The sequence below is a fragment of the Macaca nemestrina genome, chromosome 19, assembly GCF_043159975.1.
Source record: "Macaca nemestrina isolate mMacNem1 chromosome 19, mMacNem.hap1, whole genome shotgun sequence".
Classification (NCBI taxonomy): Eukaryota; Metazoa; Chordata; class Mammalia; order Primates; family Cercopithecidae; genus Macaca; species Macaca nemestrina.
The window spans coordinates 70,028,133-70,316,490 of NC_092143.1; the positions used below are offsets into that span (position 1 = coordinate 70,028,133).

The 288,358-nt window shown below is 40.5% G+C and overlaps 2 protein-coding genes, 2 long non-coding RNA genes, 2 other non-coding genes and 3 pseudogenes across 16 annotated transcripts; 5 read left to right on the plus strand and 4 right to left on the minus strand.

Annotated features, from left to right (window-relative positions):
* Positions 1 to 31,178: 31,178 nt before the first annotated feature.
* LOC139360161 (U6 spliceosomal RNA) lies at positions 31,179 to 31,300 on the minus strand (annotated as a pseudogene).
* A 939-nt stretch (positions 31,301 to 32,239) lies between these two features.
* LOC105465553 (MIB E3 ubiquitin protein ligase 1) lies at positions 32,240 to 177,448 on the minus strand. 2 transcript variants are annotated; one of them, XM_071085563.1, is made up of 21 exons: positions 177,195 to 177,447; positions 151,948 to 152,119; positions 148,835 to 148,964; positions 143,492 to 143,596; positions 139,187 to 139,253; positions 137,666 to 137,870; positions 122,547 to 122,730; positions 117,678 to 117,822; positions 115,600 to 115,733; positions 111,565 to 111,672; positions 98,496 to 98,693; positions 94,317 to 94,468; positions 73,299 to 73,431; positions 69,177 to 69,263; positions 68,152 to 68,313; positions 65,287 to 65,468; positions 62,992 to 63,184; positions 58,524 to 58,602; positions 54,855 to 54,968; positions 53,466 to 53,566; positions 32,240 to 47,655 (listed from the first exon to the last, which is right to left on the minus strand). In XM_071085563.1, the coding sequence occupies exons 1-21, from the start codon at positions 177,421 to 177,423 to the stop codon at positions 47,515 to 47,517; spliced, it is 3,021 nt and encodes a 1,006-aa protein (XP_070941664.1). In that variant the 5' UTR covers positions 177,424 to 177,447; the 3' UTR covers positions 32,240 to 47,514. The 2 variants fall into 2 exon arrangements, with proteins under 2 accessions (XP_070941664.1, XP_024643472.1); XM_024787704.2 differs by lacking the exon at positions 143,492 to 143,596 and having other exon boundaries at positions 177,195 to 177,448.
* LOC112423655 (large ribosomal subunit protein eL34-like) lies at positions 56,744 to 57,127 on the plus strand (annotated as a pseudogene).
* LOC105464830 (uncharacterized) lies at positions 82,357 to 90,545 on the plus strand. Of its 5 annotated transcripts, none has more exons than XR_011617040.1 (3): positions 82,477 to 83,414; positions 84,585 to 89,397; positions 90,384 to 90,545. It is a non-coding gene; the product is annotated as an uncharacterized lncRNA (long non-coding RNA). The 5 variants fall into 5 exon arrangements; XR_011617042.1 differs by lacking the exon at positions 90,384 to 90,545 and having other exon boundaries at positions 82,478 to 82,869; positions 83,240 to 83,414; positions 84,585 to 88,515; XR_011617041.1 differs by lacking the exon at positions 90,384 to 90,545 and having other exon boundaries at positions 82,480 to 82,837; positions 83,240 to 83,414; positions 84,585 to 88,515.
* Positions 96,147 to 96,351, minus strand: LOC112423829 (small nucleolar RNA SNORA73 family). Its single transcript, XR_003014386.1, has one exon. It is a non-coding gene; the product is annotated as a small nucleolar RNA SNORA73 family (small nucleolar RNA).
* A 23,891-nt stretch (positions 177,449 to 201,339) lies between the features above and the next one.
* LOC105464827 (heterogeneous nuclear ribonucleoprotein A1-like) lies at positions 201,340 to 202,620 on the plus strand (annotated as a pseudogene).
* Positions 202,621 to 228,405: 25,785 nt separating this feature from the next.
* Positions 228,406 to 234,657, minus strand: LOC105464818 (uncharacterized). Of its 2 annotated transcripts, none has more exons than XR_977022.2 (4): positions 234,532 to 234,657; positions 231,506 to 231,733; positions 230,553 to 230,699; positions 228,406 to 228,842 (listed from the first exon to the last, which is right to left on the minus strand). It is a non-coding gene; the product is annotated as an uncharacterized lncRNA (long non-coding RNA). The 2 variants fall into 2 exon arrangements; XR_977023.3 differs by lacking the exon at positions 234,532 to 234,657 and adding an exon at positions 232,866 to 233,630.
* LOC112423836 (small nucleolar RNA SNORA81) lies at positions 229,189 to 229,358 on the plus strand. Its single transcript, XR_003014392.2, has one exon. It is a non-coding gene; the product is annotated as a small nucleolar RNA SNORA81 (small nucleolar RNA).
* Positions 233,603 to 282,519, plus strand: LOC105464824 (abhydrolase domain containing 3, phospholipase). Of its 5 annotated transcripts, none has more exons than XR_977032.2 (10): positions 233,610 to 233,864; positions 234,598 to 234,761; positions 235,867 to 236,049; positions 247,286 to 247,331; positions 264,734 to 264,846; positions 269,452 to 269,625; positions 271,991 to 272,039; positions 272,118 to 272,283; positions 274,939 to 275,048; positions 278,930 to 279,047. XR_977032.2 is itself a non-coding variant. In XM_071085565.1 (10 exons), the coding sequence occupies exons 1-9, from the start codon at positions 233,703 to 233,705 to the stop codon at positions 279,936 to 279,938; spliced, it is 1,089 nt and encodes a 362-aa protein (XP_070941666.1). In that variant the 5' UTR covers positions 233,610 to 233,702; the 3' UTR covers positions 279,939 to 279,972; positions 281,490 to 282,519. The 5 variants fall into 5 exon arrangements, 4 of the variants coding, with proteins under 4 accessions (XP_011711212.1, XP_070941666.1, XP_070941665.1 ...); XM_071085565.1 differs by lacking the exons at positions 274,939 to 275,048; positions 278,930 to 279,047 and adding exons at positions 279,907 to 279,972; positions 281,490 to 282,519; XM_011712910.2 differs by lacking the exon at positions 274,939 to 275,048 and having other exon boundaries at positions 233,603 to 233,864; positions 278,930 to 279,785.
* Positions 282,520 to 288,358: the final 5,839 nt, after the last annotated feature.

Genomic DNA, 288,358 nt, shown 5'->3' on the forward strand with positions numbered 1-288,358 from the left:
TTCCCTCTTATCCCCATTTCTTACTTCTATTATCTATATGGCTGAGATAATATCACCCAATATTCGATGATAAAATCAGAGATAGGTCTAGCAAAAACCATTGGTGAAAATATGACCTGAAACCAAGAATTATGATAAACTTCACTCTCTGCCTCTGAGGTCCATGGGGGAATAAATCATATTTCACCAAATCTGAGACACTCTTGTTATGAGGTCATTATTTTATGTCACTAAAGAAGAAAAGCTGCCAATTAATGATACAATGCTTCCTTGTCATGTCAAATTTTATTTCATACTTTTCCAACTGCTTTTACTGCAAGAATTTTTTTTCAAGCTATTAATAGGGCTTTAAAGAATTTTTAAAAAAACATTATTCATGTCATATGTATAAAGAAGGAAAATATAAGTAAAACAAACTGGTTTAAATATTCCTAAAACTTTTTTATATTCAGAATGCAACCCTTCTAGATTATGTTTTAATTCCGACCTGTCAATGCCCTTATTTCTGCACACAGTTCCCATCAAGAGTGTTAGAGATGGAACTTTTCTTATAAGTAGGACCAAGTGAAATTGCTCATTCGACTGTTTTTGACCAAAGGATGGCAAAATTATGTGATTCAACCTAAAAAATGATTGCTCTCTTATCTCTAGAATTTTCTTCCAAGCTGGTTGATGCCTATTCTGCAAGTTTTGACACTAGTGCTCTCTTGTTCTCCCCAGAAGATATCAATGGAAAGTTGTTTTAAAGACAATGACCAATGACCAAGATATTACTGCTCTTTTTCTTAAATATCTTTTTGACTGGAAACATCAAGAGGCTGCAGGTGTCCAGTCATGCCACCAAAAATAATATCCAAGGTCATTCATGCACAGGAACGGAAAGCCACCAGTTGGCCAGGAGCCATTGAAAGAAGTCCTGTGAATTATAAGAGTTGTTCTAATTTAAGAAGTGGTAAGCGGAGAGCCATCCTAGAATTAATGAATACAGTATGATATTCACAATAAATAAATCATATTAATAAGTGATGGCAAGTGTTTTCAAACGCATTCGGTAGAAGGTGACATGAGTGCTACAGATGCCGTCAGTGCTGTGCCCACAGTCCCCTGTACTCCTCCTGCATCCCACAGGTAGCTGATGCTGCTCACAGGGCAAGTCAAAAATTCCAGAGAACTGCTACCCCTGGGAGTAGCTGTCAGTCAATGATGAGGGCAAGTTAGAAGGAGTTAGAGATCAAATGCCTCAGGTTCTTCGCTCTTCAAGGAAGGGACTCTGAGGCTGGTCTCTTCATCAATTCTGAGAACTCCCTAGGGGGCTTGAGGCCCAGCCACCCACAAAAGGAGCTGCTCAAGATCACATCTTCCACCGGCTTTCATCTCTCCTCTGTGTCCCTTCTCTACTCTCTCATGATGCTTCTATTTTTTAATTTAATTTAATTCTTTTAATTTGTAGAAATGAGGTCTCACTCTGTTGCCCAGGCTGGTCCCGAACTCCTAGGCTCAAGCAATTCTCCTACCTTGGCCTCCCAAAGTGCTGGGATCAACCCTGATGCTTCTTGAAGTCTCCCCTCAAATGACTTGCACTGAAATCCTTGTTTCAGTGTCTTCTTCTGGGGAGATGCAACCTAAGAGAAGGAGCAGTTTCATCAAGGACCTTGCAGCATTTGGTCATCATCTGACACAAAAAGTCATGAGCATCCCTCCCCTCAACATCAGGATTTTCCTGGGGTCTGAACCTGAATGTTGCCCCCTCCTAACTTCTCCCTGCAGTCCCAGTTCTCCCAGTCTTCCCTTTGACTTCTCAGCTTCTCTCAACCTCTCCCCATCCCACCACCTCTACCTTCCCATCATTCCTCATTATTCAGTCTACTTAACTCCTCTTCCCTCTGCTGCCCCCAAGAACTGCATTGTGGGATGGAATGAGCAGAAATTCCCCATACTGAGCCTGACCCCCAGTGGTGGAGATAAGGCATGTCCACAAGTTTCAAGAAAAAAAATAAATTAAACTTAAATAATATTAAACGAGCAAGTAATTTTATCCCCCAGACACATTTAATCATCAACATACATCAGAGAAGGCCAGGTGCAATGGCTGAAGCCTGTAATCCCAGTACTTTGGGAGGCCAGGCAGGTGGATCACCTAAGCCTAGGAGTTGGACACCAGCCTGGGCAACATAGGGAGACCCTGCCTCTACAAAAACAACAAAAGCATACATCAGAAGTAAAAAAGAAGCAACTCCAAAACTTAGAAGATGCTTGTGATGAACTCATGCTTGCAGATGATGACTGTTTAATGATACCTTATCCAATTGGTCATGTTTTCATTAGCCATTCTCAAGAAGAAACACAAAAAATGTTAGAAGAAGCAAAGAAACATGCAAGAGGAAACTGACAGAGTGGAATCAATTCAGCGGGTGTCAGCAGATTTGAAAGTTCAGCTGTATGCAAAATTTGGAAGAAACATAACCTTGAAGCTGATGAAAGTTAAACATTTTAAGGGCCGGGCACAGTGGCTCATACCTGTAACCCCAGCACTTTGGGAGGCTGAGACAGGTGAATCACCTGAGATCAGGAGTTCAAGATCAGCCTGGCCAACATGGGGAAAGCCCATCTCTACTAAAAATACAAAAATTAGCCAGTGTGGTGGCACACACCTGTAATTCCAGCTACTCAGGAGGCTGAGCCAGGAGAATCGCTTGAACCTGGAAGGCAGAGGTTGCAGTGAGCTGAGATCATGCCATGCCACTGCACACCAACCTGGGTGACAGAGTGAGACTCTGTCTCAAAAAAAAAAATTATAATACTTTAAAATATTTGTTTAGTAAACTTGAATATTGTTTTTTAAAAATGTTCAGAATGCAGGTAAAGTCTACATGTAGCCTGCTAGCAAATCCCTATCTTTAACTGGTCAAGTAGCATTATTAGGTTTGGAGATAGAAGATGTCAACAAGCAATGGTGCCTTTTGAACTGGAGGTGAGGGAAAAAAAACCTGAAAAGTTAAAACATTTTTTACGCTCCATTCTGCAATTCTTCTTTAGTAACATTAAACAGAAAATATATTCAATGAGCCATTGAGAGACGCTGGGTCTCATTATAAAGCAGCAATTAGGCTCACAGAACACAAAGCCATTCAGAGCAGGGCCCATTTCTTGCACTACGCTCCCTGCAGCTCTAGTTAGATGTACAAACTTACGGGTTTAGTAAAGAAAATATGGGCTATTTTGCTTTTTTTTTTCTATTTAATACAAGAGGAAGAGGGACTATGAAAGGGGGACTATGGCAAACACACTTAGTTAGAAACCTTTTATTAAATAAAACACTAAAGCAAATATCTTTTTGTTATAATGATCCAGTAATATAAAAAGACACAAAATTAAAAGCACACAATGGCTTATTGCTGCACCTAGGCCAACGGTGGTGCTGTTCATTGAATTCTTAAATAAGCAATTATGATAACCTATGGTATTAAAGACAGTGTTGTATTGCCGGGGAAGGTGGAGGTCGAATGCACTGTGCCCGAGAGGACTGTCCTGACTGCTTTGTGGGTTTGATCACACAGATGGGCTTGACCACAGCGCCATCTTTATCAAAAGAACAACATGTAGTTATTCCAAAATTTGTGTTTAAAAAATTTTAAAACAACCCCCACCCCTGCATTTCTATCCCCACCAGGGAATAGAGTTTTAATGAACACACAAGCAACTAGGTGACATCTTTATCAGGCCTCATAAACCTTGATTGAATACACAGTGATAAGCCCTGTTTAAACTGTCCTCCTCCTGATAACACACCTGGAGGCAGCACCAGCCTTAGTAACCGGCTGGAAACAAGGCCTCTCCAAAACCCAGAGTGCAGGCCCATTAGGCACAGAAGCTGCAAGCAATGCAGAGCTCTGGGCCCTGGTTTATTTGGGGTGATGGTGGATAGGTTGGTGCAGGATTTTCCCTGCTGGACACTTTTTTCAGAACCAGCTTGGGCCTCTAAAGGGCAAGGAAATGGCTGGAGGTAAAAAGGTGCTTTAAACCCTACTGACCTTTAGCATTTACATCTGCAAACACAGAGAACCCGGGAGGAGCTGTTGTAAAGGATTTGGGAACGGCCAGCTCTGGTTTTCTTTTTACCGGCATCATAAATGAGTGAAAGGTACAGACATCTAAAAGGAAAAGGGAGACATGGGATTTTCCCCATCAGCTTGAAGTCTGGATCCTCCTAGTCCTTTGCTTTCTTGGCCCTAGCACACCCTGGGCACTATCCACTTCCAATCACAACTTGCTTCTTCCAAATCCCATCCCCTCCAGCCTTCCCAACGCAGAGCCCACAGCGACCCCCACAGGCTGCAGCAGCCAGGGTCACTGGTGTGGCAGGCTGTGATTCTAGGAAACTAGCAGCCTTCCGTGGAGGCTGGCTAAAGCCTCACTTCATCTGCTGCAGCAGAAATGGCTCTGAGACGTCGATGGCAAAAATCGCAATTACTTTTGCACCAACCTAATAATTGGTTTGCCTGTTGGAACCATTTAACTATGTATATATATTTCAAAACATCATGCTGTACACCTTGAAAATATACAATTTTTGAAAATTAAATTAGGCTGTGCATGGTATCACAAGTCTGTCGTCCGTCCCAGATACTCTGGAGACTGAGGTGGGAGGATTGCTTGAACCCAGGTGTTTGAGGCTGCAGTGAGCTATGATCATACCACTGCACTGCAGCCTCGGTGGCAGAGGGAGATCCTGTCTCTAAAAAATAATTTTTTTGGAAAGTAAAAAATGAAATTAAGTCAAACGAGTCCATTAAAAAGCATTTTTCATATTCTCTGCAATTTTTAAAATAAAATTTAATTACCACCACAAGTTATCTTATATCGGTCAGGCCGAAGTACAAAGTATTCATTTCTGACATCAATAAAATAAAGGTTCTTCACAATAGCCTCTAACACCTGGAGGACAATAAAATCTCCCCTCTTCTGCCACCTTGGATGTGCCAATGAGGGCAAAGAGAGACACCTAAGATGTCTTCCTGAAGGTCAGCAACCTCGTGCTGTGGCAGAACGGTAGTGGAAGGAAGTTTTGCAACTGGGGAATTCCACTGATCTGTGGAAAACACCTGGCCTCTCTTCAGATGAGTTTGCAAAAGAGCTCAAGCTCTTTCGGCCCAGGAAGTAAATGGAAGCAAGGTCATGGTCATCTCTAGGGAAATTAGGCTTTAGGATAATAACCTGACTTTTGAGCTATACCTGGCACATGCTCCATGCCAGCAATTGCCCTTGAACCTTTACATGGAATATTATTTGTAAAGTGGTTTCCCATCATTTTACCATAAGTCAACATCCCTACAACATCACTATGGTCAATATTATTTGCAATTTTCTTATAAAGAAGGGGTTTTATGCACAGAGAGAGTGAGAGCAAGCAAAGTGACAAAACTAGTAAGTACTGAGGCAAGGATTCTGGTTTTCTGGGTGGTAACCTTAAGCACATCAGTACACTGTATTTTCAGACCTAAAACCAGCAGGAGATGTGACGATGATCACCAGTGTGCTTCTGAGGGTGATGAGGCAGCATAACTGAAATCTCAGCTGCCCGGGGCAATCTCGTGCAGTCACCAAACCTACCAGAGTTCCTGGGAAGCTCCCAGAAAACAAAGGATGCCTGGGATCCATTTCACAGACCAGAGGCAAGAGACCATGTCTTCACACAGCACTGAACCATCCTAATACTCATGCATTAAAAAGGGAAGGAAGTTGACCTCAGGGAAGCACCAGTTAGTCTACTACTACTTCCCTGTGTTCCCCTTTGCACTTGGTGACCCTGCCTCTTTCCACACCATTTCTAGACTCAGAGCGACCATATAACTTATCATCCAAACACAGACTATGAAAACAGAACTCTTCTAATTCCAACAGGCATCAACGGGGACTGGCCCAGGCAAACGGGCCACCTGGTCACCCAATCCACACCCTAAGGAACCCCGTAACATTCATTCCTATCCCTTAGAAGCCATGTTCCATGCAATGCAACCGAGATCATTTTTCCAGATTTGCTGCTTCTCTATAGACATATATCTATGAAATATGTCCAGGTCTAGACTACTATCATTTTTATTTCTTCTTTCCTTCAACAAATATTAATGAAGTGCCTACTGTGTGATATCTTCAGATCCCCTCAAAGAGCGTGCAGTAAGTTTAGTGATCCTTGAGAGGGATTGGACATCTGGCTTCACCTTGGGTGCAGCACTTGGCTTCCCTGAGGTTCAACTCTCCTAATCCATCAAATGGGGACATAAAGTAATGACAGCACAGGATTGTTGTGGGATTAAAAGAGTTTGTGCTGTGTGTTACTGCAATCAACAACAGCCACCCGTTTCTTTTTCATTTTCTTTGAAATGGAGTTTCATTCTCGTCGCTCAGGCTGGAGTGCAGTGGCGCAATCTTGGCTCACTGCAACCTCCGCCTCCCAGGTTCAAGTGATTCTCCTGTCTCAGCCTCCCAAGTAGCTGGGATTACAGGCATGCGCCACCACGCCTAGCTAATTTTTGTATTTTTAGTACAGATGGGGTTTCCCCATGTCGGTCAGGCTGGTCTCAAACTCCTGACCTCAGGTGATCCGCCTCCCTTGGCCTCCCAGAGTGCTGGGATTACAGGCGAGTCACCACACCCGGTTCCCCATTTCTGTCTTAACCATTTCATGGAGAGTGATTTTTTTCCCTATAGATGTAGGTGACTTCACAGAACACTCACCTTGTCCTTTCAGATTGATAGTGGCCTCCAGACACAGGGCTTTGGGGAAGACACAGAGAAGCATAAACAATGTACATCCTTGCCTTTGGGTATTTTACAATGAATGGAGGAGCGAAGACATTCACAATTGGAAGTGAAAAGAACCACATGAGTACTTTTAAAAATCAGTGCTGGCCGGGCACCATGGCTCATGCCTATAATCCCAGCACTTTGGGAGCCAAGGTGGGCAGATCACTTGAGGTCAGGAGTTCGAGACCAGCCTGGCCAACATGGTGAAACCCTGTCTCTACTAAAAATACAAAAATTAGCCGGGCGTGGTGGCACATGCCTGTAATCCCAGCTATTCAGGAGGCTGAGGCAGGAGAATCGCTTGAACCCAGAACGTGAGGTTGCAGTGAGATGAGATCGTGCCACTGCACTCCAGCCTGGGCAACAGAGTGAGACTCTGTTTCCAAAAAAAAAAAAAATCAGTGCTTAGTAAACCTGACTACACATGAGAATTGTATGGAGATTTTATTTTTTAAATCAGGGACCCTACTACTTACCAACTCAGTGAGACTTTCTAGGGGGAAAGTAAAAAACCAACATTAATAAAAGTGTTTCCTGTGCCAATGAATGGTACAGGAGTAAGTTGTGAGTCCTTTGCAATACTTGGTCATAGAGTAACAGCTGAGCTTTCTGGAGTGTTTACCATGTGCCAGGTATTGTAACAAGAGCTCCATGAGTTGGTTGGGAGCAAGATGGCTTCATGGAGCTAGGGCTGTGAAGGATAGAGGGACTGGGGTAGATAGAAAGAAGCTGGGCCTTCTATGATGCAAAGAAGGAAATGTCAGCGCATTTTTGGACAGGGGACAAATGGAAGAATGAACTAATTGACTTTTAAAAGTAAAGTAAATTGGTTTTATTTTACGTGTAGTTCACACGTCATCTGTAGCCTGGATGTGTTACTGAAAGAGCACATTCATCCAAAAAAGGGGAGATTTTTATCTTAAAGTACAAAATGTATGGCTTCCTAGACATAAACAAGCAAGCCAACCTATATCCCTACTTCATAGGGCTTTGTGTAACTGACTGTATTCATAACACAAACGGCAGTGAAACTCCATGGAAAATAAAACAAGAGTAGATCTGAGCAAATTCCTTCCACTTCACCCTTCCTATCTCCTGACCTCTGCTGTATTCCTTACAAAACCAGCAGTGAGTTCTCAGGGCCAGCCTGGAAGCAGCACTTTGGAATCTTAAATTTGACTTTTGGATAAACAAGAATAAAAGAACAACAATCAGAAAGAGATAGAGAGACAGAAACAAAGATTATTAGATTTTAAATTTAAAAAACAATAACAAAAGCATCATCTCATGCAATGTGAGCTCTCTCTCTAAGAGAAGTTACATGAACTGGGGTGTTAGTTAGAAATAGAACAACTGTGAGAAGGCCAAGATTATACAGACAGGAAATAAATCCATCACATTGCACCACAGGATTTTCTTTCTTTTTTTTTTAAGACAATTCTTTTTTCTTTTTTCTGACAAGGCCTTGCTCTGTTGCCTAGGCTGGAGTGCAATGGCATGACCAGGGCACACTGCAGCCTCTACATCCCAGACTCAAGCGATCCTCCTGCCTCAACCTCCCTAATAGCTGAGAATACAGGTGCATATCACAAATGGCTAATTTTTAAAATTTTTGTAGAGACAGTCTCCCTGTGTTGCCAGGGTTGGTCTCAAACTCTCAGGCTCAAGCAATCCTCCCACCTCAGCCTCTCAAAGTGCTGAAAGTATAGGTGTGAGCCACCATGCCCAGCCAAGACAAAAATATACATACATATAGGAAGACCAGGGGTCAAAGGGTTTACGTGGTTTCTGAAGGCCACTGGTAAATTTGGCACACAGTTCCTATTCTAAATCCCATTTCTTTCCACTAAAGTATTTTTTTCTGCCTCTTTGGTGGGCATTCCATGTTCTCATTCACCCTGGGGCGGGCAAGATAGAGAAAGAAACCATATTTCAGAATTCTCTGTTTTATTCCCATGAGTTTGCTTGCATTGACATCTCTGACACCATCTTAACCATTTAAAGCGTCTGCAGACACTATCTCTGCATGCCCACATTCATCCCCTCCCTTGCTAACCCAGAGGATTGCATTGGCTCTGCTTGCTAAGCCCTAACCCTCAAGCTGCCGGGGTGGACTGTCCACAGAGGCCATCCTCACTCCCCCTATGCAATGACAAATTGTCCCCCAAGTGTGATGGACCAATTTCAGGAGCCAAAGAACCAAAACCCAAAGAACTTAGTAATCCTGCAACAACAACAACAACAAAAAGCGAACTCCAAGTATTATCCAGGGTCAGGTCGGGGCATGGAGACACTCCAGGCTCACGTGTGTGTTGGAATGCCTGCTGAGCCCTTCGGCCATCCTCGCTGAGTTTTCAGTCTGTAATGTCTTACAGATTTCGGGGCTGGCCTCTGACAGCTCTGACATATCTGAACTAAGGCTAACCTCAGCTAGTTCCTTTAAAGCCTGATAAGTTATACTGTACCTGTCAAAGCCTCTCTATTGAGATTTTTCTCCTCTTCTCCAATGGGGCAGCAATAACGACAACAACAAAAAGAATAAAGACAGAAGGGGAAAATGTATCTTCATTTGGCTGGCATAATCTCTTCTGCATATTATAATTACTGTCATGTTATTCCAGATCCTAATTCGTATTGAAAAGAAAACATAGGCTGCTTAGTTGAGAGAAAAATATATCAACTCAGTTTCCTCTCACTTTATGAGAGTCATTGTCCTTTCTCAGAATTTATGAAGTCTGAGCTGGGTAAGAGAGAGAAGCAACGTCCACATTGTCAAGAAATGAGACATATCAATGTGCCCCTCCAAAAATTCAACAGGTTCTAAGATCCTCCTTGGTAGAAGTCACTTTCCTGAATATTGTCACCCTCTGTCACCCACGTCACTCCATTCCAAGCATCATCCTAATGGTTGCACACGTAGCTAGGCCCTGAGTCAGTCTGTGGTGGAGGAACCCTAAGGAGCTCACAGGGAAACTTTCTCAAAAGAAACTGGAAGAAAGGAAGGACCCACTTCCCTAGTCATCCGTCTCCAGTCCTGACTAGTGAAGAGGTATCACTTTAAAATTCCCAAACATTTAGGAAACAAATGACTTCGGGAGATCCAATCGGACACTACTGCAATCATTAAATCAGATCGGGAAGGAAAGCATTAGGAAAAAGGTAAAGGCATAAGCAATAATTTCTACTCTTTGCTAACTAATTGCAGTTATGTAAGACCTCGAAAAGATCTTTTTCATCTTTTTGTCGTAACTATTTATCCATTAAAAAAAAGAAAAGCCTACATATACCTACCTTTCAAGACTAATGAAACAGAAAGTAAATTAAAAGCACTATCAGAAAATAAGAATTCCGTAAATGTCAAATCACAAATGATACCGCAAATGATTTCTCAGCAAATGAAATTATCCCAGCTAGACAAGTATAATTGCAAAAGAAACTTCTAAAGTGTGCTTTCAGATTGGGTCAGCGCATGTATATTGACGTGCCAGGGACTTGGGTATACAGGAAACATCCAGCCCTCTAAAATTTCCATTCAAGATACTTCGCTTTCATAACGAATTGTTTAAATCTCTCTTACATGAATACTTTCTTATTGAAAATGTAAACAGGCCAGGCATGGTGGCTCACATCTATAATCCCAACTTTGGGAGGCCGAGGTGGGAGAATCACCTGAGACGAGGAGTTCAAGACCAGCCTGGGCAGCATACTGAGACCCTATCTCTATAAAAACTAAAAACTTTAAAAAAAAAACATTCGCCAGGTGTGGCAGTGCACACCTGTAGTCCCAGCTACTTAGGAGGCTAAGGCAACAGGATCACTCAAGCCCAGGTGTTCAAGCCGGTAGTGAGCTATGATTGTGCCACTACACTCCAGCCTGGGTGACAGAGTGAGATCCTATCTCTTAAAAAAATCATAATTTTTAAAAAAATTTTTGAAAGCACCCTCTTTTGCCCCCTCCCACCCCTACCCCTAACCAGCCTTACCTTTCTTCCCAGATGTAACCCCTGTCAGCTATTTGGTGTTTGTCCCGCCAGGCCATGTTCTGGGCATTTACTTACACATATGTATATAGTATTTGCCTTTTAAATACGCAATTCCTTACTTAAGGATTACGGTATCTAAGCTGAGGCACTTTGTTTGTTTGTTTTTGAGATGAAGTCTCACTTTGTAGCCCAGGCTGGAGAGCAGTGGTGCTATCTCAGTTTACTGCAACCTCCACCTCCTGGGTTCAAGAAATTCTCCCTGCCTCAGCCTCCTGAGTAGCTGGGATTGCAGGTACCCGCCCCTACGTCTGGCTAAATTTTGTATTTTTTAGTAGATACAGGGTTTCACCATGTTGGCCAGGCTGGTCTTGAACTCCTGACCTCAGGTGATCTGCCCACCTTAGCCTCCTAAATTGCTGGGATTACTGGTGTGAGCCACTGCACCCAGCCTGAGACACTTAAATATTAACTTGAACCTCTGGATACGAATTTCATCTCTGCAGTTGGCTTACACCCTTTGCCCGGTAGAAGCTGACTTTGGAGTAATTATAAAAGAAACTAGTTCTATAGTTAACTCTCAATTATCATTTTCCTGGTCACAGAACTCCTCTGTCCCTCTGCTTTTTCAGCTTTACTTGGGTACCCCTCTTTTGACCATTTCACTTCTCATTCATGAGTCCCTCACCCAGAAAATCAACTTTCAGTAAGACAGAAAAGTGTTGGTATGTATTAGCCCTTTTCATCAATGTGTTCAAAAGCAAAGAAGGTGGAAGCGATGTGTTTTTTGTTCGATCATGCAAAATATAAGATTTGGGTCTGTCTGCAAATTCCACCTACTCACTCCCCAGGGCACCCTTCCTCCACTGCCCACAAACACAGATAATCAAGGTTTGGCTTTGGTTGAGATTTATAGGGGAACGCAACTGGATTTCCCTCTCCGTCCTGATCTGCTAATGTCCAGTTGGCTGATGTTCAGGGCAAGGTGCCAGGCCTTGATTTTGGAGAAGGATCATCCAGAGAGATAGAGGCAGATGTGATTTGGCGGCTGTGTGAGATCTGGCACAGGATTTTACGTGCTCTGGTGTTATGTTTCTTAAACTCAGTACACGCACTTAGAAGGCTGTTCATCATCATCACAGAGTATCCAGGCTGCACCTACTTGGCACCAGAAGCATTCTGAATATCTTTTAAAAATAATATTTTTGTGAGAAACCCAGGATATGCCTGACGGAGTGGCACTGTGTGGTAGCACCATGTTACGCTGACGCTAGCATTTCATGGGAAATTCAGATCTTTTCCTGCTTCTGACAATCAGAATCCTGGAAAGACATAAGAGACATTTTATCATTGCTTTCATTTATTCAGCAAAAACAATAGCAGGCACACATTTTGAAATGAAACAATATTTCTTGAACTAATAAAAATGAAGAAGAAAAAAAGTAATTCGAGACCTTTCTCTCCACTCTTCCTCTTTGCTCTTCTTGTGTATAATTCACAATGAGAAAGAAGAAAATGCTGTACCTCTCTCCTGAACAAAGCCATCTTATCTGCTGCTTACAAATCTTTTAAAAACTGGTTTCCACACCAGGCTGGGATTTCTGACTCGTGATAATAGATTCTGGCAGCAGGATTTTGGAAGAGGTGCCATTATACTGCACGGTGAAACTCCATCACTTCATTTAACCAAGAATGCTATGATTTTGCTGTCATCAGAACAGACACTCATGTATCACTCAAGAGAATAATAGGATATTTTTAAAAAGGATCCAAGTAAAACACCTGGATGAGCCCTGCAGAAAAAGAACAGCTAAAATAGAGGTAGCATGGCCCCTCATCCCTTACAGTCATCAAGTAGCTTACGAAGTTCAGCTTACACAGATGAAGAGATGAAGAGCATGGTTCATCTGATTTTGGACAAGGAGTTTGGTTAATTAAAGAAATACTGTCCCATCTGGAGACTGCCTTCCTGAGGGCTGAATTTCCTCCCATACCAAAGGCAGGACGCAAGCCCCGTGATCTCAAAGGCCCCTTCAGATCAAGAATCCACAGGCCGCCAGTGGGGTTTTCCCTAGTTGGCCTTTTTCCCAGTAATAAAGTTATTAGAAGATTAGGACGAGAGAGAGATGAGTGAACAAGAGGCCAGTGTATTTGCAAGGGGACCATTTGCATTACACAACATCTTGTCCTCACGCCCAGCTCAGCCTCGTTCATAGAAGTAGGTTTGGGGAAACAGACGCAATGCTGACACCGCAGTGCCATTTAAAAAATAATGATAAGTCACTCTTTCTTTCTCTTTCTTTCTTGACAAGATCTCGCTCTGTTGCCCAGGCTGGAGTGCAGTGACATGATCATAGCTCACTGCAGCTTCGATCTCCCAGGCTCAAGTGATCCTCCCACCTCCACTTCCCAAAGCTCTGGGACTGCAGATGTGAGACACTGCACCTGGCCAAGGTTTGTAACATTTTAACCAGCTAATTCTACTTTCAGTCTTTCTCATTGGCACCTTAGTTACTATAAAAATAATTTCCTTTACTAAAAATAATACGTCCCAGCTGGCACGGTGGCTCACGCCTATAATCCCAGCATTTTGGGAAGCCAAGGTGGGAGGATTGCTTGAGCCCAGGAGTTTTGGGACCAGTCTGGGAAACATAGTGAGACTCTACCTCTACAGAAAATAAAAAAATTAGCTAGGCATGGTGGTGCATGCCTGTGGTTCCAGCTACATGGGAGGCTGAGGCAGGAGGATCACTTGAGCCCAGGAGGTCAAGGCTGCAGTGAGCTATGATCATGCCACTGCATTCTAGCCTGTGTGACAGAGCAAGACCCTGTCTCAAAAATAAGAATAGAAATAGACAAATATCAATAGATAAAATAACAAATAATAATAGGTCTTTCTCTCATTGGTGTTACGAGGATTCAATGAGATAATAATGTATGGTAAACCCTTAATACAACAATAATTAGCTGTAGTAAATAATAATTGTTAGCTATTGTTGCATTGTTGCATGACCCACTTTACATGGCCCCTTTATGATAGGCATTTCGTAAATTTCATATTATTTCACCTAGTCCAATGTTTAACACATATTTAATGAATGCCGACCACCATGTGCCAGACACCCTTCTGAGCACTGAAAATGCAAGAGTGTACAAAAGAGACAGAACCCCTAGCCTCACAGGATGTGTGTTCCAGTTGGGGGAGACTAATAATAAACAAGAAAATATGGCTGGGCGTGGTGGCTCATGTGTGTAATCCCAACAGTTTGGGAGGGTGAGGTGGGAGGATTGCTTGAGCCCAGGAGTTCAAGACCAGCATAGACAACATAGTGAGACCCCATCTCTTAAAATTAGCCAGGTGTGCTGGCACATGCCTGTAGTCCCAGTCACTCGGGAGGCTGAGGTGGGAGGATCATTTGAGCCCAGGGTTTGGAGGTTGCAGGGATCTGTGACCTGTGATCTATGATCATTTGGGTGACAGCGAGAAGACCCTGCCTCAAAAAAGAAAGTTTAAGAGCTCTGAAACTTAGGGTAGAAACAAATGCTTGTGTTTGCTTCAAGTGTTTGTTGAGATGAAATAAATCTACTGGCTTTGGGAGCCAGAGAAGAGAACCTGCACAAACGGGGAACAAACTCATCAGCCATACCCTCACTGTCCTCCTGAATCCTTACAAAATAAATCCCGCAGCCACCCAATGTGGCAGGTTCTGTGGCACCCCGTTTCCAGCAGAGGAAAGCAAGGCTGGGAGGGTGACATGACTTAGCCAAGGTCTCACACAGCTTGTGAGGGGAGAGCCAGTATTGACTGAACCCAGGTCGAGGGAGACTCAAGCCTTATCTTTCCTCTTCTCTGCACTGCCCCCCAGGACAGCAGCAAGACAAGTGAAGGTAAAACCAGCCAGGAGGCTGCATGCCTGCTTGCATTATGGGATAGTCAGTTTGATCCATTCTCAAACCTTGCTACCTCACAAAGTAAGGAATTTGGGGTGGGGTTGAAGGGGGTCAGTAAATTAGATTTAGACTTCTACTTTGGTTAAAAATCCAAATTTCTAATCAGTTTACTGAAGAAGAAAAGTTGCTTCCACCACAGGCTGCAGAGTGTCCAAGAACCCATTAGCAAGATTTGGGGGAACCGCATTAGAATTTCTGCAGGAGATAACCCTACCTTCTCCACCCAGTTAGGGAGTCCCCAGCCTATTTAGGAGGAAGCTGCCAAGAGATTTGGTCCTCAGAGAGGAGACAAAGCTATATCAATCAAGTCAGTATTTATTCAGTGCTGACAAGCCCAGAACTGGGATCGGCCAGCAAGATATTCTGGTCCCTGTCACCAATTTGTTTATAATCTGACTAAACAGAGATCTGCTTACGCAAAATGCTTTGTAAGCAATTCAGTAAGATTTAACTGCAGGCTCGCCCAGGATGGGTGCTTAACAAATATGTGTTTCAGAATTTCTTTCTTTCTTTCGTTCATTCTTTCTTTTTTTTTTTTTTTGAACTTGTAAGAGCTCAGATGCAGGAGAGATCCATGGGCCTCAGAGCTGCTGGGAAGGTTTCATGGCCGGGGGTCAGAATGGGGATGTGCGCTGGATGGGGAAGATTTAGAAAGGGAAGAGCATGAGCAAAGCTTTCATCATCCCTGAGCCTGGTGTATCAGTCCGTTCTCACACTGCTATAAAGAACTACCCGAGACTGGGTAATTTATGAAGAAAAGAGGTTTAATTGACTCACAGTTATCAGGAGAACATGCTCCCGATGGTTACGTGGGTTCTTTTCTACTTCCTAGGTGTCTCGGCTGGTTTGAGAAATAAAGGCAAAGAGTAGGAGAGAGAAATTTAAAGCTAGGTGTCCGGGGGAGACATCACAGGTCGGCAGGTTCCGTGATGTTCTCCGAGCTGTAAAACCAGCAAGTTTTCATTAGCAATTTTCAAAAGGCGAGGGAGTGCACGAATAGGGTGTGGGTCACAGAGATCACATACTTCACAAGGTAATAAAATATCACAAGGCAAGTGGAGGCAGGGCGAGATCACAGGACCACAGGATGGGGCGAAATTAAAATTGCTTATGAAATTTCGGGCACACATTGTCATTGATAACATCTTATCAGGAGACAGAGTTTGAGAGCAGACAACCAGTCTACCAAAATTTATCAGGCAGGAATTTCCTCATCCTAATAAGCCTGGGAGTGCTACTGGGGACCGGGGCTTATTTCACCCCTTCGGCTTCGACCATAAAAGATGGCACACTTCCAAGGCGGCTGTTTAGAGGCCTACCCTCAGGGTGCATTCTCTTTCTCAGGGATGTTCCTTGCTGAGAAAAAGAATTCAGCAATATTTCTCCTATTTGCTTTTGAAAGAGGAGAAATATGGCTCTGTCCTGTCTGGCTCACCGGTGGCCAGTTCAGTTACCTCCCTCCCTGAACATCACTGTTATCTTGTTCTTTTTTCAAGATGTCCAGATTTCATATTGTTCAAACACACATGCTCTACAATTTGTGCAGTTGACACAATCATCACAGGGTCCTGAGGCAACATTCATCCTCCTCAGCTTAGGAAGAAGATAATGGGATTAAGAGATTAAAGTAAAGACAGGCATAGGAAATCACAAGGGTATTGACTGGGGAAGTGATAAGTGTCCATGAAATCTTCACAATTTATGTTCAGAGATTGCAGTAAAGACAGGCATAAGAAATTATAAAAGTATTAATTTGGGGAACTAATAAATGTCCATGAAATCTTCACAATTTATGTTCTTCTGCCATGGCTTCAGCCAGTCCCTCTGTTCGGGGTCCCTGACTTCCCGCAACAACAGTTCCATAGGCTGCACAGGAAGCATGGCTGCAAGGCCTCAGGAAACCTACAATCATGGTGGAAGATGAACAGGAAGCAAGCACGTCTTATGATGGCAGAGCATGGGAGAGAGCGCATGAAAAAGGAAGCACTACACACTTTTAAGCAACCAGATCTCGTGAGAACTCACTCACTACCCCAAGAACAGCAAGGGAGAAACCCAATCCCATGATCCAATCACCTTCCACCAGGTCCCTCCCCCAACACTGGGAATTACAATTCGACATGAGATTTGGGTGGGGACACAGCCAAACCATATCACCTGGAGAAAGTGGAGAGTTGTGACCCAAGAAGGCTGTCTCTTCTCAGGTCCCAGTTGAGCACTTGCTCTTGTGCCATGAATATCCCCTAACCTTTTTTACTGACACAGTGACTCATGGCAAAAGCAATGCACTTTGTCCCAAGCAGAGACTGCAACAGTAGGGAATATCAGGAAACTTTGGGATCTGCCCGCCTACAGGTGGTGAGGTCCTGTTAGTTGGTGGACAACGCGTCCTTGTTTGCCACGGGTGTGGGATCATTGCTCTGCTGTCTGCTGGCACTCCCCTGCAGCTGCCTCAGGCTGGTGGGTGAGTTAGGTCTCTAAGGATGTTCCATACAGGGACCGGCCCTAAAGCTAATGCAGCTTAGGCTGCAGGGCCCTCATTTGCACAGGCCCTCCAAGGCTTGGGAAGGGTTCAGCAGTGTTTTCACATTCGCGTAATTACATTGTTTTTTCTTTTTCTTTTCTTTTTTGAGACAGGGTCTTACTCTGTCACCCATACTGGAGTGCAGTGGCACAATCTCAACTCACTGCAGCCTCAACCTCCTGGACTTGAGCAATCCTCCTGCCTCATTCTCCCAAGTAGCTGGAACTGGAGGCACACACCACAATGCCTGGCTAATTATTATTATTTTTTATATAGGGATGGGGTCTCACTATATTACCCAGGCTGGTCTCAAACTCCTAGGCTCGAGGGATCCTCCTGATTTGACTGTATTCCCAAAGTGCTGGGAATACAGGTGTGAGCCACCACACCTGGCCAAAAATAATATATTTAACTGCCATCAGTTAAATGACTATTTTCTGTTTGTACTCTCACTTTCCTTTTTCCACTCTTTCCCTGTGCCAGGTGGGATGGACCAGCCATGGGCATTTCTGAGGGTACACTGAGGCAGATGAGAGTGCATTGAGGGTACATTTATTTGGGGTTTTTTGGATACATTTATGTGGTTTGCAGTTAATTCTGTGGATTCTTCACTTATTACTAAGCCATCTTAGGAGCACCCTCATCTCTCTCCCTGCCTAGTGTTATGACGGGAAGAACCAGGGCTATCCATGTACACCGTGTCCTATGGCATCTGGCATGAGAAGCACATAGGTTGTGGAGGAAAAAGAAGGTCTGAAATGAATCAAGACAGAAGGTGGTCTGTGAAAAATTCTTCCAACTGTCAGACATGGAAAAGGCTAAGCCAAAGGTTCCATTAACAACTACTCATCAATGGTGGGGCATGTTGACTCATACCTGTAATCCCAGCACTTTGGGAGGCCAAGGCAGGTGGATTGCTTGAGCCCAGGAGTTTAAGACCACACTGGGCAGTATAGTGAGACCTCGTCTCTATTTAAAAAATAAATTAAAAGAAAAAACTCATCAAAATGGAATTTCTCTCCTGTCAAGAATGTCCCTGATAATACGGCACATACAATTATGAACAAACTTTGCTTTTCTTCTTTTTGAAGGGGATCATACAAAATACAATTTTCAGAAATTCTCTATAGGTATGGGATAAAACTGCAGAAGCACTACAAACAGCAAGTGATAGTCACGTGTGAAATCCCATGTGTTCTGCATCCCAACCGCCAATAATAATTACCAAGCAACCACGCGAATAGGAACAGCTGAATTATGTTTCTATTTTCTCTATTACAAGTGATTGTAGAAAATTGCAGACACATTGAAAGACCATCAAGGAGTATAAAGCTAAGGACATGGGGGGAAGAAGCATTAGATATGTAAGGGGGCTCAGTAATAAAAATGTGCACTTTTTCTGGATTTGGAGACATTTGGAGTCTTTTTTTCTAATTGTGGATCTGTTGTGATTTATTTTCTCATTCTAAATAAAAATTTATTTTCACATATACATTTGTATTTGTCATTTTCTATTATTTTCCTAAAGAGGACACCCAAATTATATACACTCCGGGCCTCACAAAATCTTGATCCACCCCCTAAATGTCCATATTAGCTCATAGAACTGATAATCATCCTTGCCAGGACCATGGAAAGCACTGATTTTTGTTTCTCCGGTAGAGAGGCAGTATGTTACGATGCTTAGGTGCCAGGAACTCTGGGGCCAGAATGCCAGAGTTCAAATGCCATGTAAAGCATGACCCACAGTTTCTATCATTTATAAGACACTTAGAGAGTGTCAATTCATAACACTTCGTAAATATTCACTATATTATTATTAGACTTAGACATATCCTCTCTTGTTCTAAACCTTTATTCAGTTACAATAATTGCAAGATACAGAATTTTGAGAAATCATTTGTGATATTTTATGTACAGCAATTTTTAACTGAAACACCACTCTAAACTAAAAGAAAAGAATGAATTAGGGCTAGGCACGGTGGTTCGCACCTGTAATCCCAGCACTTTGGGAGGTGGTGGCAGGAGAATCGCTTGAACCCAGAGGTTTGAGGCTGCAGTGAGCCATAATCACGCTACTGCATCCCAGCCTGGGCAAAAAAGCAAGACCTCAACCCTAAGGAAAAAAACAGAATGAATTGGAGCTCTCTGTACCTTTGTTTCCCACCACATGGTAGCATGAGGATGGGGTGTGAGCGCTGGATGAATTCAGCTTGAGTAAAACCAGGTGATGGAGAGGAGAACGTGCAAAGGTCAGAAGTCCATTCACCAATGCAATGATCCTCATTGCCCCAACGCTAAGCCAGGGAGGAGCAGGGCTTCATTCTACTCACTAAGGAGATTTTACTGACCCCTTGTGGGAAAAGAGGTTGGTGCATCCAATAAAGATCCCAGTTTGGGAAACATGTTTTCCTGTAGTCCTTCACCCGAAAAATTCAAGGAACAGAAAGGTGAGGTAGGTTACTAACTGCCCGAGTTCTTCCCATTCAACTCGAAACTCTTATTTACAGTTACTTCTCAGATCAACTTCTTTCCTGACACTCTTTAGAGTTATCAGAGGCAGGAGAAGTTTGATGTCAGGAATATGGGCTTTGGGTGTTCAAAAACAAAAAGAAGGAAGGAAAGCAGGGAGGAGGGAAGCAGGCAGGGAGGGAGGAAAGATAAGAAAAATAATTTGGGGATCTTAGCACAGCTACTGGCAAATCAAAGACTGTAAGCAATTTGTTTAACTCGCTGGGCCTCCCTATCCTCACAGGTGAAATGAAACTCATAATGCTAATGATTGAATCAGGTGGTGAATATGAAGTGCCCGTGCGCAGTACACAGTGGATGCTAAATAAGTGTCTATGTTGTTATCGTTAAACATGATGCTGCCATATTTACTCAGTATCATGATACTCATTCGACAGTTACTTCACACTACTATATAGCACATCTTTTGAAAGAAAAAAAAACAACAGAAGTTTCCTTTTAAAGAAGAATTTCCTCAGCAGAGCCCAGGCTTGACATAGTCTCTGACAGTATACACAGATGGAAACCACTTCTTGTCCAGGCAGCCTGGCTTACCTCGTGCAGGCCATTCCGGGGTGGGGAGGTTGGGAGGGGTCACGGAGAGCAGCACCCCTTCTGTAGAGCGGGCGGGGCAGCCTGGCTCGGCCGTGTGTCTTCACTTCTCTTCCCATAGGAGATGCCTAGGGTCCTACGCAAGTAAATTATCTTTGCTGCGATTGGAAGGAGACGATTCCCATTTCCCCAGCCTCCAGATGTTCTGGCCTAAGAAGCCCTCAGCCCTCCAGGGGAGTGGGCTCCTGAGCAGGGCGGTTCCATGGTTAGATGGAGAGGAGGGGCGCGGGAAGACCGCACAAGGCCTGCTTCGCTCCCTCCACGGCAGGTACCAGGGGCCTGGGCAATGCCTCCTCACTCTTCCCCTTCGTCCCCAGGGGAGGGGAGATGGGGCTGAAGGATAACAGACACAACTAAACCGGAGAGACTGGGTTAGAGGAAAACGAACTGCCTGGCTTGGAACCACTTGGCCAGACCCCTGGAGTGAATCCCACACCTTTCCAGGCTGCTTGACCTCCCTGTTCATTAAGCCAGTGCAGCCCAGAATCATGACCTCCTCAGGCCGCCTTCCCCAGGTCCCCCTGCTCTGGAATGGCAGCGTCTCCGACTTTTCCTTTTTCTGTCTCCCGCTACAGAGCAATAGAAAAAATAAGTTCTTCTATGTATAGTAAGATATTAAAAGTCATTATTGACCATGGGCAATGGCTCACGCCTGTAACCCCAACACTTTGGGAGGCCAAAGCAGGAGATGGCTGGAGGCCAAGAGTTTGAGATCAGCCTGGCCAACATGGCGAAACCCCATTTCTACCAAATATATATATGTATATATATTTTATATATATAATATATATGTATGTATGTATACAAAAATGAGCCAGGCTTGGTGGCACATGCCTGTGGTCCCAGCTACTTGGGAGGCTGAGGTAGGAGGATTTCTTGAGCCAGAGAGGTTGAGGCTGCTGTGAGCTGAGATCCCGCCACTGCACTCCAGAGAATGCAACGGAGCAAAACCTGGGCATCGGAGTGAGACCCCGTCTCAAAAAAAAAGTCATTGTTATTAAAATGTGAAAAGTTAGATGATGTCATCATGTATGCTATATTTATGTTTTTAACAAGAAAGGAGTGCGGTGGCTCATGCCTGCAATTCCAGCACTTTGGGAGGCCGAGGCAGGCGGATCATGAGGTCAGGAGATCGAGACCATCCTGGCTAACACAGTGAAACCCCATCTCTAGTAAAAATACAAAAAATTAGCTGTGCGCGGTGGCAGGCGCCTGTTGTGCCAGCTACACCGGAGGCTGAGGCAGGAGAATGGCGTGAACCCGGGAGGCGGGGCTTGCAGTGAGCCTGGATGGCGCCACTGCACTCCAGCCTGGGCGACAGAGTGAGACTCCATCTTTAAAAAAAAAAAAAAAAAAAAAAAAAAGGAGATACCAGTATATACATGTGTGTATTTCATAATATTAAAATAAAAACAATGTATTTTTCTACTAAAAATACATTAAACACTGTCTCTACTAAAAAAGTTAATAAACTATACTGTTGTTTATAGGAGAATGAGGAGCTGAGTGGAAGCAACAGGGATAGAAGAGAGATTTCTTCCTTGGAGATGAGCAGTCTGGGTAATAATCATTATCATCATTTAAAAAAAAATAAGAAGATAGACTTCTTTGAATATACTGTTTTGGAGAACTGACTTTGGAACAGTGTACATATTTTTCATAATTTAAAATTAAATTAATAAATCAATTAATAAAACAATTCTTAATATCCAAAAGTAAAATTAAACTTCTGCACCCAGTTGACAGCATAACTGCATAGCTACTATATACCAAGGGACTGTAAAACACGATAATTTCATGATCTGTCTCTAGTTAGATACACCCTAATGACAGAGCCAAACAAAAAATTTCAACTTTTCAGAAATCATATTGTTACTAACACTAATATTGTTATTGTACAATAAATCAAATAATTTTTTAAAACATTTTTAAAAAAGGAAATGTAGGTATAAGATCAGTAAGGTTGCTGGGTGCAGTGGCTCACACCTGTAATCCCAGCACTTTGGGAGGCAGGTGGATCACCTAAGGTCAGGAATTCGAGACCAGCCTGGCCAACATGGTGAAACCCTGTCTCTACTAAAAATACAAAAAATTAGCCGGGAGTGGTGGCTGGCACCTGTAATCCAAGCTACTCAGGAGGCTGCAGCAGGAGAATCGCTTGAACCTGGAAGGCAGAGGTTGCAGTGAGCTGAGATCGCGCCACTGCACTCCAGCCTGGGCAATAAGAGCAAAACTCCGTCTCAAAAAAAAAAAAAAAAAAAAAAACAAACAGTAAGGTTGTAAGCAGTCCTGAATTTGAATTGCAAAGTTCAGTTTGAACTCACATATTTTTTTCTTTAAAACGTTCTTAACCAGCTGAGTTTGGGGTTTATACCAATAATCCCAGTATTTTGGGAGGCCAAAGAAGGAGGATTGCTTGAGGACAGGGGTTTGAGACCAGCCTTGGCAACATAGCAAGATCCCGACTCTACAAAAAATAAAAAATTAATCAGGCATGGTGGCACTCACCTGTAGTCCTAGCCACTTGGAAGGCTAAGGCAGAAGGATCCCTTGAGCCAGGCAGTTCAAGTCTACAGTCAGCTATGGTTGCATCACTGCACTCCAGCTTGGGCAACAGCGTAAGACTCTGTCTCTTTTTTTAAAAAAAATCAAACAAACAGAAAACATTCTTAGCTCTTTCCACTGAAAAGAAAAAGTCTAAGAAATAATGACCAGCCAGTAGCACTGACACCCCTGACACCCACATTGTGGTCTCTAAATGTCATTTCCTCAAACAAAAATCAGGACTTCTTGGAGCAATGTTTTATTTCAGGTCAGGCATTTCAAAAACAAGAAAACCATCGAAGAAGAACAGATTTGTGTCAATAGGACCACTGAATAAGTGTCCGCTAGCCAAAGATGGGCAATGTGAGCATCAGTGAAGACAAGAACTGAAATACATTACAGCATCTAAAACATGTTTAAATCCTTGGATTTGTACTGTTATTTTTAAAAAACATATTTGGTCATCTTTGGAAGATGTTAAGGACCAACTCATTAATCAATAAAATAAGAAATGGCTGGGCACGGTGTAATCCCAGCATTTTTGGAGGCTGAGGTGGGTGGATCACTTGAGGTCAGGAGTTCAAGACTAGCCTGGCCAACATGGTGAAACACTGTCTCTAGCAAAAATACAAAAATTAGCCAGACGTGGTAGCGCACACTTGTAATCCCAGCTACTCAGGAGGCTGAGGCAGGAGAATCACTTGAACCTGGGAGGCGGAGGTTGCATTGAGCCAGCACTGCAGCCACTGCACTCCAACCTGGGTGACAGAGCGAAACCCTGTCTCAAAAAAATAAATAAATACATAAGAAATAACCAGTCGCTGCCTTCCTTTAGCAGGAGTAAGGAGGGAATATACCACGCAGAAGCAAAGCTCTGTGTCCGCTGTGAAGGCTTTGAAGGAGACAGACCATGACCAGACACAGACCCTGTTTCTGATGCTGAGAAGAGAGGAGCTAAATAAATCCTGGTTAACAAGTGCATCAGGTGAAGATGGGACTTGGAGCCCCCAAGCCATACTTTCAATTTTCTAGATAGGAGCCTTGACAGGGACAAACTCAGCAAGATACTTGTGAAGGTCATCAATATTCTTTTTCTTTTTTTAAGTTGAAATACCATTCACATATTATAAAATTCACCACTCCAAAATGTGCAGTTCAGTGGGGTTTGATAAACTCACAGAGTTGTCCAGTCATTGTCACTATTTAATTCCAGAACATTTTCCTCACTTCGAAAAGCAACCCTGTACCCACCAGCAGTCACTCCTGTTAACCTCTCCCCCAAGCCACTGGCAATTACTAAAACCTATTTTCTGTCCCTATGGAATAGGTGTGTCTATTCTGGAATTATTAATTTTTTTTTAGACAATCTCACTGTTTTGCCCAGGCTGGAGTGTAGTGGTGCAATCTCAGCTCACTGCAACCTCCACCTCCCAGGTTCAAGCGATTCTAGTGCCTCAGCCTCCCAAGTAGCTGCAATTACAGGCATGTGCCACCACGCCGGGCTAATTTTTGTATTTTTAGTGGAGACGGGGTTTTACCGTGTTGGCCAGGCCAGTCTCAAAATCCCGACCTCATCCTTGGCCTCCCAAGTGCTGGGATTACAGCTGTGAGCCACTGTGCCTGGCCTCACATTTTTATATAAATGAAATCATACAATATGTGGCCTTTTGTGTCTGGCAATTTCTCAAAAGGTTAAACAAATTGTAAATATGACCCAACAATTCCACTTCTAGTTATAGACTAAGATAATTGGAAACTGTAGCATAATTAGAAATATACTTGGTCTTTATTCCCCATTCCTGGCACAGAGCTCCTAAAACCCTTGAAATTTCCTATGTGATCAGACTGCTTTTTGTTTTTCATAATGAGACCTTTTTGATTGTACCTGAATTTATGTTACTGAGGTGGTTTATGGTGGGCCCCTAGATAGCCTCAGGATGGGGCTTGTCATCAGGAAGATCAAGTGATTGGAGGGTTGGACCTTTCAGCCCTAATCACTAACCTTTGAGAAGTGCGGCAGGGCTGGAGATTAAGCTCTATAAAAACTCTAGAACTAAGAGATTCAACAAGCTTCCAGGTTGAAGGATGCATCTAGGTGCTGGGACGGTGGCACACCTCTATTCCACATGGACAGAAACTGCACTCAGGACCCTTCCTGGCCTTGCCTTATGTACCTCTTCATCCGGCTATTTCTCTGTATCCTTTATAATAAACCAGTAAAATGTAAGTAAAGTGTTTCCCTGAGTTCTATAAGCCATTCTAACAAAATATTAGAATGATTTTGAATATTAGAATGACCCAAGGAGAAGATTTGGAACGGCCAGTTATAGCCCATTGGTCAGCAATATGGGAGGCCAAGACATAGTTAGCATCTGAAGTGGAGGAAGTCTTGTGGCATGTAGCTCTTTTTTTTTTTTTGAGTCAGAGTCTCTCTCTGTCGCCCAGACCGGAGTAAAGTGGCGTGATCTCGGCTCACTGCAACTTCCGTCTTCCGGGTTCAAGCAATCCTCCTGCCTCAGCCTCCCAACGAGCTGGGATTACAGGCGCCTGCCACCATGCCCTACTAATTTTTGTATTTTTAAAAGAGATGGGATTTCACCATGTTGGCCAGGCTGGTCTCAAACTCCTGACCTCATGATCAGCCCACCTCAATAAAATCTGACACTAACTCTAGGAAGATGATGCCAGGATTGAATTGAATTGTAGGACATCCATTCAATGTCAGAGAATTGGTTGTTGTGAGAAAACCTGCACATCTGGTGTCAGAGTTGTTGCCTGTGATGGTATAGAGAAACAGTGTTTTCCAGAGAAACATATAGTGACACAAAAACTTTTTCACAAATATAGCTAACATGCTAGCAGTATTAATCATAATAGCCAAAAAGTGGAAACAACAATCCAATTTCAACTGACTAATGAATTGATAAACAAAATGTAGTATATCCATACAATGGAGATCTGTTTTCATTCAATTGTTAATTTATTAATTTCTCCTTAATTTTTAAAGGATAGTTTTGCCATATATAGAATTCTTGGCTGGCAGGTTTTTTCTTTCAGTACTTTGACTGTGTCATTGTACTGCCTTACTCCATGGTTTCTGATGAAAAATTAGCTGTTAATCTTAGGAAGACTCCCTTGCAGACGATGAGTAGCTTCTGTGTTCCAGGTTTCAAGATTCTCTTTCTTCAGCTTTCGACAGTTTATGATGTGCCTAATTGTGCATCTCTACTGCTTGAATGAATTTATCCTACTTGGGTTTATTCTACTTGAATTTCATCTAGTTTATTGCATGTGTAGATTAATTTTTTTATTAATTTTAGGAAGTATGGGGCATTATTTCTTCAAAATGTTTTTCTTTTTTTCTTTTTTCTTCTTCTAGGACATTTTGCTGTAATTCATTCATTTAAATTGCTGCACAGTATTCCCTTGCATGAGTTTACCATCGTTTAATGGCATTTAATTGCTGAGGGACATTTGAGTTGTTGAAAACTTTTGGGTGTAACAACACTGCTCTAACATTATTGTACATGCATCCTGCTACACTTGTATACACATTTCTGTTAGATACTTATCTAAGAATGAAATTTCTGGATTTCAGGGTATTCATATCTTCAACTTTAACATATAATGCCAAACTCTTTCCCAAAATATTTGTATTCAGAGGAAGATTTACAAAATTACCATGATGTTAATGAATATTAAGCTTGCATAGGCTTCTGTGAATAGTTAGAGGTGCTGGCAGAATGTACTAGTGAGGGATGGGTAGCCAAGTAGCAATTAGAAAGCATTTCTGGCCAATTGCCTAAAGAGATTTCAGAAGAAAGAACCTGAATCTCTAAGGCTTCTGTAATTATTTTGTGTTTACTCTTCTCTTTTAGATATTCATTTTTATATTACATTTTATTCGTCATTTACATTTTCTAAAGATGGCTCTCAAAATTGTATGTTTCAGATTCCTCAAAACTTGGACTACTCCTGTTTATACCACAGTGACTTCTAAATACATTTTTCCAATCCAGACATCTCCCTTAACATCAGGATCTTAAATACAACTTCTACTTAGATCATTTGCATATTAAGAAGAATCTCAAACCAAATGTAGCCAAAATATAATTCATTATTTTTTCCTCTTAATCTTTTTTCAGTCACTCTCCAAACATATTCCTCTCCTACCACTCACCATTTTGGTTAAGCGACACCATTGTTTACCCAGTTACTCTAGTCATTGTTGATTCCTCCTTATACCCTCTACATCTAATTCAATGACAAGTCATATCTGCTCCACTTATTATACAAAACATATCCTGAATGCATTTACTTCTTTCCAACTCCACTGCTACCACCATCATCCAAGCTGCTGTAATTTATTTCTTCTGAGATGCAGTCTTGCTCTTGTCACCCAGGCTGGAGTGCAATGGCGCGATCTCAGCTCACTGCAACCTCTGCCTCCAGGGTTCAAGCAATTCTTCTGCTTCAGCCTCCCAACTAGCTGGAATTACAGGCGTCCACCACCATGCCCGGCTAATTTTTGTATTTTTAGTAGAGACAAGGTTTCACCATGTTAGCCAGGCTGGTCTCAAACTCCTGATCTCAAATGATCCACCCACCTCGGCTTCCCAAAGTGCTGGGATTACAGGCATGAGCCACCGCGCCTGGCCAAGCTACTGTAATTTCTTACTTGGATTGATACAATAGTCTTCTATTTGATCTTCCAGTTTTCATTTTTCTCAAGTACAATTCATTCTCAACAGAGCAACCAACATGATTTGTTTTTAGTTTAGTTTTTTTGTTTTTGTTTTTGTTTTTTTTTAAGAGACGAGGGCTCACTGTGTCACTCAGGCTAGGGTACAGTGATGCAATTATTGCTCACTGCATCCTCCAACTCCTGAGTTCAATGTATCCTCCTGCCTCAGCCTCCCAAGTAGCTAGAACCGCAGACATATGCCACCATGCCCAGATAATGTTTTTAAATTTTTTTATAGCAGCAAGGACTTGCCATGTTTCCCAGGTTTGTCTTGAACTCCTGGCCTCAAGCAATCCATATGCCTCAGCTTCTCAAAGTCCTGGGAGTACAGGCATGAGCCGTCACCACTGGCCCCAACATGATCTTTTAAAATATTAGATTATGTCAGTCCCTTGCTTAAAAGCTTCCAGCAGTTTTCTTTTGCATTTAAAATAAAATTGTAATCCCTTCTCCTTCCCAGAAGGAAAATGATCTCAGATGGAAACATGAAAATGCAAACATCATGACAAACACCAGAAAGGTAAATATGTGACTAAATATAAATAAGTATTAACTGAACAAAACAATGAAGGTAATATCATATGGTATTTAAATTATAGGTACAACTAAAATGTGTAACAATAACAACGTAAAAAGTTAGAGGAGGGTAAACTGAAATTTTACATTTCTAAGTTTATAGCTATTTTAGAAAAGTGAAGTCATAATTCATATTACACTTTAAAAGTTCAAAAATACATATAATATGTAGGGTAACCATTAAAAATATAACTATAAAATAACTCATAACAAGTTAATCAAAGGGGGAAATGGAACTTAAAATATTGAATTAGCTCAAAAGAAGAAAAAGAAATATACAGAAGAACTAAATAGAAAACAGTAAGATTATAGATATAAATCCAACTATAACTATAATTATATTAAATATAAATGGATTAGGTGTTCCAACTAAAAGACTAATTTGTAGACTGGATTTTATAAAAGAACTACAGTTTGTGCTTTGCACAATTACTCTAGGTACACATTTCAGTTAGCACAGTTTAGTTAAATACACCAGTATCACAACATCACGGCTTAGATTTCTGTTACCATGGCATATTAACTGTAAGTGATTGCATGAAGTACAAACTTTGCAGCTATCTCTCCAGTCTACAAATCAGTACATAAATAACAGGCATATTATGATTATTGACAATCCACATACTTCTTTCCAAGGCTACTAGTGACTGGTCAAAGCAGATCTGTTACTCAGTTCACCTGCAGACAGCAAAGAATGTTGTTGTGTTGCCTCCTCGTCTCGCAGTGGTAAACCCAAGTGACGCTTTACAAAAATGAATAATTGAAACAGGTAATTTAGCCTCGAAGATAAAAGTTCGCTAAAGCAATGAAAAGTGATAATGCTGGAAGTGAAAATCAAATAGAATAGAAATGGGGTTATAGAAGACATACGTGAGCATGGAGTTCCTATTTACCTTCTCCCCCACATGCATGACCATGGGAACACTGACAATGCCACCATAAGAGAAACTATAGACAGCCAGTGAAGGTGGCCTGACCAACATAAATGAGGAATAGTGTGACAAAAAGGATGAAAGTGACCTGAAGAAAGCAATGAAGGCAAAAAATTTCACATTAAAGGGACTCTGGGAGATATGTTATGACATTGAAAGCACAAAGATGACATGTTGGAAGCTGATCAGACAGAAAGGAGTATGACAATTTGCCAAAGAACAGAAAAAAACGCTTGCTCTGTATGGTATATTATACAAAAAGCCAAACATGGTTCAAACTACACTTGGCTTTGTTTTTTTTAGAACAGCTTTAGGTTTACCAAAATATTGAGCAGATAGTACCAAGAGTTCCCGTTTATCCACTTCCCCACGTAGAGTTTTTTAAATTATTAACATCTTGCATGGGTGTGGTACATTTGTTACAATGGATGAACCCATATGAACACATTATTATTAAACAACATTCATAGTTTATATTAGGCTTCACTCTTTATGTTGTACAGTTCTATGGGTTTTAACAAATGCATAATATCATGTATGATATGTATGATACTATTACAGTATCATACGGAATTGTTCCACTGCCCTAAGATTTCTCTGTGCTCAGCCTCTTCATCCCTTCCTACTTCTACCTGAACTTCTGGCAATCACTGGTCTCTTTACTGCCTCCATACTTTTACCTCTTCCCGTATGTCATATCATCGGAATCAGAACCATATGCAGCCTGTTAGCCTAGTGCCCTTCACTTAAGGATATGTATTTAACGATCTTTCCTGACTTTTTTTTTTTTTTTTTTTTCAGTCTCGCTCTGTCACCAGGCTGCAGTACAGTGGTACGATCTCGGCTCACTGCAACCTCTGCGTCCCAGGTTCAAGCTGTTCTCCTGCCTCAGCCTCCCGAGTAGCTGAGATTACAAGCATGCGCCCCATACCCGGCTAATTTTTGTATTTTTAGTAGAGATTGGGTTTCACCATGTTGGCCAGGCTGGTCTTGATCTCCTGCCCTCGTGACCCACCTGCCTCAGCCTCCCAAAGTGCTGGGATTACAGGCGTGAGCCACCACACCCGGCCATTCCATATCTTTTTATGGCCTGATAACTCTTTTTTCAATTTGACATTTATTTTTAAATATTTATACATATTAGATATATGCATTTTCAGGGTGTATATGCTAACAGGATACATTTGTATAAGTACATAGGAATATTCAACACCTTAAATATTTATCTTTTCTTTATGCTAGGAATGTTTGAGTTATTTTCTTCTAGCTATTTTGTTGTTGTTGTTGTTATTGTTTTCTTTTTTTAAGATGGAATCTTGCTCTGTTGCCCAGGCTGGAATGCAGTGGCACAGTCTTGGCTCACTACAATCTCCACCTCCTGGATTCAAGTGATTCTCCTGCCTCAGCCTCCCAAGTAGCTGGGACCACAGGTGTCCACCACCACGCCTGGCAAATTTTTTTTACTTTTAGTAGAGATGGGATTTCGCCATGTTTGCCAGGCTGATCTGGAACTCCTGCCCTCAGGTGATCTGCCTGCCTTGGCCTCCCAAAGTGCTGGGATTATAGGCATGACCCACCGCGACCAGCTTTCTTGTAGTTATTTTGAAATATACAACCAATTAACCCTACTATCAGTATAGCCACCCTACTGGTCTGTTGAATACCTGGTCTTTTTTTTTTTTTTGGAGGCAGAGTTTCACTCTTGTCACCCAGGCTGGAGTGCAGGGGCACGATCTCGGCTCACTGCAACCTCTGCCTCCCGGGTTCAAGCGATTCTCCTTCCTCAGCCTCCTGAGTAACCAGGATTACAGGTGCACACCACAATGCCTGACTAATTTTGTTCCTTTAGTAGAGATGGGGTTTCACTATGTTGGCCAGGCTGGTCTCGAACTCCTGACCTCAGGTTACCCACCTGCGTTGGTCTCCCAAAGTGCTGGGATTACAGGCATGAGTAGTAGACTGGCCTTACCAGAAGTGTTAATAGAAGATCTTCATAGAAAAAAAAATTTTTTCATTTTTGTTTACTCATTTTATTTTAATGTAGCGCAGGGGCCTTTGCACAGGGGCCATGCTAATCTCTGTATCATTCCAATTTTAGTATATGTGCTGCTGAAGCGAGCACCTACAGCTTCTTTAACCATTCACCTATTGAAGAACGTCATGGTTGCTTCTAGTTTTTGGCAATTATGCTTTGAGTTTTGGGGGCTACAAACATTCATGTGCAGGTTTTTGTGTGGATGTAAGTTTTTCAACTTATTTGGGTAAACATCCAGGAATATGATTGCTAGATTGTATGGTAATATTGTGATTAGTTTTATAAGAAACTGCCAAATTTTCTTCCACACGGGCTGTTCTGCACTCCCACCAGCAATGAATAAGAGTTTCTGTTACTCCACTTTCTTGCCAGCATTTGGTGGTGTTCATTTTATGGATTTTAGAGCCATTCTAATAGGTTGGTGGTACTATCTCATGGTTTTAAATTGCAATTCCATAATGACATTGGTTCTGAGCATCTTTTCATATGCTTCTTTGTCATATATATAGATACACATATATCTTCATTAGGGAGGTTGTCTTTTCAAACCTTTTTGCCTTTCTTTTTTTTTTTTTTTTTTTTGAAACAGAGTCTCGCTCTGTCACCCAGGCTGGAGTGCAGTGGTGTGATCTCAGCTCACTGCAACCTCCACCTCCCGGGCTCAAGTGATACTTCTGCCTCAGCCTCCTGAGTAGCTGGGATTACAGGTGCCCGCCACTGCACACAGCTAAATTTTGTATTTTTAGTAGAGATGGGGTTTCACCATGTTGGCCAGGCTGGTTTCGAACTCCTGACCTCAAGTGATCCACTTGTCTGAGCCTCCCAAAGTGCTGGGATTAAAGGTGTGAGCCACTGCGCCTGGCTGCCTATTTTTTAAATTGGGTTTTTCGTTTTGTTTTTATTCAGATTTAAGACTTCTTTGTAATTTTGGAAAAAAGTCTTTATTAAGTGAATTTTGCTAATATTTTCTTCCAATCTGTGGCTATTTTTATTTCCTTTTTTCTTTTTAACCTTTTTAAAAAAAAAAAAAAAAAAAAAAAGACTGGGCCTTGCTCTGTGGCCCAGGCTGGTCTTAAACTCCTGGTCTCAAGTGATCCTCAGCCTCTCAGAGTGCTAGGACTGGCATGAGCCACTGTGCCCAGACTCTTTTCATGGTCTTAACAATGCCTCTCACAGAGCAGAACTTTTAAATTTTGATGAAGTACAACTTATCAGGCTTTTCTTTCATAGATGATGCTTTTGGTGTTGTATCTGAAAAATCATAACCAAACCCAAAGTTACTTAGATTTTTTCCTGTGTTATCTTCTAGAAGATTTGTATCTTGGCATTTTACAGTTAGGTCTATGACCCATTTTGAGTTAATTTTTGTGAATGGTGTAAGGCCTGTCTCTAAATTTTTTTTTATTTTTTTAAATTTTTTTTGCAAATGGATGTCCAGTTGTTTCAGCACTGTTCTTGAAAAGACTATCCTTTCTCCATTTAATTGTCTTTGCTCCTTGTTAAAGACCTGTTGACTATACTTCTCTGTAGAGTTCATAGAAATGAAGTTAAAAAGAAAAACAACAAGTCCGGGCATGGTGGCTCACGCCTGTAATCCCAGCACTTTGGGAGGCCTAGGCGGGTAGATCACCTGAAGTCAGGAGTTCGAGTCCAGCCTGACCAATATGGCAAAACCCCATCTCTACTAAAAATGCAAAAATTAGCCAGGTGTGGTGGTGTGCGCCTGTAGTCCCAGCTACTCGGGAGGCCGAGACAGGAGAATTGCACCCAAGAGGCACAGGTTGCAGTGAGCCAAGATCATGCCACTGCACTCCTTCAGGATCTCTTGTAGGGCAGGCCTAGTGCTTCCTTCAGGATCTCTTGTAGGGCAGGCCTGGTGGTGACGAAGTCTCTAAGCATTTGCTTGCCTGTAAAGGATTTTATTTCTCCTTCACTTATGAAACTTAGTTTGGCTGGATATGAAATTCTGGGTTGAAAATTCTTTTCTTTAAGAATGTTGAATATTGGCCCCCACTCTCTTCTGGCTTGTAGAGTTTCTGCTGAGAGATCTGCTGTTAGTCTGATGGGCTTCCCTTTGTGGGTAACCTGAACTTTCTCTCTAGCTGCCCTTAACATTTTTTCCTTCATTTCAACTTTGGTGAATCCGACAATTATGTGTCTTGGAGTTGCTCTTCTCGAGGAGTATCTTTGTGGCGTTCTCTGTATTTCCTGAATTTGAGGGTTGGCCTGCCTTGCTAGGTTGGGGAAGTTCTCCTGGATAATATTCTGCAGAGTTTTTTCCAACTTGGTTCCATTCTCCCCGTCACTTTCAGGCACACCAATCAGACGTAGATTTAGTCTTTTCACTTAATCCCATATTTCTTGGAGGCTTTGTTCATTTCTTTTTACTCTTTTTTCTCTAAACTTCTCTTGTCGCTTCATTTCATTGATTTGATTTTCAATCAGTGATACTCTTTCTTCCAGTTGATTGAGTTGATTACTGAAGCTTGTGCATTTGTCACATAGTTCTCGTGTCATGGTTTTCATCTGTGTCAGTTCATTTATGAACTTCTCTGCATTGGTTATTCTAGTTATCCATTCTTCCATTCTTTTTTCAAGGTTTCAGTTTCTTTGCACTGGGTACGTAGTTCCTCCTTTAGCTCTGAGAAGTTTGATCTACTGAAGCCTTCTTCTCTCAACTCATCAAAGTCATTCTCTGTCCAGCTTTCTTCCATTGCTGGCGATGAGCTGCGTTCCTTTGGAGGGGGAGATGTGCTCTGATTTTTTGAATTTCCAGGTTTTCTGCACTGCTTTTTCCCCATCTTTGTGGTTTTTATCTGCCTTTGGTCTTTGATGATGGTGACATACTGATGGGGTTTTGGTGTGGGTGTCCTTTCTGTTTGTTAGTTTTCCTTGTAACAGTCAGGACCCTCAGCTGCAGGTCTGTTGGAGTTTGCTTGAGGTCCACTCCAGACCCTGTTTGCCTGGGTATCAGCCGCGGAGGCTGCAGAAGATAGAATATTGCTGAACAGCAAGTGTTGTTGTCTGATTCTTGCTCTGGAAGCTTCGTCTCAGAGGTGTACCCAGCCATGCGAGGTGTGAGGTGTCAGTCTGCACCTAATGGGGGATGTCTCCCAGTTAGGCTACACGGGGTCAGGGATTCACTTGAGCAGGCAGTGTGTCTGTTCTCAGATCTCCACCTCCTTGCTGGGAGAACCACTGCTCTCTTCAAAGCTGTCAGACAGGGACATTTACATCTGCAGAGGTTTCTGCTGCTTTTTGTTTAGCTATGCCCTGTCCCCAGAGGTGAAGTCTACAGAGACAAGGCAGGCCTCCTTGAGCTGTGGTGGGCTGCACCCAGTTCAAGCTTCCCAGTGGCTTTGTTTACCTACTTAAGCCTCAGTAATGGCGGGCGCACCTCCCCCAGCCTCGCTGCCGCCTTGCAGTTAGATCTCAGACTGCTATGCTAGCAATGAGGGAGGCTCTGTGGGCGTGGGACCCTCTGAGCCAGGCGTGGGATACAATCTGGTGTGCCACTTGCCAAGACCCTTGGCAAAGCACAAAATTAGTGTGGGAGTCACCCGATCTTCCAGGTGTGTGTGTCTCAGTCTTCCTTGGCTAGGAAAAGGAATTCCCTTCCCCCTTGCACTTCCCAGGTGAGGCGATGCCTCGCCCTGCTTCAGCCCTCGCTGGTTGGGCTGCATCCACTGACCAGCACTGACTGTCCGACACACCCGTGAGATGAACCTGGTACCTCAGTTGAAAATGCAGAAATCACCTGTCTTCTGTGTCACTCACGCTGGGAGTTGGAGGCTGGAGCTGTTCCTATTTGGCCATATTGGGTGCCCCTCCTTTTTTTTTTTTTTTTTTTTGAGACAGTCTCCCTCTGTCACCCAGGCTGGAGTGCAGTGGCATGATCTCAGCTCCCTACAACCTCCTCTGAGCTCAAGCAATCCTCCCACCTCAGCTGCCTGAGTAGCTGGGACACAGGTGCATGCCACAAAGTCTGGCTAATTTTTGTATTTTTAGTAGAGATGGGGTTTTACCATATTGCTCAGGCTGTTCTCAAACTCCTGGCCTCAAGTGATCTGCCCACCTCGGCCTCCCAAAATGCTAGGATTACAGCCCTCAGCCACTACACCCTGCCACCACACCCAGCCACCAGCATCTTTTATTGCCTATATTTTTTATACAAGCCATTTTAACTGGGGTGAGATGATATCTCATTGTGGTTTTGATTTGCATTTCTTTGATAATTAGTGATATTGAGCATTTTTTCATATACCTGTTGGCCATTTGTATGTCTTATTTTGAGAAATGTCTGTTTAGATCTTTTGCCCATGTTTAAATGAAATTGTTTTTGGTTTTTTGCTATTGAGTTGTTTGAGCTCTTTGTATATTCTAGTTATTAATCCCTTTTCAGATGGATAGTTTGTAAATGTTTTATTTTGTTGTCTATTCACTTTGTGGACTCTTTCCTTTGCTCTGCAGAAGCTTTTTAGCTTGAAGTAATCCTAATAGTCTATCTTTGCTTTGGTTGCCTGTGCTTTTGAGGTGTTACACAAGAAATCTTTGCTCAGGCCAATGTCCTGGAGTATTTCCCCAATGCTTTCTTCTAGTAGTTTCATAGTTTCAGGTCTGGGATTCAAGTGTTTAATTCATTTTTGTTTGATTTTTGTGTATGATAAGGTGTAGGGGTCTATTCTCATTCTTCTGCATATAGTTATCCAGTTTTCCCTGCAGCATTCACTGAAAAGACTCTCCTTTCTACATTGTAATTTCTTGGCACCTTGATTGAATACGAGTTGGCTGTAAATGCATGGATTCATATCTGGGTTCTCTATTTCTGTTCCATTGGTCTATGTGTCTGTTTTTATGCCAGTATCATGCTATTTAGGTTAGTATAGCTTTGTAATAAATTTTGAAGCCAGGTTGTGTGATGTCTCCAGCTTTGCTCTTTCTGTTCAGGATTGCTTTGGCTATTTGGTCTTTCATAGTTCCATATACATTTTAGAATTGTTTTTCTATTTCTGTGAAGAATGTTATTCATGTTTTGATAGAAATGGCATTGGATCTGTAAATTGCTTTGGGTACTATTGTCACTTTAAAAATATTAATTCTTCCAACCCATGAGCACGGAATGTTTTCCCATTTGTGTGTGTATGTGTGTCCTCTTCTATTTCTGTCATCAGTTTTATAGTTTTCCTTGTATAGATCTTTCACTACTTTTGTTATATTGATTCTTAGGTATTTTATATTTTTTGTAGCTGTTGTAAATAGGATTACTTTTTTGATTTTCCAGGTTGTTTGCTTTTGGCATATAGAAATGCTACTGATTTTTGTATGTAGATTTTGTATTCTGCAACTTTACTGAATTCATGTATCGGTTCTAACATACTTTGGTGAAGATATTAGGTTTTTCTAGGTATAAGATCATGTCGTCTGTGAACAAGGCTAATTTGATGTCTTCCTTTCCAATTTGGATGCCCTTTATTTATTTCTCTTGCCTAATTGCTTAGCCTTCAATTTTTCTCCATTCAGTACAATGGTTAGCCATGGGTTTGTCATAGATGGCCTTTATTATTTTGAGGTATGTTCCTTCAACACCCATCATAAAGGGATGTTAAATTTTATCAAATGCTTTTTCAGCATCTATTAAAATAATCACATGGTTTTTATCTTTGATTCTGTTAATGTGATGTATCATGTTTATTGACTTGTGTATTGTATGGCAGATGCACCTGACAGCAGTAACTTAAGCATATACCCTGAGAATGACCCTATGGTCTAAGAAGAATGTGTGCTCAGAGTTCCAAGCTAAGGAATCCAGTAGTGGCTAACCCAGAGATTCACTTCTTATGAAGGACATTGAACCCCTCTGCCCGTTCCTTGGAACATAGGATGTGCAAGGAAATGAGGCCCCTTTTCTGGGTTAAATGAAGTTTTCTAGGTTGGTGTTGCTACATGAAAATGCCATATAAACTGCATGTTTTTTACAAACAGTAGCAGTGCTCCTGTCCACCCTGTCACCTCTGGACTGCCTTGTATGTACGTCCTCTATAAACCATGTCTGGTAGTAAGTTACTGGCTCTAGGTCTCTTCTGGGCCTCTCAGACACAATGCCATCTCTTTTGGAGTCACTAGGGGTCTGGCATGACACATATGTTGAACCATCTTTGCATCCCTGGGATGAATCCCACTTGATCATGGTGAATGATCTTTTTAATGTGTTGTTGTATTTGGTAATATTTTGGTGAGGATTTTTGCCTCTATAGTCATCAGGGATAATGGCCTACAGTTTTCTTTTTTTATTGTGTCCTTATCTGGTTTGGGTATCAGGGTGATATTGTTTGGCTCTGTGACCCCACCCAAATCTCACCCTGACTTGTAATAATCCCCATGTGTCAAGGGCAGAACCAGGTGGAGATAATTGAGTCATGGAGGCAGTTTCTGCCATGCTGTTCTCATGATAGTGAGTGAGTTCTCATGAGATCTGATGGTTTTATAAGGGGCTTCCCCCTTTGCTCGGCATTCATTCTCTCTCCTGCCATCCTGTGAAGAGGTGCCTTCTGCCATGATTGTAAGTTTCCCGAGGCCTCCCCAGCCATATGGAACTGTGAGTCAATTAAACCTCTTTTCTTTATAAATTACGCAGTACTTGGGTATTTCTTCATAGCAGTGTGAGAATGAACTAATACACAAGGTAATGCTAGCCTGATAGAATTTGTTTGGAAGTATTCCCTCCTTTTCAATATTTGGAAGAGTTTAATTGGTATTAATTCTTCTTTTGAGTATTTGGTAGAATCCACCAGTGAAGCAATCAGGTCCTTGGGCTTTTCTTTGATGGGAGACCTTATTGGGGTTTCAATCTCATTACTTGTTATTGGTCTGTTCAGGTTTTCTACTTCTTCATGGCTCAATCTTGGCAGGGTGTATATGTGCAGGAATTTATCCATTTCTTCTAGGTTTTCCAATTTGTTGGCATATCGTTATTCATAATATTCTCCAATGATTCTTTGTATTTATGTGGTATCAGATGTTATGTTACCTTTCTCATTTCTGATTTTATTTGGGTCTTCTTTTTTTTTAGTCTAGTTAAAAGGCTGTCAATTTTATCTTTTAAAAAAAACAACTTTTCATTTTATTCAACTTTTGTTTTTTTCCTAGTCCCAATTTCATTTATTTCTGTGCTGATCTTTATTATTTCTTTCCTTCTACAAATTTTGAGTTTGGTTTGTCTTTTCTTCGGGAAATTTAGTCCATTAACATTCCATGTTATTATTAAGAACTTAGTACTGCCATTTTGTTCTTTGTTTTCGGGTTTTTTTTTTTTTTTTTAAATAACTCCTCTCTTCCTTTCTTCCTGTCTTTCTTTGTGGTTAATTTTATCTCCAATAAAATGTTTATTTATTTGTTTATTGTTTGTTTTGAGACGGAATTTCGCTCATTGTCCAGGCTAGAGTGCAGTGGTGTAATCTCGGCTCATTGCAACCTCTGCCTTCCGGTTCCAAGCGATTCTCCTCAGTCTCCCGAGTAGCTGGGACTACAGGTGCCCGCCAACACACACAGCTAATTTTTGTATTTTTAGTAGAGACGGGGTTTCACCATGTTGGCCAGGCTGATCTCAAACTCCTGACCTCATGATCTGCCCACCTTTGCCTCCCAAAGTGCTGGGATTATAGGCATGAGCCACTGCACCTGGCCATATGTTTTAATTTATTGCTAAATAAAAATAAAAATGAATAAACAAAAATTAAAAATTAAATAGAAGTATTAACACTTCTGGTAAGGCCAGTCTACTAGCACCAAATCCCTTCAATATTTGTTTCTCTTAGAAAGCCTTTACTTTTCCATTACTTTTGAAGGATAATTTCACTAGATACAGAATTCTTATTTAGTACTTTTTTTCTTTCAACCTTTTAATTATTTCCTTTTACTCTTCTTGTTTGCATAGTTTCTGGAGAAGTTCAATATAGTACTTATCCTTGCTCCTCTATCAACAAGGCCCCTCCCCAACACCCCAACCCCACTTGGAGTTCTTTCATGATTTTTTTGTCTCTGATTTTCTGTACTTTGAATATGAGATGGTAATTTTTTGATTTTTAATATTTATCCTGGCTGATATTCTCTAAGCTTCCTGGATCTGGGGTTTGGTGTCTATCATTATCTTTGGGATATTCAGTCACTATAGATTCAAATGTTTCTTCTATTCCTTTAAAAAAATTTTTTTTAAATTTTCTGGCTGAGCGTGGTGGCTCATGCCTGTAATCACAGCACTTTGGGAGGCCTAGGCAGGCAGATCACCTGAGGTCAGGAATTTGAGACCAGCCTGGCCAACATGCTGAAAACTTTGTCTCTACTAAAAATACAAAAATTAGCTGGGCATGGTGGTGGGCGCCTGTAATCTCAGCTACTCAGGAGTCCGAGGCAGGAGAATCGCTTAACCTGGGAGGTGGAGGTTGCAGTGAGTGGAGAGTGCACTGTTACACTCCAGCCTGGGTGACAAGAGTGAAACTCCATCTCCAAAAATAAATAAATAAAATGTTTTTTAAATCTTCTGGTATTCCCATTTGTAACATTATTTCAAGAATCTTTTGATTCTTAGAGCTTCCATCTCTCTGCTTATATTACCCATGGTTTTTTGTTTGTTTTTGTTTTTTGTTTTTGAGACATTATCTTGCTCTGTTGCTCAGGCTGGAAGGCAGCCGCACAATCAAAGCTCACTGCAGCCTCGAACTCCTGGGTTCAAGTGATCGTCCTGCCTCAGCCTCCTGAGTAGTTTGGACTAGAAGCACCTGCCACAATCCCTGGCCTTTTTTTTTTTTTTTTTTTTTTGTAGAGACAGGGTCTTGCTGTGTTGTTCAAGCTGGTCTTGAACTCCTGGCTTCAAGCAACTCCCTACTTGGGCCTCCCAAAGTGCTGGAATTACCTGAATTGTCCACTTTTTTTCATCAGAGCTCACAGCCTATTAATTGTTGCTGTTTTAAATTCCTACTTTGATAATTCCAGAATCTCTGGCATGCTTGCTGCTTCTAGTTTCCCTATTAAATTAGGGTAACCTCACCTACAAAAGTATTTCCCTAACTGCCTGTCAGTGTCACACTCTTAATATTAATGTTTTGTGTCAAAGAAAGAACACAGAAGGGAAAGAAGACAATACTTTCAAATATATGAAAAATAATGAATATATTATCTTGGAAATCTGCCTTTCAGAAAGCTGCTCTAACTGTAAATGCAGAGCCCCAGCATGAAGTGTTACCTGCAGCCTGAATGCATCACATCTGATGAGTTACGGGCAAAGGCAGCACTGCCTGATGGCCTCCTTCACATGTCATCCCCTCACTGATGATCTGTTACAGGTCTGGTCTTCCATTTCCAAATAAGGTCTATCATTTTCTTGTCCTTAATAAGATAAAAATGAATTTATCAACTAGTTTTATTATAAGGGAAAAACTATTTGCCAAATGATTATTCTTCAACAAATAATTTATCTGAGAAATCATTCTTGGTGTTCTACTTTAATCTGTATACTCATTATATCTTATAAACGCCTATGCACCCATTAAAGGTTTTGAGGTTTTTGTTGTTGTTTTTAAGAGACAGGGTCCCACTCTGTCACTCAGGCTGAAGTGCAGTGGTGTAATCTCAGCTCGCTGCAGCCTTGACTTCCCGGGCTCAAGCAATCCTCCCACTTCAGCCCCCCAAGTAGCTGGGACTATAGGTGTGCGCCACCATGCCTGGCTAACTTTTGTATTTTTTGTAGAGACAGGGTTTTGCCATGTTGCCCCGGCTGGTCTTGGAACTCCTGAGCTCAGGCAATCCACCCACCTCAGCTTCCCAAAGTGCTGGGATTACAGGCATGAGCCACCACATCTGGCCTGAATGTTTTCATTGTCAATACATTTGGGAAATGTTATGCTAAAAGACTATCAAATAATTTTAACCTTTGTGAAGAATGAAAAACTATCAATGATAAAAAATATAAAGCAAGTTTTCTAAAACATCTTTATTTTTAAAACCTATACAGTTTCAATTTAGTAAAAAATATTGCCATGAAATTTCTAATTATACAGCAACAGAAACAAAAAAATACAGTTAATTAGAGGTTACTCAAAATAAATTCACAATTTTAATGTTGGAATATATATGCTTTTATCAAATAAACAAAAGATTTTTTCAGATGTTTTTCCTCTTAAACATCAGATACACATAATCTTTTGAACTGGAGCTAGATGACCTCTCAATAACTTCAGAAATAAGTGCTTATATTAACATGGAAAATAAAATAACCCCAAAGCATACAATTAATGATTTACTCATAAAACTAAAAACCAAATAGATCATTGCTTCAAAATGTCTACCTCTTGAAAATGAAATCTACATCTGACTTGTGAAGAGGAATAATCTTTTTATAGAAAAAGATGAATCTTCCAGACTGGTTAATTTACTTCCTATCAAATTTATCCTATTCAGATTATTTTCATATGTCTTAATCCTGAAGAATGTGAGGTGTTAAAATATGAAAAGCTTCTTTGGCCCTTTAGATAGAGGTACCTTAATTGTAAACAATTGCAAGGAGAGCCTTCTAGATGTGGACACTTACGCTGAGTTGAAGATGTACACCCTTGTTTCTTAAAGGCATGGTAATTTCCTTTTTAACAATAACAAGTTTTTTAATGTATTAAGATTTTTTAAATACTTTAAAAATCAAAATTCATGTATACTACTATAAAAGAATAATTCTCAAAAGATCAAAGCATTATATGATATTATACCATAGGTTTTATTAATGACAAATGTTTGCATTACTTTTAAAAGCTTAGCTCTTACTAAGCATTCTTTAACAAAAGCTAATAAGCAGAATCATTTGCCATACAGAAACTATATTCACAAACAAGGCTTTAATCCAACATTGAAAGCTAAAGAATTGGAAAAAATACAAAACACTGCTATGAGTCAATTGAACTGCTATCATTGAATATACTGCATTTACAATGACACAAACATACTGAACATAAAAACAATTTTAGGGATTTAGTCTATAAGACTAGCATTAAGAATGACATGCAATTTGTGATTTCCTTTAAAAATAATTTTTTAAAACAGAATCCATTTGAACAAAGGGTCTTTTTTTTTTCTCTCATTTGAGGGGAAGACAATCTATGTTTCCCAAACAGATCCTCCTTTCATTCTAAAATAGCAAACTGTGACCTCGACTCCTCTTCCCAGACACTACTTATAGATGACTTTGCATAATAACTTAATTAGAATTACTTTTCTGGTAACAGTGTCATGGCCATAAATAATCAGTTTTTAAAAAACAAACATCAATTGCAAATCTAGAAAACATCCTTTAAAGAATTACCCAAACCCAGCACACATGCAGAATCATTAACAACAAGCTAAGCAATATGACTTTAAAACGTGTATATAATGATACACATGCACTAAAGACCATCTTTTATAAAGTTTTAATAGTGTTGCCAAGTTAATAATTCTTTCAAGGCACTGAAGAATTACACAGATGGAGCTTCCAAAATATAACTGACAACTGCTTGAACTGTTAAAAAGCCCTGAGTCAGAACTTTCAATAACTTCCTGAAATTATAGATTACAGACAAAACGGCATGTTTATTTTATTTTAAAAATTACAGGACCATTTTGCTTTTTGGAGGAAATAAGCTGGGTTTATGAAACAAATCATGCAGACTATACAGGAAAAGTAAAATATTCAGCATATTACCTTTCTTAGACATTTTGTACTTGTCAATTATAACTTGCAGTTACGGATTTAGGCACCAAATTAATGTGACAAGTCAATTCTCCTGTACCTACTGCTTAAATTCTCAATGAAACAAAAACGTCAATTTTAACCTCAGGTTCCCATTTCCTCTTTCCTCACAAATAAGAATAAATGCTGGAAAAAGTAATACTCAGACAGAAAAGGAGGTAGAAAATGCCAATGTAGCAACTTACAATTTTAATTCATCGGCTCTACTGTCTAGTTCATGTTTTTATACCAGAGTTTCACATACTACTAACCAGTAAATTGAGGCTCAATCTAAAGGATATTCCCCCTCACTGTAGTAAAGCAATGTACACGAGACAGCATTAAAGTTTCCTCAAATTTAATGTTTTAAAGAAGTACAACTATCATTATTAATACTGCTATAGTTATATATATGTTAAAGTTCCTAGGCTATATATGACTATCAAGTAATATCAGTAAGCATTCCTATCATAATCAAGCAAATGAAGTAACGTTGCCTTTTTGAGGGAAAACATATTTTGAAACTTTTACAAGCAGACATAAAGACAGTGGACATTTCCAACAAGGCACACATAATTTATGAAAATCTATTATGTTCCCAATTTAGTACAAACTCAAAGTTAATCTAATTCTGATATTTAAAATGTGCCTCTCCCCTCTGGCTCAAAATGAAATAACAAACCCTTCCAATTAACAGATATTTAAAACCTACTCAATTTAATTGCTAACAATTCAGAGGAGAGGTACATTGGCCCTCCCAAAAATTTTAAGAACTTAATGTTTACCATGATCTTAGATATTGCAAACACAAACTAAAGAATTTAGATGTTTCTTGATTTATATGGAGTCAAAATTCTATTCCACTGAGGAGAAGACAAAAAGGGGAGTTGTTTAATGGGTATGGAGTTTCAGTTTTGCAAGGTGAAAAAGTTCTGGAGATGTTTCACAACAATGTAAATATACTTAACATGGCTGAACTGTATACTTTACAAACAGTTAATATGGTAAATTTTATGTTATGAGTTTTTCATCACAAAAAATACAAAAAAACTTCAAAAATTCTATTTTTTACACAAATTATTACTATAAAACATGGTAGACATTCTGATAGGATAAGTGCTTTTCCTTTTGGATTAAAAAAAAAGCAAGCTGTATTAAAGCCTATAGATGACATCTATATGATCCTCTTTTTTTCTCTACACTCAAATGCTGACTTTCCTATCTGTTGTAACCCCACTGTACTGCTCCTACTCTACCCCATCTTTAATTCTCTTAGTTCATGAATTTAACTAATTCCTAGTCCAAAAACGGTCCAGAATTCAGAATAGACAAACAGCAATTGGGCAACACATAGACAGTATGTTTCTGCTATGTAAAAATGACTCAGCAAGCTTTCATATTTGAACCAGACACATCTTAAGCAGCATGCATTTCAATATGCTAAAATGCTCTTACGGGCTAAAGCCATAAAAATATAAATTTAAGAAATGTATTTCCAACATGAATTATCAATTAATTTTATGCTTCCATAGCTAGCTGGTCAATTAGCAATGTTTAAAGTTACAAATATCTTATGCATAATTTGGCCAGCTAAACATTTGTCTAATATATTCCTACACTAATACAAAATTATCTTTTCTTGAAAACCTTCTTGCTCCCAACAAAATTAAATATGTATATAGTATAAGCAGTAAGAATGTTAGATTATGTGAACAAATACCATTAGAATAGCACCATCCGGTATATTGTATGTGTATGTTTTGAGTAACAACGCTAACAATCTTAGAAGAATAAAGGAGGAAATGGCAGGGTGAGGGGTACAGAGAGGAAATCCAGACACTACTCATTGACAACTCTTCTGAAACATCAAGAAATGTTATCAGGAACTTTGGATCTCTTCCTTTTAACTACAGATTCCTTAAAATACACAACTGCTGCACAATAAATTCTGAGTGTGCTAAGATGCCATTTTTCCACTGTTATGTATCTAATCCCTGAAGCCCAATAAATACTTTTTTGCATGAATGCGTGTCAGTTTTTTTCTTTTTTTTTTTAAATGATTCTAAGAAAAGTAAAAGCTCTTTTGAGGCACAAGATAAAGAGGTTTAGCTAATGAGGAGGGTAACAAACCTAATTGGAAAAGTACTGCTAAGGGACATATAGTAAGAGGTAGCAGATTCAGAGAGTTGGAGGAAAGTCACTGAAATGATGAAGTTCTTAATCTTATTATCTCTCACAAACCCAAAATAAATGTAAAATAATTTTTAGGTGATTGAAAACATGAATAAAGAAGTATTTTCTATTCACGCAACAAATTTCAAGGTGATACGAATACAGAAAATCCACAAGTACTAGCACTAAAATTATAACGACATTATTTCTATAATAAAAATATATGTCATATTCTTATAAAGAAATAATTAAACTAGTCTGGAAGATGCTATTACCTTTGAGAGATCTGTTTTAGCATTGCAGCCAGAAAACAGAAAGGATTTGTTTAAGGAAAGTAGAGCTAGGGACCACACAATTCTGATTGGCCAACTCTGCAGGAGTCAGCCAGGTGCTCCCTCCTCACCAGGTGATCTAGTGGAAAGAGATGGGTAGCCCATGGCATGGAAGGAAAGGAAAAACCTAACATGCTGTTTTCATGTCTGCAAGGAGATTGTCTGTCTGTCTCTTTATGTGAACATCATCAGTCAGATGTTCTACCTTTTTATAACTTCAAAATAGTTTTTTTAAAAACAGGCTCAGTGGCCCCTTGTTAGATAACTGAGTCTATTTAAATTTTCAAATTTGAAATCTATAAAAATTGTACTGTTCTAAATGATAGCAGTTACTCAGCTAAACATATACATGGAATTGTTGAGACTACAAAACCAGCAAGCAAAGCTTCCCATTGCTTTCACCAGGACTTGCAAAGGCAGCAATGATTAAACAGCCAGAAACAGTGTTATGAGGGCTAGAGACTTCATACTTTCAAATTTAGTTGGTGTTCTACAAAAACTGAAGTAGGAAAAGCTAGCCAGATTTAAAGGAGGGGAAAAAAAACTACAAAAGAGGGTAACTATTTTTAGGAAAAAGCTTATCAACAGCATATAGTAGACACTATGTAAACAGCTAATATAGTCTAGCAGCAATGAACGCCCAAACACTTATTTATGTGTACATTTACTCAGGAGACAATAAGACTACAAAGGAGATCATTCAAAGGAGAAAAAACCAAATGATTAAATGCGCTAAAGTTTGTTGTTGTTGTTGTTGTTGTTGTTGTTTTTAAAGTCTACCGGTAAGCAGACATTTCTATAAATGTCCTGGTCACTCTTTCTAAAGTACTTATAATTAGGTTATTGACCATGTCTTGGATATTGTTGGCAGTTTAAATAATATCCTCATCTGTAGGCATACATAGAAAGACTGTTTTCTTTACAGTAAAACTTACTATAAAGAAAGAGAAAATGGAAATAAGGCCTATAATGAAGACAGAATCAGTAACACTGTCAGAATTAACTGATACAAAGAAGAAAAGACTGCTGCCTTTGGAAAAGGCATTATTTTTTGCAGATCACTGGGGTACTATTCAGTACATCAGCAAAGCTAAATAGAACCTCAGAGGTCCAAATAGGGCAATGTCATTTCACTGCTCAGATCAAGCTCAAGCCCAGATGAGTAATCACAGAAAACCTGAAGTACGCTTTTCATGGATTTTTTAAAAAACACTGGCTGAACAAAACAGTGTATGAATTAATATAGGAAAGGCAACTGCTAGTGGCCAGTTAATAGATACTCCTGTTTTTTTTTTTCTTTTCAGTTGCCCACTATTATTGCTTATTTTTCCTTTTCTTGTCTATCAGTCATCTTGAAACTGGTAATCTGATTCAAGTTAATGTTCCTTTTGAATCTAGAAAATAAGATAAATGCAAAGTCATTATTCCCTCATTCTATGCTTCCATTTACTCTAAGAATTCAGAAAGAAACATGTGGATAACTTCCTGTTATCTTAAAAAGAGAATCATCCCTTCGGTATTCCCTTAACTATCTGGAACTTGTACTGTCATTTTATAATTTACCATGTGACATAATGGTTTGACCTGCCCCTTTTATTTGATGCATGACTTTTCAGAGAACCTGTATCAACTCACTGTGTAAAACCATGATGAAATGAAGGATAACTGATCACAAAAAATTATGTCTTTTGAGATCTAACAGATTTATAAATTATAAGAGAAAAATGCAATTTTTAAAAAAAGGATATCCTTAAAGGACTTTCCTCTTAGAAGCCAAAGGTAAATTACCTATGAGTTACATGAATTTGATTTTTCAAATTTAAAACAAAAACAAAAAACACAATTTCCAACACCGTTTTGTAGGGTTTTTTGTTCTGGTACCTTTACAGCCTAATTATACTCTAATTAAACTTATAATCCAGTTTAATTACCGCCTAATTAAACTATGATATTAGAAATTAACTCATCAGAACTTCCAACTAGATCAAATGCCTACTAAGATCTCATGACTAGATACATTAGCTAACAAAATACACCATGTGTCTTAGTTAATACAAAAGAATCCTTCGTTCAATAGCCTTGCGACAGATAGGACATTCACTCATGCGGTCTCCACAGAGCTGACAGGTTCCGTGACCACAGAGGAAAATCATATTCTTCAGACGATCCAGACACACGGGGCACATTGTCTGTAATGTGAGATAACCAAGTAATAAATTAGACACTTTATATTCGGAAAGTGACAGACTATTATATATCATTACTTTTCTTTAGTCGTTTTAGTCAAATAGTATTTTGGTAGTTTTTAAAAATATTTTAACATGTTTAAATAGTTAAAATGTCATCCCTACAAAAATAGAAACACTGGTTGTACTATCAGGATAGTATAAAAGGTACTACATAAGACTAAAAACTATTAATACATAAAACATGGCCAGGCATGGTGGCTCATGCCTGTAATCCCAGCTACTCAAGAGGCTGAGGCATGAGAATCGCTTGAACCCAGGCAGCAGAGATTGCAGTGAGTCAAGATCGCGCCACTGTGATAGAGGCAGGAGGCAGAGAAATTCTAGGCAGACGGGGCGGGTCCCCAGTGAAACCCAACCTCTGAACTGAAAAGCCTGAAACCCACAGGCCAAAGTGAGAACTTCTATTCCTGTTTGCCCACTGTCTCCCAATTGGTTCTTTCTTTCTTTCTTTCTTTTTTTGAGACGGAGTCTCACTCTGTTGCCAGGCTGGAGTGCAGTGGCACAATCTCAGCTCACTGAAACCTCTGCCTCCCGGGTTCAAGTGATTCTACTGCCTCAGCCTCCCAAGTAGCTGGGACTACAGGTGCACACCACCACACTCAGTTAATTTTTTTGTACTTTTAGTACAGATGGGGTTTCACCATGTTGGTCAGGATGGTCTTGATCTGACCTCGCGATCTGCCTGTCTCAGCCTCCCAAAGTGGTGGGATTACAGACATAAGCCACCACGCCCGGCCCAATTAGTTCTTTCTAAATAATGTCTTTTTACCAATCAATTGTTGCCTTTTCCAAAACTACCCACAGCCCACCCTGCCCACTCCTCCCATGTTGTGTCTTTAAAGACTCCAGACTCAGGTGGTAGAGGGGAGAGAGGCAACTTGACTTCAAAGGGATGACTGGACTTTGGAGGAGAGATGGCTTAACTTCAGGGAAGAGACAGCCGGACTTCAGGGGAAGATTACCTGCCTGTCCCACCTCCACTCCAGTTCCCCTCTCTGCTGAAAGCCATTTGCATCACTTAATAAAACTCTCTGCCTTCACCATCCTTCAAGTGTCCAGGTAACCTCATTCTTCTTGAACACTGGACAAGAGCTCGGGACACACCAAGTGTGGGTACCCAAAATAAGGCTGTTAACACTGGCCCTTTGCCCTCACTGGCGGAGGGCAGCTACCCCACATGAGGAGGCAAGGGGCCAACTGAGCTGATAACAAACCGCTGTCCATGGAAGGCAGAACTAAGAGAGCACTCTAACACACACCCTAAGGGACTTTGGAATCGCAGGCACCCCTACCTGGGTGCCACCGCATGGATCCTGCAATTGCTCATTCATGTGCTCCCTCCCGCAAGCACCTGAGCACAGTGGCTAAGTAAACAGGGCACCTCTGTCACAAGTCTGACAAAGGGGTTGAGAAAAATCCTGCATCAACTGCTCTCCAGCCTGGGCGACAGAGCAAGACTCTGTCTCAAAACAAACAAACAAACAAAAAACTAAATAAACCAAAACATAATAGGAAATGGATGAAAACAGCTCCATTCAGTCTAACTGAAATTCCCTGAATCTAGGTACTCAGCTGCTCTTGTATAAAAAGAAGGCTGTGTCACACAATACATAGTGCAGGGTGGGGAGCAGTGCTGAGAAGTAGCTGAGAACACTTGTCAGGCACTATGCTTAGATAGGATACAATCTCAGTCCTGGTATCACTCCCACTTGGAAAATGAGGAAACTAGGCTCAGCAGGATTGAAAAATCTTCCTCAAAGCAAGCCCTAGTGTGAACCAACTCAGGGCCCCAGAGTTCTTGCTCTTAGACACTGTGCTGCACTGTATTACTATCAATGTAGATTCCCCTGAATTAAAACAAATTAACCTTACATATTAATAAATGTAAATTTCATGAACTTGCAAGAATGTAGAAGTATGTCAGCTATATATGAAATTCACAAAACACATTTTACATTTATAAAATCATATTTGCCTTAATGTATCATAATACTTTCTGATTTATAGCTTTCCCAAATAACATGGAAATAACTAAAAAGAAATGTCTTCATTAAAAAACTAGGCCTAAAGCCTATATGACATGTTGTTACCAACTGTTACCAACTTTGAGAATACCAGAGATCACTGTAAAAGGAATTGTAGCCTAAATTGTTAGACCCACTCCTCCAAAGCAAACTGTCTTAAAGTTTTGAGAAGCAAAGCTGTAGAAAATCCCATCTTTTTGGATTTTAAAAAGCCGGCCAGGCACGGCAGCTCACGCCTGTAATCCCAATACTTTGGGAGGCCGAGGTAAGAGGATCGCTTGAGCCCAGGAATTCAAGACCAACCTGGGCAACATAGACATCATCTCTACAAAAAATAATAAATTAGCCAGGCATGGCAGCACATGCCTGTAGTCCCAGCAACTTGGGAGGCTGAGGTAGGAGAATTGCTTGAGCCCAGGAGTTTCAGTATGCAGCGAGCCATGATTGTGCCATTGCACTCAAGCCTGGGTGACAGAGTCAGATCCTGTCTCAAAAAAAAAAAAAAATAGATTGATAATGTCATTAATAATTTTATGTCTATTAAATTTTCAAGAGGTATTTGTAATATTGGATAACTCTTATTTCCAAAAGTAGACACATCTGTGCAGCCTGTGTTAAGTTTACTATGAGATTAGTATATCCTTAATACCAAGTTAAATTAAATTTTATCTGTTAAAGAAACACTGTGGTAATAGACTGGAGATTTAAATGAAGAGAGTTATTTGAATGTTTTCTGGTTGTTTTTTTGTTTGTTTTTAGCAACCTTGAAGGGAGTCCCTATAAGAAATCCCATCATTCCTCAATAAAACTGCTTAAATACTTCAGTGATAAAATATGGTGATGAGGATTATTTAAGGGAGAATAAACTTGGGTAGAATGCTAACCTTTGGATGTAATAGAGCTGAATTATTCTTTTAGGATCCATATAGGGTTCAATAAATGTCACTATTCATGTTAACAATTTTAACTCACAATTAGAATATAAAATGCTTTTTATAGAAGACATGTTCAAAAATCAGCTTATTCTGTAGATGTCTTATGGGAAAGGAATCAAGATGCTAGGAGCTTCAAATGTTTAAAAATGTTTTTATTTTATATTTGATGTATTAGATACATTAAATGTTTTGTTTTATATTAGAACTAGCCAAATATGTTCCAAATTACATTAAGAACCTTTAAATTCATATTGATCTTTACTTATTCATTCTCTAACAAGTATCACTAGATGCTGGATTTCAAAAGAAAAACTGGTCCAATCAGAGTTTTCATCTCTTCAGATGGGGGTTTAAATGCCTAATACATTCAGACATTCAATTATTTCCCCCCCAACCCCCACAAAGAGATGGTTTCTCACTCTGCCATCTGGACTGGAGTGCAGTGGCACAGTCATAGCTCATTTCAGCCTCAAACTCCTGGGCCCCAGTCATCCTCCTGCCTCAGTTTCCTGAGGAGCTGGGACTCCAGGCATGTGTCATCACAGCCCGCTGATTTATTTTAAAAATTTTGTCGATACAGGGTCTTGTTATGTTGCTCAGGCTGATCTCAAACTCCTGGGCTCGAGCAATTCTCCCACCTCAGCATGCTGAGCAGCTGGGATTACAGGCACACATCACTGCAACTGACCAATTCTTAATTACTTATCACAAGGGTCATTAGTTATCCTGGGCTGCTAACTACTGACCATGTTATTTTCTTATAAATTCAGATAGAAAACACAGGAGTGATGATTCTAACAATTGAATGGCAATACTGACGTGATTGGCTAAATAAAGAACTGCTCAAGCCTGTAAATCAGATTTAGTAACTTGGTCAAATGGTAAGGTATGGCCAAAAAGAAAAAAGACTTGCTGTCTTACTTAACATACAAACCTACAAGTTTTTGCTAATTTTTTTATCTTATTGTTGCTTTTATTAAATATTAGGTAGATATAAAAGAGTACATTTGTTGATACATATAAGATATAAAGAACAGCCAGGCACGGTGACTCACGCCTGTAATCTCAGCACTTTGGGAGGGGAAGGTGGGTAGATCACTTGAGGCCAGGAGTTCAAGACCAGCCTGGACAACATGGCAAAACCCTATCTCTAATAAAAACACAAAAATTCGCTGAGGGTGGCGGTGTGCACCTGTAGTCCCAGCTACTTGGGAAGCTGAGGCATGAGAATCACTTGAATCTGAGAGGCAGAGGTTTCAGTGAGCCAAGATTGCACCACTGCACTCCAACCTGGGTGACAGAGTGAGACTCTAAGAAAAAAAAGAAAAAAAGATACAAAGAATAACATAACAAACACCCAGTTTAAACTATGGAATGTTACTCTTATTTTTGAAGCCCCTCTATAAATCCTCCCCAGTCCTTTCCATGTATCCCTCACTGATGACTACTATGGTGAATTTTGCATTATCTTTCCCCTGCTTTTCTTTATGGTATATGTGTGTACAGACACATTTTTCCTTTCTTTTTTTTTTTTTTTTTTTTTTTTGAGACAGTCTCACTCTGTCACCCAGGCTGGAATGCAGTGGCACGATCTTGGCTCACTGCAACCTCCACCTCCCAGGTTCAAGCGACTCTCCTGACTCAGCCACCAGAGTAGGCTGCGACTAGAGGCACACACCACCGCGCCCAGCTAAATTTTGTATTTTTAGTAGAGACTGGGTTTTGCCATGTTGGCCAGGCTGGTCTTGAACTCCTGAACTCAGGTGATCTGCCTGCCTCAGCCTCCCAAAGTACTGGGATTACAGGCGTGCGCCATCATGTCGGCCCCTTTCTATTAAAGTATCACACGTATATAGAAATGTTCATGACTTATAAGTGTACAGTTTAATACAAGTTCACAAACTGATCAAGCTCATGTATCTGGTACTCAGATCAAGAAACAGAGCATTCAGACCTAGAGACTTCCCTTCTTCCCTTGTGCCCCTTCCAGCCGTCTCTTGCCAAGAAAACCACTATCCTTGATTTTTTTTTTTTTTTTTTTTTTGAGACGGGATCTCATTCTGTCACCCAGGCTGGAGTGCAGTGGTGCGATCACAGCTCACCACAGCCTCGATTATCCAGGTTCAAGTGATCCTTCCACCTCAGCCTCCAAGTAGTTGGGAGGTCACCACACCCAGCTAATTTTTTTTATTATTATTTGTAGAGTTGAGGTCTCACTGTGTTGCCTAGGCTGCTCTTGAACTCCTGGGCTCAAGAAATCCTCCTACTTTGGCCTCCCAAAGTGCTGAGATTGCAGGCATGAACCACTGTGCCTGGACTACCTTCGACTTTTAATACCATCTGTATGGGTTTTTTCCAAGTTTATATTCCTAAACAATAATCTGTTCCATTTTATTAGATAATGACAAACTGTCTTCCAAAGTGTTTCTACTAATACATATTCCCACCAGCAGTGTATGAGTTATGGCTGCTACATATTCTGCCTAACACTTGATACTGACAGTCTTTAACATTTTCCTCAATCTAACAGTTATGAAAAAGAACTTCCTTGTGGTTTTAGTTTTCATTTCCTGATCACTAATGTGATTGGACAATTTTTTCATGTTCATTGGCCATTTGTGTGTTACCTGTTTTGGAAAGTGCCGATTAAACCCTCTAATCATTGCAAATATGCAAATAATACAAGTGATACACTAATATAAACCATACTTATTACAGAAACACTAGTAGTTTTACGGGAAAATATTCGGTGCCATTCATAGCGTCACTGTTTACATGAAATCATTATTACCTGCTCTTTAATGTCTTGTAACTGTTGCTGCAACTTTTGCACATCTGCATTGACATTGGTATTATCCTTGTCCTTTTGTAACACTGGAATATTCCCACTTGCTGTAATGTAGATTTTAAAAGATTTTCAGTTATTATTGCTTTAACAGAATGACATTGTATTTATAAAATTATTAGTTTTGTTTATTAAAAACATAAAACTATTATTACAATCCTCTTTAAAAATTTTTCTCACTCTTGGACAACAGATACAGTAGTGACATTCTGTTACACTCTTCCATTTATGAACTCCAAAAAGAAATAGTTCGCACATTAATTTATAATTATATTTAATTCAGCCAGAGCACAATCCATACACAGACTTCTGGGTTTTCCAAGGCTCTACATGCTTCCTTTGGCAAGCTCACCAATACATTCTATGCTTGTTTCCTCTGTTCCTGTACCATATGAACCAAGAAAGTAACCAGCAGAGTTTTGGCCAGCTTTGGCAGCAATAATTAAAATCTCTTAGATGATTTTTATGAGGACATACAAAAATCTAGTCTCCTTTCTTTATGACTAAACTTCCTTGTTATTACTGATTTGAGATGAGGAACTCAAGAAAGGCCATCATTCATAGTACGCAAACATGAAGGGAAATCTTTGATTTCACTTTTCCTATTCTCTAGATCCTTGGTCTTTTATTCTAGTTAATCTGTCCCTGAGATTTTTATTCTGTTCTATTTGTGATAAAGACAAAAATCTCACGCAGAAGTTGCTACACACTAATGCTCTTCCTCATCTGCTCATAAAACATGTTCAGAGAATATAAAATCAAAGAAACATTCAGCTAATATCTAGTGCAAAGAGAAAAAATACTTTGAAATAGCTGTACTACTGAAAATGTTGAGGGGAAATCATTTATTCTTCATTTTTCCACCCTTTCACTGTTAACATTTTTGTTTGCCTCTAATTACTCTGCCCCAAATAATTACCATTCCATAAAAAACCTAAACGAAGTAAACAAACCTGTTGAATAATGGAAGCAGGTTAATACTTTCAGTAAACTGAAAAATAAATTGTAATATGGTGCCCCGCCCCTGGACAAAACACACTAAACTTCATCTTAAAATAGAGCACAAATTTTCTTTATGCAAGAACACAACAATATTCTTAATAGCATACATGTTTCTCAAAAGATTGATGTTACAGTTCTATAATCACAGAAAAATAGAATTTCAGGTTTCTTGTAATATAACAAGAGCACCAGAAAACAATACCTGCTCCACTGTGGATCCAAGTCAGACATCTTAGGTTTTATAAGGCAGTAGTATATTACGAAAGAGAAGAGGTATTCATGCAAGTCCCCAAAAAAAGCAAAATATGAAAATGCTTAAGACAATTGACTTACAGATATCATCAGTGGCATCTTCTGAACTTTTCCCTCCACAGCACATAATGAAAGGCACTCTTCGTTCAACTACTGCTCGACACTGCACACACTTTTTCATCAGGTTAGCACAGTCTGGAAAATGGTAACACAGACACTTCTTACAAAAGAGAACATTAATGAGAGTGTTGCCTTTCTCTGCTAATCTTTATGACTTAAACTTCACACTGAAATATATGTTATACAAGTTACATCAATATGCAATTCTACCTCCTTAAAATGTTATCAACCTAAGAATGAGTATTCTCCATCGGTAGCCTCCAGAATAGAGAGCCCTCCATTATGAAAACAATGACATTTTCTAATACAGCTGAATAAACTGTGAAATTTGTTTTTTAAAGAAATAAGTGAAACAATAAATATTTCAAGATCTTAAGACTTGAGAATAAAGGAGAGAGATAATAGTGACAAATGTCAACTAATACTAGAATTATAAGCTTGTTTACATGATAATTTTCTTTATATTTGTTTATTTTTATTTTACTTTAAGCTCTGGGATACATATGCAGAACGTGCAGGTTTGTTATACAGGTACACGTGTGCCATGGTGGTTTGCTGCACCTATCAATCCATCACCTAGGTTTTAGGCCCTGAAGGCATTAGCTATTTGTCCTAATGCTCTCTCCCACCCTGCCCACCACCCTGCCAACATAATAATTTTCTAAAAATATTTTCTATTATAAATGGCTTTTCTCTAAAAGTGCTAAAATATACTGAACAATTCTTTCCTTCTCTTACCAAATTGATGCAATGTAACAAGGAAATTGCTTACTGATTGCTTTTTTAATATAGCAGTTCAGGAAAAAAAATTTAATTTTCATAAAAGATTATCTTTCTAATATTTGATTTGCAAAGGCTATAAACAATATTTCAGAAGAATGCATTCCCATTCCAATAAGAAATATCTAGACACAACTGTATGTTGTGAATTGTTAATACTACCTTACATCTAAACTTGTTAATTAATTATAAAATAACACACAGCAATTCAACATATTCTTTCTCGTTAACATTATGAAAATGTATTCCATATCTTAGCTACATATCAAGTGTCTTGTCATTTCAAAAATGGGAAAAATAATGGAAACCATGGCAGAATATCCAGGTTACGGCAAACCACTAGATTTGAACAAAGCACAAAACCACTGATGTGGACAGAGTAGGGCCTACATTCCTAACAGTTTACTACGCACACTGATGGATGGAGAACAGTTAGTTACCAAGGCTGACCTCATGCCAAAACCTAAACATAAATGGGTCTGACGCTTGGTTATACATGATGCACTAGGTAGGAGCTAACGCTAAGTGGAAATCTGGTTTGGGATTTGTCTTCAATTTGAAGGCAGATTTTTTTCTTAAACATAAGGACTAATTGACTAAATATATAATATATAAACACAATTATCTAAAATTAACTGTTTAGTTATTGTATTGTTTCTATCTTTGCTTCTATCTTCTCTGTTTGTATTGTTTCTATCTATATTGTTTCTAATCTTTCTTCAGCACCTCCAAAAGGGATGTAATCTCTCCTTCCTTTGGCATGCCAAGGCACTTTCACCGCCTAACCTGACTGTGATGGCAGTACTGCACTAACTACGTTACCGTATACTCCTTGGGAAAGGAATATATTCCACCTCAGTTTCATCTCCCTTAGCAAATAAATGTTTAAGAGCATGTCTATAAAATAGAGAAAACCATCTACTTCTTGGGATTGTTCTGAAAATAAATGAGGAAATACTCAAAAAGAGATTAAAAATGCCTGGTACAGAGTTAAGAGCTCAATAAAAGTTGGTTGTTGCTCTTGTCATTAAATACATTTTAAAGCAAAGACTGTTTTTCCTCTTCCAGGGATGCGATCTAGAGGCACTCAGCATGATCTAGTTTTGACACACCATCATAGGCTTTCCTACAACACAGCATTTAACAAAACTAGGCTGTCCCAAACCCTGGTATTGTTAACTTTATATCAAGAAGGTAGGGAAAGCACCAATGTCTGCATGTGGCGTGTGCTCAGGCAGACTTCAAGGGATTCATGCTGTGAGACCTAAAGTTCTTGTAAGGTTGTCTAAAATTTTAAAAACTGTCAGCACGGCCGATAGTGTTTCCATGACTGCTAAATGTACCCATGACAGGATCAAGAATGCTTTCCTTTCAAAGAGCAGAATGTCATTGTGAAAATGTTGAAGGCACAAGCCCAGAGTCAGAAGGCTAAATTTAAAGCTGAAGCTTTTTAAATAAAAAAAAATTTTTAATTTAATTTTAAAAAAATTTAAAAAGGAACAAAGGCCATGGCAAAAATTCTGGAAGCTCCTGGGGGGAAATATTATATTAAGGCTCTAGAATCTGTGTTATCAACTAATAATTATAATCATCTTCCAAGTCTCATATAGGTATCACTTTGGTGAATGATAGATATCAGCAAACTATACCTGAGGGCCAAATCTGACCTGTCATCTGCTTTTATAAAACCAGTTTCATTGAACACAGTCAGGCCCATTTATTTACATATTTTCCATGGTTGTTTTTGCACCACAGTGCAGAGTAGAGCAGTGGGAAAGAGTTGAGTGGTTACTACAGAAACCATGTGGCCTACAAAGCCAAAAATATTTACTATTTCACCCTTTACAAAAAATGTCTGCCAACCTCTGGCCTATGAAAACTTAAGTAACCTGAGTCCTTTTTACTTAAGACAGAGAATTCTTTATGTGCCCTTTTGATAGTATTGGGTAATAGCCATTATACCACTCTTTTGTAAACAAAAACAGTCACTTTAGGCAAAATGTCACAAAAGAAAACCTTCACCCTTTCTTCAGTTGACCAGCTGCCTATTGCAATTTTTTATTTTATTTTATTTTTATTTTTTGAGACAGTCTCAGTCTGTTGCCCAGGCTGAGGACACGAGAATCGCTTGAATTGGGAAGGCAGAGGTTGCAGTGAGCTGAGATTGTGCCACTGTACTCCAGCCTGGGTGACAGAGCGAGACTCTGCCAAAAATAAAAAATAAAATAAAATAAAATCCTTTACTGACAAAATGAAGAAAAGCAAAGGGAAGAGAATATTTAACAGTGTATGAACTTGAAAAGAACAAGGGCAAAGGCCTTCAAGACAATATATTTAAAAGAAACTTTAAAACATCTTTTAAATTTTAATACTATCCTCACAAAGAAAAGATTTCTAAAAGCTCTCTTGGCATAAAAGTTTACAGAAGGCCAGAAATTACAGCCCCAGAAACGGTTGCTGTTGATTCTTCTGCAGTGAGGAAAGTACACAGGAGAGGCAATATTAAGGTGAAGACAAATGAAGACATGCTAATTTTATATGTGAACAAAGGCTAGACTAAATGTTTTAATATTTATTTTTCAAAATAAATGTCTATTATGTGTGGAAAGAGACCCTTTTGTGCTAATACAACTGAAATAAAACACAGCATATTCAGTCTTCCCTAATGCTCAGACGCATGGAGGGAAACAGCTGACATTCTAGTATGGAGAAAGAAATAGAAGGTACTCGGGGCCCATCAACTTTTTTATGAGTTATCCAAAAGCAAAAGCAAAAAACCCTCAAAACCATAATTTTGTTTCACTTTCTATTTTTATAATAATATTGAGGAACTCTGTATAAGCTACTTACTCTCACAAGCACACATGTGGCCGCAGGGTTGAAAAAGAACAGCTGCTTTCTTGTCAGAGCATACCACACATTCTTCAATCTATAGAAAAAGAGGTTACAGCACAGAGTGACCATCTATAGATAAATCTAGTAACGTTAACAAGTTCGATTATATCCAAATGTATTTCCTCCATAAGAAAACACTGTAGGCACAGAGAAATTTAACACACACTTTCCCCTCATCCTCTACTTTCCTGGTTATTCATTTTCACATCTTTATATATCCTAGCTTAACAGGCACTTATTTCTATTCTACCTTCATCTCCCTATCTGTCCTAAAATATAGAATAAAAAAAACTCCACTTCCTCTGAGAAAGCCTCTGGAGGCTTCAATATTTTTTCCCCCAAAAACTACTTTTGAGGGGGAACTAAAAAAGACAATGAACAAATAAAGTAGTAAAATAAGAAATGACTAGGCCGGGTGCAGGGGTTCACGCCTGTAATCCCAGCACTTTGGGAGGCCGAGGCAGGTGGATCACAAGGTCAAGAGATTGAAACCATCCTGGCTAACACAGTGAAACCCCATCTCTACTAAAAATACAAAAAATTAGCCAGGCGTGGCAGCGTGCACCTGTAGTCCCAGCTACTCTGGAGGCTGAGGCAGGAGAATGGTGTGAACCCAGGAGGCGGAGCTTGCAGTGAGCCGAGATCATGCCACTGCCCTCCAGCCTGGGCGACAGAGCGAGACTCCATCTCAAAAAAAAAAAAAAAAAGAAGAAATGACTGAAAGAAATGACTAAAAGAAGACAGATTTCTAATATTAATAAAAATCTAGCTAGACTAGCCAAATTGCTAAAATCCAAGAGGGATTTTTCTGTTTACCCACATTTAAGATACTCTACCTTAAAAGTGCCCTTTTCCAGAACTTGGTCAGCCCAACGGCTTTGGGCTGTTCTTTCTCCCTGATCTCTAGCAAGACTTCCACAGCCTATCCATAATCTCCCTCACTTTCACCTCCTCTTCATGTCCACTTAATCTGAGCTTGGACATTTAACTATTAATTACCTTGGCTCTGGCTTCCTGTATCCCCACCCCACAGCCCTTGGCTACTCATCTGTCTTTCACCTATTCTCCCTTCTAACACACAGTCACATTTAGCCATCTCTGGCGTCACTTAATATTACTGTTCAAAAATGGCAACTACTATTCACCTACAGCATCACCCAAACAACCAAATACATGTACGCATGCTCTCTCTCTTTCTCTCTATGGACTTTCCCAACTTACACCTCAGTATGCACACAGAATTTATGTAAGTATAGAAAAAGTGGAATGCAGTAAGACATGGTTGATCAAGACACTGACATTCCTGGATTCAAAATCTACCTCCAACACCAACAAATTACCTAACATTGTTGGGCTACAACATTATTTATCTAAACAATAAAGAATAATCCTTCACAGGGTGATAAAGAGTAAATCAGATAGATATAAAGTAGTTCAATGTGTAATATATAAAATCAGTGCCTAATACATAATAATTATCTTCTCCTTTCTATATAACGTGTTGGTTTTTAAAATGGTTTCCATTGCATTTGTCTTTTTGTCTGAATTGTTTCTAAAGAGTTTAAAATAATATAGCCAACTGCTCTAAAAACCATATCTGTGGCCGGGCGCGGTGGCTCAAGCCTGTAATCCCAGCACTTTGGGAGGCCGAGACGGGCGGATCACGAGGTCAGGAGATCGAGACCATCCTGGCTAACATGGTGAAACCCCGTCTCTACTAAAAAATACAAAAAACTAGCCGGGCGAGGTGGCGGGCGCCTGTAGTCCCAGCTACTCGGGAGGCTGAGGCAGGAGAATGGTCTAAACCCGGGAGGCGGAGCTTGCAGTGAGCTGAGATCCGGCCACTGCACCCCAGCCTGGGCGACAGAGCAAGACTCTGTCTCAAAAAAAAAAAAAAAAAAAAAAAAAAAAAAAAAAAAAAAACCATATCTGTACCTATTCCCCTATTGTAAGAAAAAAATTGTGGCCATACCTTTTCCTCCTGAATTATGTCTTCAGGTTAGACTTCCAGGAGTGGAGTCACTAAACCAAAGCATACTGTGTCATGTTTGTACATACAGCCGGGTTGGCCTCCTAGACTCCAGTTTAGAGACTGCCTGTTTGCCACTTTCCTTGCTAGCATTTTTTAAAACGTATATTTGCTATTTCAACAGAAATAGTTCATGTTAATTCAATTAATTTCTTTCTTTGTATTTCTCTAACAGAAAAGGATCCCATGCTTGTTTATACCACCCTCCAAATACTGTAATTTGTTTTTCTTCAATGAAGATGTTCATTATCCTTTAACCACTTGGGGTCACTATTTCTTCATAGTCAAAGGCTCTACAACCAACCTGGCAAATCTGTTGGGTGGGTGTATCAATAGTTTTTCTACTTTTCTACAGATTTAAAACTTTTATATTTAAAAATCAAATTGCAAGCCTATTAATTCTTGAAATAACTATATTCAAAAGGTCTGAAAAAGAATGAAAGCATATTCTTTCCTCTCTCCTCTCTCCTTCTCTGTTCCATCAACTGTCCCTTGCAGACATCATTCTTAATTTTGTCTATGCACCTGAAAAGAACAGGGGCTTAAGAATCAAGAGACCTGCATTCAAGAACCAGCTGTCAGTATATTTCTTTGAGCCACAGCTTTTGTAAGAATAACTTCATAGCTAAGACTCTGCTTCTGACAACTTGAGGCTCTAAACTCCTACTCAGTTTATAACTCTCTTAAAGCACCTATAACACCCAATATGACAGAGTAGCTTATATATAAGTCATAGTTTACCAATAGACTACAAATTTTTAGCAGGTGATTATTATATACATCTTTGTCTTGACTATAAAACAGGAGTTCAATAAAGGTTTGTTGAAACAGGGTTTAATCTAACAAAAAGTTTCAAACACAATGGCAGAATACACAGATCAATCTAAAAACAAAAGAATGGCTTAAATTTTTGTTCTTCTTTTATATTCTTTCCCAAACTATTACTTTGTAAGCAGGCACCTAAAGCAAATTATAAATGCCAAGTAGAATGATCCACATTAATTTATTAAGCAGGGTTAACACCTATTTAATACAAATGAAATGCCAACACAGTGTTTGGCACACAGTAAGTGCTATTAGTTCACCCTTCTCAGCTTTATGAATTGATCAAGCAGCTACATACATACAAGCACTCCAGTATCTCCTATCAAAACTAACTTCCTTGTGCTTTTTCTTGTGCCAAAAATTCTATGAAAGATACATTAATTTGGATCATAAAAACCACCCAGGCTTAGAAGGTTGAAAATAGAAGAAGCAGTATCAAGGCAACACCTTTTAAGTCACTGCCAGCTAATTCATTATGAGAATTACTAACAGCTCCTTTCTTATTAATGATGGTTAATGAATAGCTTAAGAAAAAATAAATAGCAAGACAGAAATAAAGATTATAAAAAGAAGGGAATGGAAAAAGAAATATAAACTCCATGAGTTTTTACTTCAAAACCAACATACTCTTTGGTTTAAACTATTCACCTCGAGAGAAACATTTGTAAGAAACTCAAATTTCACTTTATATGCAACACACACACACATTTGAGTACTGAAAAACTAAAAAATAAATTATTTCAGTAAAGCAAAATTAGTAATATGGTACAGTTATAATAAAGCACTAAGTTACATGGGAAACAATAAAACTCAGAAAAGAACTATACTTCCCAAAAAGCAAAAGGAGTCGAGAGAGAAAAAGTTCAGAGCAGATATAGATTTTGGCCATCACTAATTACAGGGAGACAAGACTTTATTTGCCTTCAGATGGGACATAATGTAAAGTGTGTGGCATCAACTGTGAAGCTTTCTTGCCAAAAATGTTAAGCAGACCCTGATCAAACTATTACATCTAACTTCCAGCTTACAGGAAACACAGAAGACAGCAAGTTAAACAACAACTTGATAAAACAATCAAATCTAGAATGTGTGACAATCTACCAAATAAATGAATTAAGTATTTTACAAACATGAATACAAAACAGTTTGTGTACTTCAAAAAAAGTGCAACATACAAGTAACTACAATCCAAAGTAGAATAAATCTATCTTTAGGTTACAGGGAGCTTTGAAAGCAAAATGGCAGATAATTTTAACTTTACCATACTTTAGATATAATGAAGGGAACACATAAACAGCTAAAAAAATTTGGCAGTAAAAATGGTGTATCGATAAACTCAGATAATAATTAACTTAGCAAATCAGTACATTAATAAGCAAGATTGTAAACCAGCAATAAATTAAGAAATTCTGATCTCCTGATAAATACAGAAATTATATATTCCTGTATTTAAATCATTGTTTGGAAGAGCAAAATTACACAGATGCATGACGTCATTTAATCTTATTATTAATTCTAGTCTCAAAGAACTGCATAAAATGACAAAATACTATATTAAATATATCTTACCTTTGTCCTGGATTGAACCTGTTCTTTACAGATGAGGCATTTCTTGACTCGTGGAGAACATAAAGAACAGGTAGCAATATGTCCACATGGGCCAAAAAGAGTATCTCTCTTCATATCTGAGCACACCATACACTCTTCTAAGGTTTCAGAATCATTACTAATCATAGAAGGACTCCGAGAACCCACCTGACCACTAATAAAAGAAAGTATTTCAAATCAAGCCTATCTTATTACAAATTCACTAATTAAAATGTTTAAAAATACACCTGGAGCATCACTAGTATACATAAAAAGTCATATAAAAGAATTAAGCTTTAACATCTGTATGTGAAACACTAAATTTTTGTGTTTATATACATCTCTGCATCTTTAGGTACTTCTAACACAATTCAAACTTCAAACTGAACACTCACTCACCCAGTGGAAAAGGATGAATCTTCTAACAATGAAATAAAAAACAGCAATAAAAAAAAACTTAGCATAAACAAAATTTTGCTCAGAACCTGTTGTATCTATATAGAACCAGCAGAGGAAGGCATAGGAATAAAACAAAAATCCCCACCAGCACCCATGTTATTTATCCTAACCAAAGATGGAACAAAGTGTCATCAGAGTCCACAACAGATAGGGCACTTTGGAAAATATAACACTTCAGCTGCTGTTTTGACATTTTAAGTGTATCCTTAAGGCATATAAAATTATATTACAGAACGATAGAATGCATCTGTAAACACAGACACAAGGCACAGAAATACATATGACCACCTACAGCTACAGAAAAGGGATGTCCTGTTTCTACCACAATCTTCAGAAACTCATGAACACATACACACACGTACACAAAGAGGGTCCATCTTAGACCCCATTGTTTAAAAGTTATTACTGCAGTAATTATAGTGCCTTGTATCTTTATATTTATAGATACATTCTCTTTTTTATTTTGTTTTGTTTTGAGATGGAATTTTGCTCTTGTTGCCCAGGTTGGAGTGCAGTGGTGTGATCTTGTGTCACTGCAACTCCGCCTCCCAGTTCAAGCAATTCTCCTGTCTCAGCATCCCAAGTAGCTGGGATTACAGGCGTGCGCCCAGCTAATTTTTGTATTTTTAGTAGAGACAGGGTTTCACCATGTTAACCAGGCTGGTCTCGAACTCCTGACCTCAATCCACCTGCCTCAGCCTCCCAAAGTGCTGAGATTACAAGTGTGAGCCTCCGCACCTGGCCGATGCATGCTCTTTTTGTAATAGAATTTAATGTTCCTTAAGAATACACTTAAAGAAATGTATATACCTCACTATATTAATTTCCTCTATAACACAGTTCTATGCACAGATTCCAAAGAGATAATATTTCATCACTACACATAAATTAAAAGAGAGGCAAGGAACACTAAGGTTAAGGAACAGCTACTGAAATTTCAGTGACAAGAACCAGGTATAAAGGGCAACAACAGTTGCACAGCACTGTTCAGATTAAAAAAAGCAATGAGATGTGTACCTTTTTGTACAGCCATAAAATCTCATAAGGAAATCAGTTATGTCATAAATAATAACTAAAATCACTGACATATCTTTCAGAAAAAGAGACAAATGTGAAATGATCATCTTTAGAGAAAACTCCACCAGGAACTGTTGCATTCATGTATTAATTCTGTCAATTCTCCATTGATAGTTACTGAGTGCACCTGTCAGGCACTGAGCAGGGTGCTAAGATTTATTACAGAGTTTGTGTGAGATATATACCCTGTTCACGGAGTGTAAGTTGCCTCTCTTAGGAAGATTCTATTTAAATTTTAAATACAGAGCCAGGCACAGTGGCACATGCATAAAGTCCCAGCTACTAAGGATGAAGCAAAAGGATCGCTTGAGCCCAGGAGTTTAAGTCCAACCTGGGCAACACAGCGAGACCTATTTTTAAGAAATAATAATAATAAAATAAAAAATAAATACAATTTAAAATACATATAACATTAATAAAAGCAATTTTGCTAGAGGACTTTTTCTTATAAATCCCTCTAACACATGGGAGTACCAGAAGATCAGACTAGTTTAGTTTCTTGGAACTTATTAAGTATAGAGCATTGCACTTAATAATGTGTGGAATGTGGCATAAAATAAGAGACAAGCTGCCTGCAGAAAAATCTTCAATGAAGAAAAATTTCAGGGACGAAAGGGTCAACAAAAAGACACAGGAAAAGCAAAGATAAAGACATCTTCAAGTAGCCACGTCCTCCATTATGAAACCACATGATATTTTCTGTACAGAATATTAAGTTTTATGATAATAAATTATACAAACCTGACTTTTTCCTTATGACACTTTGCCAGTGCTTTGCAGAGATTCGGATCAGGACAGAGATCAAGTGGCGACTGGCCCTTCTTATTTCGAATGCTCAGGTCAGCGCCATTGGCTGCCAAGAAACAGGCAATAGATGCTGCACTCTTCTTCTCTGCCCCCTGGGTACCAAGTCCCATTATTAACTGCAATAAAATAAAAAGAGTCATGATTTTCCCTCTAAGAATCTGCCATCAATTCTTGCCATCACATATATAGTATGTGTGTGTGTGTTGGAAATTTGTGACTTCCAGTCCTAATGTTCCCTCCCCACCGCTCTACCCCGGTTTTCTCAAGCATACACACAAGTATGCTTTCTCCAGTTGTAGAGGTGGACCTACATTCTCCAGCTGCAGGGGTGGACCAAAAATGGCCCAAATCAGTCAGATATCTCTACCTTACCTATGTGGCTAGTACAGGGATGGACAAATAACCCAAATCAAGTCAATTAAGCCCAACGGAACTCAAAAGTGGGACTTCCGATTGAGATACTAATTAATTTGGCTCTGAAGCAGTTAGCAACCAACTTGAAACAATGACAGGAGAGAAAACTGAGAAAAGAATCAATGACTAGGAACTGAGCCAAGATATAGAGAATGAGACAAATTAGGGTCTGATCATATTATCTGAGATTCTTCTCATCATCTTATGTGAAAATAGTAGCAATAATTGTTAACATTTATTGAGTGTCTAAAATGGATCAAGTATTATTTTACACACTTTCCATGATCTTTACAACAACCTTATCAAGGTAAGTGCTCTCCTCTTCCCATTTTAAAATGAGAAAAAAAGAGGCACACAGAGCTAAGAGAATTTACCCATGGTCATAAATAAGGCAGAGGTCTCAAACACTTTGGTCTCAGAACCTTTTTACCCTCTTAAAAATGATTTAAAAATTCTTATGGAAATGTGAAGGACTTAGAATAGTCAAATTAACTTCAAAAAAACAAGAAAACTGGAGGACTTACACTACCTGACTTCAACACGTATTATGTAGACAGTAATCAAGACTGGGGGAAATAGCTAAAAACATAGACCAATAGAACAGAATACATGATCCAGAAAGAGATCCTCACATAAACAATTAACTGATTTTGGATAAAAGTACACTGGCAATTCAGTAGAAAAAGAAAGTCTTTTCGGCCAGGTGTGGTGGCTCATGCCTGTAATCCCTGGACTTGGCGAGACTGTAGCCGGTAGATCACGAGGTCAGGAGTTCGAGACCAGTCTGGTCAACATAGTGAAACCCCGTCTCTACTAAAAATACAAAAAATCAGTGGGGTGTGGTGGTGTGCACCTGTAATGCCAGCTACTTGGGAGGCTGGAGCAGGAGAATCGCGTGAACCTAGGAGGCGGAGGTTGCAGTGTCCCAAGATCACACCGTTGCACTCTAGCCCGGGCAACAGTGCGAGACTCTGTCTCAAAAAAAAAAAAAAAAAAAAGAAAAGAAAAGAAACAGTCTTTTCAACTAATGGTACTGGAACAACTGGATATCCACAAGTAAATGAACCTGGATCCATACGTCACACAATATATAAAAATTAACTCAAAAAGAATCATAGACCTAAACATAACAGCTAAAACTTTATAAACTTCTAGTACAAAACATAAAACCTTAGTGATCTTGGGTTTGGCAAAGATGTCTCAGACAGAACACACAAAAAAAACATAAATGATGAAAGAAAAACTTGATAAATTAGGCTTCTTCAAAATTAAAAAACTTGACTCTTCCAAATCACTATTAGAAGAATGAAAAGGGCTGGGCGTGGTAGCTCACGCCTGTAATCCCAGCACTTCAGGAGGCAGAGGCGGGCGGATCACGAGGTCAGGAGATCGAGACCATCCTGGCTAACAAGGCAAAACCCCATCTCTACTAAAAAGAATACAAAAAATTAGCCGGCCATGGTGGCGGGCGCCTGTTAGTCCCAGCTACTCAGGAGGCAGAGGCATGAGAATCACCTGAACCCAGAAGGCGGAGGTTGCAGTGAACCAAGATCATGCCACTGCACTCCAGCCTGAGCGACACAGCGAGACTCCGTCTCAAAAAATAAAAAATAAAAAAAGAATGAGAAGACAAATCTCCTACCAACTGGGAGAAAATATGTGCATTCACATATAAAGAATTTGTATTCCGATTACATAAAGAACTCTCAAAACTCAGTAATAAGAAAACAACAAACACAACAAAATAATGAACAAAAGATTTGAGCAGACACTTTGTAAAATACATGTGGTGATAGGCAAATGAAAAGATGCTCAATACCAATAGTCATTAGGGAAATGCAAATTAAACCACAGTAAGATACCACCACATATCTACTTATGAATGGTTGATGTCAAAAAGAACTGAACAGCCAGACGTGGTGGCTCAGGCCTGTAATCCCAGCACTTTGGGAGGCCAAGACAGGTGGATCACCTGAGGTCAGGAGTTCAAGACCAGCCTGACCAACATGGTGAAACCCCGTCTCTACTAAAGATACAAAAATTAGCTGGACATGGTGGCAGGCGCCTGTAATCCCAGCTACTTGAGAGGCTGAGGCAAGAGAATCGCTTAAACCCGGGAGGTTGCAGTGAGCAGAGATGAAGCCATTGCACTCCAGCCTGGGCAACACAGTGAGAGTCCATAACAACAACAACAACAGAACTGAACAACTTTTGGTAAAAATGTGGAGCAATAAGTTAGTACTGACTAAGTTCATAAACTAAGTTTCTAAGTACGTAGGTCTGATAAAATATTTTATCCAATACAGATTAGATTACCAGTAAATATAAGATCTTGCATAAAAAGGTTCTTCCACTGGTACTGAATGAAAGATGATCTTTACTCACTGTGTTTTTGGAAGGCTCCCAGGCAGCATCCACCTTCCCCACATCTTGCATATCTTGGAGCTGACGTAGCTGAGACAAAGTGTGATGCCTTAGAGCTTCATGCAAAGGAGTATCCCCATCCTTATCCTGAATATCCAGCTTGGCACCTGCACGGACCAAAAGCTAAAAGAGAAAGATGTCTCATATTGGTAACGTGTCCACATACATAAGAAACTTCAACATATCTAAAGTAATGGTGAGAGCACCCTGGACCTGCTGAAGAAGTTACCACTAAAGCTAATCATTTTTATGCTTTTGCCTTCTATTCTTCTCCAACCCTGTGGCTCCTTACAAAGACTGATGTGTTCTGGTTATTTAAATATATTGAATTAGAGAAAATAAAAATATATGAGAATCGATATGTTACTTAATTCATCTACTCTAAGATGATGATAATGGGGGGATATTTAGGACTTTATTTCTCTTTTTAACTTTAGATATATGACTTGAGATATGTCAAGCACTTCCACCAGGACCAAATCATAATGTTCAAAATTCTTTTATTATGTAAACAAACAAGCAACTGTTATTATTGATTCCACTTCTTTTGGTAAATTTTCTCCAAATGTATGGTCATGAGGAAAGCCATGGAGGATAGCAAGAGGAATTTCAAATAACAACAAATGTGAACAGTGTTTGCTAAACTACAACCCCTTAAATAAAAATGCATAGTTGACATTTCAATAGATTACTTTAGCAGTAAATATAAGTTTATTAAAACTTTGCTTATGGTGCTTTACCAATTTCCCTAATCCTTTCTAGGATACTTACTGAAGAGCTTTAGAAAAGTACCATCTATATATAGAAACCAATCTCAAGCATATAGTCTTACCTGTCTTGGCAAATCACATTGTATTCAGATTTACTTACATCTAACTATGCCATTTTGAGACATGTAACACTGTATCATTTCAATTTTCAGGAAGTTCTAAGAATCTGTATGGTTAAAATGTAATTGTAAGCTAAAATGTATGTCAATACTTTACCCTAACAATTTGGGTATGCTGTCGTTCAACAGCAAGGTGTAGGGCAGTTTGTTGGTTCACATTCTGGATATCCAGGTTTGCGTTACCCTGAACAAGAAGAACAAATTTTAAATGGTTAAAGTAAAGTAAACATGAAAACAGTAAAGAACATGAAAACTAACTACTCATAAGGAATAAATAACACCGAACACTGCTGGCTACTTTCTCCTTCCGCTGCTGTAAGGTTATTCTCATATGGTAACAGTTGCTGTTAAAGTAGAAAAATGGATGGGGCAACTAACTTTCCAAAGTAAAACAGTAAGTTTTAAAAATCATCTTTATTATGCTAATTCCATCTAAGAACAGTTAAAAAGGACAAAGCACAGTACAGTTCAAAGACAGATCTCTTTCAATCTCCACTATAAAGCAATGGAAATAATTAACTCCTTAGAACTGTAAATATTCCCTGAAAAGTTACATTAATGAGTCTGCACACTGGATTTAGATTTACTTTAATGACCTAATAATTTCACTTCCCCTTGCTGCATATTTGAGCTCTTCCTCAATCTGTGAAAAGAAATTTTGCTTTAGGTGAGAAGGCAATGCTTAATTCGTACATAAAAGTATGCATTAAAGTAAGCAGAAAGTCCTACCCCAGATCCTAGGGCAGCCAAAGAATCATATGAGAAAAGCTGAACCCTGATGAAGAAAAAGACTGAGGCACAAAATAAGTGCACCTCGGAGTCTGGGGACCTATGTCAAAGCTCCATCATCTATTCCCTCAGCTCCAAAATGGTGACAGTTAAAACCTATTTCACAGGGTTAATGTGAAGATTAAGAAAAATAACATATAAAAATGGCTAGCAAATGTCTAGCATAATTTTAAATTTTTAAAAAATGAGATCAACAAAAGAGCTGAAGATTCAAAAGATAAACTTTGATCATTTCGTTTAGGTCTTAGAACCACGCATGCCCTCTGGTTACAACTCTGATACTGGGGAGGGGTATATGGAGCTGAAACTTTGGTAATGTTATATTATATTCTTCAAGATGGGAATTTCTCATTTGTTTTTACTATGTTTCTTTGATGTGTGGTCAGAGGGCACCTGATCTCAGCTTCTTTTCTTCTTTTTTGAGAGTCTCACTGTGTCACCCAGGCTGTAGTGCAGTGGCACACAGCTCACTGCAGCCTCAAACTCCTGAGCTTAAGGAATACTCCCGCCTTAGCCTCCCGAGTGTCAGCTTAATTTTTTATCATGTCTATTTCTCATATAAATGTGAACAATGGGGATTTTCTTTAAGTTTCCTGAGCTTTTCCAGCATTGACATTTCACTAAATAGTATTCATTGCGTGGGTGCACCACAATTTGCACAATTTGTTTATCCAGGCACTAGCTTAATTAACATTTGGCTTCGCTTCCAGTATGGGGCTCATAATAACTGCTGCAAACATTCAGTACAAGTATTTGCTTAGAAAGGTGTCCAATGTTCTCTTGAGTACATACCTAGTAGTGGGATAGCTAAGTCACATGGTAAATTTATGTCAAACTTTGTAAGAAACCACCAATTTGTTTTTCAAAGTGCCTGCTTTAAAAAAACACCAGCACTGTATACAAATTCTAATTGTTCCACATCCTAACCAATACTTGGTTTTATTGGTCTTTTAATTTTAGTCATTCTAGTGGGCAACTGGTAGTATCTGGTTGTGGTTATTTCTATTTTGTTAATCACTAATGACACTTTCACTTGCCTATTTGCTAACTGTACATCTCCTTTAGTAAAGTGGATGTTTAAATCTTTTGACCATTTTTATATTTGTCCTTTTATTTATTTTTATTTTTTGGAGATGGTGTCTCACTCCCTCTTCACCCAGGCTGGAATGCAGTGGCATGAAGCCTCAACCTCCCAGGCTCAAGTGATACTTCCATCTCAGCCTCCCAAGTACCTGGGACACAGGCACATGCCACCACACCCAGCTAATTAAAATATATATATACACACGTGTGTGTGTGTGTGTGTAGTAGAGATGAGTTCTCACAATGTTGCCCAGGCTGGTCTCGAACTCTTACACTCAAGCAATTCTCCTGCCTCAGCCTCCTAAAGTGCTGGGATTACAGGCATGAGTCACCAGGCCTGGCTGGTTTTATGGTTTAAGTTTTTATGTTCAGGTCTATGACTCATTTAATTTTTGGATAAGTTGTGAAGTAAAGTCAAGGTTTTTTGTTTGGGTTTTTTTGTTTTTGGTATATGGATATCTACTTGGTTTAGCCCTATTTTTGGGAAACAATCCTTTCCCATATTACTTTGGCACTTCTATAAAAAAAAGGAATTGACTATATATGTATGGTTCTTTTTTTCTTAAGTAATTTGAGTTGCTGTTTATACATGTGTGGTTCTACTTCTGCATTTTTTATTCTTTTGGTTTGTATGATTGCTATATAGAAAATACTAAGTAATCCACAGAGAAGATACTAGAATAAGTTTAAGCAAGGTCACAGGATATATGGAAAACATACAAAAATTGTATTTGTATCTACTAGCAATATACAATTTGAAATTGAAATGTAAAAACAATTCTGTTGAGTGACTCATTGATTGACTGGGCCTCGCTCTGCTGCCCAGGCCAGAATGCAGTGGTGTTACCACAGTTCACTGTAACCACCAACTGCTGGGCTCAAGCAATCCTGCTTCAGCCTCCTGAGTAGCTGGCATTACAGGGGCGTGCTACCACATCCAGCTAAAATACAATTTATAATAGCATCCACAAAAGCTTACTGAAGAACAAATCTAATATATGCAAGAGCAATCAAACTCCCAAAAGACTTTTTAATAGAAACTAATAAGCTGATTCTAAAATTTATATGGACAAGGCATGGTGGCACTTTGGGAGGCTAAGGCAAGATGATCACTTGAGACCAGGAGTTTGAGACCAGCTTCGGCAACATAGAACTTGTCTCTACAGAAAAAATAAATAAATAAAAGCCAGGCATGGTGGCGCATGCCTACAGTCCCAGATACTTGGGAGGCAGGAGGATTGCTTGAGCCTGGGAGGTTAAGGCTGCAGTGAGCCGTGATTGTGCCACTGTACTCCAGCTTGGGTGACAGAGTGAGATCCAGTCTCAAAAGCAAACAAAAAATTACATGCAAATGCAAAAGATCTAGAACATTAGAGGAATCCTGAGAAAGAAGAAGAAAGAGGATTTAATCTATCTGATTTCAAGACTTACTACAAGGCAACAATAACCAAGACATCAAGATAGTGTTACAAGTTCACTTAGATTTTTGAATAAAAAGGAATTATCATAATTAACAGAGAGTAGTAATTTTAATAGTAAAGATTTAAAGTAGTGGGGGGGTAGCTTAACTTTTGATATATTTCTTTAAATTTCTGTATTTTTTGGAATGTATACTTTATAATTTGGTATTTAATTACATATATTATTTGCTAAATTTTTCTGTTTCATCTTCTTAACTAGACTATAAATTCCTTGAAGTCAGGAACCACAGATAATTCTTTGGTAATTTCAGTGCATCTATATGGCATATGCTTTACTGAAGCATATGAAAAATTTGCTGAAATTACTAAAATATCCTAAAACCACAAAATAGGCTCCCTGCAAAATCCAATCTCATAAAAATATAGTGTCATCCTATTCTGAGATGAATGAAATGACTAAGGTGAGTCTGTAATGCTATCAAGTCATAAATTCCAGGGGTCAGCAGTAGTTATGAAATAAATCCCCTAATCTTAGCTACAAACTGCAGTCTGCTGACAACTGGCCACACTGTTTAATTATCAACACAGATGGTCTTGGTGCTGTGGTTGATGATACTTCCATAACAGTGGCAGCCATTCTGGGAAATCTCTGTTAGTTGATGCCCATTTTGTAGCACCCATCCAGGAAGACTGTGCACAGGAAATCCTGGGAATTAAGGGACTCACTCTCACACACACATTACCATCCTGCATTTAAGAAGTATTGGGCAGAAGACAGAATATGCATTATATCTGAATTTTCATCATCATGAGGTTTTACTGGAACCTACTAACAGGCAATTTATAAAGCAATAAATAAATGAATGGCAATGGTCCCAAATTGTTTTAAAAAAGAGAGAGAGAGAATTATTTAACTCTTTTCTTACCTGATGTACCAACAGTTCCGCCACTTCTACATGATTATTAAGGGCAGCCAGATGTAAGGCAGTATAACCATCATCTTTCTTCTCATCCACAATCCATGGTCTTGGTAATTTAGATAGTAAAACACGCATTGCACTGAAAGTTAAATTCACATTATTTCTATATTTGCATAATTTGATATATTTTCTTTAGAAAATACACTCAAAAGAAACTTTTGCAATCAAATGAAGATACTCCTCTTTAAAGAAAATCATGCTCTTAGAGACAAATAGAAATTCCACTTTTCTGAATCTCAAATGTGCAGCTTTAATTTAATTTTTTTTTTTTTTTAAGAGATGAGGTCTTGCTATGTTGCCCAGGCTGGCCTTGACAGAGACTACAGGTGCATGCCGCCATGCCCAGCTAGCTTTTTGGTATTTTGAGAGGTAGACACACTATTACTATCTGGGAAATAGAATCAAAACAGAACGGAAGTGCTACAAAGAGGAAACACAAGAGGGAAAAACCAAAGAGAAAAGAAATATACCCTAATGAGGGCACCACTTTGGCTTTGTGGAACCTCTCAGGTTCAGTATCAATAGTATTTATTAATGAAACAGTTAATGAAGAACAGCCAGATAACAATTTTTAGAAGTAGGAAAAACTTTGATAATTAAAACACTATATATGCTGAACTATCCTAGCTGACAGATTATTGTGTAGCTGGTTATCATGAATTGCAGTTAAAATTTGACATCATTTAGAAGTGGTAAACCAAGTTTGGAGCAAAACACACAAAATGACCATTATAATTTAATATTTAAAATTTAAAAATCAGTAAAAAAATATTTCCAAAGCAAAAAATAGGAAGTTATACAAAAGAGAATTAAAGATGTAAACTCCAGGCACCGAAGAGCAGAACTAAGTTCAAGAAGTCTGAGAATGAACAAAAAAAAAAAAAAGAAGTCTGAGAATGGGTTGTGGAGGATTGAAGAACCTCTAAAATTACACTTAATCACTTGGAAACTTTTATTACACTTTTTTTTTTTTTTTGAGATGGAGTCACGCTCTGTCGCCCAGGCTGAAGTGCAGTGGCACCATCTCGGCTCACTGCAAGCTCCGCCTCCGGGTTCATGCCATTCTCCTGCCTCAGCCTCCCGAGTAGCTGGGACTACAGGCGCCCACAACCACACCCAGCTAATTTTTTGTATTTTTAGTAGAGACGGGGTTTCACCTTGTTAGCCAGGATGGTCTCGATCTCCTGACCTCATGATTCACCCGCCTTGGCCTCCCAAAGTGCTGGTATTGCAGGCGTGAGCCACTGCGCCCGGCCTTTTATTAGACTTTTTAAACAGGTTTATGAACCCAAAGTATACTGAGAATCACAGCTTATAGAGCCCCTTCCATGGCTGTAACTGAGTTATAATCACTGTTTGGGGATAACAGACTTCTTTGGAAAGCTATGGGCTCTCCTCCAGAGAAATGCATGTCAAAATCTTTACCTATTAATACAATTTTGGGTGAGTCTACAAACCACTAAATCCCATTCATGGGCTTCATGTAAGACTAAGGTTTTCTGCTTTTGTTTTCAGTCACTAGTAAGGATTTTACTCCTCCTCATTCCATAAATTAAAATAAAATACTAGATATTATACAGACTTTGAGATTCTCAATGAGAAAAAGTATTGGTAACACATTATACTACTGATGTTTGGATAGTCATGATGTGAATGCCATACATTATCTCTTACCCTACACATTTGAGCACATAAGAAACAGAACTTACAGGGGTAAACAGTTCTGGAAAATTTTAAAGATACAAGTATTAAATCATGTGAAAAGTGAAAAAACATTTTATTAAAATCAAAATGTAAAAATAATAATGTAAATACTTGTCATTGACTTAAACAAAAATTGTGATATAATCATGTTGAGAGGAATGGTAGTAACAGAGGGTATTACTTTTAAATCTTCATTTTCCATAACATGAAATCACTAGATGCCTATAATTGATAAATTAAGAAATTACAGGATAAATTACAAGTTGTTGGTGCAGACAAAAAACGGGTAAGGAGGGATGAAGCAGAAGATATTTATCTTTCATTATAAGTTTTGTAGTAACATTTGACTTAACTATGTACATATATTAGCTTGATTAAAAACTTTTTTTTGTTTTTTTCTGAGACAAAGTTTCTCTTTGTTGCCCAGGCTAGAGTGCAGTTAGTGGCACAATCAGAGTTCACTGCAGTTTCAACCTCCCAGGCTCAAGTGATCCTCCTGCCTCAGCCTCCCGAGTAGTTGGGAGTATGGGTACATACCACCATACCCAGCTAATTTTTGTGTATTTTTTGTAGAGATGGGATTTCACCATGTAACAGCCCAGGCTGGTCTTGAACTCCTGAGCTTAAGCCATCCACCCGCCTTAGCCTCCCAAAGTGCTAGGATTACAAGCATGACCCACCATGCCCAGTCTAAAAACGTTTTTGAAATCAAAACACTAAGATAATATTTGGGCTTATTGCCTTGAAGTATTTTTAATATGCACCTGTATTCCTTTTAACCTCTTAGATATACCACTGTTACAGAAAGTATTAAATTATAGTGTGGTTCACAGTAACTTCATGTTTTTTTTAAAGTCTTTGAGTGAATAGATATTTCTGAGAAGCTGGTTAACAGAATCATGTTTCCCACTGTCTTCCATTCTAGTTTCAGAAGTACATTCTCATATTACTAGGTTGGTGCAAAAGTAATTGCAGTTTTTGCCATTAAAAGTTAATACAATGCCAACAGCTCAAAGAAAAGAAACGGGTAGGAGAGCAATTCCTCCTCTGGGCACAAGCTGCTGGTGGAGATGAAGCCATCATGTACTTGTTGTTCTGGTCTTGCATGTCATAAGCAAACAAGCTAGGGGAAGTTGAAGTCCCTCAAAAGGGCCATGGCTCAGAAAGTTATTAAGACACTTACACAGAAACAGATATGTATTCTTGAAAGCCTGCTGGTTCTTTGCTGTCTCCTTACTTTGTGTCTTTTTGGGTTTTTCTCTCAGTAGGATATATATATATAACTGAACCATTAGAACAAGGGAAAGACAGTAATTCCAGGATATCACTTAAGTGACAAAAATTGTCCTACTCTCTTCCAGATCACCTTCTACAAAGTACTCAAATCCTAACATTAAAATGAAAAGGTAATGCATTTAATAAAATGTTTTTTCGCTTTTCACATGATTTAATACTTGTATCTTTAAAATTTTCCAAAACTGTTTACCCCTGTAAGTTCTGTTTCTTATGTGCTCAAATGTGTAGGGTAAGAGATAATGTATGGCATTCACATCATGACTATCCACACATCAGGGAGGTAGTTTTCATCTCAGAACAAATCTACTCTGTTAATTAATCCCACTTACATAAATGTTGCAAATTACAATATTAAATAATCAGAATTAAAATACCATCTTTATTCCCCTTAAAATACTGAGAAATACACCATAAAAATAAAAATTGAAAAAAATGTGGCATTATTTAATAGAAATGCCTCATTTTAAACTGATTAAATGAACTGTTAAAACACTAGCAAGGCATTTTAAATAGAAATGGTGATTTGAGATCTCCCATAGAAATAATGTTCTATTGGCAAATGAATACATCAGATAAGTTAATTGAGTAAATAAAACATACAGATAACAACTAGAGAAAAAGATTTGTAGAAAAGGAAATCCAGAAGTCCAATTAAGCTAAAAATTAAATCACCAGGATGGAATCACAATAAAAAAAGATAACAACTATGTGTCTTTATCTGGAAAATAATAACTGGTTTTAAAAGAGAGAGAGAGAGAAAACAGTTTGTGTGAAGACTGGAAAAATAAGGAGAAAAAGGATTTGTCTATGTATCTTCAAAATTATCCACAAAGAAAGTCTCCTGACAGGCAACCGTGGTATTCTTTTTTGCCCTGCAGTAAAATACTACATCATCACATGGAAAATTATCACAGGTTAATGACACTGTTAAGATCATCCAACCAATTGTCCTGCTCGCCAATTAATTTCCAATTTTAATTTAGCTTTTCAGACTAGATCTGTTTTCTCCCCTAGCAGAGAAAAAAAAAAAAATCTACTGATTAGCTATTTTTGAGAACTGTACTTAGCAATAATATTTCTTTCTGTAAATAGTAATTTGACATTCTGACTTACATATCAATCTCTTACAAGCTTAAATAATGTTAGTCAGTCATCCCAAGTCCAATTACTTCTGGACCCATAAAGTTAATGCCCAAACCTGGACCCTGTGAAGCCCTCACTAAGCATTCTCACCTATAACATCTCTAGCTCATATCTCTTAACTACAACAAATGGTCATGATTCATATCTAATACCAAAAGTGCTACAGAAATCTCTTACAAAATACCTATAAGGGTCAGGTGTGGTGGCTCATACCTATAACCTGTAACATGAAACTTTGGGAGGCCAAGGCAGGTGGCATTTTGGGAGGCCGAGGCAGGTGGATCACTTGAGACCAGGAGTTCAAGACCAGCCTGGCCAACATGGTGAAACCCGTCTCCACAAAAAATCCAAAAATTAACCAGGCATGGTGGTGTATGCCTGTAATCCCAGCTACTTGGGAGGCTGAGGCAGGAGAATCACTTGAACCCTGGGAGGTGGAAATTGGCAGTGAGCCAAGATCATACCACTGCACTCCAGCCTGGGGTACAAAGCAAGACTTTGACTCAAAAAAAAAAAAAAAAAAAAAAACTATAAGGCTGTTGTAAAAATTAAATGAGTTAATATATGTAAAAATGTTTCAGTATATGGTCTCAAATTCTTCAATATAATAGTATTATGACAACTTTTAAGATTATAGACATATACTCAAACATAGTACAAATTCCTCTTTGCCCCCTCCTCTTTCCCAATACTCCTCTCACATACATACATATACGTATGAGATGGAGTCTTGCTCTGTCGCCCAGCCTGGAGTCCAGCGGCTCGATCTTGGCTCACTGCAACCTCCGCCTCCCAGGTTCAAGCAATTCTCTGCCTCAGGCTCCCAAGTAGCTGGGCTTACAGGCGCACACCACCACGCCTGGCTAATTTTTTTTTTTTTTTTTTTTTTTTGTATTTTTAGTAGAGACGGGGTTTCACCATCTTGGCCAGGCCGGTCTTGAACTCCTGACCTCATGATCCACCCACCTCGGCCTCCCAAAGTGCTCGGATTACAGGCATGAGCCACCGCACCCAGCCTCCTCCTATATTCTTGATCTTGATAACCCTTCTTACCATTTAATCAGTCATTCTACTCAGAAACCAGGGAATCATTCTAGACTCTTTCCCCTCTTCTTATGTCCACATTCAATTTGTCCTGCCATTTCTCCTTTTTAAAACTAAACTGTTCTTCCCAGTGGCCCCCAGTCTCCCTTCCACTGTATTCTCTATACCACCCCACACAAATCTGACCATTTCACAATTTTCACATATTCTTTTTTAAAAAATCTTTTAAAAATAAGACTAGTCTTGATTTAAAAATTATAAAATATACTTCCCTGCCTTTAATATACTTTTAAAAGAACATGAGACTAAACGTAATATTTTCGTGAAATCAATTACAGCAAAATCGACTTGATTTTTACTAAGCTGTGGAGAAACACTGCAGATAGCCCCAAATCAAAACTAATGCAAGGGTCAACTAGCCAGGAGAGGGTGAATTAATTTTTGGTTTTGTTTTTAAATAATCTATTTTAGAGCAATGTTAGATTTATAGAACACTGCAAAGCTAGTACAGAGTTTCCATATACTCCTCATCCTTGTTATTAACATTTTACATAGTATGGTACCTTTGTTACAATAAGCCAATGATGAAGCACTGTTATTAACCAAAGCCCACACTTGAGATTTCCTTAGTTTTATTCAATGTTCTTTCTCTGCTCCAGAATACCACATTACATTTAGTTGTCTTTTCTCCTTAGCTCCCTTAGGTTGTGACAGTTTCCCAGACTTTCCTTGTTTTTGATGAGTCTGACAGTTTTGAAGAGTACTAATGGGATATCTGTAGAATATTCCCAAGTTGGAATTCATCTGATGCTTTTCTCATGATTACACTGTGCTATTGGTTCTTAGTAAGAAGGCCACAGAGATAAAGTGCCATTTAATCACATCACACCAAGGATACATACTATCAGCGTGCCATGTGACTCCAGAAGTTAACCTTGATCACCTGGCTGAAGTAGTGTTTTTCATGTTTTTCCAGTGTAAACATTTCCATATCTCTAAACTATGCTCTTAGGAAGGAAGTGACTACATACAGCCCACATTTAAGGAGCGGGAAGTTATACTTCACCTCCTTGAGGGTGAAGTAGCTACGTAAGTTATTTGAACCAAGACCTATAGCCCGCTCATCTTAATCAAAAATTGCCAACCCCCTCAAAAAAAAAAAATAATAATACAGGACCACAAGAAAAGAGGTCATCTTTGGGCCCAGCCTGCAAGATATGCTAAGGGAAAGTTAAGCAAAACAGCTTCTGGTCCCCTCACTCTCATGTCAACAGCAGTAGTTCAGAGCAGCCTGTCCCCTCTCTTTCCATGGGACAGGCAATCTTAGGAAGACATACTATAATCACAAGGACAGTTGCAGGCTGTTTCCTGCAGCACTTTAGTTAATTAAGAGGAGACTGTTAAGCTGCAAGAGCTGAGGTCTGTAGAGTTACTGGGATAAAGGTGTTACCAGCTTGAGAATTCAGTAATTTTGTTAAGCCAATAGACTGTCTCACCTGTGAAGTATAGTATATGAGATTTGGAGATATTTTTCCTAATGCTCAATTTGGTTGTTTTCCAAGAGGTTAAGGACATGGATGTTTTAAAGATAAGATCTTACTACCAGTTAAGCAGGCATTTGTGAATAGTGCCAAAGAAGCATTAAGTTCCGGAACAACTAATAGCAGTGCCTAGCATAATCCCTGGCACATGATAGTACTCAAACGTTTGCTGAATGATGAACAAATGAGTTCTAAGAAGTAGAGGGGACAAGCAGCTGTCTACACTGGTATGTAGTATTCAAGTGGCACTGGGTCAATTTTTACGGCCTGCCATGCTTTGCAATCTTTCTTCAGAGGCAGGCGACATTTTCCCAAACCCTACTAGCTAAACTGTGGAGGACTTATATATTAGCATTACTTAACGCAAAACAACATTAGAATAGTACTGTAGTACATATTAGGTGTTCAATAAATGCTTGCTAAATTAATGAACAACCTCTCAAATAGGTAAAGTAGATTAGTCCAGAATTCAAAAAGGAATTTATTAAGAAAACTGATCAACTGCCAGTAGTTCTTCTGGGCATGCTAAAAGCAGGTTACTATACAACTGAGCACGTTTTGATCAAAAAGGTATACTTCGTATACCTAGTATAGGGAACTCAAAGTTTTGTTGAATGGAAGAAATGAATAAACAAATAACAAAATAATCAATCATCTTTCTGAATATACTGAGGCAAAGATATTAGCAATATATATTTGGTGCATGGTTGAGTTCCCAAGAGGAATAATTTCCTAACTCATTTCATTATCACAAATCAGAGGAGCAGTGTGGCATAGTGGTGAAGAGCTCCCAGTCTGAAATCAAATTATCTGAGTTCAAATTCTGGCTCTAGCCACAACGGCTAGTGACTTCAGCAGATGACTTAACTTCTGTGCCTCAGTTCCCTCATCTGTAAAATGTGAGAAGAATCACAAATCCTATTTTATAGGGCCATTACAAAAATTAAATGAGTTAATATTTATAAAGGGCTTAGAAAGAGAATCTGGCACGTAACACATTATATAAGTGTTTGCTTAAAAAATAAGTACTTTCACTGCCACAAAATCGTTACCAAAATGGGGTACTTGAGAAAACTGAAAATTAACCTACTTTATACTCTGAGACAAGTCATCTTCTCATAATATGAGCAAAATTACTTCATTATCTAGGAAAGTTGTTTAAAATTGCCCAATATCTAAAGTAGTAGTCCTTATGTCACTGTAAATAGACATTCAAAATAATTAAACTGCTATGATATTAAATGCTAAAGACAAAAAGAATGTGAAGGACAAACTTCTGTAGGTGTGTAAGCTCAGAAAACTCATAATAGTTCTTATTGTTTCTTAAGAGGACATATTTGTATTACAAACAAAGTATAGTTGGTTTCTCTTGTGCATTCTTATGTGAGATCTTAAACTATATCTCCACAGATTTACTAGATTTCATGTTTTAATATTTTTTCTCTGATTAAAAAATTTTCAATATCAAAATCTATTGTGACTATGCTATTAAAATTCAAAACAAAAGTATTTTTACCTCTGAGTCACATACTATGTAACAGAGTTATAGACAGGTTAATGACTATCTCAATCTGTGTAAAGTATGCAATGATCATACCTAAAAGTTACTTCAGAAAATTAGAGAAACATGACAATGTAGAAGGGACAGAAAAAACACTACACATTTGAATATAAAGTAGAATTCATAATAAAATGCACTTGAATACTTGCATAATTTCTCAAAAGCATACTGGACCCTGTTTTTACCAAAGCATTATTACAAAAAATTAACTGAAATTGACAGTGAATTGTTTTAAGTAGCACTTCCAAGATATCGTTTACATACTATTTTCTTCTCCTTTAATGGTGTCTTTCCATCACCAATATACAGGTCCTACCTACCATTTCTATACATTTTCCATTCAAATACTATTCAATAAATTTTAAAAGCATGTATATGGCAACAACTAGCTCTAAAGATAACCCTACAAAATCCTTTCAGGCCGTTAGCTATGTAATATATCACCATCCATAACTTTTTATCAATCAAAAAATCAGGTTATAAAATATATTTTGGCAGCAGAGGGACTTCACTTGTTCCATAACTGTCTAAAGATTGTCTTGCTACTAGCCAGGGTAATTTTTTTCCTCTTTCCTTTTTTCTCTGCAGTGCTTCTAAGTATAGTGACAGTGCATCAGGCTTTCCTAGTCTCAGCGCAAGCTCAGTGAAAATCTGGGAAATGTAAGTGGAAACATGAGAGACCGCTTTATTTGGCAGTGCTTACCCCCCAAAAAAAAAAAGTGGGGGGCAGGACAAATGGCAAAGCAGTGTTTGGACCGCAGGATGAACAATCAATAGGCAGAAAGCAAGATTGAGGCTTCCTCAGCTTTTGGATCGACAATCGACAGCTGAGAGGCTATTTTTTGCTATGGTTGACTAAATATGGTCAGGGAAGAGAGAGGCACAAGAGAGCCTGTTTGCCTGGGAGTGCATGTTTCAAATGCTTAGCTGCCTATAAAGCTGTAGCAGTTTAGCCTGTGGTCACTGAGGAAGAATATAAGTTAGCCTTGTAGTGACCATGTGGAAGTCCTGACCTCGCTTGCAGACTTGACCTCTGGATGTGACAAGGTAGCTTCACTACAGATCTACTATTTAATCCTGGAAATTAAAAACCAAAAAAAAAAAAAAAAAAAAAAATCTAAAAGCAAGACAGATGCAGACTATTTCCTAAGAAGTCAGAAGAACCCAATGTATTCTGGAGGGCAAAGAAAAACAGGGTGAATGTTTACAGTTATTTGGGGGGAATAAGGTGTGTTTTGGGTTCTGGTTTTGTTTTTTTGTTTTTTTTTTTTGTCTTTTTTAGACTATAAAATTAACTTCTGCCAACTTTTTCCCCTCTTCTGAAGCATTTCATCTGACAAGCTAGGTTCATTTTCTTGGCCTTTGTAGCAACCTTTTTGATTGCTTAACTTTCCATACATAACTGTGCAAGAGTGTTATATGACATTCCAAATCAGATGGCCAACAATAATTCAATTTTATTGTAGAGTTTTTTTTGTTGGTGGGTTTTTTTTGTTTTTGTTTTTTTGTTTTTTTTTTGGTAAAGAGAAGAGGGGAGGAGAGGGAAAAGTAAGCTTGTTTTTTGTTTGCTCGTTTGTTTTTCAAATTTATCTTAAAAGGTGAGGTTCTGTGCTCACTGATACATCCCCTTCCTTCACCGGGCTCATGAAAAGAAATGCTGAATCAGCGAATAGAGTGAACGAACAATCAAGATGAGATGGCTGCTGCTGATGTGATTCTCTAGGTCATTACCTTTCTTCCTGCTGCAAATGCTGCATGACACTAAGCTTACAGGTAACAGAGCACCACAGGCCTGTACTTTTAAGGATGCTTATGACTTTCTGCATGCTTACCTATTATTGACTCGATATATGTTCTCATTGTTAAATTAAATTCTATCTAACCATAGCCTAATTTCACAATTCAAGTTGAGAGCTAACGCAGTGTAAAAAGGAATATTGTTCAAATACCATGGCAGTAACTTTTGATCTTAAAAATGTACAAATACATTACTGTCATTTACATTATTAAAGATTTAGTTGTTATTGTTTCAGATTAAGTGATGATTTTGCATCTCTAATAAGCCATATCCTGCTTCCAAAGTATACTTATTTTCTAAAACTATTAGCTTCTATTTCAACGTTTAGTCAACCAAAAAACTTGGCAGATCATAAAATACTTTTGAATGCTTACTATTAATTGGCCACAAAAATAAATCAGAACGTGCATGGTGTAATTCTAATGCTGCATTGCTGAAACTGCTGTAGTGCTGGGCTATCTACTGCCACATTCTGATTTGCTCTCTATAAGCTGCACTAGCTTTTTGTCACAAGCTGCAGAAATTCTACTATCCCTGCCCTTTTTTTTTCTCCTTTGCCAAATCTGAAAATTTCTTGAGGTTTTAAATTAACCTTCTAATACCATAATAACTGAAGGCTACTTACCAACTATAATTTCTTTTCATGCTAAATCATCAAGGTAAATAAAACCCAGGTGCTCATAGACTAAAACCTTTCAGTTCTTTGAAGTGATACTTTGTAAAAGTTGATGATTCTGACAGTTATCCTTTATACTAAAAAGATTAAAGAATCAAAACAACTTAAACTCACCAAAATTAGATATTTCTACATCTATTTGAATTTGTATTCAATGCATAATTGTATTTAACCCAAAGAGAAGCACCAAAGTGCAAAATTCAGGTAAGGAACTAATAAAAAAAGAATGACAAATTTTCAAATGATCATGAGTCCTTATCTGTGACCTTATAAAACACTAACAAAAATTCATAATCTTTTAATTTAAAAGTTCAATTCATCCACACTCATCCTGGTTTTTCTCCTTGTTGTTTCACCTTCCAGAGTCAATATCAGAAAGAGTTACTGGTTAATTTGTTAGGTTTTGAGTAAGATATCTAGTTTGTGTTAAAAAAAAAATTCAATTTAATTAATTACTATCTACCTGTAGGATCTAGAAGCAGACTACAAAAAAAGAAGAAATTCACCCTGAAGACTGAAGAAACACTAGGCTGATCTTAAGTTTCTGAAATACACTCTGTAACACTACACTGATTCTATGAATCTCTTGCAAAAAGAATCAAACCAGGACAAAGTTCAACAGATAACTGGTCAAATGTTTAGGAATGTCTATGTCCACCAAGAATATGGAACCGTTAATGCCATGCTTCAGGTAAACTTGTTACAAAATTTAGTCTTCGATAAATTAGTCTCTGCAAATGATTTACCATTGCTCTACATCAGTAAGCTGAATGTTTCACTAACAAATAAGAAAATAAAATATTTCATGTTTTTACAGCTAACAACTTAATACCTACTCAGAGTACATACTTCTTTATGTACCCATATGAACATACAATGCTATGGAATGTAAAGAAGTATGTATTTTTGGTAGGCAATAGACCACCAAAAGAGAATTAAACTGAGCTAAAAGAAGCTCTTGCTTCTTTCTACGTGAATGACCTTCATATGGTAAATTAACCTACTCATGAATAGATGACCTTTGGCAATACTAACACCAAAAAAAAAAAAAAGGTTATCTACTACTTATAGATAGAAACTATCCCTAAGGTTTTTATTTCATGAAGGAAAAGAAGATCCAGTGAAGTAGATTTCAATTATCATGAAACTCCTTTTAAATCATCTAAGTTTAAAACATACATCTTACATTTTTAAATTAAGTACTCTCATTATTAAAATTTGACTGCAAAAGGGAAAATAGTATTACTAGCACAAAAGAATGAGGAATATACATGACCTATTTTCTGTCTCCACAATTCAATCTTAACTTAAGTATATCTCATTAGTAGGGCTCACTGATTTGTATAGAAAAATAAGATACTAAGAGCTGGTTTCATTCACATGATAAGCTATTTCTTCTCATTTTGATAAATGTATAATCTATTAATATTAGAGGAATTTCTGACCAAAAGTTTTGTTGTTTTAAAAAGGCTTTCTTTTCTGACAGCTACAAATATAGTGGCCCTTGTCCTTCCTTCTCAAGTTTATCAGGGTCTTAATCCAATCTCTACTTCAAATGTGAAGTTAAAACTTAAAATTAATTAAAATGTAAGATTTAAGCATGAAAAATGACAAAATTCTGGCCCACAGCTGTAAGTCAGCAGGGCATATTGGTAATAGACTACCAAATATTTAAAATAAATTAATTTACTATCTGTATTATCTTTGAATTTGCTTTCTCCAAAGAGGGCATGTAAAATGAAAGCACTATAGTCAAGAACCAATTTATACAGATCGAATAACTGTTTTTGTTGGTACTATGCAATTACAATTCAACTTCTCTAAACATGATCAATCCATTGTTTAGAAATATCGAAATATTTTTATTTCATGCAGTTTGTAGATTTTTTTTTTAAATTCCAGATGCTCTTAGCAAAATTTATAAGCAGTACCTGTTTTACGCTACTAATGACAAAGTCAGAAAAAAAGAAAGAGTAGTATTCACATATTCTAACCATTTCTTACCAAAAGTATTATTTCAACTGAAATATTTACACATGTATAAAAAGCATATTTTAAATTTTTTGTATCAGAAATTAAATGGAAATGACTAAGTTTAACTATAGTTCATTTTCTCTCTGTTTAATAAGACAACTAGTTAATACAAAGATGATTTTCACTTTATCAGCAGATTACAATGAAAATGACTATTACACATGGCATCATATATGTTACTGCATGTTTATTGGAAATTATAAAAGGCACATAATTTTAAAATTCTGTATTTTCAAAGAAATTAGTTCAAAGCTTAGCCCTTTTGATCATCCACAAAACAGAATGGCAATGATTCATGTCTATTTGGTAAGTTTACCTGTACAGGTCCTAAATACCTAGAACTCAAAGTAGAGGCTCTTCTATAAAAATACTCAAAGAGTATTACTCATGTTTTATAATAAACAATTATATTAGTCATTCTATAGGTATACAAGTTGTTTAATAATCCTCAAACATCCCAGCAACTAAGAATCTCTTTGCTATAATATTAAAACTATATAAATAATCCTTAGAAAATAAAATGACAGGTTATTCATTTTTAAAAGTAAAATTATATACTGATTCTGGTGCTTCCAAGTTTAACTTATCTAAGAGTATTTTCAATCACTCTAAAATGTCACATCTATCACTTAGATCAGCTGTTCATTTTTAACTGAGTACATATTAAACTCTGGGCATCTGCTGACACTGGTATAACTCAAACATTTCAACTGTCTCCCTGACAGGGATAACAGATGCTGACATTATCAAATGCTGTACTATTTTTTTCCCATGGCCTCTCCTTGCCCCGATATGGCCAGTATATGAAACTGAACTGCCATCCAAAAGCACACTTGAGCAACTGGATCTGCTAAACAGCTTCCATATAACTAGTAAAAATAGAAGCCAGTGTCATTGCTATCTTCAGCACTGAAGTTCAGGCAGTTTAACACCTGTTTCACTTCTACTAGAATAAATGATGAAAAAGAATTATAGTTACATTAATTTCACCAGCAGTATGATACTTACCAACCAACAGACGCAGAATATACTTAGTACAAGAATCATTTGCATATTGCCAGAATTAGTGCTGACCTCCCAGTTTAGTTTAAAACAGTAACTGTAAAGAATATTTCTCTACTCCATATTTCTCTGAGAGCACTTAACTTTATAGGTAAATTATAATTTATCAAACTTTTATGCAAGAAGACACCCTGCCCAGGATATTGAAATCAACAGTAAAACCACATTATAACAAAATTTTACTCTGATTTTTCAAGTATTATTCACACGACAGATTTTAATACTTGTATTCATGGATTGTAACTAATCACCATGTATTACTAAGTCGATAATGAGAAGTAACTAGGCAATCTGTACCCAAAATGACAGAGAACTTAGTCAAGGAAACAGACCTTTAAGAGGGTTAAATTACTAACCTATGATTAGTAACACTACGTACGCAAAAACAAAGAAAAACTGGCATGTACGGTAGTTCCTTTCGACACAAGTCCAAGCAATACACTGAATACACATGTGATCTATTTATAACTCAAAGGGCAGAGGTACTTTCTTAAGGCCATTGATATTCCTACACCCATCAACAATTTGTATTAGCTCTCAACTATAATGCTAAAAGCAGCAGTGGCAGTAAAAGGGGGTGACTAACAGAACTCTTCCCCAACCTTTTAGCTTACCTACTTAAGTAATCTGGTTTACTGCCTAAAGATAAATGGAAAACATTACTCTAAAATACACCAAGGTCTATTTGTTCCTTTAAATACTATTGGTTTTGAAACAGCTTATAGTCTACATGTAAGAATTAAGCAAAGACTTTGGCTGTGGACAAGATTAGAAAAAGAAGCAAAGATGTTGAAAACAAAGATGTACATTGATCATTCCTTAATGCAGTAATGTGTTAAAAAGAAAAGACTTTTAAACCATTAAGCGCAGGAAAACAGTAGGAAAGTGACTTCAAAATGGAAAATTTGACATTCGGTGACTGAAGCATTGGTATGATAATTTCTAACACTTGTAGAAGGTCCATGACTGTAATTTTACGAACTGTTTTGGATTCCATACTAGCAGTACTACAATGCTTTGCTAGAGCTGGTAAAATGGAACCAAATCGCCTCTTCAATGGATTTGGTCCCCTTCAACCAGCTGTAGCTATGCATTGATTACCACGGGACTATGTTTTCATTTGTGAATATCAATTACTTGTCAACTAATTTCAACTTATTTACATTATTCAGACTGTGATTATAATCAAATAACTTGTTACTGTTAACTCTACCTGGAAAAGCTAGAATGGTTAAAGATGTTTATCAAAAGCTTATGAAAAATGTATGGATGACTTAAGGATTTCAAATAAAAATTTTACTTACTATCGTCTCTTGGTATTAAATTTCTTATCCTTCAGAAAAGAAAAGAACTGGCAATAAAATGTAGGTTATGCTTTATAATAACAATCAAAAAAAGAACTTCCTTCAAAGGAAGAAAGTATCTGGAAAGGTCACCTATAACCCACCTGAAAACACAATGGGATTGTACAGTGTGGTTTACATGGATGTATGCATATTTAAATTAAAGAAACATTATATAACACTCTAGAAATGTTCAGTCACTATCTTCCACAGTATTGGCCTTTAATTTTACCACTATTTACCTGAATGTTAGCAGGTAAGGTGAAAAAGATGATACTGTAGGATATCTTGAGGAAAGGCTTAAAACAGTATCTAGTTCTTCTGACCCTGAATCAAAGTTTTTTAGTCCTCAAAAAAGAAAGAAAATGCTAAGCATCACTACTTTTACTCATGAAATATTTCACCTCTTCATATTTGTTTTCACAGCTGTAAAATGAAGAACTCTGCTAGTAATAAATACTATGACTCTCCTCACTGTCTTCTTTGTCCCTTATAAAAAATACACACACAATATTCTCCTTCAGTGGGGATAAACTGAAGGAAAGAAAAAAAATGACAATTATTCAAACATCCATATAGTTTTCTTAATGATTGCAATAAGACTATAGATAATTTATTATTTAATTAACAGAGACAAACATTTCAGCAATTAATGAAGATTACTGAAGACAAGAATAGTTTAAAAACCCAGATGTTCACACATTCTCAACTCCAGACCACTCCTCCATTTCAAAATGAACATCATTCTCTAAAAGACTGTGGGCAAAAGGAGACATATCTAAATACATATCTTATCACTTCATTCAAGATCCTCTTCCTCCTATTAATTACATCTCAGTCACAGTAAGTACATTTGTGTATTACAAGGCATATGGTGTTTGACAATAGATGCATGAGCATACATTAGAGAAAACACACTCTAAGTATCCTATTACTGAATAGACTCAGCTATATTTTGTAGATAGCACTCAGCATGTTCACAGTTGTAAGGAAAGCATTAAACACCAAAATACAGTACAGCATATCAAATCTTCAAATAGTCAACAGAGTCGTGTTTACAGACCATATTTCAGAATTTAAAAAGTAAAAAAAGCATCACAACATTCTAGAGGGAAAACTATGAGTTGCTCATATATTCAGTAAGATTTTTTGTGGGAATTAGTAAGTAAATAAGAAACGCCTGTGAAATTATCTTAGTACCAACCTAAAAACAACATATATCACATCAGGTGATTCACTCATATTTTACTTTTCTTTTCACATTCAATTTCTATTCAAGAAAAATTTGTAAATACTATATAAACTTTATATTAATGTTATCTGTACTTCCAAAATACCTGATTATTTTTGCCAGCTCTGCAGAGAATACTGCTGACTAATTTATTTTCATGCCTGTGAGGGAGCTCTAAAAACTTAGCTAAAAATGCAGCATCTTTACAGAAAGTACCTAAGTAGCATGCTGATTATGCTACTCCAAAGAAATTCAGTTTTCACTTTTATCAGCAGAAATAATTTCTGCTCTTACTTTAAATCAGAAACTTTACCTGTATACTAAGAGATGATAAAAATGGCTAAACTCTAGATGAAAACATGCCTATAAATATTAACTATCAGAATAGACGAACAGCATTGTTCTTAGTTAAGATTTCTTAAAAAAACAAAACTACTATATTAAAACATGGTGTAATTTCTACTTAAAATGCTCCAAACTTTATAAAGCACAGCCAAAGTACTCAGGGTCTTATAGCGAAAATTTATATTCTCTTTCACAATTCTAAAAAACAATAAATGGCTTTATAACTCTTTTCCTCTTAATGTGTTTATTTCAGTTACTATCAAACTATGAGGAAACATCAAGATCAGCTTTGAAATCTAGACTCTATATTGATCTGCAGCTTTGAAATAGAGACTTCAAAGGACAATCTTCAAAAATACAGGGCATCTAGACACTTCATCAGGTTCTGGAAATAACAATGTGCTTTATCTGGTTTTCTTTTTTTTTTTTTTTTTTTTTTAAGAGACAGGGTCTTGCTATGTTGCTCAGGCTGTGCTACAGCACAGTGGCACGATCATACCTCACTGCAGTCTCAAACTCCTGGGCTTGAGCGATATTCTCGCCTCAGCCTCCCAAGTAGCTGAGACTAAAAGTCTGTGATGCCACACGCAGCTGATTCTCTTTTTTTTTGGATACAGAGTCTTGCTCTGGAACCCAGACTGGAGTGCAGTGGCGCAATCTCAGCTCACTGCAACCTCTGCCTCCTGGGTTCAAGTGATTCTCACATCTCAGCCTCCCGAGTAGCTGGAACTACAGGTGCACGCCACCATACCCAGCTAATTTTTGTTTTTTTAATAGAGCTAGTGTTTCACAATGTTGGCCAGGCTGGTCTCAAACTCCTAGCCTCAAGTGATCTGCCTCCCAAAGTGCTGGGATTATAGGCATGAGCCACCGCACCCAACCTAATTTTTTAATTTTTTAGAGTCAGGGTCTTGCTACATTGCCCAGGTTGATCTCAAGCTCCTGGCTTCAAGCAATCCTCCTGCCTCAGCCTCCTAAGTCGCTGGGATTACAGACGTAAATCACCACACCCAGTTGGTTTTCTATAGTATGAAGGCCAAAAAGATTGGTTGTTATTTTTAATTCCAAGTACACTAAAAATGGTTCCTTCTGTCTTCTGACATCACTGGTCAGTATAAGAGGAAAAACAACCTTAAGAAAAAGAAATTTGAGGGCCGGGCGCGGTGGCTCAAGCCTGTAATCCCAGCACTTTGGGAGGCCGAGGCGGGCGGATCACAAGGTCAGGAGATCGAGACCACAGTGAAACCCCGTCTCTACTAAAAATACAAAAAATTAGCCGGGCGCGGTGGCGGGCGCCAGTAGTCCCAGCTACTCAGGAGGCTGAGGCAGGAGAATGGCGGGAACCCGGGAGGCGGAGCTTGCAGTGAGCCGAAATCGTGCCACTGCACTCCAGCCTGGGCAACAGCGTGAGACTCCGTCTCAAAAAAAAAAAAAAAAAAAAGAAATTTGATATGAAAAAAAGAACTCAAAACATCTCAATTTGCAACTACAACTGGTAATATAAGTTGTGTCATCTTCTGATACTCTTCAGTGTCCAATTAAAATCACACTCTATCTGGCAATCTATAGTCACAACTACCTAAAAATGTCTTAAGGAAGTAGGAATAAAGAAGTCATGTAGCTTTACCTGAAGCACTACTTTGCTGAAGAATAAAAGCATTTTTTGTAAATGTCACCTGACACCAAATATCTGGTTGGAAGAGTTGCTGTTTTAAATTTTCAGGGGCACCCTCAAGATTTATGCAAGAATTGGAAAAAAAAAAAAAAAAGTAAATTTTCTCTTTCTTGTATAGGCTTAGCATTATTGAATATACTATGCCTACTCTCGATAAAAATGAAACCACTCAAAATATTTAAAAGATACTTGTTTCCTAAACACTTCAATTCTCAGTTTATCCTAAACTTCATGATTTCATATTCCCTCAATAAATCCTAAATTCCCTCAAAAAAATCTTTTTGACCATTCTAATCTGAAGTAATTGCTGTTTGAATTCCTAACACAGTTTCTCTACAGAATTCATTCCGTAACTGATCATATAACGTCTTGTGATATTCAACAGTGTCCTCACTGTCAAAGTAAGGCTAACATTTACTGAGTGCCTTGTATAGCCAGAGCCTATGTAGGATGAACAGATGAATATGAATGCCCACAATTTTAAAAGAAAGACAGAAATGCACACAGTAATAAACAGCACTAAGCTGAGTACAGTAAGTACAATAAATAAGAACACAGAACAAGGAAGTACAGAGCAAACAAAACAATTCCAATGATGACACAGGAGGTAGCTCTGGAAGAAAGATGGTTAAGATAAAGAGGTGGGATGGGGCACCCCAATCAAAGAAAATGCTCCAAAAAATAGAAGAAGAAAGCAGACAGCGTATTTTAGGAAAGGAGAATAGGTGAAGGGCAAGGCGGGCTGAGGCATTGGATTAGCAGGAGATAAAGTTAGACAGACTCAGGACACACAGAATATGGGTCTGAATGCCAAGCCAAAGTAGGTAAATTGTATTCTATGTTAATAAACAAAAACTGAAGTTGGGAAACAGGGGAAGAGAGCCATTTAGACCTATGCTTTCAGAATGGATAATTTGTAAATGTATAAAATTTAAATCAAGAATAAGACTGAAACCAAAGAAAAATATTAGAAGAATAGTATAATAGTCTAGGTAAATGTGGTGAGTACTTAATTGGGTCAGCAACAGTGGGAACAGAATGGAATGGATGGGAAGGACTGGTAGAATGAATAAAATTTTAAAACTAGTTGGAAGTTGATAATTGGTGAGAGAGCAAAGATAACTCTAAGCAATGAGGTAGCAAGAGGAATGAGGTACTGATACATTCACTGCCCATGTGTTTTGGTTTTGCTTCACAAACAGACCATAATACAGAAAAAGGTGATGTAAAGTGGTTTAACAGTTATGATTCTAAAGTCACCTAGACCTTGCTCAAGTTACAGCTGCTTCAGTAATCAGCTATGTGTTCTTGAATAATTAAATTCATCTCTATAAGCCTCATATTCTTCACATGTAAAATGAGGATATTAACACCTGCCTCAAAAAGCTGTTGAAAGGATTAAGTGAGATGATGCATGTGAAGCACTTTGCAGAGGCTGGCATGTGGTAAGTGCTATCATAATCTTCTGTTTGAAGGGCAGGGAAAATATGCTACTACTGTCTCCTTCACAATGCCAAAATCTGAAGTGTTCAAATGTTTGCAATTTGGAAAAAAAGTCAAGATGTGATCTAAAATATGATCATTCATTTCAGCCTACAATATATACCCACTGTTACAGTTACCAATAAGCAGTAGCAATAAAATCTTTTTGTTTTCTGTGGTCACCCTCTAGTGGTGATCCTAAGAAGCTTAAAATTCGCCAAAAAAAAAAAAAGGAAGCATGATATAAAAATACAATAAGGAACCAAAGAATAAATGTTCAGAATAGATAAAATTATCAAAATAAAAATCAAAGTGAACATTTTTCTTAGTCCAGATATACAGGTTTGACTCAAACATAAACAGAAGACATCTAATGCAGAATTTCCTAAAATGCTTAGAGTAAAGTTGCTCCAAAAAGTGAGTTAATGGAAATCTCTAAATTAAGCCAAGCTAAGCATTTTCCCATTCTGTGGGACACTGCAGATCCTTTATAAAGAATGTGATTCTCCAAAAGCAGTCTTTCTCAAATGTCAACCAGCAAATACTTTTTTCAGTAGAATACTATTGCTATAACAATGGATGAGGGGATAGCTACACTAGAAGTTTATATAACTAATTACATTATTAACAAGGAATTAGGTAACTTAATATTTATTTAGTCTTAAGTTTTAAAAAATAATTATCATGCAAATGGTAACATGAAATCAGAGGACACCCAGATAATCATTTTGAAGAAATATAAATCTCAAAATAAAATGCATTTTAATTAAATCTTTAGAAAGAAACCAGCATTCCTGATATTTTATATCCACATTTAATATAAACTTAAATAATCATTTCATAATACTTGTATTAGATTAACAATCAAATAATCATCATATAAAACTAAAGGCATAATTTTCACAAAACTTTAAAATGATTTAAAATACTAAATTAGCCAAAATTATTTCTTCATCAGTATCAGAAAAAGAGAATCAGCAGTAGGAAAATATTTTTGAATTTCACCTAAAATAGTAAGGGGTGACATACCTGGGATTTCCCCTTAGTGCAGCATGATGTAGAGCATTAAATCCATTATTGTTTGTGATGGTAACATCTGCTCCAGCTTCCAAAAGAACTGCTAGGATATCATCACGTTTCTTACTTATTGCATCATGAAGAGGGGTATCACCTTCAGAATCCTTTAAGTTTAAAGAAACTTCCATTAGTTCTTCAATTAATCATCCCATCTAATAGTAATACTTTTACCAAATGCTAAGCAAACAGAAACAGAGACCACCTCCAACAAATACCAATAAAAGAGCATTTTTTGTGGTAACTATAAAAATATAGGCAAAGGCCAGGCATGCTGGCTCATGTCCGTAACCCTAGCACTTTGGGAGGCTGAGGCGGGAAGATCACCTAAGGCCAGGAGTTCAACACCAACCTGGGCAACATATAGAGACTCTGTCCCTATAAAAAATTTTAAAAATTAGAGCCGGGCACAGTGGTATGCACCAATAGTCCTAGCTACTCAGGAGGCTGAGGCAGAAGAATGGCTTGACCCTAGGAGTTCAAGGCTCCAGTGAGCTGTGATCACGCCACGGTACTCCAGCCAGGGTGACAGAGCGAGACTCTATCTCCAAAAATATAAAAAACAAACATACAGGCAAGAAACACTGGCCACATTATAGTAAGGAAAATCATACTCAAATCTAGTTGGAAAACACAATAAGCATGTTGGAGGTTTTTTTGTTTTGTTTTTTGAGATCAAGTTTCGCTCTTTCACTCAGGCTGGAGTACAGTGGCGTGATCTCACCTCACTGCAACCTCCACCTTCTGGTTTCAAGTGATTCTCCTGCCTCAGCCTCCCGAGTAACTGGGATTACAGGCACCCACCACCACGCCCGGCTAATTTTTGTATTTTTAGTAGAGACGGGGTTTCACCATGTTGGTCAGGCTGGTCTCAGTACTCCTGACCTTGTGATCTGCCCACCTCAGCCTCCAACATTGCTGGGATTACAGGCATGAGCCACTTTGCCTGGCAAAGTTTTTTTTTTTTTAGAGACGGGGATCTCAGTATGTTGCCCATGCTGGTCTTGAACCCCCATGCTCAAGCGATCCTCCCACATGAATCTCACAAAGTGTTGGGATTACAGGCATGAGCCACTGTTCCCAGCACATGCTGAAGCTTTACCAAGAAAGAAAAGAAGTAGCCTCAAATATAACTAATGACAAAAGCTAACGAAGTGAAAAAGCTGCCCCCCAAATTAAGTAAGTTTAAAATGGCCTTAACTGTCATACCCTGAAATTCCACACCAAACCTACACCATAACAATGAATTGAAAGTCGGTGGTTTTTGACCTTGGCTGCTCATTAGTACCTGCAGGGATTGAGATCTTTTAAAATCTGTTGTACAGAGGGGGAAAAAAAAAAAAGAGAGAGAGAGAGAAAAAAATCTGATGTCCAGGCTGTTCACCATACAAAATCTCTAGAGGTGACAGTGAGGCATTAGTAATTTTTCGAAGCTTCATAGATGAACATATTTTGCAGTCACAGTTGAGAATCATTAATCTAAGCATTTTCAAAGGGCAGGAAAGTGGCTAGTTAGCCAAAGGTAAAACAATTGTAAATGAAAATTTAGCAATCTCAGTCTACCATTTTTTCAAGCTGACTACTTTTTACATTAATCAGTTGACTTAGCACTTAAGTTTTTATTCATTAGCAGTCATGTACATACATGAATAATTTAGATTTCATTCATTTCATAGTTTCACAGATGCTATTCTCAGTAATACATAATCTAGCCTACAGCATATACTACAGTTGCCAAATCCAGCTTGCCACTTGTTTTTTCTTTGTTTAATTCTTTTTTACTAGACATATTTCCTGCATGGTTTGTCTCCCCAGTCATTGTCCACAGGATTCTGAGAAGTTACAGGAATATGAAAGTGCAAACACCAGACCCAGCTTCATTTCCAACACTGTGGAAAGGGACTGTACATCATGGGGCAGAGCCCTATGCTTCCCTAAGCCATGAGGACAGAGCCTAGAAAAAATGATCTCCCAGGATATTACACGTTGGAGCCACCTGTTTTTGTAAATTAAGTTGTATTGGAACACGGCCACGCCCATTTATTTCTGTATTATCTATGGCTGCTTTCACTCTGCAATGAGAGTTAGATAGTTGTGGCAGACGCCAAATGAAAGCCTAAACTATTATCTGTGCCCATTACAGAAAAGGTTTGCTAATCCCAGGAATATATTCGTCCACCTACATAAAGAATTCCTGGCCGGGCACGGTGGCTCATGCCTGTAATCCCAGCACTTTGGGAGGCCAAGGCAGGCAGAGCACGAGGTCAGCAGATCCAGACCATCCTGGTTACCATGGTGAAACCCCGTCTCTACTAAAAAGTACAAAAAACTAGCCGGGCGTGGTGGTGGGCGCCTGTAGTCCCAGCTACTCAGGAGGCTGAGGCAGGAGAATGGTGTGAACCCAGGAGGCGGAACTTGTAGTGAGCCGAGATCACGCCATGGCACTCCAGCCTGGGCGACAGCGAGACTCCCTCTCAAAAAAAAAAAAAAAAATTAATTCCTGCCAGGCAAGATGGCTCACACTTGTAATCCCAGGACTTTGGGAGGTGGGAGCAGGAAGACTGCTTGAGCCCAGAAGTTTGAGACCAGCCTAGGCATTTCTACAAAAAAAATTATCCAGGCATGGCAACTCACACCTGTAGTCCCAGCTACTCAGGAGGCTGAGGTGGGCCCTGAAGGTCGAGACTGCAATGAGCCATGATCATGCCACTGAATTCCAGCCAAGAACCTGTCTAAAAAAAAAAAAAAAAAAAAAATTCCTAACCCAAGTTCAATCCAACCATCTACCTTCTACTCCTGTATCTCGTGGCACTAAAAGTCTGTAGTGTTCAACCTGAAATGGGCTTCTATCATGACTGGAACACCCTTCTCCAGGTCCCCAAGTCCTTATCACTCTTCTCAATTACTCTTTCTCTACCCGCCACCTCACACTCACACTTTCAACAGATGAACTTGTCTCCCGTTTCAGACAAAAAACGTTAGCAGGTATAAATCACCTCTCCTTACAGATTAACACTCCCCAATTCTCCCTCATCCTCCAATCCTGCCTCCCACTTACAAGGACATAGCCTAGATCCCAACAGTTCCAAAACAGTTGTACTTCAAAAACCTTAGTTTCTAATAATTATCTAGCTGAACAAAATCTATTCTTTCAGTTCTTCTCAAGCCCTCATTCCCACTACTACTTTATTTCTTCTCTGAGATCTATCCAATCCAGCAACCAATTCCTGGATGCTGTAAACTAAATTATCTAAACTATAAGCAGCTTACAATTCTAACCACTGCCCTACCTTTTAAAAAATCATTATTGAGTTTCCAATGGAAACAAATTATGCTTTACATATTCAAACAATGTTTCAGGGAACATTTGTATTTAAAAATAATATGTTATTTCAAGCCTATTTGGTTAAGATACCTAAAAATTGGCAAATTAGGGTCTGGTCCTATTTTACTTTGCTACAAAATTACTAAGTATAGAACTTTTAATTAAACAGGCACACAAAAGACAAGTTGCTTAGTAACCAAACTAAGTAGATAATGGACACAGACTACATTTTCCATATATTTGTGGTTTAATTTATCTGGTTATAGAACTGTAGCTGAGGATAATCATTTCTTAGGCAACCATTGCTTCAAAAATTAGATCCTACTGTAAATCAACTCTAAAATCCCATACATTTTCCAAAACAGAAAATGTCTGAAGATTACAATAATGACTATTCAAAGTCCCTAAGCTACAATAAAAAATACAATTCAAATAATTTAAATAGTTATGAAGTAACTATTATGAAATATAGCCTATTACACTTCTTTAAGCTGTTGAGGCTCACTGTCATGATCAATAAAGTTGAATTCATTCATAAGCTGACATTTTTACAAAGAAGTCCCCATTCTCCCTGCCCAATCTAAACCCAGTTTATTGGCATTTTCCTTAAAAAAACAAACAAACAAACAAAAAACTTTTTAAAAAAGAAATAGCTATCAATTTTGCAATATCTTATGCCTTTGGTATCATTTACTATGACCATGGCCATATGAGAACGATAACAAAGGAATGCTTACCATAGAACTTAATGTTTCCCTTTAATAGGATCCGAGCAATACCTGCAGGATGTATTTCTTTAAAGGTTTTACCTGGAGACTGGGATGACAGCCAAAGTCCAATAAAGTCTTCACAACTTGAAGATGACCTTTATTGACAGCAATATGAAGTGGTGTCTGTCGGCGCTTGTTTCGAGCATTCAGATCAGCACTACCTCGATGTAGTACTTCTATAACAGCACCTTCATCTCCAAAAGCTGCATGGTGAACTGCTCTATCACCATCTTTATCCTAATCATTAGCATTGAAATCTGAATTAGTGAATATTTTAGAAAGAAAAAAAAAAACTTGAAGCTGTAATAATACACCAAGAAGCAGATTAATTTGAGAAAAGGAAACATAAGTTGGAGCCAACAAAATAACTAGAACTTGACCAGGTGAGGTGGCTCATGCCTATAATCCCAGCACTTTGGGAGGACAAGGCAGAAGGATCACTTGAGGTCAAGTAAATTGTAAATTTGAGTAAGATTTCCAACAATACCAATCTGGGCAACATAGCAAGATTCTGTTTTGTAGAGACAGCCAGGCATGGTGGCACCCACCTGTAGTCCTAGCTACTTGGGAGGCTGACACAGAAGGATTGCTTGAGCCAAGGAGTTTCAAGTTACAGTGAGCTATGATCGCACCACTGCACTCCGACTGGGGTAACAGAGTAAGACCCTGTCTCTATAAAAAAAATTTTTTAAACCTAGAAACTGACTTGAACAGTGATTAACTCCCAAAGATAAATGATAAACTTAGATCATTTTTTATATATATATATATATATCAGACCAACAGTTATAGTATCACTCTTTCAGCACTCCTCATTTATCAGCCATGACAGTAAGCCAACATTTTTTGCCATTTAAAACTTTACAAAGACAGTTTTGTTGTTGTTGTTGTTGTTGTTTTAAAGAATCAGGGTCCTAGGCTGGGCACGGTGGCTCACACCTGTAATCCCAGCACTTTGGGAGGCCAAGGCAGGCGGATCACCTGAAGTCAGGAGTTCAAGACCAGCCTGGCCAACATGGAGAAACCCCGTCTCTACTAAAAATACAAAAATTAGCCAGACATGGTGGCACATGCCTGTAATCCCTGCTACCTGGGAGGCTGAGGCAGGAGAACTGCTTGAATCCGGGAGGTGGGGGTTGCAGTGAGCCAAGATCGAGCCACTGCACTCCAGCCTGAGCGACAGAGCAAGACTCCCTCTCAAAAAAAAAAAAAAAAAGAATCAGGGTCCTGTTCTGTCACCCAGGTTGGAATGCAGTGGCACAGTCATAGCTCACTGCAGCCTTGAACTCCTGGACTTAATAAATTCTCCAACTTCAGCCTCACGAAGTGCTGGGATCACAGGTGTGAGCTACTGTGCATGTCCTACAAAGACTTTTTAATGACATAAAAAGTAAACTAAGATGAGTTGTGTGATTAAAAAAAAAAAAGAATGCCAAACAATGTGATCTCAACTGGCTTTAATGGGGAGCAATTTACCAACACATTAAAACTGGTTAAGTGATGAGCATACACTTTTCTGTATATTCGAGAACAGAAAAAAAAAAAATTAAATACACCATTAAAAGATAAAAACAAAGCATAAACTCCCAAAATTCCATATATCAAAAATTTCAAAACTATTTCAGAAGAATCAAATCAATTTGCCTCACCTCCTATAACAGGCATATTTCTGAAGAAATGAGAAAGCAGGAAAGACCTAATTGCTTAAATTTTTTTTTAAAACTGAAAGAAAGTACTTTGGAAAGGGGGAAAACTGCCTGCACTATGCCATGAAGGTAGCATACATAGTTCATACCAAAAAGTACAAAAAGAAGTCTCACTGCCTTGCCAGAAGCAGATGGAAAAGGGTGTTAGGTATAAGGGTATTGCATTTATTCCAGTACTGCACTGCAAATTTTGACACCCACCAAGACCATCTGTCTGTCCCTGATACTGGTACTCTAAGACTTCCTCCATCCAGAGCAGTGGTTTCTGATTCCCAATACCACTGTGCCACCCTTGGTGGACTCCCTAGTTTTGCAAGGGGTTTGACAATCCATATGGCACCCAGGATTTTCTGAACTACTTTCAAAGATAACACAGATAAACACTGTTATGATTAAATGCACTTAAATAGTTCATTCAAAACAGTTACAGAACTCAAAGTAGATTTTGGTCTTTGCATATCTTCTCAAACAGGTATTAAAGGTAAAAGCACTCATGTAGGAATCCACGACAGTTTGACAATCACTTTGAAACGGTAGGGAACTACAACTCAGGGATATTTCTACCTTACTGACATTTCCAGCTGAATCAGTTTTTGTTACCTGTCAATTTTGAGAAAGGAACTGGCAAACAACCACATGCAAGATTTAAGATTCAACTCTTGTGCCTTTTCCCTGGCGGTCTTGTGGTTAGGATTTGGCACCTCTCTCAACTCTTGTGTCTCCGAGTAGCATTATATTTAAACATCCCAGAAAAACAAGTGTTTTAAAAAACAAAACAAAAATAAGATATATATGCATGTATATATAAATTAATCTCTCTAGTAACACATATAGTTCAGAATCCTAGAGTTAAGATCTTCCCAACTTCCAGTCTTTTTTTTTTTCTGTTACAGTTTTTAACCCTATTTTGTGATTTACCTTCCATTAAAAAAGGGAACATCAGGCCACTAACACTGTATGGTTGTTAGAAAATCCCTACTGAGGCCGGGCACAGTGGCTCAAGCCTGTAATCCCAGCACTTTGGGAGGCCGAGACGGGTGGATCACGAGGTCAGGAGATCGAGACCATCCTGGTTAACACGGTGAAACCCTGTCTCTACTAAAAAATACATTAAAAAAAAAAAAAAAACTAGCCGGGAACGGTGGCGGGCGCCTGTAGTCCCAGCTGCGCGGGAGGCTGAGGCAGGAGAATGGCGTAAACCTGGGAGGCAGAGCTTGCAGTGAGCTGAGATCCGGCCACTGCACTCCAGCCTAGGCGACAGAGCAAGACTCCGTCTCGAAAAAAAAAAAAAAAAAAAAAAAGAAAATCACTACTGAAACACTTAATGTAGGTTGTCAATAATTCACATAAAAATAAACACCAAAGAATTATAAAACCCTGATATGTTTGTCACAATGAAATAAATAAGAACAATTTTTAAATTATGGAAAATACACATGCATACTAGAAAATTACAATTAAATATAATTAAATTTACTTCCAGGTTTCTCTTCTAAATTAGAAAACTACAGTTATAATAAAACCTGAACTTGTAAGTTTTGTTGCTTTCTTCTGAATCCATCTTAAATACTCCAAATAAACCTAAAACACAGCTCATGTGCCTGTCCCTGTTACTAGTACCAAAAGAGAATTTTAAGGAACAAGGTTACAGCTAACCTCTATAAGATTATCTCAAAGAATTTCATAAAGAGGCCTCAAATTAAATCTAAAACTGATTGTGTTTCTTTCTATCCTCCTGCCCTATTCTCTACCCATTTTCCAAAACCTGCTCTTGTTTAATACTGCCTATCTTAGCCGATAGAACTATAGATCATATGGTCAACAAAATCAGCATCTGTAAGTCACAGTCAACTGCTTCCTCTCTGTGAGCCTCTATGTTCAATCATCAAACTCTACAGCTTTTTCTCCTCAATTTATGCTCAAATCTATTCTCTTTTCTCCAACTCTACCACAAACTAATTCAGGCCTTCATTCTTACTCACCTGGATGATTCCCACAACTCAACCTCCCTTCACTTTCTTATCCCAATCTATTCTTCACACCAAAGTCATAATTCTCTCTGTAAAACACAAATTTTATGTTTAAACCTCTTCAATGTCTCTCTACTATGTACAAAACAAATCTCTTTTGAGACCTACCTCTGTGAACCATTCCAGCCTCGCCTGCTGCCACAGTCCCCTCAGATCTCAGGCTCCAACTTGTCAACTTATGGGATCCTATGTATTTTCATATGCTACTCCCTAGACTTGGAATGCTCTTTGTCGTCACCCTCTTGGACTGGAAACTAGATATCTTATAAAACTCAGTTCAGGCATCACTTCTCCTGTGAAATTTCCCGATTCTCACAAAATTTATTATACCATTTCTCACACTATAGTGTAATTATTTGTTTGAAGTCTTTTTTAGCTGGCTGTGGGCTTCTTGGGGGCTATGACTGTGTCTTAGTCATCTTTATTTCCAGGAGCTAGCACAGTGCCTATTAACTAGTAAGAATAAAAATGGGTGTTGAATATAATCCTTAAATAACCATCATGTTTTTTTAATATTTTTATTGTAGCAAAATATACATAAAACTTACCATCTTCACCATTTTTAAATGTACAATTCAGTGATACTAAGTACATTCATATCATTGTGCAACTATCACCACCATCCATCTCTAGAACTTTTTTCATCTTGCAAAAGTGAAACTCTATACCCATTAAAAACTGAGAAAACTGAAACTCTACATCCTATTCCTCCTACCCCCTCATCTCTGGAAACCACCATACATTCTACTTTCTGTTCCCATGATTTTGACTACTATCTATACTTAGTGGAACCATATAGTATTTGTCTTTTTGTAACTGGCTCACTTCACTTAGAATAATGGCCTCAAGGATCTTATGTGTCAGAATTTCCTTTCTTTTTAAGTTTAATGATATACCATTATAAGCACATACCACATTTGGCTCATCTACTCTTCTGTCAATGGATACTTTTGGGCTGCTTTCATACTTTAGCTATTACGAATAATGCTGCTAAGAACACAGGTGAACAAATACCTCCTCAAGACTTCCTTTCCAATCTTTGGGATATATACTCAAAAGCAGAACTGTTGGATCATATTGTAATTCAATTTTTAATCTTTTGTGCAACTGTCATATTCTTTTCAGCAGTGGCTATGCCATTTTATATTCCTACGAACAGTGCAAAGAGTTCTAATTCCTCCACATCCTCACTGACAGGTTTTTTCTGGTTGTTTTGATAACAGCCATTCTAATGGCTGTAAGGCAGTATCTCACTGTGGTTTTGGTTTGCATTCCCCTAATAATTAGTGATGTTAAACATCTTTTCATGTGTTTATTGATTCATATATATTCTTTGCAGAAATGTCTATTCAACTCATTCAAGTCAAATGGAGTTTTTCAGGTTTTCTTGATGTAGAGTTTTTTTTTTGTTTTTTGTTTTTTTTTTTTTTTGAGACGGAGTCTCGCTCTGTCACCCAGGCTGGAGTGCAGTGGCCGGATCTCAGCTCACTGCAAGCTCCGCCTCCCGGGTTCACGCCATTCTCCTGCCTCAGCCTCCCGAGTAGCTGGGACTACAGGCGCCTGCCACCTCGCCCGGCTAAGTTTTTGTATTTTTAGTAGAGACGGGGTTTCACCGTGTCAGCCAGGATGGTCTCGATCTCCTGACCTCGTGATCCGCCCGTCTCGGCCTCCCAAAGTGCTGGGATTACAGGCTTGAGCCACCGCGCCCGGCCGAGTTTTAAGAGTCTATATATATTTTGGATTTTAATCTCTTATCAGACACATGATTTGAAAATATTTTCTCCCATTTCATAGGCTGCCTTTCTCCCTGTTGACAGATGTCCTTTGATACACATAAAGTTTTTAATTTTCATGAAGTCTAATTTGCCTATTTTTCTTTTGTTAACTGTACTTTTGGTGTCATATTCAAGAAATCACTGCCAGATACAATGCTGTGAGGTTTCTGCCCTCTTTTCCTTCAAAAAGGTTTATAGTTTTATATCGCACATTTAGATTTTCAGGCATTTTGAATCAAATTTCTGAATACAGTGTTAGGTCAAGTTCCTACTTTATTATTTTACATGTGAATATCTAGTTGCCCAAGCACCATTTGTTTAAAAGATTGCTCTTTTTCCATTAAATTGTCTTGGACCCCAAAAATCAATTGACCTTAAATGCAAAGGTTTATTTCTGAATTCCCAATTCTCTTCTATTGGTCTTTACGTCCACCCTTATGTTAGTAATACACTGTCTTGATTACTGTTGCCTTGTGGTGAGTCTTGAAAGTAGGAAGTGTGAGTCCTCCAACTTCTGTTCTTTCTCAAGATTGCTTTGGCTGTTTGGGGCTGTCTTGAGATTCCTTATGAATTTCTGGATAGATTTTTCTATTTCTGCAAGAAACATCTTTAGGATTTTGACAGAACTTCATTGAGTATGTACTGACCTCTTAACAATATTAAATTTTCTAATCCATGAACATGGGAGGTAGTTCCAATTGTCTTCTTTAATTTCTTTCAGTAATATTTTGTAGTTTTCAGTGTGTAAGTCTTACCTCCTTGGTAAAGTTCATGCCTAAGTATTTTATTCTTTTTGATGCTATTGTAAATGGAGTTGTTTTCTCAATTTCCTGAAAGATTCATTGTTAACAGATTGTTCAATTAACAGACTGTTCACTGTTAATGTATAGATATACAACTGATTTCTGCGTTTTAACTTTGTATTCTGCTAAACTGCTAAATTTGTTCTAAAAGTTTTTTTTGTCGTTGTTGAAATCTTTAGGTTTCCACATATAAGATCACTGCAAACAGAGATAATTTTTATTTCCTTTCCAATTCGAATGTCTTTTCTTTTTCTTGCCTAATTGCTCTGGTCAGCACTTCCAGTATTGTTAAATAGAAGTGGTAAAGGCAGGTATCCTTGCCCTATTCTAAGAAGAAAAGTTTTCATTCTTTCACCATCTAATACGATGTTCATTAGGGGTTTTTCATATGTGGCTTTTATTACAATGAGGTCATTCCCTACTATTCCAAGTTTACTGAGTGTTTTTATCATGAAAGGGTGTTAAATTATGTCAAATGCTTTTTCTGGTCAATTGGAATGATTATGCAGTTTTTCCCCTTTATTATGTTAATATGGTGTATTACATTGATCAATTTTCCTATGTTGAACCATCTTTAACATTCCAGGAACAAATCCCATTTGATCATGGTGTATAATCCCTTTCTCATGTTGCTGAATGTAGCTCACTAATATTTGGTTAAGGATTTTTGTATCAATGTTAATATGGTATATTGGTCTGTAGTTTTCTTGTAGTGTCTTTTTTCTGGCTTTATACTGGTTTTGCTGGCTTTTTAGAATGAGTCAGGAAGTCTTCGCTCCTCTCTAATTTGTTGGAAAAGTTTGAGAATGATACTAGTTCTTTTTTAAATATTTGGCAGAAATCCCCACTGAGACCATAAGGTCCAAGGCTTTTCCTTGTTAGGAAAATTTCAACTATTGATTCAATCTCCTTACCAGTTATAGGTTTATTCAGGTTTCCTATATCTTCATGATTCTGTCTTAACAGGTTTTGTGTTCTAGAAATTCATCCATTTCATCTAGGTTATCCAATTTGTTGGCATATTGTTCATAGTACTCTCTTATAATCCTTTTTATTTCTGTAGAATTAGTAGTAATGTACCCACTTTCATTTCTGATTTTGGTAATTTGAGTCTTCTTTTTTCTTAGTCCATCTAGCCAAAAAATTTGGGTTATCTGACAAAGTCTAGTATTGTTCCCTAATACTAATCTTCTCCATTTGAAGCAGTTTTTTTTTTTAATTAAATGATGAAACTACCCCAAACTACCCCAAATGTCCTTATAACTTAAGCAGATGTACTGTGTTTAGAAACTCATAATAAAGACATATTTTTAAAAACTCATCTCCCATCCAAATCTCCATGCCTTTACTATTATACTTCATCAGTGGGGGAAAAAAATATAGAGTCCACGGCAGATCCAAAATTAGCTCACCTATATCAACATACCTAAGATAGCATAGTCCTTGATGCCTTTACCTATACATTAAGGAAGAAACAGAATGTAATCCTACTGAATTCAGTAGGTCAATATATGGAGACAATCAACTTTCCAAAACAGCTCTTTGAGGTTTCCCTAAGAAAAAGAAATAGGAAACAAAATACAATCTTATCACATGTTCCAAAGGTATGCTATGTACCAAATAATTGTTTGATAATAGCTTAAAACAACCAAAAATTCCTCAATAGTCATCTATGCTACGGGTCAGCAACTTTTCTGTGAAGGGCCAGAAAGTAAATATTTTACTTTTTACAGGCCATATAGTCTCTTATTGAAACTACACAGCTACTTTACTGTCACACTAAAGGAGCCACAGACAGTAAATAAATGAATGGCTGTGCTGTGTTTCAACAATACTTTATGGAGGGCTGGATTTGGCCTGTGAGCTGTAGTCTGCAGACCATGATCTATACCTCTCTTGAGCCTACTTCCTAATACAGATGGAAAAAATGAAAGGTTACCAAATGAGATAACTGGAGAACAAAATATATTATTTCCTTCATTCTTCTGCTAACTCCAAAACTTTTAATAAAATTAGATTTTAAAAAATCAATTATTACCATTTTTAGGTGTAACAAAGATTTTTAACATTTTTAGGTGTGATAAAGGTGAGAAACTTTTTAAAAGAGCCCTTACGTTTTAGAATACATATTAAATATCTACTGATGAAATAATATGGTATCTGTCTAGATATCCTTCAAAATAATTCAGTAGAGGGGAATGGGAGGAAAGGTGTATAGATAAAACTGGCCATGAGTATTAATTCATGTGAGGCGATGGGTACATAAGATTTATTATACTATTATCTCTACCTTTGTATATGTTTAATGTTTCCAACGATAAAAAAGTTCATAAAAAACAAATCACTTTATAAACAATATGGCAAATTATGTATGACAAATCTAAGTGCATCTGCAAAATTAACTCTTTTCTCCACTTTAGCACTACTGACATTTAAAGCCAGATCATTGTTGTGAGAGCTGTCCTGAGCACTGTAGGACATTCAGTAGCATCCTTAGCTGCTTTTTTTTTTTTTTTTTTGAGACGGAGTCTCGCTCTGCCGCCCAGGCTGGAGTGCAGTGGCCAGATCTCGGCTCACTGCAAGCTCCACCTCCCGGGTTCACGCCATTCTCCTGCCTCAGCCTCCCGAGTAGCTGGGACTACAGGCGCCCGCCACCTCGCCCGGCTAGTTTTTTGTATTTTTTAGTAGAGACGGGGTTTCACCGTGTCAGCCAGGATGGTCTCGAGCTCCTGACCTCATGATCCGCCCGTCTCAGCCTCCCAAAGTGCTGGGATTACAGGCTTGAGCCACCGTGCCCGGCGCATCCTTAGCTTCTATCCTCTAGATGTCAGTTGTACCTCCTCCACCCACCCACTTGTAAGAATTAAAAATGCCACTAGACATTTCCAAATGTCCCTTGTGGAACCTAAATGCCCCCAGCTAAGAACCAATGTATTAAACAAACTATACAGTTGTTTAACAGGCAGTGTTAATTCTTATATCCTAGAAAAATGAAACTTTGATAAACTTTTTTTTAGTATTGGGCTGAAGTCTTGATTGAGACAGGGTCTCACTCCTGCCACCCAGGCTGGAGTGCAGTGGTGCGGTTTCAGCTCACCACAGCCTGGGCTTCCTGGGCTCAACCGATTCTCCCATCTCAGCCTTCCAAGTAGAAGAGACTATAGCAGTGCGCCAGCACAGGTGGCTAATTTTTTATATTTTTAATAGAGACAGGGTTTTGCCATGTTGCCCAGGCTGGTCTTGAACTCCTGAAATCAAGTAATTCACCCACCTCAGCCTCTCAAAGTGCTTGGATTACAGACGTGAACCACTGCACTCGGCCGATATTTATATTTTAACTCAATTTTTCAATATAGTTTTTCCTTTACCAATTGGGAAACTGTGTTATTAATACCCCTTTTCACACTTTTACAAATTGCATTTTCTTATAATGAATTTTTTTTTTTTTTTTTTTTTGAGACGGAGTCTCGCTCTGTCGCCCAGGCTGGAGTGCAGTGGCCAGATCTCAGCTCACTGCAAGCTCCGCCTCCCGGGTTCCCGCCATTCTCCTGCCTCAGCCTCCCGAGTAGCTGGGACCACAGGCGCTGCCACCTCGCCCGGCTAATTTTTTTGTGTTTTTTTTTTTTTAGTAGAGACGGGGTTTCGCCGTGTTAGCCAGGATGGTCTCGATCTCCTGACCTTGTGATCCGCCCGTCTCGGCCTCCCAAAGTGCTGGGATTACAGGCTTGAGCCACCGCGCCCGGCCTCTTATAATGAATTTTAAAATAAAAAATGCACAAAATGGAAATCCAAATGGGGAATACGGTAAAAGTCCCATATATCTATCTTACTGTTCTAGTTAGCAGTCAGTTTGCAAACTTAAAAATACATTATTTGGCCGGACGCGGTGGCTCATGCCTGTAATCCCAGCACTTTGGGAGGCCTAGGCGGGTGGATCACTAGGTAAGGAGATGGAGACCACTATCCTGGCTAACACGGTGAAACCCCCTTTCTACCAAAAATACAAAAAATTAGCCGGGCGTGGCGGCATGCGCCTGTTGTCCCAGCTACTCCGGAGGCTGAGGGAAGAGAATGGCGTGAACCCGGGAGGCAGAGCTTGCAGTGAGCTGAGATTGTGCTACTGCACTCCTGCCTGAACGACAGAGCAAGACTCCGTCTCAAACAAACAAACAAACAAACAAACAAAAACCATTATTTATAAATATCTAGACTACCAAGACTCATTTCAACTCCCGTCGTTCCATGTTTATATTATTAACTGTTTGTTTTATATTTGAGTACAGTTAAGAAAAAAAGAGGCTGGGTGCAATGGCTCACACTTGTAATTCCAACACTTTGGGAGGCCAAGGCAGGAGGATCACTTGAGTCTAGGAGTTTGACACCAAACCGGGCAACACAGTGAGACCTTGTCTTTACAAAAAATTTTTAAAAATTAGCCAAGCATGATAGCACACACCTGTAGTCCTAGCTACTTGGTAGGCTGAAGTGGGAGAATTGTTTGAGCCTGGAAAGTCAAGGCTGCAGTGAACCATGATCATGCCACTGCAGTCCAGTCAGGGCAACAGAGGAAGACCCTGTATCAAAAAACAAAAAAACAAAAAAACAAAAAATAAAAAACATCTGGCCGGGTATGGGGCCCATGCCAGTAATCCCAGCATTTGGGAGGCTGAGGTGGGCGAATCACTCAAGGTCAGGAGGAGTTTGAGACTGGCCTGGCTAACATGATGAAACCCCAACTCTACTAAAAACACAAAAATTAGCGCGGCGCAATGGTGCACTCCTGTAATCTCAGCTACTCGGACAGCGGAGGCACAAGAATCGCCTGAATCCGGGAGGCAGAGGTTGCAGTGAGCCAAGGACATGGCACTGCACTCCAGCCTGGGCAACAGAGGGAGACTCTGTCTCAAAAAAAAAAAAAAAAAAAAAAGGAAAGAAAATCTACTCTCGAAAAACAATGCCAATTTCATTCCTAATTCCAAAGCTGCAAACCCATTCTGCAAAACCTCTCAAGTGAATAAAAATCTCTAGAAACACAAATATATGAATAATCCCATGCTGCCAGGTTGGTGATTAAATTCTGAATCAGAAAGCATACTTTAAAAAGAAACTTAGGCAAAAAGAAATGTGGTTTTTCAGCTTCTTGCCTTATTAGCTGTAATCAGAAGAACTTTGGTTTTTCAGTAGTTGTTGCTATTGGGGTTTCTGGATTCACTAAATTAAAAATCAGATATTCAGCTCAAGAAATTTCATACCATTCCACCAAATAAAACTAAAATAATAAGAAAGTAAAGTAATTACCTTCTATATACAAAATACTAAAATTAACTTTCATTACCAAAAAAAACCTTGTAACACACACTAGGTTCCTAAATTCACAACCAAGAAAGATGCAACTTAAAAATTACTAGTGCAAAAGTAAAATCAAATTATATAATCTCATTCATAAAGACATCATAGTAATAAAACTATTGTATAGTTCAGAGATATCTAATCTGCTAATTTAAAATTCAAGTTCTTAGGCGTGGTGGCTCACACCTGTAATCTCAGCACTTTGGGAGGCTGAGGCAGCCACATTACTTGAGGTCAGGAGCTCGACACCACCCTGGCCAACATGGCAAAACCCTGTCTCTACTAAAAATACAAAAATTACCCAGGTGTGGTAGCAGGTGCCTGTAATCCCAGCTACTGGGGAGGCTGAGGCACGAGAATCACTTGAACCCAGGAGGCAGAAGTTGCAGTGAGCTGAGAATAGGCCACTGCACTCCAGCCTGGGCAACAGCATGAGATTCTGCTTAAAAAATAAATTAATTAATTAATTAATTTCAAGTTATTTCTAGCCAACAGAAAATTCCAACATTACAGATGACCTGTTTAACCTTAAAAACCACAGGCTCTTTAGTAGCTGTCCAACAATTCAAAATACATACATTTATAGAAAAAAGAAAAAGTAACATAAGACTAGAAAAGGCTTCTCTTTTCCAATATGCGTCTTTTTAAATTTTTTAATTAGTAAAATCAGGCTGATCCAATTTAGCCCTCAGCAATTCAAGTCCTCATTAAGCTCTCACAGATGAGAGTGTTTTTTAGACAAAACTGCAATTTTCTGCCTAATTTAAATTTGCTACAATTTGATTTATTCTAAATAATCTTGCACTATACTAAAATAAGTGTGATTCAAATACATTTTTAGTAATGAGTAGCTAAGTAAGACAAAGCAAGCCATCCTTCACACTAGAGATATAGAGAGATCCCCAATCCAGACTCCAATGATATTAAGAAGTGTTTCTCTTTTATAAGAATATATTCTAAATTAAATGAAGCATATATACACACATACGGTGATAAACATGCATTATGAACTCTTCAAATATTCACATTAAGGTCAAGAAACAATAAAACTTTAAAAATGCTAATTCAGTTACGACAAAACAACAACAAAAAATGTTTCCAAGTGTCATAGAGATCAGGAAAGATTCTGACCCAGTGGACTTACATTCCTCGTCCTTCAATTTCCCTACTATGATTCCTGATACTTGGACGAGCCCACCTTTAGCTCCGTAAAACATGATGGTTACACCACAGTAGCATGAAACTCAACTCCTATCTTTACCTAGGAGTATGGCTAAAATATAAAGGATCACAGAAAGACAAGTCTCTGTCAGATTTTTATTTTCAATCAGAAAAGTCTTAGGTGGATATTAAATTTCAAAAATAAAAACAATCCATCTCATGATATACAAGTATTATTTCTAGGAAATAAATGTTTACTTAAAATATTTTTCAAGTTTACTTACCTCAGCTTCAACATCCACATTTTGCTTCAAAAGTAACTTCAAAATGTCAACATGTCCATTCTGACTAGCAGCCTGCATAGCTGTGTGGCCAGCACACTGCCCATTTACCTAAATTTTTTTTAAAAAAGAATGAATGAATGAATGAATAATCAGAAACAGGCAATATATACATACAGTGTAGGTTTAAATCTAGTATACTGTATGATTCCATGAGAATAATTTAGGTTGGTGTTCCATATATCATAGTTCAAATAACTACAGACTTCTTAATTCAGAGAAGGGAAGCAAGCATTGTTTTAAAAAACAAAAGTTCCATTGTCCAAAGAGTTACGAAATAACTGTTAGGCAATCTGCAAAGTTGAAAGAAGGGAAAAAAGAAGGGAGGAAAGAAAGGAAGTAAGTTAAGTTAGTTTTGTATATATACTTCTTTTTAGATTAATCTCTGAGTCCATGGTTCAATGAAAAAACGCACTGAAGTGAAAAGAAAACTTTTAGAAAAGATATTAGCTGCTAAGGATAAATAAATTCAATTCAACAAAAATACCAAACATCAACTTGCAGGCAAACTGCAAGGATAATAAATAAGGATACACAAGGTAGGTATATACAACTATTATAAAGCAGCAATTTCCAACCTTCCCTTCACTCCAGATGTCATGTACATGTATAACTAATCCATGGACATACCCAAGGCCAAGTGCAATTCTTTAATTCTACCCCTTTTACTCCCATCCACAAAACCATTAAAGATGGTTAAAGATGGTAGCCTGGCCACATGTTTATATACTATCTTTCCTGAAACCACACTAAAACGACATTAAAATAATTTTATTTTAGTAAAAATCCATAAAGATAAAGGGAGAACATCAGAAAACAAGAAAAAGTAACACATTTTGTGAAAGAGAGAAAACAGATGGAAAAGCGTTATCTCACTTTAGAGAGAACAGGAAGCCACAGTGTAAAGAGCACAGGAAATCCCAGACAAACTCAAAGCCTACAAACATAAGCACATCATAGGTAACAAGGGGGGCCTCAGGTGTAAGTCTGATGTGCAATGGTCACACTCCAAGCCCACTCCTCAAACTCAAGGACAGAACACTAGCTGCCTGCATCTCATCCCCAGACAGGAAAACTTGAACAACTGTAGAGAATAGATTTCTATAGGATGGTATTTAGAGATCCCCCAAAACTCTACACACCCAATCACCATAATGCAAAGTTAGTCAATAAGTCCAGGTGAGGAGAGCTATCAATCAGCTTTGTAATGTCCTATTGAGATATGAATGGACAACCAAGGATTGGAGATTTGTCCCCTCTTATAGATGAACAAACAACCAAGGATTACCAGACGTCTGAGGAATGGCTCTGATGTGAAAACAGTAACTCAGAAGAGACAAAAAACTTAAGCAGACACAAGAACTTGTTTTCTTATAAAGACCTATCATATACGCTCAGTAAGGAAAAAAATGATATTGTATCCTCTTTAAACACCAACATGATACTATCAAAAGGAATGTGAAAAGGGCAACCAAGAAAAGCTTGAAATTTAAAACTGATGGAATAAAAATCTTGGAAAAAGGGTGAGAAAATTAAGTTAAGGAACCTCTCAGAAAGGAAGTGGGGGAAGAAAAAAACAGGAGAAAAAAAAGAAAAAGAAAATCCGAGGAATAGTCCAAGAATAACCAATAAAACAACTAAAGAAAATTTGCAGATATGAAAGACATGATTTCCAGTTTTAAAAAGTCAAACACCTAAAGCAATGGATGAAAACAGATCCACATCAAGGTGTATCATTGTGCAAGTTCTTAATGCTGACCAAAACAAAATATCATCATGCTTAAGAGAAAAAACAGCGTACATATAAGTTCAGGAATCAGAATGGCTTATATCTTCTCAATAGTAATTCTGGAATTATTCTACAGGAAAATGACTTCTAACCTAGAACTCTATTCCAATCTAAAACTTAACTGTGGAGTTTAAAAAAAATTCAGATATTAAAGGTCTATTTCCCATGCATCGTTTCTCAGAAGCTAATAAAAGCCTTACCTCACCAAAAAGAGAGAAAATGTAGAAACAAAAAGACAGGGGATACAGAAAACAAGAAATTCAACATAGGAGAGAAGAGAAGGGAACCCTCAGGATGATGGGTGAGAAGACACTCCAAGTGGGCATCCAGTGCAGAGGAAACCCTGTTCAGATGGAGAATATCAGAAGGCATAAGAGAAATGTCTCCCAGAAAATGAAAATGAATACATTTCATCTGTTGTACTTAAATGTCTCGAGCAATTGAGGTATGTTACGATTAAAGAGGAATTTAGGAAGAAATTAAGTATAAGAATACAGATTACTAACAAATGAAAAAATATAAAAATTATGTGTAAGCAGAGGGACTGCGAAAGACCACAAGTAACTTTTAAGAATGAAGGAAATATTCTACACCTTAATAGAGGTGTGGACTATGTGGGTGGTATGCATTTGTCAAAACTGGCTGATCCACGTACTTCACTGTATGAAAATTATACTTCAATTTTTTTAAAAATGACAATTATGAACTCCAATTAAAAACAAAAAGTTAGGTAGGAAAACATAATCTAATATACTCCACAGCATGGCTATGAATGTCATTTACATAACATGCACAACGAATTTTAATCCAAACAAAATTACAATATAATATAACTACATGATGAAGCTGGAAACAGTATGTGTGTGTCTGGTGGGGATGGGATGGAAGTGGTGAAATAAAGCTAAATCCTCACCTTCCACAGTGAGGTATCAAAAGATCTAGGAAAGGAAAAGGGAAAGGAAAGGAAGAAAGAAAATTAAGACATTATAACAGAGGTATATCGTTATGTTACTGGAAAATGTAGAGGTAAATATGAAGGCTATTAGCCAGCTAAGAATAGTTGCCTCTGAAGAACAGGAAAATAGGGGTGAGAAAGAGGAGATGCTATTTTTCATAACAAACCTTATAGAACTGTATTTTCCTTTAAATTTTTAGTACTGTAACGCTCTTAAAAAATAATTTTAAAATAAATTAGTAAGTAAATGAAAAAAAATTATAGTAAAATCTAAATTTGCTTGACTGGAATACAAAGGAAATCCATCTTTCAAACACAAAAAATACTTGGTACTTCAACATTTAAGGCAAATTATTTTTACACAGCTCACAACCAATCAACAAATTGCTGTGCTATATTGCTACAACTGATCTTTATAATAAAGCTAACATGTTGAGCTTATAGAAGAAATAAGACACTAATACTTTACAATTATAGATCCGATCTTCAAACTGTCTAGCATACTTAAAAACAAACAAACATGCAAAGAAAGGTATGATAACAAAAGCCCTTACAGTACAGTGAGAATGATTCAAATTGTCACTCCAACTACAACTTTTGGCTGGCACCGAACATAATACTGGTGCCAGCAAGTTGTCAATGCCAAAGCCAAAGCACAATGACTAGAATCAAAACTGCCCACTTAAAAGATGGCTTGTATGAATGGCAAAAATACAACATAACCTAGGAATAGTTATAAAATATATGGCCTTTAATTCATCTGCCTTATAAATTGTGAAACAGTCAACTATCATTGAGGTGGAGAGGAATTACATTAAATATTTTGAAAAGAGGGATTGAAAATTGCTTATATACACACCTGCTATGTACTCACAAAAATTAAAAAATAAAATTGCTTATAAAATTTACTAAAACATACTTAGAAGATGTCATAAAATGATGTTTACATGAGAAAAAAAAATTGCTGAATTTCCCAAAAGGATACTAGTCTTTAAAAACCAAAATTTAAGTTGTGTCAATCATAAAAAGGGTCATAATGTTAAATACAAAAATATCTTTTTTTTTAGAAATGCACACTGAAGAATGTCTGATATCTGCTTTAAAATACTTCACAAAAACAAGAAAGAAGGAATAAATGAAGCACATCTGACAAAATCTTAGTAATTGTTGAAGATAAGGTTCATTATACTATTCTACTTTTTGTATGTTTCAAAATAATTTTTAAAATGCTCACATCCACATCTGGTCTTTTAAGCAAATCTTCCACTTTAGCAACATCTCCATTGGCAGCAGCCTTAACTAATTCTTCATTGAGGTCACCAGATTCTTGGGTTTCAAATAATTTCTTCAGGAGTTGTGAGAGTCTTTCTGTAAAGCATCAAATAAAGTTGCTAATATAGGAGGATCTCAAACCTTAACTATCAAGAAACAAATATTACCCAATATTTCTATAATCTTTTCCTATTTTATTATTTCCATCACTAATGTTATTTTTCTACTATGCTACAGATAATACCCATGCAAGTTATAATCCCTACTATAAAAAGCTGCATTAAATGCAAGCCCTTAAGTATTCCAAGTTTTCTCCAATTCATGTATATCAAATTATAATTTTAGAAAAAGTAGTGCATTATATACTAATAATTCAAGATTTAAAAGTCATCGTAAAAAGTTTATGAATAAATACAGTACTATGGGAGTACCACAATGATACAAACTTCCTTTCAGGTTTTAAGGACACTACAGTGACTCTCAGAGCTCAATACTACAGACTTTAAAATAATTCAATCAATGATTATGATCAAAAGCAACAATCTGGCCGAATGCGGTGGCTCACGCCTGTAATCCCAGCACTTTGGGAGGCCAAGGCGGATCACGAGGTCAGGAGATCGAGACCATCCTGGTGAATATGGTAAAACCCCGTCTCTACTAAAAATCCAAAAAAAAAAAAAAAATTAGCCGGGCGTGGTGGTGGGCGCCTGTAGTCCCAGCTTCTCAAGAGGCTGAGGCAGGAGAATGGCATGAATCCGGGAGGCGGCGGAGCTTGCAGTGAGCGAAGATCGCGCCACTGCACTCCAGCCCGGGCAACATAGCGAGACTCCGTCTCAAAAAACAAAAAAAAAAAAGCAAAAGCAACAATCTCTGTAATATCTGGGGACATATTTTAGGGACAAACCAATTTTCTTTAGGTTGAAACCAGACATTTAAGTGCTAATAACTTTCAATAAGTGCCAACTGATTGGTTTTGACAAAAACAACAATGAACCAGGGATGAATATACCTAAACCCTTTCATAAGGTATTTTTTTCTAAACAGTATCAATCAATACAGAAGCTACAAAGCTCTACTCCTGAATTCTTGGGGTACTTATTATGAAGCAGAGAAATCACAAAATAGGGCAAGGGACAAATGACAAAGTGGGCCAAGTCCACATAATTTGAGACTAGGCTATTAACTGTCCTTCACTCTTCTACTCTGTATGTAGTCAACCTACCATAATGTCATTTAACCTCAAGGTAAAAATAAACACCGGATTTAAATGTTAAGCATACTAGCAAATGACAGCAGGAAAGAATAAACAAAAAGGCAGAGGAAGCAGAAAGCAGAACAAAAGTAAAATTGGAAGTTACTTTATGCTTTCCTTTTGTTTCTTACTATTTATAGTTACAGTTCTATCTCCTTTTCCAGATGACAGCATATACATACAGTAACTTGTAATATGTTGTAAAATGAACTGAGTCTGTGTATACAAAGCTGGAGCACAGGAAAGAAAGACTATGTGAATGATCTACTCAAGCATCCAGCAATTCACATTTTAACATAGTTTTCTACTCATGGTAGCATGTATAATAACTCATTAAATGGTAAGAGAAAAAATAACTGATATGTAAAAATATACAAGAAGAAAGCCATCTGCTAGCAATAATGTTGGAAATACAGAAAAAATGAAGCAGTCTAAGAAAGTGATGGTTCTTTGGCAGAAAACAAAAGTTCTGACTAAAGAGTAGAATCTTGAATTTTAGGAATCTCAAATTTGATGTGGAAAATCCCCTAATACATCCAAGAAAAAGCACACATTTTATGGAACTTCTCCAGGGAGTACTTCGGCCAGAATAAAGGTTGTTCAACACACTAAAAAATAATAATAATTTTTAGTGAAAGTTTAAAGGTGATCAATATTCAAGTAAGGCTGTGTAATCTGGAACAAAGCTAAGCACATGTACAACATTCTCCATATATGAGAACTGGGGAATTAGCAAAGGTTTTAATGTAAACCATATTACTTTTAAAGAAACACAATATAAAACATACCACCAGATGCATTGCTAATGGCTGATCCTGCAGATGCCACCTTGGAAACTGCTGCTGGATTGTATGTCCAAGATGTTCCACAAACTTCCACCTTTAAATCACTGTCTGAATAAATCTGTTGTACTCGGCCAACTTTACCTAAAGTCTTGGGGAAAAGAAATAGATTCATAATTCCAAGTCTAAAGTATATGCCATAAAATCAATCACTAGTTTTTGTATGCTTAAAGTAATAATTTTACTTATTACTAATGAAAAAACTTTCAAAGGATAACCATACGGAAATGGGTTATTTGAATAAGTACAAATGTTAAAAAATATCTTTTAATAATAATAAAACTACTTCTACAAGAATATGAGACAAATCATGATGAAGTCTATCCTATTCATATGAGTTTATAAAAATCTATTTTGATATTCAATCCTTCCTTTTTAAACCCATAAGGTACATTTTGAGAACTTGCAACTCAAGTAGTCTAAAATCTATCATCAATAAAACCTAAAAAAGAAAATCGGATTTCTAAAAACAAAAAACTAATTTGGACAAGAACGGCTCAAGCTTACATCTATGTTTAAACCCTTTTTGGAATCATCTGATTTCTGCCAGTTCCTTCCCTTCCTCATATTCCTAAACCTGTGCATTTTCCCAAAATTTTATTCCATAGGTTTTTACTCTTCTTCACTGAAAATTCAACCCACTTTGACAACTATCACCTTTTTTTTTTGAAAACACAAAATTACCCCTCACCCCCACATACACATAGTAATTCTAATTTTTTAACTGCCTATTAGACATTTTCACTTGGAATTTTCCATTATCATCTCAAACTCTATGAGGCTACATTCTTTCGTTTTTTTCTCCTCAACTTTTTATTATGGAAAACTTCCAAGAGATACAAAACTGGACAATAGCATACTGAATCATCATGTACCCATCAACCATTTGTAACAATTATCAGCTCATGGCTAATCTTGTTTCCCTTATTCCCTATCCATGCTGCCCTCCAGTATTATTTCAGTGTGTACCTCCAACCAGTAAGAACTCTTTTTTTAGTAACATATTTTACAATGCTATTTATTATCAACTCAAAGTTACAATAGTTATATATCACAAAATTTCAGTGTTCAAACTTCCAATTACCTCATAAATTACCAGTTTTTTAGTTTGTTTAAATCAAGATCCACATAAAGTCCATACGTACATTTTTTTCTTTGCAAATTATTTGTTGAAAAACAGTTGTCTTACAAAGTTTCTTACCATTTGAATTTTACTAATTGGTGTAGTTTAGTAACTCGTTGGCTCTCTGTACATAGTCAGCAAGAACCCCTTCAAGTTGGTTGCTAATGGCCCTAAGAAACCAGTGAAAGCTTCCTTGTTACCCGGTATGAGGCTCATTTTGTTCACCTCTTGTCAAAGAGCTAGAATTAGCCATTTCTCCAAAAATCCTTGGCTCCTTACTAAGAGAAAGGCTGCTTGCAAACCATAACCTGGGCACTAAGTTTAGTTATTACTAAAATGGTCACTGTGGAGGCATTTTCATGAATACAGCTAGGAAATAGGAGTTTTTGTTTGGGGCATTTTTTTCTTATTTGTTTTAATTTTACTTTAAGTTCTGGGATATATGTGCAGAATGTGCATGTTTGTTACATAGCCATACATGTGCCATGGTGGTTGCTGCACCTATCAACCCATCATCTAGGTTCTAGGCCTCGCATTGCATTATATTAGTTATTTGTCCTAATGCTCTCCCTCCCCTTGCTCCTCACCCCCTGACAGGCCGCAGTATGTGTTGTTCCCCTCCCTGTGCCCATGTGTTTTCATTGTTCAACTCCCACTTATGAGTGAGAACATGCGGTGTTTGGTTTTCTGTTCTGTGTTTCTTTGCTAAGGATGATGGCTTTCAGCTTCTTCCATGTCCCTGCAAAGGACATGATCTCATTCTTTTTTTTATGGCTGGGAGAAAAATTTTGCAATCTACCCATCTGACAAAGGTCTAATATCCAGAATCTACAAAGAACTTAAACAAATTTACAAGAAAAAAACAAATGACTCCATCAAAAAGTGGGCAAAGGATATGAACATACACTTCTCAAAAGAAGACATTTGTTTTGTTTTTAAAGAAGCATAAATCATGAATTCAAACACTCTTTTCATTCAAATTCAAGACTACAGGGTCTTTACCTCCTCTATATTATATCTGCATCTCCTTTCACAACTCTGATAATTCTGATCCTCAAAGTCAAAGGAGTAACAGAATTATCACACAAGTACTCATCTGTTTTTTGGTACATCTAACAATCTCGGAATAACAATATCAACACTACTACATGCAATAAGATTTTTGAAAAGTGTTAAACATTTCATTTCCATGCAGTTCTTTAGGGTCTATTCTTCCTATGAAGATATAAAGAAAAATTAACTGTGTTTAAAAAATTACTTGGAATTTTCTCTCTACATGGTTATGCTAACAGAAACACATTTAGTTTCATTTGCTTCATTTTATTTTCCACTTTTAGGAATTTTCTTTTTAAATTTAATTTTGTTTTACAATTGTATTAAATATGTATGTGATTTCAAATCAAATCTATAAAACAAGACATATTCAAAGAGGTCTCCCTTACTTCTTTGCCCCTTATATCCTATTCCCTTTTTATATAGGGACACTTATTTTTAACTTCATAGTTTATCATTGCACTGTCTGCTTTAATACAGTTTGCATTGTCCTAATAGTTATTTTATATATATATAATACATATATATATCAACTTGGTTCCCTAGTATGTGCAATACTGAAATTAGTCATTCATGTGTCCTTACCCTACCCTTTCTCTTTTCTAATATTTTGATCTAAAATAATATTTAGTCCCAGTTAATACAACTAAAAGGCAAACATATTAAATTTTTCATGTGCTCAATTTCCACCCTGTTTTTTACAACTATACTTTACATTGTTAGAACACATAATCATTATATATTCTACCCTTTCCTTTACAACATTCATTTAATCTTAGTCCAACAAATCAATACATATTCCATGATCACTAGTCCTTCACTTGATGTCTCTTCAGTTGTTTTGGTTGTCTGAAACTCATTCTCTAGCAAATTACTTAGAAAGGACTCATGGGAACAAGAATTCTCACATATTCATAGCACAGTTATACTTGAAAGTCAGTTTGGTTACATATAAAATCTTCAGCTTATATTCTTTCCTTGAGTATCTTAAATGCTATCTCACTGTTTTCTGGCATAAAACACTGAGACGAGATTTTTTTCTTAACAGCAAAATAATTTTCTTTCCTTTAGGACCAATAACCTGCCTGGTCTTTTTTCCTGGATACTTTCTCTCTTCTTGAAGATTCAGTTATTTTACCAGAATATGGCCCAGTGTTTGTTGTTCTGGGTCAGTTTTCCCAGGTATGCAATGTGCCCCTTCAACGTTTAGTTTCAAATTGTTTTCTCCATTCCAGGAAAATTTTTCTAAAATTACAAATTTTCATATTTGTTTCATTTATTTGGGTTTTGTTTCTCCTTTCTACAAGGATACCTTGTATGTGTGTGTGTATGTGTGTATGTGTGTGTGAGTGTGTGTGTGTGTATGTGTGTATATATATATGCTATTTCATGTTTGTTGCTTTCTCTGAAATACCTTTTGCCTTTTTTATTTTTAAAATTTTCCTGCTTTTTCACCTTCCATTTCTCTTAGGCATTATCTGTTGCATTTATCTGCTCTGCTCTGTGTTCCTTCCAGCTTAGTCTTCACTTACGACTTTTTCACTTCTTTTTAATTATTTCCTAAGTTATATCACCTCATTTCTGATTTCCTTCTCTTACATTTTTCATTTTCTTAATTTCTTTTAGCTCATTTTTTATTTTTTGCATTTTTTTTTTAAGAGTCAGTCTCACATTAGCCCAGGCTAAAGTGCAGTGGCTATTCACAGGCATGGTCCCACTACTGATCAGGGACTAGGCAGGATGGGAGGGGATGAGATGGAGCAGGTGTTGGGGCTGGATAGGAAGAGAAGGAGGTGCTGGCCAGGAGAAGAGACTGAACAATTACAGTAGAGTGGGGGTGACAGGATACTAAAAGGGATGTGAGATGAAGTACATGGGACAGGATGGAGGCACTGAATGGGACTGGAATGGAGGGACAGACAGGACAGGAGCTGAGAGGCTGAATGAGACAGGAGATGGCAGTAGGCAAGGTGGAGAACTACAGAGGAAGACACAGCAAGGTGGAGGAGGAAGGGAAACAGAACAAGGCAGCATAAGGGATGGCAGGGTGACACAGTAATACCAAAGGTGGGAACAGAAGGACAGAAGCAAGGGATACAGACAGGGAAAGGGAAGGATGGTTAAAGAGAGGGCAGAACAAGCCAATTTGTTTCTTGCTGCTGAACATTTGATGAAAAAATGACTAAATAAAAAATTAAACTGTAGCTCTTTGGAAACAAATTCACTCTATGAAAGCACACACATTTTGAGCTGCTCTTTCATGCTCAAGTTTTAGACGCAGGCTCCCAAATCAGGAAAGCTGCACTGGTCCAGCACTGCTAGAGACCAGATGGGCACAGACCTGTATCATTCTGGGGTTAAGTATCAGGAAAACCACTGCTGACTTGCACCACATAACATTCTCCAATAACTACTCTATCAAAAAATATTAAATATTAACTGTAACCTTTTCTGGACCTTCCCAGGCTAATTTAACTGGGATAAATTAGAAAACTAAAAGCATGAGTATGTCTAGGTGTACATGGAGAATACAACTCTAGGAAGTTTTATGCCAATTTAATTTCTACATTAATTTACTTTTAAAAAACGACATAAGCATACTGTAATTTCCAGCCCAGAATCATTCTATACATACTTACCGGAAGCATCGCTTCAGCCCATTCTCCATGTCCTCTTTGTAGAAGTTTAATTCGTTCCAGGTCGTAACAAACTTGTACAAGATCACCCACTTGAAACTGCGAAGTGCCTCCTTCTGCACCTTGAGCAGCTTCTCCACTTCGGACAATGTTCGCTTTAGTGAGAACAGCAGGATTGAAGGTCCACCTACAAGAGCAAAGCTAAACCTCAAAATGGATAGGTTTGCTTAATTTTAATACAATATTCGTAAACACTGAAGATCAAAAGAGTAAGACAATCCTTTGCAATTATATCCTGAACGACTTGTGTTTCCTTTATTTTTATATATATACATATACATATATATTTGTTTTGTTCTGTTTTGTTTTTTGAGACAGAGTCTTGCTCTGTCACCCAGGCTGGAGTGCAGGGGCGTGATCTCGGCTCATTGCAACCTCCGCCTCCCAGGTTCAAGTGATTCTCCTGCCTCAGCCTCCCAAGTAGCTGGGATTACAGGCACGTGCCACCGTCCCCAGCTAAGTTTTGTATTTTTGGTAGAGACTGGATTTCACTATGTTAGCCCACCTGGTCTTGAACTCCTGAGCTCAAGTGATCTGTCTGCCTCAGCCTCCCAAAGTGCTGGGATTACGGGCATGAACCACCGCCCCAGCACCTCCTTTTCATAATTTTAATATACAAATTTGGGAAAAGAGTCATCCATAATCTTACCACCTTAATACAAGTGTAAATATTTTGGTATACTTTTGTCTATTCTCCCCTGCATGTTTTTTAAAACTGTTATAAAAGTAATACATAATTACTGTTAAAAATTCAAAATTTCAGAAACATGTAAAGTAAAAGTTCCATTTCACACAAACACCCTGGATCATCACTCCCATCCCACTAGAAACCACTATTAATATTCTACTCTGTGTCCTTACAGACATTCTATCAATATGCTGAATGACATTCATAACACAGTTGTTTTCCCATAAATGGGAATATTATATACATACATATGTATACATAGACATAGAGACACATACACACATATATTTTGTGACTTTTTTTCAGAGAATACATCTGGGAAGGTTTATTTTTTTAGTGTCACAGATACAGACCTATCTTAAATAGGTCTAAGAATACAGACCTAAATTGAATAGACCTTAATTCAATTTAACTGCTACAGAGTATTCCATCACTTGGATACATACTAATGTACTTAACTATTGTCCTATTGACTATGATTTAAAGTGCTTCCAAACTGTCACCCATATATACAGTGATGTAAAGACCATCCCTGTGTATACATCTTTGTGCACATGAGGTCAGTATTTCAGTAGAGATTCCTAAAAGAACTGTCTGATCAAAGTATACATTTCTTTCCAATTCCAGTAGAACCAAACTGCTCTACAAAGAGTGTATCATTTCCCCACACCACTACCAACTTAAAGGATAAAAATAGTATCTAGTTTTAATTTTCCATGCATGGATATTTGCCATAATTGTAATCATTGTATCAAACTAATTTGGATGCTGATGTCTTTATACAGGCATTTTCCATGCTGCTATCATCTTCAAAATAATCATTTTAATGACTACTTAATATTCCATCAAATAGATATACCACAATTGATAAAAGAACACCTCCCCTAATTCCACACTGAATTCCAAGAGTAAAGGTTCCCTTGTCAAATAAGTTTCTACAATATTGGCATATTATATCCTCTTCTTAGTCCAAATGGTTATCAGCATATAAAAGACTGAGTGGTCACACCATATAAAAATCTGCTTACTAACTTTCTGTAACCACACAAGTAAACTGTTCTTTGTTTACTTTATTTTTTCTTTTTTTGATACAGAGTCTCACTCTGTTACCCAGGTTCAAGCAATTCTCCTGCCTCAGTCTCCCGAGTAGCTGGGATTACAGGCACGCACCACAACACCCAGCTAATTTTTGTATTTTTAGTAGAGGCAGGGTTTTGCTATGTTGGTCAGCCTGTTCTTGAACTCCTGACCTCGGGTGATCCACCCGCCTCGGTCTCCCAAAGTGCTGGGATTACAGGCGTGAGCCACGGCACCCGGCCAAGTAAACTGTTCTTTCCAAAGCAATCACAAAGAGAAAAAAGTGCCTCTGACCAGTTAAAAATAAAAATCATATACACGAAGTTTTCTCTCAGCCATATCAACAACAGTGCCTTTTATCTCATTCTCAATTACCCAAAATTTACTAGACTTACTATCCTGCCCAAACAGAGCAGCCACCACACAAGTGCTCCCTCTGCTGAGTGCTTTTCCCAGTGAAACCCAGTCTATCTTTTAGGTTTACTCCAAGTGTTAATTATCCCTCTGCAGTTTTCTCTAATTTGCCCAGTAATGACCACTCTTCTCTTGCACTCTCAAAAAATTCTGAATACTTACCAATCATATTATTTTTAACATGTTATCACAGTTATTTCCCATTCTATCTATCCAAGCTAAAAAGGAAACCCCTTCAAAGCAGGAGACGATGTCTCATCTTTGTGATCCTAGTACTAATCACAGGGCCTAATACAGAATAAGTACTTAGTAAGTTCTGTTGGATAAAGAACAAAAAGATCTTCTAGAACTCAAGTATCATATTACTGTTAGCACTCTACTGCCCAAGAAAAATTTCGAACAAGAAAGAATTCTGCAAATACTCCTCCTAATTAATGCTAACCTAACATTCCCAAAGAGATTATTTAACACAAAATGTGTTAGTACATGCTAATCAGAACTTAAGTCATATCCTTAAGATTTTTTTCCTTTTTATTTATTGACTGATAGGCAATAATTGTACCTTTTTTTTACTTCTTTTATTAATGACAGCTTTAAGATGTATTTCACGCACCATAAAATTTACCCACTTAAAGTATATAATTCAGTGGTTTTTAGTATATTCATGGAGTCGTACAACCATAACCACTATCTAATTTCATTTTTATTATGTCATAAAGATACCCCATAACTATTAGCAGTTACTCCATATTCACCCCTTTCCCCAGGCCCTAAATAACCAGTCATATACTTTCTTGTTTCTATGGATTTGCTTATTCTGGATATTTTATATAAATAAAATCACACAACGTGATCTTTTGTGACTGGCTTCTTTCACTTAGCATAATTCAAGATTCATCTATGTTGCAGTATGTGCCAGTACTTGATTCCTTTGTGGTATGTATGAATATATCATATTTACCAGTTGATAGGCATTTGGGTTGTTTCTACTTTCTGGAGCTTAAGAATAATGCTTCCACAATATTCATATACAGTTTTTTGTATGGACATACATTATTAAATTCTTTTGGGTACACACCTAAGAGCGGAACTGCTGGGTCTATGGTAACTCTATGTTTAACATTTTGAGAAACTACCAAACTGTTTTTTAAAGCAACCCAATTGTTTTACAGTGTTACCAGCAATACATGATGGGTCTAATTGCTTTACATCCTCAACAAAAGTTATTTTTTTTTATTCAAGCCATCTTAGTGTGTGAAGTGGTATGCCATTGTGGTTTTGCTTTGTAGTTCCCTAATAGTAATATCAAGCATATTTTCATGAATGTTGTGAACAGAACCACGTCCCCTTAGAATTCATACGCTGAATCCCTAACCCCCAATGTAACTGTATTTACAGATAAGACCTTTACAGAAGTAATTAAGATTAAATTGGGTATTACAGGTGGGTCTCAAATACAATAGGGCTGGTACGCTTATAAGAGGAAGAGACATCAAAGATTTCCCTCTCCAAGTGCACACAGAAGAAAGGCCATAATGAGGAGAGAAGGTGGCCATCTATAGACCAGGAAGAAAGGCCTCAACAGAAACCAACACAGTTGGCACCTTGATCTTGAACTTCTAGCATCCAAAAGTGTGAGAAAATACTTTTTTTTCTTTTTTGAGACAGGGTCTCACTCTGTCACCCATGGCGGACTGCAGTGGCGCGATCATGGCAAACTCCAGCCTTGACCTCCCTGGGCTCAAGCAATTTGCCCACCTCATCCTCCTGAGTAGCTGGGATAACAAGTACATGCCATCACAGCTGGCTAATTTTTTCTTTTTATGTATTTTTTGTAAAGACGGAGTTTTGTTATGTTACCCAAGCTGAGAAAATAAATTTCTATTGTTTAAGCAACCTAGTCTGTGGTATTTTATTATGGCAACCCTAGCCAAATAATACAATGGCATTATTAACCATCTCTATAGCGTATTTTCTTTGGAAAACTGTCTATTCAAATCCTTTGCCCATTTTTCTATTAGGTTTTAACTATTGAATTTTAAGAGTTCTTTACATATTCTACATAGAAGTCCGTTATTAACCCATATAATTTGCAAACTTTCTGTCTCATTCCATGGGTTGCCCATTTTCTTGATAGTCTCCATTAAAACACAAAAGTTTTTAATTTTGATGAAGTACTATTTCTCCACTTTCTCTTTGGTTGCTTCTAATTTTGGGGTCATATCTACTAAACCATTGTCTAATCCAAGGTCATGAAGATTTATGGCTATGATTTATTCTAAGAGTTTTCTAGTTTTACCTTTTACCTTTAGGTCTATGTTCAATTTTGATATAATATTGGTGTATGGTGTATAGTAGGGGTTCAACTTGTTTGTTGATATCCAATTATCCCAGTACCATTTGTTGAAAAGACCATTCATCTCTCACTGAAGTATCTTGAACTCTTGTCAAAAATCAACTAACCAGCCAAGTGCAATGGCACATGCTTGTAGTCCCAGCTACTCAGGAGGCTGAGGCAGGAGGATCTCTTGAGCCCAGGTGTTCTGTGCTATAGTGCGCCATGATTGTGCCTATGAACACCCCACTGAACTCCAGCCTGAGCAATCTAGCGAAACTCCATCTCTTAAAAATAAATAAATAAATAAATAAATTGACCTAAATGCAAGGGGCTTATTTCTGGACTCTCAATTCTATTCCATTAATCCATGTCTAACATTACATCACTAATATACTATCTTTATAACTGTAGCTTTGTGGTTAAGTTTTGAAACCAGGAATTGTGAGATCTCCAACTCTGTTCTTCCTTTTCAAGACTATTTTGATAACTGTGGGTCCCTTGAATTTCCATATGAATTTTAGTATCAGTGTGTCAATATCTGCAAAAAAAGTACCAGGATTTTGATAGGGATTACACTTAAATCGGAAGATTAGTTTGGGAAATACTGCCATCTATTGTGGGTTGAATTATGCCCCCTTCCAAAATATGCTGAAGTCCTAATCCAGGTATCTGTTAATGTTACCTTATTTGTAAATAAGGACTTTACATATGTAATCAAGTTAAAGTGAGGTCATACTGGATTAGGGTAAGCCCTAAATTCAATGTTTAGTGTCCTTATAAGAGAGTCATGCACAGATACCCACCAAGAAATATAGACTCACAGGGAAGAAGGTCATGTGAAAAGAGTGGCAGAGAATATAGAGTGATGCATCTACAAGCCAAGGAAAAAGGATTGCTGGGAAGCACCAGAAGCTCAGAGAAAGGCATACAACAGATACTCCCTGAAAGTCTCCAGAACAAACCAATCTTGCCAACACCCATAATGTGGACTTCTAGCCTCTGAAACTGTGAAAGAATAAATCTCTGTTAAGCCACCCAGTTTATGGTAATTTGTTATAGCAGCCCTAGGAAACTAATACACCATCTAAACAATATTAAACCTGATCTAAGAACATGGAATATTTTGTCATTTATTTAGGTCTTCTTTAATTTCTTTCAACAATGTTCAGTAGTTTTCACTGTACAAGTCTCGCATCTCCTTGGTTAAATTTATTCTTAAGTATTTTATTCTTTTTGATGCCATTATAAATGAAATTGTTTTAATTTCATTTTCATATTGTTCACTGTTAGTGTACAGAAATACAACTGATGTTCCTGTATCAATCTTGGTTCCTGCAATCTTGCGGAACTCATTTATTAGCTACAACGGCTTTTGTGGATTCTTTGGGTTTTTCTATATACGATATCAGGTCATCTGTAAACAGAGTTAGTTTTACATCTTCTTTTTCTTACCTAGTTGCTATGACTAGAACCTCTGCTACAATGCTGAACAGAAGTAGTAAAGTGGACATTCTTGTCTTATTTCTGATATTAGGGGGTAAGTATTCAGTCTTTCATCATTAAAGATGATGTTAGCTGTGGGTTTTTCATAGATGTCCTTTATCAAGCCAAAGAAGTTCCCTTCTGGTCCCAGTATTTTTAGTGTTTTTATCATGAAATGGTGTTGGATTTTGTCAAGTACTTTTTCTGCATCTACTGATATGATCATGTATGTTCATAAGATTTGAATACAATCAGACCTAATGTTATACCTAGGTAAGCAACTTAATGTTAACTTTTCTTATTCTGTATAACATCCCTTCCCCCAAAGAACCTCAGGGAGTTAGCTTCTTTATGTACATGTCAGTAAGACAACTATTCAATTTATTGATTTTTCTTTAAAATATTATAAACTTACTAGAGTGAATTAGATATATTTTGGCCCAAATAAAATTAAAAAGACATCCCTAGCCTCCAAGAAACTTGCAATTTAGAAATCAAATGAATTTTAATAGGTAAAAGTAAACCTAAATAGATGAAGAGTATAAGCATATATAATACTATGGAGAGTAAAAGGAGAGAGGAGGTTCCCATATCATATAAACTCAATATTTATAGGATGTAGAGGAATTAATCCAGGTAACGAGGGAGAAAAAGAGGAGCGGGCATTTTACCTAAAGGGAGTAGTATGTTAAAAGGTACAGAAGTGAGGAAATGCACACAATTTTATATTGCTGATAAGGATTAGTGTGTGTGTACATATCTGTGGCAACACCAAAATCGCAGAGCAGAAACAATCTGGCTTCACCCTCCCCAATAGAAAACCAAAAAAAAAAAAATATCTAGCACCAGGATTATCACCAGCAATATCCCAGAACTCAAGTCTGAAGCTGAAATGATCCCTGGGGCCAGAGATATGAAAAACTCCAAGCAGATAATAAAAGAAACAAATTTCTGAATCTGCAACATCCTTCCCCCTTCTACCAGGCACAAAGCACAGAAAATTCCCCCAGGAATCACAGTCTCTACCCTGGAAAAAGTGAGATCAAGGCAGAGAGCCAGCTTCCCCACCATCTTGGGTTCCCTTGCAGGAAAATTATTCCTGCCTCAATCCACAGGAAGCCTTATGAGTACCTGCAGGAAGAAAAATCCCTAAGGGTAGCTACAGTCAAAGAGAAGATACAGGACTAGCAAGCCTGGCCCTTGAAACTCTGCTCTTTATCTCAGCCAAAACAGACATCAAATCAGAGTGGCTGTTCAGCAGCACTATACTGTAGGAGGCACACATTCCATGGGTCTTCTGGCCATAAATCCCTAACCAGACTTCCCACACAGCCGAGGTACCACTTTTGGGATCCGCTCCCACTCCTTTCCGCCCAATTCAGGATGAACAGAGTTCCAAACATTTGTGACACCCAACGCAAACTGGGGCTTAAAGCACCATTTAGTTCTGAAAAGGAGGCAGCAATCTAGAATTGAGGGGATTCAACAGGCAATTGCAAAGAACCTCTAAGCAAGTATGCCCTAGAAAGACCAAAACAAGCAGACAGCAAAAACTAGAAAAAAAAAAAAAAAGATCCTTCAATATGAAGCCATAAAAGGCCGATAAGAAACAAAATAAACAGGAAGCCAATGGACAAAGCAAAGTGCCAATGACCAACCCTAGTAAGGCAGCAATGTGTAAGCTCTCAGTTAAAGAATTCAAAACAGCAGTTCTAAAGAAACTCAGTGAACTCTAAGATAACACAGAAAACCAACTCAGAAAGTTATCAGAGAAATTTAACAGAGGTGGAAATACGTTTTCAAAATCAAACAAAAATCCTAGAACTGAGAAATATATTTGTTGAAATGAAAAATGCATCAGAGGCTCTCAACAGCAGAATTAATTAAGCAGTGGAAAAAAATAAAAACAGTGGGACTGGATATAGGCTATTTGAAAATACACAGAAGAGAAAAAAGAATGAAAAGGAATGGAGAAGGCCTACAGGATACACAGACTAACCTCCAAAAAGCAAAATTGAGTCAATGGCATTCAAGAGAGAGTTGAGAAAGAACAAGGGGTAAGTTTATTCAAATTATAACAGAAAACTTTCCAAATCTAGAGAAAGATAAAAGCAAAAACTATAAAAAAAAAAATCAATGTACAGCAAGGTCAGAAATCATCAAATAAAAACCAAATAATAACCAAATAGACTACCCCAAGACATATACTAACCAAACTCTTAAAAGGTCAAAGACAAAGAAAGGATCCAAAAATAAGCAACAGAAGAGAAGGAAATAACACATAAAAGAGCATCAATTCATCTAGCAACAGACTTTTCAACAGAAACCATACAGGACAAGAGAGAGCAAGATGACATATTCAAAATGCTAAAAGAAAAAAACTGGTAATTAAGAATACTGTACCAACCAAAGCTTTCCTTCAAACATGGAGGGGAGATAAAACCTTTCCCAGATGAAAAAAAGCTGAGGAAATTAATCACCATCATTTCTTACAAGAAATGGTAAAGGGAGTTCATCAATCTAAAAGAAAAGGATAGTAATAGCAAAAAGAAAACATGTGAAGATACAACATTCCCTGGTAAAAGTAATTACACAGATTCAGAATACTCTAATACTATAATTATGTGCAATCCCCTCATAACTCTAGTATAAGACTAAAAGACAAATTTATCAAAAGCAAACAGTTAAGAGATACGGAATATCAAAAGACGTAGACAGAGACAACAAGAAGTCACAATGTGAGGAATTAAAAAGTGTAGAGTCTTTTAGTTTTCCTCTGATTTTCTTTGTAATCAAAGTTAAGATGTCAACTGTTTAAAATAACTTGTTATATGTATAACATAGGGTCAAGCCCTACTGGGCCTATGGGTTTTTTTCTTCGTGTGCAGAGATGAGAGAGAAATCCTCATTGGGCGCCAGATATAGGGTGCAGCCCTACTGGGCCTGTGAGTTTTTTTCTTCGTGTGCAGAGACGAGAGATCGTAGAAATAAAGACACAAGACAGAGATAGAAGAAAAGACAGCTAGGCCTGGGGGACCACTACCACCAAGACATGGAGACCGGTAGTGGCCCCAAGTGCCTGGCCACGCTGTTATGTATTGTATACAAGGCAAGGGGGCAGGGTAAGGAGTGTGAGTCATCTTCAATGATAGGTAAGGTCACACATGTCCACCGGACAGGGGGCCCTTCCCTATTTGGTAGCTGAGGCGGAAAGAGAGAGCGGACAGCTTACGTCATTATTTCTTCTATGCACTTTTCGGAGAGATCAACGGCTTTAATACTTCCACTAATTCTGCTACTGCTATCTAGAAGGCAGCGCCAGATGTACAGGGCAAAACATGAGAATGGACCAGGGGTGTGACCGCTGAAGCACAGCATCACAGGGAGACATTTAGGCCTCCGGATGGCTGTGGGCGGGCCTGACTGATGTCTGGCCTTCCACAAGAGGTGGTGGAGCAGTCTTCTCTAACTCCCCCAGGGAAAGGGAAACTCCCTTTCCCGGTCTGCTAAGTAACGGGTGCCTTCCCATGCACTGGCACTACCGCTAGACCAAGGTCTGTTAAGTAATGGGTGCCTTCCCAGGCACCAGTGTTACCACTAGACCAAGGAGCCCTCTAGTGGCCCTGTCTGGGCGTAACAGAGGGCTCACACTTGTCTTCTGGTCACTTCTCACCATGTCCCTTTAGCTCCTATCTCTGTATGGCCTGGTTTTTCCTAGGTTATAACTGTAGAACAAAGATTATTATAATATTGGAATAAAGAGTAATGCTACAAACTAATGATTAATAATATTCATATATAATCAAATCTATAATCTATTTCTAGTATAACTATTATAACTATTCTTATTCTATATATTTCCTTTATTATATTGGAACAGCTTGTGCCCTTGGTCTCTTGCCTCAGCACCTGTGTGGTTTGCCACCCACATATAAGATGCTTTCTGTAAGCTTCATGGTAACCAGGAAGAAAAAACATATAGTAGCTATACTAAAAATGAGCAACACAGGGCTGGGCGCAGTGGCTCATGCCTGTAATCCCAGCACTTTGGGAGGCCAAGGAGGGTGGATCACTAGGTTAGAAGATCGAGACCAGCCTGACCAACATGACGAAACCCTGACTCTACTAAAAATACAAAAATTAGCTGGGCGTGATGGCATGCGCCTGTAGTCCCAACTACTTGAGAGGCTGAGGCAGGAGAATTGCTTGAACCTGGGAGGCAGAGGTTGCAGTGAGCCAAGATCACACCACTGCACTCCAGCCTAGCAACACAGCGAGACTCCATATCAAAAAAATAAAACAACGCAGGCTGGGCGCAGTGACTCACACCTGTAATCCCAACAGTGTGGGAGGCTGAGGCAGGAGGAATGCCTGAGGCAAGGAGTTCAAGACCAGCCTGGGCAACATCGTAAGACCCCATCTATATAAAAAAAAAAATTTAATGACCATGGTGGTGTGCACCTGTAGTTTCAGCTACTTGGAAGGCTAAAGTGGGAGGATCGCTTGAACCCAGGAGTTCAAGGTTTCAGTGAGCTATGATCATGTCACTGCACTCCAGCCCGAATGACAGAGTGAGACCCTGTCTCAAAAACAAAAAGTGATAAAATTTGTTTAAAAAATACATTAAAACATACTACCAAAGAAAATCACCTAACCACAAAGGAAGAGGGCAAGAAAAAAAAAAGGAAGAGAAGAGTTACAAAACAACCAAATAACAAATAACAAAAATAGCAGTAGTCTTTACCGATGAATAACAATAATGAATGTAAATGAACTAATTCTCCAACTAAAAGACATAGAGTGAGGCCAGGCACAGTGGCTCATGCATGTAATCCCAGCACTTTGGGAGGCTGAGGTGGGCAGACCACCTGAGGTCAGGAGTTAGAGACCAGCCTGACCAATATGGTGAAACCCCATCTCTACTAAAAACACAAAAATTAGACGGGCTTGGTGGAGGGCACCTGTAGTCCCAGCTACTTGGGAGGCTGAGACAGGAGAACTGCATGAACCCGGGAGGCAGAGGTTGCAGTGAGCCAATATCGTGCCACTGCACTCCAGCCTGGGTGACAGAGTAAGACTCCATCTCAAAAAAAAAAAAAAAAAAAAAAAGACATAGAGTGGCTGAATGTGTAAAAGAAAACAGCTTTAATGACCCAACTGTGTACTCCCTACAAGAAATTCATTTCACCTATAAAGACACAAGCAGACTGAAAATGAAGGGATGGAAAAAGACATTGCACACAAATGGAAACCAAAAAAGAACAGGAATAGTTACACTTTTATATCAGATAAAATAGACTTTAAGTCAAAAACTGTAAAAACAGACAAAAGTCACTATACAATTATAAAGTGGTCAATTCAGCAAGAGGATATAACAATTACATACGCACTCAACACTGGAGCAACCAAATATAAAACACAAACATCAACAGATCTAAAGGGAAAGATACACTGCAATATCTTTAATAGTAGGGGACATTTCAACATCTAACTTTCACTAATGAAGAGATCACCATCCAGATAGAAAATCGACAAAGAAATATCAAAGTTAAACTACAATCCAAACCAAATATACTTAACTGGCACACAGAATACTTCATCCAGCTGCTGTAGAACACACACGGTTCTCATCAGCACAAGGAACATTCTCCAAAAGAGACCACATATTGAGTCACAAAACAAGTCTCACTAAATTCAAAACAGTTGAAATGGTATGAAGTATCTTTTCTGACCACAATAGAATAACACTAGAAAGAAATTAGACATTATCCTGAACAATGAAAGGGTCAATAAACAAAATAAGAAGGAAATTTTAAAATTTCTTGAAACAAATGAAAATGTAAACACAACATATCAAAATCTATGAAATATGGAAAAAGCAGTAGCAAGAGGGATATCTATAGCAATAAACACCTAATCAATCATTTAAAGCCAGGTGCAGTGGTTCATGCCTATAATCCCAGTACTTTGGGAGGCCGAGGTAGGTGGATCACATGAGACTGGGAGTTCAAGACCAGCCTGACCAACATAGAGAAATCCGATCTCCACTGAAAATACAAAATTAACCGGGCGTGGTGGCACATGCCTGTAATCCCAGGTACTCGGGAAGGTTGAGGCAGGAGAACCGCTGGAACCCGGGAGGCTGAGGTTGCAGTGAGCTGAGATCACGCCACTGCACTCCAGCCTGGGCAACAAGAGTGAAACTCCGTATCAAAAAAATAATAATAATTTTAAAAGTAGGAAGATTTCAAATAACCTAACAATACAGCTCAAGGAACTAGAAAAGCAAAAACAAAGCAAATACAATAGTAGAAGGAAGAAGTAATAAAGATCAGCAGAAATAAATGAAATTGACACAATAAAAAGAGAAAATATCAACAAAATGAAAAGCTGGATTTTTCAAAAGATAAACAAAATCAACAAATCTTTAGGTAGACTAACTAAGATAAAACCAGAAGACCCAAATAAAATCAGAAACAAAAATGGGGACATAACTGATACCACAGAAATGCAAAGGGTCATGACAGAATATCATGAACATCTATATACCAACAAATTGAAAAATCTAGAAGAAACAGATAAATTCTTGTACATAAACAACCTACCAAGATTGAGACATGAAGAAATATCAAACCTGGCCAGGCAAGGTGGCTCAACTGTAATCTCAGCACTTTGGGAGGCCGAGGTGGACGGATCACTTGAGGTCAAGAGTTCAAGACCAGCCTGACCAACATGGTGAAACTCCACCTCTATTAAAAAATACAACATTAGCTGGGTGTGGTGGCACATGCCTGTAATCCCAGCTACTTAAGAGGCTGAGGCAAGAGAATCATTTGAACCTGGGAGGCAGAGGTTGAAGTGAGCTGACATGGTGCCACTCGAGCCTGGGTGACAGAGGGAGACCCTGTTTCAAAAAAAAAAAAAAAAAAAAATATATATATATATATATATATATAAAAATATACAACCTGAACAGACCAATAATGAGTAACAAGATCAAAGAAGTAATAAAAATGTCTCCCATCAGAGAAAAGTCCCAGGGCCTAAAGGTTTCAATGCTAGATTCTACCAAACATTTAAATAAGAACAAATATCAGTCTTCTCAAACTACTGTTGCTTTTATCGGCCAGGCGAGGTGGCTCAAGCCCCCAGCACTTTGGGAGGTCAAGGTGGGAGGATCACTTGAGGCCAGGGGTTCAGCGCCAGCCTGGGCAATATGGCAAGACCCTGTCTCTACTACAAAAAAAGTTTTTAATTTAAATTTTTAAAAAGAGAAAAAAAGAGGCCGGGCGCGGTGGCTCAGGCCTGTAATCCCAGCACTTTGGGAGGCCGAGACGGGCGGATCACTAGGTCAGGAGATCGAGACCATCCTGGCTAACATGGTGAAACCCCGTCTCTACTAAAAAATACAAAAAACTAGCCGGGCGAGGCGGCGGGCGCCTGTAGTCCCAGCTACTCGGGAGGCTGAGGCAGGAGAATGGCGTAAACCCGGGGGGCGGAGCTTGCAGTGAGCTGAGATCCGGCCACTGCACTCCAGCCCGGGCGACAGAGCCAGACTCCGTCTCAAAAAAAAAAAAAAAAAGAGAGAAAAAAAGAAAATGGCTTTTCGGATGCTGGCAAGAACACACAAAAAGGGGAACACACGTAGACTGTTGGTGGGACTGTAAATTAGTACAGCCACTATGAAAAACAGTATGGAGGTTCCTCAAAAAACTAAAAACAGAACTACCACATGATCCAGTAATCCCACTGTTGGGTATATATACCCAGAAGAAAGAATATCAGTATGTCAAAGGGAGATTTGTACTCCCATGTTTACTGCAGCACTATCCACAACAGCCAAGACATGAAATCAACCTAAGTGTTCATAAACAGACTGAAAAGATAAAGAAAATGTGGGCCAGGTATGGTGGCTCATTCCTGTAATCCCAACACTTTTGGAGGCCAAGGGAGAAAGATCACTTGAGACCCGGAGTTCAGGACTTGCATGGGCAATACAATGAGACCCCTTCTCTAAATAGAGAATAGGATAGGATAGGATAGGATAGGATAGGATAGGATAGGATAGGATAGAATAGAATAGAATAGAATAGAATAGAATAGAATAGAATAGAACAGAACAGAACAGAACAGAACAGAACAGTGGTACATACACCCAATGAAATATTACTCAGCTATAAAAAGAATGAAATCCTGTCATCTGCAGCAACATGAATGGAACTGGAGGTCATTATGTTAAGTGAAATAAGACAAAGAAAGAAAGACAAATACCACATGTTCTCACTCATATGAGGAGATATAAAGCATGGATTTCATGGAGATAGAAAGTTGATTGGTGGTTACCAGAGGCTGGAAACAGTAGGAGAAAGGTGGGGATGAGAGAGATGGTAAATGCGTACAAGACTACAGTTAGAAACAGGGAAAAAGATCTAATGTTTGATAGTACAGTTAGGCAACTATAGTTAACAACTTGTATAGTTCAGAACAGCTGGGGAAAGGAATTGGAATGTTCCCAATGTAAAGAAGGGGTGATGTTAATACTGATGGTTGTCCCAATTGCCTGTTTGATCATTACACATTGTATGCATGGATGAAAACATCACATGTATCCCAAAATATGTACACCTCTTGTGTATCAATAAAAAGAAAAAATAAGAGATGACCCTGGAGATATGCACCAAAGGAGTTTTAATGTAAAACCCTTCCCATTCAGGGTAGACTGATATAGTCCATTACCAACACAGAACTTTTAGGCTGTAGTTAGACCTAATAGTGATATAATGTATTCTCCTCTTGAAGGAAAAATAGTGTACAGAACACTGTATCATAAACATCCTCATATAAATTCACATATACACACAAGAGACACAAACACACACACACACGTAATTCTTACCATTTGTTTCTCTCCACCTTACCAATATATACTCTGGATTTTTACTTACCATCTAAAAGCTAGCTTTAACGAGTATTTGGGTGTATCACATTATTTGCTTTCTCTAAGACTCTTTTCTCTATATTAGCTTTATTTATCATCATCAAAAATTGATAGATATCACCAACCTATTGCCACTTGGATACTGTACTACAATGTCATGATCTTCATCGATGCCACAAACAGTTCCAGTTGTAGTTAAAGTCTCAAACATTCCATCAGTCCATCCTCCATGACCATGCTGCAAAGACTGTACAATTTCTAGGTCGAGATCTATATTTACCAGGTCACCAATCTGCAATCCACCAGGATTCCTGTTGCCATTCTGCTCACCTGTAGAATGGCAGGTGAATTTCAGAGGCAATTGAATAAAGGAGGGAAAAAAACTCACAACAACATGCAGCTGTGTTATCTTTAAATAACATGTAGATATTTTAGTTTCAGGTACCGTCTAGTTTTAAAAGGTCTTGAGAACTCACTATAAGTATAAAATTTTAGAACTAGAAAGCTTTTTTTAAAAAAAGAAAAAAGCCAAACAGACTCAAAAACTGAAATAATATGATGAGTTATAACAAAGACTGAGTAAGAGTAGAGTCTATAAAAGACAATTCAACCTTACATCAGAACACAAAGTTCCAGGTGTTGAAAATACTCACTTTTATGCCTGGATAACTTACTACCACTGTATCAGAACCACAATAACTAACTAGAGAATATGAATGAAAGCCTGGAATTATTTTTTCCCTTAAGTGCTTAGTACTATTTCATTTTAACAAATGGTTCCTGTGATTCTTGCCCTAAAGAGCATTTTAAAATATGTCAAAGCCCATTCCCCAGATTATTTTCAAAAGCTAGTTCTGAGATGAATTCAAGATCATGAAACATTAGGCTGAGATCCAAAATATGCATGTTGATTTTGCATTTTTCTTATGAAAACAAGACACAAAACAAGAAAGCTTGTTTTGTGAAAGCAAGATAAATAGATGAGCTCATTAAAACACATAAATTTTTTTATGCCTTCTCCTTTTAAAAAAAAAAATTAAGGTATACTGCAAAAAAACAGCACTTTTTGCTACAAAGGCAAGTCAAATGATTTGAAGGAGAAACACAGGTCACATGAGAAAGAAACCAGAGAATAAAGATCAGGAGAGTGTGGTAAAAGTTCATCCAGGCAACAATAAATCTATAAAATGAAGGTAGTTTTGGTTTTCTTGTTCCCTTTTTTTTCATTTTAATGATACATGAAATTATACATATTATCTTAACCTTGGAGCTGTTCTTAGGAAGACAATTTGACAAAAATTCTAAGGAATTTTTAAGCACAAAAGTGTCAAATCCTATTCTCAATAGTCTATGACATACAACTGTTTTAATCTAATGCAAAATTTTTCAACAATGTAATTTACAGTTAAAACATAAAAGTTTCAAACACATTATGACATAAATGGCCAATCAATTCTCAAGACATGACAACTGAGTCCAAATAAACCATAATAAAAGGAAAAATACTTTAAGACCAAAGCCAAAAAAAAAATTTCTCTAAGTAACTTCAGTGGTAATTAACTTTTCTGAAGTCCAATTTAAACATTTTACCGATTCCACGAACTCTGACCCATTATTTAGTAATACTCTCTAATCTTCTCACTCACCTAGCACAGGGCAGTGATCTCTGTAGAAAGAACCTCCCTTGGCATCCTGGACACATTTCAGATCAGACTAAGAAGAAAAGAAACCAGAAAAATCACCCATGAAACTTCAAATATGGCTCAATATCTGAAATAGGCAAAAATATTCATTTAGAACATACCCAAAACAGAAGTCAAGAATAGTCTAGGTCAACAATCACACTAAATACTGCTTTCAAAAGTACTTGTAAAAACTTGTAAAAACTAGAAACCTGATCTTCAGATAGGTCATATTTTATTTACTTTTAGCCTTCTTTTAAAGTTCAAAATTAAAATGTCTGAATCTGGCCAGGCACAGTGGCTCACGCCTGTAATCCTAGGACTTTGGGAGGCCGAGACAGGTGGATCACTTGAGGTCAGGAGTTCAAAACCAGCCTGGCCAACGTGGTGAAACCACTTCTCTATTAAAAATACAAAAAAATTAGCCGTGTGTGCTGCTGGGCACCTGTAATGCCAGATGCTCAAGAGACTGAGGCAGGAGAATCACTTGAACCCGGGAGGCAGAGGTTGCAGTGAGCTGAGGTCACACCACTGCACTCCAGCCCGGGCAACAGAGCAAGAGACTCTGTCTCAAAAAATAAATAAACAAAATAAAATGTCTGAATCTTATTACATTAAACCAAAATACTTATAATTAATAAATATTATAATATTTTGAAAACCACGTGCTAAAAAAGAACAAATATCTATTACTGGAAATGTGCACAGCACATTCTTTTTTGTGTGTGTGTGACAGAGTCTTGATCTGTTGCCCAGGCTGGAGTACAGTGACTCACTGCAACCTCCGCCTCCTGGGTTCAAGCGATTCTCATGCCTCAGTCACCTGAGCAGCTGGGGATTACAGGCATGTACCACCGGGTCTGGCTAATTTTTGCATTTTTAGTAGAGACAGGGTTTCACCACGTTGGCCAGGCTGGTCTCAAACTCCTGGCTTCAACTAATCCACCCACCTCAGCCTCCCAAGTGCTGGGATTACTGGCATGAGCCACCACATTCCATTTTAAAGACACTTTTACCAAAAACAAACCAAAACCTGGAAATTATTCAAAACTAAATAGCCAATACAAAGTAGAAAATAACGAAACCAAATACAGTCTTTTGATTCCTTGTCTAGCTGATTTTCCTACTGACATCAATTTTTTTTTTTTTTTTTTAGATGGAGTCTCACTCTGTCACCCAGGCTGGAGTGCAGTGGCGCAATCTTGGCTCACTGCAACCTCCACCTCCTGGTTTCAAGCAATTCTCCTGCCTTGGCCTCCCCAGTAGCTGGAATTACAGGCATGTGCCACCACGTCCGGTTAATTTTTTCATTTTCAGTAGAGACGAGATTTCACCATGCTGGCCAGGTTGGTCTCGAACTCCTGACTTCAAGTGACCTGCCCGCCTCTGCCTCCCCAAGTGCTGGGATTACAAGTGTGAGCCACCACGCCCGGCCTTACATCAACTTTAGTCCTTACCTCGCCATAACCTGGTTAACTAAAGTTCCTTCCCACTTATCTTTTACAAGAAAACAAGTTACTAAGTATCTGAATGGAGGAGGTAGCTGCGGTATAATTAAAAGTACAGAAAATGTGGGCTTAGAGGAAGAACCTTGTGTATACTGTGAAAATTTGGATTTGGATTTACTTAAAGTACCTAATAGTACAGGTGTATATAGTAGATGATTAGAACATCTTACCCTATCAAGGAAAGGAGCTCCTCTAATACATATGCACGTGCGCACCTGCACGCATGCACATGCATGTGCACACACACGCGCACACACACACACACACAGGACCCAACTCTTTTATAGCATCTTTTACTGTCACTGAATCCTGGCCAAAGAGACATAGGAGTCAAACTGTTTTTTTGGGATTTTTTTTTTTTTTTTTGAGACAGGGTCTCTCTCTGTTGCCCAGGCTGGGGTGCAGTGGCATGATCACGGCTCACTGCAGCCTCCACCTCCCAGGGCTCAAGTGATCATTCCACCTCAGCCTCTCAAGTAGCTGGGACTATAGGTGCACACCACTATACCCAGCTAATTTTTTTATTGTTTGTAGAGACACGGTTTTGCCACATTGTCCAGGTTGGTCTCAAACTCCTGGACTCAAGTGATCTACTGGCTTTAGCCTCCCATGGTGCTGGGATTACAGGTGTGGGCCACCACTCCCGGCTGTCAAATTGTTTTAATATAATACTTTACCCCAGCAATTTTACTTCTAGGAATCTATCCTAAGGAAATATACCCATAATGTACAAAGGCATATACACAAGGATGCTTACTGACACACTGCTTGAAGCAGTAGGGGAAACAAAATCCAACTCAGATCCCCATCAAGAGAAATCTCATTAAATAAATAATGGCACAACCACATACTCGGCCATCAGTCTACATAAATACCATTCATTTAACTACCTGAGCACATATAGCACATAGGCTTCATTTGAAGAAAATTAATAATCAATTGGAATTCTAAAAAACTGACAATTTAAAAACAGGCAGAGGCATGAAGAAAATGAAAAGCTGATAACCACTGCTATATACAATAATAAAAATTGGCAACTAAAGTATTTGTTTAAATTCACATGGCTGGCTTTTAATATATAAGTGGAATGAATTGGTCAGGTGTAGTGGCTCATGCTAGTAGTCTCAGCATTTTGTAAAGCCAAGGTGGGGGATCACTTGGAACAGAGGAGTTCAAAACCAGCGTGGACAATATATATAGCAAGAGCCTATTTCTACTAAAATTTTTTTTAATATTAGTTGGGCATGGTGGCACACGCCTACAGTCCTAGCTACTCCAGAGGCTGAGGTGGGAGGCTTATTTGAGCCCAGGAGTTCAGGACTTCAATGAACTATGATTGCACCACTACACTCCCGCCAGAGTGACAGAGCAAGACCCTGTCTCTAAAAGTAAATAAATAAGGCCAAGCCTGGTGGCTCACACCTGTAATCTCAGCACTTTGGGAGGCTGAGGGGGGCGGATCATGAGGTCAGGAGATTGAGACCATCCTGGCTAACACAGTGAAACCCCATCTCTACTAAAAATGCAAAAAATTAGCAGGGCATGGTGGTGGGCACCTGTAGTCCCAGCTACTTGGGAGGCTGAGGCAGGAGAATGGTGTGAACCCAGAAGGCAGAGATTGCAGTGAGCCAAGATCATGCCACTGCACTCCAGCCTAGGCAACAGAGTAAGACTCTGTCTCAAAAAATAAATAAATAAATGGAAATAAATTAAGGGGACACTGGGATACTGTCTCCATTCCTAACAAGAACACAGCCAGTTGATTTTAAAAAAGGAAATTTAAAGAATTATTTGAATATGGAATGTATTCAAGATGAAAAGGATGTGAAAGGCATTAATATTTTGGCATTTATTTATTACACTCTATAAACTGAATAGCAAGATCAACTTTTTTTGAGATACAGTCTCACTCCGTCACCTAGGCTGGAGTACAATGGCGTGATCTCGGCTCACTGCAAGCTCTGCACCCCTACCCTCGCAGTTCAGGCGATTCTCGTGCCTCAGCCTCCCAAGCAGCTGGAATTACAGGCACATGGCATCAAACCCAGCTAATTTTTGTATTTCAGTAAAGACAGTGTTTCACCATGTTGACCAGTGTGATCTCAAACTTCTGACTTCAACTGATCTACCTGCCTGGGCTTCCCAAAGCGCTGGGATTACAGGCATGAGCCACAGTGTCCAGCCAAGATCAGCGCTTGAACAATGGTCCATGAAAAATACAAAAACACAGGACAACTCATTGAATAAACCTCCATTATCTTTCTAAACACTTAAGTAATTCAAGGTGTTTCTAAGTCAATCATTTTCAATTATCAACACTATACTTTAAAAAATACCAAGGGGCGGGGAGGAATCTCCTAAAAAATAATTTTAATATCTGTTGTAATTTATATTTTTATAAGCTACCAGAGCACAGAATACAAATATATCACAAAATCTCATTATAATACTGTCTTCCAGGTCCATCCATGCCAAGGAGTGGTCTTACAGATGATTTCCAATCTTTTTGACAGATTTTCGTAAATAAACCCCCTGGACTTACACTGAAAATGGGTCAGCTCTACACAACCAATATACAGTAAGGTACCCAAACATTAACTAAAGGCAAATCATATTGACTATTACATAGTTTAGAGAAACATAGTAAAAACGTAAAGGTTCTGACAAAGGGAGATGACAAAGGAAAAATAATAAAAGAGCAGTAAGAGCTATTCATCCATCCAACATTTTCTTTCACCTGCTATGGCTCTTCACTACTTACCATGCCCTCAAAGCCAACTCTGTAAAGGTTCTTAGCACCATTATCCCAGAGGACATATGCTGCACTATGTGGGCTTGATGCACTCCAGTCCTGGATTTCTGTTACCTAACAGACGTTTTTTGAGAAAAGAAGTTTTTTAAAGGGGAGGGAAGAGCTTAGTTCTTTTAATTATTACATGTAAATCTTAAAAATATTTCATCTAGCAACCTGTGGAACAGGATCATGAAAAATACTTATTTGCCAAATATGTCACTCCTAACATATATTTAAATTATCACTAGAGCCATATTTTTCCAGAATTATTATTATTATTATTATTTTTTTTTTTTTTTTTTTTTTTTTTTTTTTTTTTTTTTTTGAGACGGAGTCTCGCTCTGTCGCCCAGGCTGGAGTGCAGTGGCTGGATCTCAGCTCACTGCAAGCTCCGCCTCCCGGGTTCACGCCATTCTCCTGCCTCAGCCTCCCGAGTAGCTGGGACTACAGGCGCCTGCCACCTCGCCCAGCTAGTTTTTTGTATTTTTTAGTAGAGACGGGGTTTCACCGTGTTAGCCAGGATGGTCTCGATCTCCTGACCTCGTGATCCACCCGTCTCGGCCTCCCAAAGTGCTGGGATTACAGGCTTGAGCCACCGCATCCGGCCAATATTTTTCCAGAATTATAAGGTAATTTCTAAAACCACTGCAGAAATGTTAAATCAAGAGGCTTGGGGATTACAGTGATAGATTATCAGAAAATAGAATTTGATACAAAATTTAAAATATTTTTAATCTTAAAGGGATTCCTTTAAGAACAGTTTTGTTTTTTGTTTGTTTGTTTGTTTTTGAGATGGAATCTCGCTCTTGTCGCCCGGGCTGGAGTGCAGTGGTGTGATCTCGGCTCACTGCAACCTCCACCTCTCGGGTTCAAGCTTCTCCTGCCTCAGCCTCCTGAGTAGCTGAGATTACAGGTGACTGCCACCATGCCTGGCTAATTTTTGTACTTTTAGTAGAGATGGAGTTTCACCATGTTAGCCAGGCTGGTCTCAAACTCCTGACCTCAGGTGATCTGCCCGCCTTGGCCTCCCAAAGTGCTGGGATTACAGGTGTGAGCCACCACGCCCGGCCAAAACAGTATATTCTTTTAAGCCCATTACTCAATATGAAATTTTAAATCCCCAAAATGATTCAAGATAAACCTTTTTGGTCAGTTAAAAATTAACAAGCACAAAGCTCTTGAAGAGCCTTGGTGGCAATGTTTAAGTAGGTCTTGAGTTGCTTTTGCTCCTCCAGCAGTATCCCACAGTTGCAGGCCACCTAAAATGGCACGCCTACCATGGAAACTCAGACACTATCTCCGAGCCCCACACCCAACTAGTCTGATTCTTGAATTCACTGGATTAAAATTAAAAAAAAAAAAAAATACTGGGGTTGCCATTGCTTTAAGGCCTAGAATCACATGCAGGTTGAGTGTACTTATCTGAAATACTTAGGACAAGAAATGTTTTAGATTTCAAATTTTTTCAGATTTTAAAATATCTGCACTGTACTCAGAGCACCCCAAATCCAAAAATTTGAAATTCTAAATGCTCCAATGAGCATCTCCTTTGAACATCATGTCAGTGCTCAAAAAGTTTCAGATTTTGGAGTATTTCGGGTTTCAGATTTTTTTATCTGGAATGTTCAACCTGTACACAAAAATGACAAACAGTATTAAACTTGGACCTTCTCAAGTAAACCTGACTACAGCAAAGAGTGGGAAGCTGTACACATGCAATTCATATTACTCTTCTCCATCTTGATACTTACAATCACAGCCATCCTTCATAGTTACTTAGAATGACAGACTGAAGTATAACTTTTAAGGTATACACTTAAAAACTATTACTTTAAATAAGATATATAATGACCATTCTTTTTCATCCTGTACTAAAGAAACAGTTTTGTAAGCCAGGTATTTCATGATGTATTTGTGGAAATAAAAAGGTTTTATGTTTAGGATCTGATGAATCACTTGAAACGTATTTTAAATTGTTAGTAAATTAGTCCATTTATCTTTTAAATTTTGACATACATTACACATTATAAAATATAGCATATGTAAATTTGTTTTTTTTTTTTTTTTTGCTCGTCACCCAGGCTGGAGTGCAATGGCACGATCTCAGCTCACTGCAACCTCCGCCTCCAAGGTTCAAGTGATTCTCCTGCCTCAGCCTCCCAAGTAGCTGGGATTACAGGTGCCCACCACCACGCCCAGCTAATTTTTGTATGTTTTTTTAAGTAGAGATGGGGTTTCGCCATGTTGGCCAGGCTGGTCTTGTGATCATGGCCTCGTGATCCACCTGCCTCGGCCTCCCAAAGCATATATAAACTTTAAAGAAAAAAATAAATGGAACACCCATGTAATTATTACCCAACCTAAGAAAAAAAATATAACCAATACTTTTCAAGTCCCCTATGTCCATCTCATCAATCCCATACTCCTGCCTCCCATTAGAGGTAACTACCATCCTGAAGTTAAAGTCCACCATTTACCTTAATTTGCTTTATGATTTCTGCTCTACTAACCACTATATAACCTTCCAAAGTAACAGTTTCTAGCACTCGAAGGTAAAACATGCAATCTGTAGTAAAAAGTTCCTTCTGATTCTAATATATTCAGATTTAACTTCATTTGTTTTCAAAAATGTGATGCTATATTAAGTCTGTATTTCATAGGATGAGTAAAAAGCATTTAACTACCTAAAAAAACAAAGACAAATTTTGTTTAAATCAAATTTACTTTAAATTTCAAATTACTTGAAATAGAAGTAAGTTCATTAGTCAAGGTCCAAATCATTAAACGAAATTCCTTCATTTTTAATATGACTTGATTTATTACTGAGGGGGAAACAAAGTGGAAGGCATAAGAAAGTAACTATAGTAATTTCACATGCAAGGAACAGTTGCTAAAACCATTAGGTAGAATGTTGCCAAGAAACTCTGTAAAGGATACATCTGACAAAATTTGCACCTGTTCATCAATCTTAACATCACTAATAGCAAGATCATCAGACTTCATGTGCCCCTTTATGTGATACAGTAGAAAATATACAGCATCACATACGAGGTATATTTGCCAAAATAAAATTGAACCTGAATCTAATCAAGCCTCTAGCTCTAACAAATAGTTTATAGGAAATACAAAGATTAAAAGAACAAGTTAAAGAAGTTAAAGAATACTATAAAGAATCAATTGGCCAAATAGAATCTGGTTTCTTCAACAAATAAATGGTATTTTTTTTAAGTTAATAATTGTTGAAGTTGGGTATGAGTGCATGGGAATTTATTATACTATACTTTCTACTCAAGTGTATGTCTGAAATACTCCATAATAAAGAGTTAAAAAAAATTATGATCTAGTATACTTAATCATACTTGTATAAAAAACAGCTTTAAAAGACTAACATGTATAGCAAGACTTAAGAAACCCTTTAAGAACAGGCTGGGCACAGTGGTTCATGCCTGTAATCCCAGCACTTTGGGAAGTGGAGGCAGGAGAATCGCTTGAACCCAGGAGTTTGAGACCAGTCTGGGCAACGCAGCAAGACTCCATCTCTAATATACATTAAAAAAACAAAAAGGAAGAATACACTACATACAATGAATATGGGTTACATCAGGGGAGTGGGATAAAGCATCCAGCACTGAAGGGGAAAAAGGGATGTTAACTTTCTTCATTCACGTACATAGGCCAAAACAAAAAAGTCAGACAATAGAAGTCACATTTGGTCTTAAAAATGTGCTTAATAATGTTACTCTAAAGATTTATTTTACGAAGTTCTCTCACTTGGAGTCACATGTACAAGACGGTTTCATTTCTTTTTCATTTTGTTCTTTTCGTTTGTTTGGAGATGGAGTCTTACCCTGTCACCCAGGCTGGAGTGCAGTGGCACAATCTTGGCTCATTGCTACCTCTGCCTCCCAGGTTCAAGCGATTCTCCTGCCTCAGCCTCCCTAGTAGCTGGGACTACAGGCGTGTACCACCATGCCTGGCTAATTTTTGTATTTTCAGTGGAGACAGGGTCTCACCATGTTGGCCAGGCTAGTCTCAAACTCCTGATCTCAAGTGATCCACCTGCCTCAGCCTCCCACAACTGCTGGGATTACAGACATGAGCCACCATGCCTGGCCCTCATTTTGTTCTCAAAACACAACATGTGTTAAATCAAAGCAAACCAAAAATGTAACACGAATGACTCAAAGCCTCAAGAATGCCTACTTTTATCCCAAAAAAAGTGCCAATATAGCAAAAAACAGAAAGTTCCATTTATGTGGCTTCGAACAGCAAATGCCTTCAAAAGCTGATGAGGAAAGATGACTTCCAACCCCCTCTGACCACATAATTAACTATGGGGAAGACTATAAAGTCAATTTTTCAAAATAAAAGTATTAAAATTTTACTTCTCACATACTCTTTCAAAACAAGTTACCAGAATGTGTGTTCTACCAAAAGAGATGGTAAGCTAAGTAAGATGATATAATGGGATACAGAAAACATGAGATCCAGTCAGGAAGAGAGGCAAAGGCATCTCTGTTCATCACAGGGCTTCAAAGGGAGCTTCCAGGATGATTGCTGGGCACCAGGTATGGAAAGTGACCCGTCCAGATTGCAGCCGTGTAATACGTGGGGGCCAAACAAGTTGAAGGCTCTTATCCCTACTGCCACTGTACCATTGTACCATTTTTATTCAACTGTGGACACACTGCCCAAGTGAACCTGACTCACAGTCTCAAGTGTACTTGGCTTATTTGGACTATGTAATGATGACATTCCCACTCTCCTCTTCACCCTCATTCCCTGCCACCTAGACCAGCTGAGGTCTCTCATTTCACCACACAGAATATTCTGCTTTGACCTACTCCTAAAACTCTGAGTCCACTACACTATCTGCAAAGGGTAACAGAGGTAGGCGGGCTAGATAACAGCGTAATTGTCCACTGTCCCTCAGAAAAAGACCTTTGAGGGAAGATAATATAAAACAAGTCAATTCAAATGAAATTTGAATAGCAGGAAAGTCGAGGACATGAGACACTGCTTAGGGAAGACTGGTCCAAATGCATTCAGAAAAGCATGCTAGGTAACAAAATGACAATATGAAACCTGAAGGTGGGAAGGTAAAACCTATCTAATGACCCTCTAAGAAACATCAATGCTTATAAAAAGCAAGAACAATCTTTCTACTTCCAGAGAAAAAAGAAATCAAGATTTTAAAAATTTTTACTGGCATAGAAAACAATGGACCAAGAAATTCATTTACAGTAGTGATAACAAGCTTCTGAACACATATACTCTAGAATACATGATGAATTAAGAAAAATACTGTACCTTTCCCCTACGTCCATTTCCTCCATCTTGATCTTCCCACTGCCAGTCCACTCCTCGCACCACTCTGGCACCTGCAAAGATTCCTCTGGCTGTAATCTTCTTAGATTTCCTACGAGACTCTAACAGAACCCTAAAAATAAAGTTATTTATTTTCAAGTTTATGTAAAAATACGTAATAATAATTTACTTTTTAAAACAAAATTATAAAAATGTTATTTTGAAAGTAAAAGGATTCTTGGCCGGGCGCGGTGGCTCAAGCCTGTAATCCCAGCACTTTGGGAGGCCGAGACGGGCGGATCACGAGGTCAGGAGATTGAGACCATCCTGGCTGACACAGTGAAACCCCGTCTCTACTAAAAAATACAAAAAAACTAGCCGGGCGAGGTGGCGGGCGCCTGTAGTCCCAGCTACTCGGGAGGCTGAGGCAGGAGAATGGTGTGAACCCGGGAGGCGGAGCTTGCAGTGAGCCAAGATCACGCCACTGCACTCCAGCCTGGGCGGCAGAGCGAGACTCTGTCCCAAAAAAAAAAAAAAAAAAGAAAGTAAAAGGATTCTTAATTGTTCTGGTTACTTCCATAACAGCATGACACAGGAATACCTTTTATATTCCACAGGTGATGATGATGATGGCAGTAGTAGTTGTAATAATAATCACAGCTAACTTTTACTGAGCTTTTATTATATAATATGTAAAAGCACTTGCATAGGAGTAAAGTGTGTTACACTCCTTAAGAGAAAGTTACCACTGTATTACCCACTTTATAAATGAGGAAACTCAGTCTCAAAGAAGTAATGTGCCCAAGGCCACAAAAGTTCAAATGTAATAGACTCCACATATGATCCTAGTCTAAGCAATTCAGGGTATCTATCACTATACTCTTCACTATTGTAGAGGTGGCAAACTCAAATTCTCTATAGCTTCCAGGTGAGTAATATAAATGACAGCCTAAGAAAGACAGCACTACAGTGGCAAATGGCACTTGACCTCAGACTTAGGAAGGTAACAGGGAATGGCAAGGACTTTGGTTGACTCAAAAGCATCATCAGTCTAAAGGATCTCTAAAGGGCTCCACTGCTTCAACAAACTGTTGCCAGGAACAAACGTAAGCCCAGTATTGATAGTCTTCTGTATGGGGGGGGAGGGGAGCAAGGTGTTCTATGAATCCATCAACAGATTTTTGTGTGAAATCACCTGTTTTTTAAAACTAGCCATTATTCTGGCCAGGCGTGCTGGCTCACGTCTGTAATCCCAGCACTTTGGGAGGCCGAGGCGGGTGGATCACGAGGTCAGGAAATCAAGACCATCCTGGCTAACACAGTGAAACCCCATCTCTACTAAAAATACAAAAAATTAGCTGGGCATGGTGGCGGGCGCCTGTAGTACCAGCTACTTGGGAGGCTGAGGCAGGAGAATGATGTGAACCTGGGAGGCGGAGCTTGCAGTGAGCCGAGATCACATCACTGCACTCCAGCCTAGGCGACAGAGCAAGACTACATCTCAAAAAAAAAAAAAAAAACTAGCCATTATTCAAAAATTTAGAGTACTGTATTGATATGATTTGGCTGTGTCCCCACCCAAATCTCATCTTGAACTGTAGTTCCCATAATTCCCACATGTCATGGGAGGAACCCAGTGGGAGGTAACTTAATTGTGGGGGCGGTTACCTACATGCTGTTCTCTTGATAGTGAGTTCTCACGGGATCTGATGGTTTTAATAAGGGGCTTTCCCCCTCTTTTGCTCAGCACTTCTCCTTGCTGCCGCCATATGAAGAAGGACATGTCTGTTTCCACTTCTACCATGATTAAAAGTTTCCTGAGGCCTCCCCAGTCATGCTGAACTGTGAGTCAATTAAACCTCTTTCCTTTATAAATTACCCAGTCTCAGGTATTTCTTCACAGCAGTATGAAAATGGATTAATAAACGTATATATCAGTAAAATACATCTGTGGTCTGGATTTTACCTATGCTAACCTGTTCTCACAGTACTACATACTTACAGAAGATTATGAACCTTGATAAAGATTCTACAGTCAAGTATCTGGGCCAGCTTGGTTCTCCAAGACCATGTATCCCTATTGTTCTACATCCTTCTCATTCACATAATCAGAAAGGTTTGGAGATTTTTGCTTTGTTTTTCTAACTTTATTTCACTGTTCTACTCTTTTCACTTATTTATTTTAATAGAGATGAGGTCTTACTATGCTGTCCAGGGTGGTCTTGAATGCCTGGCCTCAAGTAATCCTCCCACCTCAGGCCTCCCAAAGTGCTGGAATTAAAGGCATGAGCCACCACGCCCAGTCCTATTCATTTTTGCAAAGTCTTTATTATTCCTTAATTTTAATTGCAAACAAAAGACAAAAATAACCAACTTGTTCAAAATTACTCAGTTAATAAGTGGCACGATTATGATCTACACCAAGAGAGTCTGACTCCAAAATCTATTTATCTACTCCTACTCCTAGCTGCCTCCCTATGACTGTCTGGATTCCTGCTCCTTTGCATTATCTGTATCTACATGAGAAGATCCCATCGCCTAAAACTCTGCGCCCGTTAACAATGAATACTCCTCTCTCATTGCTCCTGAGACACTTAATACATATCTCTAACACAGTCTAAAACATCACATGACAATCACTGATTCACTATTTCCTTTAATTTGTAAACTCCTTAAGACTACTAGGTGTCTTATTTATCTTCTAGTGTCCATAAACATAGTAGATCCCGTGTAGTCCTAATAAATGCCTATTGACTCAATCAATGGGCCCTACCATTCATCTGATATCAATTAACAGAATAGAAGGCATAGTGAGAAGAAAATAATTGCTATCTCTTTGGATGCCCTTGTATTTCCAAATGTACAGTAGTGCTAACCCTCTAAGCCAGAGAAATAATAGTCCAGATTACCTTGGAAAAGTACAGACAGCTCCATCTTCACAGAGCTCTTCACTTGTTATAAGGCAGATTGGTCCACATCTATCCTACTATTTGGTACCTCCTGTTACTAAACCAACTGTCAGAAGCTATTTGCTAATCCTATTTTTAAGGCCCAGAAGTACATAACTTGAATACAAACAAAAACCCTCGGTTGAAGAAAAAAAGGGTTCTCCCTACCTCTCACTTCCTGGTGTAGTAATTCGGTAAAAGCGATGTCTTAAATGATGTTTATCTCCATGATAACACACTGTGCACAAATCATAATTTGTACACTCGGCACATTTCCATCGAATGCCAATGATCGGTTGCTGGCGGCAGGTATCACACATGGTTCCATCATGCTTGATGCCTATTAAAACAAGGACACATGCTCTGATTAACCTCAAATTTTATTTATCTGAATATTATTCCTTGGGGGAAAAAAATAAGATCAGAACATTTACAAGATACTCTAATCAACTGGGATATAACACTTCAAATTTAACACATATAGCTTCAAGATAATAGATCTCAACTATTTTAATCAATGCAAGTTATATTTTCCCTTTGCTTCCTTTTTCATTAGTAAGAACACATCTCAGTAACTCTTTCCTCATTCTCATCCACAAACTAGAACTTATGTTCGACACACAGAAAGAAAGAATCCTTTATCACTAAGGAGATGTTTCAGACTACAAAACCTCAGAAATCTTTGAAAGAATTTTCAACTATTTTCTAGGTAAACAATTACTCCAAAAGAAAAGACCATTTTGCCCTTACGATATGGAAACAAACTATCAATGAACTTTAAGCATTTACTACCCTTAGATATTGACAAGTTTTTCCCATAGTCAAGAAAATTTAGAAAATGACTAGGAAACAAGTTTCCCTATTTTAAAGGAAACAATACACCATAGTGGGGCTTTATCCCCTTAGGGAACAAGAAATAATAAGCTCTAGAAAAAATAAACACTTGGTAAAATGACCTCCACTAAAATTAATCACATGGATGAATGAGACAGACATTAGAACTATAAAAGGTACCAATATAGGTAATGAAAACAACCTTCATTTTCAGGTGAAATAATTGGGGTTAAAACTCCTTTACTATTCTATTGTTATATTAGTATCACTTGTTCAATAAATAAAAACTAGGATTTTTTTTTTTCAACAATATGTGGCTTGTCAACATCAGTGTCACTACTTTATAAATACATCCTGAATGGTCAAGCTCAATGCTGAACAAACAAGGGCTGTATTATCTGTGCAAAAGTGACATTCTCCTGGATTCAAGTTCTGACTCTGTATTTACTTTTACGCACTTGAAAAGGTCATTTTATCAGAAGTATTTACGTATAAAATAATGTGTGTGTTGTGTTTTTTTTGTGTTTTTGTTTTTGTTTTTCAAAATAATTGCAGGGAGGCAGAGAGAAAGTAAAGTGGGATTCAGATAAAACAAGATTAGCCATGTTGAAGCTGGGTAATAGGTACATGGGAGTTCATTACATTATCTTTCTCTTTGTATCCATTTAGAACATTTCCATAATTAAATAGAAGAAAGGAGCCCTTTCATTCTCACAGCCTCGTCCCCTTTGGAGAATGTAATATATTCTTTAAAGGTGAGACAACATGTTCTAAAAATCGAATAACATGCTACATATGTAAAAACTAGAGTACAAAAGTAGTCATATTACTAACATAATACACTATTGCTACTTCCTGATAAGGAAAAAAAAAACCCTATGTTATTCATTTTCTATATTCAAATAACCAGATTCTAAACAAAGGGCCAAACTTGAGTGTATGCCTGTTTTGAGGGAAAGGGAGGGGAGGGGCAAGGATTAGGAAGGAAGAGGGAGGGAAGGCAGGAAGGAGGGAAGCAGGGAAGGAAGGAGGAAGGAACGAACACCTGAAAGAATTGGGATACTAATGGACTACAAAAAGCCTGATACCCCAACACCAAATATGTTTTATGTGCAATCCTTCTGCAGTCTCCTGCCACATAAATGCCTGACTGTAGGGACAGAAGACAGTGGACATGAGTGTCTACTGATTCATTCAGAACTATTTCTTTATTCCTACTGCAGGCATACCCTCTGCTGCTTTCAAGTATCACTCTTAGAGCCATGTTCACGCCACTGCACTCCAGCCTGGGCAACTAAGAAAGACTCTAACTCAAAAAAAATTTAAAAATTACAAATCACGCCTGCTGTAGTGTGGAGAAAAAAGATATGAAAAAAGTAAAAACGGCTAGAGAAAGGGAGTCAGGTTAAAAGAAGTTAGTAGCAGCCCAGCTAAGATAATGGTAGCTTAAATTAAGGTGATGACAGTAGAAATTGAGAGAAATGGGTTCCAGAGATATTTAGGGCTTGGTAGCTATGGGTCAGGAGACAAAAGATATAGAGGATATAAATGAGAAAGTCTAAACGAGATCGTTCAAGAGAAAACAGGTGAAGTATTAGAGATATTTAGCAATTAAACAGTACAGTAAACTGAAATCTAGAACTGCTCTGCTTAAAAACTAGAATGGAGTCACCAACAAAAAATAAGAATATCTAATCAAAAAATACAAGCCCAGGTCTGCATTGATAGAAATTCGCCTGAGAAACTAAATAGGAAAAAGAATCAGGAAAAGTTCCACAGAAATGATGGATGAGTGGAACTTTCAAAGAAAGGAAGAAATCACAGAAAAACAGAGTATGTTCAATGAACCAGGAACGACTTTGCTTAGCAGAAACATGCAATACAGCCAGAGACCTGGAGATAAATTATAGAGTCAGGCTAGAAATTAACAAGATCAGACATGATTTCTAACCTGTATACAATACGGTATTTAAATTGCTATCTCAAATGGTAAAAACAAGCGTATGTGATTTAAGAATTTACTTGTATAACTTACTATCCACTTAATATTCAAAATCAACTTAAATACTCTGGGGCCAATATTCTCATCTATAAATTAAGAAAACACTTCCTTTCACAAGGAAAGAGACATTGTGAGGCTAAATTGTTAGACATTCCTAGAAACAGAAACTTCATTTAAAAAAAGAAAAAAAATTAAAGTGATAGGTAAACACACTTTGAAAAACTTTAAAGCAAAATATACATATAAAGAATTATACTGCACTTAACTTCATCTTAATATAGATTTAGTAAATGCACTAGTCATCTATTTAAATAATATAATCAGAATCATCAACTATCCCAGACAAATTTTGCAACACTTATACAGAAATCAAAGAGCTTAATAAAAGTTTAAATTTTTCAGAGACTGTATATGGGGAACATTTAATTATTCATCTGTGAATTAAAAGATTAAAAAAATAAAAACTTCTAAATAGCAATTATATACCGTATTACTAAAGTAACTAAAGTAATTTGAAAGTTGGTTTGTGTAAAGATTTGCTTAGGTTCCTTCATGTTTTTGTTTGTTTTTAGTTTAAAGTGATATACACGACATCTCTGATGCTTATACTTCATGTTAAATGCTCCTGCTCACCCAGCTGCTTCCTAGAATTAATATACACTCAGCGTAGAAAACCTGGAAAACCACAAAGGCTAATCCCATCAGCACATCCAGGGAATTATCTTTCTAGTTTTTATATTACATGTAACATACAATTTAGATGCAAAAATGTCACATTGTAGTTTCTTGCAAACTACTTTATAAAATGATATTTTACCATGTCAGTAATAATTCTTCTACAACATGGTTTAATAACTGTATAGAATTTCCCTCTATGGATTAACATAATTTACATATAATAGTCCCATATTTTCAACACTGGTTAACTTTTTGTCTTTATCTGCCACAAACAAGTATCTTTGAATGTGCCTTTTTTAAACATTGAAGGCAGGGTCAAAGTCTGACCACATTTGAAACACTCTGTAAGTGCCTTCTATAGAGATTGTATCCATTTATATTTCCCTTTCAGCAGTATCTGACTGGCTTTCTTGACACATCTTTAGCATGCACTGAAGTAGTATTTTTAATCTGTGCCAATTTGAGAGGAAAAAATTGGTATTTCTTGTTTATTTTCTTTTTTAAATTCTAAAATTAATAACACACTTATCATAAAACTTTAAACAACCCAAAAGCATAGAGAACAAAATGTGAAAGTCCCCCGTCATCGTGCACTCCCACCCACTGTTAGCAGTTTGGTGGGGGTTTCCAGATTGTTTTCTGGGTACACATTTTCTATGTGTGCTCTCGTCGGCGTGTGTGTGACTTCTGAGGCTTCATGCTTAGAAAGACTTTCCTTAAAATGGTAAAATATACTATTCAACTCTTAACCTAGCACTTTTATGGTTTTCTCAGAACTGGCTCAGAGCTCCCGGTGCAGGCAGGTTGTGAATCCTGAGGGGAGAGAGAGTGACAGACAGACAGACACAGACAGACAAGCGACATCTGCCTTGCCTTTTGTGACCAAACCTCAGAATTCATAGTGTTACTTCCTCTTTACTCTATTAATTGAGGCAGTTACAAATGTCTACCCAGGTCCACTGAGGGAGGGAAGCAGCCTCTTGAGGTGGAATATCATTGTCTCCTAAAAAGAGCACGTGAGATGGGATGTAGATTGGTGCGGCCATCTTTGAAAAATACCACCTGGCATGCCTCTCCTCCATTTTAAATATAACTTGGTTTTCCAGGAATAGAACTGTGTATAATGCCTATATAAAACAGGGGTATGCCTGTATTTCAGTATTAAAATGTGAATTTAAAAAAACTAATTAAATGGATTGTTATAGTTGGCATTTCTCTTTAAAAATGGCAGTTCTATGAAAATTTAATATTCAGTTTAATAGCCCTGCACCAGACAACTATGACAGTTCTTCAAAATCTTTTTCTGTTTATGGGTTTCACAATTTACCTTTAAAAAAAAAAAAAAAGAAAAAGAAAAAGAAAAATTTGTGTGACCTAGAATAGTTCTGTACCTAATTTTGTAAACTTTTGATATTTGTGTTAGAAGCAATAATATAGAAATAATTATAGAATTATTTTTCCAAAATGGACATTATATGGAATTGATTACATATTGATTTAAAGCAACCTCACTGCCACACGCCTGAAGTTAGATTCTAATAACCATATCTGTTTTAGCATAGGAAAGCTGACGAAAAATATCACAATTAATATCAAATACCAATCATAGTAAATGTCCACAAAATGGCTAAGTTTCTGAACAAGGTCTAAAATAAATCTGATTTAGTTCCATCATCACAAAAAAGTAAAATGCACTAAACAAATCAGTACTCACTACACACTTAAGCGGTTTATCCTGAATTTATCCTGAATTAACTGTGCAGCTCTTCAAATGTGACTTGGTTGATGAAAGACGTAGGGAAAATGTATCCCCAACTACCCAACCCAACAACAACAGAAAAAAACTGTCCAGTTTGCAACCACTGCCTCATTTACATATTTTTCATTTCTAAGTTCATTTTCCACAACATACAATGATAACAGTCATGAGCTCATAATCTATGTACAGGCTTTCTTTAAAAGGAACCATTTAAACACACAATGACAACCGGTTAAAAAAATTCATGGTTCTAAAGAATACCTCAGGAAAACCATTAATGCACACAAAAGCACATCCAATTGCTTTCTTGGTTCCCACAGTTCAAATGCCAACAAAGCTACTGAACAGCTGTGAAACAGACTAACACTAAGAATTGAAAAATGTAAACAAAGCAACCCATTCCTCTATCAAAATGAGCACTACAGAATTTTTAATGAGAATACAATTAATTGACTTTGAAACAAAAGTTGATATTTAAAGAAAACATAAAACAGAAGGGCATTAAATAAACAAGACCAACATTTTACTAATCTCTTACTGTACCATGGTAGCTTTTTTGTTTCCCTCACTACATCCACCCAATTCATTTTCATCTAAAACCATTAGCCCTGGCAAGAGTTTTTCCTTAAAAATTTTTATTTCATAAAATTTAACTCCTTAACTGAACCTTTTTTTTTCCTTTCTACAGAATACCATATTACCCCTAAGGAGTTAATGTCCTTTTCTCCTTTGCTAAGCTTTATGAAGACATCTGCCACCGTTAAATGAACCACCTGATAGCTTTTGACTCATTCTACTAATACTCAAATGACCATCTGCTCTAAGTTTTAATGGTATCTTGCCTGAGTTTAATAATTTAGAGAATTTGTATAACTGAAGTATTTTTGTTGGAAAATTTTATGAATATAGTAAAACATGTTGCTTAAGATCAATAACTACATTTTTTTTTTTTTTTTTTTTTTTTTTTTTTTTTTTTTTTGAGACGGAGTCTCGCTCTGCCACCCAGGCTGGAGTGCAGTGGCCGGATCTCAGCTCACTGCAAGCTCCGCCTCCCGGGTTCACGCCATTCTCCTGCCTCAGCCTCCGGAGTAGCTGGGACTACAGGCGCCCGCCACCTCGCCCGGCTAGTTTTTTGTAGTTTTTAGTAGAGACGGGGTTTCACAGTGTCAGCCAGGATGGTCTCGATCTCCTGACCTCGTGATCCGCCCGTCTCGGCCTCCCAAAGTGCTGGGATTACAGGCTTGAGCCACCGCGCCCGGCCAATAACTACATTCTTAACAGACCTAATGAAAATAGCTCAAACTCACAAAGCACTGATTTAAGTAAAATGTTAAATTTCTGGGTAGAAATGATGGCTGAAAGAGAAAAGTAGAGTTTTCACTACAAGCAGTTAAATACATATGAAGTGCTTCAACAACAGAACAAAAATCTCTAAATTATCACTTCATAAAACAGCAAAAGTAAAAAGTAAACAACATAACTGCTCATTAACAACAGAATGGATATATATATTAGGGATACAATGGAATATCAAAAATGAATGTTCAACAGCCACACAATTCAACATGGACATACCCTTCACCATAATGCTGAATTTTTAAAAATATAGAATACAAAGGCCAGACACGGTGGCTCACACTTGTAATCCCAGCACTTTGGGAGGCCAAGGCAGGCGGATCAAGAGGTCAGGAGTTCGAGACCAACCTGGCCAACATGGTGAAACCCCATCTCTACTAAAAATACAAAAATTAGCCGGGCCCAGTGGTGCGCACCTGTAGTCCCAGCTACTCGGGAGGCTGAGGCAGGAGAATCGCTTGAACCCAGGAGGAGGAGGCTGTAGTGAGCCGAGATCACGCCACTGCACTCCAGCCGGGGCAACACAGCCAGACTCCATCTCAAAAAAATATATATATATACACACACACACATATATAGTGTGTATATATATAATATATATATAGTGTATATATATAATATATATATAGAGAGAGAAAGAATATAAAGTGTTGAATGTAAATACATATTATTTACAGATATAGAAAAATGTGTAACATAAAGAAACTCATGGGAATGATAAAAACTAATTTGTGACAGTTGGTTACCTTAGGAGAAGAGGGGAAGGAATGCAAGTGAGAAATACTACACAAGGTGTTCAAATGTGTTAGTAATGCTTTCTTTCTAGATGGATTCTAGTTATTGGTTATATTACTTGTTTATTCACTTGTATATGCTAAATATTATGCAATAAATTTTAAAACTTTTCTTAAAAAGAAACATTCCTTCTAGACTAGTATGGTGCCTAGCTATACCCTAAACTTTGCCCAAATTCAAAGATTTCACCTAACATCAAAAAAAATGTACAAGTCAGCCAGGTGTGGTGGCTCATGCCTGTAATCCCAACACTTTGGGAGGCCAAGGCAGGTGGATCACGAGGTCAAGCATTCAAGACCAACCTGGCCAACATAGTGAAACCCTATCTCTACTAACAATACAAAAATTAGCCAAGTGTGGTGGCACACGCCTGTAGTCCCAGCTACTTGACCAGCCTAGCCAACATGGCAAAACCCCATCTATACGAAAAATACAAAACTTGCCAGCCACGGTGGCGTACACCTGTGATCCCACCTACTCGAGAGGCTGAGACAGGTGGATCACTTGAATCCAGAAGGCAAAGGTTGTAGTGAGCCAGGATTGTGCCACTGCACTCCAGCCTGGGTGACAGAGCAAGATTTCATCTCAAAAAAAAAAAAAAGATTTTTATACCTTTTAAAATAACTGCACTAACTGGTAAAAACTCATTATTTGATTTTAGAAGCACAACACCTGTGTACCTTGAACTACTGTGATTTCATTTTACAGGTGACGAATGAAGGCTCGAAATGGGGGGGGGGGGGGAAATGACTGACAGACCAAGACTCGAATCTCCACCATCAACTTACTACTCGTGGAGTCTTGGGCAAATTAGTTTATTTCTCATGGCCTATTTTATCATCAATAAAATGAAGCCTAACAAACAACAATGAGATAAAGTATACAATGCCTGACACATGACTGGAGTTCAGTAAATGTTAATTCATTCCACTAGTTAATAGGCTCACTTGATAAAATCCTTAATTTCCCGGCTCCTAAGCTACTGCATTTTCTACTATCCCCTGCAAAGAAACTGGGGGGTAAGGGACAGTAAGGCACCATGATGTAAAATATTACGATTCAAAGCTCTCTGGATTTATTATCACTAGCCCTGCAAAACTGCCACAAATCAAACAATAATTTATTTTGATATTACAAAGTCTCTGCTCCATTTCTTGTTGGTTTAGGAACAAAATTATCATCAAGACAATAAATCCACTCCTGGGGGAAACCAAATACTCTTATGAATCATAAGTGTGCTCTGAGAATATAAATGAATTCTAACCCAAGCAAATATTCATGAAAGTAAATCTGCTTTCAAAAAGTAATAAATATGGCCGGGCGCGGTGGCTCACGCCTGTAATCCCAGCACTTTGGGAGGCCGAGGCGGGCGGATCACAAGGTCAGGAGATCGAGACCACGGTGAAACCCCGTCTCTACTAAAAATACAAAAAAAAAAATTAGCCGGGCGCGGTTGTGGGCGCCTGTAGTCCCAGCTACTCGGGAGGCTGAGGCAGGAGAATGGCATGAACCCGGGAGGCGGAGCTTGCAGTGAGCCGAGATCGCGCCACTGCACTCCAGCCTGGGCGACAGAGCGAGACTCCGTCTCAAAAAAAAAAAAAAAAAAAGTAATAAATATATAAATAAGCAAGTATTCCAAAGCCAAAAATGAATGTCTGGACTATCTGCTGTTTTCCATTTCTTATGACATTATCTCCTCCACTAATTTAAATGCTACCTTATCTTAGTCATGTTCCACAAGTCCATTTTATAAAAGTCAGTTGCTGGCCGGGTGCGGTGGCTCATGCCTGTAATCCCAGCACTTTGGGAAGCTGAAGCAGGCGGATCATGAGGTATCAGGAGCTCGCGACCAGCCTGACCAACACGGTGAAATCCCGTCTCTACTAAAAATACAAAAATTAGCTGGGCATGGTGGTGTGTGCCTGTAATCCCAGCTACTCAGGAGGCTGAGGCAGGAGAATGGCAAGAACCCAGGAGGCGGAGCTTGCAGTGAGCCGAGATCACGCCGCTGCACTCCACTCCAGCCTGGGCGACAGAGCGAGACTCTGTCTCAAAAAAAAAAAAAAAAAAAAAACCAGTTGTTTAGAATTCAGAACCCACTTTCCCTCAGAAACAAAAGTTTAAAGGTAACTTAGGTACCAGACTAGTTCACAAGAACCTGTTTACACTACATAGCGCTAATCTGCAGGCTTAAAAGATAAAACATGTTGTGTTCCTAGTTCCATCTGAGGAAATGGTTAAACTGCTCTAACTATATTCCCAGACATGATAAGACAAGCTAAATGGTGTGCAGCCGTATGAATGTATGTGAGTAAAGAAATGGGTTTAAAAGCATGAGGAGGAATGTTCTTAAAGAGCCACTTTCCTACAGGTACTTAAAATGCACAAGCTCCTGTTTGATAACTTAAAGCAATGGTTTCCAAAAGTGAGTTACATGACCCAGGAGATATAGAAGATGACCTTTGAAATGCAAGAGAAAATCCTTTATCTGTCCACAATCCCTTATCTATAATGCCAAAATCCAAAAAAAACTCCAAACTCCAGAACAGTTTTTTTAGTAAGTTAGCAGCAAACTCATTTAATGGTAAACTCATCTGAACAAACAAAAGGCTACATACAGAATATAGTCTTTATTTATCCCCTTAGAATTATTCCTGTGCTTTGCTGCAGAAGTATTAATGTATTTCTTTTTTTTTTTTTTTTTTTTTTGAGACGGAGTCTCGCTGTGTCGCCGGGGCTGGAGTACAGTGGCCGGATCTCAGCTCACCACAAGCCCCACCTCCCGGGTTTACGCCATTCTCCTGCCTCAGCCTCCCGAGTAGCTGGGACTACAGGCGCCCACCACCTCGCCCGGCTAGTTTTTTGTATTTTTTAGTAGAGACGGGGTTTCACCGTGTTAGCCAGGATGGTCTCGATCTCCTGACCTCGTGATCCGCCCGTCTCGGCCTCCCAAAGTGCTGGGATTACAGGCTTGAGCCACCGCGCCCGGCCTGTATTTCTTTATTTATAGGCTGTAGCTGTAGATCTCAAAGTGCATGTTATGTGTTACATGGCAAACACACCATATAATGCTAAAATCCAAAAGTTCATAAACTCAGTGCCAAGCATTCTCAAAAAGGTGTTGTGAACTTCCCTTAAAATGTCAACTTTTATATTTACTTTTTTTCCTAAAAACAGAAGAATAAAATTAAGTTTCACTCATTGTAAATCAGTCTATTGACATTAACATCCTAGTGGGTCCCTGAAAAAAACCCACATGAAACACCTGGAACACAAAAGGTATACTGATGGTGAGTGGGAGTTTGAGAACATGAGGGAATTAACAAAGCTCCTCTGTGTTGTGTGCTTCTGACACATTAACACATGCCGCAGCTTTTGTGTACCTACTTCGGCATTTTTGTGGCATATACCCTAATGATACAAAATAAAATGTCACTGATTACCTTGAAACAGAGTACTTAGAAGAGTCAAAATTAAGAATGAGTTTCATATTTTTCTTTTACAAAATAATAGTGTTGCAAAACTGTACACTCATTCTGTGATGAAAAATAATTATTGGTGGTGTACCTCTTAGAAATTTTTTTTTTCTAATTACACCTATTGAATCTGTCCCTTCCAAGGAAAGGTGATATCTGGCAATAAATGTCAGATGCTTTCCCAAAGAAACTAACATGAACAATGTGAAACTGATTGCGGATGTTGGAGCTGTTTCCATCATTACATAGTTCTTAATGCTAAAATGATGTGTAGTACCAACAAACTCATCTGCATCCTTAAAAGACGGTAATATTTACTTAATTTTAAATTCAATGGATGTTTAATTCATTTGTTCAAAATATAAAAGTGAATGCCTTCCAATTTAGTCTGCAAGAAATGATTAGCATCAGAAAAGATGGGCAATTAACAGCTAAATTTCAATGGAAATTTTTACTTAACTGGTAAATGAGATAGAAAAATAAGAATCAAGATTTAGTAAACACATTGTATTAGGATCCAATCAGGAAATAGAAACCATATAATACACCACCCCTAGAAGTGGGGAAACAACGGGAAAAGAAAGGACTTAATGAGGACCCAAGGAACTAGAATACAGACCTTTAAAAAGCTGCTGGTTGATACAGGTGTCCTGGAGGAGGGTACAGAGTCCAGTTTTGCTGTTGTCGGAAATACAGTAGACCCTCCTTATCCAAAGGGAATACTTTCCAACACTCCCCAATGGATGCCTTAAAGTGCAGATAACACTGACCCCAACTGCTGCCAAATGGAACACATTTCTGTTCACGTCTTCCAAGCACAAATTTAGTGCTGTTTCCATCTTAACTAAGCGCTTATGCGCTGTGGCCCTAATTTTTGTAGTTTAAGATGTGACAGCAAAACTAACATGAAATTTTTTTCTTTCTTCACAATTTCATGGATAGACAGTTCATTACTGTAGATCTCAGAATCCTCAGCACAGGATTTTTTCTATTTCCCTGAGAACTTTCACCTTTTTACTTAAAGGATGCACTTGATGGCTTCTCTTTGACCTGTCTGAATTGCCAACATCACTACTCCTTAGCTTTGGGGCCATTATAAAGTCAAATAAGGGTTACGTGAACACGAGCCCCACAATACCATGACAGTTGATCTGATAACAGGCAGCTACTAAGTGACTAAATAGGTGGGCAGCATAGGCAGTGTAGGGAAGCTGGACACGGTGACAGATTTGGTCCCAGGCAGGAGAGTTCATCACACTATTCAGAATACTGTGCAATTTAAAACGTATGAATTGTTTATTTCTGGAATTTCTGATTTTATATTTTCAGACCATGGTTGACCTCAGATAACTGAAAATAAGGAAAGCAAGACCATGGATAAAGGGGGACTACTATATGTAAACTAGAATCAAATACTGATACGGAAATCAACATCCCATCCTAGCCTGCTGGGTAGAATGACACCAAACAGGAAAGAGCAAGTCAGATTCCCAATCTAGCCTTCCAGTCTCCCTCTAGTGCCTCCTACTGGCAAAGGAGAAATATCCAACTGGCAAAGGAGAAATACAGTGTGCAGAACCAGTCCAGCCTCACAGGGCAGAGATGGGGGTTAGGAGGTGAGGTTAATAACCAGCATACATCCATCAGAAATGCACTTTTTGGCCGGGCGCCGTGGCTCACACCTGTAATCGCAGCACTTTGGGAGGCTGAGGCGGGTGGATCACCTGAGGTCAGGAGTTCCACACCAGTCTGGTCAACATGGTGGAACCCCATCTCTAATAAAAACACGAAAAATTAACTGGGCGTGGTGGCAGGCACCTATAATCCCAGCTACTTGGGAGACCAAGGCAGTAGAATCACTTGAACCTGGGAGGCAGAGGTTGCAGTGGGCCAAGATCGCGCCACTGCGCTCCAGCCTGGGCAACAAGAATGAAACTCTATCTCAAAAAAAAAAAAAAGAAAGAAAGAAAGAAAAAGAAATGTACTTCTTTTATTAGGCTCTATGATCTGTCACTGTGAGGTCTATGTTTTAGCTACAGCATCCAGTAAAACCAAGAATTGAAACAAACAAAACTTAGACTTGACTTACTGTTACATTGAAATTTTCAAAAATAAAATCAAATTGGTCTCATCTCATTTAAAAAAAAAAGAAGATTTTGAGCCTGGGCATGATGGCTCATGCCTGTAATTGCAACACTTTGGGAGGTCAAGGTGGGTGCATCACTTGTGGTCAGGAGTTCAAGACCAGCCTGGCCAACATGGTGAAACCCCGTCTCTACTAAAAATACAAAATAAGCCGGGTGTGGTGGCGGGCACCTGCAATCCCAGCTACTTAGGAGGCTGAGGCAGGAGAATCGCTTTAACCTGTGAAGCAAAGGCTGCAGTGAGCCGAAATCATGCCACTGCACTACAGACTGGGCAACAAGAGCAAAACTCCATCTCAAAAATAAATAAATAAAAATAAAGAATATTTTGAGAAACAAAATACCAAAATATCATTCTGAAGGTTTAATCCTTTCAGTCTATTCATCCTTTTTCTACATATATTTTCCCATAAATAATATTTTAGCCTTTCAAAAATTTACATTAAAAGCACAATATTGGGGTAGGGAGGGGGCAGAAAAAAAAAGAAAAAGCACAGTATCTATGTTAGTCCTTTGAAACTTGCTTTTTCACTCAACATATATTTGGCAAACATACATCCAATTCTTCCACTTTAACTGCTAATATTTTACTTATTTGTGTTTTCATTAGTCTGTATATAAACTTTTAATAATTCCCAATTGTTATTTTTAATAAACAATATTGCAATGAATTTCTTCATACACATCTTTATAAATATGTGCCTGAGAATCTCATGAATATACACCTGGAAGATGTTTTCAGCTGCAGAACATGTGTTTTTTGTTGTTTTTTGTTTGTTTGTTTTTTAATTTACAAATGTTGCCAACTTGCTTCTCAAAGTGGTTGTACGGATTTACTCTACCACAAGGCCTGGAGAGTTGTTTCCCTGTATTCTTCATTAATACATACTATAATTTGACTTTTAATTTTTGTCAATCTAACTGAAGTGAAAAGATATCTTTTGTTTCATTTGTACTTCCCAGGTTACCTATGAGTTCGTTGTGTGAATAATTATAGTTATTAGCTTTTTCAAAGCCAGAGAAATATTTATATTTAAATTTATCTAATCCATTTATTTCCTAAAGGAAAAAGACAGCTGGTTGGCCCAATTCTAACTGCTACCTGAAAATTTTCTGCCTTACCAGGTAATGTAATTATCCATGACCACATACAAACATAAATATTAATAGGTCAATTTTTCTCATTAAATAAAAAAAACTTTACAAAAAACCTAACATTTCAGTAATTTGAATACTAACAATGATATGATAGTTGAGTAGATATGACAATGTCACATCTTCTGCCAAGAGCAGAGCTTGTCCTCAAGAGCAGAGCTGGGACTTTGGCCCAATGTGTTTGGAATAAAGAATAAAAGATAAAGGACCCCAGTACTACTATAACAGTGAAGTTTGACCAGCTCAAACTGGAGGATTTGACAGCCTTATATGAAGCTCAATTACTTGCTTTAACAACAAAAACTTTAATGGGACTAATACGTTTTCTTACAAGAAGCTAAATATAATTATATGTAATAAACTACCTGTGACATATTGTGTAGACACACACACACTCCCAAAAACCTATTAATGTCCAACAATGGTATAACATTAAGTTAATCAAATAACCACAGCATGGACTAGCATAGAACTTCTCATATCCAACATTAAATGCTAGAACAGGGAGGCAGTTCTGACAGAAAAAGATTTTGAATAGAATTGTGTATTCAACCAAATTATCAGTCAGTTTTGGGGGTGAGAGAGACAGTGTAGCAAAATAAAGCAATTTTCAGGCCTGCAAGGACTCAAACTCCTATAAAGAAAGAAAAGGGAAAAAAGGGAAGAAAGAAAGGAAGGGAAAAGGATTTTTCCCCCAAGAAAATGAGAAGGGAATGACATGAGATATAGTATAAGAAGGAGTAATAAGAGAGAACTACAATTTTAAATCCAATTAATTACTAGTAACATAACTGTGAGCCGGTGTGGTAGCTCAAGCCTGTAATCCCAGCACTTTGGGAGGCAGAGATGGATGGATCACTTGAGGTCAGGAGCTTGAGAGACCAGCCTAGCCAACATGGTGAAACCCCATCTCTACTAAAAATACAAAACTTTGCTGGGTATGGTGGTGCATGCCTGTAGTCCCAGTTACTTGCGGGGCTGAGGCAGGAGAATCACTAGAACCCAGGAGTCAGAGGTTGCAGTGAGCCGAGATCGCACCACTGCACCCCACCCTGGGCGACAGATTATGTCTCAAAATAAATAAATAAATAAAATAATAATAATAACTGTGACGTTTAATGCAATTTTATGAGCAAATCTTTTTTTTTTTCTCTCCTCTGTTTGAGACTGGGTCTCATTCTGTCACCCAGGCTGAAGTGCAGTAGCATGATCTCAGCTCACTGCAACCTCTGCCTCCCAGGATCAACTGATTCTCCTGACTCAGCCTCACCACCAAATAGCTCGGACTACAGGCACACACCACCATGGTGGGCTAATTTTTATATTGTTTTGTAGAGACGGGGTTTTGCCATGTTGCCCAGGCTGGTCTCAAACTCCTTGGCTCAAGCAACCTGCCCGCCTCAGCCTCCCAAAGTGCTAGGACTACAGGCGAGAGCCACTGTGCCCAGCTGAGCAAATCTTACAACATAAAAAGAAGCAAGTATTTACAGGAGTATGGTGGGGGAGAGAGGACAATGCAAACAAAAATTTGGGACTAATTTTCCTGAAAATTTACATAAAACCAACACAATGAAAAAGGTAAGAGGTATGGGGCAGGAGATGGCCCGGCACAGTGGCTCACATCTGTAATCGCAGCACTTTGGGAGGGTGAGGCGGGTGGATCACCTGAGGTCAGGAGTTCCAGACCGGCCTGGCCAACATAGTGAAACCCCATCTCCACTAAAAATACAAAAATTAGGCTGGGCGCGGTGGCTCACACCTTTAATCCCAGCACTTTGGCAGGCCGGCGGATCACAAGGTCAGGAGATCGAGACCATCCTGGCTAACACAGTGAAACCCCGTCTCTACTAAAAATACAAAAAATTAGCCATGCACGGTGGCATGTGCCTGTAGCCCCAGCTACTCGGGAGGCTGAGGCAGGAGAATGGCGTGAACCTGGGAGACGGAGTTTGCAGTGAGCAGAGATCTTGCCACTGCACTCCAGCCTGGACAACAGAGCAAGACTCCGTCTCAAAAAAAAAAAAAAAAAATACAAAAATTAGCCAGACATGGTGGCACCCGCCTGTAATCCCAGCTACTTGGGAGGCTGAGGTAGAAGAATTGCTTGCACCCAGTAGGAGAATCACTTGCACCCAGGAGGTGAAGGTTGCAGTGAGCTGAGATCATGCCATTGCACTCCAGCCTGGGTAACAGAGTGAAACTCCATCTCAAAAAAATAAAGAAAGAAAGAAGTATGGGCAGGAGTAATTAAGAGACTGACTAGTTTTCAAAAAAAACTAATGCAAAAAAAAACTAATTTTTTTATCTGTTTGTTACATATTAAAAGGTAATAATTAGCAGAGCAGAAAAAAAAAGGTGATAAAATTTCTAACTCACTGGTTAAAAAAAAAAAATACAAGAAAACTGGAAAGTTAAAAAGTAAGGTAGCAGCCAGCTGCGATGGCTCATGCCTGTAATCCCAGCAATTTGGAAGGCCGAGGCAGGCAGATCACCTAAGGTCGGGAGTTCGAGACCAGCCTGACCAACATGGAGAAACCCTGTCTCTACTAAAAATATAAAAAATTAGCTGGGAGTGGTGGGGCATGCCTGTAATCCCAGCTACTTGGGAGGCTGGGGCAGGAGAATCACTTGAACCCGGGAGGCAGAGTTTGCAGTGAGCCAAGATCGCGCCATTGTACTCCAGCCTGGGCAATAAGAGGAAAACTTCCCTGTCTCAAAAGAAAAAAAAAAAGTCAGGTAGCAGTCATCAGAAAAAATGTATCAGTTGCCACAATACATATGAACAAGTTAAATTCCTCTATTAAAAGACAAAGGTTCTCAAAGTCAGTGAGGATAATATTTAACCATGTCATTTATAACAGAAATTGCTATAACAAATCAATTTAAAAGCTAAAAATTAGTAAACAAAGGTATATATACACAAATATACTTGTTGCAGTGTTGTTTAAAATGACAAAAAGGAAACACTATAAATGTCTATCAAAATAGTTAAGTAAAATATTTTTTAACTGTTAAATACCATGTACCTAATAAAAAGAATGAGACAGATTCTTATGTGCTAACACTGCAAGATGTCCAAGACAATATATATTTAAAAAGAAAACTGAAGAACAGTACGTATGGCATACCTATATGGGAATACATATATATTTCTCTATAAGTAGTTAAGTTTAACACATAAAAATAACTGTCACCTTGTTTTACCATATAGGAAGTACATATTAGATTACTTATAAGGAAAACAGAAAACACATATGTCAAGTAGAAAAAAGGAATGAAACAAAACTATGTATACCATAAAACCTTAGCTGTGCAAAAAGAACACACTAGAAAGAAACTAGCAGGGCTCAGTGGCTCATGCCTGTAATCCAGGCAATCTGGGATGCTGAGGTTGAAGGATCACCTGAGGCCAGGAGTTTGAGACCAGCCTGGGTGATACAGCAGGACCCCAACTCTAAGAAAAATAAAAAATAAAAAAAATTAGCCAGGCTCGGTGGAGTGCACCTATAGTCCTAGTTACTTGGGAGGCTGAGGTGGGAGGATCACCTGAGCCCAGGAACTCGAGGTTGCAATGAGCTACAATACACCACTGCACTCCAGCCTGGGCAACAGAGTGAAACTTTTTTTTTTTTTTTTTTTTTTTTTAAAAAAAAAAAGGCCAGACACGATGGCTCACAACTGTAATCCCAGCACTTTGGAAGGCCAAGGCAGGTGGATCACTTGACCTCACAAGTTCAAGACCAACCAGGGCAACATGGCAGGACCCTGTCTCTACAAAAAAATACACAAATTATCTGTGCATGGTGGTGTGCACCTCTAGTTCCAGCTACTCAAAGGCTGAGGTGGGAATGAGGTGGGAAGATGGCTTGAGCCCAGGAGGCGGAGGCTACAGTGAGCTGAGACTGTGCCACTGCACTCCAGCCTGGGGGACAAGAGTGAAACTCCAGAAAGAAAGAAGAGAAAGGGAGAATGGGGAGAGAGAGAAAGAGGGAGAGAGGGAAAGGAGGAGAGGGGGAGGGGGAAGACAGGGGGAGAGAGTGAGAGAGAGGGGTCGGGAGGGAGAAGGGGGAGGGAGAGGGGAAGAAAATAAAAATTAAAAAAGAATGATTTTGAAAAGAGCACTAAACAATTTACAACAGGATATATCACAAAGTTTCATTTCTAAATTGGTTTACATTTCATTATCAATTTTCCAACAAGCAAAGTATTACAGGTGGTCACGTTTCTGAATGACTATACTATAAAAGAAAAAGAGAATGATACAGAGGAAAAGCAATGAACTGGTACTCATCCCTACTATCTGCCACTCACCAGCTTTGTGATTGAACAAATTTCTTAATCTCTCTGAACCTCAGTTTCCTTTTATCTTGTTTTAGGATAATATCTATCTAATCTCGGGTCCAATGAGTTAAAAGCTCTTTGAAAAGTGTGTTTGATTCAGAAAACACTCATCCAGAGACATGGCTCTGCTGGAAAATGGAGATACAAGAATAACACAGACCCTTTCCCTTAAACTAATAATCTAGTGCAAAAGACAATTACAACACAGCATACCCTGCTATAACAGATGAAAGCACACGTGTGATGAGATCACACTAGCTAGCAATTAAAGAGGGTGGAGGAGAGACCCTGGTGGATGGCTACCTGAGAACACATTCAAAAAGAAACATCTAATCTAATCAGAGGGACAGGCTGGAAAGTATAGGATCGAAAATATACCTTAAGATAGCATTACACTTACAAAAAGTACATATATTAGAAAGGTGTTACATGCTCCTTTCAGTTGCACACAATTCTCTTCTCCCCAACTAATAATGCCAATCTAGTTTTAAAAACATGTATTACCAACAAAAAATCAAGGCTTGAAATCTGTTGAAAGGAAAAGGAGAAAACAGAAACGCAGGGAATCTCAAGTAGACAAACAGTCACTCAGTACTCTGCTGTTCAAAGTGTGTCCTTGAGCCAGCAGTATCTGCATCACCTATGCGCTTATTAGAAATATTCTCGCAGAATCCCAGACTTACTGAATTAGAATCTGCATTTTAAAAGGTCCCCAGGTGATCTGTGCACTTTAAGCTTGAGAAGTACTGACACAGGGGTCTACTAGTTGATTACTTGAAGTCCTCAGCTCAACTAAGCTGCAATCTACAGGGACTTTTTTTTTTTTTTTTTTTTTTTGAGACGGAGTCTCGCTCTGTCGCCAGGGCTGGAGCGCAGTGGCCGGATCTCAGCTCACTGCAAGCTCCGCCTCCCGGGTTTACGCCATTCTCCTGCCTCAGCCTCCTGTGTAGCTGGGACTACAGGCGCCCACCACCTTGCCCGGCTAGTTTTTTGTATTTTTTTAGTAGAGACGGGGTTTCACCGTGTTCGCCAGGATGGTCTCGATCTCCTGACCTCGTGATCCGCCCGTCTCGGCCTCCCAAAGTGCTGGGATTACAGGCTTGAGCCACCGCGCCCGGCCAACAATCTACAGGGACTATTAAGAACTAGATAGACTTTCATAATTTACAACATTGTTTTAGTGGAGGAAATAAGAAAGACATTTTACAGAAGTCTTTAAAATAGGTAGGATATATGAGGAAATAAAGTTTTCCTTGCAGATGTCATTAGTAAAAAACATTTTGTGATATTTCATCCTTTCCAGGTGTGGCATCCTGCTGCCCAAACATTGTTCCCTCAAGTCCTGTTTTTTCCTACGGCTTTGTGTCCTGACAAATACCCTTTTCTACTGTAGTTCTAGAAACAGATCAGAATAGCGGACTCAGAAAAGGAAAAGCTGAGGATTATTAATTCATTTCATTTTTTTAATCCAGGGTCAGCCCTTTTAAACCTTCAATTGAATACAAAACATCTGATAAGTTTTTCCACATATGACCGGAGAGGCATTCTTTGCTAGTGGTCAAAGAAAAGGACAAAGAACTACCCCCAAAACAGTTTGAATGAACAATGACCCGAAGCTGGTTTTGAATAAAGCTGATTTTCTATACCTTTAACTTTGTATTATCTATACCAAGAATGATAGAACCTTAACAGGAAAGCTACATTCATTTTCTCTATTACCTCTGGTAACACTACAACAGTGTAGTCAAGTGAACACAAAACAAGCATAAATAAAAACACATTTCTCCCCAACTCCTATAAAATCAGTGCCTAGATGATAAAATGTCAACTACACCTACTTGACTACAGACTTTACAAAATTAAATCCAAACTAATTAAATAACATCCCATATAGTTCCAAAATCTTCTTGCTCACTACAAATGAGCCAAATGAATCTGGAAACAAGATAGAAGTTATATCACTCAAACAGATACTAAATGCTCCTCTCTGCAAAGTTTAACTATCCTAGACCATAAATTCAAACATATCATGTGTGTCCTGAAAGAAAAAATAAAGCTGATGTGCCAAAATATTACAGACCCGCATACAACTCCCAGACAAAATCTTCAAAATGTAGTGAAAAAAATCATATCAGAAAGATTCACAATGATCCAACCACTCCAGAATCCTTAACTCCCAGAAAAGTTGCAAGGAATCTTATGCTGAAGGTTACCCATTTCTTAATTCTCAATAATACTGCAATAAATTTTCTACTCATATAATGTAGGTGGAACTAGGGAACAAAGGATGAATAATCAAAGGCAACCTCAGTTCTCCCTCTGATAAATGTTTTTTTTTAATTAAGCATAAAAATATGTCACACACAAAAATATAGAACGGGCTGAGTGCGGTGGCTCACACCTATAATCCCAGCACCTTGGGAGGCTGAAGCTATGGATCACTTGAGGTCAGGTGTTCGAGACCAGCCTGGCCAACATGGTGAAACCCCGTCTCTACTAAAAATACAAAAGTCAGGTGTGGTGGTGCATGCCTGTAATTCCAGCTACTCAGGAGGATGAGATAGGAGAATCGCTTGAATCTGGGGGACGGAGGTTGCAGTGAGCTGAGGTCACACAACTACATTCCAGCCTGGACCACAGAGGGAGACTGTCTCAAAAAAAATAAAATTGTGTGTGTGTGTGTGTGTGTGTGTGTGTGTGTGTGTGTATAACACCTATGCACTCACCACGGGGTAGGTTTAATCCCAGAACATTACCAAAATACTTAAAAGCCCCTGGTGTACTTCTACCAATTGTGCTCTCCACTCCCTTCACCATAAGGAGGTCCAGTCCACTCCCTTGAATTTAGTGTTTACCATTAACTTTATGTGGCACACTTTTACCACACATGTACATATCCCTAAACCAATGAGTCTCAATTGGGAGCAATTTTGCCCCCACTAGGGGACATCTGGCAACGTCTGGAGATATTGTGGGTTGCCACAAGGAGGTGGGGTGCTACTGCATCTAATGGGTAGAGGCCAGGGATGCCTGCCTACAATGCACAGGACATTCCTATAACAAAAAATTATCCTATCCAATTTAAAATGTCAATAGTGCCAAGGTTGCAAAACCCTACCCTAAAATAGTTTTGTTCCGCACTTTAACATACCATAGGTTTTCTTTTGCAACTTACTTTATTTGCTTAACATTCTCTTTATATACAGTACTGTACTATATAAATTCATACAATTTATCCATTCTCCTGTTAATGTACATTTAAGTTGTTTCCAATTTTCTGTTTTTACATGCAACACTGCTGTGAACATTCTTTTTTAAATTTTATTTTATTTATCTCAAAACCATAGTAACTGCTGTGAACATTCTTATACAAGCCTCCATGTGCTCAAACAGAGATTCTCTCCAGGACAGTGACTTTCAGAGTGTTGTTCTTCAACCACTAGGGAAATCCTCAAGACCCTTTGAAGGGCTTCATGAGGTCAAAAGTATTTTCACAATAATACGTAAGATACAAGTTATCTTTTTCATATTGGCATCACATTGCTGGTACAAAAGCAACAGTTGGTAAAATTTCTGGTGACTTAGCTGAGTTAACACTGTCATTAATGAGACACATGGATACTATTTACCTCCTGGTATCATGCACTAACAAGGGTAAAACATCATTTCTACGATAGTCTTGCCGAAAATACATAATCTGAATTTAATCATGAAAAAGCAGCAGAAATACCCAATTTGAGAGATAACAAGATTGTTTTTCATTACCTTGACACTGACTAAAGACTGAAGAACTCGCCCAGATTGGAAGAGACCACTAAATGCAACGTGTGATCTTGGATCAGAAAAAGAATATTAGTAGGACACTAATAATAACCACTACATATAATTTGAATAAATGAAATTTGAATAAGGTGTATAGATTAGTTAATACGGTATTACCGTATTAGTGTTAATTTTCTGGTTTTGATCATTGTACTTGCTAAGATATTAACAGCTGCAGAAGGTGGGTAAAGGGCAAAAGGGAACTCTTACTAGTTTTGTAATTTTTCTGGAAAACTACAATTGTTTCAAAAACAAAAGTTAATTTTTAAAATGTTAATTTTATGCAAACAAATATCAAGTACTTAATAAATATTGAGTAAATCTTATAGAATGTAACAAAATGTCAATGAACACTGATTATTAAATCTTTTGAAGAAAAAAAAACACTGAAAGTAGTAGTATAGTACTGGGGCAAAACAAGAGCCAGGAGCTTACAATTTTGTTCAATTCTTTAAAAAAAAAAAAAACCTGAAGAATTTAAACCATAGAAATTAAAATGTATTTCAACAAGTATTTCATATGAAGATTGGCTGTCCTGTGTCCATCCTGCTCTTAAAAGGTTTATTAAAAGATTAGATGAGGCCGGACGCGGTGGCTCAAGCCTGTAATCCCAGCACTTTGGGAGGCCGAGACGGGTGGATCATGAGGTCAGGAGATCGAGACCATCCTGGCGAACACAGTGAAACCCCGTCTCTACTAAAAAATACAAAAAAAACTAGCCGGGTGAGGTGGCGGGCGCCTGTAGTCCCAGCTACTCGGGAGGCTGAGGCAGGAGAATGGCGTGGACCCGGGAGGCGGAGCTTGCAGTGAGCTGAGATCCGGCCACTGCACTCCAGCCTGGGAGACAGAGCAAGACTCCGTCTCAAAAAAAAAAAAAAAAAAAAAAAAAGATTAGATGAACAAGATAAACCACTACATATAACAATATATAAAATGATCTTATTAAACAAAGATTCTAAAAGTTACTTCTGAAAAAATCTACTTTTATAGTAAGATAATAAAACTATTAATATGATAGATATACCCCATACTACAAACATATAGATAACATTACTATCCCTTCAAAAATCACCGTAGTAAAGAATCTGTTACACTTTACCCTAGATATTTAAATTTCCTTATAAAGCTACAATTACTGATACCAAGAATTCCTCCAAATACGGGTTGTGGTCAGACTTTAGTTTGAGCTAGCATGACAACAAAACTTCAAGGCTGCAGGTGACAAAACAAAACCCTGTCTCAAAAAAAAAAAAAAAGAGTAGGCAGAAATTAGGCCTCAAACACTGTTGCTGGCAGTGTCAACTCATAAAACGTCTTCAAAAAGCAATTAGTCAATATCTACCAAAATGTTAAATATGTGCAATGTTTTGATGCAGCAATTCCACTTCTTCAGAAATACTCAGCACATATGCATAAGGATATATGTGCAAGGACCTATTCACTGCATCATTGTAAAGAAAACATGAAATAATAAAACGCCCATCGATAAACTCCTGGTTAGATAAATCACCGTATCCAATCACTGGAATACTATGCAGCCATGAAACAATGGAACAATCACCAATATAATTTAGTGAAAGAAACAAAAATGCAGAGGAGTGAATATAGTTATCATTTGTACTTAAAAGGGGATTAGATTTATAGTATAGTCACACACATGCTTGCCATGCAATAGAGTATTCTGTAAAACTACACAAAAAACTGATAACAATGGCTGCCCCTTTTGGGGCTGTTGAATCTTTTCATTTTCTTCTGGTCATGTACATACACTCTTTTTAATATTCAGAAAGCTATCTAAAGCCTGACCTTGTGGCTGACTCCTGTAATGCCAGCATTTTGGGTGGCTAAGATGGGAGGGCTGCTTGAGGTCAGGTGTTCAAGACCAGCCCAAGAAATAAAGCGAGACAACTGTCGCTTTAAAAAAAAATTTTTTTTTAATAATTGTTTTTAAAAAGCTGGCTAAGGAATACAATTTGTTGAATTAGCTGTTCAAAAATTGAGTTGGCTTGTGTTAAGTTCTTTATTGCTACTAATAATAACTATGAGCCCATTCCAAGATTTGTAAGGCCTTGCCAAATTCAATCAATGTCTTAGAAGCAGCTCATTTAGGAATACTGAAAAGTACCCAATTTTAAATGTGAACTATTTTCTACAGAATCAAGGATAAATAATACCAAAGATGAATCTATATGAAAATGAATTTGAAATTTATTTTGTGAAAGCAAGCCTTTGGTTTAATCATTTAGAAACTCTAGCGTCAATAACAGACCCCTAAAAGTCACTAATCAAGATTCACTAATCAAGGATCCTGACTCACTGCTAGGTGAATGGGTAAGATTCTGACATCACCTTACTGAGACGGATGTTAGTGTAACAAAAAATAAAATCAGGTGTCCCCTATGCCGATCTGCCACTTGGAAAAAGTATTTAACACAAAGAAATGGTTCAAGAGCTCAGGCTGTTTTTCCCTCTATTGATATAAAGATACAAAATAGAACAATATGGATGAAAAATCATTCCACAGAGTCCCAAGTAACATTTGGCTACTGAACTCCAAGTCATTCTGTGTCACAGGCGGTAAGAAAAAAGGCATCTCCACAAATCCGAGGTATGAACGGCCCCTCGGCAATTGTAAACGGTCAACTGAGCACCATATGGCAAGGCAAGCCTCCCTTCAGACAGTTATCACTTGGTGGCTGATTAATTTCAATGGCTTATTAGATAGGCCTCTCCAGACTCCTTCCCAAGAGGAGGAGTCGGGTTGGGGGAGCTGTGTCTGTTCTCTTCCCGGTGCTTTGTGTTTTCCAGGCTTGAAAGCATCCCGGTGATGGTGCTGCCATCATTTCCCTTGGGGGTAGGGGGTCTTTTCTGTAAGTTTTTGTTCACCCGTTCTGAACCTAGAATTCCCTTTGCGCTTTCCCTTTCCGCTCACTCCAGCCGGGCGCTGCCCACCAGGTGTCCCACCGCAGACCTCTCCCCGCGCCACCGACGTCCACCGCAGCTCGACCCTTCCCCCCGCGCGCGCAGGCCCGGGCCAGGTGGCCGCGGCTTACCGGTGGGCGCGCTGTCCAGGATGCGGAGGTCGTAAGCCCCGGAGCAGCGGTAGTTGGCAGCGGTGCCGTTGTCCCACACTACCACCACCTCCTCGGGGCTCTCGAAGCTCCGGACGGTGCCCACATGGCCCTCGCCGCCGTCCTGCTTCCCCCACTTCCAGTCCGGGCCGCGCACTACCCGAGCGCCAACCCCTTCCACCATCACCCGGTTATTCCGGGAGTTACTCATCGGGGCCCGGGCGGTGGGCTCCGCCGCTGCCGCCGCCGCCGCCGCCGCCGCCGCCGGGGGGCCCGTGAGGGAGTTGGGCCCGGGCCGGACTCTCGGCGCCGGCGGGGGCGGCAGCGAGCCCCGGGGGACGTGGGAATAACTCACGGAGGCGGCGGCGCGGTCCCCGCGGAGCCCAAAGCCGCTGCCCAGCCGTCGCCGCCGCGCCCCCCGCTCGGACTGGAGGGCGGCCCGCGGCTGCTCGGAGGCGGCGGCTGCTAGCGGGCGGAGGGGAGGGGGCCGTGGGCGGGGACTCTCCCGCTTCCTCCGGGCTCCCCGGCCAGGCTACAGCGACGGCCGCCAGGAAACCACGCTCTCCCCCGGCCGGGAGCGCGAGGAGCGCAGGGGGCCGGGGGAGGTTAGCCCGGGGGGGGCGGCGAGGGCGGCGGGGAGCAAGCTTAACTGCCGGCCTTTCTGCGACCCCGGGCCCTGGCTCCGGGGAGGGAGCCCGAGCGCCGGCGCCGCCTCCTCCCCCGTGGGCAGCGGTGGTACCTCCCGGCGTCCGGCGAGGGCCCGGGCTCTCTGGCCCCCTTCTCTCTGCCCCCGCACCAACCGCCGCGCTCCGCCCCGCCACAGAGTCCCAGCCCGGCGAGAGCGGCTCCACATCCGGGTACCGCCGTACCCACGGCCGGAGCGGCACCTTCTCAGAGCGTCTAGGAAGGGGATCCTCGGCAATAATACAGTGGGAAGGGTTTCGGGGAGCCGCGCGATCACGGGAAGAAAGGAGGAGAAAACCGATCCCTAAGCGGCACTCCAGGGTCCAATGAGAATGCGCATGCGCGCGGTCTAGAAAAAGGGCGTATGGGAAGCCCAACCCCAGCCTCGGGCGATGGAGGGGCGGATCCCTGGAGTTGCCGCCCGACGGTGCCGCGCGCCCAATGAGCTGTGAGGAAAGCAGTTGGGCCGTCCTGGAGGCGGGGCTGGAGAAAGTGAGGGTCGGGAGGCTACCCCGGCTGCCGAAATTGGACGGCTGTGATGTGGCCAGTTTTTCACTGACTGCTAGTTTTCCTAGGCGAACTAAGTGTGAATAGGGGATTCCATATTCTTTTAGTCTTCTTTTTTAACGAAGGCAGAAATACATCCACCGATTCAGGGCGACCTGTATTTGTGTGGGTGTAAATTGAAAACATTTAAAACCAGACAGAGCAGGTGGTTAGTAGTGTGTTTTTAAGCTGAACAGCATGGTATGGAATGTTGTGAGCCACGGTAAAACCTTTTAGAAGGTGTGTCTTGCCTTTATGCACAAGTAGGGTGGTAGGTAGACTCATTAATAATTGCCTCCACTCACGAAAAAATTTAGTCCCTAATTACAAAATACAACCTTCAAAGGAAGATTCGAGGATTATAAACGAAGTTTCTGGTTGCCATTATTCAAATGACATTATGCTGCGTAGGGTTTAAAACCGTTGTTTCCACAGGCCAGCACTGTTGGCACTGTCAACATGCATTGTTAGCATAAACTGTTGCTTTTCCTGATAGTCAAAAGAGGGAAACTCTAACAGAATGGATAATCAAGGGGAAAGACAAGAGAAGTGATGTAAAATGTACCCAAGGAATTATTATGTACTGAAATAAAATGTTTTTTGGTTTGTTGTTTTTTTTTTTTTTTTTTTTTTGCTTTGTTTTTGAGGCAGAGTCTCGCTCTGTCATCCAGGCTGGACTGCAGTGGCGCCATCTCGGTTCACTGCAACCTCCTCCTCCTGCGTTCAAGGGATCCTCCCACCTCAGCCTCCTGAGTAGCTGGGACCTCAGGAACGCTCAACCACGCCCAGCTAATATTTTGTATTTTTGGCAGAGGCGAGCAGGGGGCAGCGGGGGAGCTTTTTGGGGCGTGGATCTCACTATTTTCCCTGGCCGGACTGACTGGTGTCGAACTCCTGAGCTCAAGCAATCCTCCCACCTCAGTCTCCCAAAGTGTTTATCCCAGGGATAAAGCAGACTTGATCGTGGTGGATAAGCTTTTTGATGTGCTGCTGGCTTCTGTTTGTTAGTATTTTATAGAGGATTTTCGCGTCGATGTTCATCAGGAATATTGGCCTGAAATTTTCTTTTTTTGATGTGTCTCTGCCAGGTTTTGGTATTAGGATGATGCTGGCCTCCTAAAATGAGTTTTACGAAGGAGGGAGGATTCTCTCTCTTTCTATTGTTTGGAATAGTTTCAGAAAGAACAATACCAGCTCCTCTTTGTACCTCTGGTAGAATTCGGCTGTGAATCCGTCTGGTCCTGGACTTTTTGTGGTTGTTAGGCTATTAATTATTGCCTCAATTTCAGAACTTGTTATTGGTCTGTTTAGGGATTCCACTTCTTCCTGGTTTAGTGTTGGGAGGGTGTATGTGTCCAGGAATTTATCCATTTCTTCTAGATTTTCTAGTTTATTTGCGTAGAGGTGTTTATAGTATTCTGTGATGGTAGTTTGTATTTCTGTGGGATTGGTGGTGATATACCCTTTATCATTTTTTATTGTGTCTATTTGATTCTTCTCTCTTTTCTTCTTTATTAGCCTGGCTAGTGGTCTATCTACATAGCTGATCTTTTCAAAAAACCAGCTCCTGGCTTCATTAATTTTTTTGAAGGGTTTTTCATGTCTCTATCTCCTTCAGTTCTGCGCTGATCTTAGTTATTTCTTGTCTTCTGCTAGCTTTTGAATTTGTTTGCTCTCACTTCTCTAGGTTTTTGTTTTGTTTTGTTTTGTTTTGAGATGGAGTATCACTCTGTCGCCCAGGCTGGACTGCAGTGGCGCTGTCTCGGCTCACTGCAAGCTCCGCCTCCTGGGTTCAGGCCATTCTCCTGCCTCAGCCTCCCGTGTAGCTGGAACCACAGGCGCCTACCACCACGCCTGGCTAATTTTTTGTATTTTCAGTGGAGACAGGGTTTCACCATGCTAGCCAGGATGGTCTCGATCTCCTGACTTTGTGATCCGCCCACCTCAGCCTCCCAAAGTGCTGGGATTACAGGTGTGAGCCACTGCAGCCTGCCTCTCTAGTTATTTTAATTGTGATGTTAGAATGTCGATTTTAGATCTTTCCTGCTTTCTCTATGGGCATTTAATGCTATAAATTTCCCTCTACACACTGCTTTAAATGAGTCCCAGAGATTCTGGTACATTGTGTCTTTCTTCTCATTGGTTTCAAAGAACATCTTTATTTCTGCCTTAATTTCCTTTTTTACCCAGTAGTCATTCAGGAACAGGTTGTTCAGTTTCCATGTGGTTGTGCGGTTTTAAGTGAGTTTCTTTTTTTTTTTTTTTTTTTTTTGAGACGGAGTCTCGCTCTGTCGCCCAGGCTGGAGTGCAGTGGCCGGATCTCAGCTCACTGCAAGCTCCGCCTTCCGGGTTTGCACCATCCTCCTGTCTCAGCCTCCCGAGTAGTTGGGACTACAGGCGCCCGCCACCTCGCCTGGCTATTTTTTTGTATTTTTTAGTAGAGACGGGGTTTCACTGCGTTAGCCAGGATGGTCTCGATCTCCTGACCTTGTGATCCACCCGTCTCGGCCTCCCAAAGTGCTGGGATTACAGGCTTGAGCCACCGCGCCCAGCCTTTAAGTGAGTTTCTTAATCCTGAGTTCTAATTTGATTGCACTGTGGTCTGAGAGACTGTTTGTTATGATTTCCATTCTTTTGCATTTGCTAAGGAGTGTTTTACTCCCAATGATGTGGAATAACCAGCTAGCCTTATAATGACAGGATCAATTCACATATAACAATATCAGAATTTTAGAATAAGTGCACTGTGGTGCTGAGAAGAATGTGTATTCTATTGATTTGGAGTGAAGAGTTCTGTAAATGTCTATTAGGTCTGCTTGGTCCAGAGCTGAGTTCCAGTCCTGGATATCCTTGTTAATTTTGTCTTGTTGATCTGTCTAATAGTGACATTGGGGTGTTAAAGTCTCCCACTATTATTGTGGGGAGTCTAAGTCTCTTTGTAGGTCTCTAAGAACTTGCTTTATGAATCTGGGTGCTCCTGTATAGGATGCATATATGTTTAGGATAGTTAGCTCTTCTTGTTGAATTGATCCCTTTACCATTATGTAATGCCCTTCTTTGTCATTTTGATCTTTGTTGGTTTAAAGTCTGTTTCATCAGAGACTAGGATTGCAACCCCTGATTTTTTTGCTTTCCATTTGCTTGATAAATATTCCTCCATCCCTTTATTTTGAGCCTACGTGTGTCTTTGCACATGAAATGGGTCTCCTAAATACAGCACACCGATGGGTCTTGACTCTTTATCCAGTTTGCCAGTCTGTGTCTTTTAATTGGGGCACTTAACCTGTTTACATTTAAGTTTAATATTGGTATGTGTGAATTTGATCCTGTTGTTATGATGCTAGCTGGTTAGTTTGCCCATTAGTTGATACAGTTTCTTCATAGCGTCCATGGTCTTTACATTTTGGTATGTTTTTGCAGTGGCTGGTACCGGTTGTTCCTTTCCATGTTTAGCGCTTCCTTCAGGAGCTCTTGTAAGGTAGGCCTGGTGGTGACAAAATCTCTTGGCATTTGCTTGTCTGAAAATGATTTTATTTCTCCTTCGCTTATGAAGCTTAGTTTGGCTGGATATGAAATTCTGGGTTGAAAATTCTTTTCTTTAAGAATGTTGAATATTGGCCCCCACTCTCTTCTGGCTTGTAGGGTTTTTGCCAAGAGATCCACTGTTAGTTTAATGGGCTTCCCTTTTTGGGTATCCCAACCTTTCTCTCTGGCTGCCCTTAACATTTTTTCTTTCATTTCAACCTTGGTGAATCTGATGATTGTGTCTTGGGATTGCTCTTCTCAAGGAGTATCTTTGTGGTGTTCTCTGCATTTCCTGAATTTGAATGTTGGCCTGCCTTGCTAGGTTGGGGAAGTTCTCCTGGATAATATCCTGAAGAGTGTTTTCCAACTTGGTTCCATTCTCCCCATCATTTTCAGATGCACCAATCCAACATATATTTGGTCTTTTCACATAGTCCCATATTTCTTGGAGGTTTTATTCTTTACCTTTCACTCTTTTTTCTCTAATCTTGTCTTATCACTTTATTTCATTGAGTTGATCTTCAATCTCTGGTATCCTTTCTTCCACTTGATCGATTCAGCTATTGATAACTGGTATATGCTTCACCAAGTTCTCGTGCTATGTTTTTCAGCTCCATCAGGTCATTTACGTTCTTCTCTAAGTTGGTTTTTCTAGTTAGCAATTCATCTAACATTTTTTCAAGGTTCTTAGCTTCCTTGCATTGGGTTAGAACATGCTCCTTTAGCTCGGAGGAGTTTGTTATTACTGACCTTCTGAAGCCCACTTCTGTCAATTCGTCAAACTCATTCTCCATCCAGTTTGTTCCCTTGCTGGCGAGGAGTTGTGATCCTTTGAAGGAGAAGAGGCATTCTGGTTTGTGGAATTTTCAGCCTTTTTGTGCTGGTTTCTCCCCATCTTCGTGGATTTATCTACCTTTTGTCTTTGATGTTGGTGACCTTTGGATGGGGTCTCTGAGTGGACGTCCTTTTTGTTGATGTTGATACTATTCCTTTCTGTTTGTTAGTTTTCCTTCTAACACTCAGGCACCTCTGCTGCAGGTCTGCTGGCATTTACTGGAGGTCCGCTCCATACCCTGTTTGCCTGGGTATCACCAGCAGAGGCTGCAGAACAGCAAAGATTGATGCCTGTTCCTTCCTCTGGAAGCTTCATCCCAGAGGGGCACCTACCAGGTGCCAGCCAGTGATCTCCTGCATGAGAAGTCTGTCAGCCCCGACTGGGAGGTGTCGCCCTGTCAGGATACATGGGGGTCAGGGACCCACTTGAGGAGACAATCTGTCCCTTATCAGAGCTCAAACGCTGTGCTGGGAGATCCGCTGCTCTCTTCAGACCTGTCAGACAGGGACATTTAAGTCAGCTGAATCTGTGTCCACAGCTGCCCCTTCCCCCAGGTACTCTGTACCAGGGAGATGAGGGTTTTATCTATAAGTCCCTGACTGGGGCTGCTGCCTTTTTTTCAGAGATGCCCTGCCCAGAGGGGAGGAATCTAGAGAGGCAGTCTGGCTGCAGCATCCTTGCTGAGTTGCAGAGGGCCTCCACCCAGTTCGAACTTCCAGGCAGCTTTACTTACACTGTGAGGGTAAAACCGCCTACACAAGCCTCAGCAATGGCGGATGCCCCTCCCCCCAGCAAGCTTGAGCATCCCAGATCAACCTCAGACTGCTGTGCTAGCAGTGAAAATTTCAAGCCAGTGGATCTTAGCTTGCTGGGCTCTGTGGGGATGGAACCTGCTGAGCCAGACCACTTGGCTCACTGGCTTCAGCCCCCTTTACAGGGGAGTGAACGGTTCTGTCTCGCTGGTGTTCCAGATGCCACTGAGGTATGAAAAAAAAAACTCTTGCAGCTAGCTCGGTGTCTGCCCTAATGACCACCCACAGTTTTGTGCCTGAAATCCAGGGCCCTGGTGGCATAGGCACCGGAGGGCATTTCCTGGTCTGCTGGTTGTGAAGACTGTGGGAAAACCACAGTATCTGGTCCAGAGTGCACTGTTCCTCCCAGTACAGTCTCTCATGGCTTCCCTTGGCTTGGGGAGGGATTTCCCCCAACCCCTTGTACTTCCTGGGTGAGGCAATGCCCTACTCTACTTCAGCTTGCCCTCCGTGGCCTGCACCCATTGTCCAACCGACCCACGGAGATGAACCGGTTACCTCAGTTGGAAATGCAGAAACCGCCTTCTACATCGATCTCGCTGGGAGCTGCAGACGAGAGCTGTTTCTATTTGGCCATCTTGCCAGCCAGCAGGTTCTTCAAATCAACAATCATATATTGCCATATGATCCAGCCATTCCACCCTTCAGTACTTACCCAAAAGGAAAGAAGATACACAAGGAGACTTGAAAATGTTCATGGAAAATGTGTATTGTGAAAAAACTGCATAAAGTTATATTTTTTGGTGCCAAAATTAACTCCTACTGACTTGTTATAACATGTCTGAACAGGATCTAGTTTGAAGCACTAAGAAGGATAAGACAGTAGTTTGAAAAGAGTCCCTGACTGGGCGGGGTGGCTCATGCCTGTAATGCCACCACTTTGGGAGGTTGAGGCTGATGGATCATTTGAGGTCAGGAGTTCGAGGACAGCCTGGCCAACATGGTGTTTCTATTAAAAATACAAAAATTACTTGGGCATGGTGGCATGCGCCTGTAGTCCCAGCTATTCGGGAGGCTGAGGCAAAAGAATCGCTTGAACCCAGGAGGTAAAGGTTGCAGTGAGCTGAGATCATGCCACTGCACTCCAGCCTGGGTGACAGAGCAAAACTGTGGCTCAAAATAAAAAGAAAGTAAAGAAAGGAAGGGAAGGGAAGGGAAGAAGGGAAGGGAAGGGAAGGGAAGAAGGGAAGGGGAGGGGAGGGGTGGGGAGGGGAAGGGAGGGGAAGGGAGGGGGAGGGAGGGGAAGGGGAGGGGAGGGGAGGGGAGGGGAGGGGAGGGTCCCTATTAGAGCAACATGAATTCTGCTAAAATCAAAGCAAGAACAAATATCATATTTATGGTGAGGCTTAGATGGAAGAATGGCGAAATCACTGATGCTTAATGAGGCGTTTATGGGGACAATGCCCCAAAGTTATCAGCAGTTTGCAAATGGATAACTCATTTTAAGAAAGGATGAGATGGGCCCAGCGCAGTGCCTTATGCCTATAATCCCAGCACTTTCGGAGACCGAGGCAGGCGGATCACCTGAGGTCAGCAGTTCGAGACAAGCCTGACCAACATGGAGAAACCCTGTCTCTACTAAAAATACAAAATTAGGCAGGCACAGTGGTGCATAACTATAATCCCAGCTACTCGGGAGGCTGAGGCAGGAGAATCTCTGTAACCCAGGAGGCAGAGGTTGCAGTGAGCCGAGATTGCACCATTGCACTCCAGCCTCGGCAACAAGAGCTAAACCCCATCTCAAAAAAAACAAAAGGAAAAAGAAAGGATGAGATGATGTAGAAAAGCCTACAGCAGCAGACCCTCCACCTCAATTTGTAAAGACAAAAATTCATCTTGTTCATGCTCTAATTGAACAGGACCAACTATTAACAGCACAAAAATAGGCAATACCAGCCAGGTGGTGTGGCTCACACCTTTATTCCCTCAGGAGGCTTACGTGGGCAGCTGAGGTGGGAGAACGGCTTGGGGCCAGGAGTTCAAGACCAGCCTGGGTAACATAGTGAGACCCAGTCGCTTTTAAAAACTAAAAATAAAAATGAGCCAAGTGTGGGTGCACACACCTGTAGCCAGCTCCCACTTACTTCGGAGGCTGAGGCAAGATGATCACTTGAGCCTAGGAGTTCAAGGCTGTAGGAAAGTATGATCTCAAAAAAAAAAAATTATAGACATCTCAGTTGGTTCAGCTTACACAATTCTCAGTGAAAAATCAAAGTCAAGCAAACTCTCCACTGAATGGGCGCCAAAACTATTTCACTCACATCAGCTGCAGACAAGAGCAGAGCTTTCAAAGGAAATTTTAAACAAATGGAATCAAGACCCTGAAGCATTTTCTCAAAGAATTGCAACAAGAGATGGAACACCACTTTACCAGTACGATCCTGAAGACAAAGTACAATCAAAGCTATGGCGACCAAGAGGTGGAAGTGGTCCAGTCAAAGCAAAAGTGAACCAGTCAAAAGCAAAGGTCGTGGCAACAGTTTTTTGAGATGCTGGAGGCATTTTGCTTGTTGACTTTCTGGAGAGCCAAAAAACAATAACATCTGCTTATTACAAGAGTGTTTTGAGAATAACATCCAGAAAACCTTCACCAGAGAGCTCTTCTCCACCACAGCAGTGTTTCTACTCATTCCTCTCCTCAAACAAGGGATATTTTGTGAGAGTTTTGAAGGGAAATCATTAGGCATCCAACTGACAGTCCTGCTTTGGCTTTTTTTGTTTGTTTGTTTCCTAACTTCTTTTTGTTTATTAACCTTAAAAATCGTTTGTTTCCTAATCTTAAAAAATATTCAAGGCCTGTAATTCCAGCACTTTGGGAGGCCAAGGTAGGAGGATCACTTGATCCCAGGAATTCATGACCAGCCTAGTCATGAATAGCAAGATCCCATCTCTACAGAAAAATCAAAAAGCTAGACAGGCATAATATCACATGCCTGTGGTCCCAGCTACTCAGGAGGCTGAGGTGGAAGGATCATTTAAGCCCAGGAGGTGGAGGTTGCAGTGAGCCTAGATCAAGCTACTGCACTCCGGACTGGGCAACAGAGCAAGGACAATCCTGTTTCTCTGACTCTCTCTCTCTTTCTTGTTCTGTGTGTGTCTGTGTGTGTGTGTGTGTGTGTGTCTGTGTGTGTGTGTGTGTGTGTGTGTGTGTGTCTGTGTGTGTGTCTGTGTGTCTGTGTGTGTCTGTGTGTGTGTGTGTGTCTGTGTGTGTGTGTGTCTGTGTGTGTGTGTGTGTGTCTGTGTGTCTGTGTGTGTCTGTGTGTGTGTGTGTGTCTGTGTGTGTGTATATCTTATATATGTGTATGTGTAATTATATATGTATGTAATTATATATGTGTAATTATATATATATATATATATATATATAATTTTTTTAGATGGAGGCTTATGCTGTTGCCCAGGCTAGAGGGCAGCGACATGATCTCGGCTCACTGCAACCTCTGCCTCCTGAGTTCAAGTAATTCTCCTGCCTCAGCCTCCCTAGTAGCTGGTATTACAGGCACATACCACGACACCCAGCTAATTTTTGTATTTTTAGTAGAGACTGAGTTTTGCCATGTTCATTGGCCAGGCAGCTGTTAAACTGCTGACCTCAAGTGATCTGCCTACCTCAGCCTCCCAAAGTACTGTGATTAGAGGCATGAGCCACCACGCATGGCCATCAAAAAAAAAATATATATATATATATGTGTGTGTGTGTGTGTGTGTGTATGTTTAAAGGGCACTCATTTTACTTCAATAAAGGGCACACATTTTTCTTCTTCTTTAATGTAAAAAATACTGTATCAATATGGTTAAATTCTCAGTACCCTCCGTTCTTTAAGGATGGACAAAATGGCTAGAATCATTGCTTACAAAAGTGTCTTAAACTTTATGGCACTTACTTTAGGAAATAAAGTTTGCATTTTTAATTTTTATCTTTTAATTCCATTTTTCCACAAAGTTTTTGAAGTCTCCATATTCACACAAAGTTTTGTACACAAATGTTCACAACAGCTTTATTTATTTATGTATTTATTTTTTGAGATGGAAGCTTACTCTATCACCCAGGCTGGAGTGTGGTAGCGTGATCTCGGCTCACTGCAAGCTCTGCCTCCCGGGTTCACGCCATTCTCCTGCCTCAGCCTCCCGAGTAGCTAGGACTACAGGCGCCCACCATCGCACCCAGCTAATGTTTTTTATTTTTAGTAGAGATGGGGTTTCACCGTGTTAGCCAAGATGGTCTCGATCTCCTGACCTCATGATCCACCCGCCTCAACTTCCCAGTGTGCTGAGATTACAGGCGTAAGCCACTGCGCCCGGCCAGCATTATTTGTAATAGTTGAAAACTGGCAAAAATATCATCTGTCCTTCAACAGGTGAATAGATCAGCATCTTGCAGTATAGTCATACAATAGAATAATACTCAGCAATAAAAAGAAATGAATATTGAAACATGCAACACCCTGGATGAATCTCAAAATAATTATGCTGAGTGAAAGAAGCTAGACAAAAATAAAGTACCTACATGCTGGCGGTTGATTGATGACTAAGAAAGATAGTCACTGCACCCCAGAAACTTATAATCTGGTGGGAAATCAAGACCAATACTCAGGTACATACAATTCAGAAAGATAAGTGTATTTGATGGGAATAAACCCAGAAAGGGGCACTTAAGTCCATTTTAATGGATCAAAGAAATATTTTTAACCAAGGGTTGAAAGGTATGTAGAAGTTGGCCAATTCACTCAGGAGTTGAAAGTAAAAAAGAGAACTCCAAATTTCTAGGTACAAGGGACTGCATACATGAAGGCCCATAGGCACAAGAGGGGGAAAGCATGAAACACTGGAGAAACCAAAAGTTCTGCATGGCTTCAACAAAGAACAAGAGAGAGAAGTAGAGGGCCTGCAAGGCTGTGTTGAAATTTATCCTAATAGCAATGAGAAGCTATTAGAGTTTGAAGGAGGGAGTGACATGATCAAATTTGGATTTCACAAAAAGCAATTTAGTCGCATTATAAATAATGAATTTGAAATGATTGAGATTTAAGTCAGAGAAATTGTTTGGCAGACCATCAAACTAATATAGAGAGAAGATGGTGACCTGGACCAGTGCAATTACAGCTTTCTGGCTTGGGCAACCAAGTGAAAGGGTAGAGCCATTCACTGAGACAGAGAACAACAAAAGCATGGTTGCTTTTTTTTAAAACAGAGTCTTACTCTGTCTCCCATGCTGGAGCGCAGTGGCGCGATCCCGGCTCACCGCACCCTCCGTCTCCTGAGTTCAAGCGATTCTCCTGCCTCAGACTCCTGAGTAGCCAGGACTACAGGCATGCACCAGCACGCCCGGCTAATTTTTTTTTATTTTTAGCAGAGACGGGGTTTCACCATGTTGGCCAGGCTGGTCTTGAACTCCTGATCTCAGGTGATCTGCCCGCCTTGGCCTCCTGAAGTGCTGGGATTACAGGCGTAAGCCACCGCAACACAGCCCAGTGTTAATTTTTTAAACATAATTTGGAAGCTTGGAGGAGAAATATCAGCTGAAGAAAGGAAAACATGAAAACCAAAAGGATCTAAAGGACACAGGAACAAAGAAGACACTGATGACCTTGAAAAGAGTAATTTCAGAAGCTTCATGGTGGCACAAATCAGACCACAATAGATGGAAGAATTAAGAAATTCAAGGAAGGTGAGATAGTGCAACCACGTTGGCATAGATGGCTAGTTCTTGAACCAATATTCATTCTTTCCAACCATCTTAGTCCATTTAAGCTGCTATATCAAAATACCTTAGTTACAGTTCTTGAGGCTGCAAAGTCCAGGAGCAAGGCACATAGATTGCTGTGATCTGAATGTTTGTCCCCCAAAAATTCATGTGTTGACACTTAATCTCCATGTGATAGCATTAAGAAGTAGAGTCTTTAGCAGGTGATTAGGTGATGAGGGCAATGGGATTAGTGCCTTTATAAGAGAGGCTTGAGCCAGGTGCGGTGGGTGGCTCACTCCTGTAGTCCCAGCACTTTGGGAGGCTGAGGCGGGCGGATCACTTGAGGCCAGGAGTTAGAGACCAGCCTGGCCAACATGGCAAAATCTTGTCTCAGCTAAAATTACAAAACTTAGCCAGGCATGGTGGCGGGTGCCTGTAATCCCAGTTACTTGAGAGGCTGAGGTGGGAGAATCAATTGAACCCAGGAGGCAGAGGTTGCAGTGAGCTGAGATCATGCCACTGCACTCCACCCTGGGTGACAGAGCGAGACTCCTTCTCAAAAATTATAATCATCATAATAAGAGAGGCTTGAGGGAGCCCTCTTGCATCATCTACCATGAAAGAACACAGCAAAAGGGTGCCATCTTCGAGGAATGGAGCCCTCATCAGACATCAAGTCAGCCGGTGTCTTGATCTCGGACCTCTAAGCCTACAGAACTGTGAGAAATAAATTTCTATTGTTTATAAATTACCCAGTCTAAAATATTTTGTTATAGAAACCCAAACAGACTAAGACACCATCTCCCTCACTAACCACACCCAGATTTGTTGAGGGAAATACCCAACTAATAACTATCTTTCCCAAACACCTATAGAAGTGATGTTGCCATGTGACACAGTTCTGTATAATCAGATATATAAGCACGTCATTGAGTGGGCTGTCTGAGATAGCTCCTTAAAGAGATCACCTCTGCAAGCACCTGCCTGAGATGCGGTTGAAATGATTGGGGAAGTCATAAAAGTAACCACACACTGAGCAGCAGAAAGAAGCAGCCAGGGACACTGACGACATCCTTTGAGTTGTGGCCACAACCCTGGGTTACCTGGCATTAGACTTTTTGTCACATGAAAGAAAAGGTCCTATCTTAGGAAGAATAAACTCAAGTTTTGTGTACCACAATAGAGTGACTATCACTGGCAACAATTTATTACGTATTTGTAAATAGCTAGAAGAGCAGGTTTCGAATGTTCCCAACACAAATAAACGATAAATGTTTGAGATCGTGGATATGCTAATTACCCTGATTTGATCATTACACATTGTTTACATGATTCTAAATATCACACTGGACCCTAAAAATAAGTACAATTAGTATGAGTCAATCAAAACCAATAAACTCAAAAAAGAAGAGAAAGAAGAGGCCCTATCTTGATGAAGTCCCCTGTATAAGCACATGCAATTTCTGTCTGACACCCTACTCTTTCAAGATATTGGTAATGATGTGGAGGACAGGTGGACCAGTAACTACAAGAAGACATTGGATTAGGGATAGTCTTTTTTGGGTTTTTTTGTTTGTTTGTTTGTTTGTTTTTTGAGACAGAGTTTTGTTCTTGTCACCCAGGCTGGAGTGCAAATGGCACCATCTCGGCTCACTGCAAACTCCACCTCCTGGGATCAAGCGATTCTCCTGCCTCAGCCTCCCAAGTAGCTGGGATTACAGGTGCCCACCACCATGCCCAGATAATTTTTGTATTGTTAGTAGAGATGGGGTTTCACCATGTTGGCCAGGCTGGTCTCGAACTTCTGACCTCAGGTGATCCACCCGCCTCCCAAAGTGCTGGGATTACAGGCGTGAGCCACCATACTCAGCCTAGGGAGAGTTTTTTTAAGACAAGAAAGACTTGACTTTATTTAATTGCTGATAAGAGAGAGCCAAGGGCAGGGAAGGGGGAGGCAGTTGAAGGTACCAGAGAATGGAAATGACTAACTGCATATTAGTTTCCTATTGCCTAGCAAATTGTCACAAATTTAGTAGCTTAAAACACATGTTTATTCGCTCTCAGTTTCCTAGGGTCAGCGCTCTAGACACAGCTTAGCTGGGTTCTCTGCTCAGAGTCTCACAATGTTGCAATCAAGGGGTTGGACATGGCTTTAGTCTAATCTGAGGTTCAGGGTCCTCTTCCAAGTTCATGTGATTGCTTGCAGAATTCATTTTCTTGCAGCTGTAGAACCCGTGGCAGCTTGCTTCTTCAAGGCCAGGAAACCAAAGAGTCTCTGAATTCTTTTTCATTCCTGACCTCTGGACTCTATTTTTTTTTTTTTTTTTTTTTAAGACAGAGACTTGCTCTGCCACCCCAGCTGGAATGCAGTGCCATGATCACAGCTCACTTTAACAAATTCCCTGGCTCAAGCTATCGCCTCACCTCAGCCTCCCAAGTACTTAGAACTACAGGCATGTGTCACCATGCCCGGCTAACTTTTTATTGTTTTTGCTTGTTTTTTGCAGATTAGGGAGTCTTGTTATGTTGCCCAGGCTGGTCTCAAACTACTAGTTTCAAGCAATCCTCCCACCTTGGCCTCCCAAAGTATTGGGATTACAGCTGTAAGCCACCACACCCAGCCACTGTTAGTTATTACGAATTAAATTGTGGGCTAGGCACGGCGGCTCACGTCTATAATCCCAGCACCTTGGGAGACCAAGGCGGGCAGATCACTTGAGGTAAGGAATTCAAGACCAGCCTGGCCAACATGGTAAAACTCCCGTCTCTACTAAAAACACAAAAATTAGCCAGGCATGGTGGTCAGCCCCTCTAATCGCAGCTACTCAGGAGGCTGAGGCAGGAGAATCACTTGAACCTGGGAGGTAGAAGTTGCAGTGAGCTGAGATCACACCACTGCACTCCAACCTGGGCGACAGAGCAACACTCTGTCTCAAAAAAAAGAAATTAAACTGTGAAGCCTCCTAGGAGGGTTTACTTTCCAGTGCCCCCTTACCATGTGGCTCTGGAGAATAATAAACAAAGAAGAATCTTCCAGAGTGTGGAGCCAAATGCAACAGAAATAAGTGCAAAACAGTGTTCATCCTTGAGAGCAGAACCAGGAGGTAAACCCCCAGAACTTCCTCCACTGCCAAAGTGAATGATCTTCAGAATAACCACCTAGTAGGATTCTGATTCTCCCATTTACATGGACTTTGCTGTGAGTCTCATATTTTTCACTGAACTTAGGGTTTTAATTCAGTGTATCTATGTAGAAGCATTTGGGAATCATTGTTCATATGAGTGAAAGGATATACAGGCAATGATCTCAGTCAACTAATGCATCATCTCAATCCACATAGCCACTCCCTGAAGTCTATACTGTTATGATGGAGTCAAGCAGCTTGGTCAAGGTTACATAATAGGCAAGTATTAGAGCCAGGATTCAAAATCATGGGGCCTACTGAGAGGCCAAGCCGACTGGGTCGTGTGGGGACTTGGAGAACTTTTCTGTCTAGCTAAACGGTTGTAAACACACCAATAAGCGCTGTGTCTGGCTAAAGGTTTGTAAACGCACCAATCAGCACTCTGTGTCTAGCTAAACTTTTGTAAACGCACCAATGAGCACTCGGTAAAAACTGACCAATCAACACTCTGTAGAATGGACCAATCAGAGCTCTGTAAAACTGACCAATCAGCAGGACATGGATGGGGCCAAATAAGGGAATAAAAGCTGGCCACTCCCAGCCGGCCTTGGCAATCTGCTCCAGTTCCCTTCCATCCCGTGGAAGCTTTGTTTTTTCACTCCTCACAATAAATCTTGCTGCCGCTCACCCTTTGGGTCTACACTACCTTTACGAGCTGTAACATTCAGTGCGAAGATTTGCAGCTTCACTCCTGAAGTCTGAAAGACCACGAACCCACCGGGAGAAACAAACAACTCCAGACGCCACCACCTTTAAGAGCTGTAACACTCACTGCGAAGGTCTGCGGCTTCACTCCTGAAGTCAAGCAAGACCCAAACCCACCGGAAGGAGGAAACTCCAGACATACCTGAACAGCTGAAGGAACAAACGCTGGTCACACCATCTTTAAGAACTGTAACACTCACCGCAAGGGTGCACGGCTTCATTCTTGAAGTCAGTGAGACCAGGAACCCACCAGATGGAACCATTTCCGGACACACTAGCTTCAGTGTTCACTCTGAACCCTAGCATCTTTTATAATTGCGGAAGTTTTGGGGCATGATGAGGGACATAAAAATCCCAAAGGGGAGACAAGGGAGATACACGAATTCAGGACAAGATAGTGTTATATCTAATGCAGATGACACTGAACTGTTTTCAATCAATCGAAATGTAGACAGATTACTCTCATTAACCAATTTTTTTCAATAGAGATGGGGTCTTGCTGTGTTTCCCAGGCTGATTTCAAACTCCTGGGCTCCAGCAATCCTCCCACCTCAGCCTCCAAAAGCGTTGAGATTATAGGTGTGAGCCAACACGCCCAGCCAATCTCTCTCTCTCTCTCTTTTTTTTTTTTTTTTTAATGGACAGGGTGTTGCTCTGTCAAACAGGCTGGAATGCAATGGTGCCATCATAGCTCACTGCAGCCTCAAACTCCTGGGCTCGGTTATCTTCCCACCTCAGCTTCCCAAAGCACTGGAATTACAGCTGTGAGACCCCATACCCAGCCTCTTTTCCATTCTTTTTCAACTTAAATGAGTTGCCTTGCTTCAAAACTGATTTTAGCACATCTCAGAACTATTTCATATGGCCACTCCACACTTGTAAACAAGCTGTTTGAGAGTTAACAGGGTGTTTTCACAGATGCCGAGGTGGCCAAAAATAATTCTCTTTTAACAACTTATGATCAGAAAGTTACATGTTTGCATGAAGAGGAAATAAAGAGAAGATTTATACTGAGGTTTTATTAAAATAATTGTATCTCAATCATTGCATTTGAACCTATCTGATAGTTTTCCTTCCCTCCCTTCCTTCCTCGCTCCCTCCCTTTCTTTTTCTTCCTTCCTTCCTTCCTTCCTTCCTTCCTTCCTTCCTTCCTTCCTTCCCTCCTTCCTTCCCATTCGACTGTCTTTCAATCTTACACAAAGTGTGTCTTTGACGTTCTCCTAGGGAAGGAGGAAGAGGAAGCATTTATTTACTTTATGTTCGTCCAGTTAAGTTATAGTCTGTAAATTAATCCCCTCCAGAGGAAGATACTCTCAAATGACTCCAGTTACCTTGGAGGAAGGTAACTTATCTCCCTATTATGGATACGACTTGGCTGTCAAACCCTGAATTTAATAAACACAAATTGATGCTGATGGAAGCTTTAAGCAGATTTCGACTGCAGACTTCAGTGGTAAGTCTAAACAGTACAGTTCGGGAGTGGGGACTAGGGACCACAACCTCATCTGCCCCTTTAACCACTTCTTAAGCCTTCAAATAATTCAACTTGCTTCTTCACTAGGACTCCACAGGGGGCCCCACATATACATTCCTCCTTTCCAACATGACCTTTTCCCTTCCACATTTTAAATTTTTTCATCTTGAACTCTCCAGCCTCAGTTCCTAAGACAGAATTGTGCTTTAAAAGAAATGAATCAATTGAAAATCAAATTGTTAGTGTTAAAATTAGGGCCACAAATAGTACAATAACTATTACAACTGAGGTTAGGGTCACAGTGGTTTATTAATAAATAATTTATGACATTTGTCTTTTTTTTTTTGGTGAGAAGTCTTGCTCTGTCACCCAGGCTGGAGTGTAGTGGCACGATCTTGGCTCACTGCAAGCTCCGCCCCCTGGGTTCACGCCATTCTCCTGCTTCAGACTCCGGAGTAGCTGGGACTACAGGCATCCGCCACCATGCCAGGTTAATTTTTTTGTATTTTTTTTAGTAGAGAAGGGGTTTCACCGTGTTAGCCAGGATGGTGTCGATCTCCTGACCTCGTGATCCGCCCGCCTCGGCCTCCCAAAGTGCTGGGATTACAGGCATGAGCCACCACACCCAGCTGACTCTAATATATTTTTTAATTGAATGTAACCTAAATTTTTTTTCGTTAAATGTATATGTTATGATTTTCAGTTTTGGCATTCTCTGTAATTATAAACCACTCTGTATTCTTTCTGATTTCTGTTGCTGATTTGACGTAGACTTGAGGAAGATAAGGATATAGTCTGTATCCTATCACAGATAGAATTTTTTTAAGGTTAGTCAAGTGAAGCAGGGGGAGTAAAGAAGAAACAAAGAAATCTGTTTCTTCCGTAACTGGTTGTGATCAATTAGTTGTAAACACCACTGTACTCAGATCAGCCACAGATAGAATGTTACTTTAACCAAAAATCAAAAATAAAATATCAAAAACATTGCTAAGAAGTTTAATCCCTCCTAAAATCCCTGAGGGAGTTCACATAAAAGAGTTATGCTCTGGACTGGGCATGTTGGCTCATGCCTGTAATCCCAGCACTTTGGGAGGTCGAGATTTGAGGATCCCTTGAGTTCAGGACCAATGTGGGCAACGTAGGGAGACCCCATCTCTTAAAATAAAATAAAAAAAAGTTATGCTCTGAATTTATGTTTAGCTTACTTTATAAACAGATGTGGATTTATAAAAACCAATTATAGATATGTATATACACATGGTTTAATATTATACACATATATATTGCCTAGCTCTGTTGACTGAGAGGCCCGAAAAGCAGTGATATCCAGTAGCAGTGAGCACATTCAGAATCCACATCTTGGTTTCTGAATATCATTCTGCAATAAGGGAAACCAGGGCTCCTTAGTGACATGGCTGATTCTAGGCCTGAGATAGGGAAAATACAAGCTAAGCCTGGAGCATCAGGCTCCACAAAGTATCACAAAGCAAGGAATTGCTTAAGAAAACAAAATTATGGGGCATGTCAAAGGGACATAGACGCCAACATAAAAGAAATTCCAATAGCAAACGCTGGAAGAATTCGCAAAACAAAATAAATAATATTGTTGTGGATTATGATCCAACTATAAAGTAAATATACATTGAGTCCATACTGATACAAGTAAAAGACTGGATAAATAAATAAATGGGGAGAAGAGACAAATATTCCTCATAAAATAATTCCAAATAATATATAGATAGATACTCCCTCCTTCAGGAGGTAGAGCTTAATTTCTGCTACATCCCTCTTAAGAGGGTGCTAGACTTGTGACTCTCTTCCAAATAGTAACTTTACAGTGGAGAAACCTGGTCAACAACTGCTTTAGCCAAGTGAGGAAGGTGAACATTCCTGGTGATGTCATGTGGCTATTAGGTACACCTTCATACGGCGTTATAAGAAAGGCATTTTACCTTTGAGGTATTCTTTCCAAAAACCCGTAACCACTCCAATCATGAGAAAAAATATCAGACAAACCCAGACTGAGAGGCATTCTACGGGATACCTGACCAGTTTTCTTCAAGCATGTCAAGGTCATAAAAACAAGGAAAGGGGTGAGCATGGTGGCTCATGCCTGTAATTCCAGCACTTTGAGAGGCTGAGGCGGGCAGATCACGAGTTCAGGAGTTCAAGACTAGTCTGGCCAACATGGTGAAACCCTGTCTCTACGAAAAATACAAAAATTAGCAGGGCATGGTGGCAGGAGCCTGTAATCTCAGCTACTCGGGAGGCCGAGGCAGGAGAATTGCTTGAACCCAGGAGGTGGAGGTTGCAGTGAGCCGAGATCCTGCCACTGCACTCCAGGCTGGGCAACAGAGCAAGACTCCATCTCAAAATAAAAAATAAAAATAAAAACAAGGAAAGACTGGGCTGGGCACGGTGACTCGTGCCTGTAATCCCAGCACTTTGGGAGGCCGAGGAGGGCAGATCCTGAGGTCAGGAATTCCAGACCAGCCTGGCCAATGGGGTGAAACCCCATCTACTAAAAAAAAAAAAAAAAAAAAAAAATTAGCCGGGCACGGTGGCACATGCCCATAGTCCCAGGTACTACGGAGGCTGAGACAGGAGAATCGCTTGAACCAAGGAGGCAGAGGTTGCAGTGTGCAGAGACAACACAGCTGCACTCCAGCCTGGGTGACAGAGCGAGATTCTATCTCAGAAATAAAATATTTTTAAAGTCCGTTTCAGAGATTTTTAATACTTCCAATCTATTGAGGGTAGTATTTAAAATATAATAAAAATTAATTACTGACTTATATGATTTCATATGGTCCTTTCTTTCTTTACAGAGAAGGTCTCACTCTATCACTCAGGCTGAAATGCAGTGATATAATCATAGCTCACTGCAGCCTCAACCACCTGGACTCAAGCAGTCCTCCCACCTCAGCCTCCCAAGTAGCTACCATGCCTGGCTACTTGGAACCTACTTTTTTTTTTCTTTTTTTTTTTTTGAGAAGGAGTTTTGCCCTTGTTGCCCAGGTTGGAGCGCAATGGCATGATCTTGGCTCACTGCAACCTCCGCCTCCTGGGTTCAAGCGATTCTCCTGCCTCGGCCTCCCGAGTAGCTGGGATTACAGGCATGTACCACCACTCCCGGCTAATTTTGTATTTTTAGTAGAGACAGGGTTCCTCCATGCTGGTCAGGCTGGTCTCAAATTCCCGACCTAGGGTGATCCACCTGCCTCGGCTTCCTAAAGTGCTGGGATTACAGTTGTGAGCCGCCGTGGCCAGCCATGCCTGGCTAATTTTTTTAAATGGTTTTTGTAAAGACGAGGGTCTCACTACGTTGCCTAGACTGGTCTTAAACTCTTGGCCTCACCACATAACCCTCCCCAAGCGTTGGGATTACAGGCACAAGCCACTGTACCCAGCCCCACGTGGTCCTTTGTCTACTAACACCAAGGAAGGTGCCTGAACTTGAACCTGTCTTGCCAGTATCTCACCCAAGATAGTTGGCCATAGTTTTGGTTAACTATGGATGCCTAAGAACTCAGCCAAAACTTAGTTGCTTCAACAACAATGCATTATCTCTCAGAGTTTTGTAGGGTGGCTGGGCTCCACTGGGCAGTTCTTGCTTGATGTCTCTTGTGTGTTTGCAGTCAGATGACGTCTGAGGCCAAAGTCATCTACAGATTTCACTGGGCTGAACATTCCAAGGTGGCTTCTTTACTCACATGTCTGACACTTCAGCTGGATTGGCAGAAATAGCTGGGAGGTGATCAGGTATTTTTTTCTTTCTTTCTTTCTTTTTTAAATGTTTTATTTCCAAAGGTTATTGGGGAACAGGTGGGGTTTGGTTACATTAGTAAGTTCTTTAATGGTGATTTGTGAAACTTTGGTGCACCCATCACCCAAGCAGTATACACTGCACCCAATTTGTAGTCTTTTATCCCTCACCCCCTTCCCACTCTTTCCCCCCTGAGTCCCTAAAGTCTCTTGTGTCATTATTGTGCCTTTGCATCCTCATAGCTTAGCTCCCACTTATGAATGAGAACATTCAGTGTTCGGCTTTACATTCCTGAGTCCCTTCACTTAGAATAAGTCTCCAGTCTTATCCAGGGGGCTGCAAATCCTATTAATTCATTCCTTCTTATGGCTGAGTAGTATTCCATTGTATATAAATACCAGTTTCTTTATTCATTCACTGACTGATGGGCATTTGGGTTGGTTCCACATTTTTGTAATTGTGAATTGTGCTGCTATAAACATGTGTGTGCACATATCTTTTTCGTACAATGACTTCTCCTCTGGATAGATACCCAGTAGTGGGACTGCTGGATCAAATGGTGGTTCTACTTTAGTTCTTTAAGGAATCTCCACACTGTTTTCCATAGTGGTTGTACTAGTTTGCATTCTCACCAGCAGTGTAGTAGTATTCTCTGTTCACCACATCGATGCCAACATCTACTATTTTTTATTTTTTGATTATTGCCATTTTTGCAGGAGTAAGATGGTATCGCATTGTGTTTTTGATTTGCATTTCCCTGACCATTAGTGATTTTTCATATGTCTTTTGGCCATTTGTATTTCTTCTGTTGAGAATTTTCTATTCATGTTCTTAGCCCACTTTTTGATGGGATTGTTTGATTTTTTTTTTCTTGCTAATTCGTTTGAGTTCCTTGTAGATTCTGGATATTAGTCCTTTGTCAGATGTATAGGTTGTGAAGGTTTTCTCCCACTCTGTGGGTTGTCTGTTTACCCTGCTGACTGTTCCTTTTGTTATGCAAAAGCTCTTTAGTTTAATTAAGTCTCAGCTATTTATCTTTGTTCTTATTGTGTTTGCTTTTGGGTTCTTGGTCATGAAATCCCTGCCTAAGCCAATGCCTAGAAGGGTTTTTCTGATGTTATCTTCTAGAATTTTTAGAGTTTCAGGTCTTAGATTTAAGTCCTTAATCCATCTTGAGTTGATTTTTGTATAAGGTGAGAGATGAGGATCCAGTTTCATTCTCCTACATTGGGCTTCCCAGCACCATTTGTTGAATAGGTTGTCCTTTCCTCACATTATGTTTTTGTTTGCTTTGTCAAAGACCAGTTGGCTGTAAGTATTTGGGTTTATTTCTGGGTTCTCTGTTCTATTCCATTGGTGTATATGCCTATTTTTATACCAGTACCATGCTGGTTGGTGACTACAGCCTTACACTATAGTTTGAAATCAGGTAATGTGATGCCTCCAGATTTCTTCTTTTTGCTTAGTTCTTCTGTGTTAGGTATGTCTCTTGAAGGCAGCAGATAGCTGGCAGGTGAATTCTCATCCATTCTTCAATTCTGTATCCTTTAGGTGGAGCTTTTTTTTTTTTTTTTTTAGACAGAGTCTTGCTCCGTCCCCCAGGCTGGAGTGCAGTGGCGTGATCTTGGCTCACTGCAAGCTCCGCCTCCCAGGTTCATGCCATTCTCCTACCTTAGCCTCCCCAGTGGCTGGGACTACAGACGTCCGCCACCACGCCCGGCTAATTTTTTTGTATTTTTAGTAGAGACGGGATTTCACAATGTTAGCCAGGATGGTCTCGATGTCCTGACCTTGTGATCTGCCCACCTCAGCCTCCCAAACTGCTGGGATTACAGGTGTGAGCCACCGTCCCAGCCTAAGTGGAGCATTTTTTAGGCCATTTACATTAAACATTAGTATTGAGATGTGAGGTACTATTCCATTCATTGTGCTATTTGTTGCCTGTATACATTTGTTTTTTGTGGGGTTTTTTTTGTTTTTTTGGTTTTTTTTTTTTTTTTTTTTTTTTGAGACGGAGTCTCGCTCTGTCGCCCAGGCTGGAGTGCAGTGGCGCGATCTCGGCTCACTGCAAGCTCCGCCTCCCGGGTTAACGCCATTCTCCTGCCTCAGCCTCCCGAGTAGCTGGGACTACAGGCGCCCACAACCGCGCCCGGCTAATTTTTTGTATTTTTAGTAGAGACGGGGTTTCACCGTGGTCTCGATCTCCTGACCTTGTGATCCGCCCGCCTCGGCCTCCCAAAGTGCTGGGATTACAGGCGTGAGCCACCGCGCCCGGCTTGGTTTTTTTTTTTTGAGACAGAGTCTCGCTCTGTCGCCCAGGCTGGAGTGCAGTGGCCGGATCTCAGCTCACTGCAAGCTCCGCCTCCCGGGTTTACGCCATTCTCCTGCCTCAGCCTCCCGAGTAGCTGGGACTACAGGCGCCCGCCACCTCGCCCGGCTAGTTTTTTCGTATTTTTAGTAGAGACGGGGTTTCACCATGTTAGCCAGGATGGTCTCGATCTCCTGACCTTGTGATCTGCCCGTCTCGGCCTCCCAAAGTGCTGGGATTACAGGCTTGAGCCACCGTGCCCGGCCTTTTTGTGTTTTTTTAATTGGATTTTTGTTTTATAGATCCTGTAAGATTTATGCTTTAAAGAGATTCTGTTTTGATGTGTTTCCAGTATTTGTTTCAAGATTTAGAGCTCCTTTTAGCAGTTCTTGTAGTGCTGGTTTGGTAGTTGCAAATTTTCGCAGCATTTGTTTGTCTGAAAAAGACTGCATCTTTCCTTCATTTATGAAGCTTAGTTTTGCTGGACACGAAATTCTTGGCTGATAATTGTTTTGTTTAAAGAGGCCAAAGATAAGGACTCGATCTCTTCCAGCTTATACGGTTTTTGCTGAGAAATCTGCTGTTAATCTGATAGGTTTTCCTTTATAGGTTACCTGGTGCTTTTCCCTTATAGCTCTTAAGATTCTTTCCTCAGAGATACATTCGTCAGCTTGCTGCTTTCTGCCTGTGGACACCGCCAAAGAAGCATCGTTAAAGTCTCTCTTCTCCCTGCCCTCATGTCTAAGTCAGAGTCTCCTAAAGAGCCCGAACAGCTGAGGAAGCTCTTCATTGGAGGGTTGAGCTTTGAAACAACCGATGAGAGCCTGAGGAGCAATTTTGAGCAATGATGAACGCTCACGGATTGTGTAGTAATGAGAGATCCAAACACCAAACGTTCCAGGGGCTTTGGATTTGTCACATATGCCACTGTGGAGGAGGTGGATGCAGCTATGAATGCAAGGCCACACAAGGTGGATGGAAGAGTTGTGGAACCAAAGAGAGCTGTCTCAAGAGAAGATTCTCAAAGACCAGGTGCCCACTTAACTGTGAAAAACATACTTGTTGGTGGCATTAAAGAAGACACTGATGAATATCACCTAAGAGATTATTTTGAGGAGTATGGAAAAATTGAAGTGATTGAAATCATGACTGACCAAGGCAGTGGCAAGCAAAGGGGCTTTGCCTTTGTAACCTTTGAGGACCATGACTCCGTGGATAAGATTGTCATTCAGAAATACCATACTGTGAATGGCCACAACTGTGAAGTTAGGAAAGTCCTGTCAAAGCAAGGGATGGCTAGTGCTTCATTCAGCCAAAGAGGTCGAAGTGGTTCTGGAAACTTTGGTGGTGGTTGTGGAGGTGGTTTTGGTGGGAATGACAACTTTGGTCATGGAGGAAACTTCAGTGGTCGTGGTGGCTTTGGTGGCAGCCATGGTGGTGATGGATATGGTGGCAGTGGGGATGGCTATAATGGATTTGGTAATGATGGAAGCAATTTTGGAGGTGGTGGAAGCTACAGTGGTTTTGGCAATTACAACAATTAGTCTTCAAATTTTGGACCCATGAAGGGAGGAAATTTTGGAGGCAGAAGCTCTAGCCCCTATGGCAGTGGAGGCCAATACTTGGCAAAACCATGAAACCAAGGTGGCTATGGCGGTTCCAGCGGCAGCAGTAGCTATAGCAGTGGCAGAAGATTTTAATTAGGAAACAAAGCTTAGCAGGAGAGGAGAGCCAGAGAAGTGACAGGGAAGCTACAGGTTACAACACATTTGTGAACTCAGCCAAGCACAGTAGTGGCAGGGCCTAGCTGCTACAAAGAAGACATGTTTTAGACAAATACTCATGTGTATGGGCAAAAAACTAGAGGACTGTATTTGTGACTAATTGTTTTTTTTTTGTTTTTTTTTTTTGAGACAGAGTCTCGCTTAGTCGCCCAGGCTGGAGTGCAATGGCGCGATCTCGGCTCACTGCAAGCTCCGCCTCCCAGGTTCACGCCATTCTCCTGCCTCAGCCTCCCGAGTAGCTGGGACTACAGGCGCCCGCCGCCTCGCCTGGCTAATTTTTTGCATTTTTAGTAGAGACGGGGTTTCACCGTGTTAGCCAGGATGGTCTCGATCTCCTGACCTCGTGATCCGCCCGCCTCGGCCTCCCAAAGTGCTGGGATTACAGGCGTGAGCCACCGCGCCCGGCCTTTGTGACTAATTGTATAACAGGTTATTTTAGCTTCTGTTCTGTGGAAAGTGTAAAACATTCCAACAAAGGGTTTTAATGTAGATTTTTTTCTTTTTTTGCACCCATGCTGTCGATTGCTAAATGTAATAGTCTGATCATGACGCTGAATAAATGTCTTTCTAAGAAAGAAAAAAAAAATTCTTTCCACCTTCTTAACTTTAGGTAACCTGATGACAATGTGCCTAGGCAATGATCTTTTTGCGATGAATTTCCCAGGTGTTCTTTGTGCTTCTTGTATCTGGATGTTCAGGTCTCTAACAAGGCCAGGGAAGTTTTCCTTGATTATTCCCCCAAGTATGTTTCCCAAACTTTTAGATTTCTCTTCTTCCTTAGGAACACCAATTATTCTTAAGTTTGGTCATTTAATGTAAGCCCAGATTTCTTAGAGGCTTTGTTCATATTTTCTTATTCTTTATTCTTTGCTTTGGTTGGATTGAGTTAATTGGAAAACCTTGTCTTTGAGCTCTGAAGTTCTGTTTTCCGCTTGTTCAACTCCATTGCTGAGACTTTCCAGGGCATTTTGCATTTCTCTAAGTGCGTCCATTGTTTCCTGAAGTTTTGATTGTTTTTTATTTATGATATCTATTTCATTGACGATTTCTCCCCTCATTTCTTGTATCTTTTTTTTTTTTTTTTTTAATTTCCTTAAATTGGGTTTCACCTTTTTCTGGTACCTCCTTGATTAGCTTAATAACTGACCGTCTGAATTCTTTTTCAGGTAAATCAGGGATTTCTTCTTGGTTTGAAGCCATTGCTGCTGAGCTAGTGTGGTTTTTTTAGAGGTGTTAAAGAACTTTGTTTTGTCATATTACCAGAGTTGGTTTTCTGGTTCCCATGACAGAGTCATGGTAGACTCTGTCAGAGGGAAAGTCTAGGGATGAAGGCTGTTGTTCAGATTACTTTGTCCCACAGGGTGTTCCCTTGATGTAGTACTCTCCCCCTTTTCCTAGGGATGTGGCTTCCTGAGAGCCAAGCTGTAGTGACTGTTATCTCTCTTCTGGATCTAGCCACCCAGCAAGTCCACCAGGCTCTAGGCTGGTACTGTGGTTGTCTGTACAGAGTCCTCTGATATGAGCCGTCTGTGGGTCTCTCAGCTGTGGATACTAGCACACTATTTGCGGTGTCCTACAGGAGCAATCCACTTTCTCCAGAGGGTTCGTGGGTTCTCTCAGCTTTCTGATTTATTCCTGAGTAGTTCTGGAGCAAAAGATCACGAAGCAAGACTCCACACACTGCTGTCCAAGTGGCAGCTGCAATCTAGTCCTGTCTCCTGTCTGCCATGATCCTCCATGATGATCCCCCCAATTTACTGCCTTTTCCTGAGCTAGGGCCAAAGCTCTGCAATTCTCATCATCTTGTCTTTTAAGCTACCAACATTGAGATAATGAGGACACACAGCTATTTTTCCTCTCCAGTAGCAGCTGATGGAGCAGAAAGCTCCTGATCAAATATTTCAATATGAGCAGCCTCACAGTGTGCTGGTTCCAGAGCAGTAGCACTTCTTACATGGCAATTGGTTTCCCTAGAGTGCATGTTGTGAAAGGCCAACTTGGAAACCACAAGACTTATCACCCAGTTTCAGAAATTTCAGTGTCATTTCCAACTCCTTTTATTGGTAAAGCAGATCAGAAGACCAAACCAGATTCAGCGTGGGAGGAGACTATGCAAGAGAGTTGTAGTGCACTGGAAGGCCAACATTGAGACTAACTACCATGGTCCCAGGAGAAGGAGACTCCTGGAGAAGAAAGAAGCTGTGGAGACAGAGATGGGGGAACTAATTCCAATATACTGAGCAGGAGTGGGTCTTTCAGAAATTATGCAGTGTGGAGGTCTGTAGATCTACCTGGTTCACACTACCTGTTCCCCATGACCTATCCTCCCTACTCCCAGCATGAAACTCATATATTCACCACCAAGAGATCTAGCATTTGTGCACTTTCTGCAAAGGGGACATTTGCAATGAAACTCCCAGTCCAACAATCCAAAACTCTGCTAATCTCTCCCTCTCTCGTCTGTTATGTAGGCAGGGAGGAGGAGGAGGAGGCACCTAGAGTGATGGCTTTGGGTGATTTGGCCAGCTCAGACATTTCTTACTAAACCCTGGAGATCAGTGTAGATGTGCAGCTTTTGGTACTTGACTCCTCTGTGCATGGATATGAACTGCATTCAGCAATTCCACAGAAGGAGGGAAAGCAGTACCTGACACCTTGTTACACTGGGCAAATTCACAGCTGCAAACAAGCCTGCATGATAGCTCTGTTTGTGCTCGTATTAAATATTTTCTCCAAATTTCATCATGTAAGGAATGTGACTTAATGAATTTCCTGTGTAATTTAAAAAATGGAAACTGGAGGCCGGGCGCGGTGGCTCACGCCTGTAATCCCAGCACTTTGGGAGGCCGAGGCGGGTGGATCACAAGGTCAGGAGATCGAGACCACGGTGAAACCCCGTCTCTACTAAAAATACAAAAAATTAGCCGGGCGCGGTGGCGGGCGCCTGTAGTCCCAGCTACTCAGGAGGCTGAGGCAGGAGAATGGCGTAAACCCAGGAGGCGGAGCTTGCAGTGAGCCGAGATCGCGCCACTGCACTCCAGCCTGGGCGACAGAGCGAGACTCCGTCTCAAAAAACAAAAACAAAAAAAAAATGGAAACTGGCACCTGGTGTGGTGGCTCACACTTGTCATCCCAGTATTTTGGGAGCCTGAGGTGGGTGGCTCACTTGAGGTCAGGAGTTCAAGACCAGCCTGGCCAACATGGTGAAACTCCATCTCTACTGAAAATACAAAAAAAAAAAAAGAGAGGGGTGCAGGCACGGTAACTCATGCCTGTACTCCTAGCATTTTGGGAGGCTGCAGTGGCAGGATTACTTGAGCTCAGGAGTTCAACATAATGAGACCTTGTCTTAATTAAGCTTTTCTTTTTTTTTTTTTTTTTTTTTTTTGAGATGGGTCTCGCTCTGTCGTCCAGGCTAGAATGCAGTGGTACAATCTCAGCTCACAGCAACCTCTGCTGCCTGGGTTCAAGCGATTCTCCTGCCTCATCCTCCTGAGTAGCTGGGATTACAGGCACGTGCCACTAGGTCCAGCTAATTTTTTTTGTATTTTTAGTAGAGATGGGGTTTCAGCGTCTTGGCCAGGCTGGTCTTGAATGCCTGACCTCATGATCCACCTGTCTCAGCCTCCCAAAGTGCTGTGATTACAGGCATGAGCCACCACACCCAGCCAAGCATTTTTTTAATTAAAGAAAACATAGGACAGGCATGGTGACTCACTCTTGTAAACCCAGCACTTTGGGAGGCCAAGGGAGGTGGATCACCTGAGGTCAGGAGTTTGAGACCAGCCTGGCCAATGTGGCAAAACCTGTCTCTACTAAAAGTACAAAATTTAGCAGTATATGGTGGCGGGTACCTGTAATCCCAGCTACTTGGGAGGCTGAGGCAGTAGAATTGCTTGAACCAGGCAGGCAGAGGTTGCAGTGAGCCAAGATTGTACTACTGCACTCCAGCCTGGCGACAGAGACTCCGTCTCAAACAAACAAAAAAAAATCAGCCAATTACATTAAACTAGCATATCTATCTTTGTTGTGTTTCTCATTGGCCTGAACAGAAAGGCCTTACATATTTGAGACAGGCTCTCACTCTGTCACCCAGGCTGGAGTGCAGTGGTGTGAACACCCCTCACTGTAGTCTTGAACTCCTGGGCTCAAGTGATCCTCCCTCCTCAGCCTCCCAAGTAGCTGGAACTACAGGCACTCACCACCACAGTCCTCCCAACTTGGCCTCCTAAAGTGTTGGGATCAGAGGTGTGAGCTACTGAACCCGAGCAAAAATTGATTTTGTGGGGAAAGTATTTGAATGAATTTTGTTTAGTATTGTATTTATCCAATAAAGTATTTCAAGGCCTCAGGTGCAGTGGCTCACTCCTGTAATCCCAGAACTTTGGGAGGCCAAGGCAGACGGATCATTTGAGGTCAGGAGTTTGAGGCCAGCCCGGCCAACATGGTGAAACCATGTCTCTACTAAAAATACAAAAATTAGCCGGGCATGGTGGCATGCGCCTGTAGTCCCAGCTATTCGGGAGGCTGAGGCAAAAGAATCGCTTGAACCCAGGAGGTAAAGGTTGCAGTGAGCTGAGATCGTGCCACTGTACTCCAGCCTGGGTGACAGAGTGAGAGCCTGTCTCAAAAATGAAGGAAGGAAGGAAGAAAGGGCGGGAGGGAAGGAGGGAGGGAGTCCCTATTAGATCAACATGTATCCTGATAAAATCAAAGCAAGAAAAAATATCATATTTATGGTGAGGCTTAGATGGAAGAATGGCGAAATCACTGATGCTTAATGAGACGTTTATGGAGACAATGCCCCAAAGTAAATCAGCAGTTTGCAAATGGAAAACTCATTTTAAGAAAGGACGAGATGGGCTCAATACAGTGCCTTATGCCTGTAATCCCAGCACTTTAGGAGGCCGAGGCAGGCGGATCACATGAGGTCAGGAGTTCCAGACAAGCCTGACCAACATGGAGAAACCCTGTCTCTACTAAAAATACAAAATTAGGCTGGCGCAATGGCGCATACCTGTAATCCCAGCTACTTGGGAGGCTGAGGCAGGAGAATCGCTTGAACCCAGGAGGCAGAGGTTGCAGCGAGCCGAGATTGCACCATTGCACTCCAGCCTCGGCAACAAGAGCTAAACCCCATCTCAAAAAAAAAAAAAAAAAAAAAAAAGAAAGGAAGGACGAGATGATGTAGAAAAGCCTACAGTAGCAGACCTTCCACCTCAATTTGTAAAGACAAAAATTCATCTTGTTCATGCTCTAATTGAACAGGACCAACTATTAACAGCACAAAAATAGGCAATACCAGCCAGGTGGTGTGGCTCACACCTTTATTCCCTCAGGAGGCTTACGTGGGCAGCTGAGGTGGGAGAACGGCTTGGGGCCAGGAGTTCAAGACCAGCCTGGGTAACATAGTGAGACCCAGTCGCTTTTAAAAACTAAAAAAAAAATGAGCCAAGTGTGGGTGCACACACCTGTAGCCAGCTCCCACTTACTTCGGAGGCTGAGGCAAGATGATCACTTGAGCCTAGGAGTTCAAGGCTGTAGGAAAGTATGATTTCAAAAAAAAAAATTATAGACATCTCAGTTGGTTCAGCTTACACAATTCTCAGTGAAAAATTAAAATCAAGCAATCTTGAGCCTAGGAGTTCACGACTGTAGGAAACTATGATCTCAAAAACAACAACAACAACAACAACAAACCAATATTATAGACATCTCAGTTGGTTCAGCTTACACAATTCTCAGTGAAAAATCAAAGTCAAGCAAACTCTCCACTGAATGGGCGCCAAAACTATTTCACTCACATCAGCTGCAGACAAGAGCAGAGCTTTCAAAGGAAATTTTAAACAAATGGAATCAAGACCCTGAAGCATTTTCTCAAAGAATTGCAACAAGAGATGGAACACCACTTTACCAGTACGATCCTGAAGACAAAGTACAATCAAAGCTATGGCGACCAAGAGGTGGAAGTGGTCTAGTCAAAGCAGAAGTGAACCAGTCAAAAGCAAAGGTCGTGGCAACAGTTTTTTGAGATGCTGGAGGCATTTTGCTTGTTGACTTTCTGGAGAGCCAAAAAACAATAACATCTGCTTATTACAAGAGTGTTTTGAGAATAACATCCAGAAAACCTTCACCAGAGAGCTCTTCTCCACCACAGCAGTGTTTCTACTCATTCCTCTCCTCAAACAAGGGATATTTTGTGAGAGTTTTGAAGGGAAATCATTAGGCATCCAACTGACAGTCCTGCTTTGGCTTTTTTTGTTTGTTTGTTTCCTAACTTCTTTTTGTTTACTAACCTTAAAAATCGTTTTGTTTCCTAATCTTAAAAAATATTCAAGGCCTGTAATTCCAGCACTTTGGGAGGCCAAGGTAGGAGGATCACTTGATCCCAGGAATTCATGACCAGCCTAGTCATGAATAGCAAGATCCCATCTCTACAGAAAAATCAAAAAGCTAGACAGGCATAATATCACATGCCTGTGGTCCCAGCTACTCAGGAGGCTGAGGTGGAAGGATCATTTAAGCCCAGGAGGTGGAGGTTGCAGTGAGCCTAGATCAAGCTACTGCACTCCGGACTGGGCAACAGAGCAAGGACAATCCTGTTTCTCTGTCTCTGTCTCTCTCTTTCTCTCTCTCTTTCTTGCTCTGTGCGTGTTTGTGTCTCTGTGTGTGTGTGTGTGTGTGTGTGTGTCTGTGTGTGTGTGTATAGAAATTTTTTTTTTTTTTTAGATGGAGCTTTGCACTGTTGCCCAGGCTAGAGTGCAGTGACATGATCTCTGCTCACTGCAACCTCTGCCTCCTGGGTTCAAGTAATTTTCCTGCCTCAGCCTCCCTAGTAGCTGGAATTACAGGCACATACCACCACACCCAGCTAATTTTTGTATTTTTAGTAGAGACAGAGCTTTGCCATGTTGGCCAGGCTGGTGTTAAACTCCTAATCTCAAGTGATCTGCCTGCCTCGGCCTCCCAAAGTGCTGTGATTACAGGCATGAGCCACCACGCCTGCCCATCAAAAAAATATATATATATACATATATATACACACACACACACATATATATATACACACATATATATATTTAAAGGGCACCCATTTTACTTTAATAAAGGGCACGCATTTTTCTTCTTCTTTAATGTAAAAAATACTGTATCAATATGGTTAAATTCCCAGTACCCTCCATTCTTTAGGGATGGACAAAATGGCTAGAATCATTGCTTACAAAAGTGTCTTAAACTTTATGGCACTTATGTTGGGAAATAAAGTCTGCGTTTTTAATTTTTATTTTTAATTCCATTTTTCCACAAAGTTTTTGAAGTCTCCATATTCATACAAGTTTTATGCACAAATGTTCACAACAGCTTTGTTTATTTTATTATTTTATTTTATTTTATTTTATTTTATTTTTGAGACAGAGTCTCACTCTGTCGCACACGCTGGAGTGTGGTGGTGCGATCTCAGCTCACTGCAAGCTCTGCCTCCTGGGTTCACGCCATTCTCCTGCCTTAGCCTCCCAAGTAGCTGGGACAACAGGCACCCGCCACCGCGCCCAGCTAATTTTTTGGATTTTTAGTAGAGACGGGGTTTCACCGTGTTAGCCAAGATGGTCTCGATCTCCTGACCTCGTGATCTGCTTCCCAGTGTGCTGGGATTACAGGCGTGAGCTACCGTGCCCGGCCAGCATTATTTGTAATAGTTGAAAACTGGCAAAAATATCATCTGTCCTTCAACAGGTGAATAGATCAGCATCTTGCAGTATAGTCATACAACAGAATAATACTCAGCAATAAAAAGAAATAAATACTAAAACATGCAACACCCTGGATGAATCTCAAAATAATTATGCTGAGTGAAAGAAGCTAGACAAAAATAAAATACCTGCATGCTGGAGGTTGACGACTAAGAAAGATAGTCACTGCACCACAGGAATTTATAATCCGGTGGGAAATCAAGACCAATACTCAGGTACATACAATTCAGAAAGATAAGTGTATTTGATGGGAATAAACCCAGAAAGGGGCACTTAAGTCCATTTTAATGGATCAAAGAAATATTTTTAACCAAGGGTTGAAAGGTAAGTAGAAGTTGGCCAATTCACTCAGGAGTTGAAAGTAAAAAAGAGAACTCCAAATTTCTAGGTAAAAGGGACCGCATACATGAAGGCCCATAGGCACAAGAGGGGGAAAGCATGAAACACTGGAGAAACCAAAAGATCTGCATGGCTTCAACAAAGAACAAGAGAGAGAAGCAGAGGGCCTGCAAGGCTGTGTTGAAATTTATCCTAATAGCAATGAGAAGCTATTAGAGTTTGAAGGAGGGAGTGACATGATCAAATTTGGATTTCACAAAAAGCAATTTAGTCGCATTATAAATAATGAATTTGAAATGATTGAGATTTAAGTCAGAGAAACTGTTTGGCAGACCATCAAACTAATATAGAGAGAAGATGGTGACCTGGACCAGTGCAATTACAGCTTTCTGGCTTGGGCAACCAAGTGAAAGGGTAGAGGCATTCTCTGAGACAGAGAACAACAAAAGCATGGTTGGTTATTTTTAGGGAGAGTCTTACTCTGTCTCCCAGTCTGGAGTGCAGTGGCATGATCTCGGCTCACCGCACCCTCCGTCTCCTTAGTTCAAGCGATTCTCCTGCCTCAGACTCCTGAGTAGCCAGGAATACAGGCGCTCACCACCACACCAGGCTAATATTTTTTTTTTTTTTTTTTTTTTTTTTTTTTTTTTTTTTGAGAGGGAGTCTCGCTCTGCCGCCCAGGCTGGAGTGCAGTGGCCGGATCTCAGCTCACTGCAAGCTCCGCCTCCCGGGTTCACACCATTCTCCTGCCTCAGCCTCCCGAGTAGTTGGGACTACAGGCGCCCGCCACCGCGCCCGGCTAGGTTTTTTTTGTATTTTTTAGTAGAGACGGGGTTTCACCGTGTCAGCCAGGATGGTCTCGATCTCCTGACCTCGTGATCCGCCCGTCTCGGCCTCCCAAAGTGCTGGGATTACAGGCTTGAGCCACCGCGCCCGGCCCAGGCTAATATTTTTAATCTTTAGCAGACACGGGGCCGGGCGCGGTGGCTCACGCCTGTAATCCCAGCACTTTGGGAGGCCGAGGCGGGTGGATCACGAGGTCAGGAGATCGAGACCATCCTGGCTAACACGGTGAAACCCTGTCTCTACTAAAAATACAAAAAATTAGCCGGGCGTGGTGGCGGGCACCTGTAGTCCCAGCTACTCGGGAGGCTGAGGCGGAAGAATGGCGTGAACCCGGGAGGCGGAGCTTGCAGTGAGCCGAGACTGCGCCACTGCACTCCAGCCTGGGCGACAGAGCAAGACTCCGTCTCCAAACAAACAAACAAACAAGCAGACACGGGGTTTCCCCATGTTGGCCAGGCTGGTCTTGAACTCCTTGAAAAAATTCCACCAGGAAGAACAAACAACTCCGGACTCGCCACCTTTAAGAGCTGTAACACTCACTGCGAAGGTCTGCAGCTTCACTCCTGAAGTCAAGCAAAACCACAAACCCACGGGAAGGAGGAAACTCCAGACACATCTGAACATCTGAAGGAACAACATCCGGTCACACCATCTTTAAAACCTGTAACACTCACCGCAAGGGTGCACGGCTTCATTCTTGAAGTCAGTGAGACCAGGAACCCACCAGATGGAACCAATTCCGGACACACTAGCTTCAGTGTTCACTCTGAACCCTAGCATCTTTTATAATTGCGGAAGTTTTGGGGCATGATGAGGGACATAAAAATCCCAAAGGTGAGACAAGGGAGATACACGAACTCAAGACAAGATAGTGTTATATCTAATGCAGATGACATTGAACTGTTTTCAGTCAATCAGAATGTAGACAGATTACTCTCGTTAACCAATTTTTTTCAATAGAGATAGGGTCTTGCTATGTTTCCCAGGCTGATTTCAAACTTCTGGGCTCCAGCAGTCCTCCCACCTCAGAGTCCCAAAGCGTTGAGATTACAGGCGTGAGCCAACACGCCCAGCCAATCTCTCTCTCTCTCTTTTTTTTTTTTTTCCAAGGAACAGGGTGTTGCTCTGTCAAACAGGCTGGAATGCAATGGTGCCATCATAGCTCACTGCAGCCTCAAACTCCTGGGCTCGGTGATCTTCCCACCTCAGCTTCCCAAAGCACTGGAAATACAGCTGTGAGACCCCATACCCAGCCTCTTTTCCATTCTTTTTCAACTTAAATGAGTTGCCTTGCTTCAAAACTGATTTTAGCACATCTCTGAAGTGTTTCATACGGCCACTCCACCCTTGTAAACAAGCTGTTTGAGAGTTAACAGACAGGATGTTTTCACAGATGCTAAGGCAGCCAAAAATATTTCTCTTTTAACTTCTTTTTTTTTTTTTTTTTTTTTTTGAGACGGAGTCTGGCTCTGTTGCCCGGGCTGGAGTGCAGTGGCCGGATCTCAGCTCACTGCAAGCTTCGCCCCCCGGGTTTACGCCATTCTCCTGCCTCAGCCTCCCGAGTAGCTGGGACTACAGGCGCCCGCCGCATCGCCCGGCTAGTTTTTTGTATTTTTTTAGTAGAGACGGGGTTTCACCGTGTTCGCCAGGATGGTCTCGATCTCCTGACCTAGTGATCCGCCCGTCTCGGCCTCCCAAAGTGCTGGGATTACAGGCTTGAGCCACCGCGCCCGGCCTTTTTTTTTTTTTTTTTGAGACGGAGTCTCGCTCTGTCGCCCAGGCTGGAGTGCAGTGGCCGGATCTCAGCTCACTGCAAGCTCCGCCTCCCGGGTTTACGCCATTCTCCTGCCTCAGCCTCCCGAGTAGCTGGGACTACAGGCGCCTGCCACCTCGCCGGGCTAGTTTTTTGTATTTTTTAGTAGAGACGGGGTTTCACCGTGTTAGCCAGGATGGTCTTGATCTCCTGACCTCGTGATCCGCCCGTCTCGGCCTCCCAAAGTGCTGGGATTACAGGCTTGAGCCACCGCGCCCGGCCACTCTCTTTTAACTTCTTATGATCAGAAAGTTACATGTTTGCATGAAGAGGAAATAAAGAGAAGATTTATATTGAGGTTTTATTAAAATAATTGTGTATCAATCATTGCAGTTAGAACCTATCTGATAGTTTTCCTTCCTTCCCTTCCTTCCTCCCTCCCTCCTTTTCTTCCTTCCTACCTTCCTTCCTTCCCTCCCTCCTTCCTTCCTGTTCAACTGTCTTTCAATCTTACACAAAGTGTGCCTTTGACTTTCCCCTAGGGAAGGAGGAAGAGGAAGCATTTATTTACTTTATGTTCGTCCAGTTAAGTTATAGTCTGTAAATGAATCCCCTCCAGAGGAAGATACTCTCAAATGACTCCAGTTACCTTGGAGGAAGGTAACTTATCTCCCTATTATGGATACGACTTGGCTGTCAAACCCTGAATTTAATAAACACAAATTGATGCTGATGGAAGCTTTAAGCAGATTTCGACTGCAGGCTTCAGTGGTAAGTCTAAACAGTACAGTTCGGGAGTGGGGACTAGGGACCACAACCTCATCTGCCCCTTTAACCACTTCTTAAGCCTTCAAATAATTCAACTTGCTTCTTCACTAGGACTCCACAGGGGGCCCCACATATACATTCCTCCTTTCCAACATGACCTTTTTCCCTTCCACATTTTAAATTTTTTCATCTTGAACTCTCCAGCCTCTGTTCCTAAGACAGAATGCTGCTCCAAAAGAAATGAATCAATTGAAAATCAAATTGTTAGTGTTAAAATTAGGGCCACAAATAGTGCAATAACTATTAGAACGGAGGTTGGGGTCACAGTGGTTTATTAATAAATAATTTATGACATTTGTCATTTCTTTTTTTTCTTTTTTTGAGACGAAGTCTTGCTCTGTCGCCCAGGCTGGAGTGTAGTGGCTCGATCTTGCCTCACTGCAAGCTCCGCCTCCCGGGTTCTCACCATTCTCCTGCCTCAGACTCCTGAGAAGCTGGGACTACAGGCACCCGCCACTGCGCCCGGTTAATTTTTTTGTATTTTTTTTAGTAGAGACGGGGTTTCACCATGTTAGCCAGGATGGTCTCGATCTCCTGACCTCGTGATCCGACCGCCTCGTCCTCCCAAAGTGCTGGGATTACAGGCGTGAGCCACTGCACCCAGACAACATTTGTCATTTCTTATAACAATCCATATAGACATATATATATGTATATATAAATTTTATATATATACATATATATATATATATATTTTTTTTTTGGATGGGGAGACAGAGTTTTGCTCTGTCGCCCAGGCAGGAGTGCAGTGGCATAATCTCAGCTCACTGCAACCTCTGCCCCCACAGTTCAAGCATGCCTCAGCCTCTTCAGTTACTGGGACTACAGTCACATGCCACCACGCCCGGCTAATTTTGTCTTTTTAGTAGAGATGAGGTTTCACCATATTGGACAGCCTGGTCTCGAACTCCTGACCTCGAGTGATCCACTCGCCTTTTTGTAATCCCAAAGTGCTGGGGTTACAGGCATGAGCCACCACACCCAGCTGACTCTAATATATTTTTTAATTGAATGTAACCTAAATTTTTTTTCGTTAAATGTATATGTTATGATTTTCAGTTTTGGCATTCCCTGTAATTATAAACCACTCTGTATTCTTTCTGATTTCTGTTGCTGATTTGACGTAGACTTGAGGAAGATAAGGATATAGTCTGTATCCTATCATAGATAGAATTTTTTTTAAGGTTAGTCAAGTGAAGCAGTGGGAGTAAAGAAGAAACAAAGAAATCTGTTTCTTCCGTAACTGGTTGTGATCAATTAGTTGTAAACACCACTGTACTCAGATCAGTGACAGATAGAATGTTACTTTAACCAAAAATCAAAAATAAAATATCAAAAACATTGCTAAGAGGTTTAATTCCTCCCAAAATCCCTGAGGGGAGTTCACATAAAAGAGTTATGCTCTGGACTGGGCATGGTGGCTCACGCCTGTAATCCCAGCACTTTGGGAGGTCGAAATTTGAGGATCCCTTGAGTTCAGGACCAGTGTGGGCAATGTAGGGAGACCCCATCTCTTAAAAAAAAAAAAAAAAGTTATGCTCTGATTTTATGTTTCGCTTACTTTATAAACAGATGTGGATTTATAAAAACCAATTATATGACCGGGCACGGTGGCTCACGCCTGTAATCCCAGCACTTTGGGAGGCTGAGGCGGGTGGATCACGAGGTCAGGAGATCGAGACCATCCTGGCTAACACGGTGAAATCCCGTCTCTACTAAAAATACAAAAAAATTAGCCGGGCGTGGTGGCAGGTGCCTGTAGTCCCAGCTACTCGGGAGGCTGAGGCAGGAGAATGGCGTGAACCCGGGAGGCAGCGTTTGCAGTGAGCCAAGAGATTGCGCCACTGCACTCCAGCCTGGGCGACAGAGCGAGACTCCATCTCAAAAAAAAAAAAAAGAAAATTATAGATATGTATATACACATGGTTTAATATACACACATATATTACCTAGCTCTGTTGACTCAGAGGCCCGAAAAGCAGTGATATCCAGTAGCAGTGAGCACATTCAGAACCCACATCTTGGTTTCTCAATATCATTCTGCAATAAGGGAAACCAGGGCTCCTTGGTGATATGGCTGATTCTAGGCCTGAGATAGGGAAAATACAAGCTCAGCCTGGAGCATCAGACTCCACAAAGTATCAGAAAGTAAGGAATTGCTTAAGAAAACAAAATTATGGGGCATGTCAAAGGGACATAGACGCCAACATAAAAGAAATTCCAAAAGCAAACGCTGGAAGAATTCGATAAACAAAATAAATAATATTGTTGTGGATTATGATCCAACTATAAAGTAAATATACATTGAGTCCATACTGATACAAGTAAAAGACTGGATAAATAAATAAATGGGGAGAAGAGACAAATATTCCTCATAAAAGAATTCTAAATAATATATAGATAGATACTCCCTCCTTCAGGAGGTAAAGCTTAATTTCTGCTTAAGAGGGTGCTTAATTTTCCTCTTAAGAGGGTGCTAGGCCGGGCGCGGTGGCTCAAGCCTGTAATCCCAGCACTTTGGGAGGCCGAGACGGGCGGATCACAAGGTCAGGAGATCGAGACCATCCTGGCTAACACGGTGAAACCCCGTCTCTACTAAAAAATACAAAAACCTAGCCGGGCGAGGTGGCGGGCGTCTGTAGTCCCAGCTACTCGGGAGGCTGAGGCAGGAGAATGGCGTGAACCCGGGAGGCGGAGCTTGCAGTGAGCTGAGATCCGGCCACTGCACTCCAGTCTGGGCGACAAAGCGAGACTCTGTCTCAACAACAACAACAACAACAACAAAAAAAAAAAAAAAAAAAAAAAGAGGGTGCTAGACTTGTGACTCTCTTCCAAATAGTAACTTTACAGTGGAGAAACCTGGTCAACAACTGCTTTAGCCAAGTGAGGAAGGTGAACATTCCTGGTGATGTCATGTGGCTATTAGGTACACCTTCATACGGTGTAATAAGAAAGGCATTTTACCTTTGAGGTATTCTTTCCAAAAACCCGTAACCACTCCAATCATGAGAAAAAATATCAGACAAACCCAGACTGAGAGGCATTCTACGGGATACCTGACCAGTTTTCTTCAAGCATGTCAAGGTCATAAAAACAAGGAAAGTGGTGAGCATGGTGGCTCATGCCTGTAATTCCAGCACTTTGAGAGGCTGAGGCGGGCAGATCACGAGTTCAGGAGTTCAAGACTAGTCTGGCCAACATGGTGAAACCCTGTCTCTACGAAAAATACAAAAATTAGCAGGGCATGGTAGCAGGAGCCTGTAATCTCAGCTACTCGGGAGGCCGAAGCAGGAGAATTGCTTGAACCCAGGAGGTGGAGGTTGCAGTGAGCCGAGATCCTGCCACTGCACTCCAGGCTGGGCAACAGAGCAAGATCCCATCTCAAAAAAAAAAAAAAAAAAAAAAACAAGGAAAGATTAAGAAGCTATCACAGACCAGAAGAAACTAGGAAGACATGAAAAGTAAATGCAATGATGGACTATTTTTTGTAGAGACGGGGTTCCCCCTATGATCCCCAGGCTGATATCAAACTCTTGGCCTCAAGCAATTTACCCCCCTCGGCCTCCCAAAGTGCTGGGATTACAGGCATGAGCCACCGTGCCAGGCTTGTAGCTCTTTAATTTTGCCAAATATACAATGTCTTCACGTTTCTCTGATTGTCTCAGGTAATTCCATTTTTTTCTTCTGTTTGTTTGCTTTGAATCAGGATCCAATCATGAGTCACACATTGCATCGACCTCTCAATCTACAAGTTCCCCTTCCTCTTTCTAAAAAAAAACTTCTTTGAAAATAATGTATTTAATAAGCCAGGTTGTTGGACCTATAGAATTTTCCATATTCTGGATTTTCTTAATTACATCCCTGAAGTGTTGTTTATCTCTGCAGGATACCCTTAATTTCTGGATGACCATGTGTTCCCAATGGTCAGACTGATTCGGAGAACTGTCATCCTCGTCCATCTATTTAAAATGTCCCCATTGGCTTTTATGCCATAAACAGCTATTGATACTCATTTACTAGACCTATAATTAATTTATTAAAGGTTACAAAATAGTGATATTCTATTTCTACCATTCCTTCATTTTGTTAGCTGGAATTCTTCTATGCAGAATAACTTTCCTTCAAAACTATTTGGTTATCCTGAGGTATGATTGATATAGAAAAGGCAGGAAATGCTGGTTTCTTTCCCTTTATTTAGTATTCTTCAGACTAATGAACAGCTTCCATACTATTCTTCAAATGTAACCAAAGTTTTCTACAAAAGGTCTTATAAATTTTTATTTTTTTAAAACGATTTATTCTTAGATATCTCATATTTGGCCTGCTAGTGTAAATGGTGTATACATAAGCTTTTCCATTGGGTTTAGTTAGGAAAGGTTTACTTTGAAACTTTTATCAGTGACAACAATATCAAGGAAAACCTACTAGAAATCAGAAAAATTTAAGTCAGTGCTTCTCAAACTATATTAAAGAGTGTGTTTTTGTGTAAATAGGAATGAAATTTTAGAAAAAAGTAAAAAGGGCCGGGCACGGTGGCTTATGCCTGTAATCCCAGCACTTTGGGAGGCCGAGGAGGGCAGATCATGAGGTCAGGAGTTCCAGACCAGCCTGGCCAATGTGGTGAAACCCCATCTCTACTAAAAATACAAAAATTAAAATAAAATAAAAAAAAATAGCCGGGCATGGTGGCGCATGCCCATAGTCCCAGGTACACCGGAAGATGAGACAGGAGAATCACTTGAACCCAGGAGGCGGAGGTTGCAGTGTGCAGAGATGGCACTGCTGCACTCCAGCCTGGGCAACGAAGCGAGACTCCATCTCAAAAAAAAATTGTTTTTAAAAAGACCGTTTCTGATATTTTTAATACTTCCAATCTATTGAGGCTAGTATTTAAAATACAATAAAAATTAATTATTGACTTACATGATTTCATATGGTCCTTTTTTTCTTTACAGACAAGGTCTCACTCTATCACTCAGGCTGAAATGCAGTGATATAATCATAGCTCACCGCAGCCTCAACCTCCTGGGCTCAAGCAATCCTCCCACCTCAGCCTCCCAAGTAGCTACCATGCCTGGCTATTTTTTTTTCTTTTTTTTTGAGAAGGAGTTTTGCCCTTGTTGCCCAGGTTGGAGTGCAATGGCATGATCTTGGCTCACTGCAACCTCTCTGACTCCTGGGTTCAAGCGATTCTCCTGCCTCGGCCTCCTGAGTAGCTGGGATTACAGGCATGCGCCACCACTCCCGGCTAATTTTGTATTTTTAGTAGAGACAGGGTTCCTCCATGCTGGTCAGGCTGGTCTCAAATTCCCAACCTAGTGTGATCCACCTGCCTTGGCCTCCTAAAGTGCTGGGATTACAGGCGTGAGCCATCGCGCCCAGCCATGCCTGACTACTTTTTAAAAATTCTTTTTGTAGAGACAAGAGTCTCACTATGTTGCCTAGACTGATTTTGAACTCTTGGCCTCACCACACAACCCTCTCAAAGGGTTGGGATGACAGACATGAGCCACTGTACCCAGCCCCACATGGTCCTTTGTCTACTAACACCAAGGAAGGTGCCTGAACTTGAACCTGTCTTGCCAGTATCTCACCCAAGATAGTTGGCCATAGTTTTGGTTAACTATGGATGCCTAAGAACTCAGCCAAAACTTAGTTACTTCAACAACAATGCATTACCTCTCAGAGTTTTGTAGGGTGGCTGGGCTCCACTGGGCAGTTCTTGCTTGATGTCTCTTGTGTGTTTGCAGTCAGGTGACGTCTGAGGCCAAAGTCATCTACAGATTTCACTGGGCTGAACATTCCAAGGTGGCTTCTTTACTCACATGTCTGACACTTCAGCTGGGTTGGCAGAAATAGCTGGGAGGTGATCAGGTATTTTTTTCTTTCTTTTTTTTTAATGTTTTATTTCCAAAGGTTATTGGGGAACAGGTGGTATTTGGTTACATTAGTAAGTTCCTTAATGATGATTTGTGAAATTTTGGTGCACTCATCACCCAAGCAGTATACACTGCACCCAATTTGTAGTCTTTTATCCCTCACCCCCTTCCCACTCTTTCCCCCTGAGTCCCTAAAGTCCATTGTGTCATTATTGTGCCTTTGCATCCTCATAGCTTAGCTCCCACTTACGAATGAGAACATTCAATGTTTGGTTTTACATTACTGAGTTCCTCCACTTAGAATAAGGCTCCAATCTTATCCAGGGGGCTGCAAATCCTATTAATTCATTCCTTCTTATGGCTGAGTAGTATTCCATTGTATATAAATACCAGTTTCTTTATTCATTCACTGACTGATGGGCATTTGGGTTGGTTCCACATTTTTATAATTGTGAATTGTGCTGCTATAAACGTGTGTGCACATATCTTTTTTGTACAATGATTTCTCCTCTGGATAGATACCCAGTAGTGGGACTGCTGGATCAAATGGTGGTTCTACTTTAGTTCTTTAAGGAATCTCCACACTGTTTTCCATAGTGGTTGTACTAGTTTGCATTCCCACCAGCAGTGTAGAAGTATTCTCTGTTCACCACATCATTGCCAACATCTGCTATTTTTTATTTTTTGATTATGGCCATTTTTGCAGGAGTAAGGTGGTATCACATTGTGTTTTTGATTTGCATTTCCCTGACCATTAATGATGTTGAGGATTTTTTCATGTGTCTTTTAGCCATTTGTATTTTTCCTGTTGAGAATTGTCTATTCATATTCTTAGCCCACTTTTTGATGGGATTGTTTGTTTGTTTGTTTGTTTTCTTGCTAATTCGTTTGAGTTCCTTGTAGATTCTGGGTGTTAGTCCTTTGTCAGATGTATAGATTGTGAAGGTTTTCTCCCACTCTGTGGGTTGTCTGTTTACCCTGCTGGCTGTTCCTTTTGCTGTGCAAAAACTCTTTAGTTTAATTAAGTCTCAGCTGTTTGTCTTTGTTCTTATTGCATTTGCTTTTGGGTTCCTGGTCATGAAATCCTTGCCTAAGCCAATGCCTAGAAGGGTTTTTCCAATAGAATTTTTAGAGTTTCAGGTCTTAGATTTAAGTCCTTAATCCATCTTGAGTTGATTTTTGTATAAGGTGGGAGATGAGGATCCAATTTCATTCTCCTACATTTGGCTTCCCAGCAATAGAAGTCTGCTGTTAATCTGACAGGTTTTCCTTTATAGGTTACCTGGTGCTTTTGCCTCACGGTTCTTAAGATTCTTTCCTCCTCCTTTTTTTTTTTTTTTTTTTGAGATGGAGTCTTGCTCTATCACGCAGGCTGGAGTGCAGTTGCAGGATCTCAGCTCACTGCAAGCTCCTCCTCCTGGGTTTATGCCATTCTCCTGCCTCAGCCTCCCGAGTAGCTGGGACTACAGGTGCCCACCACCTCGCCTGGCTGCTTTTTTGTATTTTTTAGTAGAGACGGGGTTTCACCGTGTTCGCCAGGATGGTCTCGATCTCCTGACCTCGTGATCCGCCCGCCTCGGCCTCCCAAAGTGCTGGGATTACAGGCTTGAGCCACCGCACCCAGCCTCTTTCCTCCTTCTTAACTTTAGGTAACCTGATGACAATGTGCCTAGGCAATGATCTTTTTGCGATGAATTTCCCAGGTGTTCTTTGTGCTTCTTGTATCTGGATGTTCAGGTCTCTAACAAGGCCAGGGAAGTTTTCCTTGATTATTCCCCCAAGTATGTTTCCCAAACTTTTAGATTTCTCTTCTTCCTCAGGAACACCAGTTATTCTTAAGTTTGGTCATTTAATATAAGCCCAGATTTCTTAGAGGCTTTGTTCATATTTTCTTATTCTTTTTTCTTTGCTTTGGTTGGATTGAGTTAATTGGAAAACCTTGTCTTTGAGCTCTGAAGTTCTGTCTTCCGCTTGTTCAATTCCATTGCTGAGACTTTCCAGGGCATTTTGCATTTCTCTAAGTGCGTCCATTGTTTCCTGAAGTTTTGATTGTTTTTTATTTATGATATCTATTTCATTGACGATTTCTCCCCTCATTTCTTGTATCTTTTTTTTTTTTTTTTTTTATTTCCTTAAATTGGGTTTCACCTTTTTCTGGTGCCTCCTTGATTAGCTTAATAACTGACCTTCTGAATTCTTTTTCAGGTGAATCAGGAATTTCTTCTTGGTTTGAAGCCATTGCTGCTGAGCTAGTGTGGTTTTTTTAGAGGTGTTAAAGAACTTTGTTTTGTCATATTACCAGAGTTGGTTTTCTGGTTCCCATGACAGAGTCATGGTAGACTCTGTCAGAGGGAAAGTCTAGGGATGAAGGCTGTTGTTCAGATTATTTTGTCCCACAGGGTGTTCCCTTGATGTAGTACTCTCCCCCTTTTCCTAGGGATGTGGCTTCCTGAGAGCCAAGCTGTAGTGACTGTTATCTCTCTTCTGGATCTAGCCACCCAGCAAGTCTACCAGACTCCAGGCTGGTACTGTGGTTGTCTGTACAGAGTGCTGTGATATGAGCCGTCTGTGGGTCTCTCAGCTGTGGATACCAGCACACTATTTGCGGTGTCTCCCGGGTCCTCCAGGAGCAATCCACTTTCTCCAGAGGGTTCGTGGGTTCTCTCAGCTTTCTGATTTATTCCTGAGTAGTTCTGGAGCAAAAGATCACGAAGCAAGACTCCACACACTGCTGTCCAAGTGGGAGCTGCAATCTAGTCCTGTCTCCTGTCTGCCATGATCCTCCATGATGATCCCCCCAATTTACTGCCTTTTCATGAGCTAGGGCCAAAGCTCTGCAATTCTCATCATCTTGTCTTTTAAGCTACCAACATTGAGATAATGAGGACACACAGCTATTTTTCCTCTCCAGTAGCAGTTGATGGAGCAGAAAGCTCCTGATCAGGTATTTCAATATGAGCAGCCTCACAGCGTGCTGGTTCCAGAGTAATAGGACTTCTTACATGGCTGTTGGTTTCCCTAGAGTGCATGTTGTGAAAGGCCAACTTGGAAACCACAAGACTTATCACCCAGTTTCAGAAATTTCAGTGTCATTTCCAACTCCTTTTATTGGTAAAGCAGATCAGAAGACCAAACCAGATTCAGCGTGGGAGGAGACTATGCAAGAGAGTTGTAGTGCACTGGAAGGCCAACATTGAGACTAACTACCATGGTCCCAGGAGAAGGAGACTCCTGGAGAAGAAAGAAGCTGTGGAGACAGAGATGGGGGAACTAATTCCAATATACTGAGCAGGAGTGGGTCTTTCAGAAATTATGCAGTGTGGAGGTCTGTAGATCTACCTGGTTCACACTACCTGTTCCCCATGACCTATCCTCCCTACTCCCAGCATGAAACTCATATATTCACCACCAAGAGATCTAGCATTTGTGCACTTTCTGCAAAGGGGACATTTGCAATGAAACTCCCAGTCCAACAATCCAAAACTCTGCTAATCTCTCCCTCTCTAGTCTGTTATGTAGGCAGGGAGGAGGAGGAGGAGGCACCTAGAGTGATGGCTTTGGGTGATTTGGCCAGCTCAGACATTTCTTACTAAACCCAGGAGATCAGTGTAGATGTGCAGCTTTTGGTACTTGACTCCTCTGTGCATGGATATGAACTGCATTCAGCAATTCCACAGAAGGAGGGAAAGCAGTACCTGACACCTTGTTACACTGGGCAAATTCACAGCTGCAAACAAGCCTGCATGATAGCTCTGTTTGTGCTCGTATTAAATATTTTCTCCAAATTTCATCATGTAAGGAATGTGACTTAATGAATTTCCTGTGTAATAAAAAAAAAATGGGCCGGGCGCGGTGGCTCACGCCTGTAATCCCAGCACTTTGGGAGGCCGAGACGGGCGGATCACGAGGTCAGGAGATCGAGACCATCCTGGCTAACACGGTGAAACCCCATCTCTACTAAAAAATACAAAAAACTAGCCAGGCGAGGTGGTGGGCGCCTGTAATACCAGCTACTCGGGAGGCTGAGGCAGGAGAATGGCATGAACCCGGGAGGCGGAGCTTGCAGTGAGCTGAGATCTGGCCACCGCACTCCAGCCTGGGTGACAGAGCGAGACTCCGTCTCAAAAAAGAAAAAAAAAAAAAAAAAAAAAAAAGGAAACTGGCACCTGGTGTGGTGGCTCACACCTCTCATCCCAGCACTTTGGGAGGCCGAAGTGGGTGGATCACTTGAGGTCAGGAGTTCAAGACCAGCCTGGCCAACATGGTGAAACTCCATCTCTACTAAAAATACAAAAGAAAAAAAAAAGGAGAGGGGTGCAGGCACGGTAACTCATGCCTGTACTCCTAGCAGTTTGGGAGGCCCCAGTGGCAGGATTTCTTGAGCTCAGGAGTTCAACATAATGAGACCTTGTCTTAATTAAGCTTTTCTTTTTTTTTTATTTTGAGACAGAGTCTTGCCCTCTCGCCCAGGCTGGAGTGTAGTGGCGCAATCTCAGCTCACAGCAACCTCTGCTGCCTGGGTTGAAGCGATTCTCCTGCCTCACCCTCCCGAGTAGCTGGGATTACAGGCACATGCCACCATTCCAGCTAATTTTTTTTGTATTTTTAGTAGAGACGGGGTTTCAGCGTCTTGACCAGGCTGGTCTTGAATGCCTGACCTCATGATCCCTCTGTCTCGGCCTCCCAAAGTGCTGGGATTACAGGCGTGAGCCACCACACCCAGCCAAGCATTTTTTAACTTAAAAAAAAAAAAAAAAATAGGCCAGGCATTGTGACTCACCCCTGTAATCCCAGCACTTTGGGAGGCCAAGGGAGGTGGATCACCTGAGGTCAGGAGTTTGAGACCAGCCTGGCCAACATGGCGAAACTCCGTCTCTACTAAAAGTACAAAAATTAGCCGTGTGTGGTGGCAAGTGCCTGTAATCCCAGCTACTTGGGAGGCCAAGGCAGGAGAATCACTGGAACCCAGGAGGCAGAGGTTGCAGTGAGCAGAGCTTGCACCACTGCACTCCAGCCTGGGCAATTAGAGTGAAATCTGTCTCAAAAAAAAAAAAAAAAAAAATATATATATATATATATGTATGTGTATATATATATGAAAATTTAAAAAGGCTGAGCATGGTGGCTCACGCCTGTAATCCCATTACTTTGGGAGACAGAGGCAGGTGAGTCACCTGAGGCCAGAAGTTCAACACTAGCCTGGCCAACATGGTGAAATCCCGTCTCTACTAAAAATACAAAAATTAACCGGGTGTGGTGGTGCATGCCTATAATCCCAGGTACTCAGGAGGCTGAGGAAGGAGAATTGCTTCAACCTGGGAGGCGGAGGTTGCAGTGAGCCGAGATCAAGCCACTGCACTCCAGCCTAGACAACAGAGTGAGACTCCATCTCAAAAAAAAAAAAAAAATATATATATATATATATATACACACACACACACACATATAAAATATAATAAAAAATAAATGTTTGTGGGATTATAAGCACAGTGACAGGTGGGGCAGCAGTAGAGCCTCATCAGTATTCCTATTTACAACATATTTTGTACAGGGTGCCTATGAGAATCCCACTAATGCACCATTATCATCACAGATCCTGGTGCAGCTCATAGGCAACAAATTGATACACTTCCCAAAGGTTTATAACATTAAACCTAAAATTATTTTTGTGGTCTAGCTTTCCATCATGAAACAATGGTAAGTAATACCGTTCTTTTCACCTTTTTTTCCTGCAAGCTACTATGTTAATAGTAGCTTGATACAAAATTTTAAAAGTACAAAAACATGTTACAAAATTGAAAAGGTACAAAAGGTATTTCATGAAAAGTCAATTTCCCTACTTTTCATATCCAGCGACCCATTTTCACTCTCTCAAGGCAACCACTAGTTTCAGTTTCTTTTGTATCTTTCCGGTGCTAATTACACTTTTTTATGGGTGGATTTTCTGTATTTTAATATACTTCCATTAAATATGGTATATTACACAAAATTTGTGGAGATGTATTCCTATTTAAAATTCCAATGGGATTTTTCGATTCCAATGGAAAATTTTGATCCCAATGGAATTGAACCTAGGTGTCCATCAGTGATGAATTAGATAAAGAAAATGTGGTGACTGGGCGAGGCTGCTCACGCCTGTAATCCCAGCACTTTGGAAGGCCGAGCAGGTGGATCATCTGAGGTCAGGAGTTCGAGACATGGTGAAACCCTGTCTCTACTAAAGATACAAAGAATTGGTGAGGTGTGGTGGCGAGCACCTGTAATCCCAGCTACTTAGGAGGCTGAGGCAGGAGAATCACTTGAACTCAGGAAGCAAAGGTTACAGTGAGGCGAGATCATACCATTGCACTCCAGCCTGGGTGACAGGGCAAGACCCCGCCTCAGGGAAGGGAAGGGGAGGGGAGGGGAGGGGGGAGGGGAGGGGGAGGGGGAGGGGAGGGGGAGGGGGAGGGGAGGGAAGGGGAGGGGAGGGGAGGGGAGGGAAGGGGGGAGGGGAGGGGAGGGGAGGGAAATATCCATCTCATGGAATACTATCTAGCCATAAAAAAGAACAAAATTGGCTGGGCGTGGTGGCTCACGCCTGTAATCTCAGCACTTTGGGAGGCCAAGGTGGGTAGATCATGAGGTTGGCAGATCGAGACCATCCTGGCTAACACAGTGAAACCCCATCTCTACTGAAAATACAAAAAAATTAGCTGGGTGTGGTGGCGGGCACCTGTAGTCCCAGCTACTTGGGAGGCTGAGGCAGGAGAATGGCGAGAGCCTGGGAGGCGGAGCTTGCAGTGAGCCGAGATCGCGCCACTATACTCCAGCCTGGGGGACAAAGCTAAACTCAAAAAAAAAAAAAAAAAGGAAAAGAAAAAAATTATGTCCTCTGCAGCAACACAGATGCAGCTAGAGGCCATTATCCTAGGCAGATTAACACAGAAACAGAAACCAAATACTGCGTATTCTTACTTATAAGTGATAGCTAAGCACTGAGTACATATGGACATAAAAAAGGGAACAACAGGCACTGGGGAGTACCGGAGAGTGGAGGAAGGGAGGGAGGCATGGGTTGAAAAACTGCCCATTGGGTACTATGTTCACTACCTGGGTGAGGGGATCCACACCCCAAACCTTAGTGACATGCAATTTACTCATGTAACAAACCTGTACATGTACCCTGTGAATTTAAAATAAAAGTTGAAATTACTAAAAACAACAACAAAACTTGTCTTTCATTACATCTTAGAATGTTTTGGCCTTACTGGCCGGGTGCGGTGGCTCACGCCTGTAATCCCAGCACTTTGGGAGGCCGAGGCCGGTGGATCATCTGAGGTCAGGAGTTCAACACCAGCCTGGCCAAGATGGTGAAACCCCATCTCTACTAAAACTACACAAATTAGCTGGACATGGTGGTGGGTGCCTGTAATCCTAGCTACTCAGGAGGCTGAGGCAGAGAATTGCTTGAACCCGGGAGATGGAGGTTGCAGTGAGCTGAGATCACACCACTGCACTCCAGCCTAGGTGACAGAGTGAGACTCTGTCTCAAAGAAAAACAAAGGTTTTGGCCTTTCTTACATTTAGCTACATATCTTTTCATGTGATTTATGCCTTTACAATTAGTTGTATTTTTTTTTAAAAATCACTCCTTACTCTTAAAAAAATAATGTTCATTGTGGCAATTAAAAAAAAAAAAGAGGTATGAAGAAAAAAATCTCTTAATGAATTTCTTAATTTTGAATATTGATTGAAAGAGCTGAACTCTTTATTTTTTTATTTTATGTATGTATGTATGTATGTATGTATGTATGTATTTATTTATTTATTTTTTTTAGACAGAGTCTTGCTCTGTCACCCAGGCTGGAGTGCAATGGCATGGTCTCGGCTCACTGCAACCTCAGCCTCCCAGGTTCAAGCGATTCTCCTGCCTCAGTCTCCCAAGTACCTGGGATTACAAGCACCCACCACCACACTTGGCTAATTTTTGTATTTTTAGTCGAGACAAGGTTTCAGCATATTGGCCAGGCTGGTCTCAAACTGCTGACCTCGTGATCCGCCCTCCTCGGCGTCCCAAAGTGCTGGGATTACAGGCGTGAGCCACCGCACCCGGCCAGAAATCTTTAATTTATTAAACATATTCCAGATGGGTTTAGTGGCTCAGGCTTGTAATCCCAGCACTTTGGGAGGCCGAGATGGGGGGATTGCTTGAGGCCAGGAGTTCAAGACCAGCCAGGGCAACATAGCAAGACCCTGTCTCTATGAAAACAAAAACAAAAACAAAAAAATAAGCTGAGCATGGTAATGCACACCTGTAGTCCAGCTACTCACGAGGCTGAGGGGAGAATTGCTTGAGCCCGAGACCGATTCAAGGCTACAGCAAGAGGGGTTCACACCACTGTACCCCAGTCTGGGTGAGAAAGCAAGACCCGATCTCAAAAAATAATAATAATAAATATAAAATAGTCCTATAATAGATACATTTGTGGGCAAAAAAAATGAGCCATTAATATTTATTAATCTTTAAATGTTTTTGTAGGACCCTTTTATATTATCTATTAGGTTTCTATTGCTGCATAACAAATTACCACAAACTTAGCAGCTTCAAACAACACATTTCTTATCTGGCAGTTCCCATGGGTCACAGGTCCAGGCACAACTTAACTGGGTCCTCTAATCAGGGGTTCACAAGGCTGAAGTTAAAATGTTGGCCATGCTGTATTTTCATCTGAAGATGTGACTGGGAAAGAATCTCCTTCCACGCTCATTCAGGTTGTCGTCAGAATTCATTTCCTTGCAGTTGCAGGACTGAGGACTCCAGTGTTTTGCAGTTGTCTGATGGAGGCCACCCATAGATCCCAGAGGCTGCCTACGGTTCGCTGCTGTGCGACTCTCTCCGGGGCAGCTCACGTGGCTGCTTCCTCAAGGCTGAAAGGACAGTCTAGCTTCCGTCTGCTAAGGAGTCTTATATAACACAGTGTAATCACAGGAGTGTTGACATCCCATTACCTTTGCTATCTCTATTGTATTGGTTGGAAGTGAATCACAGGTCCTCTCTATACTCCAAGACAAGGGCACCAGGAGGCAGAGATCACTGGGGTCTCCTTAGGGTCTGCCTGCCACACATTCTCTATGCAATTCTGATTTCTCCTTTGACATACAAATAGAGTTAGAAAAAAAAATGATAAAGAGCTTCATGAGCATTTTATACCAACCTATAAAGGTCAACTGTGCTGCTTCAGGTCTGTTGCTTCAACTACAGACTTGATCAGGATTTTTAAAAATAAACATAACTTCCTGTATAAGCACTGTGCTAAAATCGCAGAAACTAGGACCGTATCTTGGTTTTTGTGATAATGCTAGCAGAGTACACTCAAGAATAAACATAACGGCATTGGATTGTAAAGACTAGGGTGAGGCCAGGCGCAGTGGCTCACACCTGTAATCCCAGCACTTTAGGAGGGCAAGGCAGGAGGATTGCTTGAGCCCAGGAGTTCGAGACCAGCCTGGGCAACACAGAGAGACCCAATCTCTACAAAAAAGAAAAAACGTAGCTAGACATGGTGGCATGGGCCTGTGGTCCCAGCTACTTGGGAGGCTGAGGCAGGAGGATCACTCGAGCCTAGGAGGTTGAGGCTGCAGTAAGCCATAATCACACTATGGCATGCCAGCCTGAGTGACAGAGCAAGACCTTGTCAAAAAAGAGAGAGAGAGAGAGAGAGAGAGAGAGAGAAGGAAGGAAGGAAGGAAGGAAGGAAGGAAGGAAGGAAGGAAGGAAGGAAGGAAGGAAGGGAAAAGAAAGGAAGATTATGATACCAAAGTGACACAAGTCGTGAGCTCTTGTGAGGAAAGTCATTGGCTTTGTAATTACCAAAACAGGTTTTGGAAGCACCCAGTCTTTGGTTCAAACCCCACTCATTTGCTGTGCAAACTTATTTCACTTGTTATTTGCTTCCATCTTCAGATCCTTGCACATGCAGTTCAATCGGCCTATACAAACTCTTTACCTTCATCTCTTATCTAGGTCTTCGCTCACATCTCTCAGGAAGTCTTTTCTGATCTTCCCTAGACTGTTGGGTGTGGCTAAGTTGCTCCATTACATGCTTGAAGTAAATAAACATTTGCATTCTTTTTTTTTTTTTTTTTTTTTTTTTTTTTTTTGAGACGGAGTCTGGCTCTGTCACCCAGGCTGGAGTGCAGTGGCGCGATCTCGGCTCACTGCAAGCTCTGCCTCCCGGGTTTACACCATTCTCCTGCCTCAGCCTCCCGAGTAGCTGGGACTACAGGCGCCCGCCACCTCGCCCGGCTAGTTTTTTGTATTTTTTAGTAGAGACGGGGTTTCACCGTGTCAGCCAGGATGGTCTCGATCTCCTGACCTCGTGATCCGCCCGTCTCGGCCTCCCAAAGTGCTGGGATTACAGGCTTGAGCCACCGCGCCCGGCCAACATTTGCATTCTTATTGACTGCCCAGCATCTGAACCTTCATCTGTGTTTGGGGACTCTTCACCAAATGAAGCAGCATCCATGCCCCACCACAGACACTGAAAATGCCAGATATTTGTTTTCCTACCTCCACAGCAGGGAGGAAGCTGAGATACAACCTAGACTGCACCAGTCAGTTCCATTCACAACAGACTTTGAATAAATAAGGATACAGTGAAATTAAGAAGCAGGGATAATCCATTGTAGTGAGGGGGCAGAGGTGGTAACACCCTGTTTCCAGAGGCAACAGTGTCAGGGATTTAGAACACAGCCTCGTGCCCAGTGTAGTTGGTCTGGATGCCAAATCCATGGAGTGTAGCCTAGAGAGAGCAGGAGTATTGTCATCACAGGACCAGCACCATGACTTTTAAAGGCCTTGTTCCTAACTTCCAAGCCTTGTTCTCTGGCCCTTCTGGAGTTTCATCAGCTACTAAATGCCATTGTAATAAATTTCCTTTCTGCATATGGTAAGCCCAAATTGATTTTTGCTGTTTGTTACTAAGAATCCTGTGTGCCTGCTGCATCTGGAACCACCCCCGACACCACGCTTTTTGTAATGTAATTGCTTACTCCTCTGTTGCCACACTAGACTCTAAGTTTTATTATCATTGGATCCTCAGTGCCCTGTAATCACCCAAGAAGAAACTGGTTGAGTGAATGAATGAAACTATTATTATCGGGAATAATAGTTTCTTGTTTTTTTCTTTTTTTTTTTTTTGAGACAGAGTTTCTCTCTGTCGCCCAGGCTGGAGTACAGTGGCATTATCTCGGCTCACTGGAACCTCCGCCTTCCCAGGTTCAAGCGATTCTCCCATCTCAGCCTCCCGAGTAGCTGAGATTACAAGTGCCTGCCACCATGCCCAGCTAATTTCCTTGTATTTTTAGTAGAGATGCGGTTTCACTATGTTGGTCAGGCTGGTCTTGAACTCCTGACCTCAAGTGATTCAACTGCCTTGGCCTCCCAAAGTGCTGGGATTACAGGCATGAGCCACCACACCCAGCCAAAATAGTAGTTCTAAAGAAAGATGGTGAATGTTTTTCTAACCGGAAAGAAACTTGGACAACCTCCATCTCAATCATCTCATTTTACAAAGGAACTGAGGCCCCCAAAGAATAAATGATTTACCTTAGTGGATGTGTTCACAGCTGTTTTTTACTCCCAGGTCAGTAAACTTTCTACACACCATGATGCCTATAAAATGTTATCGGCATCAATGTTTGTGTCTCCCACCTCCACCTTCATATGTTGCAGCCCTAGCCCCTCAAGGTGACGGTATTAGGAGACATGGCCTTCGGGAAGTAGTTAGGTTTAGGCGACATCATGAGGACAGGGACCCTATGATGGAATTGGTACCTGTGAAAGAAGAGGAAGACACATCAGAGCTTCCTTTATCCACCATGGGAAGACACAGCAAAAGAGAAGCCATCTGCAAGGCAAAAGAGGGCCCTCACCAAAACCCAACCACATCGGCACCCTGATCCCAGACTTCCAGCCTCCAGAACAGTGAGAAATAAATGTATGTTTAAGTCACCTGGGCTATGGTATTTTGATATAGTGCCCAAGCTCAGACAAACATTTTATTTGATGATATTTTCACTTTAAGCTTAAACTTGGCCAGGCGCAGTAGCTCATGCCTGTAATCCCAGCACTTTAGGAAGCTGAGGCGGGTAAATCACCTGAGGTTAGGAGTTCAAGACCAACATGGTGAAACCTCATCTCTACTAAAAATACAAGATTAGCCAGGTGTGGTGGTGCATTCCTATAATCCCAGCTACTTAGGAGGCTGAGGCAGGAGAATCGCTTGAACCCGGGAGGCACAGGTTGCAGTGAGCCGAGATCTCGCCATTGCACTCCAGCCTGGGCAACAAGAGTGAAACTCCGTCTCAAAAAAAAAAACAAAAAACAAACAAACAAACAAAAAAACAACAGAGCAAACTTAAACTGAAATATACATGCATTTATTGGTAGATAGTGCAGAAGGCAGGTTCAGGGGTTATGAATGCTAGGAAGTTTCAAGGATGGCAACCAGCATATGCATTCACGTTTGCTATGTGCGCCCAGGTGTGAGAGCCAGAGCATGAAAATTACTTCTGCTCACGGGGAGTCCACTACATACACTATTTTGTCCTCTTGGGAACTCTATAAAGTCGAAATTGTTATGCTACAGATTATTAAAACAAGAAAAAAACAGGGTCAGTAAAGGTAATTGAATTATTTTGCGTGCTGCAGCCAACCACCAAGTTGCAATGACCAAATAAAAACCAAATAAATTGCTCACTTCTGGCCCATCTCATGTCCCCATCTAAGTTACATCATTAATTTAAAATCCTGTGACATTTTTCATAATCTAGACAGGACTTTCCCTTCTTTCGTCTGTTTAAGTCTTGCCACTCTTCCTACCTCTCAGAGGGAGGAGTTCATAATAATAGGCATAGGCTATTAAATCTTCTAACCATTTCAGATATCCGTAAGTACACTGACTTACCATATTGCCATAAATAAGCCTAGGAAACCCTACTTCATAAACGGTTCCTTGTCCCTACATTAGGTAATCGGTGTGAATTTCCGTAAGTCTCTAAATTCAAAGCATTAATGAACTACAAATAGGCTTTTAACAATTGAATCCCGGTTACTATTCTAGATCTTTTCATTTATTTTCAGAGACCACTTCTCATTTAAGTGGCACTTAGCAACTAAAAAGATTCACAGAGTGATTCAAAGTCGAGTATGATGTCCTCACTGTTGAACGTTCATAGAATATTTTTTCTCTTTCCATAGTCTTGAGGACCAACGCAAACGTCTCGGGGATGTGGGATTCTTATCTGCTAACATATCTTTGGCATTAACTCCCCAAATCTTTGAATGCAAGGCACACTTCCCTGGCACTCTAAACCTCTAGTTTAGGGACACCCGCCGCAGAGCGGAATCATTCAAGGTCACTGGGGCAGCAGGTGCGGGACCTTAACCGGCGCTGCCTGGCCCGTCTCCATCTCCGAAGTCGGCTCAGTTCTCCGCCCACTCTTGGGGGCTCAACGTCGCCGACCGCGACCTCACTTGGAGACCCCGATCCGCCCGCCCTCCCGGTGGCCGGTCTTGGAACCGCGCTTCTGGAAGGTTCCTGAGTGGCTGGCAGTGGGGGCGGCTCCGGGAAGCCGGGGCGGAGCCGGCGGCGGTCGGAGCTTCAGGCTACGCCTCCCTGGGCCGCTCCGCCCCGCAGGAGACGCTGTAGTCGGCGGTAGGCGGTGGCGCCGCGCCCGCTCTCGCCCGCTCGCCGGCCGGCTCTCCTCCAGCCGCAGCACCGGCGGGCCGCGCTCCGGGGGTCATGCAGCGCCTGGCCATGGACCTGCGGATGTTGTCCCGGGAGCTCTCCCTCTACCTGGAGCACCAAGTCCGGGTGGGGTTCTTTGGCTCGGGGGTGGGCTTATCCCTCATTCTGGGCTTCAGCGTCGCTTATGCCTGCTACTACCTGAGCAGCATTGCCAAGGTGAGCCGGGGGTGGCGCAGGGCCGCGGGCTGCTGCCGGGAGCGAGGGTCGCAGGCGCAGTGCGAGGCTGTGCGGCCAGGGAGAGTCGGCAGCCCAGAGGACAGGCGGCGAGCTGCTCCTGAGCGGCCGCCAGGAGCGCGAGCGGGAAATCCGACAGTCCCCGCCCATTCGCCCGCTCCCTGGGGGGTCCCGGCGGGGCGGTCCTGGGAACGCAGCCTGGACCCTGCTGACCTCCGCGCTGCGGCGCTGCCGGGTCGCTGATGGCGAAGCCGGCGGCGCACTCAGGAATGCCGTGGCGCTTTTGAAAATGACTCCCGGCAGGGCATGGTTGCTCACGCCTGTAATCTCAGTACTTTGGGAGCCCAAGGCGGGTGGATCACTTGAGGCCAAGAGTTCGAGACCAGCCTGACCAAAACGGTGAAACCCCGTTAAAATTACAAAAAATTACCCCGGCGTGGTGTCGGACGCCTGCAATCCCAGCTACTCGGGAGGCTGAGGCAGGAGAATCCCCTGAACCCGGGAGGCGGAAGTAAAAACAAACAAACAGTTGCCTTCCCCTCGGGGCATTGGCGAAACCCCCGTTTCAGTCCTGTGTGAATTCTTTGCCTCAGCCCTCCAGAAAGAGATGTAATTGGAGGGAGCGCGCGCGCGAGCGACAAGTCTTTACCGGTTTCTGGTTTACGGTTGGCAGAAACTTTGCTCTGGGCCCTTCTCATACTGCTTTTCCCTTCAGAAACCCCAGTTAGTGACGGGGGGTGAGAGTTTCAGCCGCTTCCTTCAAGACCACTGTCCCGTGGTGACAGAAACGTACTACCCAACGGTCTGGTGCTGGGAGAGTCGAGGACAGACCCTGCTTAGACCTTTCATCACTTCGAAGCCCCCGGTGCAGTACAGGAAGTAAGTGAATTTCCGTTTTCAGTCATTTCTGCAAAATCACAGTTTTTTGTTTGTTTGTTTGTTTGCTTATTCCCAGTTGTTGGTTAATAGAATCTCTGCTTTAGGAAGTATATAGAACAGAAAGAGGGAATGAAAATGGAGGGTATGTCCCCGGCTCCACCCCCAGCTGCAGGAAAATACTCAGGTATTTGCCTCCTGGTCCCCGCCCTAACCCCCGACCTGATGTAAATAGTTTATTTTTAGGATGAGAGAAGTGTTTGGGGATTACTGTCTCGCAGTTTGTCATACATCTGTCAAAAAGACCCAGATCCTTTGATGATCTGCATTCATTCATTGATATGTAGCAGATACTGGGGTGGGGGTGGGGCGAGAAGGATGCCTCTTAATTTGGGTTTTGGGCCATTGATTGGTGTAAAATGACTTCCTATTGACAGGCAAATGGGATCTTGATGATAATAGCCCTTGATGTGTTAAAGATACGGTCCAGGATTTATCAGGAACCAGATTCAAATGGTGCCTGTTATTAATTTCCCTTAGTCATCTATCCTTCTGGAGTTTATTTTGTTGCCTGGAACTTGCACTGTTTGTTTGGGAAAATTCTGTAAGTTTATAAATACTGTGTGAGAAATACTTTAAATTATTTCAGAAGAAAATCTTGAAGTATACTATACAGTATACTGTTCTGTATTATTGACTGCATTATTGAGTCCAAAGAGCTAGAGCAGTGGTCAGAGATGAGATCAGCATTTTACTTATTCAGACTTCCCTGTCGCTTTAGTTGAGTGACCTCAATCAAACAAGGGTTGAATGCTGGGTGTTATAGAGCAGTGAGTAAGTATTCATTTATCTTAATAATTCGCAGTTCATCTTTATATACGACCTTGTACGGAGGTTGCTGGAAATACTTGATGGTACTAATCTTCATAAAATCCTTCTAATGAAAGAAAATGATATGTAGATCGAGATATGGGTATGTGTTCATGAATGCTGGAAAAATGTTATTTTTCGATGACCAAATAATGTCATGTGTTTAGAATTAAAACAGAAACTTAAGACATGACTTAAAACATGTAAATAGTAATGTCTTCTGAATTTTTCCTTTCAGTGAACTTATTAAAACTGCAGATGGAGGACAGATTTCACTGGACTGGTTTGATAATGATAACAGTATGCGTTATATGGATGCCAGCACGAGACCTACTATCTTATTGTTGCCTGGCCTCACTGGAACAAGCAAGGAGTCATATATCCTTCATATGATCCATCTTAGTGAAGAATTAGGATACAGGTACCAGTAAAAGATTTCTTTTTTTTCACTTGATCCATTCCAAATGAAGTACAAATATATCTACATGTTTGTTTCGGAAATACTTAGTACTTCTTGCGTAGAAAAGCAGTCCCTTAAGTTATTATTTTTCTCTGCATTCTTTTTTTCCTTTTTTTTCAGGAAGAGGCATAACTGAATCATCTCACAGGGGATGTCACTTAGCATAGTAGGCACCCTGCAGATTTAGGCTGAATTAATGAATGAAATTAGACTCATCAGAGCATTGACTGAGCCCTGCCCCCCACCCCCACCCCAATGGAGATAGTGTTATGGAGGGAGAACAGCAATTACAAACCCCTGAGAGAGTACACAGGGGCCCTCATGGCACATTCTGGGGCCTGGATTCACTAATCTTGTCGCCCTGGCTCAGCTCCCAAGTGCAAAAAATATTCAGAATCAGTTTGTAGATCATCCCTATTTATCAAAGATGATCTCTGCCTCTTCTGACCGCCTAAGTTTGCAGGTGCACTTGGCTAGTCTCCAGTTGATGATGCCACAGCTTTTCTGAGTAATCATTATTAAGCTCAGTCACCAGGTACAATTTAATTTTTTTGCAAGTGATTTAGCAACTTTAAGTTTCAAGTTCAGCTCTAGAATCTTAAAGTAGAGTCATTATAAAAGGTACTGCTTTTTTGTGCTGCAGACTTTTTTTTTTAGCTGATGGTAATCATTGTAATGGAACACTCTGTGAGTTGTATTTAAAGCAGAGTTGTATTTTTTGTTAAACTTGAAACACTTGTGTGAAAAGCTGATGGTACGTTTACCTTAAAAAAATAATTTTAGGCTGGGCACAGTGGCTCATGCCTGTAATCCCAGCACTTTGGAAGGCCAAAGCCAGTGGATTGCTTGAGCCCAGGAGTTCAAGACCAGCCTGGGCAACATGGTGAGACCTAGTCTCTACAAAAATTAGCCGGGCATGGTGGCATGCACCTATAGTTCCAGCTACTGACAAGGCTGAGGTAGGACAATCAACTGGGCCCAGGAGGTAGAGCCTGCAATGAACTATGATCATGCCACTGGACTCCAGCCTGGATGACAGAGTGATAACTTGGGCAAAAAAAAAAAGAAAAGAAGAACATTTTGATGTTTGATATAAAGGGGAAAATACCATAATAGCTAACTCAATTTTAACAAGTTAATTCTGGGCCGGGCGTGGTGGCTCAAACCTGTAATCCCAGCACTTTGGGAGGCCGAGACGGGCGGATCACAAGGTCAGGAGATCGAGACCATCCTGGCTAACACGGTGAAACCCCGTCTCTACTAAAAAATACAAAAACTAGCCGGGCGAGGTGGCGGACGCCTGTAGTCCCAGCTACTCGGGAGGCTGAGGCAGGAGAATGGCGTGAACCCGGGAGGCGGAGCTTGCAGTGAGCTGAGATCCGGCCACTGCACTCCAGTCTGGGCGACAAAGCGAGACTCTGTCTCAACAATAAAAAAAAAAAAAAAAAAAACAAGTTAATTCTGATCTTTTATAAATAATAGCCTATTTTGTCCATGAAGTAACATTCTCTCAAGAACTAGGATATGAAGTTCAAGAATTATATTCAAGAAATTGGCTTAGCAGTAGTAGGAATTCATCATCATTCCATGTTTAAGCACCATACAGTTAGATGTGAGGCTTGGTTCCTTTTTTTTTTGTGAGACCGCATCTGGCTCTGTTGCCTAGCATGGAGCGCAGTGGCATGATCATGGTTCACTGCAGTCTCTTACAGGCGTGAGTCGATGTTCCCGGCCTGGTTCCTTTTTTTTTTTTTTTTTTTTTGGCTAAAAGTCATCCTCAGAAGGTACAGAAGATCATAAAGCCTTTTGTACATATTTAAATTACTGCTTCTAGATTTGGCCTGAGCTGTCTCCCAAGACTTAGAACTGCTTTTAAAAAACAATGTGGGCTGGGGGCTGTGGCTCACACCTGTGTAATAACAGCTCTTTGGGAGGCCGAGGCGGGTGGATCACTTGAGGTCAGGAGTTCAAGACCAACTTGGCCAACATGGTGAAACCCCATCTCTACTAAAAACACAAAAATTAGCCAGGTGTGATGGCGGGCACCTGTAATCTCAGCTACTCAGGAGGCTGAGGCAGGAGAATTGCTTGAACCTGGGAGGCAGAGGGTGCAGTGAGCCGAGATCGTGCCACTGCACTCCAGCCTGGGCAACAAGAGCAAAACTCTGTCTCAAAAAAGATAAAATAAATAATAAAAATAAAATTAAAAAAAATTGGGGCCCGGTATGGTGGCTCACACCTGTAATCCCAGCACTTTGGAAGGCTGAGGTGGGCTGATCACAAGGTCAGGAGTCCGAGACCAGTCTGACCAACATGGTGAAACCCTGTTTCTACTAAAAATACAAAAAAAATTAGCCAGGCATGGTGGTGCATGCTTATAATCCCAACTACTTGGGAGGCTGAGGCAGGAGAATTGCTTGAACTTGGGAGACAGAGGTTGCAGTGAGCCAAGATTGTGTCACTGCACTCCAGCTTACCCAGAGTGAGACTCTGTCTCAAAAAAATAAATGAATAAATAAAACAATGTGGTTGAAACTCCAAGGACTGAGTCTCATAAGCCCTGGAGTTGCCAGTGCACATACCTTTTGTCCGTTGCTTTTAAAGATTGCCAGATTTTGGCCGGGTGCAGCGGCTCACGCCTGTAATCCCAGCACTTTGGGAGGCTGAGGCGTGTGGATCACAAGGTCAGGAGTTCGAGGCCAGCCTGGCCAACATAGTGAAACCCCATCTGTACTAAAAATACAAAAATTAGCCAGGCATGGTGGCGCATGCCTGTGGTCCCAGCTACTCAGGAGGCTGAGGGAGAATCGCTTGAACCCGGGAGGCGGAGGTTGCGGTGAGCCAAGATTGCGCAATTGCACTCCAGCCTGGGCAACAGGAGCGAAACTCTGTCTCAAAAAATTTTTTTTTAAATTACAAAAGCAGAAACTGCAGGGCCTCTTGAGACCCAGGCTGAGAACTCCCACAGTGCTACTGGTCAAAGCAAGTCACATGGTCAGCCCAGAGTCAAAGAGTAGGGAAATAGACTCTGCCTCTTGAAAGGAAGAGCTTCAAAATGTTTTTGCAACCACCACAGAAAGCCAGGTAGTTTTAAAGACCGCTAAGAATAAAAATAGATCTGGAAGTTTGGCACAAGGCTGAGTTGAGTCTTTAGGTACCAAAATGATCTAAGTCATTGGTACTGTAGCATGGGATCTAGCAGATAACAGGGCTTGTGAAAAGCTGTGTAATATGAAGGAACGTGCTTGGGCTTTGGAGTCAAGCTGGATTCAGATGTTGGAACTGCCACTTTCTAAGGGACCCTGGACAGTTAATTTAACATTCCTCATCACAGTATTCTCACCTACTTCACAGGGTTGTTAGAATGTGTAAAGTAGGCAGGGTGCAGGGGCGCATGCCTGTAATCCCAGCAGTTTTCGAGGCTGCGATGGGTGGATAGCTTGAGGTTAGGAGTTCGAAACCAGCCTGGTCAACATGGTGAAACTCCATTTACCAGGCATAGTGGCATGCACATGTAATCGCAGCTACTCAGGAATCTAAGACACGAGAGTCACTTGAACTTGGGGAGTGGAGGTTGCAGTGAGCTGAGATTGTGCCACTGCACTCCAGCTTGGGAGACAAAGCAAGACTCCATCTCAAAAAAAAAATAAGTGTAAAGTACTTGGTGGGGTGCCCTGCACAAAGTGGGTCTTTAGAAAATGTTTATGTCATCCAGGCGCAGTGGCTCACGTCTGTAATCCCAGCAGTCTGGGAGGCCAAGGTGGGTGGATCACCTGAGGTCAGAAGTTAGAGACCAGCCTGACCCACATGGCGAAACCCATCTCTACTAAAAATACAAAGAAAAATTAGCTGGGTGTGGTGGTGGGCACCTGTAATCCCAGCTACTTGGGAGGCTGAGGCAGAAGAACTGCTTGAACCTGGGAGGCGGAGGTTACAATGGGCCCAGATGGTTGAACCCGGGAGATGGAGGTTGCAGTGAACTACTACACTCCAGCTTGGGTGACAGAGCAAGACTCTGTCTTAAAAAAGAAAACGTTTATGTCTTCCTTCTCTCATCTTCTATTCCCTGGCCAGGGTAGAAAATGTTTTATAGGCTGGGTGCAGTGGCTTATGCCTATAATCCCAGCACTTTGGGAGGCCGAGGTGGGCAGATCCCCTCTGGTCAGGAGTTCAAGACCAGCCTGGCCAACATGGTGAAACCCCGTCTCTACTAAAACTACAAAAAATTAGCTGGATGTGGTGGCGGGTGCCTGTAATCCCAGCTACTCGGGAGGCTGAGGCAGGATAATCGCTTGAACCCGGAGGCGGAGGTTGCAGTGAGCTGAGATCGCACCATTGCACTCCAGGCTGGGAGACAGAGCGAAACTCCGTCTCAAAAAAAAAAAAGAAAATATTTTATAATTCAAAAGAACGAGTACAAGCAAATCTACCTCTTGGGATACAGAAACATGTAGTTTCCTTGTGGGAGTACATAGATGTTACCATGTCTGCTATACATGAGTGTTTCAGTATCTTCAGTATGAATATCCCTGAAGCACAGGGAGCACTTGCCATCCTGTCCCAGTTACTATCTTGTGTAGAGGTTGAAGGTTTAGGGAGAGTCATGAAGTATGTCAGGTCACCAGGGAACTGTCAATTATTTACTGATGAGATATGAGATATGATATATGATTTAGACATTGGAGAGAACCTAACTCCCAGCATATGGTCAAAGGAGACATAGTGGTTTATTGTTGATGTTAAACCATTGCTTTTTTCCCTCTACCTGAAAACTGACAAAAACAAAGTACTTTTTTGTTAAGGTTCTTTAATTCAAACTTCAGGATGGATGGGTTAGAAACTAGGCTTAAGTTTGTTTAAGATAATTGTGAACAAAGGCTTTACTGTGTAAGTTAAAGGTAAATAGAATGAAGCTAGGCCTGGTGGCTCAGGCCTGTAATCCCAGCACCCTGGGAAGCCGAGGCAGGTGGATCACTTGAGGTCAGGAGTTTGAGACAAGCCTGGCCAACATGGCAAAACCTTGTCTCTACTAAAAATACAAAAAATTAGCCAGGCATCATGGCATGCGCCTGTAATTGCAGCTACCTCAGAGGCTGAGGCAGGAGAATCACTTGAACCCGGGAGGTGGAGGTTGCAGTGAGCCAAGATCACACCACTGTACTCCAGCTTGGGCAAGAGTGAAACTCTGTCTCAATTTTTAAAAAAAGGGTAAATACGCTGGGCATGTTAGCTCACGCCTATAATCCCAGCACTTCAGGAGTCCAAGGCGGGTTGATCACAAGGTCAGGAGTTCGAGACCAGCCTGGCAAATATGGTGACACCTGTCTCCACTAAAATACAAAAATTAGCCAGGCGTGGTGGCGCATGCCTGTGGTCCCAGCTACTCGGGAGGGTGAGGCAGAAGAATCACTTGAACCCGGGTTGCAGAGGTTGCAGTGAGCTGAGATCACGCCATTGCACTCCAGCCAGGGATCTTTACTATTTTTCAAGTCCTAACGCAAGATCTATCTACCTTTTATGAAGCCTTTCTTAATCAATTTTGCCCATCCTGACCTCATAGGGTTTTATTGTCTATACTACTTTTTGGACATTGAATCTTATACTGTCTTGTTTTATTACTTTGGTTGTAGTCATTCAACTGAAAATATGGTGCATATCTTTTCCATCTAACTAGATTGTACCCTCCTTGAGGCCAGGAACCTTATGTTGATATTTTGTTTCTCTACTACAGGCTCTAACGCAATCTTCAGTAAATATTATTGAATGAATAAATGAGTTATTCCAATGTTAATATTCATGTAAAGTTCTTAGAACGTGATCTGGCGCATAGTAAACACTAGTAAACACTATCTGTTGTTATAGATAATAAATATATAGAAAATAAATAAATACATAAAAATTATAATTTATTACCTGAAATCAGAATCATATGACTAGCTGATCCCTGAATGTTCCTCTCATTCTACGCTTTGCTGATTATCATTTCTATTGTTACACTCAAAGATTTGGGGAATCTTAGAACTGAAATATTTCAGATAGCCTGATAAAATTACAGATACGGAAACTAGGCCTAGACAGGTACTCAAAACCCATGTAAGTTTCGTTGCTTTTCTTAGGTGCCCAAGCTCAGAGTCTGCTACTTTTTTTGTTGTTTTTGTTCTTTGAGACAGGCTCTCCTTCTGTCACCCAGGCCGGAGTGCAATGGTGTGATCACAGCACCGCAACCTTGACCTCCAGGGTTCAAGCCTGAGCAGATTTGAGGCTCTCTGGTCCATCTCACTGTGACAGTGGTTCTCATCCTAGGGGCAGTTTTTCCCCCAGGGAACATTTGGCAATGTCTGGAGACATTTTTGGTTGTTATGCCTGGGGCATGTGCTACTGGCATCTAGTTGGTAGAGGCCAGAGATGCTGCTGAGTATCCTATAATGCACAGGACAGCACTGCTACAAATAATTATTTGGGCCAAAATGTCCATAGTACTAAAGACTGAGAAACTCTGTGCTATAGGTAGTCTTTTCCTTTTATTTAACCTTCATTAGAGGGCAGCCACCTGCTTCCCTGGTTAATGGGTTATCTTGTCACAGAAAGTTCTTCTTACCAGATTTGTTCTTTATTTGATATTTCTTTTCTTTATATTTTGAGGAAAAAATTTATATAGTTCAAATATGTAGGAAAAATAAGCTTTGCAGAACAATTTCCCTCATATACATGCCCTTTAGAATTGTTTGAGGTAACTGTAAAAATTAATTGGAGATAGCTGTTACAGAAGCTTAACAGAGGTAGCCAGGTGTGGTAGCTCACACCTGTAATCCCAGCACTTTGGGAGGCCGAGGCAGGTGGATCATGACATCAGGAGATCAAGACCATCCTGGCTAACACGATGAAACCCCGTCTCTACTAAAAAATACAAAAAAGCAGCTGGATGTGGTGGCGGGCACCTGTAGTCCCAGCTACTCGGGAGGCTGAGGCAGGAGAATGGCTTGAACCCGGGAGGCGGAGCTTGCAGTGAGCTGAGATTGCGCCACTGCACTCCAGCCGGAGTGACAGAGCAAGACTCTGTCTCAAAAACAAAACAAAAACATACATGTGCATGTGTCTTTATAGCAGCATGATTTATAATCCTTTGTGTATATACCCAGTAATGGGATGGCTGGGTCAAATGGTATTTCTAGTTCTAGATCCATTCATAATAGCAAAGACTTGGAACCAACCCAAATGTCCATCAGTGACAGACTGGATTAAGAAAATGTGGCACATATACACCATGGAATACTATGCAGCCATAAAAAAGGATGAGTTCATGTCCTTTGTAGGGACATGGATGCAGCTGGAAACCATCATTCTCAGCAAACTATCGCAAGAACAGAAAACCAAACACCGTGTGTTCTCACTCATAGGTGGGAATTGAAAAATGAGATCACTTGGACACAGGAAGGGGAACATCACATACCGGGGCCTGTTGTGGGGTTGGGGGAGGGGCGAAGGATAGCATTAGGAGATATACCTAATGTAAATGACGAGTTAATGGGTGCAGCACACCAACATGGCACATGTATACATACGTAACAAACCTGTGTTGTGCACATGTACCCTAGAACATAAAGTATAATAAAATAAAAAATAAAATAAAAAAACAACAACAAAAAACAACAAAAAAACAGAGGCTGGGCACAGTGGCTCATACCTGTAATCCCAGAACTTTAGGAGGCTGAGACAGGAGGATTGTTTTGAGCTCACGAGTTCGAGACCAGTCTGGGCAACATAGGGAGACCCCATCTCTACAAAAAAATTTAAAAATTAGCCAGGCATGGTGGCGTGCGCCTGTAGTCCTAGCTACTCAGGAAGCTGAGAATCACATGAACCTAGGAGGTTGAGGCTGCAGTGAGCCATGATTGTGCCACTGCACTCCAGCCTGGACAACAGTGAGACCTTATCTCTAAAGAAAAAAAAGAAGAAGAGATTAACAGACCTCTCAGTGCCTTAGGAATAGTACTTTGACAGCCAACTCTTTTAGCTCAGTGTTCCCTGATGACTGTCAGGGTAGCAGAGGGGTTAAATGACAAGAGCTGGTTGCTCATTCCCAGCTGGAGTGGGAGAAAGGGCAGAATGGCAGCCTTCTTTCTAAAAGCTGTCCTCTGTAGCTGCTTTGCTCCCTCATTCTTCCTTATCTCGCTGCCCCATGTCCGAGGCTTGAAGTATACAATGATGACTGCTACTGATTGAACATTGTTAGGAACAAAGCCCTATGGAGTGGTCAGTACAATTCCTCCTCTAGCAAGAGCTACCAGAACTATGATCCACTTTCCAAAGTTGCCTGAAGGAAAACGCAAATATCCCAGTCTGCAGTTTAGAAGAAAATCCCAGATGTGTAGGCTGCTTTTTCATGAGTTTGCGGATCATCTTTTTCTTTCCCCTCACTAGTGCTCTTGCCTTCTCTCACTGGCAGTCACATGATGACATCTTGCTCCAGAAGCCATTTTAATCCTTATTTAATGTTTGTACTCTAAAGTGATTCTTTTCTGAATGACTGGGAGCTTCAAGTTTCAAGGTCATAATTAACTTTAGCACTGGTTCCTGTGTGATTTAGGTGCTTATGCAAGTAAATACAAATGGCCAACTGAAATTTTATTTATATCAAGACATCTTGCCATTGTTTTTAACAAGAAAAGATAAAGGAGTCACTGAGCCTACTCTTATTTTTCTGAATGTATTTATAGTTTATTTAAGATTTCTCTGGCGGGGCGTGGTGATGCATGCCTATAATCCCAGCAATTGGGAGGCCAAGACAGGAGGATCGCTTGAGCCCAGGAGTTAGAGACCAACCTGGGCAACGTGGTGAGATCCTGTTTTTACAAGTAACTTTTAACAATCACCCAGGCTGGCTGGGCACGGTGGCTCACACCTGTAATCCCAACCCTTTGGGAGGCCGAGGGGAGACAGATCACTTGAGATTAGGAGTTCTAGAACAACCTGGCTAACATGGTGAAATCCCATCTCTACTAAAAGTACAAAAATTAGCTGGGCGTGGTGGCACACGCCTGTAATCCCAGCTACTCCGGAGGCTGAGGCAGGAGAATCACTTGAATCTGGGAGATGGAGGTTGCAATGAGCCAAGATCATGCCACTGCACTCCAGCCTGGGTGACAGAGTGAGACTCTGTCTCAAAAAAAGAAAAAAAAAGAAAAAAATTAACTGGGCCATGGTGGTGTGCACCTGTGGTCCCAGCTACTCAGCAAGCTGAGGCAGGAGGATTGCCTGAGCATGAGAGGCTGAGGCTGCAGTGATCTGTGACTGCGCCACTGCACTCCAGCCTGAGTGACAGAGTGAGACCATGTCTCAAAAAAAAAAAAAAAGATTTCTCTTAGGTGAGTCAGTAAAATGTAGTATTTCTAGCTTTCGATCAAATAGGATTTCTGAGGTTTCTAAACATTTCTCTTCTTTCAGCTGGGCCTAATAAAATTTTCTATATGACTTTTCAGTTGCAAGAAAATTCCTTTGCAAGAACATAGTCTGCATACCACATTAAATGAAGGTGGTGTGCCTTGAGATCAAACCTTCCTGAGAAGAGAGTCAGAGTTGTGTATGTTCTATACAGCAGTCGGTTCATCGGTGCTTAGAACTTATACAGTGCTCAGCAGTACCCTGCAAGAAGAGATTTGGAATCTCAGATGGCCTTGATTGGTTGGATAGGTAATCAGACAAAAACAAAATGAATTTTAATTGTTATGAATATAGACCTACTAAATCAGTGAGAACCTGTGTAAACACAAATCAGGATTTTGTCTAAGGATGGTAAAAATACATATCTGGGGCTGTGGCTGCCTGAAAGTTAAATGAGAGTTAAATATTTTAAATACTAAATAACTTTTGAAACCAGCATGACACTACAACTACCATTTTTTTTTTTTTTTGAGACTGAGTCTGGCTCTGTCGCCCAGGCTGGAGTGCAGTGGCGGGATCTCAGCTCACTGCAAGCTCCGCCTCCCGGGTTTACGCCATTCTCCTGCCTCAGCCTCCTGAGTAGCTGGGACCACAGGCGCCCGCCACTTCGCCCGGCTAGTTTTTTGTATTTTTTAGTAGAGATGGGGTTTCACCATGTTAGCCAGGATGGTCTCGATCTCCTGACCTCGTGATCCGCCCGTCTCGGCCTCCCAAAGTGCTGGGATTACAGGCTTGAGCCACCGCGCCCGGCCACAACTACCATTATTACTAATAGCTAACTTTCACCGAGTACTTACTTCAGCCAACATTGACTTAAACCCTTTACATTGATCTGAGCCCATTTACCCAGCAGATGCAAACAGGATCAGAGAAAGCACAAGATCATCTTTCCTCCCTAGGTCAACTGAACAGTAAGCAGTAGCATAACAGGGCCCATCCCACCAGCTCAGGTGCCAGGCTGTTTGCAGCTCTACCTGTGATGCTTATACCTCATGTAAAATTCTGGCGTCCATGTTTTCTGAGCCTTAAGGAAACAAGAGCTGTTTCTTAGGATATAAATAGATACGTGTGAATGTTACAAATGCAATGGGTAGAAGATATATATTTTTTCTTTGTTTAAAGCAAAAACATGGCCAGGCACAGTAGCTCACGCCTGTAATCCCAACACTTTGGGAGGCGGAGGTAGGTAGATCACTTGAGGTCAGGAGTTCAAGACCAGCCTGGTCAACATAGTGAAACCCCATCTCTACTAAAAATACAGAAAAATTAGCCAGGCATGGTGGCAGGCACCTGTAATCCCAACCACTAAGGAGACTGAGGCAGGAGAATCGCTTCAACCCCAGGAGGCGGAGGTTATAGTGAGCCAAAATCACGCCATTGCACTCCAGCCTGGGTGACAAGAGCGAGACTCCATCTCAAAAAAAAAAGCAAAAACATTTAAATTTGACTTGTATTTAGAATTGTTTTAAAAACACTTATTGGAGGTCCACATATGTGCATAGGAAGAAATATTCTAATCTTGGTAGGAAACATTAACATCACTTTAGTATACAATTTTCTAATTTGAACCCACATGTGGAATTTAGAGAACTGGAATTTTATTTTAGCGCATTTAGATGAAATTGTCAAACATTATACCTGTAAGACAGATTTTTAAAATCTTTTAGTGCTGTAAATCAGTGTCAGTAAGATTAATATTATATCATGAGCAAGAATCATGTGTAGAAATAACAAAAATTGCTTTCCTGGTTTTTAGATGTGTGGTTTTTAACAACAGAGGAGTGGCGGGGGAGAATCTCTTGGTAAGTAAATTTAAAAGACAACAGTCTTAACTTTTTAAAGAATCATTTATAGTTTTATAACAAAAAAGCATATTCTTTTTATTTAAAATAACTCTTTGTTTACATAAACAATACAAATTTATCATACAAAAATACAGATGTGGAAAAAAAGGAAATTTACAAGACCCATAATTACATAACCAGGGAAATTCCTTTAGTCTATGTTCATTCAGATTTCATATATAAATAGAATTTATGTAATATATTTCTATTTTTATAAAATTTAAGATTCTATTTTGTAACTAAACTTTTGTATTTACTACATTTTAACATCAATAATTATTCATCTACATCATTTTTTTTCTACCCTCTCAACCCAGCTTTTCCTGACTCTGGGAAGAACTGGGAAGATAAGGGCTCATTTTTAGTGCAAAACACATTTTCTTTAAAAATTAACCAATGCAAAACAAATTAACTAATACAGTGATTTTTTTTTCCACTTACGAAATTTACATTTGTTATGAAACAATTTTGTATGTTATATTTGTGTTTTGCCAGCTGAAGTTTACATGGTGGAAATGTTATTGAAACCTTTTAAAATTTATACCAGGTCTTTTTTCCCCCCATCTAATTCTGAGGTTTTGCTAGGATAGATCTTTCACCTCTTAGAAAATCACTGTATCTGATGTTTAAATCCGTGAGTTGGAATGAGAAATATTCCACTCGCTAAAATTTTCTTCAGCTTTTTAACTTTTTACAATCTCAGCAGGTCAAAGGCAATTCTACTAGGATTGAAAGAAACATTTTGGGGGTCATTGATAGAGAATGACATTAAGACTATAAATAATTAAGTCATGCTGGAAATAAAAATTTACAGTCAGGTCACAAATGTCAACACTTTATAAGAACTTGGGAAGAAAAAACCTCTTGTACTTTGCTTTACAGTGACTTAGGCACTGGAGGAAATGAAGATCAATACGATTTCGAAAGCAAAAGTAACAGAGTGTTATGGTCTCACTTAAGTGCCTTGTAATAAATAGTTTGATGTGAAGGTTCACATTTCCTCTTTCAGTCCAGCCCTTTAGGAACCTCGTAGACAGATAGTACTCTAAAGGGGAAAGATTTGAATGTGTCACTGTGGCCCTGGCCCAGACAAATCGTTTTGAACAGCTCCTGTCTGCTGTGCATTCTTCTAGGACACAAAGCGGGGGAAGACATGGTCTGAGGCTCTCAAGGAAATAATGTGCTGCAAAGCCGAGCTCGTTAGTTCTTTATGAAGTGAGGGACAAAGATCTGTTCATTCAGCAAAGCCGTGGTGTGTGCCTGTTAAATAAGACACTGTGCAAGGCAATAGGGTGAAGATATACATATTAATGAGACACAGCCCTGATCTTTAGGAGCTCAAACTTTAGTTGTGGGAGAGAAAGTCAAGTCCATAAAAATATACACAGTGCTAAGTGTAACAGTAGCCTTTGTTAAGGCTACAGAGCACAAAGGGAAAGAGTAACAAAGTGCCTTGGGGAGGTGGGAGAACTTAGAGAGGAGGTAGCATTCTGAGTTGGATCTTGAAGGCTGTGATATTGAACCTCCAAAGGGGAGAGAGAGGCTCAGCGCAAAGACCAAGGTATTATAAAGTGCATGCAATAGCAACTACTTACTATGGCTGGATGATGATGATAATTTTATCTAATATTTATGTAATCTGTAGAATGTATCAGTTATGTCTTTTCCTATTTAATCTTCAGAAATAGAAACAGCCCAATGATTTAGGTAAGTATAGCCCCCATTATCCCCCATTTCCTTTTGGAGACAGGGTCTTGCCCTGTTGCCCAGGCTGGAGTGTAGTGGCACAATCACGGCTCACTGTAGCCTCAACCTCCTGGGCTCAAGTAATCCTTCCATCTCAGCTTCCCAAGTAGGTGGAACCAGAGGTGTGTGCCACCATGCCTGGCTGATTTTTTATTTATTTGTTTTTTGTTTTTTGTTGTTGTTGTTTGTAGAGATGGGGTCTCACTCTGTTGCCCAGGCTGCTCTTAAACTCCTGGGCTCAAGTGATGCTCCCACAGTGCTGAGATTCCAGGTGTGAGCCATTGCACCTGGCCCTGTCCTGCGTTTTACAGATAAAGAAAACAAGACACTGGTAGGTTAGGAACTTACCCCTCCCAATCAATGGCAGAGCCAGGATTCAGACCCAGATGATCTAACTATGTGCTTATGTTCTTGACCATTATGCCTTATGCTTTCTTACTATTCTGGAAGTGGCAGGAATTTTTCTAGAAGGGTAGGGCCAGATTTTGAAGAATCACATGTAGAATCCTAAGAAAAGTGAATCATTGATATTTTGAAGCAAGGGCATAATTTGATCATGGTCATGTTTTAGAAAGAGAACCATGGCAGTGGTGTGTAGGAAAGAAAGAGATGGAGGGGAAGGAGGCTGGAGGCTGGAGGCTGGGAGGCCAGTTAGAAAGCAGTTACTACAGACCTACATGGAGTTTGGAGTTTGAAAGCAGATGGAAGGGGAATAAAGAAGAAAGAACAAAAATGAGTAGTATTCATGGGGAAGAAAATAGTATTAGCTGTATTGTGGGAAGTAAAGACAAGGGAGTCAAAGGTAATATTTCTAGCTTGGCTGGCTGATGGAAGATGCTGGTATTTGAAATAGGAAATTTAGAAGAATTTGTGAGATTACGATGTAACAAAGATAACAGAGTCCGTTTTAGATGGTTAGGGTGCTTTTAGATTATCTCGGTGGAAATTTTTAGTAAGTTTGTGGATGTACTGGACTGGCTTTCAGGAGAAAATAGGCAGGCAAGAGAGAGACAGACTGAGATCAGTGTGCAGGTAGAAGCTCAAGAGTAGTTGACATTAGTTAGGGCATGTGTAGAGTAAAAGGGGAGATTGATGGTTAGAAGCTTAAGAAACAACAGGCTGGGAGTGGTGGTTCACACCTGCAGTCCCAACACTTTGGGAGGCCCAGAAGTTGAAGATCGGCCTGGGCAACATATTGAAACCCTGTCTCAAATATATATGTGTGTGTATATATATGATATATATATAAGATATATTGTGTATATATATTATATATAAATATATTGTATATATTATATGTTATATATAAAATATATAATATATAGTATATAGTATATTATATATAATGTGTATATTATATATTATATATATATTTTAAAAAGAAAAAAACAAATAGGAAGGATAGAGAAAAAGAGAAGGATGCTTTAAAAACATTCTCTCCTTAGCATTTAAAGTTAATTAGAAATTTGCTTTGAAATAGTATAGCAACCCAGTAATTTTCAGCCCATAAGCTTTAATTGTATTTTTGAAAAACCTCCAAGAAGAATTCACTGAGTTCTAAGTAAGACAAGAGTAGCTGGGTCTCTGGAGTCTTACACAGTATGTCAGTTAAATTTTGATTAACTAGTACCCCCCAGCAGATATGTGTCTCAGAATAGCTAATAACACACTAAGCTGTTAGAGTTACAGTCTGGCAGGCAGCTTGGGTTTGTGTAGCAGAAAGGACCTTGGACTCAGTAAGAAGTCCCAAGTTCAAGTTCTGTTGTCACCACTAACCAGCTATAAGTGGTAAAGTACAAGTCAAATAACCTTTCTGTTTCTCTTTTTCTTAACTGAAATATGATAATAATGTGTACTTGCCACCTCACAAGGTTGTTTCAAGTTCACGTGAAATAATAAACATGAGGCTGAGCACGGTGGCTCACACCTGTAATCCCAGCACTTTAGGAGGCTGAGGTGGGCGGATCACTTGAGGCCAGGAGTTCGAGATCAGCCTGGCCAATATGGTAAAACCCCGTCTCTGCTAAAAATACAAAAAATTGGCCGGGCGCGGTGGCTCAAGCCTGTAATCCCAGCACTTTGGGGGGCCAAGATGGGCAGATCGTGAGGTCAGGAGATCGAGACCATCCTTGCTAACACGGTGAAACCCCGTCTCTACTAAAAAATACAAAAAACTAGCCGGGCGAGGTGGCAGGCACCTGTAGTCCCAGCTACTCGGGAGGCTGAGGCAGGAGAATGGCGTAAACCCAGGAGGTGGAGCTTGCAGTGAGCTGAGATCCGGCCACTGTACTCCAGCCTGGGCAACAGAGCGAGACTCTGTCTCAAAAAAAAAAAAAAAAAAAAACACCAAAAAATTAGCCGGGCATGGTGGCACATACCTGTAGTCCCAGCTACTTAGGAGGCTGAGGCAGGAGAATCATTTGAACCCAGGAGGTGGAGGTTACAGTGAACCAAGATGGCATCACTGCACTCCAGCCTGGGTGACAGAGCAAGAATCCATCTCAAAAACAAACAAACAAACAAGCAAAAAGAAAGAAACAGTAAACTTGAAATATCTTGTAAAATAAAACTTTTTAGGGCCGGGCACAGTGGCTCATGCCTGTAATCCCAGCACTTTGGGAGGCTGAGGCAGGCAGATCACTTGAGCCCAGGAGTTCAAGACCAGCCTGGCCAACATGGCGAAACCCCATCTCTATTAAATTTAAAAAATAATAAAAAACAAAAACAGGCCAGGCACGGTGGCTCACGCCTGTAATCCCAGCGCTTTGGGAGGTCGAGGTGGGTGGATCATGAGGTCAGGAGTTCGAGACTGGTCTGGCCAACATGGTAAAATTCCGTCTCTACTAAAAATACAAAAATTAGCCGGGCATGTTGGCACATGCCTGTAATCCCAGCTACTTGGAAGGCTGAGGCAGGAAAATCACTTGAACCCAGGAGGCGAAGGTTGCAGTGAGCCCAGATCGTGCCACTGCACTCCAGCCTGGGTGACAGAGCGAGACTCTGTCTCAAAAAAATTTAATTAATTAAAATTAAAATTAAATAAAGTTTTTTATAACTCAAGGCATAATTGCTACTGTGTTAACTCATTAGATCATTAGGGTATAAGAAGTATACATTTAATTAATTTACTTCCTTGAAATTCTTTTTTAAAGTACTTGTTCTAAAAGGATATAATTATAATTACCTTTGGTCATTCTACATCCTTATTATTATTTTTTGAGTTGGATCAAAAAATGAGATGTTAATATTGATTATTAGAGTTAGCGTTGATATTTAGATCTTTTGATAATCCTGCTTCTGTCTTCAAGCTAAGAACAATTACTGTGTCATACTAGAGGAACTCTGATGTTTATTTATACCTCACCTTGTTCCAGAAAGAATTTAATGTAGCTCAGACCCAGAGTAAGCGAGACTTTAAGGTAGGCATAAAAAAGAACAAAAGATGAATCAGCAGAGATCAAACAGGAAGGAACTGTCTCTAACAGAAATTAGCTCACAGGAACTAGCAAAGGTGAAATGAAATTTAGGGTAAGCAGTTCTCCTAGGAGTGGAAATGTTAGAGATATACTTAGAATTTATAGCGATTACTATGGCTCCTACAAAGGAGAATAAGGAAGTGGAAATTTTCCACTGCCATTGTGTCCTCATTTCCAATTAGTTATTGTAGGATTGAGGGAAAGCCAAAGGCCTTTCTTAGTAGGAAATGAGCATCCTGTACTAACCTTTTCTCCTTGGGTCTGTTTCCTACAGTAGACAGACACCCGAGTCTCGGTAGAGCAAACCTCAGATATCCCCATCGGGTTCTAGGAGCCTTGGAATAGATGGGACTTTTTCTTCTTCCCTGCAGATTGGTTTTCAAGGATAGGAATCCAGGTTACCCACAAATTCCCTGATATTGTTGATTACTTTGCGAACTTGTTTAGGAATGGTAACTTACAAATAACTTAGCCAAAATTTGTTGAAAGCTCTTTTTAGTTAGAGGATCTATAACTAAAAGCTGTAAATTTAGTTGTACATCCTATAACTAATATTCAAAATAGGCAAATATGTAGACACAGAAAGCGATTTTTAGTTATAGGATCTTGGGTTCCCTATTTTTAGTTATAGGATCATGCAGACTTCTGTGTCCCTAACCCAATAAGAAAAGCATCCTAGCCACTTTGGAAAATAGTCTGGCAGTTCCTCCAAAAGTTAAAATAGAGTTACCATATGACCCAGAAATTCCTGAAATGAAAATATATGTTCTCACAAAAACTTATACATGGGCCAGGCACAGTGGCTCATACCTGTAATCCCAGCACTTTGGGAGGCCGAGGCAGGAGGATCACTTGAGTCCAGGAGTTCAAGACCAGTCTAGGCAACATAGTGAGACCTACCTTGTCTCTACAAAAACAAAAAATAGCCAAGTGTGGTGGCATGTGCCTGTTATAGCAGCTCCTTCGGAGGCTGGGTGCAGGAGGACCGCTTGAGCCCAGGAGTTTGAGGCTTCAGTGAGCCATGTTTGTACCATTGCACTCCAGCTTGGGCAATAGAGACCCTGTCTCTAAAAAATAAAAATAGGCCAGGCGCAGTGGCTCACACCTGTAATCCCAGCACTTTGGGAGGCCAAGGCAGGTGGGTCACAAGGTCAGGAGATCGAGACCATCCTGGCTAACACCGTGAAACCCCGTCTCTACTAAAAATGCAAAAAAATGTAATCCCAGCACTTTGGGAGGCCGAGACGGGCGGATCACGAGGTCAGGAGATCGAGACCATCCTGGCTAACACGGTGAAACCCCGTCTCTACTAAAAAATACAAAAAACTAGCCGGGCGCAGTGGCGGGCGCCTGTAGTCCCAGGTACTCGGGAGGCTGAGGCAGGAGAATGGCGTGAACCCGGGAGGCGGAGCTTGCAGTGAGCTGAGATCCGGCCACTGCATTCCAGCCTGCGCGGCAGAGCGAGACTCCGTCTCAAAAAAAAAAGCAAAAAAAAAAAAAAAAAAATTAGCCAGGCATGGTGGTGAGCGCCTGTAGTCCCACCTACTTGGGAGGCTGAGGCAGGAGAATGGTGTGAACTCAGGAGGCGGAGCTTGCAGTGACGAGATTGCGCCACTGCAGTCCAGCCTCGGCATCAGAGCGGGACTCTGTCTCAAAAAAAAAAAAGGAAGTCTTGAATGCATGGATGCACTTTGAAAGCATTATGCTAAGTGAAGAAGCTCATCTCAACAGACCACATACTGTATCATTCCATTTATATGAAATATTCAAAATAGGCAAATCTATAGACACAGAAAGTAGATTAATGATCACCTAAGCCTTGAGGTGGAGAATGATTGCTAATAGTAGGAGGTTACTTTTTGGTGTGATAAAAATATTCTTAAATTTTGATGGCACAATTCTGAATATATGAAAAACCATTGACTTGTACCTGAATTATGGTATGCAAATTACATCTCATAAAGCTTTTAAAAAGAAAATCCTCCTTTAAGTGCTTTCTAGTTCAAGTTAGAGCTGGCTCAGCAGTTAAGGGAGGGCCAAGAAGGTCAAGCAGAAGCTGGAAAATAATTTAAAGCAGCACTGCCCAAAATGTGGCCTGTGGACCAACTCTGTTCCTCAGGGTACCTGACTCTAGTCCCAGACAAGATGAGGAGCTGAAATAGAATGTAAGCCAACTTAGGGCCGGATGCAGTGGCGCATGCCTGTAATCCCAGCACTTTGGGAGGCCAACGCTGGTGGACCACTTGAGGCCAGGAGTTTGAGACCAGCCTCGCCAACATGATGAAACCCTATCTCTACTAAAAATACAAAAATTAGCTGGGTGTGGTGGTGCATGCCTGTAATCCGTTACTTGGGAGGCTGAGACAGGAGAATCATTTGAACCCAGGAGGCAGAGGTTGCAGTGAGCCAAGATCACACCACTGTACTCCAGCCTGGTCAGCAGAGTGAGACTCAGTCTCAAAAAAAAAAAACAAAAAAAAAACCCCACCTCATTCCATAGATGAGAACACCTCTGGAGAAGTGGGGTGACAGTCAGAAGTCATAAAGCTGATTAGTGGTCTTATGGCAGGAACTCGGGCTGTGCAGCCTAGCATCTTGACTTTTCAATACTGGCTTCCAGTCAAGTCAGCCTGAAAATCTGGGAATAGACGGAAGGAGAGTTTTCAGAGAGAGGATTATCCCCCCAACCTCAGATTCTTTGGAGTTAAAGACTCAGGTCTATAGAAATCTGTTCCTGTTTCCTATTAGCTTTTCCTCCTTAGCTTTTCCAGGGAAGCTAGTAGTGTAGGAGGGACTTAGAGCTCTTCCCCCACCCCGTCACCCCAGCTCCTCCACCCCACCCCATCATGGGCCATTTCCTGAAAAAGGCATTTAGAAAGGATTAAGGGACCTCCCTGATAGCCTGAGGAAGGAGGGGTATAGAGGTCAGGGCTGGCCAGGGCACAATTCAGTTTCAAACTTCTACTTTTAGGCAGTGCCTTTCTCACAGTACCTCCCTACTGGACATACTGTTCCACCCAAGTTGGCCCTTTCCTAAGTGCTTCAAAATAACCTGTCCCTGCTCCCCTTACCTTCATCTATGTAACAACCCAAAAAGGCTGGTCTCAGCCAGGTGTAGGTGTGAACACATTTAATCCTTGAGAATTTTCTCCCAACATTGATGGGTCCAGTCCAATAATAACAAAAATTTTAAATGTAGAAGATTGTGGCCAGGCGTGGTGGCTCACATCTGTAATCCCAGCACTTTAGGAGGTCAAGCCAGAAGATCACTTGAGCCCAGGAGTTGGAGACCAGCCTGGGCAACATAATGAGACCTTATCTCTACAAAAAAATTTAAAAATTAGCTGGGTATGGGCATGGTGGCATGTGCCTGTAGTCCCAGCTACTCAGGAGGTTGAGGCAGGAGGATCGCTTGAGCCCAGGAGGTCAAGGCTGCAGGGAGCCATGATCATGCCACTGCACTGCACCCTGGGCAACAGAGCAAGAACCTAGCTCAAAAAAAAAAAAAAAAAAAAAAAAGTAGTTCAAAATAAAAGAGAAAGAATGTTTTGTTGAATAATGGAAGAGTTTTAGAAATAATAATTTAATAGCTAGCTGTCATGCTTAATATGTGTCAGGTGATCCTGTAAGGTATGAGATGTTTGGAAGTACTTCCCCATACACTTCCAGGAATCCAAGAAGTTCAGACCCACATAGAACTAGATTTCCCTTCTCCCAAGTCATTCCAGATAGGTTTTATCATTTTTACCACTGCAGCAGCCTCCTCTTGGCTTAGCTCTCACCCTACTTATTCTCTTGGTGCAGAGATTTTCAACTCTGGCCTCCCATTAGAGTCCCCTGGGAAGCACTGAAAACTACTGCTCCCTGGTCAGGTGTGGGGGCTCACACCTATCATCCCAGCACTTGAGAGGCCAAGGCGAGTGATTGCATGAGGCCAGGAGTTTGAGACCAGCTTGGCCAACATGGTGAAACCCCTTCTCTACTAAAAGTACAAAAATTAGCCAGGCATGGTGGCGGGTGCTCTAATCCCAGCTACTCAAGAGGCTGAAGCAGGAGAATCGCTTGAACCCAGGAGACGGAGGTTGCAGTGAGCTGAGACTGTGCCAGTGCACTCCATCCTGGGCGACAGAGCAAGACTCTGTCTCACAAAAACAAAAACAAAAAAACAGCCGGGCACGGTGGCTCACACCTGTAATCCCAGCACTTTAGGAGGCCAAGGTGGGCGAATCACCTGAGGTCGGAAGTTCCAGACCAGCCTGACCAACATGGAGAAACCCCATCTCTACTAAAAATACAAAATTAGCCAGACGTGGTGGCTCATGCCTGTAATCCCAGCTACTGGGAGGCTGAGGCAGGAGAATCACTTGAACCTGTGAGGCGGAGGTTGCGGTGAGCTGAGATCGTGGTATTGCACTCCAGCTTGGGCAACAAGGACGAAACTCCATCTCAAAAAGTACTGATCCCGGCTGGGCGCGGTGGCTCAAGCCTGTAATCCCAGCACTTTGGGAGGCCGAGACGGGCGGATCACGAGGTCAGGAGATCGAGACCAACCTGGTGAACATGGTGAAACCCCGTCTCTACTAAAAAATACAAAAAACTAGCCGGGCGAGGTGGCGGCGCCTGTAGTCCCAGCTACTCGGGAGGCTGAGGCAGGAGAATGGCGTGAACCCGGGAGGCGGAGCTTGCAGTGAGCTGAGATCCGGCCACTGCAACTCCAGCCCGGGAGACAGAGCGAGACTCCGTCTCAAAAAAAAAAAAAAAAAAAAAAAAAAAAAAAAAAGTACTGATCCCTGAACCCCAACCCCCAGAGATTCTGATTCATTTGGTCTGGGGTGGAGTCCAAGTATCTGTAATTTATTTTAAACACTCCTTGGAGAGTCTAATGTGCAAACAGGGCTGAAAATCCCTGGGAGCTGACGAGTAGTCCTGCATGTGATAGCCTCCATGACCCAGGTGAGTCACGAGATTTGCCTCTTAGGAGCCTGGACTGAAAATAACTCCTGGCTGACCTGCTCTAAGCCACTAACAAAACTGCTCATTTATTGGTGTAGCTTGTATAACATGACATCATGAGCATGTACGGCAGCCATCTGGAGCGTTGGCAGGAATGTGGCACAGAGGCCAGCCTCCAAGCTGCCAGGATATTTCCTGGGGCCCTTTGTTTTATGGTTAGTTGTTTTTAAAAATTAGCAAACTCCCAGGCAAATTTAGACAGTTGGTCATTTAATATGTCTATCAATGACTGGGTGAGATGATTGTTCATTAAACTGCTGATTTTACTTACGTGCAAATAATTTTTCTTCTCTCTGACTCCTTAATTAACTCATATTCCAAAAATAAAATCAATTTTCCTAGGGACAACTTAGGCAGTTTACTAGGTACTGGACAGGGGATGGGTGAAATGAAAAACACATTACACTGTAGAGATCAATTATAGAGTGTAATTAGTCCTGTTTTAAAAGGATTATTCATTTTGGGGAGGCCCACAACCACACAGGAATCACAGAGTTCATTTAAATGCATCTTATCAAATATTTGAGTACAGATCATTAAGTACTTGAGAGAGGAATACGCAATGAAATGCTCTAAGATCCTGATGATCATCAAACATTACAGTTAAGTAAATATGAAACGTAAATGATTTTTTACGAGGCATTCATGTGTCTTTTTCAGTTTTCACTTTGCTGGACAGAAAACTAAAATTCTAGATAGCTTAGTTCAGCATTGGAAGTGTGGTAACCCCAGCCCTGAGAGAGAAGGATTCTGAGTTATGGCTTCCACGACAGATTAGCAAATCAATCTCCTCCAAGAATAGCTAGGGAGAGTCTGGCTACCTGATTAACAGAGGGAATTTTAAAATTTGAGTCTAGGTCAAAAATTGTTTTTTTAATGAAGAGAATTCTAAAACAGATTTTCTAAATCTGGTACAAGAAAATTGTCTTTCAGGTTAGGAGAAATCAGTTTGTCAGCTTTTAAGAAGCCTTAGTTGATTAAGAAGGATAAATTAGATGTAGTCCATAGGTAAATATAAAATATATACTTTATTGTTTTTCTTTTATATATGAATAATAGTAATTATATTTCATTCTCTTAAGTGCATTTTTTAAAACTAACCTCTTTCAGCCATTAAATTACTGTTGTTGGCCAGGCATGGTGGCTCACGCCTGTAATCCCAGTACTTTGGGAGGCTGAGGCAGGAGGATTGCTTGAGCCCAGGAGTTTGAGACCAGCCTGAGCAACATAATGAGACCTCATTTCTATAAAAAATAATGATAATAAATAAATTAGTGTCATTGCTCTCTGATCATAGTCACAGTTGGATAATTTAAACAACCTTGGTTTGTAATTATTATCAAATTATTCTAACTTATTGAATGTTTATGTCCAAATATCTGCTGGAAGTGATATATCTTTTGGATTTTTCACATTTTTCCCATCCTCAGCCCACCCAGAAGGAGTTTCACCACCCAGCAGAATCCTCCCAGGTCTTCCTTCATCCCTCTTCTGATTAGATGTGATTTCATCTACTGGAAGGATAGCTGCCAGTTGCATTAGTAGCCCGAGTAACAGAATTTAACAGTCTTTTGTCTAAAAAGCTTCCAGTTGTATCTTCAGGCCTGAAGACGGTTTCTGCAGAGCCTGCCAATTCAGTTCACTGCCCCTTAAGTGTCTTTGCTGTGTGTTCTGGGTGAATCTTTAATGGGTCCCAAGTTCTGTAGGCTCTGCTTATTTCTAACTTCAGATCCTGTGAAGAAGGAAGGCAGATGATGTTTCCTGTTGGAACCCATCAAGTAGCAAGAGGCTGTGTGGTAGAACTGCATAGTTGTGCATATCAGAACTTATTTATTAATTGGTCTCTTCCCTTTTAGTCCTGTGTGTCAGTTCAGTTTGACAAGGGTTTATTAACAGAGCTAGAGGTGAAAAGACAGTGACAGAGACTCACGTAGGACAGGGCATGGAGCAGGCTGGACAGGGCAATTAGGAGCAGGATTGAGAACAGCTGTGAGGTCCTAAAAGACAGGGGCCAAGTCTCACCTATTGTGACATTTATTTATTTTTTTGAGACAGGGTCTCACTCTGTCACCCAGGCTGGAGTGCAGTGGCATGATCTTGGCTCACTGCAACCTCCGCTTCCTGGGTTCAATCTATGCTCCCACCTCAGCCTCCCAAGTAGTTAGGATTACAGGCATGCGCCACTATGCCTGGCTAACTTTTGTATTTTTTGGTAGATGGGGGTTTCACCATGTTGGCCAAACTGGTCTTGAACTCTTGACCTCAAATGATCTGCTCTCCTCAGCCTCCCAAAGTGCTGGGATTACAGGTATGAGTCACCATGCACAGCCTTGTTGTGGCATTTATTCCATGCACAATTTCAACAGGCAGGGTTGACAGCGAAGGACTCCAGGCAGGTGGAGGTCACACAGGTGGCAAGGATATTAAGGGGCCTAGCAGGCAAGAGAACAGTATCCCATTGGTCTGTGTCTGTACATTGGAGAAATAATAAAACACAGAGCTGGAAGGGTTGCTCGGCATCATATTGTGGAAAGTCTTGAATGCTTGGCAGAGGCTTAATTCAGTAGGCAGTGGAAAGCTAATGAGAAATTTTAAGCAGAAAGACTGTCATGATTACAGCTGGAAGCATTCATTAGGAAGATTAATCTGATAGTGCATTGAATGTGGGATTGTGAATGATTATCAGGAAAATCTGGGAGTTAACCAGTTAGGAAGTTTTGTGGCAGTCCAGGTGAGAGGCAAAAAGGCCTTGTAGCAAAGACAGCTGGTGCTACATCCTTACCCCTTGGCACTTATCATTCCCATGTATGCCTTTTTGAGGGCTTCCTGCATCTCTGTGACTGGGGGCCTTCTCTAGCCACTGGAGCTGCTGGAACTGTGCTTAGGGCAGACCAGAAGTACCGGGGAGTTAACATCCTCCAGGATAGCCTTCAACCAGTGGCTGAAAGGGAACTGGTGGATAAATAGCTCACTTGCCACTGGTGGGGATCATTGTAAGCCTTGTTTGACAGTCTCCCAGACTATCTCAGGGAGCTTGAGTCCCAGTTGCCCACAGCCATAAACTGCCTGGTATATTTTTCTTACTGACTTCCTGCCTTTCCTGACTCACTCTGCCACTCTCCTGCGGGTGCTTCCTGGTGTCGCCTTCCAAATGAACTGCTGGCACTCACATCCTTGCTTCAGGGGCCCTTTTGCGAGAAGCCAACTTACCAGCCCTGTACTATAGTGGAGAGGAGTTTCCTTTCACTGAAAAGGAAGAAGCTACAGGATTGGGCAGTTTATCAGCTATGCGGTTAAGGGAGAGGGAGAAGGCCATGTCGCCCACAATTTTAACTAGGAAAATGTAAATGCTGTATATAGGGAAATGGGAAGTTAGGAGAAACGTTGGGAGTTTTCATGAAGACGAAAATGAGTTAATCTTTGTGCATTTTGAGTCTGAAGTACTGGTAGAACATTATAGGGCAGCTGCCTGCTGGAACCTGGAAATTTGGATCTGGAGCTGAGGATGAAAGTGACAGTGGAGGTTTAGGTTCAGTCACTGGGGAGAGGTGGTTGATGAAGTTACGGGAGTAGATGAGAGCTTCAAGAACTGGGTATTGACCAGAAAATAAGCAGATATAAGCCTAAGACAAAACTTTTGGGAATGAATACCTACCTGCATTTGGGGTTGGGGGAAAAGTGACAGTGACTAGGTAGGAAATGGAAAGCTAGCAGAGCCACTGGGGAAGCCAGGGGAGGAGCTAGCAGGAGGCTGACTATGATGGAAAGGTCCCAGATTTGCTGAGTTTCAGAGTTCTGGAAACTGTCAGTCTATACCATTGGATCATTATGTATTGAGGCATAAGGAGCTTTATATAGTTTATTTATTCATTTTGAGACAGTCTCAATCTGTCACCAAGGCTGGAGTGCAGTGTCATGATCACAGCTCACGGCAGCCTCTACCTCCCAGTCTCAGGTGATCCTCTACCACACCTGGCTAATTCCGTTTTTTTTTTTTTTTTTTTTTTTTTTAAGAGACGAGGGTCTTGCTGTGTTGCCCAGGGTGCTCTCAAACTGCTGGGCTCAAGCGATCAGCCCATCTCAGCCTCCCGAGTAGCTGGGACTACAGGCATACGGCACTACACCTGCCTAGCTTTACATATTTTAACATTTTAAGTGTCTATTGCAGTGTAGCACAGCTGGGGCTATATGGCTATACTATTATAAAAGAAAATAACATATCAGATTGTATAGTGCTTTGTCTGGAATGAAGGCAGTGCCAGAAATCCACACTCCTTCATTGGCAATATCATCAGTATTGATCTTAATGCAATCTATTTGGAGAAAAACATTTAGGGAAAAATCAGTCCCTGTATCTGAGGGTACCAGATATTGATTGATTCACTCTATACCTCATGGAACCCTGGTGCTTTACAAGAATTAGGTTCTTACTACAAACATATAATGCAGCCTCTGCTAATTTGTGACCTTTGGCAAATTACTCAACCTTGCCGGGCCTTAATTTCCTTATGTACAAATAAGGAACCAAGTGACATCTATGGTCCTTTTGACATAAAGATTCTGTGATCCTAGCAGTTTTCCTTAGGGCATTTTTCTTATGCCCTAACTCTGTGTCTATATGTATGCATTCTTACATATACACATATAGTTAAAGCCTGTATAATAGCAATATATGTTGGGGACTATTCATAAATAATTCAGAAATTTTAAAGCTGTGCAGTGTGAATAGACTCACCTGCAATCAAAATGCTGAGTAAGGATGATTTCATCACCCAGGTTCTCATGACAAATTCTGAAGTCACTATGAATGAGCCTAGTATAAAATATTTTCTATTTAGATTTTACATTGAATTTGTGCTCCCCTTTGTGATTGAAGTGCATTCAATCACAAAGTTTTTTTTCTTTTAAAGTATCTGAGCATAGTCACTTATTAGCTGTTAAGATGTTACAGGAGTTATTTAACCTCTCAATTCAGTTTCCTCATTTATAAAATAGAAACACTGGAGTCTTCCTCAGGGTTTTGTGGACACAAATTTAATGTTTCAATAAATGTTAGCCACGGAAAATATTGTCAGGTTAACGTTTTTCTTTCGGAGAGTCACATATTTGCAGATATCAAAAAGATGCCAGTAGGGAATAGGCTGTGTTTTAGGGATGAGTTTAACTGAGGCAATTGTTAAAAATTATAATTTTCTCAGGCTACTCATTAGTGATTGAACATTGGGTAATACAAAACCTTCCTGGTATGATCATGGTTTATTGACATAATGAAATTGGGTGGTGTAGATAACTAGTTTCCATGTTTTCTTAAAGTAATGTTACCAGATTCCCCTCCTTGTTATTAAATTTCTGGTTATTTTTTCTCACATATACTTAATTCTTCTTCTTTTTTTTTTTTTTTTTTTTTTTTGAGATGGAGTCTCGCTGTGTCACCCAGGCTGGAGTGCAGTGGCTGGATCTCAGCTCACTGCAAGCTCCGCCTCCTGGGTTTATGCCATTCTCCTGCCTCAGCCTCCAGAGTAGCTGGGACTACAGGCACCTGCCACCTCGCCCGGCTAGTTTTTTGTATTTTTTAGTAGAGACGGGGTTTCACCGTGTTCGCCAGGATGGTCTCGATCTCCTGACCTCGTGATCCGCCGGTCTCAGCCTCCCAAAGTGCTGGGATTACAGGCTTGAGCCATTGCGCCTGGCCCCACATATACTTAATTCTGACACACACACACTCACATGTATTCTACAGAGAGGATTGCCCCCTCCTCCCAGATCTCAAGTAAAGTATCCATGATGCTTTTCTGCTCCTCTGCTACAGAGCCGTTATTGATGACGTTCACATGAAAACCATTTGTTTAGATGCATTATATATTGCAGCATGATCAACTTTACATATTTTAACATTTTAAGTGTCTACTGCAGTAGTACAGCTGAGGCTATCTGTATATACATACTATTAGAAAAGAAAATATTTGGCCGGGCACAGTGGCTCACGCCTGTAATCTCAGCACTGTGGGAGGCTGGGGTGGGCAGATCATTTGAGGTCAAGAGTTCCAGACCAGCCTGGCCAACATGGTGAAACCCTGTCTCTACGAAAAATACAAAAACAATAGGCCGGGCATGGTGGCTCACACCTGTAATCCCAGCACTTTGGGAGGCTGAGGTGGGCAGATCACTTGAGGTCAGGGGTTCAAGATCAGCCTGGTCCACATGGTGAAATCCCATCTCTACCAAAAATGCAAAAATTAGCTGGGCATGGTGGTGGGTGTCTGTAACCCCAACTACTCAGGGGACTGAGGCAGGAGAATCACTTGAACCTAGGAGGCAGAGGTTACAGTGAGCTAAGATCACACCACTGCACTCCAGCCTGGGCAACAGAGCGAAACTCCATCTCAAAAATAAATAATATTTTTAAAGTTACTTTGGGCCAGGCACAGGCTCATGCCTATAATCTGAACACTTTGGGAGGCCAAAGCAGGTGAATCGCTGGAACCTAGGAGTTCAAGACCAGCCTGGACAACATAGCAAGACCCCCTGTCTCTACAAAACATTTTTTTAAAATTCTCTGTTTGTGGTGGCCTGTACCTGTGGTTCCAGCTACTTGGGAGTTTGAGGTCAGAGGATTGCTTGAGCCTGGGAGGCCAAGCCTGCAATGAGCTGTGATCATGGTACTGCAATCTAGCCTGAGTGACAGTACAAGACCCTGTCTTACCAAAAACAACAACAACAACAACAACAAAAAACAGTTATTTTTGGCTTTGGGGTTACAGGTTGTTCTTTGTTTAATAGAAGCGTAATTCCCTGGTTTTTTTTCCTAAACTGCTCTGGTTAAGCTAGAGACACATTTGCGTATGGTAGTAAAATTTAAGGTATTTGTATTGGTCTTGCCCCATCTGCATCAAGCCTTCCTTGCATGTTCATGGTCTTTTTGTTAGTGCCAACTCTAACTGTGCTGACTTTAAATGGCATATATGTGCACTGCAAGACAGGAAAATTATAAATTATTAATACTACAGTACGTGCAAAGGTTATTTTCTCATATGTATGACTTCTTGCTCCTGTTTACATTTCTGCATTTTACAAATCATTAACCTCACATTCTAATTTTTGTGCTTTACTTGTCACTACTTCCAGACGCCAAGGACTTACTGTTGTGCTAACACTGAAGACTTGGAGACAGTTATTCACCATGTACACAGCCTGTACCCTTCTGCTTCTTTCCTGGCAGCAGGGGTTTCAATGGGAGGGTAAGGTTTTCCCTTTCTAAAATAATCTCTGAGAGGGAAGCTATTTTATTGGCTGTCTCTTTGAGAGGACTATAAGCTAGCTATATGGACACTTTTTAAATACATGTCTGATTATGTTTATCATATTTTATTTATTAAATGTGGTTGAATGAACAAAGAAAGGAAAGAATTAATTCAGGTGAATTTTAATATTTTTCTTAACTACGGGTCTCTGTGACTGCGGATTTTGTGAGCCTGAAGGCTTGTCCGAAGCCCATGAAGTCGATTGCATCACTCACCGGCTGCCGTGTTGACCTTCTGATTCCTGACGCACTCCCAGCCATCCCTGGAGCTGCGTTTTGAAGCTGAACTTGTAGCATGACTTTCATCACTCCAGTTACAGAAATAATCACTTATTGCTCTCTCCAGCTGCAGTGGCCTTCAAAATTATTTTTCCCCAGGTGGTATTTTGTTTTGTTTTGTTTTGTTGCTGGGCAAATGGACCTACTGTGGAGTGCGCTCCTAGAAACTGAAGTTTTGTTAACCCCCTACTCCAGCTGCTATTTTAAGCATATGGATATTGTCATTTGTGCTGCTTGCCATTACTTTGGGGCTTATTTGGAACTTTTCTATTTAGGCTTATTTCTACTAATTGTTTTTGGGGTTTTTTGTGGTGGTTCTACTGATGGTGAGCTTAAGGAAATCCAAAATTTTTATTGTCTGAAATTTTACTATGCTTTTCGATTCCCGAAGCCATTGTCCAAAACTAGTTTTTTAAATCAGCAAATACTTAAGATAGAAAATATTTTTTTCATAATTTTATAATTGGTTTATCTGTCATTTCAGTTTTTAGAACATCTTAGGAGTTTATTCACTTGAAAATGAACAGCATTTTTCTATAGCTAGTGGCTGTGAAAAAGAAAAAAAATTAATTTTTTTTAAAAGAAAACAGCATTTATAAATGATAGACTCTAAAAAACAGGCCTTTAGCCACGGCTTTTTAGATTCTGATAAACTTAAAACTAACAAGAAAAGAATACATTTCTTACATTAGCATGGAAGGTCTGACTTGACCTACTAAAGGAAGAACTCTCAATCAATGGAGAAAACCCAAGCAGCATCTCTGAATTGTGCTTAATGGACAGACTTTAGCTTCTCTTTCCTTTCCCCCATAATGTGAACCTTAAAGGACAGGGTGAGAGCTGAACTTTTCCCTTAATCATATAAATGCTTGGCTTTTTTAAAGGCCAGAACTTAAATAAACAGGTCAGATTCTCTATTCAGACACTCGTGGGAAATGTCTATTGATGCCGCATTGAAGCCTCAGTGCCTGAAGGCAGAACTTGACCATTAGCCTTTACAGCTGGTTGAATATTAATGTCTTGTGAATTGTTAGACGGAAGCACCCCTTCTAGTTGCCTAGCACTGTGACACGATCCCAAGTGGGCTTACCACTTGGGGATTTGTTTTATATCTTGACACATTTTTTCTTATGGAGATACAACACAAAAAAACAGTCCGTGGACGATCCTTATGCCTAGTGCCCCATGGACTGGGGTACTCCCTGTGATAGAGTCTGTGATGCCCCTGGGGCCAAATGCCAGCAACTCATGGATCATCTCGTTTCATCAGTGTCACCCCTCCTTTCCCTCTCAAGTCTGATTATTGTGAGCCAAATCTCAGACATCACTTATAAATAGTTGATATCTCTAAAAGGTGGGCCAGGCATGGTGGCTTACACCTGTAGTCCCAACTCTTTGAGAGGCTGAGGCAGGCAGACCACCTAAGGTCAGGAGTTCAAAACCAGCCTGGTCAACACGATGAAACCCTGTCTCTACTAAAAATACAAAAAATTACCAGGGCGTGGTGATGCATGCCTATAATCCCAGCTACTCGGGAGGCTGAGGCAGGAGAATCGCTTGAACCCAGGAGGTGGAGGTTGCAGAGGGCTGAGATCACACCACTGCACTCCAGCCTGGGCGACAGAGCGAGACTCCATCTCACGTACACAAAAACACACACAAAAAAAGGCCGGGCGCAGTGGCTCACACCTATAATCCCAGCACTTTGGGAGGCCAAGGCAGGTGGATCACCTGAGTTTGGGAGTTCGAGACCAGCCTGACCAATGTGGAGAAACCCCGTCTCTACTAAAAATACAAAATTAGCCTGGCATGGTGGTGCTTGCCTGTAATCCCAGCTACTCGGGAGGCTGAAGCAGGAGAATCTCTTGAACCTGGGAGGCAGAGGTTGCAGTGAGCCGACATTGTGCTATTGCACTCTAGCCTGGGCAACGAGGGCAAAACTCCATCTCAAAAAAAAAAAAAAAAAACAGTGGAGTTTACCTTTGTTGTTGTTGTTGAGACGGAGTCTCCCACTGTCACCTGGGCTGGAGTGCAGTGGTGCGGTCTTAGCTCACTGCAACCTCTGCCTCCTGGATTCAAGTGATTCTCCTGCTTCAGCCTCATGAGTAGCTGGGATTACAGGTGCCCACCACCATGCCCAGCTAATATTTGTATTTTTAGTAGAGAGGGGGTTTCACTATGTTGGCCAGGCTGGTCTCAAACTCCCGACCTCATGATCTGCCTGCCTCAGCGCCCCAAAGTGCTGGGATTACAGGCATGAGCCACTGCGCCCGGCTGGAGTTTATCTTAAAAAACAAGCAACAACCAACAAAAAAACCATATTACTATTATTACACCTGAACAAAATTAACACTAATTTCAAACTATCATCCAGTATTCAGTAAGTGTTCACATATCCCAAATAGTCTGTTGCCTTGTTTGGTTTTAGTTTAGTTAGGAGCCAGAAAAAGTCTATACATTGAGATTGGTATGCCTTTTAAGTCTCTTAATCCAGGGGTTATTTCTCTCTCTCTCTCTCTCTCTCTCTCTCTCTTTAGCTTGTTTTTTTCTTTTGGTGAGAAATAGGGTCCTTTTCGTATAGAAGTAAAACAGTCTTTTTGGGGATAACATCTTGGCATCATTTTGTTTCTGAGTAATAACCAAGATATATCCCACCTGCTTGGTCATATCTACTTCTGAACCTTCCTAGTCGTGAGTTTCCCTTCAAGCCCTTCGAATTTGTGCATTTTACCAGCCTCCCAACAATATCTGACCTCCCATCAAAGAGTAGGGCCACCAAAACTAGGACTCTAGAATGAACCCTTTGCAGAAGAGTAAGCATTGTCCTATATATGGTTTGGTGAACCACAATACTGTGTACATTTAGTTCAGTTGTTGTGAAGGATCATTTTCAAAAGCTAAATGTCCACTTTCCATCTAAAACTTCATCACATTCACCCCTGCAAGTCATTTGGACTGGAAAAAAGAATGAGGGAGAATTTTAACCCATTTCTCCTATTTCAAAACCTGGACAATTGAAGAAATCAAGTACAAAAAAATATAATGAGAAACAATTAGGATATCATCCTGTTACTTGGCAGCGTTAAACTTTAGATTTTCAACATTGTTTATGTAGATTAGACATGATTATGGTCTCTCTTACCAAAATAGAATTAGCCTAGAATCAAGAAAATTAATAGAACAAAAAGAAAAGAAGAAAATATGTGTTAGGAAATAAGGACAAATAACAGGAATAGAAAGAGAAAACAAGTTACTTACAGCTCAGAAAGTCTAGACTAGAGAGCGATTTAGAAACTTACCACAGGGTGCAAGGATCCTTGGCAGCTAGGGTAGCGATCCAGACCAGTTAACTCACAATCTCTCAGGGTGAGACCCAGACATCAGTAGTCATTTACAAACTCCCCAGGAGCTAGAGACCAGCCTGAGCAAGATAGACCTCATCTCTATTTAAAAAAAAAAAAAAAAAAAAAAAAAAAAAGTTCTTTTTTTGAGTCCCAGATACTGGGGAGGGTAAGGTGAGAGGATCACTTAGCCTAGGAGATCAAGGCTGCCCTAAGGTGTGATTATGTCACTGCACTCCAGCCTGGGCTACAGAGCCTATCTCAAAAAAAAAAAAAAGAGAGAAAGAAAGAAAGAAAAACAGGGCCAGGTGCAAAGGCTGTAATCTTAGCACTTTGGGAGGCCGAGGTGTGCAGATCACTTGAGGTCAGGAGTTCAAAACCAGCCTGGTCAACACGATGAAACCCTGTCTCTACTAAAAATACAAAAAATTACCAGGGCGTGATGATGCATGCCTGTAATCCCAGCTACTCGGGAGGCTGAGGCAGGAGAATCCCTTGAACCCAGGAGGTGGAGGTTGCAGAGGGCTGAGATCACACCACTGCACTCCAGCCTGGGCGACAGAGCGAGACTCTCTCAGAAAAGCACACACATACACAAAAAAAATACTCTGGGTGATTCCAGCATGCAGTCACATTTGAAAACCTCTCTTAGGGTGGATTTCTCTTATGTTTGACTTCATAGGATCCATATATAAGGAATAACTACGATTTGTCCCATTCACCACATAGTTGACTGCAAGACAAATCAATATATGAATATAAGGAAAGAATGAAGATGTTTGCATGCTTTTCCATGGTAGAGGACTTAAACACTAGTTTATATTTTTCTTCTCCATAGTTAACATAAAGTCTATAGTTAGAAATGGATGTCCTTTGTGATATAACAAATTAATCACTGCGTTTCCTGTTTCTCCCCATTTTAGAATGCTGCTTCTAAATTACCTGGGCAAAATTGGGTCTAAAACTCCTTTGATGGCAGCTGCAACTTTTTCCGTTGGTTGGAACACCTTTGCTTGCTCAGAGTCATTGGAGAAACCACTGAACTGGCTGCTTTTTAATTACTATTTGACAACCTGCCTTCAGTCTTCAGTTAATAAGTGAGTCATCTTTAAAATCTGTTATCTTGCCAGGCGCGGTGGCTCATGCCTATAATCCCAGCACTTTGGGAGGCCGAGGCGGGCGGATCACCTGAGGTCGGGAGTTCGAGACCAGCCTGACCAACGTGGAGAAACCCCCGTCTCTACTAAAAATACAAAATTAGCCGGGCGTGGTGGCACATGCCTGTAATCCCAGCTACTAGGAAGGCTGAGGTAGGAGACTCGCTTGAACCTCGGAGGTGGAGGTTGCGGTGAGCCAAGGTTGCACCATTGCACTCCAGCCTGGGCAACAAGATCGAAACTCTATCTCAAAAAAAAAAAATCTGTTGTCTCCAGGGCTGGGCCCGGTGGCTCACACCTGTAATCCCAGCACTTTGGGAGGCCGAGGCGGAGGGATCACAAGGTCAGGAGATCAAGACCATCCTGGCCAACATGGCGAAACCCCATCTCTACTAAAAATACAAAAAAATTAGCTAGGCATGGTGCTGCACGCCTGTAGTCCCAGCTATTCAGGAGGTTGAGGCAGGAGAATCTCTTGAACCCAGGAGGCGGAGGTTGCAGTGAGCCGAGATCATGCCACTGCACTCCAATCTGGGTGACAGAGCAAGACTCTGTCTCAAAAAAAAAAAAAAAAAAAAAAAAAAATCCTGTTGTCTCCAAATGTTTTGATTACGTGCCCCAACAATAAAAAAGTTTAAAGCATAATACTACCAATATATGTATATGTATTTATACACTGAATAAATTTACTACTGTACCAAAATATTATCTTTGTTGTAAATGCATATAAATAAAAAATGTAAGTATAAGTTAAAATTTAAGCATAAGTTAAAAATATAGCTAAAAGTTGTAATGTTTCCTTTGTGAACCCCAGTGGATTATCTTATACAACCCCTAAAGTATGTGCCCCATTTTTAGTGAAGACACACTATTGAAGGTTACTATTCTAATCACCATTTTAAATTATTCTAAAAGACTAAAAATGTTAGTATGGAATGTGTTAAGTGTGTGATGGGCTGTTTCCCTGGATTTCTACTTGTTGCTAATCTTAATAATACCTAAGTCTTTTCTGCATAATAAGTAATGTATTAAGTACTTTCATTGTACTTTCATTGCTGAATAATACGGCTGCTTAAGGGTGTGCTTATGAGCATAGTATGTTTTAGAGACAGGATAATGCAGTTCACTTAGATAATCTCAGCCCTCACAGTTCTTATACTACCAAAATACTGTCTTTGCATTAGTTTTCTCTGGAATTGTTTGTGTATTTTCTTTTTTCTTTCTTTCTTTCTTTTTTTTTTTTAAGACAGGTTCTCTCTCTGTTGCCCACCCTGGAGTGCAGTGGTATGATCATGGCTCACTGCAGCCTGAACCTCCTAGGCTCAAGTGAGCCTCCCATCTCAGCCTCTCAAGTAGCTGGGGGTACAGGCACATACCACCACACCTGGCTAATTATTTTATGTTTTGTAGAGATGGGGTTTTGCCATGTTGCGCAGGCTGGTCTCGAACTCCTGAACTCAGCAATCCATCCACCGCAGCCTCCCAAAGTGCTAGGACTACAGACCTGAGCCCCACGCCCAGCAGAGATGTTTCTGTTTGCTTATTTCTTTATTTAATTTTTAAAAATTTTTAATTTCTGTGAGTACATAGTAGGGGTATATATTTATGGGGTACTTGAGATATTTTGATACAGGCATGCAATGCACATAATCTTTTTTTTTTTATGAGCTCTTACACATACTTTTAAGTGAATTAATAAATATAAACTTGAAAAGTACTGTTGATTTGCACATGACTTACTGAAAACCATAGTTATCCTGGAAGTTGACATCCAACACTGGATTAGATTTTACCAGGCCAGGCAAGGTGGCTCATGCCTATAATCCCAGCACTTTGGGAGGCCGCAGAGGGTGGATCCCTTGAGTCCAAGAGTTCGAGACCAGCCTGGGTAACATGGCGAAACCCTCTCTCTACAAAAAATACAAAAAAAAAACCCAAAACACAAAATTGGTGGGGCGTGGTGGCACACACCTGTAGTCCCAGCTACTTTGGGGCTGCAGTGGGAGAATCACTAAAGCCCAGAGATGGAAGGTGCAGTGAGCCGTGATCATGCCACTACACTCCAGCCTGGGTGACAAAGCAAGACCCTGTCTCAAAAAAGAAAAAAAAAAAAAAAGTACTTGAAGAAAATATCTTCAGCACAAACATTATTATACTAATTTTGCCATACCTGATTAAGCAAATATTTATTGAGTGCCAACTTTGTGCCCTGTGCTAGGCTGTTTAGTAGTTTGTTTTTAAGTCTTTTTAGTATGATGGAGTTGGAATGACCTTGATTTTTACTTCTGAAATTCTTTCGTTCCAGGCACCGACATATGTTTGTAAAACAAGTTGATATGGATCATGTCATGAAGGTAGGAGAGAAACTTTATGTAATACTTTTATTTCTTCTTTTGAGGCAAGACTAGATATAATTTGTTTTTGTGTTTCAGGCTAAATCCATCAGAGAGTTTGATAAGCGATTCACTTCAGTCATGTTTGGATACCGAACAATTGATGATTATTATACTGATGCCAGTCCAAGTCGTAGACTAACGTCAGTAGGAATTCCAGTATTGTGTCTAAATTCTGTGGATGATGTTTTCTCACCCAGTCATGGTAAAATTAACATATTTCTATATATTTTGACATGAATTAACTTTTAATATATTGTTCTTTTTAAGAAAATATAGTAGTAAGAAAATGTGTCATTTCCATTACTTAAAAAACTAGATACTCATAACATAGTATCTAAATGTCTCAGATCACTTAAATATTTTCACAGACCCTTATCTAGTCCGTTGTGAGAAGCTCAGAACAAATTATGACTCACTGTTTTGCTCGTTCTCATTTTTATAACCTTTCCTTCTTATCAAATACACTGTTCTTTGGAAAGATTATGTTACAGTCTTTTTGCCTCAAGAGAATATTGTCATCACTTGCCTCTTCTTCCTGAGGTTCCTATACAGAAAAATTTGAAGTTTTTCTTCCCTTTTAAGCTGGAAAAGAACTTGAGACTTTATAAACACAGTGGCTTTGATTATCTCAATTAGTGAAGCATATTTGGACTAGAAGGTCATATTTGAAGAGAAACATTCTTTCCTTTTCCCTGGAATACTGTATAAAAGAAAATTAGTTAGCTGGGCAAGGTGGTGTGTGCCTGTAGTCCCACATACTTGGGAGGCTGAGGTGGGAGAATCACTTGAGCCCAGAAATTTGAGGCTGCAGTGAGCTATGATCATGCCACTGCACTCCAGCCTGAACAACAGAGTGAGACCCTGTCTCTTAAAAAAAGAAAATTATTCAAAAATAAACTTTCCTGCTTTCTTTCTCACTCTGTCACCCAGGCTGGAATACAAAGGCATGATCTCGGCTCACTGCAACCTCCACCTCCTGGGTTCAAGCAATTCTCCCTCCTCAGCCTCGCAAGTAGCTGGGATTACAGGAACCCGCCATCATGCCTCGCTAATTTTGTATTTTCGTAGAGACAGGGTTTCACCGTGTTGGTCATGCTGGTCTTGAACTCCTGACCTCAGGTGATTCGCCTGCCTGGTTCTCCCAAAGTGCTGGGATTACAGGCGTGAGCCACCACACCCACCCTAAACTTTACTGCTTTCTTTTTTTTTTCTTTTTTGAGATGGAGTCTCGCTCTATCACCCAGGCTGGAGTGCAGTGGCAAAATCTCTGCTTACTACAACCTCTGCCTCTCGGGTTCAAGCAGTTCTCCTGCCTCAGCCTCCCAAGTAGCTGGGATTACAGGTGCCCGCCACCATGCCTGGCTAATTTTTGTATTTTTAATAGAGATGAGGTTTCACTATGTTGGCCAGGCTGGTCTTGAACTCCTGACCTCAGGCGATCCACCCACCTCGGCCTCCCAGAGTGCTGGGATTACAGGCATGAGCCACCATGCCCGGCCAACTTTCCTGCTTGCTTATGTCAAGAAATATGAAATTTGATGACAAAGATAGGGAGCAGCCTGGCCCACACGGTGAAACCCCGTCTCTACTAAAAATACAAAAAGTAGCTGGGCATGGTGGCACGTGCCTGTAATCCCAGCTGCTTGGGAGGCTGAGGCAGGAGAATCGGAGAATTGCTTGAATCAGGAGGTGGAGGTTGCAGTGAGCTGAGATCGTGCCACTGCACTCCAGCCTGGGCGACAGAGCAAGACTCCATCTCGAAAGAAAAAACAAAAATTTTTTTCTCTCTTTCCTTTCAATACATTAAAACCATTTTCCCCAAATACTTCATTTAAAAAATGATTCTAACTATAAACATAACACATATGTTGTGAAATTTTCAGAAAATCCCCAATGTGTGTGTATATATATGTATATATTTTTAAATTACCTATTATTTCTCTAGAAGATCCTATTTTATTGTGTGATTTATGATTAATGACAAGTAATCTTAGAAGCTGAAACTTATGGCCTTGACCACAATTTAGAAAATGAAACTGTGAACTTTAATATCAGTTGACTTACATGGTGATTGTTTTAGCATATTTTCATTGGATTAAGGAAGTCTGGTATTTCTCTACCCGTTTTTATATTTCACTGACCTTTTTACCAACAAAAAATTCCCAACATTTTAACCTTACCCACTTGGGTGAAGTTTGAACTCATTATTTTCTATTCTTTCCCAAGCCTTTAAAATAGTCTTGCCACATTGAAATAGTGGACAATTGTCTGCAGTCTGAGAGAACAGGCAGCTAGCATCTTTCACATGACTCAAATGTGGCCCAGCCTTTTGTTCTTCTGATATGACTGTAATTCTCAGCGTTAGAAATTTCTGAATGTATCCAGAATGTGAAGTTTAGGCTCTTGATAATTCCTTTAGAGGCAAATGAAACACTCTAAATGTTTGGTGAAAAAGGAAAAGCAAAAATAGTATCAGCCATTCCCCCTTAAGTTCCCACACCTGATCCCAAGATAGATGTTCACTTTTTTCCTTGGGACGGATGTGGCTAGCTAAGGACATGAAGTCAGGACCACTTTTTGATAAGAATTTAGCTTTTTGAGCCTTGCTTTAGGGCTATCGGTTTATTCTTTCGAGTCTTGCGAAGGGTCAAATGTAGAGCATTGTCTAAACAGTCAGTTTGTAGAAGACCCCAGTTGTCTTACACTGAATTTTAGCTTCCTTTTTCTTCTTACAAGGGGGTGGGGTAGAGAAGCTGTTACCTTTAATTAGCTCATTTGCCCCTAAAACTCAGCCCAAGTTGTGAAGTTGTAATTATTGCATCAATCACATTTTATATATATATTTTTTTGGACACAGGATCTCGCTCTGTCGCCGAGACCGGAGTCCAGTGACACTACCATAGTTTACTGCAGCCAGGCCGAGCGAAGTGGCTCACGCCTGTAATCGCAGCAGTTTGGGAGGCCGAGGTGGGTGGATCACCTGAGGTCAGGAGTTCAAGACCAGCCCGAGCAACATGCTGAAACCCCATCTCTAGTAAAAAAAAAAAAAAAAAAAAATACACAATTAACCCTGCATGGTGGTACGCACCTGTAATCCCAGCTACTTGGGAGGTTGAGGCAGGAGAACTGCTTGAACTCAGGAGATGGTGGTTGCAATAAGCCAGCCGAGATTGCACCATTGCGCCTGGGCAACAACAGTGAAATTCCATCTAAAAAAAAAAAGGTTTAACTACAGCCTTAAACTCCTGGGCTCAAGCTGTCCTCCCACCTCAGCGTCAGCTAGGACTATAGGCGCATGCCACCACACCAGGCTTTTCTTTTTCTTTTTTTTTTTTTTTTTAACATTTTTTTGTAAAGACATGGTCAGTCTTGCTATGCTGCCCAGGCTAGTCTCAAACTCCTAGCCCCAAAGATCCTCCCAAAGTGCTGAGATTACAAGGGTGAGCCACCACACTGGCCTCAACCATGTTATCATAATTAGGGAGATAAGATTTGGCAGTATCTGAAATCAAAACACTTCTCATGACAGGTTTTGATCCATTAGGGACCTTATATCATAACATTTTCACTGACCTCTAAGCATGGGAGGAAAAAAAAAAACTTTAGTGCATATCTTTTAAAGTTTATACTCAGGCCAGATGGGTGGCGCACGCCTGTAATCCCAGCACTTTGGGAGGCTAAGGCAGGCAAATCACTTGAGGTGAGGAGTTCGAGACCAGCCTGGCCAACATGGTGAAACCCCGTCTCTATTAAAAATACAAAAATTAGCTGGGCATGCTGGTGGGCACCTGTAATCCCAGTTACTCGGGAGACTGAAGCAGGAGAATCGCTTGAACCCAGGTGGCAGAGGTTTCAGTGAGCTGAGATTGCACCACTGTACTCCAGCCTGAGCCACAGAGCAAGACTATGTCTCAAAAACAAATACAAAATAAAAAAGATAAAAATAAAGTTTAGCCAGGCATGGTGGCTCATGCTTGTAATCACAGTACTTTGGGAGGCCGAAGCAGGTGGATCACGAGGTCAGGAGATCGAGACCATCCTGGCTAACACGGTGAAATCCCGTCTCTACTAAAAATACAAAAAATTAGCCGGGCATGGTGGTACACGCCTGTAGTCCCAGCTACTGGGAGTCTGAGGCAAGAGAATGATGTGAACCTGGGAGGCGGAGCTTGCAGTGAGCAGAGATGCGCCACTGCACTAAAGCCTGGGCGAAAAAGCAAGACTCCGTCTCAAAAAAAATAAAAAATAAAGTTTATACTTACTCAAGGTAGATTTATAGAGCATATGAAAAGACTGTCGAGGCCATGCACGATGGCCCACACCTGTAATCCCAGCACTTTGGGAGGCCGAGGCAGGCAGATCATGAGGTCAGCAGTTCAAGACCAGCCTGTCCAATATGGTGAAACCCTGTCTCTACTAAAAAATAAAAAAATTAGCCAGGTGTGGTGGCGCACGCCTGTAGTCCCAGCTACTCAGGAGGCTGAGGCAGGAGAATCGCTTGAACCAGGGAGGCGGAGGTTGCAGTGAGCCACGATTGCGCCACTGCACTCCAGCCTGGGTGACAGAGTGACACTCTGTCTCAAAAAAAAAAAAAAAAATAGAAAAGACTGTCTTACTGGTGAATTATATTAAATACAGCAACTATGTTTTTGTTTTTGTTTATTTGAAACAGAGTCTTGCTCTGTCACCCAGGCTGGAGTGCAATGACGCAATTGTGGCTGACTGCAACCTCCGTCTCCCTGGTTCAAGCGATTCTGCTGCCTCAGCCTCCCAAGTAGCTGAAATTACAGGTGCCTGCCACCATGCTCAGCTAATTTTTTAATATTTTTAGTACAGACAGGGTTTAACCATGTTAGCCAGGCTGGTCTCAAACTTCTGACCTCAAGTGATCCACCCTACCCATCTCAGCCCCAGAGTGCTTTAAGTACAGGCATGAGCCACTGCGCCCGGCCAGCAACTAGGTTTTTTTTGTTTTGTTTTGTTGTTGATTTGTTTTGTTTCGTTTTGTTTGAGACGGAGTGTTGCTCTGTCGCCAAGGCTGGAGTGCAGTGGCGCAATCTCGGCTCACTGCAACTTCCGCCTCCCTGGTTTAAGCGATTCTCCTGCCTCAGCCTCCCGAGTTGCTGGGACTACTCACCACCATGCCTGGCTAATTTTGTTTTTGTGTTTTTAGTGGAGACAGGGTTTCACCATGTTAGCCAGGAGGTCTCGATCTCCCAACCTCGCGATCCTCCTGCCTCCGCCTCCCAAAGTGCTGGGATTACAGGTGTGAGCCACTGCACCAGGCCACAACTATGTTTTTTAAATACTTTTCCTTTGTCTTTACCATAAATAGAAATTCAGAGAAGGAAGAAAAGGAAAAATGCACCCATGTTTCATTGCCCAAAGATAAACACTGTTACCATTCAAGAGAATTTCATTCGTTTTTGTTGTTATCTATATGTTTTTATTATATAAATTATATTTATACTTTTGAATCCTTAATACAGCCATTAATTGGCCTGAGGAATCTAACATTATATACAGTTCATTCGTTTGTTCTTTCTTTCTCTCTCTCTCTTTTTTGTTTGTTCGTTTGTTTTTGAGATGGAGTCTTGCTCTGTCACCAGGCTGGAGTGCAGTGGCGCCATATCAACTCACTGCAGCCTCGGCCTCCCAAGTAGCTGGGATTACAGGCACGCACCACCATGCCTGGCTATTTTTTGTGTTTTTAGTAGAGACGGGGTTTCACCATGTTGGCTAGGCTGCTGTTGAACTCCTGACCTCATGATCCACCCGCCTTTGCCTCCCAAAGTACTGGGATTACAGGCATGAGCCACCGCACCCAGCTTTTTGTTTTTTTTAGACGGAGTCTCACTTTGTCGCCAGGCTAGAATACAATGGCACAATCTCAGCTGACTGCAACCTCACCTCCCAGGTTCAAGCGATTCTCCTGCCTCAGCCTCCCAAGTAGCTGGGACTACAGGCACACGCCAGCATACCCATCTAATTTTTGTATTTTTGGTAGAGACAGAGTTTCATCGTGTTGGCCAGGATGGTCTCGATCTCTTGACCTCATGATGCACACACCTCAGCTTCCCAAAGTGCTGGGATTACAGGCGTGAACCACCGCGCCCGGCCTCCCTCTTTCTTTTTCTTTCTCTCTCTCTCTTTCCTTTGTTTTCTTTTCTCTTCTTTCTTTCTTCCTTTTCTTCTTTTTGTCTTTCTCTTTCTTTCCTTTTCTTTTTCTTTGCTTTCTTCCTGTCTTCCTTTCTTTCTTCTTCCTTTCCTTTCTTTTCTTTCTTTCAAGACGGAGTCTCACTATGTTGCCCAGGCTGGTCTCGAACTCCTGAGCTCAAGTGATCCTCTCACTTTGGCATCCCAGAATGCTAGGATTACAAGCATGAGCTACCATGCCAAGCCACATCATGTAAAGTTGATCAAAATAATAGCTAATGAATTTCTAACTCTCACAAAGGTGCTAAGCTTAGTTGTTTTCCCTGCTGTAACGCCTCAGTGGGAATTTTATAGCATATTATGAGGATTCACCATTCCTTGAATTGTCTTACTTTAATTTCTCAAAATAAGACTTGACGTGTACTTTTGTGTTATGATTAAATCTTGGATTGGTTCTTCCCAAAATGATTGTGCAAGTATATGACCATATATACAAACTGTTATAAGAATATAGATAGTTGATATAAATTAGACTCATTCCATTTAACTATGCTCATTACATATATTTATATAATGGTGTTTTGATTTCTGTTTATTAGACATGATAAAGATATATGCTTTTCCTAACAAAAACTTAATGATTATATTTTTCTCTCTCCTTCTCTCTTATTGCCACCCTGTTTGGGCTGAAGCTATTCCAATAGAAACTGCTAAGCAAAATCCTAATGTTGCTTTGGTCCTTACTTCTTATGGAGGCCATATTGGTTTTCTGGAGGGAATCTGGCCAAGGCAATCCACTTACATGGATCGTGTCTTCAAGCAGTTTGTGCAAGCCATGGTTGAGCATGGACATGAACTCTCTTAACATGTAGTTCTTCGGGTGCATTTTGTCTGAACAACAATTGTGAAGGCAGCTCAGCTTAGTGCACAAATTTTAACTACTGTATATAAGGCAAATAAGCCAGCAGATGGGTGAAGAGGTCCAGAACGATATGCAAAAACTACTTTTTAGAGAAACAAAACAACTTTGTAGCAACAAATTAAATATAGTATTAGATTGTTACTTATGTAGATTTTATTTTTACTATGCCTTACCAAGTACATCCTTAAAGTAGTATGTACATGAAATTGCACTTAACCAAAACTATTGTGTAAAAAAAATTTTAATTCCTCAGGGTTTTAATTTAAACTAGTATTTTTTTAGATTATTCGTTTTAGGTGATTTAATGGTACTTTAATAACTGCTGAGAAATGTTGGCTATTTGAATGTAAGTTATAAGGTGGTACATTCCTAAGGGTATTTATAGTTAATGATGATAACATGGAAACTGAAATAAAATACAATGCACTAAATCTTTTATGTATTCTAACTTTAAAAGACAAGTGCAACACTGTTAGACTGACTTCTATATGTGCTCTTTTATTCTGATAATATTAGGGCTAACTTATGTTTTATAATGATTATAATTTACATGCTTATTTTTAAAATAGTATATGTGGACGCATATATATCATTATATTAAAATAAATTCTACCATTTTAAATTGGTCTTTTGTGAGTTTTTATCTACTAAAAGGGCCCAGAAAGTAATCCCTAGAAAGTAATTTATGATAATTTTATTAATGCATTAGTAAGAAACATTAATACTGTTTTGCTTTTCTGTTTCCAGAATATCGGGCTCACACCACTTGTACCAATTAAGAATACTTTCAGCTGCAGGAAACCTAACAGTGCCGTAAGGAAAAATTGTATCTAATTAACTTGTATTATAAGAATTCTCCTGGTGGGTAGGCCAGAGCTGGTGCAGAGGCTTACCAGTGTCATCAAAGACCCAGTCTGTTTCTATTCCATCCTTATCACAGTGGCTAGTTATCTCCTAAACCCAGGGTGGCTGCTGCAGTTCCAGATGACACATTTGTGTTCAAAGAAGGAAAAGGGAGGAGTGGGGCCAGACACATCTGCCCTTTTAGGAAAGTGAAAGCTTTCCCGGAACACTTGCACTTACATCCATTAGCCAGACCCCTGTCACATGGCCACCCAGGTGGAGTGAGAAACTGGGAAAGCAAGTAATTTGCCAGTTACATACTTTATCAATTATAGTGAAGGCAGGCAAGGGAAAGGGGATTGGCAATGGTTATTGGGCTAGCCAGCCAATAATAATAATTTCCCCATTATTCAACATCTTTTCTTTTTTTTTTTTTTTTTTTTGAGATGGAGTCTCGTTCTGTCGCCCAGGCTGGAGTGCAGTGGCCGGATCTCAGCTCACTGCAAGCTCCGCCTCCCGGGTTTACGCCATTCTCCTGCCTCAGCCTCCCGAGTAGCTGGGACTACAGGCGCCCGCCACCGCGCCCGGCTAGTTTTTTGTATTTTTTAGTAGAGACGGGGTTTCATCGTGTTAGCCAGGATGGTCTCGATCTCCTGACCTCGTGATCCGCCCGTCTCGGCCTCCCAAAGTGCTGGGATTACAGGCTTGAGCCACCGCGCCCGGCCTATTCAACATCTTTTCCCTCCTCAGTACTTCAGGCTGTTTATAAAATACATATATTTTTTCCTCGGGTATCATGTTGAGAGAACCATGTACAAAAAATACATATTAACATAAAATTATTTACTAAAAATGCCACCATTTGGAGAACTCCTGATGATATACTTGCAGACTCCCTCAATACTGTATCTAAGATGATAGCAATGATAATACCGGTGCTTTTTTGTCTGTACAGAATATATTCTGATTCAATCATAATCATTCATTCAGTCTGTATGGATGAGGGGGCTGATCCTGCTTTTCAGAGTTATCTTCTAGACTTTTCAGGAGAATATCATGAAGGACACTCTGGGTTTACAAATCTTAAGGACCATGGACTTCTGGTTTGCAGGGAACCAAAAGGAAAGAAGCAAGAGTCCTAAAGCCTTTACATAAACCTCTGCTTCTAGTCAGGCCAAAACCTTTGGACTTCCCAGTTGTAAGAGCTAATACATTCCTTTTTTTCACTTTAAGTTGATATGCTTTCACTCACAACTCAGAATCCTGCCCAGTATATTTAGGAATGAAAGATGTGAATAAATTATGCCTAGATGAGAAAGCTCAGTTGTGAGCCTGTGGCAGGTGAGCTCTGCACCTCATGTATTCTGTCTCAAAGCATTTACATAGTGCTTTGCAAACAACTCTCTGAAATTATGGATTTTTAGGTATACATGGATGCTGGCTGGCCTGAATCATATTTTTTAACTTCTTTTCTTTTTTTGAGACAGAGTCTCACTCTTGTTGCCCAGGCTGGAGTGCAATGGTGTGATCTCAGCTTGCTGCAACTTTTGCCTCCCCGGTTCCAGCAGTTCTCCTGCCTCAGCCTCTGGAGTAGCTGGGATTACAGGTGCCCACCACCATACCCGACTAATTTTTGTATTTTTAGTAGAGACAGGGTTTCACCATGTTGTCCAGGTTGATCTTGAACTCCTGACCTCGTGATCCGCCTGCCTTGGCCTCCCAAAGTGCTGGGATTACAGGTGTGAGCCACTGCGCCCGACCTTAACTTCTTTATTGAGATGTAATTCACATATAATAAAATTCACCCATTTAAAATACACAATTTGGAGCTAGTGCAGTGAGCGTGCACCTGTGGTCCCTGCTACTCGCTACTTGGGAGACTGAGAAAGGAAGATCACTTGAGCCCAGGAGTTTGAGGCTGCAATGAGCTATGATCACACCTTTAAATAGCTGCTGCACTCCAGCCTGAGCAACACAGCAAGACCCCATCTCTAAAAAAATATTAAAGTGCATAATTCAGTGGTGTTTGTTCACAGAGTTGTGCAGCCATCACCATAATCTAACTTTAGAACATTTCAGGCCGGGCACGGTGGCTCAAGCCTGTAATCCCAGCACTTTGGGAGGCCGAGACGGGCGGATCACGAGGTCAGGAGATCGAGACCATCCTGGTTAACATGGTGAAACCCCGTCTCTACTAAAAAATACAAAAAACTAGCCGGGCGAGGTGGCGGACGCCTGTAGTCCCAGCTACTCGGGAGGCTGAGGCAGGAGAATGGCGTGAACCCGGGAGGCGGAGCTTGCAGTGAGCTGAGATCCGGCCACTGCACTCCAGCCTAGGTGACAGAGCGAGACTCCGTCTCAAAAAAAAAAAAAAAGAACATTTCATCACCCTAAAAAAAAGACCCTCTACCCCTCCAATGCCTAGGCATTGCAGCCCTAGGCAATGCTAATCTCTATGTCTATAGATTTGCCTGTTCTGGGCTGTTTTATGTATATGGAATAAAACAGTGTATGCTCTTTTGTGACTAGCTTCTTTCACTTAGCATAATGTTTTAAAGGCTCATCCATATGTGGCATGTGCCACCAGTTGTTGACGTTCTTTTTTTTTTTGAAAAGGAGTCTCGTTCTGTCACTGGGCTGGAGTGCAGTGGCACAATCTCGGCTCACTGCAACCTCCGCCTGCCTGATTCAAGTGATTCTCCTGCCTCAGCCTCCTGAGTAGCTGGGACTACAGGCACCCGCCACCACCACTGGCTAATTTTTTGTATTTTGAGTAGAGACGGGGTTTCACCATGTTGGCCAGGATGGTCTCCATCTCTTGACTTCATGATCTGCCCGCCTCAACCTCCCAGTGCTGGGATTACAGGTGTGAGTCACAGCGCCCAGCCTGATGTTCCTTTTATGGATACATAGTATTCCATTGTGCAGATAGAGATCAAATTTTGTTCATCAGTGATGGACATTTAGGTTATTTCTTTTTTGCTGTTATGAATAATGCTGCAATGAACATTTGTATATAGTTTTTGTGTGAGCATATTTTTAATTTCTCTTGGGTATATACCTGGTCATATGGTAATTCTACACTTTTTGAGGAACTACCAGGCTTTCTCAAAGCAGCTGTACCATTTTACATTCCAACCAGCCATGTACATGGGTTCTAATTTCTCCACATCCTCACCGACACTTACTGTATGTTTTATTTATTATAAACATCTTAGTGAATCTGAATTATAAGTTTTAACCATGATATTCTACCAAAACCAAAATATGAACTAGCATTCATATTAAAGATAACCACTAGTGTAAAACAAAAATAAAAATAAATACAAAAACAAAAATAAAATACAACTATACATGCATGTAATTATATACTTGTTATTTATAATGAGATGAATATTTTCAAGTACTGATTCTTGTACATCGAGGATAGATTATTCTCCCCAGCTGTTTCTTCACACGCTAGCAAGCTCTGAGAAAGAAAGGCTGTGTTTTAATTATTTCTTACATCCCAAGCCATTAGCATATTGCCTAAAACACAGTAGGTCTTAGTCAAAATTAGCAGAGTAATAGTGGTATAAACATGAAAATACAATTTTGTGAGCTGGCGCTTCTTTTGAAAAGTTCATTTTAAGCATATCATGGAATTTTTTTCTAGCTTCCATCTCATGTTTCTGTTTATTGTCATTATCAAATATTTATCCAGTCTTATCTATATAGAGCATTGTATTCAGCACTAGGGATGAAAATAGATAGTTTTTTCTTTTTTTCCGCCAGGGGTGGGGTGGGATGGGGGGTGGGGGGGGAGAAGCCTCAAACATTTTTTACACCTTGGACCCAATAAATAAACACACCTTTTTTTCCCCCCTGAGACAGTCTTGCTCTGTCACCCAGGCTGGAGTGCAATGGCGAGATCTTGGCTCACTGCAACCTCCATCTCCTGAGTTCAAGTGATTTTCCTGCCTCGGTCTCCTGAATAGCTGGGATTACAGTCATGTGCCCCACACCCAGCTAATTTTTTGTATTTTTAGTAGAGATGGGGTTTCACCATATTGGCCAGGCTGGTCTTGAACTCCTGACCTTATGATCCACCCACCTCGGCCTCTCAAAGTGCTGGAATTACAGGTGTTAGCCACCACTCCCGTCCAATAAACACATTTTATAGAACAATACTCATTATGTGCTATATACATTCTCATATTTTCTAGCCCATCCTATTCTAGTCTGGTCTATTTTATTACTTGAACTACCCTGTTTGTTTGTTTTTCTTTTTAAGACACTGTCTCACTCTGTTGCACAGGCTGGAGTGCAGTGGTGCAATCTCAGCTCACTGCAACCTCTGCCTCCCAGGTTCCAGCGATTCTCCTGCCTCAGCCACCCAAGTAGCTGGGATTACAGGCACCTGCCAACAGGCCTAGCTAATTTTTGTATTTTTAGTAGAGACGGGGTTTCACCATGTTGCCCAGCTGGTCTCAAACTCCTGACCTCAGGTGATCCGCCCACCTCGGCCTCCCGGAGTGCTGGGATTAGAGGTATGAGCCACCACAACCATCCCGTTTTCATTTTTAAAATGAAAGTGGGCCGGGCGCGGTGGCTCAGGCCTGTAATCCCAGCACTTTGGTTGTCCGAAACGGGCGGATCACGAGGTCAGGAGATCGAGACCATCCTGGCTAACACGGTGAAACCCCGTCTCTACTAAAAAATACAAAAAACTAGCCGGGCGAGGTGGCGGGCGCCTGTAGTCCCAGCTACTCCGGAGGTTGAGGCAGGAGAATGGCGGGAACCCGGGAGGCGGGGCTTGCAGTAAGCCGAGATCCGGCCACTGCACTCCAGCCCAGGAGACAAAGCGAGACTCCGTCTCAAAAAACTAAATAAAATAAAATAAAATAAAATAAAATGAAAGTGAGGCCGGGTGCGGTGGCCCATGCCTCTAATCCCAGCACTCTGGGAGGCCAAGGCCGGGGGATCGCCTAAGGTCAGGAGTTCAAGACCAGACTAGCCAACATGGAGAAACCTGTCTCTACTAAAAATACAAAAACTAGCTGGGCATGGTGGCACATACCTCTAATTCCAGCTACTTGGGAGGCTGAGGCACGAGAATCGCTTGAACCCTGGAGGGAGGTGGACGTTGCCGTGAGCAGAGATCGCACCACTGCACTCCAGCCTGGCTGAGGGAGTGAGATTGACCCTGTCTCTAAATAAATAAATAAATAAAAATTACTGTAAAAATGTATTTTTGAGACCTACCAATGGGTTGCAACCTGCAGTTTGAAAAACACTGGGATTCTAGAAGTTACTAGAAGTTAAGGAAATCACTATTTTATCTGGCAGTTATCACACTTACTGATAGCTTCTTTATTTACCTGCTTTCTCCAGCAGACCATGAGCACAGTGAGGACAGGTAACATGCCTTTTTTGTTCTCCATTTTTTCCCCTGGGGCCAGGATAGTGTCTGGCTCATTCAATATTCTTAATAATTATTTGTTAATAATAAGAATACTTGAATGTGAGGCCCTGACACTGATGGAAAGGTAGGACTTGCAAATCAGAAGTGGGGAGAGGAGGGATTTTTGCAACTTCTCTCTGAAGCAGAGCATTCTGTTTCCCCTGCAGACTTCAGAATCAACATGGTAATTTTAAAAATCTCACAGTTACTCTGAACCTAATATAGCACTGATCAGTCACAAGGTAAGCACTCAACTTTTTAGAACTTAATTTGGAGTTGATGAGGACAATTTGCAAGGTCAGGTGATAAAGAATACCTAAGAAATGTGCTATTTTAACTCGAGATCTCACTTAAAAGACAGTTTTTTGGTTCTCACCTTTTCTTTTTTTTCTTTTTTTTTCTTTCTTTTTTTTTTTTTAATACGGAATCTCACTCTGTCGCCCAGGCCGGAGTGCAGTGGCGCAGTCTCGGCTCATTGCAAACTCCACCTCCAAGGTTCAAGCTATTCTCATGCCTCAGTCTCCCAAGTAGCTAGAACTACAGACATGCACCTCCACACCCGGCCAATTTTTGTATTTTTAGTAGAGACAGGTTTGACAGTGTTGGCCAGGCTGGTCTCCAACTTCTGAGCTCCAGCAATTCACCCACCTTGGCCTCCCACAGTGCTGGGATTACAGGCATGAGCCACCATGCCTGGTCTATTCCTATTTATTTATTTATTTATTATTATTATTATTTTTTTTTTTTTGAGACGGAGTCTCGCTCTGCCGCCCAGGCTGGAGTGCAGTGGCCGGATCTCAGCTCACTGCAAGCTCCGCCTCCCGGGTTTACGCCATTCTCCTGCCTCAGCCTCCCGAGTAGCTGGGACTACAGGCACCCGCCACTTCGCCCGGCTAGTTTTTTTTGTATTTTTAGTAGAGACGGGGTTTCACTGTGTTAGCCAGGATGGTCTCGATCTCCTGACCTCGTGATCCGCCCGTCTCGGCCTCCCAAAGTGCTGGGATTACAGGCTTGAGCCACCGCGCCCGGCCATTATTTATTATTTTTTTGAGATAGAGTTTCACTCTTGTTGCCCAGGCTGGAGTGCAATGGTGCGATCCTGGCTCACCACAACTTCCGCCTCCTGGGTTCAAGAGATTCTCCTGCCTCAGCCTCCCAAGTTGCTGGGATTATAGACATGCACCACCACGCCCGACTACTTTTGTATTTTCAGTAGAAACAGGGTTTCTCCATGTTGGTCAGGCTGATCTCGAATTCCTGACCTCAGGTGATCCTTGGCCTCCCAAAGTGCTGGGATTACAGGCGTAAGCCACCGTACCCAGCCTCCTTTTTATTTCTGAATGGTATTCCACCGTATAGATATACCACACTTTATTTATCCATTCACTGGTTGAAGGATATCTGGGTTGTTTTTAATTCTTGATGATTATAAGTAAAGCTGCCATAAACATTTGTGTATAGGTTTTTGTGCAAACATAAGTTTTTCTTTCTTTTGAGTAGATATCTAGGAGCAGGATTGTTGAGTTATATGCTAAGTGTATGTTTAACTGTGTAAGAAACTGACAAACAGCTGGATACTGTGGTTCATGCCTGTAATCCTAACACTTTGGGATGCTGAGGTGGGAGGATTGCTTAAGGACGGGAGTTGGAGGCTGCAGTGAGCTAAGAAGGTGCCACTGAACTCCAGCCTGGTGACACAGCAAGACCCCTTCTCTAAAAACAAAAAATGAAACAACCAAAAAAAAAAAAGAAAGAAAGAAATTTATGAGCATTCTGGTTGCTTTGCATCCTCACAGTGTTTGGTATTATCACTGTTTTTTTTTTTTTTTTTTGGAGATGGAGTCTCACTCTGTCGCCCAGGCTAGAATGCAGTGGTGTGATCTCAGCTCACCACAACCTCCACCTCACAGGTTCAAGCAATTATCTGCCTCAGCCCCCCGAGTAGCTGGGATTATAGGCATGCACCACCACATCTGGCTAATTTTTGTATTTTTAGTAGAGAAAAGGTTTCACCATGTTGGTCAAGCTGGTCTTGAACTCCTGGCCCCAAGTGATCCACCCGTCTCAGCCTCCCAAAGGGCTGGAATTACAGGTGTGAACCACAGCATCTGATCTTTTTTTTTCTTTTTTTTTTCTGAGACGTAATTTCGCTCTGTTGCCCAGGATGGAGTGCAGTGGCATGATCCCTGTTCACTGCAACCTCCACCTCCCAGGTTCAAGCAATTCTCCTGCCTCAGCCTCCTGAGTAGCTGGGACTACAGGTGCCTGCCACCATGCCTGGCTAATTTTTGTATTTTTAGTAGAGACAGGGTTTCACCATGTTGGCCAGGCTGGTCTCAAACTCCTGACCTCAAGTGATCCTCCTGCTTCGACCTCCCAAAGTGCTGGGATTACAGGCGTGAGCCACTGCACCCGGCCTGTCACTATTTTTTTTTTTTTTTTATTGAGACGGAGTCTCACTCTGTCGCCCAGGCTGGAGTGCAGTGGCCGGATCTCAGCTCACTGCAAGCTTCGCCTCCCGGGTTCACACCATTCTCCTGCCTCAGCCTCCCGAGTAGCTGGGACTACAGGCGTCCGCCACATCGCCCGGCTAGTTTTTTTGTATTTTTTTTTTAGTAGAGACGGGATTTCACCATGTTAGCCAGGATGGTCTCGATCTCCTGACCTCGTGATCCACCCGTCTCGGCCTCCCAAAGTGCTGGGATTACAGGCTTGAGCCACCGCGCCCGGCCGTCACTATTTTTTTAAATTATGCATTCTAATAGGTGTTAAACAGTAGATATTAAAACCAAATGTCAACTCTAGATTTTTTTTTTTTTTTTTTTTGAGACAGAGTCTCGCTCTGTCGCCCAGGCTGGAGTGCAGTGGCCGGATCTCAGCTCACTGCAAGCTCCGCCTCCCGGGTTTACGCCA

Excerpts from the sequence above, each read along its gene's own strand:
- LOC105465553 (XM_071085563.1), bottom strand. The coding sequence starts at position 177,423 with ATGAGTAACTCCCGGAATAACCGGGTGATGGTGGAAGGGGTTGGCGCT. Across the intron at positions 152,120-177,194 it reads CCTGGACAGCGCGCCCACCG|GCATCAAGCATGATGGAACC; the intron begins GTAAGCCGCGGC and ends TTGTTTTAATAG. Across the intron at positions 47,656-53,465 it reads TACAAGACATTAAAGAGCAG|ACAATGTGCCCCGTGTGTCT; the intron begins GTAATAATGATT and ends CTCACATTACAG.
- LOC105464824 (XM_011712910.2), top strand. The coding sequence starts at position 233,703 with ATGCAGCGCCTGGCCATGGACCTGCGGATGTTGTCCCGGGAGCTCTCC. Across the intron at positions 264,847-269,451 it reads GCAGGGGTTTCAATGGGAGG|AATGCTGCTTCTAAATTACC; the intron begins GTAAGGTTTTCC and ends TCCCCATTTTAG. Across the intron at positions 272,040-272,117 it reads ATATGGATCATGTCATGAAG|GCTAAATCCATCAGAGAGTT; the intron begins GTAGGAGAGAAA and ends TTTGTGTTTCAG.